This window comes from Myotis daubentonii, chromosome 8 (assembly GCF_963259705.1).
Source record: "Myotis daubentonii chromosome 8, mMyoDau2.1, whole genome shotgun sequence".
Classification (NCBI taxonomy): Eukaryota; Metazoa; Chordata; class Mammalia; order Chiroptera; family Vespertilionidae; genus Myotis; species Myotis daubentonii.
This window is the reverse complement of record NC_081847.1, coordinates 75,842,322-76,082,484: the sequence shown is the minus strand read 5'-3', so window position 1 is coordinate 76,082,484 and position 240,163 is coordinate 75,842,322. Positions and strand designations below refer to the sequence as shown.

The 240,163-nt window shown below is 44.3% G+C and overlaps 5 protein-coding genes, 1 long non-coding RNA gene and 1 other non-coding gene across 17 annotated transcripts; 3 read left to right on the top strand and 4 right to left on the bottom strand.

Annotated features, from left to right (window-relative positions):
* Positions 1 to 277: 277 nt before the first annotated feature.
* On the bottom strand, positions 278 to 46,851 carry MOCOS (molybdenum cofactor sulfurase). Of its 6 annotated transcripts, XM_059707118.1 has the most exons (17): positions 46,143 to 46,842; positions 41,232 to 41,321; positions 38,725 to 38,791; positions 37,212 to 37,859; positions 33,692 to 33,768; positions 31,923 to 32,122; positions 27,425 to 27,541; positions 25,739 to 25,963; positions 25,608 to 25,675; positions 25,331 to 25,559; positions 22,910 to 23,072; positions 17,765 to 17,843; positions 15,237 to 15,361; positions 9,796 to 9,901; positions 7,313 to 7,451; positions 1,910 to 2,014; positions 278 to 476 (listed from the first exon to the last, which is right to left on the bottom strand). In XM_059707118.1, the coding sequence occupies exons 1-17, from the start codon at positions 46,288 to 46,290 to the stop codon at positions 324 to 326; spliced, it is 2,739 nt and encodes a 912-aa protein (XP_059563101.1). In that variant the 5' UTR covers positions 46,291 to 46,842; the 3' UTR covers positions 278 to 323. The 6 variants fall into 6 exon arrangements, with proteins under 6 accessions (XP_059563101.1, XP_059563097.1, XP_059563099.1 ...); XM_059707114.1 differs by having other exon boundaries at positions 25,608 to 25,963; positions 46,143 to 46,841; XM_059707116.1 differs by having other exon boundaries at positions 25,331 to 25,675; positions 46,143 to 46,841.
* Positions 46,852 to 54,138: 7,287 nt separating this feature from the next.
* Positions 54,139 to 91,482, bottom strand: ELP2 (elongator acetyltransferase complex subunit 2). 2 transcript variants are annotated; one of them, XM_059707104.1, is made up of 22 exons: positions 91,193 to 91,482; positions 89,665 to 89,743; positions 85,618 to 85,688; positions 81,338 to 81,494; positions 80,865 to 80,942; positions 76,978 to 77,042; positions 76,144 to 76,210; positions 75,541 to 75,681; positions 74,078 to 74,173; positions 72,933 to 73,033; positions 72,621 to 72,752; positions 68,805 to 68,954; positions 66,563 to 66,751; positions 65,696 to 65,765; positions 64,880 to 64,975; positions 64,680 to 64,737; positions 63,294 to 63,366; positions 60,262 to 60,454; positions 58,709 to 58,830; positions 56,860 to 56,993; positions 55,980 to 56,093; positions 54,139 to 54,671 (listed from the first exon to the last, which is right to left on the bottom strand). In XM_059707104.1, the coding sequence occupies exons 1-22, from the start codon at positions 91,328 to 91,330 to the stop codon at positions 54,515 to 54,517; spliced, it is 2,481 nt and encodes an 826-aa protein (XP_059563087.1). In that variant the 5' UTR covers positions 91,331 to 91,482; the 3' UTR covers positions 54,139 to 54,514. The 2 variants fall into 2 exon arrangements, with proteins under 2 accessions (XP_059563087.1, XP_059563088.1); XM_059707105.1 differs by lacking the exons at positions 85,618 to 85,688; positions 91,193 to 91,482 and having other exon boundaries at positions 89,665 to 89,686.
* Positions 91,483 to 91,575: 93 nt separating this feature from the next.
* SLC39A6 (solute carrier family 39 member 6) lies at positions 91,576 to 114,845 on the top strand. The gene is made up of 10 exons (XM_059707107.1): positions 91,576 to 92,224; positions 93,943 to 94,704; positions 96,371 to 96,554; positions 98,840 to 99,009; positions 100,330 to 100,548; positions 108,756 to 108,861; positions 109,491 to 109,868; positions 110,984 to 111,064; positions 112,633 to 112,823; positions 113,614 to 114,845. Exons 2-10 carry the CDS (start codon positions 93,952 to 93,954, stop codon positions 113,764 to 113,766), a joined length of 2,235 nt encoding a protein of 744 aa, XP_059563090.1. The 5' UTR covers positions 91,576 to 92,224; positions 93,943 to 93,951; the 3' UTR covers positions 113,767 to 114,845.
* Positions 97,041 to 97,179, bottom strand: LOC132240374 (small nucleolar RNA SNORA21). Its single transcript, XR_009454293.1, has one exon. It is a non-coding gene; the product is annotated as a small nucleolar RNA SNORA21 (small nucleolar RNA).
* Positions 114,846 to 121,312: 6,467 nt separating the features above from the next.
* On the top strand, positions 121,313 to 161,901 carry RPRD1A (regulation of nuclear pre-mRNA domain containing 1A). 2 transcript variants are annotated; one of them, XM_059707109.1, is made up of 7 exons: positions 121,313 to 121,624; positions 134,335 to 134,464; positions 138,188 to 138,294; positions 138,732 to 138,829; positions 141,940 to 142,066; positions 142,196 to 142,371; positions 144,485 to 145,165. In XM_059707109.1, exons 1-7 carry the CDS (start codon positions 121,474 to 121,476, stop codon positions 144,542 to 144,544), a joined length of 849 nt encoding a protein of 282 aa, XP_059563092.1. In that variant the 5' UTR covers positions 121,313 to 121,473; the 3' UTR covers positions 144,545 to 145,165. The 2 variants fall into 2 exon arrangements, with proteins under 2 accessions (XP_059563092.1, XP_059563091.1); XM_059707108.1 differs by lacking the exon at positions 144,485 to 145,165 and adding an exon at positions 158,422 to 161,901 and having other exon boundaries at positions 121,316 to 121,624.
* Positions 124,838 to 170,196, bottom strand: C8H18orf21 (chromosome 8 C18orf21 homolog). 3 transcript variants are annotated; one of them, XM_059707110.1, is made up of 5 exons: positions 169,971 to 170,186; positions 169,863 to 169,885; positions 168,266 to 168,465; positions 167,168 to 167,367; positions 124,838 to 125,149 (listed from the first exon to the last, which is right to left on the bottom strand). In XM_059707110.1, exons 1-5 carry the CDS (start codon positions 170,045 to 170,047, stop codon positions 124,933 to 124,935), a joined length of 717 nt encoding a protein of 238 aa, XP_059563093.1. In that variant the 5' UTR covers positions 170,048 to 170,186; the 3' UTR covers positions 124,838 to 124,932. The 3 variants fall into 3 exon arrangements, with proteins under 3 accessions (XP_059563093.1, XP_059563094.1, XP_059563095.1); XM_059707111.1 differs by lacking the exon at positions 124,838 to 125,149 and adding an exon at positions 164,912 to 165,540 and having other exon boundaries at positions 169,971 to 170,178; XM_059707112.1 differs by lacking the exons at positions 124,838 to 125,149; positions 167,168 to 167,367 and adding an exon at positions 165,448 to 165,540 and having other exon boundaries at positions 169,971 to 170,196.
* An 8,234-nt stretch (positions 170,197 to 178,430) lies between these two features.
* On the top strand, positions 178,431 to 190,518 carry LOC132239058 (uncharacterized). 2 transcript variants are annotated; one of them, XR_009453970.1, is made up of 4 exons: positions 178,431 to 179,216; positions 181,958 to 182,133; positions 189,674 to 189,840; positions 190,418 to 190,518. It is a non-coding gene; the product is annotated as an uncharacterized LOC132239058 (long non-coding RNA). The 2 variants fall into 2 exon arrangements; XR_009453969.1 differs by having other exon boundaries at positions 189,674 to 190,507.
* Positions 190,519 to 240,163: the final 49,645 nt, after the last annotated feature.

The window sequence follows — 240,163 nt, the reverse complement described above, 5'->3', positions numbered from 1 at the left end:
CCGTGAGCATCTCATGCATGAAACTCATCTCATTAAAACTCATACTTCCAATACATGGGTGTGGGTGTGAAATTCCTGCCGAATTTGCCCTGTGGAGAGCACAGGGGCCTCGAAACTGCCCTCCTGAGCAGGGCCTGTGCACGGTGGAGAGTGAGGAGCGAGAGGAAGGGGGAAGCGAGAGAGAGGGCCATCCACCTCCAAGAGGAAAAGCACTCTCCTCATTCAAAAGACCAAGTCCTTCCTACTGAGCCACATGATGATCTTAGCAAAAGGGAGATAGTTGTAAAAGAGAAATTTTAATTTAAGCTGGAAAAAAAAGAATCTTAGGAGACAACATTCTGATGTTTCTTAGAAGCAGGTAAATTGTGGCATTCTACATTTTCTTTCAACACAGGGAGCACCTGAGATCCTACGGACAGGAAACATGGAGAAGAAAAATCCACAGACATATGCATCAGGTACACGCCAAAGTTTACCTGTGGACAAAGCAGCAACAACTATTTTACTTTAGCGGCTGAAAACATTTTGTAAATAATGTTCAACTGAAATTAAGTCACATATTTAATGATATGTCCTAGGAAACAAGGGGGATCCTCATTGCAGACTCCAAAGACCCTCATTCTAAGGTGTCCTTTCCCAAGTCACCCCATATTCTTCATGGCTGGACCCACTCTTTTCCTCCTTCCTGTCTACCCTGCATTTTCCATGAGAACATGTGATGCCAGGTAAATTCTCCAGCTTCTCCAGAATAAAGAAGGAGGGTCCAAAATACAGTCTGATCGAGGTTTGCCATCACCGCCGGTGAGCCAGTAAGAACCCTTTGGCGTAGGTGACGTGCTCCCAGACCTGTTCATTTCTGTGATAACATCAGTTGGCCAACCGCTCCCCATGTTCCAGGCCCCAATTTAATTCCTTAAGGTTTGTGCACATGTGGGCAAAGAGTACACAGGAACTCTCTGTGCTTTGTAATTTTTCTGTAAATCTAAAAATATTCCAAATTTTAAAAAAATAAAAGATTTGTGCACATGAGAATTCTAAGATGCTTTGATGCATCACAGTGTTTGTGCCCACCCATCTCCTGGCAGCACGGGGCAGGCTCAAGGTCCCTATGCCCCTCATTGATACAGCAGCCTCTGCTGAGCAGACAGACGTGTTGGTATAACGCTCAAGCGCAATATCTCTGAAGACCATATCTACCCCGTATCTGTAGGGAGATCGTGTCAATCAAATACTGTGACACAAAACCCTGGTCTTGGAGAAACACAGGAAGCGGTGCAGAACATTTTACCCTGATTTAACCTGCAAATGTGTTACTGGAGGGAGATTAAACATTTGCATTATTTCAGTTAATTTTCAAGAATTGCTCTGCGCAGCCTAACTGCTGACTTGACTTCCTGGAATTCTTTGCAAACAAACGGTTCTAATAAACAGTGGAAATAAGTAAGGTTAGCTTTTATCATCTGGACCCCACGACAACAGCACTCAGGCATCTTCACCCTCAAGAAGATGACTTACAAGCTTAGTACAGTGAAATTTATTACTGTTTCTATGCAGCTACTCTGTACCCCATAAGGCATTTTACTCTTCATAAGAACTCTGCAGTGAAGAAAAGAATAATCCAAAAATAGAATTACTCCACTTACTCACTTTCACTTGTACTCCATATCTCTTCAACATGATTTGAGGGCATTAAAAATACACATAATAAGAGCCCCATACAAGTGAAGAGACAGGCAGAAAGGAAAGATTAGATGGTGCCACAGATGAAGTCAGAACCTTAATGGTAACCCAACAGCCTTTGAATGTTTCCTGCTTCTAAAAATTACTCGGCACTATGAGGGATGTAACTCTGGGGAGGTAACACACCCGGATTTTGAAATGGGGTACCGTCCTTTGCAGTCATGCTTACCTTTCTCTCTCGACTCTCTGAAAGCTTCTGGAAAACATCTTGGTTTCGTTGCCCAGTTTGCTGGTCAATGCAAATCATCTGGCATCTGTGACAAGGCCCCAAAACCTGGGAGGTGAGGACAGAAAAGACAGCGTTGCCATGAAAGTGACCAGACCCCCCGACTCTGCAGGGATGACTCTGGATCCAGAGGATTTGGGTTGTAAAAGGCCACCCCCCGGCCAATGTCAGACTCACAGAGAGATGCTCGATACTCTTAACTGTAAGGAGCCAGAAACTGTCACCCCTTCGCAGTGCCACTGGGCAGTCATCCGTAGTTGTTTCTCAGCCGAGAGGTTGCTGCTTCGCTGCTTCGGGGCTTTGCAGAGAAACCAGAGTGGTTGCGAATCTCAGGTGGTTACCGGGGAATGTTGGCGACCCCTCAGGGAGAAAAGAACTGACTGATGGGAGGACTAACCGGGGAAGATTAACAGCCACAGACCCGGCCCTGAGTCTCTGTGAGGAGGTCATCAGAACGAACCTGAGGGTGTCCATGTCCTTGACTACCAGGAATTCGACACAAGGAAGGAATCAGAAGCCCAAGCACAGATTCATGTACAAGGATGTTTCTCACATGATTTATACTAGGGGAAACGTGGCAGTAGAGAAGAACGGTTCAGCCAACCACACTACAAATATGGCATACATCATGCAGGGTTTTGTGGTGTATGTGTGTGTTTTAAATATGTTGTTATTGATTTTTTTTTTAGAGAAAGAGGAAAGCAGAGGGAGAGTTAGAAACACAGATCAGCTGCCTCCTGCACGCCCCCTACTGGGGATTGAGCCCACAACCCAGGCCTGACCAGGAATCGAATTAGTGACCTCTTGGTGCCTGGGACAACTCAATCCACTGAGCCACACCAGCTGGGCTCATACGGTTTTTAAAATTAACCTATGAAGGGCTTTAAATAAAATGGGAAATGCTTATTTTTACAACTGAAATAAGCAGGACACAAAATTACATGTGTATTCTTATATCTGTGTGTACTTAGATATGTACATATGTACACACACACACACACACACACACACACACTACATAAAACACAGTACACGGCTTCTTAACAGGGCCATACTTCTATTCTGGATGGTCCACCATGAGCATGAATTGCTTTTATAGAAAGAAAAATCTCCCATAAATGTTAGCATTAAAAAAAGAAAGAATGCAGGTTAGTGACAAGATGCTCTTTCATTGCACACAGAAAAGGTACAAAGGATGCCTGGCCGGTATGATTCAGTTGGTTGAACATCGTCCCATGAACCAGGAGGTTGCTGGTTTGATTCCCAGTCAGGGCACATGCCTGGGCTGCAGGCTTGATCCCCAGTCGGGGGTGTGCAGAAGGCAGCCGATTGCTATTTCTCTCTCATTGATGTTTCTCTCTCTCTCTCTCCCTCTCACTTCCTCTCTCTGAAATCAACAGAAAAGAAAAGGAAAGGTACGAAGGCACTTGATTATCTCATAACCACTTTCTCCTCTGCTCCCACGTGGGCAAGCACAAGGTGAGCACTGAAATCAGACACACTCAGCCAAATGGGGATGCGCCTTGGCCTCTACCTGTCACTCCTATTCTGGCTGCCGGGCATTAAGCCAGAGGACACACCCCTCACCTCGGTACCAAAGTCAAGATTCCGGGCCTCACAAGCAGGGGGCGCGCCATGAGGGAGCTCTGCCCGGTATTTACCTTGGGACACTCGGCAGACCGTGACCTCGCCAGGCCTCATTTCCCACCGGCTAGCTCCTTGGCTGGATTTGATAAGGAGCCCAGACACTATTTCCAAGACGCCGAGCACAGGCCTGGCACTCAGTCGTGCTCAGACGTGGAAACTGTCATGATGATAACATGAGAAGCCCCGAGATACGTTATACAACTGGCTACTGGCACTGCTATTCTTAACGTGATCTCGGGCCCCGCTGAAGAACCGGCACACGCAGTGCAGATGACCCATCCCCCTGCCCCTAGCTATTCCTGACCTTTCCTGTCCATTCATTACCTCGACAATTATTGAGCACTGACTCGGGCCAGGGCTGTTCTAGGCCCTAGAGGTGTGGTAGGGAACAAAGCAGACTTGGTCCCAGCCTTGTATGCTCTGAAGGAATAAGTGGGCGCTGTGCAGAGCTTGCCATGTGGTGGTCAGGAACACCCTTTCCAGGAGGGAACGTCTGAGCTGAGATCCTGCAGTAGCTGCTGAAAGAATGTGCCAGGCAGAGGGACAGCATGGGCCAAGGCCCTGAGGCAGGAAGCTCGGCTTGTGTAGGGAATGGAGAGAAGGTGGGGACCACAGGCAGAGGGACAGCATGGGCCAAGGCCCTGAGGCAGGAAGCTCGACTTGTGTAGGGAATGGAGAGAAGGTGGGGACCACAGGCAGAGGGGCGGGCTGACGAGCTTGGAGGGGCTGGCGAGTTAGGAGAGAATGGCTCCGGTCTGGGGGACGGTCGGAGGGGGTGCCTTATGCTCCCAAAGCCTAGGGAGAGGGGGCGTCCCGGTAGCTGTGCCTCTGACTGCAAGCTCCTCCCAGCAAGGCAAGAAGCTGGAGCGTGGGGAGAAGGCGCAGCAGCCACTGCACTGATGGACCACTAGCCACTGAGGTCCTCCTCCATGAGCTTCAGACAGCCAAAAAGCCCACCGAGTTCAGCAGGATGAACTTCTCAGAGACACAGTATTCCAAGAAAACAGAATTTAAGCCTAGACATAATGCAGGGGGGGGGGGGGGGGGGCAGAGGAGCTGCACTGAGCCCTCCATCACCTGCAGGGGGCACATTCTCTCACCCTGGTGGGAAGTAAGGGTGGGTTGCTGGAAGCCAATTCTAGCATGTCATAATTTCAAGAGTTTCATCAAAAGGTTGATGGAACTTGGGGACTCAATAAGGGCTGAGTCATATATGTTGTCACCTGTTGGGAATGGCTGAAGGCATTTCCCCAAACCTGAAAAGGGATGATTGCTTGCTGCCAGACAGCTCAGGGCATCTTAATCTACATGTTATTGCCTCCTACTGGCCAAACACCTGAACAGCCGTAGGCTAATTCCCCCAAATGGATTTTGTTTTTTTTGTGTGTTTTTTTTGTTTTGTTTTTTTGTTTTTTTTTGTTTTTTTTAATTAAATCTTTATTGTTCAGATTATTACATTTGTTCCTTTTTTTTTTCCCCCATAACTCCCCTCCTCCCAGTTCCCGCCCCACCCTCCACCCTCACTCCCCACCCACTGTCCTCATCCATAGGTGCACGATTTTTGTCCAGTCTCTTCCCACATCTCCCACACCCCTTTCCCCCCCAAGAATAGTCAGTCCATTCCTTTTCTATGTCCCTGATTCTATTATAATCAACAGTTCATTCTGTTCATCAGATTATTTATTCACTTGATTCTTAGATTCACTTGTTGATAGATGCATATTTGTTGTTCATAATGTGTATCTTTACCTTTTTCTTCCTCTTCCTCTTCTTAAAGGATACCTTTCAGCATTTCATATAATCCTGGTTTGGTGGTGATGAACTCCTTTAGCTTTTCCTTATCTGTGAAGCTCTTTATCTGACCTTCAATTCTGAATGATAGCTTTGCTGGTTGTAGGTTCTTGGTATTCATCACTTTGAATATTTCTTGCCACTCCCTTCTGGCCTGCAAAGTTTCTGTTGAGAAATCAGCTGACAGTCGTATGGGTATTCCCTTGTAGGTAACTGAGTTTCTTTCTCTTGCTGTTTTTAAGATTCTCTCTTTATCTTTTGCTCTTGGCATTTTAATTATGATGTGTCTTGGTGTGGTCCTCTTTGGATTCCTTTTGTTTGGGGTTCTCCGTGCTTCTTGGACCTGTAAGTCCATTTCTTTCACCAGGTGGGGGAAGTTTTCTGTCATTATTTCTTCAAATAGGTTTTCAATATCTTGCTCTCTCTCATCTTCTGGCACCCCTATAATTCTGATGTTGGTACGCTTGAAGCTGTCCCAGAGGCTCCTTACACTATCCTCGCATTTTTGGATTCTTTTTTCATTTTGCTTTTCCGGTTGGATGTTTTTTGCTTCCTCGCATTTCAAATCATTGACTTGATTCTTGTGCTCCTCTGGTCTGCTGTCGGGCGTCTGTATAATATTCGTTATTTCAGTCCGTGTGTGCTTAATTTCTAGTTGGTTCCCCAATATAAGATCGAGGGTCTTATTAGTTTTCGTGTAGATCTCATTAAGTTTATCGGCAGCTTCTAAACAGTTCTTGAGAGACCTTAAAAGTGTGGTTCTGAACTCTATTTCTTCCATTGACAATTTTGTCCTGTTTCTTTGTCTCCGCATTTTGTTATGCTTCCTTGGTGCACCCCCTAGTCGTCTTTGTTCGCAGTCTTATAGATAAATCTTGATTGTTGTAGCTAATTCCAGGGAGGGTTTGACCTCCAGGCCAAGTGGCTATGAGAATCAGCTGTGTCAGCAGTGAGAGAACTTCTGTCCTCTAGGGAGGTGCTAATCTAGCCTTTGCCTGAGGCTATCCGGCAAATGCTTCTGTGCAGGGCTTGGGCGGGGTGGGTCGCACAGGATCAACAGGGTGGGCCGGAGAGAGCAGTTATGGCGGCTCTCAGTCCTGTCCCAAGGGGCTCTGCCTCTCTGAGTCCCAGCACCCGCTGCAAAGCTCAGAGAGAAAGCTGCACTCGCTCTGACCGAAGCCAGACAGTCCCGCTTCTCCCGTTTGAGTCTGGGTCCCTAAAGACTCGCCCGGATCTGGTGCTCAGAGTCTGCGATTCCCTCCCGATTGAAAACGCCAACCGCGCCCTCCGCCGCCAGCCCGCTCCGCGCACTCCGCACCTCAGAATTTGACTTCAGCACTGGGCCTCCTCTGAGTGTCCGTATGCGTTTCTCTTTCCTCCTAGTTGTAGGACTTCCACTCAGCCAGCGTTCCTGTGGTTCTGGGTGATGTCCCTTCCGTTTTTTGGTTTCACTTTTGAAGTAGTTGTTCAAAGCAGCAAACTCCGGCGTTAACCTATGCCGCCATCTTGGTTCTCCCCCCCAAATGGATTTTGTATACTAAACCCTGACCCTTTGAAGTGTATATCTCCACCTCCCCTCAGCACAATTTGTGTTAATAAAAAGCATGGGGTCCTGAGACGAGGAGATCTTAGTTCCTTTTAGCTAAGCTCCGCTGACCCCCAAATGCCTTTCAAAATTATGCTTCGTCTCTGGATTCTTTAAGTTACACACACAGCCTTTCTCCAGATTGCTGAACCCTTCTAGATGCTGGAACAAGAATCTGGCATGGGTCGTTCCAAGGAGCGGTGCAGAACGCAGATGTCACACACCCTCCTGCTGAGGGGTTCCCACCTGCCACCATCCTGGCCTCGGATTTGGTCTCCATTCGCAGCCCTTCAGGAAGGATGACAGAACTTCCCAGAACTCACCTGGAAATGCAAGGGACCGACTGAAATCTCCTCCCATTTCTCTTCTTCAAAAGCACTTGCTCCACTGGTAATAATATTGGCACGGAAACGTGAGATGAGCTCTGTCATTGGGAATAATTCCTCCCTTCCGCTCTCATCACTGTTGAAGACAGGCCAAAAAGGGTAAGGGAAGGAGTGTGGATAATTACACCGTTGTAACAATTCAGTGTTTCCACCACTAAAACCTGACTCATCAAATGTGCTCTGGCCAGAGGCCTGCATGACCAGAACACACTTTTACCTTGAGGCCAAGCGGCACCGACATGTTAGATCTCAGTGGTCTCCCTCGGGATATGACTGTTGGGCAGAAGCCCACAAGATGTGGAGCAAAGGGTAAGTAGATCTTTGTGTAAGACGTGGAGGATGTTGGAAACCAGGTGAACAGAGGTTGAGTAAATGAACTGAGAAGACACCAGTTCCGCAAGGTGAGTCAGGATACATTGAAAGAGTGTCCAGCTTACTTACCAAGACATCACACTCTTGGGGAATATTAAAACATCGTAAAGCAATGTGGTTGATATTTATTTCCTAACTTCCATTCTGTTTGCAATTTAACTAGCATATGCTATTTTTCTAATTCTTGTGTAAAGGTTTTGTTTACTGCCAGGAGGTCCTGTAAAATGGTTCTCTGCACCTCCCTGCACACACACACACACACACACACACACACACACACACACACACCAGGGAGAAAGCACTACCTATGCTGGAAGTCTGGACACTGTTGACCTTCAGTGGGGTTGGCTAAGGGGTAGAGGGAGCTTTCTGAGGTACTAGACATGTTCTCTACTTGACCTGGGGCGGTTATATGGAAGGTCCATCAGTGAAGTTCACTGAGCTGTGGACTTAGGATTTTGCACTTTGTTGTACTCAACAAAAGTATTTTCTAAATTAAGTTGGGAGAAATCCTTTCATCTGACGGGAGTTTTCCCTGGAGACAGGATTGAAAGGCTCTGGGGGAGGAAGGGGTCCACAGCTGCGTCTCAGTCCCCTTCCAACAGTGAGTGGAGGGCGGAATGTCGGGAGCAGGATGGCTAAGTCTAGCTTTGCCTCTAACCAAACAACTCCCATGACCTGTGAGGGCCACAGTTTTCTCATCCAAAATGAGAGAGTTAGCACTTGCCAATCCTAAAACCCTTTGATTATGGATTTGCCCTCCTGGTTATAAACCTTCCTTCTGTGCTTTATAAAAGGGAAAGTGTTATGTCCAAAAACTGTCCTGTCAACATGTACATGGCAGCAGCCAGCAAATCTGAAAATAGAGCAGAGATACACCAACCAGGGCCCCAGGGACCATCCCAGGTATTAGCCCTGGGACTATTTCTCTTACCTTTGCTCACCTGTCCCACCCATCCCCGTGCACGAAACCAACTGGTTAGAAACGTGGTTCCCTCCTGGTAGGAACCAGGGTTGAAGCAAGCCTGTCTCACCTCCTATCTTTCTATATCAAGAGCCCCGGGGAAACCGCAGACCTGCTTCCTCCAGGGCTCTGGGTACCTGGAGAGGAGCGTCACTCAGTGCAGCTAAAACTCAGTGAGCACCAAGTACCAGCCGTGTCACACTTCTGCTCCCATGAGGGTGAGGTAGGCCATGGCAAGGGAACAGCGTTGTATGATTTTGCCAATGACTATGCTTCAAACAGCCTAGCTTTGTCACATTTATTACGCTGTACTTGTGTATTTCTGCACACAGTGTGCACACAGATGCACAGGGGCGTGTGGCACGTGAGAGGCACAGGAGCCCCGGCTCCGGTGCTGACAGGCGTGTGCACACCTCTCTCAGTCCTGGGGACTAGGAATGAGCAGTCCAGCTCTCTCATAACAGTGATTTCCCCCCTAATGGCCTGATGACCTTGGACAGCAATTTCCTCTAAACAACGAGGGGGGTTGGATCTACCAAGACCCCTTGTAGAGCTGCTGACCTCTCACTACTGCCAGGACCCCTGGGGGAGAGGGCACTGGCGGGAGTGGACAGGCAGGGGTGCCGGATCTGTCTGGTGGTACCAAAAGTCACATCTACAATCACAACTGTAAACACTCTCTAACCACTCTTCTTTTCCCTCACGAGGACTGCGGAAGTAGAGCAAGGCTCTTCGGGGACAGAAGACAGTGGGAGGGTGGGCAATGAAATTAGAACAAGTTGGTAGAAATTCCATTATAGCAAATGTTAAGAAATGGAATGACTAAAAAATGAGAATTGGGGTTCTCTGCTAAGCATCCTGAGGGCATCAAGAAGGACATCGGAAGACAAAAGCGAACCCTCAGAAAGATTAATGGGGACTTCCCTAAAGGGCCTTGTGATTTCTCTGGTCTCATGAAGAGTCTGGACTCCAGGACTCCAGGAACTCTCTCCCCAGGTAGGTGCCAGGCTACATGCAGGGTAAGTGGTTACACCTCTATGTTATTCCCGAGGTAAATAGCAAATAGTAAAAGGGTCTTTCTTACCTGACGCTTAATTGCTGCTGAAGTTCCAGAACACTGGATCTGTTTACCAGCAGATACTGGGCCTCATTCACCAGAGAAAGAGTGGCTGGTGTTCCAGCAGACTTCCCTGGAGGGGATGGAGTGGGTATTTAAAAGAAGAGACCTGGAAACAACCCAAGAGCTCACAGGTAGACGGCTGGGTAAAGAAGATGTGGTACATGTATATACAGTGGAATATGATTCAGCCATAAAAAGAAGGAAATCTTGCCATTTGTGATGCATGGGTAGACCTAGAGGGCATCATGTTAAGTGAAATAAGTCAGGCTGAGAAAAACAAATACCATATGATCTCACTTATATGTGGAATCTAAAGAACAAAAGCTAAAACCATCTCCCAGATACAGAAAACAAATGGGTGGTTGCCCGAGGCAAAGGGTAGAGGTAAGCAAAATTTGTGAGGGGGTGAGGGGGGTCAAAAGAGACAAACATTCAGTTATAAAATAAATCCTGGGATGTAATGTATAGCATGGTGACTAGAGTTAATAATACTGTATTGCATTTTTGAAGTTGCCAGAAGAGTAAATCTTTAAAATTCTCATTACAAGAAAAAACATTTTGTAACTGGTTGTGGTGATGGATGTTAACTAGGCTTATTGTGGTGATAACTTCACAATATATGGAGATATTGAATCCATTATGTTGTACACCTGACACTAATATGTTATATGTCAATTATACCTCAATAAAAAAATTTTTAATGAAATTAAATTTTAAATGTTTTAAAGTAAAATAAAAGAAGAGCTGCTTTTTTGGACTGCAAATGAATCATGCTCCATTGACCGTTATGTTTTTAAAATAGAGACTATCTCTACAAGTGAAAAAGTGGTGCCCTTGAAATAGTACAACCTGTCTTAAATTGTCTCAAACCTCTCAAAAAAAAAAAAAAATGAGCCGAAACCGGTTTGGCTCAGTGGATAGAGCATCGGCCTGCGGACTGAAAGGTCCCAGGTTCGATTCCGGTCAAGGGCATGTGCCTGGGTTGCGGGCATATCCCCGGTGGGAGATGTGCGGGAGGCAGCTGATCGATGTTTCTCTCTCATCAATGTTTCTGACTCTCTGTCTCTCTCCCTTCCTCTCTGTAAAAAATCAATAAAATATATTTTTTAAAAAAAAGAGCTCGTAGAATCCTCCACTACTTATCTGAAAAGTAATCATAATAAAATGCTGCAGCGAAACTGCCAGCACAGGCTTGGAGGCGACATTCAGAGGAGGAGGGATGGGCAGCAGGTGGAGCAGGGCCTCAATGAGTCCACGGGCCCAAGAAGCTCTCCTGAATTAGGGGAAAGCTGGTTTTTGCCCTTGGGAAAGTGTGAAATAATTGACTTCAGAAATAAATAATACAAGTTTAAAACTACTGAAAGGGAAAATAAAAGAGTGAAAGAAACTATGAAATGTGCCCAGCACTGCTGGAGCCTATGGCCCAGCTCCCACCTCCCATGCGGGGCACGCCATCGCTGTCTTTAATCAAGATGTGGATGGAAAGGGTTGGCTGGGCCAAAGCCTAGTGAGGTCCCTGCAAACAGGGTCTGAGGACCCCGGAATACACGAGAAAGGATCCTTCTACAGAATCACCTTCCAGAACCTCCACTCCCAAATGCCCTCTTTGCTACAAAGGCTGTCAGAGAAGGGGGCGCACGCCAGCCCCTCCACAAAAGGCCTTTCTCCCCCCTCACAGAGGGAAGGCTCACCTCTCCTGGGCACCCTCCCCTGCGGGCTGACAGTCTCCAAGGCGGAAAACAAAAGCCCATTCAAATCCCTGGGGCCTGTGCTGAGATAAGGAACTTCTCTAAAGCCTGGGTGAATGATCCGCCTGTAGGTCAGATGGGCTCCCATTCTTTGCTCTCCACAAAGCTGTCACACCTTGATTAAGTTGTCAAGTGACATGACTAAAGTCATCTTAATGTGAGATCCCTGTGTCTCAGGAAAAGGTTTCAGTGACAGCGGGTCAACCAACTGCCTTTCATCCCCAGCTCTTTATTCACTCAGATAAGGCTTTGCAGAAGAGAACCAACGCTAAGCACCAGCTATGCTGGTCATAGGTGGCAGTTACTCATCAATATGGGAATTAATGGCGGGGAGCCCAGCCATCTCATTAAGAGATTTGTTTTCAACCGTGTTTTCACTGTCTTTTGAAATTTATAATATGTAGTTGTTGCTTTGATCAACTGTATACTATTAAAAATTGTGATAAGTCAACCTATAAGAAATTTCCTAACACTTGGACTCTTATGATCACAGTAAACTCTACAAATGTTTATACATTCCAATTTATATAGGATCTTGGTTTTAGATAAATATGATAGGGTGATCAAGGAAAGATTTTCAAGCATAAAATATGTAACACTGAGATAAAACCCCATTAAAGAAGTAGAATGGAAATATGAGTTGAAGAAGAAAAAGGAAAGATATAAAATTTCTGACCATTAAAAGACAGTTTGTGTGTGTGTGTGTGTGTGTGTGTGTGTGTGTGTGTGTGTGTGTGTAGTGAATATTCATGGAATCAAATCACTATGGTATTGAGATTCCACTCGCTAATGTTTAAAAGGATAATCTATGCGTTTTCATTTAAATGACCACATTTATAATTTGCTAGAAATCGCCCAGACCTCTACACCCTGGCCCAGGCAGCTGACTCCTGTGAGAGCCCAGCAGGGTGGGGGAACAGGAAGTCCAGAAGGTGGGGTTGCTGCGTTCCCCCAGGCTGACTCCAAGGAGGGGAGTGCTCGACCCAAGAAAGATGACATCTGTGGTGTGGGAGCGGACTCAGCACAGGGATCCTGGCGGCTGTCCCTTCAGCTCTCTCCCCAGAGCCACAAACACCAGTCTCTCCTCACGGGACTCTAGTCTGCTCTGCACTCCCTCTGCCAGGGCCCAGGGTGAGTGGCTGCGACCAAGATTTTGAGTGCTGGCTCTTTAAGAGGGCACCTGTGTCTCTAGCAGACTTCTGTCTTTCCTTAGAGGACAGAATCCCAGCTGCTGTTCACAGCCAGATGTCACATGGTGCCTCTTCCTGGCGCTGGGGCTCTGGGCTAAGGAGCCCGACATGTGGTTGAGACCCCAGGCTTCTCGGGGGAACCTCTGCAGCTGAGACATCCCTCTGGAATCTCAGCCACCAGCCCTGGTGCTCACGGGCCCAGCCCTTATGTCTCCGCCCTTCCTACCAGTCTCCTTGTGGCTGCTTCTGTAAAGCCTTGGTTATAAGACTTCTGTTCATCTAGTCTTCAGTTGGTTATCCAGGGTGATTGTTTTATAATTTAGTTGTAATTCCAGTTTGGTCCTGGGAGGAGGTGAGTGTACCTTCCACCTATTCTGCAGCCAGCTTGGGTTCTTCTTTTAACTTGTTTTTAACATTTAGATGACAGTGTAAAAATGTAGGAGGTAATGTAGCTTTAAAACAATTCTTCTAAGGTGTACCAATGCAAATATGTTTGAAGACCTGAGGCCTGGACCATCAGAGATCTCGCCTCCATAAGTGGCATCCTTGAAGTGGAAATAGTCACAAGCTGGCACTCCCTGGTCCTGTCCAGTGCAGGAGACAGTTCTCCCTGTGCCCACCTTTGCCTCAGCCAGGCCCCATGTTCCACTGGGACAGTCATAGCCATCTCCTGCCTATCCCCTTCCCTCCTCTCCCTCTCGGATGCCGCTCCCCATACCTTGCCAGGAGTGTCCTTCTAATACACACAGCATCACGAAACCCCAGAGCTTCGAATTCTGCAGTGATTTCCCCCAACCACAAGCTAGCGCTTCCTGACTCCTCAGCTGCACATTCATCCCTTCAGCCCAGCTCTGCCCCATTTATCCCTGAGCCACATCCAACCTTCCTGAACCCTTCTCTGAGCCCACGAAATGCCACGCCCTGCCATGCTGCTCCCAGGTAACCTTCCTGCCTCTCTCTGCCTGGAAAACGCCTACTCTCCTGCTAAGATGCAGCTCCAAACTCACCTCTTCCCTGAAGCCCTCCATGACTCACTGCAGGTGAGTAACAGACCTTTACTGTAGTGTCGCCGTCTGCTGGTGAGTCGGTGCCTCTAAACTGAAGGCCCACGACCATTGCTTAATAATCTCAGCCAGCCTCCTGAGGACCCGGCTAGGCCCCAGGTAAACAGGAAGCGTTATGAATAACTGGAACGTATTAAGTAAGATCATGTATAAGGGGAGCACAGGTCCTGACGAATCCCATTCCTGTGTGTCTCTACTCATGAAAATGCCCATTTCTCTCCCATTTAATCATGACTCTGAGCTAATCCAGGCCCAGGCACCACCAGCTCACCTCCTCGAAAAATGAGCGTAAGTCTATTCCCCTTCTCCCTCACATAGCAACTCAAATTCTTGAATAGCTCATGACATGAAAAATTGTCAGAACTTGTAAAGGTCTAAGTAGATTACATCCTTTGGTTCTTCTCTCCATCATTCATTTTCAGGGATTTATAGGTTCACCTGTGCAGGTCCCAAGACCCCAGTCCTGGTCCCCATATGATCAAAATGCTATTTGGGTTTATAAGCCAGTCTCTCTGAGAGCTAATCACTAGGGCAGGTCATCCCTACACAAACCAGAAATGCAGCAATGACCCATGTCTTCCTTCATCTAGTATTTACTGAGCAACTACTATTTGCCAGGTGCTGTTCTAAGCATGGGGGATGCAACACTGAACAAAGCAGACAAAAGTCCCCGCCCTCACAGCGCTTATGGTCTAGTAGAGGGAAGGCCGGACATGCACAGCATAGCAGTCAAATGCCTGGCCTAGAGGAGGTGAACAGTGCCACAGAGAAAAATAAAACAGCGAAGGGAGCTGGGGAAGTTCAGGCGAGGGCTTTGGAGAGAAGTCAGGCAAGGCTCCCCGAGAAGACAGAATTAAACAGACGCCTGAAAATGGTCCGTTCCTCCTCTATGGTACTGTTAACGCGAAAAGTACTTGCTCTCTGCTGTCTCACTTCCCCCTAATAGCAGCTTTCGGCAGGAAAACTGTCAAACGTGTTCAAGACTAAGTAGCTGAGGTCAACAGAAGTTGAGGCACCAAGGATTTGCCAAGGCCTCCCGCCATTTGGAGACGGAGCCAAGACTAGAAACCCAGGTCTCCTTAGGACCTCGCAAGCTACCAATGTTTTCATCTAACAAAACGGAAGTGTGCTTCTCAATACGCAATACGCGTGGCTGAGGCAGAGGGCTGAGCAGAGGTGAAACGGTGGCCTGGGAGCCCACCCCGGCCTCTCAGGGTTCTCAGGAGGCCACACCTGGGTCCTGCTGACCTGGGGCTCGGGGGCCTTTCTGCCGAAGGCGGGCCGCCCCACTTTCTGTACTTGAGCAAGCTGCCCTGTGACTCTGCGTCATGGGTTGACCATGAATGCATGCAAAGGCAAGCCCGAGTTCCTGTGCCCTGAGGACAATCCCAAATGCCATATACCTTTGCCATGGCTCTTCTTCGCGTTTCTCTGAAAGTCCGAGCTTTGTTTGATCAAATGACATGGACGGCCCAGAAACCTTGACAACCAGCTTGAAATTTTTTCTCCACAATCCTGAGTATTTACCCTGACCAAAAAAAAAAAAAAAAAGAATGGTGAATGTTGTATCGTATTATTTCGTAACAGTCTAAATGGCAAAGAGTAATATAACATTTTGTAATAATCATTGAGCCCCGGCCAAAAGGAAGCCTAGAGTGGCAGGCATGCTTAGGAAGTTGCAGGGAGATTCCCAAGGCACAGCAAGACCTGAGACCCGGGTTTGTGCAAAGCTTTAAGATCAGATAAAAGGGTTTAGACGTTCCTCTTGAAACACCTTCTTTACATTATAGCCACTGAGAAAACAACCTTGGAATCTGGGACTTTCCAGAGCATTATCTTGCGCTAAGAAGCCCTCGCACCCAGAGATGGGCCTTTTGCTATGGGCCTAACTCTAGTCTTTCCTCTCGCAGCCAGACCTCATGGACTGACATGTTTGGTTTGTGGAAGAACATCACTGTGTCTATAAATCACCAATGTAAGTACATTTATTGATCTGTTTAAAAAAAAACAAAAAAACTTCGCAATCTTTTAGAATTTTTAAATAGAATTCCAAATTTAAAAAAAAAATTTAATCTATACATCGCCAGAATTAATAAGGAAAAATTGCTAATATCTTACCCTGGGATTATAAGATCGCTATTATTGAAAACCTATCTCATCCTTAATTTTTACTCAGAAAAATAGTTGCCTTTCTTTTCTAGAAAGGGAAGAGAAGAAGGAAACCTCGCTTTGTAGCACATTCGCACTAATTCCATTTTCATTCTGTTAAGTCCTCACAGTTCCTAGCTTAGCCTCTATCTACCTGAAAGCTTTATTCCCCAGAAAAATGGCCTCCCTCTCGGATGCAGCTAAATGACAGTTCAACCAGGGATGAGCCGGGGAAGCAACTGCAGGTGCTCCTCGATGGCTCCATTTCTCTCTCGGAGACTTACAGTGGTGACGGGCAAGAACGCTCACCTGAGACTCAGAGCCCTCACGTGTGTGTTACCGTGAACATTTACTGGCACAAGTGCAGTGGAAGGATGCCCACTGCGCTCGTTCTCGGCTCCAGGATGGCCCAGTGCCCCTCACGCTGAGTCATGCCCAGCAGGATCCTCACACGACACCTGCATACCTTTCCTGAGGTGCAGCCCTTCATCACCCAGTGAGACCCAGGGGCCCTAAAAATGTGAACCCAATCTAGATACAGCTTCATTGTTTCACATATCATTTCATGATTTACACGGTGAGGCAGTGCAGAAGTAAATGCAGTCAATGCCATACTGTGCAGTACCGCCATCGACTGAGCACAAACACCCACTAATGAGCTGATTGTGTCAACAAATAGGCAATTAGCAGTTTAAAAGCGCTCTACATATAAATCCTAGTGCACTGTTACCGTTAACTGTTTTAGTACTGGGGAGTAAATTGGTTGGGGTATCAGATGGGCTGGGTAAGTTTCCACAATCAGAAAATTTGCTCCTGCACATGTTTTGGGGCCCAGATTAGACTTAGTCAATATATTCAATAAATAGATTTATAAACATTCACAATCAAAAATAAAATAGAAATGCTATTATTGCATTCCATCTCATTATCCACATTTCCTAGAATTTAGCCGATGATTTATCATCAGTAACTCAGATTAGGCAATAATCCACAACTACATGAAATATAATTTATGGGTTATCACCCGAAAACTATACAACCTGAGGGATGTGACATCCCCTTACCCTCAGGCTCCACATCCAATCCATCCACTGGTTCAGGTGGGTCTACCTCCAGGATATATATATATCCGACACCCACCTGGTTTCCCCCTGACCCTGCCTCTTGTCTCAGCTGGCCTTCTCACTCGCACCCGCACCGGCTTCCAACTATTCTACACCCATAAGCCAGTCTTTTCAAAATAGGAATCAGGTCCCTACCCTCACCACTCTACAGCAGCCACCCCACCAAGCCCCTCCATGCCTCCCTGAACGCTTCCTCGGTTCCTCACTTACCATGCCTCCCCCACAGCCTGTTCCAGGCTCTGCAGGAAGCAGCACAGGCTGAGCCCCGCTCTCCCCAGTGGGCACTTCAGCAGGAGGGACTAGAGATAAAGGCTGGGTAACAGTCAATGCTAAGGAGGAGAGTGCAGCTGGGCAGCAGCGAGGGAGGCTGGTTCTGTGGGAGGCCAGTGCCCCTCTGAGAAAGGGGCTTTTCCGCAGAGAGCAGGTGGCAGTGAGACTGATGGAGGTGAGGGAGTGAGCCCCCTGGAGATATAAACAGGGGAAGAGCATTCCAAGCAGAGGAAACAGGAGTGCAAAGCCCTGAGAGGGAGCCAGGGTGGTGAGTGGAGTGCGCCCTGGGGAGCAGCAGCGGCAGTGGGTGGGATGGAGGACTCAGCAGAGGACTCGTCCCCTCCTGCCACCTGCAGGTGGACCTGAGATTTCCCCTGCTGCAGTCTCACCTGTCTGCACAGACCTTGCTTTGGCAAATCTGAACCCATTCACCGTTTTCCTCAAGAGGCACCTCTATAGGCTCCATTCCTGATGAGCAAAGGTTAAAGACAAATTTATTACCAAGTAAAAAGAACAACTACGTTAGTTGAAGTCCAATATTATGAAATTTACAAGAATCTTAATGACCCTGGAAACTCGTTGAATCAAATAAGTGTCTGGGTCTTGGAAATCTTCTAACAGATTCTCTTCAGCATGATGAGTGCCCAACAGCTGTGCATTGAGCAAATTTAGCAGGGGATCCTGCAGTGGGCGGCCACATCCAGAGTCCCAGGAACGCTGTAAATTCCTTTGAAAGTTTTCTCTACCTCTGGATGACTCCACATCCCAAGGTCATTGTTCTCTAAGCTACCTAAAATTCTTTAGAAATAGACAGGCAGGCATGAAGGCTCATTCTACAAAGATATCAGCATAGAGTGTCAACTCTCAGTAGCCCCTAGGAGTCAGCATCAAATTAGATTCCTGCACCAATCATCATTATTTCAGAGAGTCTGTTATGTCAAAGGGGTTGAGAAGCTATTTTTTAATTGTTATAGATACATCATACATATAAAGGAGCATATAACACCTGTATGTAACAGGTTAAAGAATAATATTAATTAACACTGATGTATACACTACTCAAAGAGTAGAAAGTAAAATATTCCACTCAAATCTTTCTGTGTATTATTATCCTGGGTACCTGAACTTGAACAAGAAAAATACAATAAAAGAAGGTAATATATCAATCTCACTAATAAAAATAGGTATAAAAATACTTAAAAAAATCAGCAATCCAAATGTATCAACAAATCATTGCCAAGTAGTGTTTTCTCTCCCCCAAGAATGCAAGAATACTTCAGTACTGGACAGTCTGCTAATGTAAGACATCACACTCCTAGAATATAGGAGAAAAATATAACCAACAGATGCAGAAAAAGCATTCAATAAGAAATGACTATTATTCATGACAAAACTTTTGGCTAAATAAGAAAAGAACTACTTAACCCGGTAAATCAAATCAGTGAGCATCATTTTTATTTTTGAGACCTTAGAACTATTCTATTCAAATCAGTAATAAAGAAGGATCTCTTCCATCACTGTTACAACATTATACAAGAAGGCCTGGCCAAGAAGTAAGATTTAAAAAAAAAAAAAAAAAAAGTCTACCGGCAGTGGCTCAGTGGTTGAGCATTGATCTATGAACCAGGAGGTCATGGTTCAATTCCCGGTCAGGGCACATGCCCAGGTTGTGGGCTCAATCCCCAGTGTGGGGCGTGCAGGGCCCAGCCAATCAATGATTCTCTCTTATCATTGATATTTCTCTCTCTCTCTCTCCCTCCCTCCCTCTCTGAAATCAATAAAAATATATTTTTTTAAAAGAGAAATAATAATTAGAAAGGAAGGCATGAAACTATCATTTTAGAAGACAATATGCCAATTTACATAGAACATGTGACAAAATCTTCAGATCAACTAAGAAAACTAACAGGAATTCAGAAAAAAATCTGGGTAAAACATTGATATACAAACATCAATAGTTTTTCTATATGGCATTCATAACCGATTTAATAGAAAAAATAATATTCAAAATACTCAAACTATTATATATCCAAAAATGTGCAGAAATTTTCTGGAAAATATTATTAAATTTTTGGAGTAAGTAAAGAAGTCTTAAATGAAGAGAAATACTATCTATAATAATAAACGCGTAATATGCTAATTAGACTGGACAGCCGAATAACCTTCTGGACATCCTTTTGGGTGACCTTCTGGGTGAAGCCACAGCGGTGGGGGCCAAGGCAGAGGGGTTAGGGGCAATCAGGCAGGCAGGCAGGCAAGTGGTTAGGGGCAATGAGGCAGGCAGGCAAGCGATTAGGAGCCATTGGTCCTGGCTTGCGAGAGGGATGTCTGACTGACGGTTTAGGCCCGATCCCACAGGTGGTTGAAGTCAAACCTACTTTTGTCTCTACCCTCCTCCACCCCACCCCTGTATGCACTGCATGTTTTCATTCTCTCTGCTGGCTTTTATTATAGACTAGTAGCATACATAAAGTTACAGACCAGCTCTATCCAGTGGAATTTTCTGTGATGTTAGAATATTCATTCTCTGCAGGATCAGGACTAAACTGTCAGTTGGACATCCCCTGAGGGGTCCGGGATTGTAAGAGGGTGCAGGCAGGGCTGAAGGACACCCCTCCCCATCCTGTGCATGAATTTCGTGCACCGGGCCTCTCGTTTATATATAAAAGACAATATTATATTACATAAATTCTCCTGAACTGAATATATGGCATTACAATCAAAATATAATTACAAATATATAATTGCAAAATACATGTGCTGTTCAACACTGTAACCACTAGCCACATGCAGCAATTTAAATTAACCAAAATTAGGAGAACCAAGATGGCGACATAGGTTAACGCCGGAGTTTGCTGCTTTGAACAACTACTTCAAAAGTGAAACCAAAAAACGGAAGGGACATCACCCAGAACCACAGGAACGCTGGCTGAGTGGAAGTCCTACAACTAGGAGGAAAGAGAAACGCATACGGACACTCAGAGGAGGCGCAGTGCTGAAGTCAAATTCTGAGGTGCGGAGTGCACAGAGCGGGCTGGTGGCGGAGGGCGCGGTTGTTGTTTTCGATCGGGAGGGAGTCGCAGACTCTGAGCACCAGATCCGGGCGAGCCTTTAGGGACCCAGACTCGAACGGGAGAAGCGGGACTGTCTGGCTTCGGTCAGAGCGAGTGCAGCTTTCTCTCCGAGCTTTGCAGCGGGTGCTGGGACTCAGAGAAGCAGAGCCCCTTGGGACAGGACTGAGAGCCGCCATAACTACTCTCTCCGGCCCACCCTGTTGATCCTGTGCGACCCGCCCCGCCCAAGCCCTGCACAGAGGCATTTGCCGGATAGCCTCAGGCAAAGGCTAGATTAGCACCTCCCTAGAGGACAGAAGTTCTCTCACTGCTGACACAGCTGATTCTCATAGCCACTTGGCCGGGAGGTCAAACCCTCCCTGGAATTAGCTACAACAATCAAGATTTATCTATAAGACTGCGAACAAAGACCACTAGGGGGTGCACCAAGGAAGCATAACAAAATGCGGAGACAAAGAAACAGGACAAAATTGTCAATGGAAGAAATAGAGTTCAGAACCACGCTTTTAAGGTCTCTCAAGAACTGTTTAGAAGCTGCCGATAAACTTAATGAGATCTACACGAAAACTAATAAGACCCTCGATCTTATATTGGGGAACCAACTAGAAATTAAGCACACATGGACTGAAATAACGAATATTATACAGACGCCCGACAGCAGACCAGAGGAGCGCAAGAATCAAGTCAATGATTTGAAATGCGAGGAAGCAAAAAACACCCAATGGGAAAAGCAAAATGAAAAAAGAATCCAAAAATGCGAGGATAGTGTAAGGAGCCTCTGGGACAGCTTCAAGCGTACCAACATCAGAATTATAGGGGTGCCAGAAGATGAGAGAGAGCAAGATATTGAAAACCTATTTGAAGAAATAATGACAGAAAACTTCCCCCACCTGGTGAGAGAAATGGACTTGCAGGTCCAGGAAGCACGGAGAACCCCAAACAAAAGGAATCCAAAGAGGACCACACCAAGACACATCATAATTAAAATGCCAAGAGCAAAAGATAAAGAGAGAATCTTAAAAACAGCAAGAGAAAGAAACTCAGTTACCTACAAGGGAATACCCATACGACTGTCAGCTGATTTCTCAACAGAAACTTTGCAGGCCAGAAGGGAGTGGCAAGAAATATTCAAAGTGATGAATACCAAGAACCTACAACCAAGATTACTTTATCCAGCAAAGCTATCATTCAGAACTGAAGGTCAGATAAAGAGCTTCACAGATAAGGAAAAGCTAAAGGAGTTCATCACCACCAAACCAGGATTATATGAAATGCTGAAAGGTATCCTTTAAGAAGAGGAAGAGGAAGAAAAAGGTAAAGATACAAATTATGAACAACAAATATGCATCTATCAACAAGTGAATCTAGGAATCAAGTGAATGAATAATCTGATGAACAGAATGAACTGTTGATTATAATAGGGTCAGGGTCATAGAAAGGGAATGGACTGACTATTCTTGGGGGGGAAAGGGGTGTGGGAGATGTGGGAAGAGACTGGACAAAAATCGTGCACCTATGGATGAGGACAGTGGGTGGGGAGTGAGGGCGGAGGGTGGGGCGGGAACTGGGAGGAGGGGAGTTATGGGGGGAAAAAAAAAGGAACAAATGTAATAATCTGAACAATAAAGATTTAATTTAAAAAAAATAAAAAATAAAAAATAAATTAACCAAAATTAAATAAAATTTAGAATTCAGTTCTCTTGTCTGGCTGGCCCCATTTCAAGTGTTCAGTAGCCACATGTGACTGGTGGCTACCAAATGGACAATATAGAGAATGAATATTCCACCATCACAGAAAGTTCCACTGGACAGAGCTGGTCTGTAATTTTATGTATGCTACTAGTCTATAATAAAAGCCAGCAGAGAGAATGAAAGCATGCCTTGCATACGGGGGCAGGGTGGAGGAGGGTAGAGACAAAAGTAGGTTTGACTTCAACCACCTCAGGAGGCAGTGGGGCTGACCCAAGCAGGTCACTGAAATTCAGGTTTCTTTACTGATTTCCAAAGACTGCAAGGACGTGTAAAGAATGAAGGCCGGCAATTGAGCATTTATGAGATTGTACCTAAGTGCATGGTGCCACTGTGACATTCTTTTGAGTTAATAAAGCTGTTGTAATAATCATATCTTGCCTGTCTTTTTCCATACAAACAATCATAAGCCTACTTTTACCCACCCTGTATTATGATGACTGAAGGATATGAAAGGAATGTAAGTGAAAAGCACATCACGTGATTCCAGAAGTTATGCCTCTTTAGTTTCTGATTGGACCCTCAGGTCTTTACCTTTTCCCAGAAAATTCCCACAACACCAGAGGAACAAGCTTTCTGTTGTCTCTTCTAGGCATCATTTCATTTTTGGATCATTTCAATATTTGGTGGAGGAAAAGCCTTATCTTCCTTTCACGTGAGTCTGTAGGCCACTCTGACAGCTGCATGGTGAAAAGGAACCCATTTTCCCACCTTTGGCTCTGACGACCATGATCCTCTGCTGCAGGTCAATGCGGGGCTGGACCAGGCACAGCCGCGGCTCCTGCTTCTGACTCAGGCAAATGCCGTTGTGGTTCACAACCATCCAGCTCCGGTCGTACAGCAGCCCTTGGTGTCCCACAGGCCACTGCGTCACCTACACAAAAAGGGAAGCACGTTGTAGGCCAGGGCTCCTCGGCAATGACCTTCACATTATTGCGCGGTGGCTGCGCCCATACAGCTGGACTTCAGGGATGCAGCACATACTCCTGAAGGAAGAATGGGGAGGAAGACAGTCAAACCAGAGGACGACGCAAAGGACCCAGACACCTTCCGCTCACCCTGCACACCCACCCTTCTCCATCTCAGCCCGTTTCTTCAGTAGGTGAGGCATGTGCGCGGTACCGCACCCAAATCCCTCCTCACCACCCCCCACTCTTTCTCTCCGTTCCTCCAATGGACCAGGCTCTTTCTCACCTCAGGGTCTCCTCACATGCTGTTCCCTCTGCCTGGAATGCTCTTCCCCCTCTCTCTGTATGCCTGACTCCCAGGTCTCAGGTTAAATGTCCCCTCTTCAAGAAGCCTTTCCTGCCACCTCCAAATATAATCTAAGTACCCCACTGCAGTGAACTAAATGTCTGTGCCCCCCCCAGAATTCATGTTAAGAGTCTAACTCCTGATGTGGAGTTGTTGGGAGGAGGAGCCTTTGGGAGGTGACTCGGTCACAAGGGTGGAGCTCTCATGAATGGGATTAGTGCCCTTTTCAAAGAGGCCCAGAGAGTTCCCTCACCCCCGTGTTAGGACACAGCAGGAAGGCAGCTGTCTGTGAACCAGGAAGTGGGTGCTCACCAGGCACCAAATCTGCCTGTGCCTTCACGTTGGTTGTCCAGCCTCCAGACTGTGAGGAATAATGTCTGTTGTTCATTAGCCACCCAGTTGACAGGTTTGCTCTAGCCGCCTGAATGGACTACCCACCAGGATTCTCTCTGGCATCCCCACCTTCGCCGTCTTGGCCTTCATCAGCAGTGTCATTCCATTCACTTGGTGGTGTTTGGTCTCTGTCTATTTCCCTTCTGAGACAGTGCCCTCCCCGCCCCCCCCCACCAGGGAAGGAACCATTTCCATTTTGCTCATCACTGTCCACCAGGCTCTGGCCCACAGCCTGGCAGGTAGCAGGTGTTCAGTGTGTCGTTTTTGAAGGAGCAGAGGGATGGAAGACCTTGAGCAATGTACGAAACCCTACTGAGACTCAGTGTCCTCATCTGTAAAATGGGATAGTAATTGCTGCCCGTGCTGCGTGCGATGTAGCTGTCCCGCGGAACAGGACCCATCTCTGAAGACAGTCCTGTGCGCAAGGGCACCTGGAGTCCCCACCTGCCTCCGTTTTGAAGTGGAGGTGAACTTGCTTGTTTATGGCTCAGCCTGGAGGGCAGGCTTTTGTGGGACACCCCAAAAAGCAGGTGACAAACAGCCCTGACCCCCGAATGTCTGACCAAGAGCCAGAGAGCCTGTCACCCCAGAGACCTGGGATTCTGGGACCTGGACCTGACAAAGGCAGCCTCACTTTGGCCACAGCCAGGGGAAGGGGGGGGTGGGCCAAGGCAGGCACTCCCGTCTCCCAGCTCAGGTGACCCCAGGCCAGCTGCTTTTAAGACAGAGCATAGTTCACGTCCACGGGGGAGCTGAGGGGAACACGTTGCATAAGGAGTCACAGACCTGGGTTCAGATCCCTGCTCTGCCCTGTCAGACCTGGGTAAAGCGCTCCACCTCAGTGGCCTTCGGGCTCCATCTCTACAAAATGGGGATGATATTACCATGCGCCTCACATTATTGTTTTAAGAATCAAATGAAACAAGGCACATGAAATGCTACATTAGGGAGGCAGCCCATGCATTCGCTGAAAGTTGTATCCATAATTATCAACAGTAAGCAGGCGGGCCCTGGCCGGTTTGGCTCAGTGGATAGAGCACCCGCCTGCGGACTGAAGGGTCCCAGTTCGATTCCGGTCAAGGGCACATGCCTGGGTTGTGGGCTCGATCCCCAGTAGGGGCATGCAGGAGGCAGCTGATCGATGATTCTCTCTCATCATTGATTTCTCTCTCTCTCTCCCTCTCCTTTCCTCCCTGAAACCAATAAAGAAATATATTATAAAAATAAAAAGAAATAAAAACAGTAAGCAGGCGTTCACCACGCAGGGTCCCCTCAAGGGTCCCCACAGGCAGAGCCCTGTTCAAAGGTCAGCCCAAACCAAGAGAGTCCGACAGACTGGCTCTTCAGACGGCACAACACTCTGGCCTTGAGTGCGATTTTCTGCATTTTTTTTCACATTCTGTACTTTTTTCTTCACTTTGCCCAAAAAGACCCACATTATAAACAAAAAAACAAGCACTTCCCATTCTGCCATTAAACCCTTACCTCAAACGCAGCACAGGATTTGATGGGGTAGAGGAAAAGGTTGGTGATGACATGTGGCCCAAGGCCCCCACCCGGAGCTAATGCCTCTCTCTCTGGAGGGGCCTGCAGGGTCCTGGTGGCCTCCGGTAGAGGCGGGCGCAAACACACAGCACCCACGGCAGGGGGCCAGTCATTCCCGGCCCTGGAGGCTGTGGGGGTGTCTTCCCGAGGAGAGGGACTAGGTCTGTGCCTGGTGGCGGGCACAGTGGCGGGCACGGTGGTGGGCACGGTGGTGGACAGAGTGACGGGCACAGTGGTGGGCCCGGTGGCGGGCACAGTGGTGTGCACAGTGGTGGGCACAGTGGCGGTGGGCACAGTGGTGGGCACGGTGGCAGGCACGGTGGTGGGCACGGTGGTGGGCACAGTGGCAGGCACGGTGCTCTGAGCCTCGCTCTCTGCTGGTGCAGTGCCAGCCTCCCCAGAGGCGGCCTGAGGAACAGGTTGGCTACGTTGCGGGCGCAGTCGGGTGGCTATGATGAACTTGAGAAAGGCTTGGGCATCCTCAAGAGTAGACATGTATCCAAATGAGATCCTCACAGACCCTGTCGGCCGCCCAGCGACGAGGTCCACGTCATCTCCACAGACATGGCCAGCCTGGGAGAGAAGGGAGCGAAGTCAGCTGCTCCGCACAGACGGATTTCGCTCGCCTTGTAAAATAAAATGACCCAGAAAGGGGTCGCACCTCTAACCTGGGCTGCGTGCCTGCAACGTCGTCCCGCAAGCAGGGCTCACTGTCTAGATCGCCCTTTGCTCAAGTGCAAATTGGGGTCAACACTGATCTCCAGGGGCCATTAAAAGCTTAAAGCAGTGGTTCTCAACCTTCCGGCCCTTTAAATGCAGTTCCTCATGTTGTGACCCAACCATAAAATTATTTTCGTTGCTACTTCATAGCTGTCATGTTGCTACTGTTATGAATCGTAATGTAAATATCTGATATGCAGGATGGTCTTAGGCGACCCCTGTGAAAGGGTCGTTCGACCACCAAAGGGGTCGTGACCCACAGGTTGAGAACCGCTGGCTTAAAGGAAACACTTTGAGGAAAGCATCTACCTGAGCTGCGAGCTGCACACAGAGCCGACTGGCAGAGAGGGGTATGGAAAGATGACCAAAGCTCCCGCAGCGCCCGGGGCTCACCTTCAGGGTCCACCCAGGGCTGAGGTGGGAGGACACCCGCTGGCCACACCCTCAGCCTCTCAGAACCAGGGAGGCCTGCATCCCTGGCAGCTGCCCTTTGAGCTGCTGCCCTATGAACCACCCTCCTGAGGCCACTACGAGAGCCAAAGCCGAAGGAAGCTCGAGGGTCCCTGCTGGGCGGCGGGGGAAGGAAGGCGAGAGGTCCCCATGCCTCTCAGAGCTCTGCGCCCCCGGTGCTGGTCACTGCCCAGGACGCCCCCTCCCAGCACCTAATCCGGGTCAGTCCTCCAGGGAGGTGGGGCCCGGCACTCATTCCACAGGATCAAGCATCACACCTGGACTTCCCTGTTTGTGTTCTGAGCTTCCCTCTCCCTCTTCTCAAATAAAACCCGGTCGTGGTTGGCCGGGATCTAATATATGCGATATTTACTGGCAACCAAACAAAACTCAAGTTGAAACTATTCCTAAATAAATAAGGGCTCTCTGCCACTCAAACTGTTATGAGAGGGTTCCAAACAGCTTTCCCTTGAAGTGAAATCCTCAGTGCAGGGGGCGGGAGGAGGGAGGGGTTCTGATGGACGCAGAACGCCCCTGGGAGGGTCCCCCCCTCACCCAGCCCAGGACGAGAGGACTCCAGCTTGGAGATGTTCACCCTGATCGGGCTGGGCTAATTAAGGGCCCCCTGTCAAAACCCCTCTTCAGCCTTTACATGTTGCCTTCAAGGTAACAAATGACTCATGGAGACACCATCCCGAAGCATTTTCCATGTTTGTTGATCTGCTTCCTTTGCACATCCACAGGGTGGGCTTAGAAAGTGAGCCAGTGCCCACCCGACACGAGGCCAGCCTCCGGGATTCTCGGGGGCACCACCCTGTTGCCGGCAAGCCTCTGGGCCTCTGGGCCGCAGGGCCTGACACCCACCTGAAGGTGCCTCTTGACCATCTCGTCGCTGATCCCCAGGTGCCGCTGGCAGGCCCCCGTGTTGCAGAAGCAGCCCGTGCGCACCTGGATGTTGAAAAGACTGGCCATCTTCTCCACCTGCGGGTTGAACGCGACACGGAGCCAGTGAGGAATGACCGGCGTTACTTGGAGGCCTGGGAGAGTTTTGGGTCCCTATCCGGACCTCTCTTTCCTAACAGTAAAATGAAAACAGGAGCCTGCAAGTTTCCTCTAAAGGGCCATGATCTTCACAAGTTTACTAAACACATTGTATAAGATGTTACTGATCATTAAGGTTTATCCAGTGGGATAGAGATGTGTGCCTGAGAAAAGAGAAAGTATCGCCCTGGCCAGGTAGCTTGATGATTAGAGCGTCATCCTGATACACCAAGGTTGGGGGTTCAGTCCCCGGTCAGGACACATACAAGAATCAACCAATGAATGCGTAAATAAGTGGAACAACAAATCTCTCTCTCTCTCTCTCTCTCTCTCTCTCTCTCTCTCTCTCTTTCTTCCTATCAAAAAAAAAAAATACTTTAAAAAAAATACAGAGAGAAAGTATCGAGTGTAGGCCAAAATTCCAAGTTAGGGCCCACACATTGCAAGGGAGATGAATAAGTACAGAACCTGAGCACGACATGGGCAGCCCCTTGGCACCCTCTGCCACAGGGTTGATTCCAGAGCAGAACCAGCTGAGCTACCACTCAGAGCAGCTCACAGCCTGGACTGAAGACATCACTGTGTTGAGCCTGTGTGTTATCAATTTGCTTTTCATAATGTCCTAACTTTGGGCTGAATCCCAGAACTGCTGTTCAATCCAGAAGTTCCAAGGTGCTTTTCTGTCCCCCTGGCAGCGCTGGGAGGTAGGTGATTCACATTCACTCAAGACACACAGGCAGGGTTAGCATGGGGGGCATTTGTCCCAGCTCTTCTGCTGTGGGCCAAGGGCTCCGTTCCTCCAAGGGCCTGGAGGCCCAGTGACTCAGGTTAAACTCAGGGGAGTCACCTAACTGCATTCAGGGAGACAAATACATCTTGACCAGTGGGGTAAGGCCTTGAAACTTTCCTCCCTGGGAAGTCACATGTTGGGTCGCCAGAGCAGCCGCGAGGATAGGGCGCCCTCTGCAGACCACAGGTCGCCTGGGCCAGCCTGGGCCCTGGCTGGGCAGTGCTGGCAATGGTACCTCTCTTGTCAAGACCATAGCTGTCTCCCCTGGACTATCAGAATGAGAAGAAGCTATTCTCTGGGCTGAACCAGGAGGCCTCCGAAAACAACTCCACTCCTTTAGCCCTGAGGAACAGCTCAGTGATGTGGAAATCCAATCATGACATCTCGGGAATCTGAGATGAGACCTGGCAGCACCTCTGCGTCTAGCCAACCCCATTCCCAGGGTCGGAGGAAGGGATAAGTTGCGATAGCGCCCTCTGGTGGACATTCTGAGAACAGCACTCTAGTAAGGGATTAGTGGCAATGGTCCCCCTAGAAAGCGCCTCACTCCCCCACCCCAACTCCCGCCACACTCAATCAGATGTCACCCGTGACACCCTTCCCCCCACCCACTCCTACTTATCATTTCTGCGAAGCAAGCCACCCGAACTTGGTGGAATAAAACAACCATTTTATTGTGCTCCCGACTACGGTGGGTCAGGAATTGAGAAAGGCACAGAGAGGGTGACCTGACTCTGATTCTTAATTTCTCAAGTCTCGGCTGGGGGGACTCAGAAGCAGGGAGTGAGGTGGCATTGGAGGGTGGAATCACCTGGAGACTGGCTGACTCATGTGTGCATCTGGCCTCCCCAGCGAGGCGGGCTCAGAACAGCACTGCTACCATACTGTGCCCACCCGTGGCCTCTCCCGGGCTGGGCTTCCTCACAGCAGGACAGCCTCAGGGAAGAACTGCTTACATGGTCACTCGGGGCTCCAAAAGTGAGTGGCCCAGGGAACAAGGCCAACGGGCATCATTTGTTCTGACCTAGCCTCCAAAGGCATGCAATATCACCTGGGACATTCTATTGGCTAGAGCAAGTCGTAAACCCACCGAGATTCAAGGGGAAGAGACAGGAACCCCACCTAGAAGAGGATGTTGTAAAAGATGCTGTTTGGGCCATACTTCCCTTCATCCAAATTTCCCATCATGGCTGAGTTTTCTCTCCTTCTCAACCCTGCTGAGTCCCACACAGGCCTGTTCTGTGCTCAGCGAGGTGCAGGTTGCTGTGGCTGGATGAGCCCTGCATCCAGGGAGGGTGAGGAACAGGCCTGACCACCAGGTAGCACCCGAGACTCCCCGCCCACAAGTATTGTGCTCAATGTTTATTGAGCATTTGCTTCATCCCAGGCCTTGTACTAAGGGGCTGTCTGTGTCTCTCATTTAATCCTCATGACAACACTATCAGCAAGGTGCTTTGTTACCCCCACTTCATATAGACATGGAGAGTTTGAATTAATTGCTCAAGCGCCCAGAGCCAACAAGAGGCAGTGAGAATCTGAATCCAGAATGAAAATGGGAGGCCTGGATGTCTAAAACACGACCCAAAGGCTTCTCAGAGAAGGCTACATTTTTTTTACACACCCTGGAAAGGGACAGCCAAACCCAACCAGGACACCATCTGGTCCCCACACTGCGAAGCTCCCTCAGCCTGGGAGGAACACAGCGGGGCTTCCTGCACCAGCACAGCTGGCCAGGCCTCAGCCCCGGAATCTACACGTGGGACCAGCTTCCTCCACAAATGCACAGAGGGAGACACTCGGCTGTGGGAATGACATTCCTGGTGAAGTCAGTGAGGAGCCTGGACAGGCAGCTCCCTCTCCCTGCCCGTCCCTCTTCTTTGAAGCATCTCTGAGCAAATGGGAATTCTTCCCCGCGCTACCTGTCACAGCACACTTCACACCATCTTCCTCGACCCCTCAGGAAACATAAGCTGAGTTTAGGTTTAAGAAGAAAACTTATTTTCCCAACTGGCGTGGCTCAGTGGTTGAGTGTCGACCTATGAATCAGGAGGTCACAGTTTGATTCCCATTCAGAACACATGCCTGGGTTGCAGGCTTGATCTCCAGGGTGGGGCATGCAGGAGGCAGCTGATCAATTATTCTCTCTCATCATTGATGTTTCTATCTTTCTCTCCCTCCCCCTTCCTCTCTGAAATCAATACAAATACATTTTTTTAAAGAATAAAACTTATTTTACCAATGACCTAGAATAGCATATCAAAGAAGGCAAACCTTTTGTCTCCATGCATTTTTCACACACACACACACACACACACACACACACACACACACACAATTCAAATTACATGCTTCTGAGTAGTTTTGGGGCTGCTTCTTCAGGTGTATGGCTAAGGGGCTCTAGGGGGTCTGCAGTCAACCTACCCAAGAGATGGTTGTGTCCCCAACACCAGTGAAAACCCAGAAGAATATTTCTCAAGTTTATTCCTCAGAAAGTTTGTGGCTATTCAGAAAAGGAAAAAATTATTCCTTGAGAAATGGATTTTGTTTGAGAAATTCTGGGTTTGACAAAGGTGTGTGGGGATAGCAGCTTTCCAGGGAAGAAGGCAACCGTCTTCCAAAGGTATCTGATGGTCACATCTGCTCCTCGCAGAGCAGCTGCAGGAACCCGGGCTCCGGGAAGGACCAGGGCTCCCCACGCCCAGTCTGTAACACCCCATCCGGCGACCGCCAACCGCCATGTCTGAGTGCTTGGTGTGACTTCGGACTTTTTAAAAGACTGGCCAGTGACCAGCTTACTCCACTATGGCAAGAATGCAAGCAGTTCCTGACCTACAGAGCACTACTAGCACTGTTTTCTTGAGAAAATAGATACAAAGGATATACCTGCAGAAGCGCCTTTACAACCAACCTACCAAAGCCTTTGAACTCATGCTATGCGTGAGCCGTGGCACAAGCAAGGGCTTCTGTGGTACTAAGGACGTTGTTTCCACTTGTCATAAAAAAAGAGAGAGAGAGAGAAAGAGAGAGAGAGAGAGAGAGAGAGAGAGAGAGAGAGAGAGAGAGAGAGAGTTCTGAGTTGCAAGCAACATACAAACCAATGGTGAGAGCGCGCCTATGACTTTGCAGGACACTGTGATAGGCTCCCGAGTGCCACTGGGGCTACCAAGCTGTCTGTACATCAGTGACCTCGGACATGGTGCTTGGTCTCCACTGCTTTCCTGTCCACGTGACTTTGGGGCGTCCTCTTTGCTAGCAGCTCTGTCCCTTTGCACTGCTGTCAGAGACGCGCCTCTCTCTTCCCACTTGCAGTTGACTACTGGCTGGATAAAGAGGGCTGAAGGACTAAGCAGACATGCTTGCAAAGCGCCTCCTAGGCAGGGGCCTGGCCTCCGCAGCCGAGTTTGGGCTTCGTCACAGCTCCTGCAAAGGTCCGAGGCCTTGACTGCACGTTTCGGGATTGGGGGGGCTGCCGTGTCCCAGACAAGAGCGATCCTGCTGTGAACAGGTGGGTGCGACGGAAAGAAAACCCACCTGGGAGTAACCAACGACGTTCCCGCTGGCGTCGAGCACGTTGAAATTGATGACTGGGCCCTGCACCTCGGGGCTGCGGAACTCAGAGTCGCTGTAGATGCGCACCACCGGGGCCCCATTGGGGTACCGGAGGGAGCACAGGGCGGCGTAGGTGTACCGAGCCAGGGTGAAGGTGTGCTGCTGCACATTCTCCATGCCACCTCGAACACAGGAGAAAACGCCAGAGAGAATTAGTAGCTTATATAACATTCATTCTTGTTTCTTAAAAGAGAGATTATTATAACTGGCAAACTTAGACCTGATATTAATGATTTTAAATACTTGTAAATATTTGGTATTGCCCATACGATAAATGTTTAGGTCTTTGGTACTAAACATGTTTACCATTGCTGAATTTTCCCATGGGAACACCTGTTTTATATATATATATATATATATATATATATATATATATATATATAAATCTTTTATTGGAAAACTGACATTGTCGATCTACTTTCAAGGTGCCCTGGCCCTGTCAGACCCTGCCACTTGCGTTTGGGTGCCATGTTGATATCTTTCTTGGGGAAAGTGCTCCTTTTCAGTGTCGGTCCTAATTACCTCCTCTCTGTCCTGGATGGTGCCCACCCACCTCCCAGCAGGGCACCTCTCTCCTCCCATGAGGCCCGTCCGCCTCCCGTGTTGGGCTAAGGCTACGGACCTGCGGGGTCCCATGATTATGAAATAAGAGACGGAGAAAGGGCTGCCTAACCATAAAGCCACGCCCCTGGTTCACCCCAGAGCCCTCTCCACATGGTGGTACAAGTGGTGCTGCCAGTTCTAGAAGCTCAGCCTCTAGAACAGCGGTTCTCAACCTTCCTAATGCCGCAACCCTTTAATACAGTTCCTCAGGTTGTGGTGACCCCCAATTTCATTGTTACAAATTGAACATAATTAAAGCATAGTGATTAATCACAAAACAATATGTAATTATATATGTGTTTTCCGATGGTCTTAGGCGACCCCTGTGAAAGGGTCGTTCGACCCCCAAAGGGGTCGCGACCCAGAGGTTGAGAACCGCTGCTCTAGAAGGAGCACGGCAGGACGGCGGATGCCCGGCTCACCAGACGGAGGTTCCTCCAGGCCTGTACCTTTGTGCCAAGCCCCAGGTGATGGGAAGTGGCATCTGTCTGTGTCAGCCTACAGTGAGCGCCCCAATCTGCCCACACCCCTAAGCGCCCGTCAGAAGGGAAACGTGCAAAGGCCAGCAGCAGGCACAGTGTTGGAGGCTCGGGGTCAGGCCTTAGTTGTCCTGGGTTTAAATCCACGCCTCCCACTTGCCGGCTCCCTGGCCCTGGAGAAGGCACTTGGCCTCTCTGAGCACAAGCGCCTCTGTGGATAAGCAGGCCGGCCATGTATCCCGGGTGGGGCCCAGGGGGCACCCAGGAAGGTCAGAGCGGAGGAAGGTCTCAGGACCTGTAACCCGGACCTGTAACCGGTCCCAGTGCAAGAGCCGGATGTCTCCCCTGCTCCTGTGAGGCGATTCCCTTCCTGCCTCGGGCTGTCTCTTACCCGTAACAATGCTCTGTAACTGACAAAAAAGCCTCAGTCCCTTGCTTTTGCCTCAGGAGTCACTTAGAAGTTCTTTAGCGCTGGCTCTAAAGGCGGTCTCTGTACAGCGGCTGCATGCAGGTCACACACCCACTGCTTCATCTGAGTCACCCCGGGCTGGGCTCCCCGGAGGACGTGGCTACGGGAGCAAATTCCACGGGATAACAATGTCCCCCTACCTGTGAGGCGCTCTAGGGCATCAAATCCGTGTTTGAGCGCTATCACGTCAAGGAACGGGATGGTGCCATCCTCAAACCTGTAACCAGGGTGAGGGAAGGAGTCAAGCGGGGTCGCGTCTCCACATGCATGTTGTGGCATGTAATGACTCAGGCTCGGCCATATCTGTGAACACCTTCTCCCTGCTGCCTCGTAAGCATCACACTCCTCCTCGGGACAGAGGGCTTTGCACACCCGACCCGGCAGCTGCCTCTGTCCCTGACCCACCCGCAGCTTCCTCAGGGCGGGCTGGCAGCAGTGACAAAAGGCCCTCAACAGTCGCCATCTGAGACATGAACAAGCAGAGAGATGAGGGCTGCCCCAGGAAGACTGGATTTGACAGAACCTCCAGGGCTGTGGGCTCTTGAAACGCTGAACTTGACCCCAAGAGGGCCCCACTGGCAGGGCACCACGTCAGGGTGCCAACGGTGCCCCGGGGCATCTTCGCAAGAGCCTGAGATTCCAAAGTCTACAGAGCCACAGGCTTTTCCAAAAACGATGAGGCTCTCCACACAGCAGGCCCACCTCTTCCTGGTTACCAGGGTTCCTGTGCTGGCATTTCATGCTTAGTCACCAGATCTTTCTCGTGCTGGGCGCTGGGCACTGTTCTAGGTGCTCAGGATGCCGCAGTGAACGTGGCAGGTAAAACCCCTGCCCTCACGCGCTTCCATTCGCCTGAGGGCCCGGAAACAAGGCACAACAAGCAACAGGCAGGCAGAGAGAAGCCAGCTCAGCAACAAGCCGGTGGTGACAAGTGCAGTGAAGATGCATAAAGCAGAGGGCTGGCGGCCACTCTAGAGGCGGTTAGGGAGCCCCTCTCTGAGGGCGACCATTGGAGCAAAGAGGCGTGGAAGTAAAGGAGTGGGGGAGGCCACAGTCTCAGAGAGAACAGCATCCCGGGGAGAAGGGGCAGCACACGCCCTGAGCACAGGGAGCCTGGCACCACCACCACCCCCCCCCCCCCCAGCAGCAAGGAGGCCCGGGGTGGGAGCGGGCAAGGCGGGGGTGGTAGGAGATACAGTCAGAGGACTTCCACCCTGGATGAGCTAGAAGCGGCTTGAGGACCCTGAGCAGAGAGGAGTGACAGGATGGGGCCTAGACTTTGACAAGACACCTCTGGCTGCTGCAGAAGCGATGGGACAGCTGGGAGACACTGGGAGGTGCGCAAGCATCGGGATGACGGGTGGTGGCAAACGGCAGCCTGGTGCAAGTTGAAGCTTTCAGTGAGACTATTGTGTTCTGTATTTTAACCCTGTACGGATAAGGTTTGCTCAAAATATTGTTGCTGCAATATTAGTTTCCTTATAAAATGAATGGTAATTAATGGACATACAGAATTAGTGGATCAATAATAAACTACTAGTTGATTAACCACTAATGAATTGGTACATAATTAATCTTTAATAAATTTAACATTTGCCAATAATAACTTGTTATTAATTGACCAATAATATATATATATATATATATATATATATATATATATAAAAGCCTAAGCAACCATTACAACCAAATGACCAAATGACCAGTTGACCAGTCGCTATGACGCTCACTGACCACCAGGGGGAATACGCTCAATGCAGGAGCTGCCCCCTGGTAGTCAGTGCACTCCAATGGCCAACCTCCCATGGTCCCTCCCCCCAGCCAGCTGGCCCCGATCATCTGGGATTGCTGGCCAGGCCAAGGGACCCTACCTGTGCACGAATTCATGCACTGGGCCTCTAGTAAATAACTATTTATTAATCAATAATTTAATAGGCTCTTAGGGGGTTAAGGGGGTTGCTTGTTTTCATCAACAATTGAGTTATCAAATAGAAAAGATGAACAACATGGTCTAGGTAACATGCTCAAGAAACATGTAGGTTGTGTATTAAATTTCTTGAGTTCTAGTCCTAAGTTCACAAGAAAAAAATTCAGCCTGCTGGGAGTCTCGGTGTGGCAGCTGCCGTAAGACAACCCACCCAAATGGAAGGACAGTGGTCTGGGCCAGCCCGGCCCACCCACACCTGCCTGGAACGAGCTGCCCACTTCTCTCTGCCTTCACATGCCCTATTGGCTCAATAAAGTTTGGGTTGTCATGTTGTTCTGCCTTTAATTTATATGTTGTGCCTGTCTTTCTTTTCTCACTTAATTATGTTACACATTAACTTATCACACTTGTATTCAAAAGGCTTTACATTGGTGTTTCTGTTTTAGAGTCCCCCAACCATGGGATGTTCTAAATAAAAGAGACATCAAATAGCCTCACAACGTATTGATGCCAGCTCCATCTTGGTGCTTCACCTATTAGCGCTAAAGAACTGTATCCTTTTAGAGAGCCACTTTTTTTTATTTTTAATCCTCGCCTGAGGACATGCTTGTTGATTTGAAAGAGAGGGGAAGAGAGTAAAGGAGAAACATCAATTAGTGCCTTCCCGTATATGCCCCCACCGGGGATCAAACCCACAACCTAGGTATGTGCCCTGATCAGGAATTGAACCTGCAACCTTTCGGTGTATGGGATGACACTGAACCAACTGAGCCACACCGGCCAAGGCTAGAGACCCACTTTATGGGAAAAACAGGAGGTGCAGAGATCAAGCCACATGCCCCGCCCCCACAGACTCACTCCCCAGCGAAACCAGCTCTGGGGCCTAGACACATGACCAACAACTCTACTGCCAAAGCCACCTCCTTCTCTGCAGGACCCTGGAGTCTGCACCTGGGTCTGTGGGGGATCTGACCCTCTTCCCATCCAGGCCCAAGGCCTTCTCAGACACCAGCAGGTGACCCAACCTACCCCAACCCCGCGGCACCTCCTCCTGTTGGAACCAGCGGAACCCTGAGTTCCAGCTACCAGTTTCCGCCTCTCACATCTGGGAAATTCCTGAGCATAAGCCAGTCGCCTGCCCTGCCGCCTGGGAAAACCCCAGCAGAGGCCTGTGCCGCTGGATGCCAAGTAGCTGCCTGCCCTCCACTGTCCTTTGTACCGCACAGCGGGGCTCACAGAGGCAGCTGTTCACGGTGCCCACAAGCCTGGTGGCCTCTCATTTAATTGATTCCTCCTATTAACCAGGGCCAAGCTGAGCTGATTCTAGCTGCTGAAAGCCAGCTATGCTGTCAACCTGTGTGCACGCTTGTTCAAAACCGCCCAAATCGCGGCTTTCATGGACACCCCTCACCAGCACTCTGCACAAAGGCCTGGGGCACCCCTCCTTCTGCGGTGAGGTCCTCTCGCCTCTTCTGCGTGCAGCCCTCACCCGCAGCCCTTGTGCTCCCACCACTAAAGGGGCCCCGCAAACGGGAGCAGAGTTCACTGAGCCGTGGCCTCTGCCTCCCACATCTGAGCCTGCCGCCAGCCTCCGTCCCTGTCCCTGCCAGGAACGGCCAACCCTGACCCCAGTGGCCCAGCTCCCCCCGTGACCCCCCTGCGCAACCCTACAGGCTGCACAGCCAGACCCCAGACTCCTGGACTCTGCCCCAGCCACTCCCACGCGAGGTGACCTTTCTGCCACCGACGGCCTGGGGATGTAGAAGTCTTCTCCCGCCAGGTATGCAGCGGCCGTGCCTCCTCCAAAGTAGGTTTTCCTCAGCAGGGGAGCCATCCGATTGTGCACCAGCAGCGCCCCCAGGCCGGTGGGGAAGCCGAAGATCTTGTAGAAGGAGAGGGAGACGAAATCCGCCGGGTGCACCGACAGGTCCAAAGGGGAGGTGCTGGCGTAGGAGGCTGCGTCCAGCAGCACGAACCACCGCCCCGGTGCGGGCGCGCTCACCGGGCACATGCGCCCCGCCGTGACCTCTCCTATCCAGGACAGAGGGTATCTGGTGCCAGAAAAGTTACTCTGAGCCGGATAACAGAAGAGATGCGGAAGCTGGCAGTCGGGGTCGCTGGCGGCAGCACCCCGTTTCTCCGCCGACCACATGTCCTCCGGCCTGACCGGGATGGAAGTGACACTCCTGGCTGTGGCGACCATCCGCATGCCCACCACGGAGGTGTGGCTGTCGGTGAGGTAACAGAACAGGCTCCCGCTGCTCCCGGGGCCCCGGGACACCCACGGGAAGGCTTCCGCCACCAGTTTAAGGGCAGCCGTGCTCCCGGCGGTGAAAATCACGCTGTAGTCCTCCGGGGAGGCGTGGAAGTGCGCCAGGACCCTGGAAAACACAGCATCGCGGCGGCTGGGCTCACTCGGCGCTCAGTGTTTGCAGTGAGCTGCACTCCCGCTACACATGGCACCTCTCTGCCTGAATAGCTAGAAGCAAGCCCAGAGAGGCTCTGCCATGACCGTGAAGTCAGAGCAGGTGTGGGAAGAGATGACCAACGGATTCAAACTGGCAAAATCACCTTGCCTCCCAGGTCCCCGCCCCCACGGAGGAGATGAGCACCCTCAGCTCCCTTCGCCTTAGTTGAAAACACCTTCCCCCCTTGGTCTACTCTGGCTCCACCTTAAGTTTTAAGTCCCCAGCTTGTTTCATGTTGCTTTTTAATATTGGCAACCCAGTATCCCTTTCAAATTGGAAATAAATTGAAATTGTATCAATTCAAGTCACTTTAGGTACCGCTTGGAAATTATTTACTGAACGCTAATTACTACATGTGGAAAAATATAGAGCAGTTTCATGTGCAAATATTAGTAAAAAGGGGAGTGAATAAAACAAGATGCCTAATGAAACATGAAAAGGAAGACCAGAGAAACTGTTTTCATTCCCTCTAAAAACAAGACTTAGGACCTGTGTCACTCCTTATCACTCTGGTCCCCAGGAACTAGGGCAGCAGCCCAGAGCCACACACACAGCAGTGCACACCTCAGCTGCCTCCCTGTGCTTCTGGTCGGCCCCCATTGGCACCTGCTCCCTCTCACCTTCCCAACCTCGGACCCTGATCTTTATCATTGTGTGTGTGGCCATTTAACTGAATGTGACCTTCCTGAAACCAATTCAGAGCCTGGGATGTGGGCAGGTGTAGGAAGCATGTCCATGCACTAGGAGAGCCTGCTCCGAGGGCGTCCCTGCCGCTCACCTGTAGCGCACCTGCTCCACGGTGTCCTGGGTGAGCTTGCTGCTGATGCTCTGGCTGTGAGGGTTACCTGGGGGGTTACAAAGGCAAAGCCATCAGTCACTCACTACTTATGGTCTCTCCTTTTCTGTTCATCCAAAACCCTCTCCCGTGGTTTCTCAAAAAGTTAAGCATAAAACTATTATATGATTCCACTCCTGTATACTCAGTAGAAATGGAAACATCTCCACACAAAGATTCATGCACAAGAATGTTCATAGCAGCTCTATTTGTAAACCTAAATTCTGGGAGCATAAATGTCAATCAATTGGTGAACAGATAGATAAAATGTAACATATCCATTCAATGAAAAATTATTTGGCAATAAAGAGGAAAAAACTACTGACTATGTCATGCATGAACTTCAAAAGCATGCTAAGTGGGGGTGGGCTACAAGGGGTCAAATGGAGGAAAAGAAGGAGATATATGTAAGACTTTCAACAATAAAGATTTAAAAAAAAAAAAGACATCAGACACAGAGATCACATATTGCATGATCCACTTATATAAAACTAAAGGCCTGGTGCACAAAATTCGTGCACGGGTAGGGTCCCTATGCCTGGCCGGCAATCAGGGCCAATTGGGGCCTTCCAGCTGCCAGCTAGGGCCTTCCTTCCCCCGCTGCTGGCTGAGGCCTTCCTTCGTTCTGTGCCACCCCCTGGTGGTCAGCACACGTCATAGCAAGTGATCGAACTCCGATCAAACTCCGGAGGGGACACTTTGCATATTAACCTTTTATATATATAGATGTCCAGCAAAGGTGACTATATAGAGATACAGAAAGCAGTAGATCACTGGTGGCTTGGGGTGAGAGTGAGGGGATGAGGGGGGCAGGTTGAGGGGTTGGGGAGCAACAGAGATCAACTGTGAATGGGCATCGGAGATTTTATTGGGGGAATGAAAATATTCTAAATGATTTATAGTGAGACTAAAAATCATTGAATTGTACACTTGAAATATGTGAATTTTATGGATATAAAATATAACTCAAGAAATCTGGCCCAGTCGGCATGGCTCAGTGGATGAGCGTAGACCTATGAACTAGGAGGTCATAGTTCAATTCTCAGTCAGGGCACATGCCCAAGTTGTGGGCTAGATCTCCATCGTGAGGCGTGCAGGAGGCAGGCAATCAATGATTCTCTCTCATCATTGATGTTTCTCTCTCTCTTCCTCTCCCTTCCTCTCTGAAATCAATAAAAAAATAAAAAATTTTTTTAAAAAAACCTGCTAAACAAACAAAGCAAGTAAAACAAACAAGACAGGATCTAGGAAGAGCCTTTGGAACTGGAAGTCAGCCAATACGAGAACCTCTTCTACAAGTTTCCCAACAGGTGGCCAGCCCAGTTCTGTTCATTAACTCCAGGGAGCCAAGCTGCCTAGAAACGCAGCTGCCCTGACTGCCCCAACCCCAGCACTTCCTGACAATGTGGCCTCAGAGTAATGACCTGCCTCCCCGGGCAGTTTCCTCCCTCGGACAGCAGGAGAGATAACAGAACCTGTACCTGAGCTTGCCCTGAGGATGGAGAGATAATACAGATGAAGCATTTGGAACAGTACCTGAAGCACAGTGAGTGCTCAGTACAGGTTATTTATTATCATTTATTGCTATTATCATTACCATGGTTACACCTGCTACTACTGTTATTTCAACACCGCTTTCCAAAGTTATCTCCTGATCACATTGTGCTGCTGATCAATGCTTTCAGTGACTGGCCATCGTTTCTAGAATAAAGTTCAAGCTCTACAGAGTACCTATAAGGTACCTACCTACCTTTCCATTCATGCCTCCCTCTGAGTTCCTGAGCTGGTTCCTGAAACCACAGCAGGGTCCTGGCTCATTTGTTTCCTTTGCCCTTCTCCTGACTCTTCCGAGGGAATTCCTGCTCATCCTCCAGCATCGAGCCCGCTCCTGAGGAAATTTCCCTGCGGCTCGCACTGCCCACCTGCTGTCACTCTGCAGATCCAGACCCCATGGCCCAGAGGCCTTCGGTTCACAGCCCTTCACAGCGTTGGCAATTTACATTTACTTGGGGATCACTGACTTGAGGTCTAGCCCTAACTAGACCAGAGTCCATGAAGGCAGGGACTGGTTACTTTGTGCCCGTTTGCACCATGCCCCCGACACCAGAGTGGCTGACAAATATTTATGGAGTGAGTGAATGCATGCATGTTCCCCCTGTTGTCCCTCTCTGTGGACAGTGCCAGTCCCAGAGGCCATCCCACCACCAAATACAACACCTTGTGCCCCTGTGCCTTTCCTCTGGAAGTAACACACATGCCCCTGAGCCAGTTACCCCATCCTGGCAGCACACGTGTTGTAAGGAATAACATGTGTTTGCCTGCTTATTCAGCTCTGGGTCCCGGCTCAGTCCCAGTCTATTAACCCAACATTTATTAAGCAGAGGCCTATCCGCTGAATGTAGTTGGCTAACGCCCAATGCAAGAATCAGTGATGGTGTGTCCTTCTTTACCATAAACGTTCTCCAGGAGATCACGAGTGAAGCTCCTGAGCTGGCTCTCGGGGAACAGCGTGGCTCCTGCGTGGTCAAGGTAGACAGTTCCTGAGAGAAAGCACAGAATAAAGCTGTGGTTATTTTTCAGAGGTTTTCCACTCCCTGCACCTAGATCTGGTTTGTGTGAGCGTGAGCAGTGCCCATGGCATGCGTTTGGGCATAACATCAGGCCACTCCTCTCTCCCAGCCTCTCGATGTGCTTCTAAATCCAAGTGCAGACGTGAGCAATGGAAGAACTGCACTTTCAATAGTTAATGAGTCCTGACGTCTTCCTGACTAACCTGTTCTTAGGAACCTGGGAGTTTCTCACACAAAGGAGGAGCCCAACAGATGGCTCTGGTTAATGACCCTAAAGCTAGTTCACCTTCTGACTCACACCCTCTTCTGCGTTTCTGTGCAGCTTCCTTGGCCTGGAGACCTGATTCTGCTTTCTGTGGTGAATTCTACATCTCTCTAAAGCAGTGGTTCTCAACCTTCCGGCCCTTTAAATACAGTTCCTCATGTTGTGACCCAATCATAAAATTATTTTCGTTGCTACTTCATAACTGTAATGTTGCTACTGTTATGAATCGTAATGTCAATTTCTGATATGCAGGATGGTCTTAGTCATGCCCTGTGAAAGGGTCGTTCGACCGCCAAAGGGATCGTGACCCACAGGTTGAGAACCGCTGCTCTAAAGCTTCCAGCTCGTCAGAGAACAATAGTAATTTACATGATCTTTCCGGCCTCTCACAAACAGAGAAAGGCAAATTAAGAGGTTTACCATCAGATGGTCAAGATCAAAAGGTTGGATAACTCACTGCATGGGTGAAGGTGTAGGAAAACAGGCCAGCTGGTACATGGCTGGTAGGAAGGCAAATTGGTACAACTTCTTTTCTTTAAAATATATTTTTATTGATTTCAGGGAGGAAGGGAGAGGGAGAGAGAGAGAGAGAAACATCAGTGATGAGAGTGAATCATCTATAGGCTGCCTCCTGCACGCCCCCTACTGGGGATTGAGCCCACAACCCAGGCATGTGCCCTGGACCAGAATTGAACCCGGGACCCTTCAGTCCACAGGCCAACAGCTCTATCCACTGAGCAAACCAGCTAGGGTGGTACAACTTCTTTATGGACAGCAATTTGGCAATATTGGTAATACTTTAAAATGCAAATTCTCTGACCTATCAATTATTCTATCTCATAAATAACCATGCTTTTATGAAATGGGCTGTCTGTGAGGATATTCCGTTCTGATCTTTGTCAATGCAGCATTGTCTGCTATAGAGAAAGGTCAGAAATGACTTAAATGTTCATCGCCATGTATTTAAAATAAAGGATTATTGTACACCCATCTGGTACTTTAAAAGTACTGATGCGGAACAAACTCTGAAACACATTTTCAAATCTCACTCATTTATGGATAATAAAGACCATTATAAACTTATGAACAAAAATAGATACAGAGGCAGAGCTGCCTCGAACAAACAGTCAAACTACAGCGGGAAGACCAGGGAGGGTTGGGGGGCAGGAAGGGAGGGGGTAAGAGATCAACCGAAGGACTTGTATGCATGCATATAAGCATAACCAATGGACATAAGACACTGGGGGGTAGGGAAGGCCAGGGGATTGTCAAGGGCGGGGGTACTCTTTGTAATACTTTAAGCAATAAAACAATAAAAAAAGAAACACATTTTCAAGAATATACACTGTAAATAGATCCATTCATTTTCTTGCCTAACTATCCTGGCTAGAACCTCTGGTGCAATGTCGAATACAAGTGGTGAGAACAGACACCCTTGTCCTGTTCCTGACCTTAGGGGTAATGCTTTCAGTTTTTCACCATTAAGTATGATGTTAGCTCTGCTTATTTGTTTATAGAAGGCCTTTATCTGGTTAATTACATTTCCTTTTAGTCCTCGTTTATTGCATGTTGTTATCATGTAAATGCATTATCTAGTCCAGAAAATTATTGTTAAAGTAACATTCTCTTTAACGGAAGATGCAGTTATACAAAATTACACACCGAAAGAAAGGCTTCCATCCACCCAGGCACTGGGGAAGATGCTCGTGTGAAGCCCGGGACACTGTAAGCCCTGAGGGGCTGCTGAGGCAGCACCGCTTTGCCCACAGACTTCTGCAGGGCCAGAAAGCCTTCTGGGAGAAGGCTGCCCTGGCCTTTGGTCCAGAACCTCATGTTGCAAAACTAACTGGAGATCTAAATCAGCTAGAGATCTGCTCTTAGGAGGCCAGCCAGCACGGTGGCTAACAATCCGAGTCAACCAACCTTCATCGAATCCTGCTAGCCATTCTGGGTCCCTACTCCTTCACCTGCAAATGGGATGAAAGTTAAATAAGTTGGTGTGTGACAGGGCCCCGTCCAGTGCCTGGCACACATGCCACAGAGTTCAGCTGTTCTTAGAAGAAGGCAAATTACCCCAAACCAACTGGCATTAGGTCTTCGAGAAAGGAAATTCCAGTGTCTCTTCTGGGTCGTGCTCCTTCAGCTCTCAGTTCCATCAGTTGTGGCCATCGGCACCCTGAAGCTTCAAGAATCACTTGAACTATGTCTGCATATTGAATATGCTCCCTTCACCAAGACAAAGAAATTCCCATCCTATTGATTAGGCAAACTATTTCAGACTTGAAGGTTAAGCATTTAATTATCCAGAACTACCACTTAGCCAGACCAATTCTCAAGCCTGCAGAAAATCTATGGGGTGATGGGGAAGGAAGAGGACGTAAAAGTTATATTATTTTGGCTTGTTGTGTTTGTTTGATTTTCCTCAGCCCTATAAGGGGGGGAGGGGGAGTGGAAATGTTCCAAAACTCCTAGTGATGGGAGGGGTGAGTTTAGTCCACAAAAGCCTACTTCAATCATAATGTAGAGAAAATGCTGGGAACTTGCACTGAGTAGATAAACAGATAAATACATAAGGATGCACACAACGCTACCACACGTGCAGACAGTCCCCAATTTAGGATGATTTGGCCTAACAATTGTTTTTCACTTTATGATGGCATGAAAGCGATACACAGTCAGCAGAAACCATACTTTGAATTTTGACCTTCTCCTGGTCTATTGATAGGCAGTACGATCTTCTCTAGTGATATTCAACAGTGGTAGCGAGCCATGCCTCCCAGTCAGCATGCCATCGCGAGGGTGAACAACTGATGCCCCACTGTGGGTTAATGCAAGTGTTCAGAGCACCTTCAAGGTAGGCTAGGCTAAGCTTTGGCGCTCGGTAGGTGTATTCGATGCATTTTCCACTTATGATATTTTCAATTTGTGATGGGTTTATCCAGAGGTAACCCCACAGTAAGGGTAGGAGCATGTGTGCAGGAGATGTTAAAGGGGCTCTGAAGCCCAGCCTGAAATCCTGGCTGTCACATCCAAATTATGAATTTGAAGGGGGAGGTGCTGGTCCCTAAAGGACAAGAGTGAAACAAGGAGGTGCCTAGAGAACACAGCTTTACTTTGGGGGAGGGGCGGGGGGGAGGAGGGTGGGTCAGAGCTGGAGGAGAATAAGGTGCTAAAATAATTGCTGACTGAATTGCTACAGCCTTTGGGACTTGCTTCAAATGGAAGGGAAACCTCCCTCCCTTCCTCCCTCCCTCCCGCCGCACCTGTGGGTGTTCAGTGTTCCAGTCTATTTCAGTGGGTAGATTTCTATAATTAAAACGCTCAGGGATAGGAGGTGGAAGCAGAGGGACAAGGGCTGTCTGTCTCCCGCAGGTGAATGTGCTGCTCTCAATGGGGAGTGGAGCAGAAGGCCCGCCTTCCGCCCGAGCCTCCCCCCTTAACTACAGGCTGGGACACGCAAAAAGCAGGCCACACCCCTCAAAGCCCCCAACGGGGGGGAAAAGAGTCACTAACTGAAACCTCAGCAAATAACCCAAAGAGCTGGAATCAGCTACCCGATTAATGAAATGTAAATCGTGGTTGGTGTCCTGCCACAGGGAGGCGCAGTCACCAAATGTTCACCAAAGCAACAAGTACACCCCAAATCCGGGTGCCGGCACCTCGACCTGCCACTGAACCTGAACCTGAGGACCAGCCCTGCTCAGGGCTCCTGGAAGCCCCTCAAAGGTCTCTAGCAAGAGGGTCAGTCCTACCCTGCGGGGCGGGGCGGGGCGGGGCGAGGCGGGGGCGCCCGCCTTGCAGTAATGCGCTGGGAACCGCCGCAGGGCCGGCTCGGGGTGGATTTCACACTTACCCAGCCTGTTCCACCTTTCTGAACTCAAAGGCACCCCGACCTCGTGTCCGATTTCCAGGCTCGCCTTGTACCCAGCGCTCAACGTTTACAGTTTGCTCATTCTTCCAGCCCCGCAGCGAGCTGGGGGGCAGAGGCGTTGTTCAAAAATGAGAAAAAGGAGGTTTCGAAAATAAAAGCTGCCTGTGAGCTATCTCAGCGGACAGGAACGCAGCTTTGGGGCGGGGGGCCCTGCCCAGCGGCCTCAGCCTCGGTCTTCCAGGCGCCCTGACCGCCCACGCGGCGCTCCGCTGCCCGGGGAGCATCCGACAGCCGCGGCCACTGGCCATTCCTGCGTTTTGCAGCCCCGCTTCCAGCTGGACCTTTAGAGTCGGCAGCCTCGACGGCAGAACCCTGAGCCCTGTTCGCGGAGGGTGGGGACCGGTGGAAAGGGTCTAGGTTGGCCCGATACCCCTGTAAAGTCTAAGGAGCAAGAGCAGCAAGAAGTCCCGGGGCTGCAGATGGGACCTCAGGGAGCCGTGTCCACGCAGCAGACGCGTGGGCACGTCCCTCCAAATCTTTCCATTCAAAATGCGCCCCAAACTAGGCAACGCGCTGCCACCTGGAGCAGAAAACTCCTTAGAAGCCGCGTCCCCCTCCCGCCAGCCAGCCCCGCGCAGGTGCCCCGCGGCCTCACCTGCCAGGCGCCCGAACTCTCGCGCCCGCAGCTCCCGCAGGCCGCGCGGGCCGTGGCCGTAGCCGTAGGCGAGGGGCTGCGCGCTCGCCTCCCGGAATCGCTCGAAGGCCAGCAGCTCGGCCCCCGGCTGCGCCGCCCCGTCGGCCATGGCCCAGGCCTGCCCGCCGCGCTGTGCCGGCGGCCGGGTCCGGGGAGAGCCGACCCACGAGGACTCCGCCCGTCGCGCCCGGGCCGCGCCTCCACGCCTCCGCCCCGCACTGGCCCCGGGTCCCGGCGATGGGCGGCGCGTCTGGGACGGGCCGGGCTGGCCTGAGCCGCGCTGACTCACTAAGTTTCACTTCTTTCCTGCCTTTTCCCACCTGGGGCCGGGGAGAGAGTGCCCGTTTCTGTTGTCGCTTAGAAGAGCGTCCCCACAGAGCACGGAGCTGCCCAGACCCGGAGTACTAAGTTCTCCTTGTCTGCACCACGGGGAGGCCGGAGAAAGAAGCAGCAGATTGCATTTTCTGCTCGGCATCCTCGCAACCCTCCCCGCGGACTGCCCCGGGTCCGAGCTCCTCACGGCTCCCGGGACCGTCGCTCCCCGCGGCGGGATCCGGTGTGCGGTGCAGGGCGTTTGCAGGGACTTCCCGGGTGGCGCTCCCCGGAGGAACGTGTGCTCGCCGTTCTGAGAATGCGGCTGAGCAAAGGCAGGCGGGGGTAAGATTGGAGATGCACGAGGTTGGTAAATAAGTCCTAACCCGGTAGCCAGGAGGAGACCTGGACGAGAGCGCCTTTCCCTTTCCGCACCTCGCGCCTATGTCCGGGATGCCCCGGAGCGGAGCGACTGGTCCCGGGACACGATTGCGGCAAGTGTGGGGCAGGGCTCGGGCGGGCGGTCAGCTGCCCGAAATAGAGCCCAGGTGTGAAGTAGGGGGCCTATCGGGGAGTGGAGTGAAAGGGGACCAAGTCCTGGGGGCCCTGGTGAGGTGCACGGTGTGGAGCCACGTGGGGGGAGCGGGGCAACGTGCTGGGGTCCTAAGTAAGGGGTTCAGATGTGGGCAGGGCCGGGGAACCGGATGTGGGGGCCCAGGAGTAGACCACTGACTCTGGAAACACCGCGGTGGGACAAGATGGGGAGGGTGCCCATGTCCAGGACAAACGGTGTGCGCTGCCTGGATAAAAGCGCAGAGATGCCCTGGCCGGTGCGGCTCGGGTGGGTCAGAAGGGTCGCCGGCACCATTCCCAGTCAAGGCATGTACCCGGGTTGCGGGTTCCATCCCCGGTTGGGGTCCGTGTGATGCCCATGCCACCCTTTTCTGATACCTCCTGGTGATACTTCCAGCAAGAACTTTGGGTTCTCATGCCAGCTTGGCCCCTATCCACTGCACTTCCTCCTGTAGTAAATGACTTCCGGCAACGATAAGAAAAGCTGTTATGGAGCTGTCCCTGTGTACCAGGAACGGCACTCTTACCTGTACTACTGATTCAGCAATTAAATAAGCAGGTAAATGAGAAAGAATAACTTGCTGACGGCACACAGAAGAAAATGCAGAGTGGTGGTGGTGGGGGGGGGGGAGCTCCTCCCAGCAGCATCACTCTGCGGTGGAGGAAGAAGGTGGGGCAGGTTTGGGGGCAGGGTTCGAAAGGCTTTAAGCCAGGCTAAGGGCCTGGAATTTTATTCTGAAGATTTTTAAGCAAGATGATTTGGCAGAACTGTCTAATGCAGCAGTTCTCAACCTGTGGGTCGCGACCCCTTTGGAGGTCGAACGACCCTTTCACAGGGGTTGCCTAAGACCATCAGAAAACACATATGTAATTACATATTGTTGCCCTAACCACTTTGGCTCAGTGGATAGAGTGTCGGCCTATGGACTGAAGGGCCCCAGGTCCGATTCCGGTCAAGGGCATGTACCTTGGTTTCGGGCACATCCCCAGTAGGGGGTGTGCAGGAGGCAGCTCATTGATGTTTCTCTCTCATTGATGTTTCTCTCTATCCCTCTCCCTTCCTCTCTGTAAAAAAATCAATAAAATATATATATTTAATTACATAGTTTTTGTGATTAATCACTATGCTTTAATTATGTTCAATTTCTAACAATGAAATTGGGGGTCACCACAACATGAGGAACTGTAAAGGTTGAGAACCACTGGTCTAATGGCAATGACCAGGGTGGATGGGGTGGGGAGAAGTGTGCACAGGGAAACCAGCTATAACTTCTGGCAACTGTCCAGCCTTGAATCACTTAAGATGAAACAGGCTTTGTCAGGGGCCTTCACTCAGCATTCCCTGGGTAGCTGCTTCCGCTGGGAAGACAGCAGTCCACTAGGTAGCCTCTTGGCCTGAGGAGGACATGAAGGAGATGGGCAGGCAGTCAGATCACCCTTCCACGCTGCAGAGTGCTGGAGAAGGGCCTTCAGCAAAGGTGGGGCTGAAGCGGTGAAAGCCTCCCCACTGGGGACCCCAGAGGGTCCTGGAAGAGGAGGTGAGGGAGGGAGGGCAGCACTCATGTGCAAAGGCCTGGAGGTAGAAAAGGCTCAGAAAATCCCAGAAGCAGGAAGTTCAATGCAGCTGAAGCACAGACTGTGGTTGTGTGGGGATGAGGCGTGAGGATGAGCAGTCAGACTGCAGTGCAGGAAGACACCAGCAGTCCTGCAGGTCAGCACTGTGTCTGACCCCCTGGCAGCACTGAGCAGGAGCATGGGTGTGGGAGGATACAGGAGGCACTGTCCTGCAGAGACTGGGCACAAGTCCTGGTTAGGAGCAATGAGGGCCTGAACAGAGGCCCAGCAGTGATAGAATTCAGAGACCAAAGGGGATGGAGGGAAGACTGGCTCAGGGTGACTGGGTGGATGCAGGGAGCAGGGGCTCAGGCATAGACAGACAAAGTGAAACTCAGTCTAGGATGTCTAAGTGCAGATTTGGGCCCAGAGTTCAGGAAGGGCACTGTCCAGGGCTGGAGACACAACTTATGGGAGGGGTCATCGCAGGAGCTGGGGAGTGTTCAGGGAGAGGGCAGAGCCCTGGGGATAGCGACTTTTAAGGGGTCCTGGCCTCTAGCCACTGGTTGGTGAGAAGGTACGAGGTGGGAGGAGCCACAGGAAAGTGCCTTGGAAGCAACTAAGGCTGAAGTTAGGTGGTATGAGGTGTTATTTTGATGGGGGAAGGAAGTCTATTATAATTGCCAAGTCTTGCGTGGTGAGGAATGGTAGAGGTTTTCCCACTGGCTTACACTCCCAGGCCTCGTGACCATGGAGGTAGCTGGGGGCCGCAATTATGATGGATCAAGTTTCCTACCAAGTAATTGGGATGGGGTGGGGTGGGGGGGTCAGAGGAGGCTGATTTGGTTGGATAATGAAATTAATCTAGTACTTCCTGCTAGAGTGACGTGCATACCTCCCTCTCAGCGAGAACCTGCTAACTGGGTACTGGGCCCCTGAGGAACCAGAAGCGGCCTGCACAGCCAGAATCAGTGAGAAGCAACAGAGCAGGTTTCTCCCCAAAGCCTGCAGAGTCCAAGCTCTGGTGCACTGACTGGAGACCAGTGGAGAGAAAGATCAGAAGCCCAGGAAACTCCTCCCAAATGACTGGAGGCCTTCCTGTGGATAGAAGCTAAAAGGGCGGCTCAGAACCATGACATGGTTGGGAACAAGGCTCCATTATATCTAAGCCCATCATGTTCAAAACAACAAAACCCCACCCCTAGGAGGCAGACCGCAGGGGAGGGGTGGACCCGGAGCAAGGATCTTCCTGAGGCCGCTTTTCTGGGGACTGGCACCTCCCTGTGTTCTTCAGGGGAAGGCCACCCCACTTCCTGGTCCCTTTTGGGTTGACTCCCTCCTGCTCTTTGCCCTCTAGCTCTTTATGCCACCAAGACAGGAAAAGGATCTGACAATACCCTGTTTACTGACTGGTGGATTACACTGGACAATGCTTCCTCCGCCAGCCAGCCACCTATGTTGTCAAACTTACCCTTGAATTCGCCAAATATTTGACAAGGCACCGTGCTAGAGGCTGTAGAGAACAAGAAAGCAAATCCGACGCCCAGGGGTTTAGGCTTTCGTGGGCTTGGATAGTGGGCTTTCGTGGGGTGCCTGCCCGATTTTGCTTTGGAAAAACACCCAATGTAGAGCTGCCATGGGGCCCTAACGGAACCCACCCTGCCTCCAGCTCCACAACAGTCATCTCATGACTCTTGCTACATCAGATCTGTGGTTTTCTCCTGCCCACTATGATTAGTTCAGGATGCTCAGGTTGTAAAAAAGTGGGTAGAAGGCAGTGCATTCCTCTTAGACAACCCAGGATTTTCTATGTGTAGGATTTCCAATTTTAAAGAGAGGGATTCTGCCCTTTTATTTCACTCCTAAGTTTGCCGTCTCCCTCTAATTCCCACATCTTCCCTTTGGAATCAGTAACTAGCTTTCCTTTGGAATCAGTAACTAGCTTCCCTGGGAAGACAGTGATTTGGCCCCTTGCTGTCCAGGGTAAGCATGTACTTGGAACAGCCTAGTCACCTCTCCCGTGTCTAGGAAAGCTATATAGGTTAGGAGACCGCAACTGCTTAAGCTGGCACTTGGCGTCAACCTGAACTTTGTGCTGTGCACCAAGCCATGAAATGAGATAGTGGGACAACAGGGAAGGGCAGGCTGGAGATTCTGAAATAGTCCTAGGCTTGTCCAGAGCAAACTTCCAAGACTACCTTTTTGTTTTCACATTTCAAATGACTACCACAAGTTCAAAGGGTGCTCCTTCGGCAGATTACAGCCTGTGTGTGTAAAATTACAACACAGGCTGCCCCCGTGTGCAGCAAGTCCTCTGAATGCTTACTGAACTGATTACCCAGAGCAGTGTCGCCAACTGGTGGTTTGTGAGGTCCGAAAGGTTGGCGACTGCTGACACAGAGGATTACTGAGGAAGATGCTTCAGGACAACTTGGGGAAACTGTCTACAAGCTCAACTAACAAACAATAACCAGCCATGGATTCAGTTCTCCAAGACTAGGTCTGCTCTCAGGGCAACTTCAGGGGTTGAACTCTATGCTGGAAAGGGCTCTGATGGACTGAATCTGCTGTGAACTCCAGCATGCATGGGATCTGAACAACTCCCCGAGTGCCAGTGGGGTGAGAGGCTCAGCTCCTTCAGCTGATAAGCAGGGAAACAGCAGTTCAGGGAGTCCTGCCTTCTGAGGGTGGGAAGCTCAGATACTCACTACACATGCACACACACACACAAACACACACACGCGCGCACACGCGCAAGAGAGAAACAAGTAAATACAGACCCAATTGTCTGGAACTGCAAATATGGGTACCCACTGAGCACTTGAAAAGTGGCTAGTCAGAACTGAGATGAGCCCTAAGTGTAAGATTCACTTTATATTGTACAAAATATAATCAATAATCTTTTATATTGATATGATGAAATGATACTATTTTGGATATATTGGGTTAAATGTGTCATTAAAATAAATTTTATCTGCCGAACCGGTTTGGCTCAGTGGATAGAGTGTTGGACTGCGGACTCAAAGGTCCCAGGTTCGATTCCGGTCAAGGGCATGTATCTTGGTTGCGGGCACATCCCCACTAGGGGGCGTGCAGGAGGCAGCTGATCAATGTTTCTCTCTCATCGATGTTTCTAACTCTCTATCCCTCACCCTTCTTCTCTGTAAAAAATCAATAAAATATATTTTTAAAAATAAATAAATAAATAAATTTTATCTGCCCTAGCTGGTTTGGCTCAGTGGACAGAGTGTCAGCCAGAGGTCTTGAATGGTCACAGGTTCAATTCCAGTCAAGGGCATGTACCTTAGTTGCAGGCTAGATCCCTGGCCCCGGTCGGTGTGTGTACAGGAGGCAACCAATAGATGTCTCTCTCTCACATCGATGTTTCTCTGATGTTTTTATCTCTGTGTCTCTCTCCTTCCCTTCCACTCTCTCAAAATCAATGGAAAAATATTTTAATGCTAGAGGCCCGGTGCACACATTCATGCACTGATGGGGTCCCTCAGCCTGGCCTGCACCTTCTCGCAATCTGGGAACCCTAAGGGGATGTCAGACAGCCTGCAAAGATGGGACCAAAATCCGCAGTCCGACATCCCCCGAGAGATGTAGTAGTGTACGAAGTGGCAGGCAGCTGGGGAGGAGCCTGTGCTGCTCCACACATCCCGGCCCCATTGCGCCTCCCGCCGCCGCTCAGTAAGCTCACTGAGCAGCACTCTCGCTGTGGGAGTGCACTGACCACCAGGGGGTAGTTCCTGCATTGATCATCTGCCCCCTGGTGGTCAGTGCGCGTCATAAAAACTGGTTGACAGGTCATTCACTTGCACCCGGCCCACCACCTCTAGCTCGCACCCGGCTCGCAGACTATGATTAAATACTCGTGGGTTGATTGATTACTCACGGGGTGTGATTAAGTAATTAAGCTGAGGAGCCACTTGGAGCTGCCAGGTGCCCACCCTTGAGGTTTTCGCAGAACCAGCTGGGCCAGATCCTCCACTCCTCCCCAGGGTTAAAGCTGGCAGCCTGGGCTCCTCGCAGGCCCCCCACGGCCAGCCCCCCCCCCCCCCCCCTGCCCCCTCCGTCCTGCCAGGCTGCTGTGGCTTCCATGACCCGGGCACAGCACCGGCCCTGCCTCGCCTGAGCTCAATCCCTGTTGGCTATGACGCCGTTGCCCCATTTTGCTTCTATTAAAAATGTCTGTGTATTTCCAGAAGAAAAAAAATAACATAAAGGGGAGGGAGTAAAAGGGAAGTTATTGTATAAAATCAAAGTTGTAGTCAGTGTAAAATGGACTTTTATATCTAGATGAAGTTTTATATAAGCTCCAGTAACCACACAGCAAAAAACCTAGAATAGATTCACAAGAGAGGAGAAGGAAGATGCAAGGAAGAAAGAATTCTACCCAGAGTCTCAGAGGGTGGTGGCCCTTCTGATACCTTGATATAGGACTGTGATGCAATAAATTTGTTCTCTTAAAAAAAAATTTTTTTTTAATATCCCCTTCAAAATATCCAATGGAATAAAATATCCTTGATTCCTGCCGAAACCGGTTTGGCTCAGTGGATAGAGCGTCGGCCTGCGGACTGAAGGGTCCCAGGTTCGATTCCAGTCAAGGGCATGTGCCTGGGTTGCGGGCACATCCCCAGTGGGAGATGTGCGGGAGGCAGCTGATCGATGTTTCTCTCTCATCCATGTTTCTAACTCTCTCTCTCCCTTCCTCTCTGTAAAAAATCAATAAAATATATATTAAAAAAAAAAATATCCTTGATTCCATGTTCCAAGAAGATCAGGGCAAACCTCCACTCTCGCCTGAGTCTTCCTACTCCCTCTTTTTTTTAAACCCTCATCCGAGGATATTTTTTCCATTGATTTTTAGACACAGTGGAAGGGAGGGGAGGAAGAAGGAAGGGGTGGGGGGAAAGAGAGAAACATCTACATGAAATAGACACATTGACTGGTCACCTCCTGCCCCACATGCGCCCCGTACCAGAGCTGAGGAACCTGCAACCAAGGTACGTGCCTGTGACCGGGAATCAAACCCAAGACCCTTTGTGCACAGGCCAAGGCTTTAACCACTGAGTAACACTGGCCAAGGATCATACCCCCTCTTAACATCTCTCACCCCAACTTCCAATTCCTATGCCCACCTCCCAAACCTCAGCTGGCACACCCAACATTCTGTTTCTCTCACCTTCTTCCCTTTGCTCCCACTACTCACTCTTCCTGGGGACGTCCTTTACTCTCATGACTCATTTGTGATTTCACATAAAATCAAATGATTCAGAACTTGACTTTTTAGCCCCTTCATCTATCAGATTAAATGTTCAGATATTCTGCTTTAAGTCAAACCCTAAAAGAAGAACCCATCTACTTTTAAACAATGAAAGAAATGGCTGGCTACACTTCAAACTCTCAATGGCCTGCCAAATTCCTAGAATGGTTGGTGTGTACTGGGAAAAAGGGGTCAAGACCACACTTTGTGTGGTCTATTTACAAAAACTGTTTTAAAAACTGAGTAATCTAGCTTTAATCTCTTTTTTATTTTCTATGTCCTCCCTCTGAAGAAGATAATTAATGATATGTCCCAAATAGGGGCATATGAAAAGAGAAAGGCAAGTTCAGTCATGAAGAAAGAACAGAGTTCTTATCTGAAACATATGGATGCAGGTCTGAATCCCGGAAGGTATGGGCAAGGTCCTGAGGGTGTCTGTATATAAAATAATTTTGAATAGAGTCTGAAGCTTTCATCAGATTTCAAAAGGTCTGTGATACAAATTAATATACTCCTATAGGACTTACAAATGAAACTCAATGAAATTATGAAGACAGCTTATCCATTTACATGATTTAAAAATGTTAAGACACTAATGATTATATGCTTGTAGTTATTAAGTCCATTACAGTGCACCTCTGTTTACTTTGTATATCTTCACAGTATGATCTTCACCACAACTTGCAAAATGTAACCACTCAGGGCCTTCTGCTTCCTTCTCCTCAGTTTTTCCATTACAATTTTTCCAGCATAATTTTTTGATAGCAAGTGTATGGCTTTGGCTAAAACAAAGACAGAGAAAGCATTAAATCAATATATTGTATGACTAAAAAATATTTTACTGGGTGCTTACCTACATGTAATTTAACTAGTATACTCCTACTATTAACATAAATGAAATCAAAACCTGAAAATCACAATGTACAGGTTTTAAAATACCATCACTAATTTTTTAGTCATTTTATTCTAACCTTGAAAACATCTCTTACTTAATGACTAATCAAGGATACCACCAAAAGAGCAAGAAATAGATAATGACTTTCCGTCAAATTTTGTTTAATGATCAGTGAAATTCATGACATGGCTGTTAAGATCAGCCTTTCAGATAACTTTACTGAATGTGTTTCTTTAAGAATTCCAGCTTTGCAACATATTCTAGATTATTTTATTCTTCTGACACCCCTATGACATGGATGGACTCTGACTAACACATCTACTGCTGGGTAAGGAAGAACAGTAAATGATTTAATAAACTGCCCAGTGAAAGAACCTTGGTCTTTAATGTGATCTTCAAGTGCATGACCTTGAGCAAGATGCTCATATTAATGCCCATCCCCACTCCCAAGGCAGACAGACCTACAATGCTCTCAAACGTAGATTATTAATAAATCTCTATGAAAATATAATATTCTCTGTAAGTTTAACCTGCAAATTAGGCATCCAAATCAAGAAGAAATAAAGTAAAAGACTTATATTTTAAGGCAGTAAACGTGAAAATGACAGAGCACACCAATTAGACTTTCAAATACCAAGAAATCCTTGTCACCTGTTCACTCTCAGGTTCAAAGGTAGGACTACAGGTTAATCTTGAAGTCTGAGACATTTAAAATCAGCACACCAGAAGCTATGCCACCATATGACTGAGCCTTTGCGAGTGGCCCCTCTGGGAGGTCACACACATCTCCACAGTGCTGCTGTGCCTCAATGCTTCCTGAAATCCTTCTAAAGGAACTGCTTCCAGTTTCCTGTCATACAGGCTATGACTTGAGTACAATCAGTGATAGCTCATCTTTGCGTGAGGATGGATTTAATTACTGAAAACAGTTAAGTCATTTGGAGATTAGCTTTAAATGTGTAATCTGTAAAGATAATATGCAAACAAGTAATTGGGTTAAGTGAATTCTTAAAAATAGAGTTAACAAACATCAATTTCAAGAGATAAACCACACAACAGAGGGTTACCACTTAGTGGCAAGCACTACAAATACAGATCTGTGTCCTCCTCCATGCAAACATGGTGTAAAATGTGCCACCAAAGATTTCATGATTTCTATCTAGTCTGATGGAAGCAAAAAATAGAAAGAAAATACCTCTGGCTTGTTTCCACACAGGGGGCCCAGTCATTTACTTCTGGAACCTGGTTAGTCTTTTTCCAGGTGTATAAACAAATCCTTCCACACTCTAACCCTACTGCAACCACGTATCTGTTTTTGAGGGAGGGAAGGAAGGCAGTTACTAATTTAGCAAGAATTTCTGTTATCTCCACCATCCCTCCTCAGTGTAGCTCCTCTGTGTTCCCAACCACCCCACATCTACGAAGGTCTGTTTAAAACCATGAGCCCAGAAGATGGGGCCCTGCTGTACTGTGCCCTCAAGGGGTCTCCTCTCCACCGAAGGTGCCCACAGTTTTACCACTGTCCTCCACTGGCAAAACCCAAGAACCAACGTTTCCCTGGCCAGCTGCAGGGGCCCCCATTCTGCTGAAGACACTGATTACACAGAAAGTACCACAGTCCTGAATTTGGTGAAATAAGAACCTTTGAGCCACACTCCCAACTTCCCTTTCACCACTTTGGATATCAGCAAGTTCTACCAATTTAAAAATTCTTATAAGAAACAAACATTATGAAAAAAATATCAGCTCAGAAGCTAAGAGCCCATGAGTGTAGGAGGGCTACATACTGAAACCAAGTGATCTTCTTTTTTTAAAAAATATTTTACTGATTTTTTGCAGAGAGGAAGGGAGAGGGATAGAGAGTTAGAAACATCAATGAGAAACACCGATCAGCTGCCTCCTGCACACCCCCTACTGGGGATGTTGCTGGCAACCCAGGTACATGCCCTTGACCGGAATCGAACCTGGGACCTTTCAAGTCCGCAGGCCAACGCTCTATCCACTGAGCCAAACCGGTTAGGGCCCAAGTGATCTTCTTAAAGAAAACATACAAGGAAGCCCTGGCAGAGACTAACCGTTGGGACAGGTTAAGCACCGGGCAGACGCTGACGGCTGTCACAGACCCACCCACGTCCAGGACGGAGGAGCAGGGGCCGATGCTGTGCTCGATGGCATCATCACTGGAGTCGCATTCACCCCAGACAACCACCTAACACAAACACATCAGACTCTGTAAAGCATTCTCTTTGCAAGGTTTCCAGCAATGCATCAGAAAGTGTCAATGACATTGATATGCAAAATAGCTGTTCTGGCAGTCAAAAAAATTCAGCATTTATATGTGTGTTACAGAACTGAGGAGCACTTTAAGCACCACAGAGAAGCCACAGCGTAGCAGACACAGTTGCTGAGACCTCAATTACCTACATGTGCCACCCAAAGATGGACTGTCCCTGCCAGGGGGTGGTCTGGCATGCTCTTCACACTCAGGAGTTCTGATCCAGCGAGATTCAACTGATCATGTCCTCACTGAGGGGCTCAGACACTTGCCCAAGAAGTTACCACAAAATGTATAGAGACCAATCAAGTCCCTGGCTCTTCCTCTACATCACCCACTGCTCAGGGCATCAGCTGTGGGGTAACCTTGAGGAGAACCTACATAAGACATAAGGTTTCCCTGGAAGCTTACACCTGAAGGGGGTGTGATTGGTCAAAAAGAAGTGGGAGAGAGAAGTAAAGTGGATAATAAGTGTAAAATGCAGGATCAAAGCAAGATTACAAGTAGAAGGCTCTGCCCCAGCAAGTGGAAGAGCATTTCTGAGCATGTGCAGTGGATGATTCCTTGTCTGTTTCAGCCCTGGCATATCCCTGAGAGCCACAGCTTGGCCATCTGCTACTGGGCATGACTGTGGAGGGCAGGACAGCCCTGCTTCCTGGGCAGCTAGCAGAGCACAGGAAATAAATGCCAGGGAAGAATTAAATAGGAGTGAGCAGAAGTGAAGGTCTGAGAGAAAGCGTTTCAGGGTTGACATGTCAGCATCTCACTGCCCACTCTGGCCCTGAACTTCAGTAATTTGTACCATGACTAGGACTGGCGAGGGCAGGGAGAGGAAACACTCCCTGGTCTGCAAGCACCGCAGGAAAAGGAATTCAAGAGTACGAAACAGAGGAAAGACCAGGAGCCAGGTGAACAAGGGCGAGGGTCCTGGTCAAGAACCCATTGCTAGCTAGCTTACTTTGGTTTCTAGAAATGTTGGGACACACACACACACCACTCTCACCAGTGAATGAAAAGATAATAGTCATTTGTTATAGAAAACATTTCATTCATAAAAACATGAAAAAGAAAAGTAGAAACTTTTTCCCCATATGCCCCTTGCCCTGCTCCTGCTCTCCTACTTTCTTAGTTTTGATCCACTTCATTTATTACTTTTCTCCCACAGGGGCCACCTGATGCAGGCCGTGTCAGAAAGGTCTTCTCATATTTGAGATTTCAGAGAAATGTACTATATAGCATTTAACAAGAAAATACTTTTTTATTTTTTTATTTTTTTAAATATATTTTATTGATTTTTCACAGAGAGGAAGGGAGAGAGACAGAGAGCCAGAAACATCGATGAGAGAGAAACATCGACCAGCTGCCTCCTGCACATCTCCCACTGGGGACGTGCCCGCAACCCAGGCACATGCCCCCGACCGGAATCGAACCCGGGACCCTTCAGTCCGCAGGCCGACGCTCCATCCACTGAGCCAAACCGGTCTCGGCAGAAAATACTTTTTTATATATGTATATAAAAAACACACAGGGAATATATAAATCGGTTTTTAAAAGTTGTATCAGAAAGTCAGGATTATGTGGTTTCTATCCAAGCATACCTGTAACAATATTAATTTACATTTGAAAACTATTAAGTTAAAAAAAATTACCTTTTTGTCTCGGCTTCCAGTGAAGAAAAACTTGCTGTCAGGACTCCAATCACAAGACCAAATAATTCTACTGTGCACAGCAGTGACTTTGTTGGTGAAGGCAAAGAGACTGAAAATTGGGTCTGAAAGAAACACACATGCACTACTCACAAAGCAGAGAATACTGGTATTTTGCCTGTTAAAAAGCTATGTTTAAGTGCCATGTACATCATGCAATTCAGTATTCAATTTCCAAATGCTGACTTTTGCAACAGACCACAGCTAGGCAGCTGACCCCTCACCAGAAGGCTATGGGAATACTGTTACTTTTCTAGTAGGAAATGAGTTATATTGACTAGTTGCTCTCTAGTGACTGATGACAAATGTCTTCCAGGCACTTAGCTAAACATCCAGTTTATGCCTATGGAAGAAGCCTGAAGCAATTCAACCTTATTCAGGAAGTAGCCAGATTTGCATATTAAGCTATGGAAAAAAGATTAATGCACCCTTAAGTGATTATTTAAAAACCCAAACTTAAAAATAAATATTTTCCCTTGTAGGATTTAAATGTAAGCTAACGTCTAGTCCTTATATGGACTAAACCTAAAACATATAACTGCTTATGAGGAGGAAAGAAGGTATCTATTAATCCATAGTCCATAAAGATACAGAAAATTAATGGATATGTTACTGCTATCACTTTAACTTTTTAAAAAGTAAAGGTTGCATGTTAGAAGTCACTAGTTATTTGCAGGAGCAACCAGTCTTTTCTCACACGTACTGCTGAGTCTGTGTCACAGTCCCTGATAGTCTCTAAAAGACAAGAAACTAAGGGGCTAGAACTATCACAAGATCAAACTGCATGCAGACTGTGTCAATGGAAAAATTTAAAGTAGGAGTAAACAACAGACATTTAAACACTCTCAAGATTTTACCCAAAGAAACTGAGGAAAGAGGAATGGCCACTGCTGAAAGCACACAAGCTTTTCTTTCTTTTCTTTTTTTTTCCAATTTATGTCAGGCTCAGTAGAGAATGCAGGTAGATGTGTTAACATCTTGCCCAGGGGCCATGTTATCCACAGATGGAAGCCTAAAACACCCTTCCCAGTGATCAGTGACAGGAGTGGGTAAGAAAGAGTAAAGATAATGGTCCTTCTAAGTTCCTGTAAGTTTCATATTTAACTGTATCGTCATTATTCCTATCCCATAAATCCCTAGCTTGGACTAGGCCATCCATTTGGTTTTATGCTGGCATTCTATAACCATCTGCAAAATTTAATAAACTAAATTTTCTCCATACAGATTTTTGTTTCCTTCACTGAGATGTCTGAACACATGCCAGCCTGACTACATAATCACAAGGAAGTCAACCCAAAGGCCACCTGCATTTAATTTTTTCAAGGAAGGTCGAGTCTGCTTCAGTTATTACAGAATTTTGAAAGACTTCACAACAGTGAGACTCTGCCTTTCACCTGTTATTATTTTTTCTTTTCTTCACCCAACAGATGCTCAAGGTGGACAAAATGGGTAGAACTGTCTTCCTACTCATCTTCCCAATCAGAAACTGTTTTTACCTAAGTCAGGTGAGATTGTGTCCTGCCTTCGCCATAGTGACCAGGTCCGATCTCTGGAAACAGCTAGTAAGAACTTGTCATTAGGTGAGAAGGCCATCTGTGTGACAGTCAGGCTGTGGAAAATCAGATTCTGCACCTGTTTCCAAGATGAGGTGTTCCAAAGAATGATGGCTGCATGCTCTTTCTTAGCTGCCTGTAGGACAGAGATGAAAAATAGTTTAAAGACATTCATTTCTAGTCAACATGAAGTAACAGGGATCAGATTTACTCTCTTGTGTGAAAAATTAAAAATCCAGACAAAGTAAATGAAAACGATGGCACTCCAAAACCCAGCTATCTGGAAACATGAAACACTCATCCCTGAGAGACAAAATGAATCGGGGGGCGGCGGCACATCATCAAACTCCATGACAACTTTAAGCAGTTAAACACAGGTTTAACTAGAATCCCCAAAAAGGGTAAGAAGAAAAGATACTTAAAACAGTAAACCTACAGATCCAAGAAGTTCAAGAAAACCCAAGCACAAGAAACATGAAGAAAACTATAGCAACAATAATTAAACTGTTTAAAGCCAGCAATAAATATGAAATTGCAGCTGGGGGAAGAAGGGGGAGAGCCACTACTGAGGAACAAAGACAAATTATAGTGGACTTGTGAAAAACAACGCAAGTCAGAAGAAAATGGAGCATCATTTTAATATACAAAAGAAAAACCAACAATTCTTTAGCCACCATAAATAACATTCAAAAATGAAGAAATCTACTTTTTTCAAACAAAACCTAAAAAAATAAAATTCATGACTAGCAGAATTGCATTACAAAGAATGTTAAAGAATATCATTTAGGCATAAGGCAAATGATATCCGATGGGAATTTTTTTATTATTTAAATCTCTATAAAAGATAACTGGTCAAAACAAAAATAACAATATGTTATGGAATTTCTGTGAATAAGTACAATGTACAATGACAATACCACAAAGTAGGGGAAAACAAAAGTATACTTCTGTAAAGTTCTTAAGTAGTACATAAAACAATGCAATATTACTTCAAGGTAATGTGGTAAGTTAAAGACGTATACTGTAAAATGTAAAACCAATAAAATAACAAAGCAAAAAGTTATATCTACTAACCAAACAGAAGAAATAAAGTAAAATCATAAAAAGTATCAATTAATCCAATGGAACTAAAATGGAACAAGAAATAGATGGATCAAGTAGAAAACAAATAGTAAGATGACAGATTTAAGTCCAACCATATAAATTATGACATTAAATGTAAATGATCTAATAAAATCCCTATTAAAATGAGATTATCAAGATGAGGAAAAAAAGCAAGACTCAACTATATGCTGCCCCCAAAAAACCCACTTGAAATAAAAGAAAATAGGTAGCTTAAAAGTAAAATGATAGAAAAGATATATAATTCAAACACAATTCAAAAGAAAGCTAGATTGACAATATGAATAGCAAAGTAGATTTCAGAGCATAATATATAACCAGAAATTAAAGAGAGCCAATTAATCAAAAAAAATCTAACAATCAAAATGTTTTTACAACAGTTTCAAAATACATAAAGTAAAAACTGACTGAATTGAAAGGATTAAAAGACAAGTGCACAATTATAGTCAGAGATCTCAAAATGCCATTCTCAATAAAACTGAAAGGATAAATACTTGAACAATACTACCAACCAATCTGACCTAGTTCATATTTTCAGAACACTCTACCTAACAGAAATAGAATCCATTCTTTCCAAAAGGAAAACGGAAACTTACCAAGATTAAAGTTTAAGATTTAAATCATATTTGTTCTCTGACCACAATGAAATGAAATTAGAAATCATCAACAGAAAGATAACTGGGAAAAGCTCAGCATATGGAAACTAAATACTAGATTTCAAAATAAACTATAGGTCAAAGATGAAATCAAAGGAAATTAGAAAGTATTTTTAATTGAATGAAAATGAAAACACAACACATTAAAATTTGCGGAATGCCTCAAAAACAATGCTTAGAGGGAAATTTATAGCACTAAACGTGTGTTAAAAAACACAACCCAATATGGAAAAAATTGGTAAGTTAGACTTCACCAAATCATATAACTTCTGCTCTGTGAAAAACACTCTTAGGAAAATGAAGACACTGGGAATAATTATCTATGACTGACAGTGCCCAAAGGTAAAGACAAATTAGCTGCTCAGTAGCAGCACAACTATCCCTGCTACTAAGCCGCATTCTTCCCACAGGCCCCTGTAACAGAAGTACTGCTAGGACCACCTTCACAGAGGGGGCAAGCAAGGGGGTGGAGCAGGAGGGCACAGCAATCTCTTAGGATGCCTCTCAATACCAACCAGTGGCAAGAAGCCACAGCAAAGGCAGGGACAGTGGGCCATCCAGATGGGCAGCTCTCATCATCATGCTTAAAACAAGTAAATACATTTTCGAAAAGTTAGAGGAATGTGTGGGTGTGAGGCCTTTCAGACAATCCTCCATAAACATTATTTCACTCCACAGCACGTGGATAGATTACGAATAGTGAGTTCAAGATCGGTCGGTCTCCCAGGCAAATGTCTGGAGTGCACTATTCTGTAGCTACAAGCGGGGGGCTAGCTGAGCAGGCCACCACCCAGCCTCACCGGGACTCGGGCGGAGGAGGTCCACTTACTTAGGTCCCTTCTAAGAGTGTCCTCGAGAAACCATCAGACGGAGTGCCCTCCCTCTAGTTTCACCTTCTCATTCCCGTATCTCTGGGATTCAGATTATTTTTAATGTATCATATTTTTAGGTCTCATAGTAAGATACGAATTTTTGAGTAGGGACATAAATCAGTTCAAATCAAGTATTTAGGAATAAAAATGGGCAGCTGAAACAGACTTGCAAGCTTTTGATGAAACAGAAAGAAAAAGAGACTGAGAGAGCAAGATTTAGAGAGAGCAGGCACCAGGGGCCATTCACAGTGTTCTGACTAAATACTACCAATCTAACGACTCAAATACCTGTGACCAAGTAGAGTAAAAAAGTAAAATCCCCTACCTTACAAGCTGAGGCAAGCAGAGTCTTTGAATTATTACAAGCGACACAAAACAACTCGTAACCATGTCCATATCTAAAATTTAAAACGAGAAAATACATGACCCCTGTATTAGTAAATATCCTCATGCTAAAAGTTTTAAAATGTGAAAAGAATAACATCAACCTCTCTAGCTAACATACAGTTCTTTTAAGGAACATTAAATTTCTGCCCAGGCAAACATTTGGGGGAAAACAGAGACTATAGAAAAATGCCAATGTCCTAGAAGTAATATAACTTATTCAAACATTAAGATTAAAATACAAGGTTTGGATGGCCAGAGTTGGCTCAACTGGTTGAGCATCATCCCATACACTGAAAGGCTGTAGGTTTGATTCCCAGTCAGGGCACATACTTAGGTTGTAGGTTCGATCCCAATAGATTGTATAGAAAGAGACCAATCAATGATCTCTTTCACACTGATGTTTCTATCTCTCTCTAAGCATGTCCGCGGGTGAGGACTTAAAAAAAAAAAGAAAAAAGAAAGCCCTAGCATGTTTGGCTCAGTGGATAAAGTGTCGGCCCTCGGACTGAAGGGTCCCGGGTTTGATTCCGATAAAGGGAAAGTATCTAGGCTGCAGGCTTGATCTCCAGCCCTGGTTGGGGCACGGGTGGGAGGCAACCAATAGATGTGTCTCTCTCACATCAATGTTTCTCTCTTGGTGTCTCTCTCCCTCCCTTCCACTCTCTCTAAAAATCAATGGAAAAATATCCTCAAGTGAGGATTAAGAAAAATAAAAAAACACAAGTTTTCACCACCAGCCAGCCAGTACAATAAATAATAAACCATGGAAAGTTTTTTGTTTTTTTTTAAAATATATTTTATTGATTTTTTACAGAGAGGAAGGGAGAGAGATAGCCAGAAACATCAATGAGAGAGAAACATCAATCAGCTGCCTCCTGCACATCCCCCACTGGGGCAATGCCCGCAACCCAGATACATGCCCTTGACCGGAATCTAACCTGGGACCCTTCAGTCCACAGGTCGACGCTCTATCCACTGAGCCAAACCAGTTTTGGCCCATGGAAAGGTTTTGATGGGGAACCAACAAAGGAAAAAAAGATGAACAGAATAACAAATCTAAAAGGTGTTTTTTTTAATGGAAGATACATAAATATGTTATTATAAATTAAGACCAATAAACAAACCTAGTAAATAAAGACATAGTAATATAAAAATCTATGTGAAGTTTGAGTCTCACCTATTATGAAAGCCACTAAAAAATCTTTTGAGCAGGGGGGAGGGAAATGTAGGTAAGAGGAAAACAAAGGAGAAAAATCAAGTTGGGGGTGGGTGGGAATCACAAGTTATGACAGAATCAGACCAAATTGCTAACAGTTTAACTCACAGTTTTTGAACTTCAGGCCACAATGTATTCTGCAAAAGTTGATCCTCAGTGGGAGGTTCTACAATAAATTTATAGCACTGCAATCATTTTTTCTATTTCCATGCAAATAAAAAAGCAAATCCTAGAGCACTTATTTAGGTCAGCAGTGGCAAATATGAGTACTAACGATTCTATTAAATCATCTTTTTGTGAGTTCTTACCAGAAAGTATGGAGGGTTGAAAGGCCATCTGATGAGTCTCAAAACCTGCTCTAGTTAACAGCTCTTCTTCATCAGAGGGCTGAGGAGCTATATCTCCTGGTTTAAAAGAAACATATAACATCATGAAGATAGTTACCAACTTTACGTCTCCTAAACATGTTCCAATATTAAGGCCACCAATCAGAAAGTAGTGGTACTTCAAAGTAGTGTAATTCAACGCCATATCCACGTAATTGCAAAGCCAAGGGTGCTTCTGTTTCTGCCACTCCAGTGCTTTCTAATGTGCTCATAGGAGCACTAGTCAGTTCCATAAGGAGTCCTTCCTTTTCCTTTGACCTAACATTTCCCAAGTTTGTAAAACATGGAACATTCTTTCAGCTGCCCATATTAGCATCTGTGGTTGTAGTGCTCCATGACACCATTTCAGGGTCTGCATGTGTACAGAGTACTTATCACAAAATATGTAAGAAAGGAGACAGATGTGTGTATTGTGATTTTAAAAAAATACCGGCTATAATGAATATTAAGTACATGTTATACAAGTGTGTAAGTAGATTTACATACCAATAATTTTTTTTTAAATATATTTTATTGATTTTTCACAGAGAGGAAGGGAGAGAGATAGAGAGAGTTAGAAACATCGATGAGAGAGAAACATCAATCAGCTGCCTCTTGCACATCCCCCACCGGGGATGTGCCCGCAACCAAGGTACATGCCCTTGACCGGAATCGAACCCGGGACCTCTCAGTCCGCAGGCTGACGCTCTATCCACTGAGCCAAACCGGTTTCGGCCCAATAATTTTTTTTAACCTTACCTTGAAAGACAGCTTTATTTGATAATCCCAAAGCAGGGACAGTAGCTCCTTCTGGAAGATCACCATCTTGCTGGAGTAAAAGTACGATACACGTTTTAAACACTGAAAGTTACTATTACATCAGGCACTACAAAGATGTCATGCTCACAAATGCTGAGAAGCAGTTTAAAGATCACCTTTGTATGGATACCTGCCCAACTTTCATTTCCTGAACCAACAGATGCAACGCTAGGCAATCACTCCCCAACAGACAGGTTCCAGCTAACCCGCAATTCTCTACCCAATTGAGAAAGTTGGGCATCCTCTCATCGAATCCTAACAGCTCACTGAGTTTCAGGGTCTCATAGGGAATGCACTGGGCTGCTTCCAGCGAAGAGTGAGCTGAAAATGGAAGGCCCGGAGCTCTACTTCCAAAAGTCTCATGGGCACATTCCTAATGATGCTCATGCAAACACAGACGTTTCCCAGAAAGGTAGTCACCATATTTTCATTAAACATATTTAAATACTCAAATAGTCAAAAAAATTTTTTACAGAGTACCATCTGAAATGCCAATGATCTGTAAGTTATATCAATCAAATTATCTCATATGAAACTATGTGCTAACCATCAAAACCAGCACAGTGATGATATACAGTATTCATACCTTAATTTAACATTTAAATTTTTTACTGTCTTGAGCTAATTTGTTACAAAACTTCTGGTTTTAATATTTAAATACTTAATATTTAAATTAGTGCACCACAAGTTTGTCAAGCCAATAAAATGGTTTGACTTCCTTTCTACTCATTTATAGCCTTAAGCAAAATTTTTAAAAATTTCAATGAAGAGATTAGATTTAGTTAAAACATTTAAAGGGATACTCACATTACAAAGTACACGATTCAGTGATTGGCCTGTAATGGCACAAAAGTTTTTCACAAAATTCCGAGGTGCAGAAAATACTCGAAGAACTTTTTCATCTGCTCCAGATACAAACTGAAACCGATTAATCATTGCCAAACATTTCAGGTCATATCCATGTATCTGAGGCCGTGCAATTTCATGCCAAGTCACCTGGGTATTAACATTGGATAAATAAAAATGACCATCAGTTCAAAAACAGAATTTTTTTCAACAAGCAAAATATCAGACACAAAAATCATTGATTATGCCATGGAGCTGTGACCCTGGGGCAGATTCATCCATGTTGTTGTGTTCAATCCTTTTCACTGCTAAGTAGTTCCTTGTACAGATATACCACTACTCGTTGATCCATCCACCTCCTGTGAAGACATTTGGGCTGTTTCCAGTTTTTGTCTTTAACTAAAAAAGCAGGCATGAACATTTGTGTACAAGTCTTTGCATGGCTATAGCTTCTATTTCTCTTGGGTACTAGTAAATACTACCTATAAGTAGAATGGCCGAATGACATGGGAGATGTATATTTAAATACTAGAGGCCCAGTGCACAAACTCATGCACCAGTGGGGTCCCTTGGCCTGGCCTGTGGGATCGGGCCAAAACCAGCTCTCCGACATCCCCAAGGAATCCCGGATTGCAAGAGGGCACAGGCCAGGCTGAGGGACCCCACTGGTGCACGATCGGGGCCGGGGAGGGACGCAGGAGGCTGGCCAGCTGGGCAGGGACCGTGAGAGGACTCCAGGGCATATCCGACCTGTCTCACTCAGTCCTGATCAGCCGGACCCCAGCAGCAAGCTAACCTACAGGTCTGAGCATCTGCCCCCTGGCGGTCAGTGCACGCCATAGCAAGCAATTGAGTGGTCTTAGCATATCATTAGCATATCATGCTTTGATTGGTTGAACGGATGATGGGATACTTAGCATGTTAAGCTTTTATTATATAGGATTTCAGAAACTGCCAAAGTATTTTCCAAAGTGATTTATACACTTAACAGCAGTATATGAGAGTTCTAATTGCCCACTTCCTCATCAACACTTGGTCAGTCTTTTAACTTGAATCATTCCAATATGTGTACAATGGCATCTCACTGTAGCTTTCATTGGCACTTCCCTAATGACGACTGGTATTGAGAATCTTTTCCTGCCTTTATTTTTCTTTGAGAAATATCTGTTCGAATCTTTTGTCCTTTTTTTTTTTTTACTAGATCGTTTGTTTCCCTATTACTGTCTTCAGAAAAGTTTTTTATATATTCTGGATATAAGCCTTTCCAGATATGTAAATACTTTCTCCAAGTTTGTGACTTCTCTTCTCATTTTCCTGATAGTATCTTTCAAAGTGGAAAAATTTTACATTTTTGTTCAGTCCAATTTAATGATTTGTTTTTATTGTTTTTAATTTTTTTAATGATTTGTTTTTAATAGATCATGGATAAACAACTGAGCCATATCAGTAACACTACATCAAGAGCAACAGAAAGTCACTCCAAATCATTTGCCTTATTTTTCATTTGACTATAATATTACTCCCCATCTCCTCAACTCTATTAATGTGAATCTACCATATGCTACTAAAGCAATGATGTCAGTGGCCAGTTTCATTAGCTCTCATGAACTGACCCACAATTGGGTTCCATGAGTGTTTGTCAGAAATTGAAGCTGCATATACTGGCTTTCTCTATGGCGTACCACGGTTCGATGGCTTACCAGCGGTCAAGTTTTCTAAGCTCAGTCCAAGATTGAAATGTTTCCTGGACAAAAACCACCCTCAACCACTATTATGTAACACTATGACTTCAGAAATTAGCTTTTGCTGCAGACTTGATAGTGTTTCCTAATGAATTAATTACAAGGCATCACAAAACTTTTTGTGTGGAAGTGAAGTAAATACATTTAACACTTGAATTATTTGAATTGTAAAGAGTGCATGTATGCATAAGTTTTTAAGAAAATATCAAACTGTTTCCAGAATGCTTGTATCTTTTTACATTTCCTCTAGCAATGTATGAACATTTCAGTTGCTCTGTATCCTTATCACCACTTGTTACTGTCAGTATTTCTTACTTCAGCCTTTCCAGAGGGTGTGTAGTGACATCTCATCTTGGTTTTAAATTTGCATTTCCCTAATAGCTAATGATGTTGCTCTACTTTTCACATGCTCATGGATGTTTTTTATTAACGGGGAACAGTCAAGCATGACGACATTTTACCTGTGATTGATCTTTTCTATTCCATGGAGCAAAAAGTCGAGTTGTCTGGTCAGTACCAACAGTGATGATAAATTCTCCTTCTGGATCCCACATTAGATCTTGGACACCATCAAAGTGTCCTGAAATGACAATCTCTGGAGTCCACTCTCTCTGTAATGAAAGTGCTCATGACACATCAAAATAACCAAAGACCACCACCACTCAAAATAAAATCTGATAATGCCTTCAGCCCTCAGGTCTTCTACTGGGAAAGACTGAAATCCCCAAGCAAGGTGAAAAGCTAAGTAAACATGATGGGATCTTAAAATAATAGAATCTGTGTGCTCTCCCTCCTGGGAGATGCCCATGCCTTTCTCTGTCCTCTCCCTTTCCATCTCCCCCTCCCCAAGGGGGAGAAAAAAAAAAGACTGTTTTTCAGTCAAGCTTATTAGAACTTAAACATTCAAATATGTTCTATGTCCTTTAAAAATGTAACTTTGGGAAATTTCCCTCCATTCATAATTTATTGAATACCTCCTAGAAGCCAAATACTACTTAACCTTTCTATGCCTAAATTAACTCTTCTGTAAAATTACCTAACTCATAGAATCATTATGAGGATTAAATGAGTTTGTATTTATAAAGAATACACAACAATGTCAGCACAAAGGAGGTACTATGTGAGCACTTACTTGTTAAACTATTTAAATAAGCAAAGAGTAAAATGAGTTATTAGATTCCAATTGTGTGCGTCAATGGCTTCCTTTACTAAGTCAAGGGAATTGCAGAGTAGAAGACAGACGGGTGAATCAAGCCTAGTTGGTTCACTTTCTGAGGGAGCCTACACAAGCCACCATATAAATAATGATAACAAAATACAGAAAATGTCATATGGCTGGTCACCCAAGGATATATTTTTATTGATTTTAGGGAGAGAGATAAACATTGATGTGAGAAAGAAACATCAATTGGTTGCCTTCCATATGCGCCCTGACCAGGGATTGAGCCCACAACTTTTTGGAGTAAGGGACGACACTCCAACCAACTGAGCCACCTGGCCAGGCCACAGAGCATCTTTTTTTAACATATATTTTTTATTGATTTCAGAGAGAAAGGGAGAGGAAGAGGAAATAGAAACATCAATGATGAGAGAGAATCCTTGATCGGCTGCCTCCTACGTGGCCCCACTGGGGATCGAGCCCACAAGCAGGGCATGTGACTAGGAATCGAATCGTGACCTCCTGGTTAATAGGTTGATACTCAACCACTGAACCAAACCAGCCAGGCTTGACAACTTTTGAATGTCTATTAGGGCAAAAACCAAGTGGTGGTAAAACTTGCCTTAAGAGGAAAATTAAATTTGTCTAAATACCTAAAAGGTCATTCACAGACAAGACTGATGAATGGGGTCAGTGATTAAGTTAAACTGTACTATTTTCTGGTCAAAAAATAAATAAAAAGACTATGACAAAGAAATGCTATTAATTTCCTCTGTGGCATACAACTGATTCTAAAGTTAGCACTCATGGGAGTTTCCGGAAAGTTCTAAACAAAGGGCAGCTTTTTGGACTATCAGTGGTCTTCCACTGCAAGTCCTAAAGGACAGTTTGTTTTTAAAAATCACACCCTTGCCCTACCCAGTTTGCTTCAGTAGATAGAAGTCAGCCCATGTGCTGAAGGGTCCTGGGTACAATTCCGGTCAAGGGCACGCACCTCAGTTGCAGGCTCACTTCCCGGCCCTGGTCTGGGCATATGTAGGAGGCAACCAATTGATGTGTCTCTCTCACATCGATGTTTCTCTCTCCTGTGTCTGTCTCCCTCCCTTCCATTCCCTCTAAAAATTAATGGACAAAAATATCTTCGGGTGAGAATTAACAACAAAAAATCACTCTTGATCATAACAAATGTACATCTCTGGTTTGAGATGTTGAAGTGCAGAAGGTTGTGGGGGTGTGTGGGGTTGGCAGGCGGGATGGAGGGGGCATATATGGGAATCTTCCATGCTTTCTGCTCAATTTTTCTTTGAACCTAAAACTGCTCTAAAAAATAGTCAATTTTTTTTAAAAAATCACCCTCAATACTTCTAAGTAGCTATCATAAATTTGAAGCCAAGTTACAAGCACAAGTACAGTGAGATTCTGTCTTCTGGTTTGAGTTTCTCCTTAGCCATCTGATGCTTTTTCCTATGAAGGGTCTCAAAGACCACCTGAAATACGGCTCAAAGGAGCTCTGAGTTAAGAATGAAATTAAATTTATCCCCAAAAATATTTATTTCTAAAAGTCATCGCTGATGATTTCCTGTTTCACTTAATAGTAGAAACGACCCCAGCCAGCGTGGCTCAGTGGTTAAGCGTCAACCTATCAACCAGAAGGTCAGGGTTCAATTCCAGGTCAGGGCACATGCCCAGGTTGCGGGCTCAAGTCCCTAATGTGAGGCATGCAGGAGGCAGCCAATCAATGACTCTTTCTCATCATTGATGTTTTTATCTCTCTCCCCCTCTCCATTCCTCTCTGAAATCAATAAAAAATATATATATATTAGGAAAAAAAATGGAAACTATCATGAAAATCAACTACAAATAGAAGACACAAGGGAAAGAGCAAGTCACCCTATGTATTGAGAAGTCAAATCCTTATCGGTAACACATTTATTACAAAGCCCACAAGTTAAATGTTATGCAAATCCATGAATTTGTACTTTAAAAGGAAGCCATTATCTGGTGATTCACATTTCAGTCAATGTTCTGACTTCTTTCATTTATTAAAATACATTTACATACTATCCAATATATGCCAGGCCCTGTTTTTTATGCTGTACAAATATTAACTCATTTAAGCATCATAAAAACCTTAAGTGTAGATGCTACTACTATGCACATTTTACAAATGAGAAATCTGAGACAGACTTAGGTAATGTCCTCAAGGACATACATCTGCTTAGTAAGTGCTGGCACAGAATCTGAATTCAGATGTCTACCTCCTAAACCTGTGTTCTTAGCCACTATGCTCCTGCTATTGCATTCCCCAAACCCAAGCAGCAGATAAGAAGCAAATTAGAAAGTAAAAGATGGAATAATGTTCAGCATGATCAGAGGAAGAAGACTACTACCTCTCTTTGAGAAGAGACCAAAATTAGAAGAAAAAGCTCAAAGGACCCAATACTTGGAAGGCCATGTAGAATTACACATAACAACAGCCCCTGAGAGCATCAATATAATCCATCACAAAATAAGTGTTCAGAATGCCCTTTTGTCAGTCACTTGTTCAATCATTATCTATGGAGTACCTAACCATTCAACAAGAAAATGTCAAACTATGTTACCTTCTTTAAGATAGGAAAGTTACAGATTTTAGGAAAAGCTCCCATAAAAAAATTTACATAGCTTAAAGGAAGAACTTAAAATTTATATAGCTTAAAGTTCATTTATGTAGGAATTTTATATATGTGCAAATTTCAATGCCTCACCAATGCTGGAGAAAGGAATACTTTTATTCTTAGAAAAGGATGAGTTTCTCACCAAAAAGAAGTGATGTCATTCAAACTTAAATGTCTCTACTGGTACTATGAAGTGCAGCGGTTCTCAACCTGTGGGTCGCAAACCCTTTGACGGTCGAATGACCTTTTCAGGAGTCGCCTACGACCATCTGCATATCAGATATTTACATTACGATTCACAACAGTAGCAACATTACAGTTATGAAGTAGCAACGAAAATAATTTTATGATTGGGTCACAACATGAGTCACAACATGGGTCACTGTATTTAAAGGGCCAAAAGGCTGAGAAGCACTGATGTAGTGCTATAAGTTAGCCTGGGTTTCAAGGGCTTTTCTTACTGGGTTAGCTGCATTCTGTTTCCACAGGTGCAATGCTCCATGGAAAGCATGAGCGATGATCAGAGAGCCATCTTCATTGAACTGGCAATCATAAAATCCCAGAGTATTTCCACCGACTTCCCCTACTCGAACCTATAGCAATGACAGAAAACAATTCATAATCAATAGAAACCACTGATTCCAGAGATTATGTTCTCACTCATTTAACATATACAAAGAGTGAACATCTGCAGCTCTAGGAATACAGACTTGGGAATTAAATATTCAGTTTATAAACTCAATTTTCTATTCCTTAAATATCCACATTTTTACCTGTTCTAGCCAAACTCCTGACTCTTCATCTGGAGCCCAGAGAATCATGGTTTTATCCATTGAGGCAGACAATAATCTCATTGGCTGCTGTAGAACACCATCTAAAAAATATAAACTAATTTCTTTAGGTTTTCACCAGGCATCATGTTTGAAGATTACTAGAAAAAACAACATGGATATTGCAAGAACAATCTGGAAACACCACAAATGTCTACCACAAGAACAAGTAAACAGGTTGTGGTATATTTAAACAGTGTAATATTAAACTGCAATAAAAATAAACAAACTAGAGTTACATGAATCAACATGGATACAACTCCAAATATTTAGCATGGTAAGCTGAAAAGGCAAGTTGTAAGAGGCTAGGACACACTGAGATCGTGTCAATAGCTATGAAACTACTGTTTGTGGTGACATCAATGTGTAAAGTATAAAAACATGCCTGGGAGTGCTAATACCCAGAATTCAGCGCTGCAGTTGCCTCTAGGGAAGGATGGAGAGGCCGGGGCTCGGAAAGAATACACAGGGGTCCTCAATATCTATGTCTTTTTTAAAAACGGTAGCAAATAATATATAATATGATAAAAGCTGAATAGTGGTTACCTGAACAGTAATGATGGATAGTCTCCATTTCTGGTTTGGGGAAGGAGCTCTGGGGAAGAATGAGGCTGAGCCTTACTCAGCTCCACCCCAGCACCAGCATGAGCACACACACAACTATCACTCCGGAAGTGGAGGTTAAGGGCAAAAGGAGGAGGGGATCTTACTTTCTCATAAATTATGCATGTCAGTATCACCATCTTTGTATTGCCAAGGGTAAAGAATCCAGTGAAGTTCGCCCAAAACTCAATTTCTCTCCAATCCCATAAAGACTAGTCTGAAACTTTTCAGAAAAAAAGTTACTGAGGTGAGGCACTTACAGTAACTGTGGCAGGAATCACCCTTTTCCTGCTCAGGAGTACAATTTGCAGTGGAATTGAGTGTCCAGCAGAACAGGGCTGTAGTATTAGACTTTGTCAACTTGAAAGTGTCTTACATTTGAGATTTCTAATCACACTCAAACTACCCTCCATTTTATTTGGTCAGCGTAACATTCTGCATGGGAGATTTAACTGATGGGGATATATGTGTGTTTTTTGTCCTACCTTTGTAAAATGAAGGCTGCCAATGAACTGCATTCACCCAGCTTTCATGACCAGCCAGCACGGTCTCCAGAGTAACCGCAAATGCCATTTTAATACCTTTAACAAATGCAATGAAGAAGCACTGTTTCCTCAAAACTCTTCTAGATAAATTTTTCTCTACCCTTGTCTCTACCCGGTCAGAAATAAACATTAAAGAATATGGTCTATTTTTAATATTTTCTGGGATATATTGTTATACTACAACTTAAAAGCAAAAAACAGACATGCCAGCCGCCTAGCTATGCTTATCATTATCAGAGTACAATAACCTAAAATGCCACTTAAAAGAAATTAAGATAGCCCTGGCCAGTTTTGCTTAGTGGTTACAGTGTTGGCCTGTGGATCAGAGTCTCGGGTTTAATTGAAATATCCTCAGGTGAGGATTAACAAAACAAACAAAAAAAGATAAATGCAGAAGTAAAGGAAGACAAGTCAGTTTGAAAGTTTGTGACCTTTCAAACAAAATAATTCATAAAAATATGACAAAAAATTTCAACTTTGGGAATAGCTACTCATAATATGCTGGTTATAGCATTTCTTTGCTCCCTCCATAAAACAGTTACCAAAATCTCAACTCTTATGGGCTATAATCAAGAAGAAGAGCAATAACAGCCCTAACCGGTTTGGCTCAGTGGATAGAGCATCAGCTTGCAGACTTAAGGGTCCCAGGTTCGATTCCGGTCAAGGGCATGTACCTTGGTTGCGGGCACATACCCAGTAGGGAATGTGCAGGAGGCAGCTGATCAATGTTTCTCTCTCATCAATGTTTCTAACTCTCTATCCTTCTCCCTTCCTCTCTGTAAAAAAATCAGTAAAATATATTTTTTTAAAAAAGAAGAGCAATAACAAAGAAGAGAATTCCTGGGGGAACAATGCTCACTGAGAACTAAGTTTACAATTTAGATACACATCCAAAAATACCTTCTTTAAAAAACAAACAAAAATAACTTCTTCAAATACAATTATTTCAACAGGATCAATACCCCATGCAGGGGGACTGTTCTCATGCCAGACAGTAAGAAAATCAGAATTATATATATTCCTCAAATGTAGGCATTTAGCTTGTCTTGTAGAGTATCTTCCAACTAAGGTACGGCTAATTCACATTTCTCTTGATCTTCATATGCTAAAATTACAAATTTAGTAACATTATACAAGTTAATTTATTGAGAAAACATTTTGAAATATTTTCAGCCATTTTTAGAAATCTTACTAGTATGATTTACAACAAAAATAAGTTTCATATATGAAAAATGACTCATTATTCCATAAAAATAAAAAAAGGAAAAATGCATAGTATCAAATTTCATGTAGGGCTCTGATATTTCTGAAAAACTAACCTTCACATAGGTTTATAATAAAACAAAATGATTCAGCTAGGAGACCTAAGTATTATTACATCAAATATTTTCATTATTACTCACTTTCATTTTCTACAGTGAAAGTATTTTCCTTCAGTCTTATATTATCATCATCCTGATTTTCTAATGATGTTGATTTTATATACATCTTCCATATTCGTATCAGGCAATCTTGTGAACAGCTTGCTAGGAAAAGATCTTTACCTAATTAAAAAAATAAGTTTATTATTATTAATATATTCTTAAATTTAGGTATAAGACTTTCTCCTCTACAACAGGCACACTTCTAGATTTCCTGAAAAAATTAGACTTTGCTTCCTTACCCTTCATTCATTTGACCTATATTCAGTTTTACTGACATTGACAAATATAGTACAATGCTGACATATGGTTGTAGCATGTGATATTCTTATATACAGTCTACTAAGATCTACAAAGAACTTTTCAAGAATGCCTGCATGTGGAATAGTCGGCTTGTGTCCTATTTTAAACATCAACTTGTTTCATCTTCTACCATTCCAATTAATAGTTAACAGAAGGGATAAGTATCCTCTTTTCTAATAGTACATACAAAGAAAATTTTAAATTAAAACATAGGGGGCTGCTTTCTTGGAAGTTACACACACTAGTCCCCATCACAGTGATTTAACAAAATTTCATACTGACCAAAGGCTGCCCACTCCACGCCTCTTATCCAATCCTCATGTCCAGAGAGAAAAAGCACTTTCTGAAACTATAAGATAAAAAATCATCAGGCCTGGGGTAAGAATTTAATATTTTCATGTATATCGATTTCATTTGGTCCCAGCCAGTCCTGCTGCATCTCTTCTTTAAAAAAAACAACTGGGAACACTATCTGATTAGACACAAGATAGAGGTCTCATGAAAAAATCTCATAATCACCTATATCATCTAATTGAGTAATGCTGAGTAGATAAGATCTGTAGACCTCAAATACTCTAAATGTTTACAAAATAGAATGATATCTGTTATGATGTAACATAGATAAAAGGTAGATAGTGGAACATTCACAACCATTTTAAACTGTCTTACAGAATGCAAAGAAACTATCTCCTTTATTAAATAAAAGAGCCTCTAGTTAAGAACCCCCTTTCTAGAAATTCCCTCCCCTAGTTTAACTACTCAAAGTGTCCATAAGGTTCAGAAAGACAAATGAACACTACCAGGGAGTGTTTTCACTGTAGGTATGATGTACATCACTTAAAATTTTAAAGAAAAAACACTACCACAGTATCTTCCTTCTCTTCTTCCCCCACCTAGCGACCTGTTTCCTTCTAACAACCCTGGACCTGGTAGTCATGGCAGCAGCTGCTTGGTGGGAAACCATCTAACAAAGAATTGTAAAAGAAATACTCCTATTGGATTATTTTGGTTTAGATGAGAACATTCCTGAAATTCTATAATCTGGAAATAGTCGGCTTTAAGAAATGTAATTAAGCAGAAGCTAATGTCAGTCTCTTCATAAACATCATCAATTACCTGATCATTCTGTTGAACAAATAAGTGGATTTTGCAGTCATCATCGCCACATGCTAGTATTGGTACTGGGGGGAAAAAAAGAGGCTTTGCTGTTAAGTATTCAATCAGACATTATGATTATCACCTCTGCTGGATTCTAAACTCTAAATAAAGAACCCTGGTTTCTATTTCTCACATCACTGAACAAATAAATTGAAAGTGCTCAATAAATGTCTACAGGAATAAAGTGAACTCTCTAAATGTCCTATTAAATGATTACTTGGCAATGAATGACTACTGATTGAGAGCCCTTTTCTCCATTATAAGTATTTTATGATAGAAGGAGCAGTGAAAGGAGAAGCACGAGAGCAATTGGGAACATTTTCACTGTCAGCCCAAAGACTAATATGAAGTTAGCCCAATCTATATATATAAAAGGCTAATAAGCTGTGTCCGACCGTTGGTTCGACTGTTCAACCAGTCACTATAAGCACTGACCACCAGGGGGCAGACACTCCAACCGGTAGGTTAGCTTGCTGCTGGAGTCCGGCCGATCAGGACTGGGTGAGACAGACCAGACAGACCCTGGAGCCCTCCCACAGTCCCTCTCCAGCCCCGATGGGATCCCTTGGCCTGGCCTACACGCTCTTGCAATCCAGGACCCCTCAGAGGATATCAGAGATCAAGTTTCGGCCCAATCCCTGCAGGCCAGGCCGAGGGACTCCACCAGTGCACAAATCCATGCACCAGGACTCTAGTTGAATAATAAAATGAAGAGCTACTATCAGCCTGGCATCATGGTTACTGCACAAAGATGCAGTCATGGTATGGTTGTTACTTTGAGGGCCTCACATTTTGAGAATTCAATAGTAAAACAAAATTCCTGAAGCAATTAAAGAACCAAATAAAAACACATATAATTAAATATGTGGTTAAAAAGCTATGAGAGGTGCAAGTGTAAAATTGGTTTTAATAGCACAAAAAACTAATTCACATTACCAAGGAATAGCCTTCATGACTGTGGAGCAAAATAAAGTAGGAACGCTTTCTCTAGGGCAGCGGTTGGCAAACCGTGGCTCGTGAGCCACATGCGGCTCTTTGGCCCCTTGAGTGTGGCTCTTCCACAAAATACCACATGCGGGCGCGCATGTACAGAGCGATTGAAACTTCGTGGCCCATGCGAAGAAGTCGGTTTTGGCCTGGGCGAGTCTATTTTGAAGAAGTGTCAGTGCTTAGAAGAAGTGGGGGGTGTCGGTGGGTCGGGCAACGGGAGATGCGGCACAGGTGGGCTGCGAGATACGCAGTGCAGGGGAGGCGCATGCGATTCATGCACGAGTTGAGTGAGCCAGTCAGTCAGCAGTCTCATTGTGCAGTGGTTAGTGCTAGTCGCCTCCGTAAATCGCGCGCGGATGACAAAAGTACCTACTCGAAGCATAAAGTTACCTGTGTTTTTCCAACCAGCTGCAAATCCTACAGGTATTTTTGTCATCAGTTTAAGAATTGTAGAGAAGTTTTCCCACAGCAGACACAGCTGATTCTCACAGCCAGTTGGCCTGGAGGTCAAATCCCCCTAGTATTAACTACAACAATCAATGCTTATCTACAGGAAGACTGCACACAAAGACCACTAGGGGGTGCACCAAGAAAGCATAAAAAATGCGGAGACAAAGAAACAGGACAAAACTGCCAATGGAGGATATTCAGTTCAGAACCACACTTTTAAGGTCTCTCAAGAACTGTCTAGAAGCCGCCGATAAAGTTATTGAGATCCTCAACAAATCTAATGAGACCCTCGATGTTATGATAACGAACCAACTAGAAATTAAACATACACAGACTGAAATAACGAATATTATACAGACTCCCAACAGCAGACCAGAGGACCGCAAGAATCAAGGCAAAGATTTGAAATGCGAAGAAGCAAAAAACACCCAACCGGAAAAGCAAAATGAAAAAAGAATCCGAAAATACGAAGATAGTGTAAGGAGCCTCTGGGACAGCTTCAAGCGTACCAACATCAGAATTATAGGGGTGCCAGAAGATGAGAGAGAGCAAGATATTGAAAACCTATTTAAAGAAATAATGACAGAAAACTTCCCCCACCTGGTGAAAGAAATAGACCCACAGGTCCAGGAAGCGCAGAGAACCCCAAACAAAAGGAATCCAAAGAGGACCACATCAAGACACATCATAATTAAAATGCCAAGAGCAAAAGACAAAGAGAGAATCTTAAAAGCAGCAAGAGAAAGAAACCCAGTTACCTACAAGGGAGTACCCATACGACTGTCAGCTGATTTCTCAACAGAAACTTTGCAGGCCAGAAGGGAATGGCAAGAAATATTCAAAGTGATGAATACCAAGAACCTACAACCAAGATTACTTTATCCAGCAAAGCTATCATTCAGAACTGAAGGTCAGATAAAGAGCTTCACAGATAAGGAAAAGCTAAAGGAGTTCATCACCACCAAACCAGTATTATATGAAATGCTGAAAGGTATCCTTTAAGAAGAGGAAGAAGAAGAAAAAGGTAAAGATACAAATTATGAACAACAAACATGCATCTATCAACAAGTGAATCTAAGAATCAAGTGAATAAATAATCTGGTGATCATAACAGAATCAGGGACATAGAAAGGGAATGGACTGACTATTCTTGGGGGGGAAAGGGGTGTGGGAGATGCGGGAAGAGACTGGACAAAAATCGTGCACCTATGGATGAGGAAGGACAGTGGGTGGGGAGTGAGGGCGGATGGTGGGGCGGGAACTGGGAGGAGGGGAGTTATGGGGGGAAAAAAGAGGAACAAATGTAATAATCTGAACAATAAAAATTTAATTAAAAAAAAAAAGAACTGTAATTCTTTTGTGTTGGTGGCTTTATTATTATAAAATGAAACATTTTTTTAGGGGCCCTGTTTGAGATGGCTACAAAGAAGAAGCAAAGAAAAACGGAAGACAAAACCCGTGAATTTAAAGTTGAATGTACCTACCTATATAGTTTAAGTTTAAAAAATTTGGCTCTCAAAAGAAATTTCAATCGTTGTACTGTTGATATTTGGCTCTGTTGACTAATGAGTTTGCCGACCACTGCTCTAGGGAAACACCTTGCTACCAGGTGAATTTTTCAAAGATTTTCTCATTTTAAATCCACTAAAAACAAAACCAAAAAACTCCAGTCACTTGGCCTCGGTATATGTGGGAAGACGTTTAAATTCGATGTTATGAAACCAGAATGTGTGAGTTCCTCCTCCGAGGGGGCCCTCGCACAAAATGGAAGCATCACATGAAACCATGAGTTCACAGCTCCTACCCCAAAAGGCAAGAGGCTGGTGGCTTCCAGACCCACCTCTCTCCACCTAGCCTGTCCTCCAGGTTACTGAGGAGACAGACAGACAGACTCACACTGGCCATCATCTTTGTGAGGGATGATCAAAGGGAAGTACAGATGAGTTTCCTAGCAAAAGGGAAACTTTTCTGTTTGGAGATTTTAAGTAAGTGATCTTAGGCAAAAATGTCATCATGCAAGATAGAAAGGGGCTGTCCTCTTGTAATGCTCACATGGTCCATCTTCAGTACTTTTCCAACTTATCCCAGACCTTCACCATCTAAAGAGCTAGACAATTTTCCCAAATTAGATCTACATACATCAGCAATATATTTCATAAATAGCAGTATCAATCTTGATTACATTATGAAGCCATTTAAATTTTCAACAACTACCAAAATCCTAACAGCCTCTTTTAATCTTATGTTCTATATTCAGATCTTTTGAATATTGACAACAAAGTATATTAGCTAGGTCTCAACCTGTTTCGTGAAAAAATTTAGATACAAAATTGAGACCAAATGTTTCTTTTAAGTTCTGGTCATATGGAGATATGAAAATATATTGCTCTTAAGGGGATACTCACCATCAGTATTAGGCAAAAAAGATAAGCAGAGAGCCAGAGTGAATCCGTTTCCAAAGCTCAAGGTCTGAAGGCAGGTTACTAAAAATTAATGAAAAACACCATGAACGACTAACTCTGAGCTTATCTACCTAGAGATTGGGCAGCAGCATCACACTAGCAGGAGTTGAGCGAAGTCAATCCTGAGCCCTACACACCATGTGAATTGAAATGGTCAATGTTTAACAAGGTTACAGAGAACAAAATTACTTATATGAAAAGACTGGCAGTAAATTTACATCTATCTTCTATATATAAAACCCTAATATGCAAATAGACGGAACAGTGGAACAACTGAACAGTCGCTGTGAGGTGCGCTGACCACCAGGGGGTGTGCATGGAACATGGTGGGCATCGGCCGCAGCCCACAGTTCCTTTCAAGGTGCACGAATTCATGCACTGGGCCCCTACTTAGATTATAAAGTCTTTAGACATACCAGCTGAACCCTCTTTAGACCAGACTCTAACAGTGGAATCTGAAGCTGCAGAAACCATCAGTGTACGCAATGTAGCATCCGATGCCCTTCTCTGGTAGACAGCATGCACTGCATAAACAGGTCCTTCATGGCCGTAGAGAGGAACCGCTTTTAAAAGCTGAGTCAGAAAAAATGGCAAAAACATTGTGATAAAAAGGAATTTACCAGTTTCACCTTTAACTGAAATCACAGGATTAATGGTACTGATAAAATGTGAGACCTAGAAATAGGTCCTTTCAGTTGAAGAGAATGTTAACTTTCGAGAACTCTGTCTGACCATATTAATGATACAAAAAATGTGCATAACCTTGACACAGCAATCTCACATCTAAAATCTATCTGAGGTGCTAAGAGCAATAGTTTAACAAATAATAAACAATAAATTCACACTCACTTTTTGTTTTGGTGTGTGTGTGTGTGTGTGTGTGTGTGTGTGTGTGTGTTTTGGTAGAGGATGTGGGCATCGATCACACACTTTATAATAGTAAAAAATAAACCAAAAATTATTCATAGGGAACTAATTACTCCACACATACACTGTAGCCAATAAAAAGATAACGTAGATAAATATATGCTATTACTATGGAAAGATGTCCATGACATTGAGAAATTGAAGAACATAGGCCAGCTTTGTGGAATGGTCTTTTTTGAATTAAGTCTGATGTTTTGTCATCAATACTCTCTAAGTGCATCACATCCATGATGTCAATCTGTCCCAATTTTAGTGAAGTTAACCTTGGTATCTTAGTAAAGGTAGTGTCTGCCAGATTTTTTCACTGTGAACTTAAAGTTTCGGGGGTTGATACAAGATTATACTTTGGGAGTGAGTATGTATTCTATTCTTCATCAAACTACTACCTAGTGATTTTAGCATCCCCACAAGACACTGGCCTAAACAAGCATAGCTGCAAAATGGAAACATGGCAAACAGAACTAGGATCCCATCTGTTTATCAAGTCCACCTGCTTGCCATACAAGATTCTTCACTGTGGCATAATTTCTGTTGTTTTAGGTGTATTTCTTAGATTTCCAAATGTGTGAGACTCCACCACTTCCTTTGAGAGGTATCTTCCATAAATTATCTTCTCAAATAGTGTTGTCCATAAGTGTCTCCTCAGCTATTTCCTAATTACTTAGGCAAAACTCTGCTACTCCAGAGGTAATTGTTATGTATAAGGGTCTGTACACTAACTTTCATCATTAACCTTTGGCTTCCTTGAAAAACATTTAAAATTACTCAGATACAGTATGTATAACTGTACATACATACTACACAGCTGAGACAATGTTCATCAGAATGTTAACTCTGTTGAGATTTTGTATACAGTTTTTTTTCCTTCTTTATACTTCTCTATATTGAAACTTCGTTTTGAGTCTGTATCATTATGCCTTAAAAAATTAAATCTATTGAAAACACTTCAGATCTTTAAACAGGGTTATATTTCAAACATCACAGAATTTTAAAAACTCAAGCAAAAGAAATCTCTCAAGTTCACCAGCTTTTTAAAAAACAATGCTCACTGTTCAAAGACTGAAACCTCTCATACCAGCTTAGAATTACTTCCTGTTATCAGAAGTCAAGGTGTGTTGAGCACCTGTGTGCATGGCAATGCATATGGAAAAGAACAGTTAAGCCCCTCAGGTTACAATGTGTGGCCCCTTCCCCTAAATCCTTACTACTCCTCCTGTCTTTACACAATTGATCCCCATTTGGCTTCACATTCTCCCTTCTGTCCCCTCCCAAGCTAAGCTTGCTGTCCGCCATCAGATACTTGCTGAGCCTGCAGTACTTTCTATTGACAGAAGTTTGGGGCAGCACTGAAGAAAAGAGTCTTGCCAAGTCTTCTCTCAAATCTCAAAAATGAATGCTAAAATCCTCTCTCTCTGGATTCCTCTGCCAAAATCATTCCAAACAGGAGTTAAGTTTGCTGCACATCCCTTTGCATTCATTCAAGTCCAGGTGGCTCCAAAATCCCTACTTCCAGACCAGGGAAGGACAATTCTGTGTGCAAATAACATGTCTACAAATGAAATCCCCATCTTCCCTCCTTGCCTATTTTCCTTTGTAGAAGCATCTTTCTCCAGGGCCCTAAGACACAATCTCATGGTTTTTGACTACTCACTCCCCTAACCACCAGCTCCCCACTCCTTTGATAACTAGGTACTCAATACCAAAATCATTTTCCTTCAAAAATAGCCAAAACCGGTTTGGCTCAGTGGATAGAGCGTCAGCCTGCGGACTGAAAGGTCCCAGGTTCGATTCCAGTCAAGGACATGTACTTGGGTTGCGGGCATATCCCCAGTAGATGTGCAGGAGGCAGCTGATCGATGTTTCTCTCGTCGATATTTCTAACTCTCTATCTCTCTCCCTTCCTCTCTGTAAAAAATCAATAAAATATATTTAAAACAAAACAAAAATACATCCCATATCCCTTCCTTCACATTTTCCCCACTTTAATTTGTCACATGGATGTCAGATTTATCTTTTGATATTTATACTCCTCTTCTTAGAAATTATCAATGACTTCCAAATGCCTGCTAATAAAAAACAAACTTTTAAAGCAAGTGTTCAAATTCTAATAGGATGATCTCCTATTCTGCTTCTCTAGTATTACTGCCCACAATGTATTATCTAGAAACATTCCTAAAACTGAATTTCTTAAAGTTACAAGGACTACTAAGAGATTTGAAAGGGGAAAACAAGAAAGTTCAGGCTTGAAACAAGTTTGGGAAATGCAAGGCAAACAAAAGTAAGCAGGTTCATCCATGTCAGAACCTTTCAGAGCCCTCACTACCCTCATGCATAGGGAATTCTCTTAGAGGTAAATGCAGTGTTTCCCAAACTGGATTGGCCATGGATTCCTTTTTTCATGGAACATCTTAAGAAATGAATAATTCTCTGAACACACTTTAGAAAAAGCAGTGCCCTACCCATAGCCGGTTTGGCTCAGTGGATAGAGCTTCAGCCCACGGACTGAAGGGTCCTGGGTTTTATTCTGGTCAAGGGCATATACCTTGGTTGCAGGCTCGACCCTGGTTGAGGAGTGCATGCAGAGGCAACCAATCAATGTGTCTCTCTCATATTGATGTTTCTCTCTCTGCATCTCTCCCTCTCCCTTCCACTCTTTCTAAAAATCAATGGGAAAATATCCTTGAGTGGGGATTAACAAAAAATAAAATAAAATAAGGAAGACCTGCCCTAAAGACATCTTAGGCTTTGATTAAAACTGGACACTCCTGCCCTAGCTGGTTAGGCGCAGTGGATAAAGCCTCAACCTGAGGACTGAAGGGTCCCGGGTTCAATTCTGGTCAAGGGCACATACCCAGGTTGTGGGCTCCATCCCCAATGGGGTGCATGCAGAAGGCAACCGATCAATGATTCTTTCTCATCATTGATGTTTCTCTCTCTCTCCTTTTCCCTTCTTCTCTGAAGTCAATAAAAATATATTAAAAAACAAAAACAAAAACAAAACAACTGGACACTCCTGAGCAGAGGGTTCTCCTTTCTCACCTGAGCTTTGACTCATGCTAGTTTTCCTACCAAAAATTCTCACTCCTTTAACTCCTCCAAAGGAAATCACCTCATACTTTAAGAACCAACCCAAAAGACACCTCTTAAACCTTTTCTGAACTCACTCCACCATGGTTGTGGGGCAGCAAGTTAGAGCATCTACGCTGGAGCCACCCTTGTACTTTATTCAAGTACATTTTGCCTTCAAACTACGTACATGATTCATGAATAGGCTTTTGCCTCATCTGCATCTTCTGTATGGCAGATATTCCAATACCTACCACACTAATTTTTCACTTTTAATCTTTTCTTACAACTAGAAACAACCTAAATGTCCATCAATAACGGTCTATCTATACCAAGCATAGCATATTATATCACTGAGAATTACGGTATGTACATCTATATCTACAGGACACCAGCTACTCTATGAACACAGCAGTATTAATTTTTTATATCACTGAAAACAGATGAAACAGCCCATGTAAAAGCTGCTTAAAAATTATTCCAAAATAAATAGGAAACTCACAGAAATGACTGACAGCATATGAATATGGGAGCAAATATTAGAGGGAAGGGTACAGGGCCTGTGAAGTACAGAAAAGGACCTGGATTACAGATAAGCAAGAATGAGGCAATTTCATAAAGAAAGAACATAACAGAATGAGGAAAAAGTTGAAAATAAAAGATGTAACAGTCATTTCTTATAATTATAAACATGCCTACCCACCTGATTATTCTCTATTTCCCAGTGAATCACTTGATTATCAGATCCTCCAGAAACTAATTCAGTAGAAGGAGCTGAAAAGATATGTCAGTAAATATTTTCATTTTTTTAACAGCTACTCAGAAAAATTTCAAAGCTATAGAAAAGTTATAAGAAAACTCAATATACCCTTTACGTAGATTCACCAACTGTTAACATTTTGCCATAGTTGCTTAATAGCTTGTTCCATGTGTACAGGGTGAGACAAAAGTAGATCTACAGTTGTGAGTATGCGAAAGTTTATTTATTTTTGTATTATTATTACTTACTAATTACTGTATTATTTTCCATACAAACTATAAACCTACTTTTGCCCAACCTTTTGTATAGATTCCTTATTGTTTTTGACAAACTACTTAAAAATAAGTTGCAGGCAGCCGTAACCGGTTTGGCTCGGTGGATAGAGCATCGGCCTGTGGACTGAAGGGTCCCAGGTTCGATTCCGGTCAAGGGCATGTACCTTGGTTGCGGGCACATCCCCAGTAGGAGGTGTGCAGGAGGCAGCTGATCAATGTTTCTAACTCTCTATCTCTCTCCCTTCCTCTCTGTAAAAAAGCAATAAAATATATTTAAAAAAAAAATAAGTTGCAGGCATCAGGACCTCTGATCCTCAAACACTTTACTATGGATCTCCTAAGAACTGGAACATTCTCCTACATGACCACAATACTATCACACTCAAGAATTTTAACACTGACACGATATCATTATGTACTATATAGCCCATATTAAAATTTCTCCAAATTGTCCCAGTAATATCTTTTATAACTTTTTTTAAATTCAGAATCTAAGAACCAAATATTGTGTATTTAGTTGTCATCCTTTTTCAGTCTCCTTTAAGATAGAATAGTTTCCCAGTCCCTCCTTTTTTTGTGATAATGTGCATACCAACCAGTAGTTTTGAAGAATGTACCCAATCTAGGGGTTTTTTTTTTGTTTTTAAATATATTGTATTGATTTTTTACAGAGAGGAAGGGAGAGGGATAGAGAGTCAGAAACATCGATGAGAGAGAAACATCGATCAGCTGCCTCCTGCACACTCCCCACTGGGGATGTGCCCGCAACCACGGTACACGCCCTTGACCGGAATCGAACCCGGGACCCCTGAGTCCGCAGGCCGATGCTCTATCCACTGAGCCAAACAGGCCAGGGCCCAATCTAGGTTTTTTAAAAGGGAGAAATAGCCCTAACCGGTTTGGCTCAGTGGATAGAGCGTCAGCCTGCAGACTAAAGGGTCCCAGGTTCGATTCTGGTCAAGGGCATGTACCTTGGTTGCCGGCACATCCCCAGTAGGGGGTGTGCAGGAGGCAGCTGATTGATATTTCTCTCTCATCAATGTTTCTAACTACCCCCTCTCCCTTCCACTTTGTAAAAAATCAATAACATATATATTAAAAAAATAAAAGGGAGAAAATATATAATTGTAGTTTGGATTTTCCATTTCTTTGTTTCTTCTGGCCTATGTGCTAGACATTTAGGGGAAGCAGCTGGGGGGCTATCTAAAGAACATTAGATAAGGACTCAGAAGTTCCAGCTTCCTATCTTAACCCTGCTGTCAGCCAGCTATGATCTTGGGATTTAATATCTTCAAGTATCATGGAAATTAAGCCATTTATCTAACTGTGATTTTGAGCATCACTATAAGATACCTGATATGTGGGTTAGAAAGAATATCTAAATTATCTGGTGGTAGAACCCTATTCTTAGAGGAAATCAATTCTAATAGTTACAGATTAGTGATGCACAAGCAATTTATTTTATGTAACCTCATTTTTAAAGAAAAGATAAAATATACAAGCCCAAATTTTTTATAACAAATCCCTATACTGAGATTCAAGTAGTCTTTGATATCATTTGGTGGCAATTAATAAAATTACAATTGTGTTTTAATATCTGCACTACAGCCACTTTTTCTACCATTTAATGGTTTTTATAGGGTGTCCCAAAATTCACGCAAGAAGTAATTTTGATAGAATACACAGGTTTATAATTAAAAATTGTAAATTTTTTATTGATTCATAAAGCATACAGTATAGGGTTATGTATGGAATAGCACATCAGGTAAATGGCCTCCACGGCTTTGCTGGCACATATGCAAAGCCGTGGTCTTCATTGGTCTTCATTGTCCCTGCTCCTGGGCGATAATTGGTACTTGGTAATGCTTATCAAATTGAAGGGATTGAAATCAAAGGGCAACAGATATTAGAATCTGATTCAATAAACCAAGTAAAATTAGGCTTTTATTTTTGTTGTCGTTGTTGTTAATGCTCACGCAAAATTCAAATCTTGCGTGAATTTTGGGACACCCTATATTAACCTAATGTAACGAATCCTGCATTACCAACTGAAATAAGTAGCTATTCAACTTCATTTTTTTTTTGTCACTGATAAAATCATAGTAGAGTCTCACTAATTCAGGAAATTCTGCATTGGCGCCTGGCTCAGAATGCTCTTAATAAATGTTTGTGGAATAAAAATTAATTCAGAATCCTAGCTAGTTTGGCTCAGTGGATAGAGCATCGGCCTGCAGACTTGAGGGTCCCAGGTTGGATTCCAGTCAAGGGCACATGCCTGGGTTTCAGGCTCAACCCCCAGTGGGAGGCATGCAGGAGGCAGTCAATCAATGATTCTCTCTCATCACTGATGTTTCTATCTCTCTCCCTCTCCCTTCCTCTCTGAAATCAATAAAAATATTTTTTTAATTAATTCAGAGTCCATAAGAAAACTACAGTAGGTATATTTAAGACATTTGAGGAAATTGCATTGTATTTCGGAAGCACCATCTAAAAGCAGTATGCTAATTAAACACTATGGAGTCACAGGATGTTAGAGATAAAAGAGACCGGGAGATAATCTATTCCAGCAAATTTCAGTTTGGTGTCAGGACTCCTTTATGCTCTTAAAAATGTTTGGGGACCCCATAAAGCCTTTGTTTATATGGACTGACTCTATGTACAAATATTAAACACATTAGGTTTGTAAACTAAGAAATGTGAAAACTACTTATCATTTTCCTTAAAAATAACAAACTCCAGCCCAGCCGGTGTGGCTCGTGGTTGAGCATCTATGAGCCAGGAGGTCATGGTCTGATTCCCGGTCAAGACACATGCTCAGGGTTGTAGGCTCGGTCCCCAGTGGGGGCGTGCAGGAGGCAACTGATCACTGATTCTCTCTCATCATTGATGTTTCTACCTCTCTCTCCCTCTCCCTTGCTCTCTGAAATCAATAAAAAATATTTTCTAAAATAATAATAAACTCTATTGCATGTTAACAAAACAACATTTTTACGGCAAGGAAAACCCCTACATTTTCTAAAACAAAAAAACAAGAGGCACTGTTTTACATTTCTGCAAATCTCTTTAGCATTTAACTATTAGCATACAGCTGGATTTTCATATCTGTTTCTAAATTTAATCTGTTGTGATATCACTCACCACATAGCTGCTCAAAGGGCCACTGTACGACTGTGGTAGAATGAGAATGAAAACTTTGAATAACCTCTTGGTATTATTCTGAAAATAATTTTGATCTCATAGGTGTCACGAACCTTAAAAGCTCCCCTGATTCAGTCCAAGCCTTTACTTTTCAGGTGTTACTAAGGTACAAACTAAGGTCAAGAAAAAATGCAATGTCCTGCCTAAAAAAGAACAATAGCTTGTCTGTGATGGAAACAAGTCAAATTTTTGGAATCCCAGCCTGGGTCCTAATATGGGCCTGCTTTCAGGCTTTCAAACAGAAGCAATGGGCAATGGTGGGGGGTCTTACCACACTCAGGGCTGCCTCTAGTCTACCCTCATCCTAAGCACTGCTGTGCTATCCATGCTTCAACTGCTATAAAGTAAAAGTACAGGTCAGATATTTCATTGGGTATACTGTTTTTCTTCTATTTTCCAATTGCATAATATCAGATAAGCTGATGGTAAGATAAGAGAAGTGATGAAAAAAAAATGACTAATCATACTTTATCAGAAAACAATTCAGATCAGCTTTAACAATTAGATTAATACTTACAGCCATCCTGTTTACAGATCCACTGTACGCAATTGACTCGAGCAGTGTGACCATTCAGGTTGGTAATGACGACCCTTTTCTTTAACAAAAGAAGCACCAGTTAGTAAATTAGAATCTATCCTACAGAGGAATTATTAAATTAATAAAGATCAGGTTTCAGTACTTTTGATGGATTACCTCATACAAAAATCACCTTCCTTTAATTTATAAACTTCTGTGGCTTACACCATCCATTCACTCTAATTCTTTTCACCACTCCACATTCCCAGTGTCCTGTGCTCTCATCATACTAAGCTCTCAGGTCTTCACCTGCCTTGGTCCTGCGCACTACTCACGCCCCTTCCCACTCCTGTCCTCATCTGGGGAGCCTGTCTTGACACCCCAGGCTGGATAAGAAACCTCTTCCTGGTGCTCGCACAGGTCTCAGGGCCCTACTTCGATCATGCCTGCATCAATTTGAGGGTTTTGTTGAGGGGGAAAAAAATCTTCAGTAGAGGAATTTGTGACTAATGGGTACATATTCATGGCTCACTTTGCATGTCATGACTAATCAGGTATTGATCCGCACTTGATAAGTGCTTAGGATACCCTTCCCCTGTGACCTTTACCCCAACGGCACTTTCTTTTATTTACTTTATTTTAAAAAAATATTTTATTTATTTTTTACAGAGAGGAAGGGAGAGGGATAGAGAGTTAGAAACATCGATGAGAGAGAAACATCCATCAGCTGCCTCCTGCACACCTCCTACTGGGGATGTGCCGACAACCAAGGTACATGCCCTTGACCGGAATCAAACCTGGGACCTTTCGGTCTGCAGGCCAACGCTCTATCCACTGAGCCAAACCGGTTAGGGTGGCACTTTCATTTATTTTTTTTTTAATTTTTTAAAATATGTTTTTATTGATTTCAGAGAGGAAAGGGGAGAAAGAGAGAAAGAGAGAGAGAAACATCAATGATGAGAGAGAATCATTGATTAGCTGCACCTAGCGCACAACCAGGGTATGTGCCCCCGACAGGAATCGAACCCAGGACCCTTCAGTCCCCAGGCCGACACTCCATCCACTGAGCCAAACCATCCAGGGCGGCACTTTCTTTTAAATGTCCAATTCCAGCCATGGCAGAGTAGCTGGGTCAGGGCACATACAAGAATCAATCAATGAATGCATAAATAAGTGGAACAATGAATCTCTCTCTCTCTCAAATCAATAAATGAAAGAATTGTTTAAAAAATGAAATGTCCAGTTCCAAAGCTAAAATACAAGTGGCAAGTTTATAACTGCGGGAAATATAGGAATGAGATAGCATCTGTGATAATGGATTTGGTCCATACCTAAACTGCAAACCTTTCAAAACCCAAACTAATTTTTTTAGCAGTACTACAGTTTCCACAGAAGGCTTCAGAAAAGGTCATCATTCGGGTTTCTACGTGGGGCTAACCGGGCACCGGTGGGACCTGGTGACCACAGGCTGATGGCGGCGCGCCCAGACACCCCGCCCCTTGCTCAGGCGCACGGCCACCGCCCTTACCCGCGGGTCGTAGAGCACCACGGAGCAGGAGGTGCCGAAGGCCAGAAGTCCTCCGGGCCCCGAGTTCCAGCTCAGGGCTCCCCGCACCCGGTTGGGGCAGCAAAATACGTGAGACGCCTCCAGCGCGGATGCCACCATGTTGCTGGCTGGTCCGAGGCCGAGTTCTGGGGGCGCACTTCCGCCCTCTGAGCGGAAACACGCGGGAGGCCGGCCCTCCCGCTGGCGCGGTCCGCACCGCGTTTCCGAGGCAGCCGGGGGCGGGGCGGAGACGGCGGAGACGACCACGCCCCACAGGCTCCGCCCCCGCCCTGGCTCCTCTGGTCCACGGCGCCCCGCCGCTGCCACCTCTGGTCTGCTGACCGTGGCCCTGCGCACAAACGCGGCCTCGGACCCCAGGACGAAACCCGGCCGGAGCGGTTCAGGACCTTCCAGAAAGACCGTGGCACTTGAGCCGGGGCTGCGTCAGGAGCGTCTCGCTGCCCCTCACGCCCGGACTCGCCGCAGCAGCGGCATTGGCCCAGGAGGGAGCCTTGGCCAGCGAGCCTCGGGCCTCAGTGGCGCAGGGGCGCGGAGGGCTTCGAAGAAAGACAGGGTCCCCAGTCGGTCTCGGCGCTCACGGTCCGCTCGGCCGCGCCTTCGCGCCCTCCCGCCCCTACGTGCCCCGCGGCGCCGGCGAACAGGCGGCCACGCGGACTTGCTGGCGGGGACGGGGTTCTGAGCCGCACTGCGCATGTCCCGCAGTCAGGCCGGCAGAGGCGGTGGTTCCCGGCCGCGCGCCGCGCGCCGCGCGCATTAGTAATTGTCCTGCTCCCGGGAGGCGAGGGCGCGTGGGGCGCGGCTTCTGGGTGGCTGTGCCGTGGTCCCCCCGACCGAGGGGCGTCCGGGCCGATGAGCTCGCCGCTTCCCCGTGCCCTGTAGGGGTTTCGAGACAGAGAGAGAGAAGCACGGGCGGGTTCCGAGCCCTCCGGACCGCTTGTGGGGAACTGAACCTGCACGCGGGGCCGGAACGTGGAACTGCGAGGCCGCGGAGAGGTGAGTCCCGCAGGTCCGGGCGGGGGCTGTAGAAAGGGGGAGCCCCTCAGGCCGCGGGGGTCGGACTTCCCAGTGTAGGATGCCCAGATGGGCTTAGGAGTCCAACGGAGGACTTTCCGGGGAAACAGTATTATTAATCTCCTACTCGAAGGTAGGGACGTGTATTAACAAACAAAAAAAACCTTGGAAATAGTGATCTGCCCTCTTTCCCTTTTTCTCCACTGGCCTCTCTCCCGGCCCTTTCTTTATGCTTTTTTCCGACAACACTCGCCGACTTGCTGCTTGGTCGCCTTCAGCATCCTCGCGGGAGAAAGGCGCGGAGTTGCCCCCGAGCGCTTCTATCTGTGCTTGTCCCAACCCACCCCGCTCCTTGCCTGCGAATGATTTCTTACTGGTTCTCGTTTGCCTATTAAAACTTCAGGTCCGAAAGATTGTTCTTTCTGGAGCCTATCCCTATGGTCCCTAGGCACTTCCATTTTCACTGCTCCCGGCTTGATCAGCAGCTGTGCAACACCGCCGACATTGTTTGGGAACATGCGCTCCCATGTAACCGTTCATGTGGTTCCCCCAGTCACCCTGGACATGGGTACTGCCCGCTTTTCCTGGTGCAAGGAGAAACGGCCGGCCGAAAGTGGTAGAGCTAGGTCGCCCAGGCCCTTGCTCTCTCGCTCCAGAGTTTGGTGACGACTGGGTCCTCCTGAGATACCAGTCTGTCCACATCTATGGACTTGTACCTTTCTCGGCTTAACTGAATTCTGCTTTTCAAGGCTCAACTCAGTTTCTATCTCCAAACACCCTTGTCTGGATGAGTGATGATCTGTGATAAAATGAAGTTTAACTTAAAGAGCTTAATTATTATGCCGTCATCTAAAGCATGGGGTCAGTCTATAGGTACTGACCTGGAACGATGTCATTTTTAAAAAATATATATATTTTATTGATTTTTTTTTTTTTTACAGAGAAGAAGGGAGAGGGATAGAGTTAGAAATATCGATGAGAGAGAAACATCGACCAGCTGCCTCCTGCATGCCCCCGACTGGGGATATGCCCGCAACCAAGGTACATGCCCCGGACCAGAATCGAACCCGGGACCCTTGAGTCCGCAGGCCGATGCTTTATCCACAGGCTAAGGCGTGATGTCATTTTTGAATAGGAAAAGAAAGATCAGATCCCATCTGTGTGGTTTAATTACACATCTGCTCGAGGACGCAAAGAACATATCCCGAGGTGTAATTGGTTGACTTTGAAGAGTGCTCTTGGGGAAAGAAGCCTTAAATTGATTTGTATATAGTTTAAGAAAAATTTTAATAATTCTGAGATTGCTGTACCTACTTTTGATGTTAAAATAATGTTTTATGAAATGGCGATGGTAGAGGTAAGTTTTGTTTTAAATCATTGTTCTCAACATAGTAAGGAGTTGCCAATATGATTGTGGCCACATGGATCTCTCCAGTGTCTGAGTTACTATTGCTTGTATAGTGCTAATTACTGAATCTTAACACTCAACAGTTCTCCAGTTATTTCTCTTGTTTTGGTAATGCAAGGGTAGAGCCTAGGACACTTGTTTGTGTATTTTCACAGTACCTAACACTACACTGGCCACACTAAATGAGGTTTTATAGACCTTGATTGTTTGATTTAGACATCAGTGTTTAGCAGGAGATTTTTTAATTCAAATTATTATAGAAGTGAAGACAAAATTTCTCTGTCTTCTCTAGGAAGGTGCAATGGCGAGGAGTTTACCCTTAATCTTCATCCTGACCTTCACTCTGTCAGTCACAAATCTTCATGAAGTAGAATCAGCAACTGCTCTCCCTCAGACCACGGTGAAAATTCCAAACTGGGAATCTGGCATTGATGTTGATTTGGCAGTTACCACCCAGCGACATCATCTACAGCAGCTTTTCCATCGCTATGGAGAAAATAACTCTTTGTCAGTTGAAGGGTTCAGGAAGTTACTTCAGAATATAGGCATAGATAAGATTAAAAGAGTTCATTTACACCATGACCATGAGCATCACTCCGACCATGAGCATCACTCTGACCATGAGCATCACTCCGACCATGAGCATCACTCTCACCGTAATCATGCTGCTTCCGGTAAAAATAATCGGAAAGCTCTTTGCCCAGACCATGACTCTGATAGTTCCAGTAAAGACACTAGAAACAACCAGGGGAAAGGATCTCGCCGATCAGAACATGCCAATAGTAGAAGGAATGTTTTAATCAAAGATGGTGTTGGTGCTAGTGAAGTGACCTCAACTGTATATAATGCTGTCTCTGAAGGAACTCATTTTCTGGAGACAGTAGAAACTCCAAAACCTGGAAAGCTCCCTAAAGATGTGAGCAGTTCCACTCCACCCAGTATTACAGAAAAGAGCCGGATGAGCCGGCCCGCTAGGAGAAAAACAAATGAATCTGTGAGTGAGCCCAGAAAGGAGTTTATGTATTCCAGAAACACAAATGCAAATACTCAGGAGGTAAGATAAAGGCTGTTCTTATTTTAATCAATATGCCTGCTTGTCTATTCTGTCATTGCCATTCTAGCTCTAGTTGTAAGGAGTTTAAAATAAAAATAAAATGGTTAAGTTACTGAAAAGGGAATTTCTCAGCAAGGCACTTGGCCTAAAGTGTCCCTACCATGTTGTAATCATTTCTGATTTAAAAAAAAACACAAAAACTTGGAGGATAGTAAGAATATTGCTGCCTTCAAAACTTTTTTAAAAAATATATTTTTATTTCTTTTAGAAAGGAAGGAAGAGAGAGAGATAGAAACATCAATGATGAGAGAAAATCATTGATCGGTTGCCTTCTGCACACCCCACGCTAGGGGTTGAGCCACAACCTGGGCATGTGCCGTGACTGGGAATTGAGCCGTGACCTCCTGGTTCATAGGTTGATGCTCAACCACTGAGCCATGCCAGCTGGGCTAAAACTTTCCTATGTAGAATTTAAAATAAGTATAGAAAGCAGATATCAAAGTTATTTTTGGAAAAAGTTTTTAAAGGCGAGTATTATTAATAAAAAGTAGAAAATGGGAGGTGGAAAGTGTAGGAGTTAGAATCCATGTTTTAGGGAAAGGTGTGGTTGAAGGGGTTGAAGAATTCAAGAAGGTTAATACCTCCTTGCAGAGGGATTGTAATGATTTGTGGAGTCATTGGAACTGCTGCCAAGAATGACAGACTGGACAAGTGAATGCCTGGGCAGTGAAGTTCTGATTTCATGTGTTTTTTCTAGATTAGACTTCAAGGCTGTACTCAGTTTGCCTTGACTGAAAGATGTCAAGAACAAGGAGTTAGTTGATAAATGTTAATAAGCAAAACTTAAGTACCTCATGCAAGCGATCATATGACTGTTCTAATTCTGGGATACTACTACTAATGGTCATTCCCTTAGCGACACTGGTAATAAAGTTTGTTCTTTGTATTATTAACCAAGAATTGGTGGAGTTTAAAATAACTTTACAGATGATGAGAAACAGTTGCTACCACCAATTCTGGGGGAATAGAAGGAGCTTAGGTTACTCAGAAGATTCTCTTCAAACTAGTCATCTCATTAAATTGTTGAAACAGCTGCCTGCCAATACAGGTTTGCTTTTATTACCAACTTTACCCTGTGTGAGAATAATGTACATACTTTAATATTCTCTCGTAGAGCATTATTTTGCCAAGTGTGTAGTCAGAACTGAACTAAGTTTTGCAAGTATGGTCATTGTAAGAATGACGTGTTTGGGGCTTGTTTAGGCCAAGTAGCGTTGGTACTAAAATAACATATGTGCCAATGTCTAATGACCCTCATCTCGAAATTAAAGCTCATTTCCTTAATAGGTTTATACAGTGAGTTAACAGGCTTGTGAATGCTCATTTATCCTCAAGCTCATTTCACTTACAGCTCTCTCCCTAGGCGACTGATGTAACTTTCTACCTAGAAGTAAGCAGAGAGGTGAGATAACACTATTATGACATAATACCTCCAGGTAGTTTGAGAAATTCCAAAGTACTTAAAACAAAAGTTGATTTTAATCAGTGTTAACCTAAAATTAAGAAGCAGCTTCAGTAAGGAAAGGGTATTGTGTCATCAAACAACTTTTTTGGATTATCTAATGGGAATGCCTTTTGGTGCTTTTCACTGCTTTGTTTTCTTTAGTGTTTCAATGCGTCAAAGCTGCTCACATCACATGGCATGGGCATCCAGGTTCTGCTGAATGAAATGGAGTTCAACTATCTCTGCCCAGCCATCATCAATCAAATTGATGCTAGATCGTGTCTGATTCATACAACGAGTGAAAAGAAAGCTGAAATCCCTCCAAAGACCTATTCTTTACAAATAGGTAGAATTGAGTTTTTTTATGTAAAAATAATTTCCAGTAGATACATTTATGTTGTTAGTGTTCTTTATATTTACAAAAACCTATTCACTTTTAGCATAATTTCAACTATAACATCTCTTTTAAAACTTATCTTTATTATTGAAAGTATTACATATGTCCCCCCCTTTTTTTTCTCATTGATCCCCTCCACCCTGCACCCGCCCCTCCCAGGCCTTCACCACACTATTGTCTGTGTCCTTGAGCTGTGCATATAAATTCCCGGGTTATCCTCTCCCCACCTACCCCACCACCCCTCCTTCCTTCTTAGATTCCTCAGTCTGTTCCATGCTTCTATGTCTCTGGATCTATTTTGTTCATCAGTTTATTTTGTTCATTAGATGCCACATGAGTGAGATCATTCTGCCTTGAATGAAAAAAGCAAGCATGTTAGCCTGACCCTTAAAAAAACTTAGATTGTAACTTGCCTTATCTTCTTTTATTTTAACAACTTGTCACACCACCGATTGAAGCAAAACAACACAACATACTGCTGCTTCACCCAAAAGCGGTGTTTTTACTTTGCCCTTTCTCTTGAGGGCTCCGTGGGTCATTAGCAAAAGGCCCAATGAGTGCTTTTAAAAAGGGGTACTTACCTTATCTTTTTAAAAAAAATAGATAAATGAGTAAAACATAGGTTGTAACTTTGCCTGAGGTCATGAAGTGTCAAGGGCTATCTGAAATTTGGGCTTTTTATATTGTCACCCTGTTTGGGAAGAAGGGTCAGAGTTAATCTCTGCTGTTTAGGAGCCCAATTCTGGTTTGTTACTTATTTATTTTTTTAATATATCTTTTTATTGATTTCAGAGAGGAAGGGAAAGGGAGAGAAAGAGAAACATCAATGATGAGGGGGAATCATTGATTGGCTGCCTCCTGCACGCCCCCTACTGGGGATTGAGTCTGCAACCAAGGTATGTGCCCTTGACTGGAATCAAACCCAGGACCCTTTGATCCACAGGCTGACACTCTATCCACTGAGCCAAACCAGCCAGGGCTCTGGTCTGTTATTAATAAATCAAACCAGGATAAGCTGTGCTATAGTGTAGAGCAGGGTTAGGGAACCTATTTTCTGCCAGGGCCATTTGGTTATTTATAAATCATTTGCTAGCCATACACAATTATCAACTTAAATATAAGCCTGCTAGTGGTACACCTACATAATGGAATACTATGCTGCTGTAAAAAAGAAGAAACTTACCTTTCGTAACAGCATGGATGGACATGGAGAGCATTATGCTAAGCGAAATTAGCCAGTCGGAGAAAGATAAATATCACATGATCTCACTCATTTGTGGAATATAATGAACAACATAAACTGATAAACAAAAATAGATCCAGTGACAGAGAAGCATTAAACAGACCCTCAAACCTCAGAGTGAAGGCGGGGGATAAGAGAGCAACCAAAGGACTTGTATGCATGCATATAAGCATAACCAATGGACACAGACACTAGTGGGGTGAGGGCATATGTGGAGGGTGGGAGTGGCTGGTGAGAGGTCAATGGGGGGAAAAGGAGACATATGTAATACTTTAATCAGTAAAGAATCAAAAAAAAATTAGCCTGTTATATTTGCTCATTTAACTCACTCCTAGCCTTGGCAGGGCTAGACCAAATGATTTCACAGGCCTTATACAGCCTGCGGGCCGGATGTTCTGGAGACGGTCCTCATCTCTGGTGGCCTTATAAAGTCTGACTGGACATTTCTCACCCATGGCCAGACCTTATAAGGCTCAGCTGTAAGTTCCTCGCCCCTGGCTAGAATTTCAGTGCTCAAAAATTCACCCCTGGCCAGACCTTATAAGGCTTGGCTGTAAGTTCCTCACCCCTGGCTAGAATTTCAGTGCTCAAAAACTAGAATGAGGAAATAATTGCTTTGTTTACTGAGGAAATAATTCTTTTCCTTTTTTTCTTTTTCCCTTTTTTTTCTCTCTCTCCTTTAACATATTCCTCTTCTCTTTCATAATTTAGGTGTTACAGGAGTCTGAAAGCTCAGTTCCCAAATGAGCTAGAATTCATCTTTGTTTATCATTTCTTTCCCTTCTTTCACTACCAGCTGAAGGATTTTCCATTAGGTTATGCTCTTTACCTAGAGAGTTCACTCAAATTGTTCATTCGAGCCCATTTGTTGGTTATTGAGTTTATATTTCTTTAAGACTGCCTACGTTATAAGTTACTTTATGCTACTCCAAAGTCTCTCTTTTAAAGTTTATCAATTGTATGTTTTTACCTTTGCTCTTTTGTTTGACAGCCTGGGTTGGTGGCTTTATAGCCATTTCCATCATCAGTTTCCTGTCTTTGCTGGGTGTTATCTTAGTGCCTCTCATGAATCGGGTGTTTTTTAAGTTTCTCCTGAGTTTCCTTGTGGCATTGGCTGTTGGGACTTTGAGTGGTGATGCTTTTTTACATCTTCTTCCACATGTAAGTATGGTAATTTGTCCTATTAGTGTATTGTATTATTCAACGTTGAAAATATACATACTTTTTTTTTAATTTGTACTAGAATTCTTTGTATTGATATTTATAAAGGTAAGAAATTTGGTTTAGAGGAGTTGATTTTAAAATATATTTGGTAACCAAAAGCTGCATTTTGAGGCTTGATCTTTTTATTATTGTTATTATTGATTTGAGAGAGAGAGAAACATCGATGTAAGGGAAACATTGATTGGCTGTCTCCTGCACAAGGCCCAACCGGGGATCAAACCCGCCACCTGGATATGTGCTCTGTCTGGGAATCGAACCCACAACCTTTTGGTGTATATGATAATACTCCAACCAACTGAGCCACACCAGCCAGAGCTGTGCTTGATCTTACTACATTATGCGGTGTGTTTTTTTGCTTTTCTTTATAAAGACTAATTTAATTTAGGGGGGTCCAGTTAATAAAAGGAGACAGATTCTACTCAGATGCTAGTATTATGACAGTCTGCAACAGTGTGAATTGTCTGCTTACATATTAGTGTAATTGCCACAAAAATAAAAACGTGGCTATCTAAGAAACTTGAGGGTTTTTCTTCAGAGTTGAGTCAATGTGTGTATTTATAGATTTGTACTTGGTAACATGAGTGAATTCTTAAGTAAAGCAAGTTTGGTAAAGTGAGTTTACTTTTCCATTAAATATTTGGGATAGGTGCGCAGATAGAAAATATTTGGATCTAATTTTTTAAATTTCCCTTAGAAATTTGCAGGTAAGTGTGAGGCGGAGGGGATATTCCTAGAGTTCTACATATCTCATCATGCTTTCTCCAGTAGTGAAAGGGAGCTGTTTTGCTGTGACAAACTCCCTGACCATCAAATGGCAAATGTTCAGTAATATCTGCTGCACAAAGTGACATGTACATGGGGTGTACCCTGTAACCCCACCACCAAACCTAGTCTGTCCTCTGTGTATGTGCCACACCCAACTTCCTAACATGAAGTAACATGGTCTCTGCTGCATTCTTGCAGGCCACTGGCCAGCGCCCCTGGGTCAGGTACTTGCCGGGCTCATTACAGATTGGGCTTCTGGTAAGTGCACTGAGGACAGTGGTGTGAGCTTTCCAGCGAGGAGTGGAAGCAGTAAACTCTACAGACTATTAAGTCTGGCAGTTCCCTGTTATTTAATGTCCTAAATTTCCCTCATTCCAGAGTATCCTTTTAATTGCCCAATTCTGAATTACTTCAAGTTTGACCTTATCTTAGCCAGTTTTTCAGACGTGTGAAACTAGTGAATTTATAAAGTACATGTTGTTTTGCTTTTAGTCTCATGCAAGTCACCACCATAGTCACAGCCATGAAGAAACAGCAATGGAAATGAAGAGAGGGCCACTGTTCAGTTATCTGTCTTCTCAAAACATAGAAGAAAGTACCTATTTTGATTCCACATGGAAGGGTCTAACAGCTCTGGGAGGCTTGTATTTAATGTTTCTTGTTGAACATGTACTCACGTTGATCAAGCAATTTAAAGATAAGAAGAAAAAGGTAAGAAAAAGTATACTAAGTACTTACTATACATCAAACATTTATTTAGAGTAGTATTCTAACTAGACTGTTAGCAGAGCTTGTCCTGGGTATATGATCTTTGTTTGAGAGGTGTTGAGCATTTTTGAGATACTTTTAGCTCTGATAGACATTAATGGAGAGCAAGTCTGTATCTTTCTAATGCTGGAGTTCTCTGTCTTCAGAATTCCCTTCAAACTCGTGAGAGGGTGAGAAAGGCAGGGATAAACATTTATATAAATGACCAAACAGGGCACAAGTGGATCCTTCAAGATCAGAAGATTCATGATTATGGCCCTGATGGTTTCATGGGTATATACTTTTCCCCAAACTCTCTGAGTAGTATACATCAAGTATGTAAAGCTGTTTATATCTCAATCATACCCCAGTAAAGTGGTTTAAGAAAAACCATGGATATATCATCAATATTCATTGGTAGTTATGATTATGTGATTAACTTCTAATTATTCACCCAGTAGCTAGTTATTCAGAGTTTTTTGGAAAGGATATGTGGCTTTCACAGATACAACCTTTGTAAATTTCGTCTAGAAGATAGTATGAAGCCAAACTGCCAGGGTTCTTATTCCGGCATCAAGAAGGGTTCAGCAATCTGGAGAAGGGCTGTGTGTAACTTAATAAAGAGTCCAGAGATGAAACATAATTTTGAAAGGCATTTGAGGGGCAGAGGAGCTTAGCTAAAGAAACTAAGTTCTCTTTGTCTCAGGACCCCTTGCTATTTATTTATTTATTTATTTTAGTTTTTTATTGTGTGTTTTTTTATAGAGAGGAAGGGAGAGGGATAGAGAATTAGAAACATCAATAAGAGAGAATCATCGACCAGCTGCCTCCTGCACACCCCCTACTGGGGATGTGCCCGCAACTAAGGTACATGCCCTTGACCGGAATTGAATCTATCCAGTGAGCCAAACCGGCCAGGGCATCCCTTGCTATTTATTAACACAATTTGTCCTAAGGCAAGGTGAAGATATATACTTCCAAGGGTAGGGTTAGGTACAGAAATCCATTGTCAGATTGGAAGAATTTGCCTACGGCTGTTCCGGTGTTTGGCCAGTAGGAGGCAATAACATGTAGATTAAGATGCCCTGAGCTGTCTGGCAGCAATCAATCATCCTTTTCAGGTTTGGGGAAATGTCCTCAGCCATTCCCAACAGGTGACAACATATGTGACTCAGCCCTTGTTGAGTCCCCAAGTTCTATCAACCTTTTGATGAAACTCTTGCAATTATGACATGCTGGAGTTGGCTTCCGGCACCAAACAGTAGACTCTTTATTTCTGGTAAAAATAACTGAGTTGCCTGTGGTTATTTGCCTCTTATCTGATGTGACCAGGCAAGTCACTCTAAAGACTAACCTAGCGGTGACTTATTTTTTTTGCAATGGGGACTCTTAAAAATTACATGTACATATCTTGGACATTTTAATTTAACTTAGAACATTTGTGTACTCCTGATGTTGATCAAGATTATCTTTGAGTTAGATTCTGTGTGATGATTTTTTTTTCTACAGCCATGATGCTTCATCTACAATCTTTAGTTTTGGTTTGTCTAAAGTTGAGCCAGAGGTTACATACTTGTAAGGATAGTTTGAGTGTAGAATTTGGATTTCAGAAATTTTTAAAATTGTAGACAGTAGTCACTTTACATAATTTGATAGCCCTTTTTTTTAGAGCAACTTGTCTAACTTTCAAATGCATTCAACTTAAGTTTTCATAGAAGTAACTATTCTCACCATCATCACATAGTTTGAGCAATAGGTAATTAAATTGTATAGTTACAATAACAGCTATAACTCATAAGGACATTTGAAAACTAGCAGAGTTATTCTCACTGAACATAGAGCTCACTGTGGGAAACAAGTGCTTGTATGAAAGGAAAGTAGCCTTCTACTCAGTCCTGGGAATATTTCCCCTTACGGAGTTTACATTCACAAAAATCTCAAATTGCAAATCTTTTTTTTTCCCCCTTTGTTGTGCTTTGGTTTTGTTTGCTTTTATACTTTTTTGGGGGGCAAGAGGGGGTGTTTTTTCAAATTGCAAATCTTGGATCTTCTCTTTGCTGGACCTAAATTTAGAGGAAAGAAGTGAAATAAGAATAACTTATTCATTATTTTTTTATTTTTATCCTCACCCAAGGATATTTTTTCCATTGTTTTTTTTTTTTTTTAGAGAGGGGAGGGGAGAAGAAAAAGAGAAAGAGAAACATCATTCTGAGAGAGACACATCAGTTGGTTGCCTCCCACACATGCCCCAACCTGTCTGGGCCGGGGATCAAGCCTGCAACCAAGGTGCATGCCCTTGACCGTGAATCGAACCTTGACCCTGTGATCTTCAGGCCAGTGCTCTAACCACTGAGAAAAACCGGCCAGGGCATTTTATTCATTCTTAATTCAGGAAATTATCATCTGTGTTCCCATTGGTCTTGGACTGGTTTGAGGCAATATCCTATTTCTTTATGTTTTCTGGAATTAATCTTTCTGAAAAACATTTCTTTAACTTATTTTTAGAATAAAGTATCAAAATAAAACATGCTCATTAGAAAACTTTTGGAAAATTTTTGAGAAAAATACTAGAGACCCGGTGTACAAAGTTATGTGCACGGGGGCGGGGGGGGGGTCCCTCAGCCCAGCCTGCACCCTTTCACAGTCTGGGACCTCTAAGGGGATCTCCGACTGCCAGCTTAGGCCAGCTCCCTAAGCAGGCAGTCAGACATAACTCTCACAGTCTGGGACCCCTCACTCCTTACCGCCTGCCTGCAGCGGAGGCAGGAGAGGCTCCTGCCACCACTGCTGCACTCACCAGTGTGAGCCCAGCTTCTCGCTGAGCAGCGCTCCCCCTGTAAAAGCATACTTACCACCAGGGCCCAGCTCCTGCGTTGAGTGTCTGCCCCCTGGTGGTCAGTGCACATCATATGACCGGCCATCTGGTCGATTTGCATATTAGGGTTTTATTACATAGGATTTTCCTGTAGTGCACCACTGTAATACAACCATTATTACATTTTTGTGTGATCTTCCCAGGCTTTTTGACACTTTTTTTTCTTAATTAAAGTTAACATTCAGTATTATTTTATATTAGTATTATTTTATGTTAGTTTCAGGCATACAGCATAGTGGTTAGATAATTATATAATTTACAAAGTGACCCCCGATAATTCTCATACCCACCTGGCACCATACACAGTTATTACAGTACTAGGGGCCCGGTGCACGAAATTCGTGCACTGGGTGTGTGTGTGTGGGGGGGGGTGTCCCTCAGCCCAGCCTGCCCCCTCTCACATACTGGGAGCCCTCAGGCGTTGACCCCCATCACCCTCCAATCGCAGGATCGGCCCCTTGCCCAGGCCGGACGCCTCTGGCCCAGGCGTCCGGCCCGGGCAGCGGGGACCCACAGCTGCAGCGGCCCCGCGATTGTGGGCTTTGCTTTAGGCCCAGGCAAGGGACCCCTAGCTCCCAGGACTGCCAGCTTCGACTGTGCCCAGCTCCCATCACTGGCTCCACCCCTACTTCCTGCTATCACTGGCCAGGGCGGAAAAGGCACCTGATTCTCCGATCATGGCTGCGGGGCAGGGCCGCCTTTGCCCTGCCCCCCAGCTCTTAGCTCCCCCCTGGGTTTCCGATCACTGTCAGTGGCAGGGGGCTTCTTCCTGCTTTCCCTTTCACCTCCCTGCATTGTGCCTACATATGCAAATTAACCGTCATCTTGTTGGCAGTTAACTGCCAATCTTGGTTGGGAGTTAATTTGCATATAGCCCTGATTAGCCAATGAAAAGGGTAGCTCGTACGCCAATTACCATTTTTCTCTTTTATTAGTGTTGATTATTAACTACATTCCCTGAGCTGTACTTTATGTCCTCATGACTATTCTGTAACTGCCAATTTGTACTTCTTACTTCCTTCACCTTTTCCACCCAGTCCCCCAAACCCACCTGGAATTTTTCTTACCTTAAAAAAATAAAAGGTGCCCTAAGCCGGTTTGGCTCAGTGGACAGAGTGTAGGCCTGCGGACTGAAGGGTACTGGGTTCAATTCCGGTCAAGAGCACATGCCCAGCTTGTGGGCTCAATCCCCAGTAGGGGGCGTGCAAGAGGCACCCAGTCAATGATTCTCTCTCATCATTGATATTTCTATCTCTCTTTCCCTCTCCCTTCCTCTCTGAAATCAATAAAAATATATTTAAAAAGTAAAAAAAAATAAAAGGTCATTTTTAGTTTTGGGGGGGAATAGGATTGGGGGTTTGTTGGTTGGTTTTACCTTCTTTCTGTTTCAAATTCCATAATGTATTGAACATAATTTTTTAAATATTTTTTTATTGATTTCAGAGAGGAAGAGAGAGGGAGAGAGAGAAAAATCAATGATGAGAGAGAATCATCAATAGGCTGCTTCTGAAACTCCCCCTGACCAGGAATTGAGCTGTGACCTCCTGGTCAACACTCAGCCACACCAGCCAGGCTGAGCATTATAATTTCAATTTAGTTTTTAAATTTTAGTTAAAGATAACTTTTGTTTAATCTGACACTTTAACATGATAGATTCTCTGTGATTTAATACAGAATAGTATTTTTCAAACTCTAGCTTGTAACCTATTAGTGAGTGTGAAATCGATCTTGTATCAATGTTTTTAAATACAACAGTAGCCTGGCTGGCATGGCTCAGTGGTTGAGCATCAACCTATGAACCAGAAAGTTGTGGTTCTTTGGTCAAGGCACATCCCCAGAGAGGGGCATGCAGGAGGGAGCTGATCAATGATTCTCTCTCATCATTGATGTTTCTGTCCCTACCTTCTTCTCTGAAATCAATAAAAATATGCTTTAAAAAAATACTACAGCCGAAACCGGTTTGGCTCAGTGGATAGAGCGTCGGCCTGCGGATTGAAAGGTCCCAGGTTCGATTCCGGTCAAGGGCATGTACCTGGGTTGCGGGCACATCCCCAGTGGGAGATGTGCAGGAGGCAGCTGATCGATGTTTCTCTCTCATCGATGTTTCTAACTATCTCTCTCCCTTTCTCTCTGTAAAAAATCAATAAAATATATTTTAAAAAAAATAAAATACTACAGTATAGTATATATATTACTATGTATATATTACTGTAGATTGTAGTCAAAGTTTGATGATCCCTGTTCTAAACTAAAATAGCTTCTACTAGAATGTAAGCTCTTAAGAGCCAGGACCTCTTTGTCTTGTTCACTGCTACATCTCCAATTCCTAGAATAGTGACTGGCACATAAAAGATTATTAAAAAAATAGTTGTTGAATGTGTAAGAAACATTAAACAGCAAGTAAACATAATTTCTAGATGGGAGTTTTGCCAACATTGTCCTCTTCCTTTTTAGATTGAGTGTCTTTTTTCAAGGACATCCAGATCTTATTTAATCTCATTTGGTTCTTTAAAAAGAAAAGAAAGCTATTCATTACATGGTATTTAGAGCTCTTTAGACCCATAACAGAACATTTTACCTAGGATTTTCCTTAAGACATCCATCCTGCACCACTTTATATCATAGTTTTAGGTTATTTGCCATCTATGACAATCTGAAATATCTATTAAAATTAGGGTTACATTTCATACTTGATATACTAGTAGTTAGACAGTTAAAACAGTTCAACATCAAACTTTCTGCCAGTAAAGGTTATTGCTCATGCTGGAAATCTGAGAATCATCAATGACATCTCCCTCCTCATGTTCAACCTAGTTATATTAAATATATCTAGAATTTTTCCATTTCTCTCCATCTTTCTTGCTATTCTAGTCCATGCCATCCTTATTTCCCTCCTGGGTGACAATAGTTGCCTCCTAATGGACATGTTGACATTATTTTGTCTTCTAATCCAGGCAGAGTGATTTGTTTAAATGAAAATCTAATGAGGTTGGACCCCACTACTTAAAATCCCTCCATTAGTGATTTCTCATTGCTTGTAGCCACAACTCTTACAGTATAACCAGTTTGCATTGTCTGGTCTCCTCAGCTGCCCAGCCTTATCTCTAGCCACCCTGTCTCTAACCTACTAGGCCCCAACCACCTTGTCCTTCTTTCTGTTAAAGATGGGCTGGCCCCTTCCTGGCCCTCCTACATGCTATTCTCCCTGCCTGGAATACTGTCTCTCTCACCCTTCCCCAGCAAACCCCTGCTCATCTTTAGGTCTTGGTACAAATATCACTTTCTGGAGGAAGCCTGTCCTGAGACGTGGTATTGTCTTGTTATACACTCTCAGAGCACTCTGTGTTTTTTCTTTGTAAATGCAATCAAAGAATTGTGTAATCATTATCTGTGTAAAGCCTCCGCCTTCCCTGTAGGTGATAAGCTCTGTGAGAACAGAGACCCTTTGTTTCTTATTTTACATGTATTGCCAGCGCTTAGCAAGGGAACATTATAGGCCCTTAATACTTAAGGAATAAAGGAATTCATTAAGATCTGTAAGTTCTCGAGAGAGAGTCATTGCCCAATGAGAAATGAAGCATCAATGAAGTTATTTAAAATACCCTGAATTGTTTATGTTCACAGATATTTAAGTACTTCCTCTGTTTGAGGTATTGTGTTAAGGGTAGGTATAAAGATTTGTGTGTGTGCTTGCCTTTAAAAATTCTTACAACCTGTTGATGTAAGAACATACAAAACTGTGGACATTTTTATGAGTTTATCAGAATTTATTTGAGCCAAACAGGACATGCCTGGGAGCAGGATCTCATCAGACTGAGAACAATGCTTCCCAGAATGAGAGCTTGAAATTTCTTTTATGCATTTGGAATTAAGGAAGGAAGTAAGGAAGATTACTTGAAGTGTAAGAGCAAGGCCAGGAAATACCTGTGATTCAATACAGGATGGTTGACAGGATTATGTGCTCTCCTGAGGTGGTTCTGGTTCCCTTTCATTCCCTTTAGGAATGAAAAAGAGGCATTTCAAAGGTGTGTTAGCAGATGTACAAAAACAATGAACAGGGCTTACTTAAGGCAAAGGTAACAGTTCACAAGGGAAGTTATAGACCATAACCTTCCCAGTTAGAAATTTATGATCAGATCAATTATCCTGTAAGGTTACTTTCAGTCACTGCACTTGTCAGATTTATTCTAGAGCCTCTTTTTCATCCACAAACCTAAAAATGTACAGATATCTTATACACTGTCAGAACTAGAATGAAATCTTAGATATAATAGTGATTGTTTAAGTCATATTCAAAGGTACTATAAATAAATGTAATTTTTGTGTGACATTTTTAGTATTTTGAATATTATCTTCTATATAAGTTAGTACCATTGTTTAAACCAGCGGTCGCCAACTGGTGGTCTGTAAGGTCCGAAAGGTTGGCGACCTCTGGTTTAAACAGTGACCTTTTGCTTGGGCTCAGAGATAGGAACAGTATCTCAAGCATAGTGGTTAAAACCCTAATTATAAATTCAAGGCTGAGATTTGTTTCAAAAGAGAAAGCTTGTTAATGGTGTTATATTATATGAAAAGTATTTTAGTTATAATAATAAATACATAGCAGTGTCACAGTGTAGTTTTAGGATGTAAAAAGTATGGGAAGTACGGATTTTCAGCATACAAAAGAGAGATGGAGAAAACCTAGCATTGGTTAGCAGATTACTAAATGCCTGAAGAAAATGCTCTCTAGCTGGTTCTAAATTGATAACCTGAGGCAAGCTCAATTTTAATGTGTATGTGAGTCACGGGGATCTAGTTAAAATCCCCATCTGATTCATTAGGTCTGAGATTGTGCATTTCAAACAAGCTCCCAGGGGATGCTGTGCTGCTTACGTAAGACCACACTTAGAGTAGATGACCTCGGGGACATTCATAAAGATGAGTGTGATTCTTCTACATTTCATATTACTGAGGCACTGATTCTTCGCCTTTTGAACAGTTCCTGTGCCTAGGATACATTGCTGGGTGCTGTGCAAGTTAAATGCAGGCCTTGTCCTTTTAGGTGGCCTTTATTCCAATGAAGGTTTGTTACTCTGCAGGTTTTTTCTGTATCTTTTAAGTGTCTATTTAAAGTTGTACGCATAAGCAAACCAGCTATTTTAAAGTATTTCTTTCCGCCCTGGCCCGTTTGGCTCAGTGGATACAGCGTTGGCCTGCGGACTGCTGGGTCCCCGGGTTTGATTCTGGTCAAGGGCACATGCCTGGATCACTGGCTCAATCCCCATTAAAGTATTTCTTTCCCTTGCTATGTTAGAATCAGAAAAAAACTGAAAATGATGATGACGAGGAGATTAAGAAGCGGTTGTCCAAGTATGAATCTCAACTTTCAACAAATGAGGAGAAAGTAGACGCAGATGATCGTAAGTCCTTATGAATCTGAGGGTTGGAGAGAACTCATTGCTCTTTTTGGATTATATGGAAGGATGGAACCATGTCCCTCTTTTTCTTTTTCTTTTTTTTTTTGACTCATACATTTTTTAATTGTCAGTGAGTAGGTTGTTTATAAGGAGGCAGAAGAAATTAAGGGAGGATCTGAGGAGTAGTTATTGAAGGTTAATGTTTAAAATCAATTCTTAATATGTGAGACCATTTAATTTTTAAAATTCATTAAAACCTATTAATGTTTTTTTCATCAATAATACTCTAATGGCCCTAGCTAGTTTTGGCTCAGTGGATAGAGTGTTGGCCTGCAACTGAAGGGTCCCAGGTTTGATTCCGCTCAAGAGCACATGCCCGGGTTGCATGCTCGATCCCTAGTAGGGGGTGTGCAGGAGGCAGCCGATCAATGATTCTCTCTCGTCATTGATGTTTCTATCTCTCCCTCTCCCTTCCTCTCTGAAAGCAATAAAAAATATATTTAAAAAATAATACCAATAATCTAATGTTTAGACCTTCAGGTATATGGGAGAGAGTTGCTCCATTTTAAGATCTTTTTTACCTTAATTGTCAGTGGAAATGTTTGAAATGTGTCCTTTTTGTTTATACCCAGGACCTGAAAGCTATTTACGAGCAGACTCACAGGAGCCCTCCCACTTTGATTCTCAGCAGCCAGCAATCTTGGAAGAAGAAGAGGTCATGATAGCCCATGCACACCCACAGGAAGTCTATAATGAATATGTACCCAAAGGGTGCAAGAATAAATGCCACTCGCATTTCCATGATACACTGGGCCAGTCAGATGATCTCATTCACCACCATCATGACTACCATCATATTCTTCATCACCACCACCACCAAAACCACCACCCCCACAGTCACAGTCAGCGCTACTCTCGGGAGGAGCTGAAAGATGCTGGCATTGCCACACTGGCATGGATGGTGATAATGGGCGATGGCCTGCACAATTTCAGCGATGGCCTAGCAATTGGTACACATCTACATATTTGCCTCTTATTGGTTGATTATCAAAATGTTGTTTCTTCTTTGGCTACTTTGACAGTGAAATAATAAAGTGAAAAGAGCTGTGCTTTCTCCATTTACCTATATTGTAACTACCAAAAGTTGTTTTAATTTGCAAGGTCTTAAGATCAGGTTCCAGTGTGTTTGGAGCATGTGTGAGTTTTGTCCCCTATTCATTCAAGTTCTCTTATCTGCAATATAAACTATTTATTAAAGTAAAAGAATCTGTTCTATCAGCTTTGCTTTCTTGCTATAAAGGATTCTATATCTGATAAGTTCAGTTACCAATCTCTATCCGAAGAACTATAGAGTTTTTGCTATTAAATGGTTATACCACAAATAGGAGATTATAGAATACGTACTTAACAAATTTTAGTAACTTAGTGCTAAAAGGAACCATGGAAATAGCTATAAATTAGGCAGTTGAGGCCTGGCAAGGTGAACCACTTGCCCAAGGAGATAGTGCTGTTTGAGATGAGCCCAGGCCTTGGCTCCTGGGAGCCTGGTGCTGTTCCCCTCTATGTACTGTGCACAGCCTGAGCAACAGAGAATACTCAAATACTAAGTCATGGTTTATACATGACCAGTTGTATAATATGTTAGCTTTTAAAAGGAGGAGAGCTATTTGTCTTAGACTCTTTTTATGAGAGTGAAAGAATGAATGTAAATAAGTCTGATTACGTAGTGAATTCCTCTGAGGCCAGTAAAACAATTTGTACTCTTGACTGATGAGGTTTTTTTCTAAACCTTTTAAATCAGTTTATTTTATATTTTTAAATAAGTATTTGATGCAGTAGCAATTACTTCTCAGGTTTTTATAATGCATAGTGAAACTTTCCCTTCTTAATCATACCAGCATGCACTCCATTGGAAATTTAAACTTAATTGAATGTAATCTGGGGTTACTTACAAAGATACAGAGTGCAGTTGGGAAAGTTCTGTTTATTCACAACCAGAATACGGTTTATTTCTTTTACCTCATTTTGTATGCTGGTAAGATTTTTTTTTTTTTTTTTTTTTTTTTTTTAGAAACACACCGATAAAATAATGTAGTCAGTCTTTTTCTGGTTGATTTTTACACAGGTGCTGCTTTCACTGAGGGTTTATCGAGTGGTTTAAGTACTTCTGTTGCTGTGTTTTGTCACGAGTTGCCTCATGAATTAGGTAAGAGAACCATACAAATGGTATTTTCCAGATGGCTAAATTGTCTGAGTGTCACTAGCTTTTGCTTCCTCATAACTTTTATGCCTTCTCTTAAGTCTGCTAACCTAGCTAGCTTTCTTTTCTTAATAAATATGTTTGTTTCCAGCCAGAATTCTGACCCTATAAGTACAATTGCACAGTTACCTATGTGGGGTTGCCAAAGAGGTACCTGGGCCTCCTTTCACATTCTCTTCCCCTACTATTTTCTTATGCCAGCATACTGACACACCTCAGTGGTCATTTCTTCATACACACAGTATGAATTAGACCACGGGAATCAAATGGGTCATCTTCCCTTAACAGAGAATCTCTTTGGAGCTGAAGAAAAACCCCTTCCCAAAGTTATTCTGGATCCGGTCATGTCCTTGTTTTTTCCCTATAAACATATTTGCACACACCGTGACACTATTTTTACTCCATTCCTTGGCATGTGTTCTGCCACTCAGAAGGCCTCCCACTTGCCTGCTCAGTGCTTATAATCAACATCTGGTTTATGTTCTGTTCTGGATCCTTCATGCTCCATGAAGCCTTAAGTATTCCCATCTTAATGTATCTCATTTTCTCCTTGTATAACTAGAACATTAGACTCTTTAGCTCCTAATTATAAATTGCCTTTATCATTTGCTGATCATTTCATGTGTGTTCTCCATGGTCCTCCAGTTTATGGCCAATTATAAGCTCCTTAAAGACAGTGTAAGAGCATAGTAATAGTAGGTTTGTATCACTCATTAACAAAGTGGGAGCATTCAGAAAAATTGGATTAAAAAAATCTTAGTGTATAGAGCTGTTAGAGTGGTTTACACTGTTGTTTTCCTCTTAAAAATTAGATAATTTCTAAAAAATTTTATGTAATTTCTTAAATCTGTGAAGTCTTTTGGGTATGTGTTGTTGTTTTTGTTTGGTTTGTTTGTTGTTTTGGTTAATCCTCACCAAAGGATATTTTTTTCGATTGATTTTTAGAGAGAGTGAAAGGGAGGAGGGAAGTGGGGGGGAGGGGGGAAACAGATGTGAGAGACACATCAATTGGTTGCCTCCTGCATGTGCCCAACCAGGGTCGGGGATCCAACCTGCAACCCAGGTTTGTGCCCTTGACTGGAAATCGACCAGAGATCCTCCAGTCCAGCAGTCACCAAATGGTGGTCCGCGGACCACTGGTGGCCCGTGAGGTCCGGAAGGTTGGCAACCGCTGCTCCAGTCCGTGGGCCGACGCTCTAACCCAGCCGTGGGCAAACTACGGCCCGCGGGCCGGATCCGGCCCGTTTGAAATGAGTAAAACTAAAAAAAAAGAGACCGTACCCTTTTATGTAATGATGTTTACTTTGAATTTATATTAGTTCACACAAACACTCCATCCATGCTTTTGTTCCGGCCCTCCGGGCCAGTTTAAGAACCCATTGTGGCCCTCGAGTCAAAAAGTTTGCCCACCCCTGCTCTAACCACTATTAAGAACGTTGCAGGGCAAAGACTTAGGTATGTGTTTTTAAAATGATTTTTCAATTACTTAATCCCCTTTTTTGTTTTCGTTAAAGGTGACTTTGCTGTTTTACTAAAGGCTGGCATGACTGTTAAGCAGGCTGTTCTTTATAATGCTTTGTCAGCCATGCTGGCATATCTTGGAATGGCAACAGGAATTTTCATTGGCCATTATGCTGAAAATGTTTCTATGTGGATATTTGCACTTACTGCTGGCTTATTCATGTATGTTGCTCTGGTTGATATGGTAAGTTTTTACGATGTCAAATTATAGTATTGACTAGCAATAAAATAGAGAAACTGTTAAGGGAAACCTTATTTTTAAAAAGGCTTTAGATTGAATGCAGTAGTGATAAGTCATCCTATACTCAACAAGGTAGAATATAAAATATAGTTCCTTTAGAGTTTATCTTTTTGAATTGTTGATCACAATACATTCTTATCCTGCTTAATGTGTCTGAGGATACAGAGGAATATCTACCCCATTCTGATTTAACTGTTTTTATTGACTTGAGAGAGAGGAAAGGAGAAGAAGAGAGAAACATTGATGAGAGAGAATCATTGATCAGCTGCCTCCTGCACATCCCCTACTGGAGCTCAAGCCCGCAACCTGGGCATGTGCCCTGACCAGGAATCAAACCCAAGACCTCTTGGTGCATGGGACAACGCTCAACCAATCAAGCCACATGGGCCAGGGCACTAAAATTTTATTTTATATAGTGTAAGGTTTTCATATATCTGAACTCAGATAAGCCATAGGTTATATTCTGTTCAGATACAGGCATGAAGCAGGAGCAAATGGGACCAATATAAATTTGACTTGCTAAGCAGATGGTAAATAATCATTGTTAATTAAACTGCTAGGAAATGCTATGTGACATTAGCACGAATCAGTATGTATGTGGTCTTGTTTTAAGGAATTGACTCGGTATATCCAGCTACATATAGTACAAATAAACTATCCTGCAAAGGCTTATAAAAACTAATCTGTAGTTTTGAAAACTTAAAGTTGCTTTTTTTTCTTCTTCTTCTCTAAGGTACCTGAGATGCTGCACAATGATGCTAGTGACCATGGATGTAGCCGCTGGGGATATTTCCTTTTACAGAATGCTGGGATGCTTTTGGGATTTGGAATAATGTTGCTTATTTCCATATTTGAACATAAAATTGTGTTCCGTATAAATTTCTAATTAGGGTATAAATGGTAGAGTAGCTTAAAAAAAATGCTGTCTATAGTTTGAATAGGTCATAGGGAGATGAGAGTAGTTACTGTGATATTCATTTACAGTAAGTGGATTTTGTGATTTTTGTATGGAATATTGCCATTTGTTATGCTTATAAGGTCAGTTATGGTGATAACCTAAAGGTACATTTTAATATTTAAGTTATTCTATTTGGGGAATATAATCTATATATGCAATTTACCGGTTTTACCAGTCTATTGTATAAACAAGAGATTTGGCATGACATGTTCTGCATATTTCAAGAAAAATGTCTTTAATGTTTTTTCTAGAACTAATTTAACAGTAATTCCCATGCTGGATTTTAGGGCTCCATAGAACTGCTCGTGTTCAGGAGTAAGAATACTCACGAAGCCTAAGATGCCAATAAAGCTTGTACTGAATTTAAGTTAAGAAATAAGGAGGGGCAAAAAATATGTGAGGATTAAGAAGGCATAAATTTATTTTTAAAAAAATCACACAAGTGTTTGTAAAATAGAAGGAAAATTTAGATTTAAATTAAAAAGGCAATATTAGTATAGAGCACATGTGTAAACATTTTTGTCAGAGTATTAATGTTCCCATAAAACCATAGTAAGCACTTTTTACTAATTTAGTTGTACATTTAATTTTATAATGGAAACATCTAAATATAATTAATTAATTCAAACACTATACCACTTGACCAAGAAATTTAAATTTTAAAATATTTGTGTGGAGATATACCAGATGAGTGTGAGCAAGTTTCTGTATTGCCAGAAGATTTAGACATCACCAAGTTATGTATTGCCCGAAGTTATAATTGGCTAGTTACCTGGTTTACCAAATGTCAGCATATTAGGACTTTGAGAAAAGGATGTTAAAACCATACTGAGTTTATTTTGACTTCTGGATTCAGGAAGTACTTTGGTATCGTTCAGTGCTTCAGTGTTTTCATTATGACATGTTTATATACAGTATAGTACTTTAGACATACTAGGGCTGTCTGTGGAATTCTTTAGATGTTGCTTTTCTACAAAATAAAATCCCCATGTCATCTTAATATTAAATGTCTGATACTTCTTTTAACCATCTTGAGCATTTTAAAATGTACTAGAGGCCCAGTGCACGGGTAGGGCCCCTCTGGGTGGCCTGCAGGGATCGGGCCGAAACCTGCAGTCCAACGCCACCTTCAGCTCCCACCTGCCGCTCCCACTCATCCCGGCCCCACTGTGCCTGCCACCCAGTCAGTCCCGATCGGGAGAAGCTTGTGCTGCTGACAGCAGCACTCGCCAGCCATGAGCCCTGCATCTGATGCCCTCCCAAGGGGAGTGGCCTGCGGGATCGGGCTGAACCCAGCTCTCCAACATCCCCCGAGGGGTCCCGGATTTCAAGAGGGCACAGGCCAGGCTGAGGGACCCCATCGGTGCATGATCGGACCAGGGAGGGTCCACACAAGGGCTCTAGGGCATGTCTGGCCCATCTCATTCAGTCCTGATCAGCCAGACCCCAGCAGCAAGCTAACCTACTGGTTGGAGCATCTGCCCCCTGGTGGTCAGTGCACATCATAGTGAGTGGTTGAACAGCCTTAGCATATCGTTAGCATAGGCTTTGAGTGGTTGCTCTGCTGTTGGGTCTATTTGCATATTTCCCTTTTATTATATAGGACTAGAGGCCTGGTGCACAAAAATTTGTGCACTTGGATGGGTCCCTCAGCTCGGCCTGGGGCCCCTTGGGGACCTCTTCCCCTGGCTGCTGGCACCAGTTTTCCTCCGGCGCCCAGAACCCAGGCCTTCGCTCTTCGCCAGGAGGGGCCGGCGCGGCGGGCTTCCCTCTTTGCTCTTCGCTCGCCGCGCCAGCCTTCGCTCTCTGCTCTTGCCCGGGGCCAGCTGGCTTCACTCCATTGCTTGGCGCCTACATATGCAAATTAACCACCATCTTTCTTGGCAGTTAGTTTGCATATTGCCATGATTAGCCAATGGGAAGCATAGCGAAGATACGGTCAATTACCCTTTTGTCTTTTATTAGATTAGATGGTTCAGTAATTTTAAGTATATTTGCATTTTTGTACAGTGGATCTCCAGAATCTTTTCACCTTGCAGAACTGAAACAATATACCCATTAAACAACCTAGGTCCTCCTCCCACGGCCCCTAGTAGCCACCATTCTACTTTCCATTTCTGTGAATTTGAGATACTAGGTTTTCTTCAAAGGACACCTCAAAAAAGGTGTCCCAGGTTCAATTCCGGTCAAGGGCATGTACCTTGCTTGTGGGCACATCCCCCGTGGGGAGTGTGCAGGAGGCAGCTGATAAATGTTTCTAACTATCCGTCTTTCTTCCTCTCTGTAAGAAAATCAATAAAATATATTTTTTAAAAAATCAAAATATATTTTTAAAAATATATGCACTAAAAGTTGATCTTTGGGGATGCAGTGGGAGGGTGGAAGGGGAGGGGGGACCCAGACTGGTAGAAAAAGAAAAGGTACAAATACAGATCTTCAATGAAAAGGAGGCATAAATAAAAATATAGTAGGTTCAATAAATCATAGACTATATATTTGAAAATGTTATGGATTAATTTTTTGGGAAAATACAAATGTTCACTCGGGAAAAAAATAGTTACTGTTAAAATGATTACCACATCAAAATTCTGCCGTCCCTTCTGCAGAATAAAGCATTGTTTGCTGTGAATTTTACCAAAACTTCAAGCAACACCAACCCCTAGTTTAACAAAGTCATTTCTGGGATTAGAGAAAAAAAAAAAAAAGGATATTCATTGTGCTCATTAAGGTCAGTGTAACCTTGATACAAAGCCATGCTGAGAAAGACAATGTATCTTGGCCCTCAAGACTCTAAAATATATATGTGTGTGTGTGTATATATATATATATATATGTGTGTGTGTGTGTGTGTGTGTATATATATATATATATATATATATATATATATATATATATATGTATATATATATATGTATATATACACATTCTTGCCAGCTATGTCAGGAATGTAAGGCCCTGGCCACTCCGTCAGGGCCATTTTTCAGTGAACAACCTTGAAGAATGAGGTCTGAAACGAAGATCAGGTCTTGTATAAGAGGTGAATTCCGCAAGCTCAACTGCTACACAAACTCAACCTGTGCTGCATCCACCTTAGACTGTTCACTTTGCTTCTGTGGAACCTGGAGAGTCAAGAGGTACTGATACAGCCCAGTTGGCGTGGTTCAGTGGTTGAGCATCGACCTATGAACCAGAAGTCATGGTTTGATTTCAGTCATGGCACATGCCCAGGTTGCAGGCTCAAGCCCCAGTGTGAGGCATGCAGGAGGCAGCTGATCAATGATTCTCTCTCATCATTGGTGTTTCTATTTCTCTCTCCTCCCTTCTCTGAAATCAATAAAAATATATGTATATTTTTAAAAGCCCTACCTCAGTGAGCTCAGTGGGTAGAGCGTCGGCCTATCTGAAGGGTCTTGGGATTGATTCTGGTCAAGAGCACATACCTCTGTTGCAGACTCTGGCACTGGTCAGGGTCATGCGGGAGGTAACCAATGTGTCTCTCTTACATTGGTGTTTCTCTCTGTCTCTCCCTCTCCCTTCCACACTCTCTCTATAAATCAATGCAGAAAAAGTATCGTCAGGTGAGGATTAAAAAAAAAAAAGAGGTACTTATATAAATGATGTTTGCACTACTTGCTATGCTATGAGCAAAAGTGTTTGTGTCCCAGGAATCTCATGTCTTCTGCCATTACCCACAAAACAGTAACAGCTAACTTGCAGCTTCGAATTGGAGAAAGTCCCAGACCCTCATAAAATCTCACAGGATACAAATGAAAAAATGAATATAGAATTTACAATTTACAATTCTTATATCTAGCAAATCAAGCTCAACAGTATATAATGTTATGATCACCCTGGCCCGTGTAGCTCAGTTGAATGTCATACTGTGCGCCAAAATGTTGCTGGTTCAATTCTTAGGTCACATGCCCAGTTTGTGGACTCAGTCCCCAGTCGGGTGTGCAGGAGGCAACAGATTGCTGTTTCTCTCTCTCTTACTCTCCAATAAATCAATTAATTAAAAAAAATAATCTCTCTATATAACCCTAATATGCAAATAGACTGAACAACCCATCGCTATGATGTGTGCTGACCACCAGGGGGCGCACGCAGATCATGGCAGGCATCAGCAGCAGGTGGCAGAGCACAGAACATGGTGGGCATTGGCCGTTGCAGGATGGTGGAGCAGGTGAGCGGGAGCACCAGGCCAAGACGGGGTGCTGATCACTGTCTTTGGGGCGAGCCTCTGGTGGTTACTGAAAATTCTTTGTTCCCTCATGCCACAGTCCTGCCCCAGTAGGGGCTGTGCAAGAGGCAGCTGATCGATGTTTCTCTCTCATCGATGTTTCTAATTCTCTATCCCTCTCCCTTCCTCTCTGTAAAAAGTCAATAAAATATATTAAAATTATTATGAAATTTTAAAAAATTCTATAGCTAATTTAATGATAAGCTTTTTGAACGGATTTACAAAATTAACCATCATTTGTAAAGCTGTTTCTTGGAGAAAATACTCATAGATTTCTTATGCTGACTTAGAAATCTTTTTTATATTTGGGGATACCAATACTGGGAATATCTAGAATGTATTTAAATCAGTTCACTAGCCAGATATAATGGGACCAGTCTGCCGCCTTGTGGAATTTTAATGAAACTTCCAATTTTACAGATTGAGAGGATGACAGTAATTTAGAAATGATGTTCAACTATTAATTTTTATGTATATGTCAATTTAAAAACCAGTTTTATTTAACATACCTATACAAGATCTATATGAGGACAACCAAAATGCTGCTAATGGATACAAATATTTGAATAAATACAGAGGCATTTCTGTTCTTGGTTAGGAGAAATGCACAAAATACATGAATTGAGTATTCATGGGAAAAGATTCAATTTGCTTTTCATTATATAAAAGATTACATATTGCAGGATTTCTCACTCATGAGAAAGGTTCAATTTAAAAATATAATTGTCTACAACATAGATGAATCTTGAAAACATTATCCTAAGTGAAATAAGCCAGCCACAATGAACAAAACTTTTATTGGTTCTATTTCCTTCTATGTGTTACTATTAGCTTTTTACTTCCATTATATATTAGGTAACAACACTTAGCCAATGAGAAGGGGTTATAAAGTAAGAATAATAGCATTTATTAAGGTCTATTGTAGGCCTCTACACCAGCGATTTTCAAATGGTATGCCACAATAATTTTTAAAACATGCAATACCTGTCTAGTCAGGGGCACTGACCTCTTTTCCCTTAGATTTTGAAATAAAAAATGACAACAGTCAGCACAAAAATAGCCATTCAGTGTAAATACCCTGTCTCAAACCATAAATATATGGTCATATGATAGTTTCATCTTATTGGTTATATTGCATCATAAGGTTGCATCTGATTGGTTAATTCTTGGTACCAGAAATCCTTATATATGAGTACAGGCACCTGATTTTTCAAAAATACGTTTTTATTGATTTTAGAGAGAGAGAAAGGGAGAAGGATGGAGAGATAGAAACATGGATTGGCTGCTTCCTGCATGCCCCCTACTGGGGATCGAGCCTGCAACCCAGGCATGAGCCCTGAATAGGAATCAAACTTGTGACCTCCTCGTTCATAGGTTGACGCTCAATAACTGAGCCACACCAGCCGGGCTCTTAGGATTTTTTTTTAATAACATGTCTTTTTCTAGCTTACTTTATTGCAAGAATACATTATATAATACATAAAGTTCAGTTAGAATTGAGATGGAGAAGAACGGAGTAGGAAGAGTTGGAATCTCAGGTGAAGATTTGGAAGATAAGATGTAGCAATTTGGGTAGCCATAGGGTTCATGGAAGAGAATAATGCTGAAGATACATTTAGGTCTTGGAAGACAGGTTAAACTCAGACTAAGTTAAGGTTAAAAACTAGACTAAGTAAATAGGATAAACAAAAGAATGTATAATGGGAGGAATGTAGATACAGAAATAGATATTGGAGTGAGAGAAAGAGAAGGGAAAGTTACTTGAGGTATCTCTGAACCTCAAGTTGTAGTAACATTAGATATGGGAATATGCCTTGGCCCCTGTGGGTCAGTTGGTTGATCATGTCCCATGTACCAAAAGGTTGGTACATTCCTGGTTGGGGCACATGCCAGGGTTGTGGGTTTGATCCCCAGTAGGGGGCATGCAGGATGCAGCCAATCGATGTTTCTCTCTCTCTTTTTAAAATAAATAAAAACATATTTAATTTTAAAATAAGAAGAAATGGAAAAGATAAACTATACTTATAATCAAACACGCAAATAAATAAACATATTTGATGCCTATTTGGTGCAAAGTTCTTGAACAGTGCTTTTCAAAAGATGGTTTAGGAATTCCTGTGTTTTCTTATGTGTCTTTCTTAAAGATTTCTGTATTAATATTTAGAGTATGATAGTATCTATTTCCTTTGTGAACTACCATAATTAAGAGAAGTACTATGTCAAAATGTGCTGGATTAATGATGAGATTTCTGAAATCAATGTTTAATTATATAAGTGATACATATATGTTCTTGTAAAAATATGGGAATAAAAAAAATATATGGGAATAGTATAGACACAGTTTAAGGGTTGCAATTCTCTCTGACACTACTGCTGATGTAGTGTGTATTCTAGACCCTTTGCCATGCATTTACACACTTAAGAATTCATAAAATTTTATAGAATACTAGAGGCCTGGTGCATGAATTCCTGCACAAGTGGGGTCCAGGTGGTCAGCCCTGATTGGGGTGGAGGGGGTCAATCAGGTGGGGTGGGCCAAGGGGAGGGGCCGAGGGCAGTTGGCCAGCCAGCCCTGCCCCCTGGTCAAACTCCCTGTGGAACCCCTGGTTGAGGGGACAATTTGCATATTAGCCTTTTATTATATAGGATACTTTTATAAAACAAATGTTATACTATACTTTCCTTCTACAACTTAAAAAAACCCCTATCCAAGAAAAGAAAAGAAAACAAAACCCTATCCACCATTGGATTTATGTATCTTTTCAGCTGTTGCATGTATAGTGTAATTAGTTAAGTCGGCCATTTACTTGCTGTGAATGTCCCAACTCTTCACTGTACAGAGCTGGACAGGACAACTAGTACAGAGCTCCGTGGGCAAACGTGCTGGTGTTTCCCTGACATTGACAGCAATTAGTGAAATTGCAGGGTCAGAGGAAAGGTGCACTTTAAAATATATCATATGAAATAGTCTTCCAAAATGCCTGTACCAATTTACACGCCCACGTAGAGATTTTTAATCACTCCTTTCTTGGCTCTGAGAATTTTCCCCGAGGACACTAGGCCGGGCAAACCCCGCCCACCCGCCCGCTCAGACCCGGTGGCACGCCCCGCCCCGCCCCGCCCCGCCCCCGCCCTCCCCTGCACAGCCTTCGCCCCACCCCTGCACAGCCTTCGCCCCACCTGTGCCTCTGAGGTCCCGCCTCTTCCGGGGCGTCCGTGACGTAACATCCGACCGGACGCCATCTTGCTGGTTCGCGGTGGGTCCTGGGTGAAGGCCGGCGGTGGCTTGGGCGTGGGGAAGGGTGGGGTGAGGGGGCGAGGCTGCAGCGAGTGCGGCGAAACTCTCCTCCCCTAAGCCCCACCGCGTGCGCCGGCGTGAGCGCGGTGTCGGAGGGATGTCCGCCTTCTCCGAGGCGGCGCTGGAGAAGAAGCTGTCGGAGTTGAGCAACTCGCAGCAGAGCGTGCAGACCTTGTCCCTGTGGCTCATCCACCACCGCAAGCACTCGCGCCCCATCGTCACCGTGTGGGAGCGGGAGCTGCGGAAAGGTGAGTCCTCGGGAGCCCCATTCCCCCAGCGACTCCAGCGCCGCGCTGCCTGGCGCTCCCGACCCGGCGCCCTGGCTCCCTGGCTCCCGTGTCCCAGGGGCTGGAGGGCAGCGTGCACCGCGCTGCCCGCAAAGTCGGCGCTTTGTAGGTAATTGCTGAATAAAGGGGCGGAGGATTAAAAAAGACCTTCTGTTGATTTAACACAGAAACAGGAACTAGGGGCTCAGGACTCCGCACCTAATTGGGGCCAGAAATTCAGGCAGTCGGGTATTTTTTTCATTCTGCACATCAATCATGGAGGCTGGGTAGGAGAGAGGTAGGGAAGTGGAAAGGAAAAGATTGGTGTGAGGTTGGGAGTGACTGCGTCGTGTCTGTTACACATCAGCTCAGTCTTGTAAAATTAATAAAGGAATCCGAGTTTTAGAACTGGAAAGTCTACAATAAGATGTGGGATGCAATGGGGAAAATCCTGGATTTGTAGGTTTTAGAGGACGTAGATTGGGCAAATTTATTAATTTCGGTATTGAAGTTGCCTCATCTGAATATGAGGTGGTTGGATTAGTGATCTAAGGTCATTTCTTGCTGATTATGTGCGTCTAGGCTAGGGGCACCGTCTTTATTTTTCAGAACCTTCGATACTGCCTCTGTAAATGGAAGTTAATTTTTTTGAGTAGTAATTTGCTCTCACTGAAATACCCGGAATCATTTCACTTCTGCAGAGCAACTTTATCTGTAAGAACTGATTGTATGTTAGTGCGACTGAAAATTTAAAAAATACATTTGCTTAGTCTGGATTTGTACCTCAATTCTTAATTCATTGGGTAGAGAAAGTGGGCACTCTTCATTGTTTCAGACATTCTGATATAGCGAAAAGATGGTTATTTATTAGGGTTTTAATAAACTGTTATTAATCAAAATAGATGCCTGTTTACTGACCCATGTGAAAGCTATATGATGTATTAATTAATATGAGAGCCAGTGTAGCCTTGGCAATTTAGAGTGGAGACAAACTATTTTTTTCTTGTGTGTTAATTCAGTAGAAGGAATTGATTTATAGCTCCATTTTTCAGCTCATATATAAGTGTATGTGTATTTGGCTCTAAGGAGGAATTTATCTTCTGTGAGTGGCCAGAAAGGTTTGAGAAGTCCGTATATAAAGGTCTGGAAAATAGCTGTGAACTTTGAGATGGCTGGAATTGTCTTTGCTTCTACACCTTACTAGATTTCAAAATCAGCAACAGGTTTATCCTTTTTGGCGGGATAGAGCATTTAAAAACACTTACAGTCAATAGGGGATTGATAACAGACTATTTTTAAGAACTACCACAAATCAGTAGAAAAACGGTGATACTGTTAAACATGAGAGAAAACTTGAAAGGCCAATAAATGATACGTAATCTTACTAGTCAGGGAAAAAGAAAACAATGAGACTCCACTTTATATTCTTTATTTTGCAAAATTAAAAAGAAAGACAATACCAGGAATTTGGGAGGATAAGGAGAAACGAACTTTCTCACACTGCCGGTTGGAATGTAAAAAGGAGATCAGCTTAGCAACCTCGAATAAAGTTGAAGGACCCAGCAGTTTTCTTTCTAGGAATATATCCTAGAAACTAGTATCTGTGCTCAAGGAGTTATGTTTATTGCAGCCTGTTACTAATAAAATTAGAAACAGTTTTAAACATCTCATTAGTGTATGGACAAATATACTGTGATATTTATATAATGTACTGTCTAGCTTTCATGAATGAACTAGAGCTACATAAAACATGACAGATTAAAAACAACAACAAGCCCTAACCGGTTTGGCTCAGCGGATAGAGCATCAGCCTGCGGACTCAAGGGTCTCAGGTTCGATTCCGGTCAAGGGCATGTACTTTGGTTGCGGGCACATCCCCAGTAGGGGGCGTGCAGGAGGCAGCTGATCGATGTTTGTCTCTCATCGATGTTTCTAACTCTCTATCCCTCTCGTTTCCTCTCTGTAAAAAAAATCAATAAAATATATTAAAAACAACAACAATAAACAAGCAAAATGTTGAGCTGAAAAAGCAAGGTACAGACCAGTGTGCCATTTAGTAGTTTGAAAACATGCAAAGCAATACTCTAGTTTATAGATATCTGTAGTTTCAGTTACATGCATAGTAAGGATTAACACCCTATTATATGATAGTGGTGTTGACATAAGAAACATCCAAATTGTAGAGAATTTTTACAAGAGTTTATTTGAGCCAAACTGATGACATATGCCAGAGAGTGAGATCTCAAATGCTCTGGAGAATAACAGTTTTGCAGCTTTTGTGCATTTGAAATTCAGGAGGGGAAAGCAAGGTAGGGATTTGATTACAGGATAGTTAACAAGATTATGAGTTCTCTTGAGGATTAATATCCCCTTCAAGAGGTATTCTGGGCCCTAGCCCGTTTGGCTCAGTGGATAGAGCGTCGGCCTGCGGACTGAAAGGTCCCAGGTTCGATTCCGGTCAAGGGCATTTGCCTGGGTTGCAGGCACATCCCCAGTAGGAGTTGTGTAGGAGGCAGCTGATCGATGTTTCTCTCTCATCGATGTTTCTAACTCTCTATCTCTCTCCCTTCTTCTCTGTAAAAAATCAATAAAATATATTTTAAAAAATAAAAAATAAAATATATTTAAAAAAAAGAGGTATTCTGGTATATCAAAGGTGTGCTAACCTAGATGCATAAGAACAATGGACAGGGCTGGCTTAAAACCTTTCACTAAAGAAGTTATAGGCCTGGGGCATGACTACACACCATCACCTCCCAGTTAGGAATTTCTGATCAGATCAATTTGTGAGGTTACTTTCCATAGAACCCTTTTTATTTGTCCTTGGTGGTTAGTTACCATAAAGGAGAGAGGAAATGAAAATGGATTTGTTATCATTATTTTAAATATTGATACAAATATCAGAAATGATAGATGTGTTGTTTATTATCTATGTTTGGGGATGTTTCCATGTTTAAATGATTCATAATTAGAAATTTTAAGGCATATAATAGATGCTTTAGGAAGTGAATGGTGTTGGTGATGATAATAAGGTTGGTAATAGTGGTAATTCTATGTTTAATTTTTATACTGTTCATAGCGGCTGTCCCGTTTTAGATTGCCACTTACACTACACCAAGCATGTCAAACTCAAAGGCTAACATGGGCCAAATAAACAAGGTGTAACTTATGTGGGCTGCAAAAAAAAACAAAAGCTTCAATTTTCATAGAAACATAGGTTTATTTCGATAAAAACATGCTGAAAACAAAGGGCTGAAATAAATGAGTAATCATTAACATAATAGAACATTTTAGTAAAAATTAATATTTTTCTCGAACATTAACTTACCAGACACTGAATAACTGCACAAATTAATAAGCGTAATGCAAATAAACCTATTTTTCTTGTTCTCCGAAAGCGAAATATTTCCTGTTGTGCACACCAAACAAGTCAGTCTAAGACTAATGAGGTGGCAGTCGGCTGCTAAAATATATGCTGCTACAGTATTAGTGGAGAGAATGGTGCACCTGCGCATAAGGGAAATGAATGCAACACAATTATAGTGATCAGTCATTAGCGAACGTTGTAGTTCGTTATTAATAATTGTGTATAACAGGATATTGTAAAAACTAAGTTATGGAATTTTTATTACAGTGTTTCTTACATGCCGTTATATTGGCTGGGCTCCAAAAATATTTGTTGTGGGCAGCATGCTGCCTGTGGACCGCGAATTTGACATGCTTGCACGACACCCTGGTCCCAATTTCTGCACATGCTTATTTTGGGTTTTGAAAAGAAGTCAACCTAATGAATGTGGAATGGTATTTGCTTGTGATTTTTATTTGCATTGTCATAATGATTAGTGTGACTATATAGTGAGGATTTCTTTCTGGGCTCTATATTCCATAGGCTATATGCCTCTTTCATACCACAATTGACCCTTGAACAATGCAGGGTTAGAGGGATACCAACCCCTAGCGGAATCAAAAATCTGCAAATAACTAATGCTACCTCCAAACTTTACTAATAGCCTAGTGTTGACTGGAAGCCTTACAGATAGCATGAACAATCAATGAACACATTTTGTATATTATATGTATTGTATACTGTGTCCTTAAAGTAAGGTAGAGAAAGGTTATTAAGAAAAACATAAGATCATGGACAGTGTTGCTCAGTGGTTGAGTGTCAACATGTGAACCAGGAGGTTGAGGTCTGATTCCATTTCCATTCCCGTCAGGGCACAAGCCTGGGTTACTGGCTCAGTCCCCAGTAGGGGGCAGGCAGGAGGCAGCCGATCAATGATTCTCATCATTGATGTTTCTATCCCTCTCCCCTCCCTTCCTCTCTTTAAACATTCAAAAAAGAAAATCATAAAGAGAAAATATATTTAGTATTTATGTTTAAAAATTAGCATATAGTGGACCCACACAGTTCAAACCTACATCTTTCAAGGGTCAATTGTGTTCTAATTACTGTAGCTTTCTAGTAAGTCTCTGTATTATAATTTTCTTTTTTAAGGTAGTTTTGGCTATTTGGGATGAGATTATATGAATTTTAGGATGGATTTTTCTTTTTCTGCAAATATGCCCTTGGGAGTTTGATAGAGATTGCATTTACTCTGTAAGTCGTTCTGAGTAGTGTTATCTTAATATTTACTCTTTCAGTTCATGAACATTGGATGTATTTCAATTTATTTATGCCTTCTTTCTTTCAGCAATGTTTTGTAGTTTTCAGTATATAAGTCATATACCTCCTTAATTAAATTTATTACTATTTTATTGTTTTGATATAATTATAAGGAATTGTTTTCTTAGTTGCCTTTTGGATTGTTCAGTTGTAATTGATAAGTGCAACTGATTTTTGAACATTGATTTTGTATCTTGCAACTTTGTTGAATATTTTTACTAGCTCTAACAGTTTTTTTGTGGAATCTGTAGGGTTTTCTACAAGTAAGATTATGTCATCTTTAAACAGAGATAATATTACCTCTTTCTTTTATTTCTTTTTCTTGAGTTGCTATGGCTAGAACTTCCAACAGTATCTTACCTAATAATAGACAAACACGTAAATTGATTGTCCCTCTGCTATGCTAACCAGCCAATCAGGAGAGTATGCAAATTAACCCAACAAAGATGGCGGTTAATTTGCATACATAGGCGCAAAGCGGTGGAGCAAAGCCAGAAGGCTCCGGCCGGAGTGGCTTGGAGGCAAGTCCTGGGTCCCGGGTGCCAGAGGAAAACCGGTGCCAGCAGCCAGGGGAAGGGAAGGCCTATTGCACGAGTCTCTTCGTGCAACGGGCCTCTAGTCCTATATAATAAAAGCCTAATATGCAAATCGACTGAAGGGCGGAACAACCGGTCCCTATGAGGTACACTGACCACCAGGGGGCAGACGTTCAATGCAGGAACTGCCCACAGGCCCCAGGCCAGCCAAGGCGGGTGCCAGTGGGGCCCCCGGGTCGTCCCACCGGTCACCCCACATGTAGGCCCTGATTGCCAGCCAGGCCTAGGGACCCTACCTGTGCAAAAATTTTGTGTACCAGGCCTCTAGTGTTGAATAAAGGTGGTGAAAGTGGACATCCTTTTCTTCCTCCTGAATCTTAGGGAGAAAGCTTTCAGACTTTTGCAGTTAAATATGGTTTTAGATGTGAGTGCATATCTTTTTAATAATCCGTGTGACAAAATGGGAAGTATACATAAAGTACTATGTATGGAACATTCTGGAGGAAATATATTTGTGTGATTGAGTTATGAATGAAACCAGCTGCTTTTTTCATGGTTGACAGAGAAGCTGGTTAATCAGACATGGGTATTTGGCAGGTTTTTCTCATAAGTGAATGTAGTGAGCCTGTTTTGTTGAGGAAGAATACTGACAGTATTTGTTGCCCATTATGAAATTCAAGGTTTCAAGCAAAAATCAGAATTTTGCAAAATTTGCAACTCTTATCAAAATCTCAACAAAATAATCTTTATTGATACAGACAAGATTATCCTAAAGTTGTTCCCAAGGAATACTTCATTGGAAGTATTCTGCACTTCTGTTCCATCACATTAACAGATGCATAATGTGAACTTTTTTTATATTTAAGGACAAGATTGATCAATGGGTGCATAATGAATCCATTACACAGTTCCCCATCACCTTTCACCCAGTGATTTTAGCAGCCACTGATGACAGTTGGTTTGACCCTTTTTTTAAAAACCAGGGGTTGCCAAACTATGAATTTCTCATTCTTTTTTTTATCATAATACTTATTTTTATTTAACATGTACCAAATATTACATGTATATTGCCCACAAATATTGAAAACTTTTTATTCCTTCCTGAAAGCATTTGAGATGAAAGGCTTAGACCAGCCGTGGGCAAACTACGGCCCGCGGGCCGGATCCGGCCTGTTTGAAATGAATAAAACTAAAAAAAAAAGATCGTACCCTTTTTTTTTTTTTTTTTTAATATATTTTATTGATTTTTTTTACAGAGAGGAAGGGAGAGAGATAGAGAGTTAGAAACATCGATGAGAGAGAAACATCGATCAGCTGCCTCCTGCACATCTCCTACCGGCGATGTGCCCACGCCCCAGGTACATGCCCTTGACCGGAATCGAACCCGGGACCCTTCAGTCCGCAGGCCGATGCTCTATCCACTGAGCCAAACCGGCTTCGGCAAGATCGTACCCTTTTATGTAATGATGTTTACTTTGAATTTATATTAGTTCACACAAACACTCCATCCATGCTTTTGTTCCGGCCCTCTGGTCCAGTTTAAGAACCCATTGTGGCCCTCAAGTCAAAAAGTTTGCCCACCCCTGGCTTAGACATATTTTTGTCAAAGCCTTTTATTTTTTTTTATTTATTTATTTTTTAAATATATTTTATTGGTTTTTTACAGAGAGGAAGGGAGAGAGATAGAGAGTTAGAAACATCGATGGGAGAGAAACATCGATCAGCCGCCTCCTGCACATCTCCCACTGGGGATGTGCCCGCAACCCAGGTACATGCCCTTGACCGGAATCGAACCCGGGACCCCTCAGTCCGCAGGCCAACGCTCTATCCGCTGAGCCAAACCGGTTTTGGCTGTCAAAGCCTTTTAAAGTATTATTTTACTTCCCATATTTCTTGTCTGGGGTACATTAATATTACCTTATACATGTATATGCTTGTAAATATATACTTGTATGTGTAGAAGGTAGAAGCATAGCAGAAACTACAGAAAGGGGAGAAAGAGGACAAGAGACAAAACAGCCATGGCATTGGGAGACGTAGGAAATAAGCAGATGTGAAGGGTAAACAGTGGATGTCTAAGGTTTACTCACTGACTAAATGAAAGGTAGCCAGTGGCCTGGTAGAAGTCTCACCTCTCTGGCAGAACCTGAGATGAAGATTGCCAATTCTGAAACTCTTTGGGGGTCCAGTAATTCTTTCTGTGTTTACTATCCAGAATTCTTCTATAACCGAGCTTCTCAAAGGTGTGAACCCCAGGCTGCAGCATTAGTATTTCCTGATAATTTGTTGGAAATGCAAATTCGTGGGTTCTACCCCAGATCTACATCAGAAGTTATGTGGATAGGAACCAGTAATCTATGTTTTCACAAGCCTTCTAGATGATTCTGAAGCGTACTGAAGTTGTATGAGAACTTTCTTTCATCAACCATTGGTGATTCTGAAATGCGGTTCATATAGGCACAGCAGCATAAATGCTTTTCCCCCTTTGTCAACTGAGTTATTTATTTAGCACCCTCGTGTTTTGTGTGTGTGTGTGTGTGTGTGTGTGTGTGTGTGTGTGTGTGTGTGTGTTAGGTATAATGGCCATAACAGTTTTAATACAATAATCAGTCTTCACAAAATAACTTTAATATTTTGTGTCTGGGCTAGCAGCATCTTGCACTGTGACATTCCTATACATATATAAGCATTTTGTCTAAGTACAAATGTTAAAAACAGAGTAACTTAAGCAATTGCCTATACAAAGGTAAATAGACACTGTAGGTTATTACTCTTGAATTTTTGCTGCATAGCAAATTCCAATTACATGTCAGTATAATGTTACTGATTTATAGAATACATTTTGAACTGTGAGGTATGGCAACTCCTTACAAAGAGACGTAACATGTAAACCTGAATTTTTAAAAAATATATATTTTATTGATTTTTTTTTACAGAGAGGAAGGGAGAGGGATAGAGAGTTAGAAATATCGATGAGAGAGAAACATCGATCAGCTGCCTCCTGCACATTCCCTACTGGGTATGTGCCCACAACCAAGATACATGCCCTTGACCGGAATTGAACCTGGGACCCTTGAGTCCGCAGGCCGAAGCTCTGTGCACTGAGCCAAACCAGTCAGGGCAAACCTGAATATTTTGAATGACTTTTTTTTTTTTTTTTTTTTTTTAGCTGATATGAATAGGTAATACAAAAAAAAATCCAGCTTCCAAATACCCTAGAAATATTTTTCTAACCAAAAATAAAATATTTTAATAATTCTCAGTTATTTCCTAACATTCCCTTTTTTGGAGCATTGTTGAGTGGACAACGATAAATGCTGAAGTGAGGCTAAGTTTGTTGTGAAAGTGTGGGTTAAGCCAGTTATTAAAAAAAATCCACTAGGTGGTTGCTCATTTACTTTACATCAGTTGAGATCCTGAGATCTCTCTTCTCTCTCTCTACACACACACACACACACACCCTATACAATAAAAGGCTAATATGCAAATTGACTGAACAGTGGAATGACCGGTCGCTATAATGCACACTGACCACTAGGGGGGCAGATGCTCAATGCAGGAGCTGCCCCCTGGTGGTCAGTGCACTCCCACAGGGGGAGCGCTGCTCAGCCAAAAGCTGGGCTCACAGTTGGTGAGCTCAGCGGTGGTGGCGGGAGTCTCTCCTGCCTCCATGGCAGCGCTAAGAGTGTCCGACTGCAGTTGGACATCTCCCGGACTGCAAGAGGGCACAGGCTGGGCTGAGGGGACCCATCCCCCCACAGTGCACGAATTTCGTGCAACGGGCCTCTAGTGGAGATAGATAGATAGATAGATAGATAGATAGATAGATACAGATATGCGCATATACAGATATCTGCATCCAACTTTATAATTCAAGATTGCAGTTAAATACTCCTAATTCACTTGAATTACCATGGTAATAAGATGATAAGAAACTTTGTACTTTATAAAAAAAGGACATGCTTAATATTTTCTGACATTACTTCTAAATTCAGGTGAAGCACAAAAATCCCCCAAAACATGTATTCTGCTCTAAAATTAAGTGGTTGAGAGTTTGTAGTAAAAACTATCAGGATTTAACATTTCCACCATAGAGTACATACAAATAAACAAAAATAACTGCTACTTAAAACATGTAATGGATATACCATGACTTTTTTAGTCATCTTTTTTGATGTTATCACCAATATCCTTAGTGATTTCTTTGTGCAGTTATGATGAATTTATCAATAGTATATATTCCTAAAGTGAAATATGCAGGGTCAGGGGATTTGTCTATTTACATTTTTCATAGATATTACCAGGTTACTTTTTAAAATATATGTGTTTTTGATTTTTTAAAGAGAGGAAGAGGGAGAGAAACATTAATATGAGAGAGAAACATTGATCAGCTGCCTCCCTTACACACCCCACTAGGAATTGAACTGGCAACCTTTTGGTGGACAGGACGACACTCAACCGACTGAGCCACACCGGCCAAGCCACTGAATTACTTTTCTAAGACATTGCACTAATTTATATTTTAACTACCAATATCTGAAGGTATCTAATGGTGGTACTCTTACCCATACTGTTGCCAATTTTAGTGTCATACTTTCATTTTGATTAATCTAATACAATGGTTCTCAACCTGTGGGTCGCGACTCCTTTGGCGGTCGAACGACCCTTTCACAGGGGCCGCCTAAGACCATCCTGCATATCATATATTTACATTACAATTCATAACAGTAGCAACATTACAGTTATGAAGTAGCAACGAAAGTAATTTTATGGTTGGGTCACAACATGAGGAACTGTATTTAAAGGGTCAGAAGGTTGAGAACCACTGATCTAATATGTTGAAAATGATAATTGTTTTTAATTGCTTGACATTTGTGTTTCTTTGACCTTGCCATCACAGTACTTGCCCGTTTTTTTAAAATATATTTTATTGATTTTTTACAGAGAGGAAGGGAGAGGGATAGAGAGTTAGAAACATCGATGAGAGACAAACATCGATCAGCTGCCTCCTGCACACTCTCCACTGGGGATGTGCCCACAACCAAGGTACATACCCTTGACCGGAATCGAACCTGGGACCCTTGAGTCCGCAGGCCGATGCTCTATCCACTGAGCCAAACCGGTTAGGGCAACTTGCCCATTTTTTAAGAGGTTATTGATTGTGAGAACTCTGGAATGGAGGGGACGAAATGAAAATATTTCTATTCAAGACATTGAAAATAAGTAAGAGCTGCTGGACCTGTAGGAAAGTTTGTCTTTCATAATTTGAAATTGAGGTTGCTGAGAGCAGTGTAATTTTACAAGTGCTCCCCTTTTCAGCTATGCAGGGTGAGGTTAAGACTGGATGCCATGTTCTTCAAATAATTACTAGTAAAGACATAGGTCTAGGCCAAAGTTTATTGACATAATAAATACTGAGCAAATTCTGAGTCAGCTGCTAGGCTTGATTTTCATAGATTGGTAGTTGAGATTGACAGTTGTTGCTTTCCATGGAACTAAGTTTAGTTGGGAAGCACAAGATTACATAAAGTAATTATAAGTGCTCCATAGGAAACGTATGAAGTGTTACGAGAGCATATTAGGGCTGCCTAACCTATGTGTAGAGGAACCATTTAACAGGTCGGAAGGATGGGTAGGAGTTGAGGAAATTGGGGTAGTAGTAGTGCTCATGAAGAGAATAGTGTAGAGGACAGACCTGTTAGGGTTTTGGGTTCACAATAATGAGTTAATGTTATCTGGAGAACAATAGAAAATCTTTAAAGGGGTTAAAGCACAAGGGATGGATGGGCTGCTAAGTCTGAGGCATCCTGGCAGCGATACAGGAATACACCAGCTCTATCCATTTTTCACCCACCTCAGCTATTAAGGAGCAGCCAGCTGTGTTTGACTGAACTGTTTGTCCAATCTGGGATAGATAAAGCCCTTTTAAAAATTACCTGTTGATTATGCACTTTCTGTGGCAAAGAATATTACTAAGTTAAAGTAGATTGTGCCTTACAACCCCCTATCCATCTACCGAACATGTCTTCTAGGCTGTAATGATTCAGTTTACCAGGGGAATAAGTGAGGCTATCCAGCAATTAATAATAAATCTTTAATATATTTTTGTTTCAAGATAATGGCTTTTCTGATTTCCTTCTGTAAGACCTACAGTAATGCTCTTTGGGGTGTGTGTGTGTGTGTGTGTGTGTATTTGTTCAAATTAAGAAAATATTTTTATTGATTTCAGAGAGGAAGGGAGATATAGAAACACCAGTGATGAGAGAGAATCATTGATTGGCTGCCTCCTTCACTCCCCCTACTGAGGATGGAGCCTGAAACCCAGGCATGTGCCCTGACTGGGAATCGAACCGTGACCTGCTGGTCATAGGTCGATGCTCAGTCACTGAGCCACGCCAACCGGGTACTTTATTCAGTTTTTTTTCTGCCTCTCTCCATGTAGAAAGCTTCCCCTGGAGAGAGGGTTCTGAAATTTATAGGTAGCACAATAAAATTTTAGCTTTCTGTTGTATTCATCAAACCCACTGTGATTTTAAATTTTAATCTCCATGGAAACATGGGTGATTAAGTTAGATTATGATATTCTGCATTACATCAAAATGAGTAGGCATACGGTCTGTACAGTTTAAGAAAATAACTAAATGCCTAACTGGTTTGGTTCAGTGGATGGAGAGCCCGCCTGCGGACTCAAGGGTCCCAGTTTCGATTCCAGTCAAGGGCATGTATCTTGGTTGCGGGCACATCCCCAGTAGGGGTTGTGCAGGAGGCAGCTTATCGATGTTTCTCTCTCATCGATGTTTCTAACTCTCTATCCCTCTCCCTCCCTCTCTGTAAATAAAATATATCAATAAAGTATATTTAAAAAAGAAAAGAAGTATTGACCCTACCACTTTCTGATTATGAATAAACAAAACTAGATTATGAACTGATTGTGAATTAGTGAAATTAGTTGGCATTTCTAGAATCCTGATTAAGTTTGTTTCATATTGTTTATTTAATGTCCCAGATTCTGGTTTATGAAACCTTGTAATTGATTTTTTATTTGATTGTTTGTGCATTATTTTTAAAAGACTAGATTTCATATAGTGCTTAATAGATTTAATAAAATTTTATATCAGACAGTCACAGAGGTGCATTTTTGCACAGACACGAGGATTTCAGTGAATAAAAGTATTATTTTGGGAATAGTGATAAGACTAGCCATCAATGAAAAGCAGTTTGGTTGACTTAGTAAAACAGCGATGAAACTGAAAGATACATAATTGACTACATAATTGATCTCCAGAAACCATAGAGTAGTTATCCTGGTGAGTTGAAGGATAGTAACTTGATAAGTTTGGTTGTAGAATGAGAAGCTAGGGTTTAACATGATAAATAATGGTTAGTAGGTTGGTTGTAGTTCTCAAACAGGTTAATTCAGGTGTTGAGAAAGTTTGTTCAAGTTAAGTGAGGATATTTTAAGTAGATTTTAAAATTTTTTTATTTTTCAGCCAAACCAAACAGGAAGCTTACTTTTCTCTACCTAGCCAATGATGTCATTCAGAACAGCAAAAGGAAGGGGCCGGAGTTTACAAAAGATTTTGCACCAGTTATAGTGGAGGCTTTTAAGCATGTTTCAAGGTATGATCACTATTTTGGGTACTAGGTAATCTGTTTTAAATGCATAATATGTCCTTTTGCAAAACTTGCCTTACGCCATTAAATTAAAAACCAAGGAATGAATTTCTTTGAAGTTTTCATTTGAAAAGACATCTATAAATGGCATTTGTAAATGTGTTACATATTTCTGTGAAGAAAATTTTTTTTAACTGTTGCTAAGGTGGGCATTTAGAGTACTTGAATTACAGCTTTCTTTAAAGAGATCAAAAACAACTGCCATATTGGAATGAACATTGTTCAGAATGAATGAAGGTGTTGAATTGAAAATTTGTGACTTATAAAGCTATCATTATTCCAGCTAATGTTTCTGGATAAACTTAATATGTTTTCTCTTCATTATTACTTGTAATGATTTTAAGGTTTTGTTGTGTGTGGGTATGTGTCATAATATTGTTAAATGCTTTGGAAATCTAGGATATTTAAAATAATCATCAACCTGTTGGAAATTTTTGCTACAAAAAGATTCTGAGGGTAGGAGTCTACTTTGGCTTATGTCCTTTTAAAATGTTTATTTCCAAACATCATATGCAAATACTTGGTCAATAACTGGGTAAACATTATTGGGATAGACTAATTAGATCAATCCAAATTACATAGTTCAGTGGTGAATGATGATTTGTGTTGAATGAGTTAAGGATGAAAATACACTCACCATATGCCTTTACGGTTTTAGTCACATTGGATGCATTCTTTTAAAATTACAGAGTGAAATGCTGCTGTATGTTACTTTCTTGAATAAATATTATTTATCCTTTAATTTTGATATTGTCTTTTACCATCTTTTTAGATGTAGGTATTTAAGTCTTAGAGTTCTGTCCTAGGCCCTCTTCTGGGGTCATATTCTTCACTTGCCCCCTGGACGATTTCATACACTGCATGTAACTAGTTATTATCCACACCCAAACAACTCTCAATCTTATTGCTCCAGTCCAGATACCTTTTTCTTTTAGACTTGTATGTCCAATTGCATATTGGATTTCTGGTTGTGTGCTTCCAAACAGCTCAAACTCACCGGGTCTGACAGTGAACTCATTATGCCCTTGCTCCATGTTATACATTGCTTCTCCTCTAGGTTTCACTCTCAGTGAGATACCTGTGTGAGAAATTAGGTGTCATCTTTCACTCTGTGACTTACACCATGCTCTGTTCTCTCCTCCTCTCCTCCTACTCCATATGCTACATAGAGTTCCCTCAGTTCTTTAGATTTCTCCCCATTCCAATTACCATAATGTCATTTCTGTACAATTTCAGTAGCCTCCACTATTGTTTAATCCTTTTAGAAACTGTAGTCAGAGTTGCAGAGCTGATCATAACACTCCCTTGCCTTGGAGTCATTCTCATTTGTACTAGAGATCAATTATAATGTCCTGAGCAAGACTTAAGATGTTTCTTTAGCTTTGATGGGGTATCTCAGTTGGTCAGGGCACGTACAAGAATCAACCAGTGGCCAAAACCGGTTTGGCTCAATGGATAGAGCGTCGGCCTGCGAACTGAAGGGTCCCAGGTTCGATTCCGGTTAAGGGCATGTATCTGGGTTGCAGGCACATCCCCAGTGGGAGATGTGCAGGAGGCAGCTGATCGATGTTTCTCTCTCATCGATGTTTCTAACTCTCTATCTCTCTCCCTTTCTCTCTGTAAAAAATCAATAAAAAATATATTAAAAAAAAAAAAAAGAATCAACCAGTGAATGCATAAATACGGAAGTGGAACAACAAACTGATGTTTCTCTTCTCTCTGTCCCTCCTTCCTCCCTCTCTGTCTCTCTCTGTCTCTCCCTGTCTCTCTCTGTCTCTGTCTCTCTCTCTCTCTTTCTCTTTCCTCCTCTCTTCACCTCTTCTACTCTCTCTAAAATTAGTAAATAAAAAAGTAAAAGCAAAAAAAAAGATATTCCTTCATGGCCCTGTCTACCTCTTCAGACTCTTTCACTCCTTCCACACTCATACTCTATAGTCTACAGTTTCAGCTAACCAAACCTCTTTTATTTCTTTCTGCCTTAGGGCTTTTATATATTGTATCTCCCTAGAATTCAGTAAAATATTTATGGACTGCTTACATGTGCTAGGTCCAAAGGATACAGTAGTGAACAAGACAAAATTGTCTTCTAGTGGAGCTTACATTTCAGTGGATGACACAGGTAATAACTAGATAGACAAGTGAATATATATTATAATGTCAAAAGATAAGTACTGTGAAGAAACATAAAGCAGGGAAGCAACTAGAGATACATGACGTTGCTCAGTTATATCATGAGATAAAATATGACTATGTTAGGGAGGTGGCATTTCAACAGAGACTAAAGGAAAGGATGCAATGAGCACCATGTGACTTTAGGAGAGAAGGATTCTAAGTAGAGAGAATACTTGACAGAAACATTGAGACAGCTGTGTGCTGGGCATTTTTGAGGATCAGCAGCAAGGGGATTTTTGTTGTTAATCCTCACCTGAGGATATATTTTTTTAAGAAATATATTTTTATTGATTTCAGAGAGGGAGAGGGAGAGAAACATCAATGCGAGAGAATCATTGATAGGCTGCCTCCTGCACGTCCCCTACTGGGGATCGAGCCCACAACCTGGGCATGTGCCCTTGACTGGAACTGAACCTGGAACCCTTCAGTCTGCGGGCCGACACTCTGTCCACTGAGCCAAACTGGCTAAGGCCCGAGGATATTTTTCCCATTGATTTTTAGAGAGAGTGGAAAGGAGGAGGAGAGACAGAGAAACATTGATGTGAGAGAGACACATCGATTGGTTGCCTCTTGCACATGCCCCAAATGGGGTTGGGAATCGAGCCTGCAACTGAGGTACATGCCCTTGACCTGAATCAAACCCACAGCCCTCAGTCCTCAGGCTGATGCTCTAACCACTGAGAAACCGGCAAGTCAAGCAAGGAGATTTGTAGAAGATGATATTTAGGGAATGTGGACTAAGAGGTAGACAGGAAGCAGAACATGTCCACCTGGTAGCACAGGATAAGGATTTTAAGTTTATTCTTGGAAATTAGTATAATCTGATTCACATTGGTAGAGACTAGTGAGAATAAAGTCTGGGAGACCAATGAGAAGATTTAAATCTGGGAGAGAGATAATAGTGGTACAGCCTACATTGGTAGTGATGAAGGCAGTAGGAAGTCCCTGGGAGTAAATCTATTTTCCATTTCCCTGTGTATCCAGTCTTCAGATCTCAAAGTAAATATCATTTCCTCAAATATCCTTCCTGATCTCTCTAGAATTGGGCCAGATCTCTGTTATGCCTCTCTTTAACACCTTGTTCTCTTTTGTGGCATTTATAAAAACAGCTGCCATAAAGCTCCTTTGTATTGCCTACGTCAAAGATAGTGCTTTGATTAATAAATATTTGTTGAATAAATTTCAAAATCACCCATTAGAAATCTTCCTTAGCCTCATGTTTCACACCCATTAGGTTAGGGACATCTTTGTAAACCCCTAGTAGCTGGTATTAACACATTTGCATTTTTTGTTTGTTTGTTTAATAATATGTCTATAAACTCTTTAAGGGAAGCAAAAAGTATGTCTGTTTGGCTCACTGCACCCCTGAACATAATGGTGCTCAGTAAACATTTTGGAGCTCTTTTCAGGGAATGAGTGTCTGATTGTATTTAAAATCACCCTTATCTTTTCAATACCACTATGCTTTTAACTGTTGATATTTTTATTTTTCTTTAGTGAAACTGATGAAAGTTGTAAGAGGCACCTTGGAAGAGTGCTTTCTATTTGGGAAGAAAGATCTGTTTATGAAAATGATGTATTAGAACAACTTAAGCAAGCTTTGTGTAAGTATATAATCTTTTATCATGATCTCTTCATTAAAATGTATTTTTAAAATATCTTCTGATTGATTTCAGAGAAGGAAGGGAGAGAGAGAGAAACATTAATGATGAGAGAATCATTGAGCGGCTGCCTCCTACACGTCCCACATTGGGGATTGAGTCCACAAACCCAGACATGTGCTCTGGCCGGGAATCGAACTGTGACCTGCTGGTTCATAGGTTGACGCTCAACCACTGAGCCACTCCAGTTGGGCAAAATGTATTCTTTCATTAAGCCTTGGTTGAGTAGCTCAGTTGATTAGATTGTCATCCCAATATGCCAACGTTGTGGGTACAGTCCCCAGTTAGGGCCCAAACAAGAATCAACCAGTGAATGCATAAATAATAACAATAACAAAAATGTATTCTTTCATTAAACCTTGAATTTTCTTTCAATTCAGATGGTGATAAGAAGTCTGGGAAACGAACTTATGAACAGATAACAGTGGATGAAAATGAAAACTGTTCCTCTCTGGGATCTCCAGGTGAACCACCACAGGTAGAAGTTTTTCTCTGTTAAGGGAGTTACTTCATGTGGCCACCAAGCTTTATTAATTTCAGTGTTTCACTTTTATAAATTGATTTCTATTATAGTTCTTGGCACAAGAAAGAAGCTACATGAATACCTTATATTTCTGATTAACATTTGTTAAGTTTATAATATGTTGCGCAGTGTATATTAGGGGAATCATATTTTGTATAGAAAGGATTTCTGATTGCTTAGTATGATGAGGTCTGGTAAGATACATACTACTTAAACAGTTTCCTTTTAAATAAATAAAATATTATATAAGACTATTTGTTGTATCACTTAAGAACACTAAGCATTTCATTCCTAGAGATAACACTGCCCTTTTAAGTATTTTTGCTTTTAAATATGTAAAACCAGTGTTAGAAGAACAAGTTCTGTGTGACTATACTAGGACTGTGTAGTTTCTTGATAAGATAAATTAGATTAGAATCATTAACTTAATATTCCATGTCCTTCCAGGTTGATATAGTATAGCATTCCTTAACCATTAGATGATTCCAGAAAGACATTTTTAACTATTATGTGGGCATTGAGTCTTAAAGCTTCCTCCTTCTATGTTTCAAACATATAGGAGGGACAGATAAAATTTAAAAGGAGAAAATGAAGACATAGCCATACTCTTAAAACAAGGTAAATATCATGGTGGGCTAGAAATGGGACAGAAACATAACTCTGTGTGAGCTAGGGCCTGATTTCTGCTGAGCTGTGATCTGGAAGCCGACATGGGTTGCCAGAAATTAATATCCTAGAGGGTATCAAGAAACACAGTGCTCCGTGGGAGTTGGAGGACTGGACCCAAACTCTGCATAAAACCAGAGGCTGGTAGAGCTCTTTCCTCCTGACAGGAGCTTGAAAGAAAGGTACGGTTGGTTCCTTCCTAGAAGTGTGGGTTTATATCAGTTAGTACTAGGGAGGCAGAAAGAATCCAACCAAGGTGCTCAACTAGGGCCTGAGCCAAGCTACCTATTGATGCAGTGACAGGAATGCTGAAGCCAGTGTGGTCACCAAAGGATGAGAGCTAGAAAAGTAATAAGAACATAACATTTGAAACAGACAAATACTAAGGTTTATATTTCCATTTGGTAATAACACAGAGAATCACTTTAAGAGCTTTATTATGATATCATGAACAGTAGTTTATCTGAATTCTAGAGAGAGGGTCTGACCCTCCTACAGTCCCTGATGAAAGAGTAACCTCAGTTGTATTTCCTTAGGAGTATCTTTGAGTAACCATCTGCTTCTCTAGTGCTTATATAAATATTGTTGCTTTTAGTTTTTTGTTTTTTATTTTGTTGCTTTTCGTTTTATATTGACCACTTTCAGATTATAGTTATACTACTTCATTCTCAGTGGTTTTAACTGAGAATGAAGCAGTATAACTAATCTGATAAAATGGTGACTACTAGCTTTGTAGTCACCATTTTATTTATCTCATTCTTTATAAGAATGACTAAAATTTTTCTTTGTATGATCCAGCTGAACTCATTTCATTCTCCTCTATTAGAAAGTCCTAGGCTAGTGTTGTTTCAGACAACTTTGCTTTATTATCTGATCCTTGACTCAGCATTGGGAATTTAGAGTTAACTCGTGGGAATGTGAAGATGTGATAGAATAAGTTGTAGTTAAAGCATGCATGTGTTGTCAAAACCATGAAGCCAGGCTTCTTGGAACTCCAGAAACTTTTAGAACTCTCTAAGGCTGATAAAAAATCACACACACACCCAGGGGTGGGCAAAAGTAGGTTTACAGTTGTTCATATGGAAAATGATACACTAATAAATAATAATTCAAGAATAAACAGAACAAACTGTGTTTGGCATACTCACAACTATAAACCTACTTTTGTTCACCCTGTATATATTAGTATATATACATATGAATTGGGGCACCATGAGAAATAAGCTACCTAGTAATTGTCATTGCTCTTAAGCTCACTTTCATTGAAGGGATATATCTTATAATAAAAATTTTTTTAATATTGGGATTTGAAACTTAGTAATGAATTAAAAGTATACTTACTTCTTATTGGGTTCCATTCATTCTTATGCTGTTTAATCATTTGCTGTGTACTAGATGCCAGTAATAGCTTTTTTTGTAAGGGAATAACTAAAGAAAAATCAGTAATCTGTCGATGTCATCTTATATATACACAGAATTGATAACTTCCTGTATTTTTCAAGTATGAGTATAATTAGTGTCCCAGGATCTAGTTTTAGAGATTAAGAAAAGAAAGGAGGTAGGATGGGATGAAGACTAGTAAAAAGAAAATGTAGTCATTTTTCTTTGGAATCATTTGGAATCATAGAATTGTGAAATCACCAGCAAGGATTTCCCTTCCCTCCTAATTATAGGTGGTATATGAAACAATGAGACTAAAATTTCTAATAAAATAATTACTGTACTAATTACTATACTGGTTAAGCATTATATAAGTACTATCATCAGATATGTGGAACTTTGTAATATTTTAATGATCTTCTTAACAAACTAGAATAATTGAAGGCACCATATTTAAGCATATTCAAAACTACATTTTTCCTATGCTTTAATTGTATCATTTAGAAATGGAGTGTGGGAGACTCTTCTGTGTTGTGATAGGTGATTTGTAGCCCTTTCCCCCAATATATATTTTCATATTGCAAAATTCTATTCAAGGATAATGATAATATAATGACTATATCATACATAAAATTGTTTGTCCAGGTTTAAGTTATAGTCTGCGTTCCCTTTTACCATTGTGTGCGTTTGGTATATAAATCAGCCACATCAATTTAATAGTCAGATAATTATTTTTACACTATCTGTCTCTACCACTAAAGTATGAGTTTCTCATGGCCAAGGGCCACATCTCAGTTATATGTTTCCAATTTATGTATTTCCAGTAACTAGTATAGCTTTTTTTCTTAATATACAAAAGAAATGGAGTGTCTTCTAGAGTAATTGATATTTGAAACTTTGAATTAGTAAGTAGCTCAGAAGGATTAAGAGATGTGAAATAAACATTTTTAAAAATATGTCATATTTTGTATTTGTTTAAGCTTCCTTTATTTTGGTTCTAAAGTTGTATAACTTTTTAGACTCTAGATCTCGTTAGAGCATTACAAGATCTAGAAAATGCTGCTACAGGTGATGCAGCAGTTCATCAGAGGATAGCTTCTTTGCCTGTTGAAGTCCAAGAAGTATCCCTACTAGATAAAATAACAGGTAAGATGTCCTAAATGTGATCTGAATTTTGGAGGGAGTTTGGGTGAGGGAATATTATATGACATTGTGTCTTTTGTTGTTGTTGTTGTTTGTTTTTGCAGTAATTTTATTATTCTGTGTTTTTCTTAGATAAAGAATCTGGAGAAAGGCTTTCTAAAATGGTAGAGGATGCTTGTATGTTGCTGGCAGATTACAATGGCAGATTGGCGGCTGAAATAGATGATAGGAAACAACTTACTCGAATGTTAGCAGATTTTCTTCGTTGTCAAAAGGAAGCCCTTGCAGAGAAAGAGCATAAATTGGAAGTGCGTAACCTTTTCCTTCTTTAGTGTTTATTTCATTAATTTCTTTTTTTGGTAGTAATTTATATCTTGATGTTCCTGCACATTTTTTAAAATAGACTTTTTTTAGACAGTGGCCCAGGTAAGTTACTACTTGCATTAATGGTTTCTTTCTACTTGGATCAAATCAACCTGCCTAAGAAAATTTAGAGATTTGAATTAAAAGAATTGGTTGCATTGAAGATGTATTCATATGAGATTCCAGTTATAGTAATTTACCTTACGAGTTAAAGTCCTTATTTTCAAGAATAAAAATATTGGGAAAATAGCAATTACTTACACAGTCTGGTGTCAAATACAGTAAATTGTGTTTGGAAATATTTAATTCCTGTTCTGAATACATGAAACCTTCGGGTATACAAAAGGTTTAAATAAAAAGACTTTGGGGCATAGAATTTTTTGTGGATGTGCTAGTTCCCATTCTCTGTTCCCGAACAATTCGTCAGTTTTGCTCAGGAAGGTAATCTTTAAATTATGCCTTTGTTTTATCCCTGATCCTGATGCATAACATATTCCCACCCCACTCCTAGCTCATACATACCCTTTAAATTGAGTGAGAATTGACACTGTTGATGAGAAATCTGGAGGTGCAGCAGTTTAAAAAAAAAAAGAAAGAAGCTCTCGTATTTCTTTGATCAGAGTAGCAATGGTCAAGTGGTTGAGCCAGATTTGGTTTTATTTAAAAGACTAGGGGCCCGGTGCACGAAATTCGTGCACTGGGTGTGTGTGGGGGGGGGGGGCGGGCGCGTGGGGGAGTGTCCCTCAGCCCAGCCTGCCCCCTCTCACATACTGGGAGCCCTCAGGCGTTGACCCCCATCGCCCTCCAATCGCAGGATCAGCCCCTTGCCCAGAGGGTCAGAGGCGTCAGGCCTGGGCAGGGGACCCTCATTTCCCCCCATCACTGGTTCTGCCCCCAGCCCAGGCCTGATGCCTCCCTGCATTGTGCCTACATATGCAAATTAACCGCCATCTTAGTTGGCAGTTAATTTGCATATAACCCTGATTAGCCAATGAGAAGGGTAGCGTTGTACGCCAATTACCATTTTTCTCTTTTATTAGTGTAGATTCTTTCATTTGACTAGTGCTTGTTTAAGTTGCATACTGCTCTAGTAATTTCTTATTCTAATAATACATAAGAGACTTTCTAATTTATCTGGGTCCCTCTATTTAGAGATTGCTCTCTGCATATTTGTAGTAAGTTATGATGTTGCTTCTATTAAGTTGCTTTTCTTCATTAGTGTTTAGTCGTCCTCCCCTCCTCTCAGGGTCAAGACCATATAATTCAAGCATTTCTATAGTGTTTAGTTCTTGTTTCAGCAAACTCTATTTGTGCCATAGATGGTTGCCATTTCTACCTGTGAGAGCATCTACTTGATGAAATACCAGCAGTAGAGCTCTTACCGTATGTCTTAGCTCTTAATTTAGCATTACCCCTTTTCAGTTTGTTTCTCCTCTGCTCACATACAGGGTGGGCAAAAGTAGGTTTATAGTTGTGAGTATAAGAAACACAGTTTATTCTTTTCTTTTTTAATTGAATTTATTGTGGTGACATGTAATAAGATTATATAGGTTTCAAGTGTGCAGTTCTATAACACATCATCTGTATATTGTATTGTGTTCACCAACCCCAAGTCAAGTCTCCTTCTATCACCATGTATTCCCCTCTTCACCCTCTTCTACCTCCCCCCACACCTCTTTCCCTCTGGTAATTGCCATGCTGTTGTCTACCCAGAGTTTATTCTTGTATTATTATTTATTCTTGTGTTATTTTCCATATGAACAACTATAAACCTACTTTTGCCCCACCTTGTATATACTCTCAGAACATAGTTGTTGACACCATGTTCTCTCTACCTTTAGAGAAGTTGTCCAGTTCTCCATAGAAAGTAAAAGAATTGGTTTAAAAGATACTTTTGATAGTCAACTTACTAGTTTTTGATCTTGCAATGGAACTTCAATCTTAAACATATTGTTACTTGTTTTATTGTTAGCAGAATTAAGGGTAAGTAATGTCATACATTTTTGTCTTTAGTCTTTTGGTATGGTTTCTTTAACTTCTGTTGAGCTTTTGTTGCAGGTATTGGACATGGCGTATCTTCTAACGGTGTCATCATCATTAGCATATTCTTCCTGCTAAAAATAAATATCAAACTCCAAAGCCTGTATTGTCTCATGTTTTTAAAAATTGAGAAGACTAAAACTTTGTTATTCTACTTTATATTACTTTCTCACTTAAGTTGGTTATTTATCACTGGTTAGAAAAATAGAATTTATGTTTTAGATGTAAATGTAGAAAATAGAACAGATTCTACTCCTCTACCCCCACCCCATATTCTTAGTATGTGATGAGGCTGATGCTAATAACAATAACATTTACCATGTATATCAGGTGCTATTCTAAGCACTTCACATATGTCAACTCATTTAATCCTATATATCAGCAAGTATTATTTTCCCCATTTTACAGGTAAGAAAACTTAGGCACAAGGACATTAAATGACTTGCCCAGGTCACAAAGAGGTAGTGAATTATTTAGAACCAGGGAATCAGTTTCCAAAAAGACATATTTGTTTTAATTTTTACTTAAAGAAATTAAAGATTAAAACAAAACCTAAGTCCCATCTCTGCAACTGTTCCTGCTTCCTCCTTCCTCAGAGGTAATCACTCTCTTAAAATAAAGTCTTCTAGGAGCTTTTTTGGGTGTTTTTTTCATCGTGACAATTTTCTATTATAAAGAAATGACCTAAATGATTTTAAACATTTTTTACATGTAAAGAAATATTTAGGTTTCTAATAAACTAGGAGGTTATTCCTCAGAACTTTTTTTTAAAATATATTTTATTGATTTTTTACAGAGAGGAAGGGAGAGAGAGAGAGAGTTAGAAACATTGATGAAAGAGAAACATCGATCAGCTGCCTCCTGCACATCTACTGGGGATGCGCCCGCAACCCAGGCACATGCCCTTGACCGGAATCGAACCTGGGACCCTTCAGTCCGCAAGCCGACACTCTGTCCACTGAGCCAAACCGGTTTTGGCTTCCTCAGAACTTTTTGTAAATTGTCATTTCCTTTGTCATAAGATAGAAAAATATTGAGATATTTGGACATTTTTTGTGCTAAGTAGGTGGCATCACTTTAAAGTTGAGACTAAGAGGTCAAGATTTATAATTACCAAATCAGCTGTGATATCATCAAATAGTTTTAATTTCTCATCCATTTTTGAACATCAGCTGTGATTAACCAGGCATTGATGTGTCATTAAATGCTCTTTTTTATTTTAATGAAATGTAAATGTAAAAGTTCAGGAATTGGCTATATCATATTTCTTAAGGAGGCCATTATTAACGCAGTAGAGGCCTGATGCACGAAATTCATCCAAGAGTAGGCCTTCCTTCCCCCGGCTGCCAGCACTGCCTTCCCTCTAATACCCGGGACTCGGGCTTTCCTCTGGCACTGCACCTGGGACCTGGGCTTCCCTCGCAGCCCAAGCTTCGTCTGGAAGGACATCCGGTCTAATTAGCATATTATGCTTTTATTATACGTTTGTTATGAATGAAAACATGAAGTTTTTTAATTTTGGAAATGATGAATTATTTTTTCAACTTACGGCTAACTTGAGCCAATTAAGTAGATAACTTAAAATAGACTTGATACATCCAATATTTATATTTATAAAATATTTCATAGATTGCTATGGGAATCATTTCACCATTTAGAAGTTGAATTTATTGCATGAACTGTTAGTCACTTAGCTTGTTATTTTAGGAGGCATTTATGGATAAGGACCTTATAATGATATTTTGACTTTTATATTTCTGGAGAGGAGGCAATATGGAGATCAGAAATTCTTCCATATTAAATGAGAGAAATTTTTTTGCTCAATTTTAAGTATATTTTCATGATATACAGACAATCCTTGGGTTACGTTGGACGTAGTTTCATGGATATGTCACCATCTCCTATCTATGCTAATAATAGAGGAATATGCAAATTGTCTAGGATGCCATCACAGTAGCAGTAATGACTGAACAGCAGGCTGCCTGGGGCAACAAGGCTAGCAGTGGGGTTAGTGAGGGATGGCCAAACGACTGAACAGCAGGCTGTGTGGGGCAACCAGGCCGGCAGAGGGGGCAGTTGGGGGCAACCAGGCTGGCGGGGGGGGGGGGGGCAGTTCAGGGCGACCAGGTCAGCGGGGGGGGGGGGAGGGGCGGGTAGTTGGGGGCAACCAGATCAACAGGGGTGGTAGTTAGGGGCAATCAGGTTGGCAGGCAAAGGTGGTTAGGGGTGATCAGGCAATCAGGCAGGTGAGCAGTTAGGAGCCAGCGGTCCCGGATTGTGAGAGGGATGTCCAACTGCCAATTTGGGCCTAAACCGGCAGTTGGACATCCTTGAGGGGTCCTGGATTGGAAAGGGTGCAGGCTGGGCTGAGGGACTCTCCCCCCTCCCCCTGTGCATGAATTTCGTGCACCGGGCTTCTATTAAAAAAAGTTCCATTATTTCGATGTATGTACATATGTGTTTTATGTTTTTTATTATTTATTTAGCACAAGTAAAGGTCAGGAATTGTTACCTTTCTTTTAAGTTTTTTTCACTTCATTACTGCTGTGTATGTGCTCCATGTGAGTGATGTAGGTGCTTATTTAGTTGGGTTCCGACTTATGGTGAAAATCACGTCATGTTGTGCCGTAGGAATGGATCTCCAGTGTAACCCAAGGACCTACTGTAGTTGAAACTGGTTTTATAAAATTCCTATGTACCTCATAGTACATTGTTAAGGAGACCTTTGGAGCGGCAGTCACCATCCAATGGTCCGAGGACCACTGGTGGTCCGTGAGGTCTGAAAGGTTGGCAACCACAGATTAGTTTAAATTGCTAAGCTTCTGCAGAAAATTGGAAATCACAATTTGATGGCTGCTACAAGGAAAAATCAGTCATAGTTCCGAGTTCTGGAAGTAAGGATAGGAAAGCTGTCAGGACAGTGTTTATCTTTTGCAGTTTTGCCTCAGTATATTCAGATTCAAGTCATTTAAAAAATGAGGCATAGTATTTATTATATGATGTTTGTTTAGTTTCTCATGGTGTTGAATTATATCCATTGAGTTGCTGTTATTAGTCTGTGCATTATATGTAGTACATAGAGAACATCCGGGTGCTGCTGGCAGTTTGTATAGTTCAAGAATATTTGCAGGATTTGTTTCTCATAAGTAGAATAGAATAGCTAGGTTAAAGGGCATGTATATCTTTAGGTGTTGATAGTGTACTCAACCCCTCCAAAAGTTATGCTTTTTTTTTTTTTAAATATATTTTATTGATTACAGGGAGGAAGGGAGAGGGATAGAGAGTTAGAAACATCGATGAGAGAGAAACATCGACCAGCTGCCTCCTGCACACCCCCTACTGGGAATGTGCCCGCAACCAAGGTACATGCCCTTCACTGGAATCGAACCTGGGACCCTTCAGTCCGCAGGCCTACGCTCTATCCGTTGAGCCAAACTGGTTAGGGCGAAAAGTTATGCTTTTTTAAGTTCCTTGCAGTATGAGTGCATCTTTCCCAATACAACCATGCCCTCTCTGAATTTCAGTGATCTTTTAAATTTTTGTATATTTGATATCTTAAAAATTACTTTTTGTTCATTGTTTCCTCATCATTTATTGATTAATGATTAGTTAATGACTCAGCCTGTCTTTTACTATGTTGTGAAATGCCATTTCTGTTATACTTACTTCCTAAATATATACATGGGAATGTAGTCCCTCTTCTATTGGTACATTTGTCTTACCTTTAATAATACAGTAGAGTTTTTGTTTGTATTACTTTTTGGCATTTGTGTTATAATTTTAATCAGGATGTGTATACATTTTTCTTTCCATTTGTGTTGTATGTATATTTGCCTACATGCTAAATATTTTAAAAGACATTATTTACTGAATAGACATTTTTTATGAAATCATTTTTCAGTTACATTTGACAGCTAAGTAGACTTAACTTACTTGGCCTTTTCCCGGTTTTTGGAAATACTGTTTACTTTTGTTGTCTGCCCCTCTATCTTTATTTGCTATTTTTTTATATCACTTCATATTATTTTTTTTAACAATTTCTTAGTGATTTCTTCCTCAGAACTTCAACTGTCCTTTTGTTCTTTTATTCTTTTTTTTCCCATGGATGCCATGTTCTTTGGAAGAATATTTAGACCAAGTTAATGGCCTTTTAGGCTCTTCCACGTGAATAAGAGTTCATTTTTTGAATAATAAGAATTATATGTCATGGAGGGAGCATCAGGATTTTAGAGATGCTTAGATGGGACATGGCCAAAAAAAGTGGGGAACCACTGTGCTAGACATTATTTTCCAGGGTTTTCAAGAGTGCTTGCTTTTATAAAACTTTTTGTTTTCCAAAACATTCAATTTTCATTTTTTTAAATGCTTAAGATAAATTTGTTTTACCTGAGACATTTGATGATTAGAAATTTCTGATGTCAGACTCTTTTAATATAGGAAATAAGAATATTTACTATATATAGCACATATATGCAAATTTTAAATGCAAATTTAAAAATCTATTGCTGAAGGTGTTCTCGGAATGTAGCTTTTTTTTTTTTTTTTTAAATCCTCACCTGAGGATATTTTTCCACTAATTTTTTAGAGAGAGAGGAAGGACAGAGAGACACGTCATTTGGCTCCCATACGACCAGGGCCCGGGATGGAGCCTGCATCTGAGGCATGTGACCTTGACCGGAATTGAGCCCTTGATCCTTCAGTCTGTGGGCTGACTATCCACTGAGCCAAACCAGCTAGGGCTGCATGTAGCATGCATGTATATAATTTGATTTCAGAGAGGAAAGGAGAGGGGAAGAGAGAGAAACATCAATGATGAGAGAGTATCATTGATCGGCTGCCTTCTGCATGCCCCACACTGGGGATTGAGCCTGCAACCTGGCCATATGCCCTGACGGGGAATCAAACTGTGACCTCCTGATTCATAGGTCGATGCTCAACCAATGAGCCTTGCCCGCTGGGCTCTCCCCAAACTCTTTATCAACATAAAACAATACATGATTATTGTAGAAAACTTGGGAAATACCTGAAAAAGCAAACAAAAGAAACACAAGTTTACATTAACCACTGAAAGCAATCATTAATATTTTGATGTATTTTGTTCCACTCTTGTTTTTTGTTTTAAGTGGTTATATATATTTCATCCCTTTTTTTTTTTTTTTGGAGGCTTTATTAACATTGTAGCTAGCCAGAATTTATTGTATCTTGTTTCCTTAATTTCAAACAGGAGTACAACTTTAAAAAAAGATAATAAGGTCTATTTCTCCACATTGGGATAAATAAGTTATACTTATTGGACCTATTGACAGAACTAAGTCTATGTGACAAATTAGTGGGGAAATGTTTACTTTCAAGAATATTGGACAATTATTTGTTTAATAAAAGTCTTTATTGCATCTAAGTCCAATTCCTTCAGTATGCCATTATAATTTATTGGGGGAGTGGTAATATTGGTAAGTATACCATGTAATTAATTTATCTGCTCATCACTTTTAAACAGAGTTAGATTTCAGAGGAAGGGAGAGGGTGAGGGAGATAGAAACATCAATGAGAGCCCTAACTGGTTTGGCTCAATGGATAGAGTGTCGGCCTGCAGACTCAGGGGTCCCAGGTTCGATTCCGGTCAGGGGCCTTGGTTGCAGGCACATACGCAGTAGGGAGTGTGCAGGAAGCAGCTGATCGATGTTTCTCTCTCATCAATATTTCTAACTCTCTATCCCTCTCCCTTCCTCTCTGTAAAAAATCAATAAAATATATTTAAAAAAGAAACATCAATGAGAGAATCATTGATCGGCTGCCTCCTCCACACCCTCTACCAGGGATCAAGCCTGCAACCCAGGCTTGTGCCCTGAACTAGAATCAAACAGCCTTTGGCTCACAGGTTGATGCTCAACCACTGAGCAACATCAGCTGGGCTCAGCTCAACACTTTGAAGTATAATAAGATTTGTGTCAGAACTATAAATTGTCTTTTTTATATCTATGCACATCAGATTTGCTCAAGCAAAATGTGAACCTCTTACGTACTTAGGTCAATCCATTGTAAGGAGAGCCCTGTGTCATTTACACTAACATGATCTATCTCAGAATTCTGTCAGACTTAACTTCCTAAAGCAAGATTGTTTGTAAAGCATTTCTCAGATCTGATTATGTTTAGATTTTGGAGAAAGTCACTGTTTAACAGCAAAGCCTATTTTATTCTTTGAATCTTCCCAAGAGCCAGTCATACTAATATAAAGTAAATTCTTGGGAGTTTTTAAGGGTTATTAAACTTAATACATTTTAAAATTGAGATAATCCTATATAATAAAAGGGTAATATGCAAAATGACCCTAACAATGGAACGACTGGTCGCTATAATGTGCACTGACCACCAGGTGGCAGACGCTCAATGCAGGAGCTGCCCCCTGGTGGTCAGTGCACTTCCACAGGGGGAGCACCTCTCTGCCAGAAGCCGGCTGGCTCATGGCTGGTCAGCGCAGCGGCAGTGGCGGGAGCCTCTCCAGCCTCTGCGCAGCACTAAGGATGTCCAACTAACGGCTTAGGCCTGCTCCCCTAAGCCGTTATTCAGACATCCCCCAAGGGATCCCGGGCTGCCAGAGGGATGTCTGACTGCCAGCTTAGGCCCGATCCCCCCAGGGGTCCCAGACTGTGAGAGGACACAGGCCAGGCTGAGGGCTCTCACTCCCCCCTACCAAGTGCATGAATTTTTGTGTACCAGGCCTCTAGTTTACATATAAAAGAATGCACAGATATTAAGTAGGCAGCTTCAGCAAACTTGATAAATTTTGAAAATTTATTAAATGCTGGACACATACTACAGTAATGTGTTTTATATTCTAATTGTTAATAAGATTTTTTAAAAAAATAAATTTTTACTGATTTCAGAGAGGAAGAGAGAGGGAAAAATAGAAACATCAGTGATGAGAGAGAATAATTGATTGGCTGCCTCCTGCATGCCCCGCACTGGGGATCAAGCCCACAACCCAGGTATGTTCTCCAACTGGGGATCCAACCGTGATCTCCTGGTTCATAGGTCAACCACTGAACCACACCGGCCGGGTGCTAATGACATTTTAGTTACCTCTTGACTTAGGGATATGTGTAACTAAACGTAGTTTGATTTGAAATGTGTGTGTATGTGTGCATGAAACATGAGAAAGATTATTGAATATGAGAAGAAAGGGCATTCTTAACCTTTGAGTTGCCAACAGCTTTGAAAAATGCACATATGCACAATTTGTTTACAACCTCAGTTGAATTAGGACTGCCTCTGATACCCATGGCTCACAGTTTAATGATCTGTTGGTACCTAACCATTGCACAAAGGATGGGATTGATGTGGGTCTTGTATTACTTTCATTGTCTTCTTTCTCTGCTTAAAAACTTCCGCTTATTGCATTTAGATTCCCCTAAGCCAAGTGCATCAGTGTGGTCAGAACTAGACTTGGCATCACTTCATGGGAGGAAGCATTGGTCGGGTAGCTACTAGCATAGTGGCATAGCTGGTATAATGTTAAACTACACTAGATGTTCATGGAATGCTGGCTCAACCACAGCTGGATTTCTGTTCAGTTCTGGATTTCACATTAATAAAAGGAATTAACTTACCATAGTGTATCCAGAGGCAAGGACCAAGATGGCAAAGGAAATGGAAATATTACCTCGGGAGTATCAGAGCTCAGACTTCTGGATAGGCATGAGTTATGTTAGGGCAAAAAGAACCGTGGATGTATTATATGTGACAAAGATCATTCTGCCATTTAGAACTGCCTAATGCGAAAGGACTGTTTAATAAAGTAGTTTCAGCCTCTGCCGTCTACATCTATCTACAGCATATTCTAAACACAGTCCAACAGATTAACACAGTCCTCACCGATTAACATAAAACTCACCATCAAGGCTGATTTACCTCAGTTCCTCTTACCCAATAACCTCAGCTTTTAAAAAAATTACAGCATATGCCTAAAGGCAAGCAACAGTCTGCAGAGATTTTTTTTTTTTTTTAAGTGAGAAACAGACTCATGTATGATACAAATTTTGGGATTACCAGACCAGGAATCTAAAATAACTGATTATTACTATGTTAACTCTTTGAAAAGTAGATACTGTACAAAAACAGCACATTTAAGTTTAGAGAGATGGAAATGGTTAAGGAAAATCTAGAAACTAAAACAAAAAACACTGACAAATGAAGAGTGCCTTTGATGGTCACTTCAATATACTGGACACTGGTAAGGAAAAACTCAGTGAGCTCGATGGTAGATCAATAGAAACTTCCCAATCTGAAATGCAAAAACGAACAACCAAAAAGCCCAGAATATTCAAGAATTGTGGGACAATTTGGAAAGGTGTAACACACATGTACTTGGACTAGCAGGAGAACAAATGAAGCAGAAGAAACATTTGAAGTAATGCCAGGTATTTCCAAAATCAATGGCCGACATCAAATCACTCATCAAGAAACAGAACATAGGCCAGGCAGGACACTCTTGGGCATATTATATTCAACTGCAGTAAACCAAAGACAGGGAAAACCTTGAAAGAAGCCAGAAGGAAGAGACATTTCACCTATAGGATAAGAATTACAGTGGACTCAGCAGAACCACACAAGCAAGAAGAGAGTGGGGTGAAAAGTTTTGAAAGAAAACAAACCTAGAGTTCTATAATCAAACAAGTGAAGGATAAAATGAGTTTGCTGCTATTGGAGGTGGTCAAGAAGAGGTTCAAAGAAAATATTGGGTCTAATGTTTGCGTTTATATATAAATGGTCAGTTCTGGGAGATGGTAGTATGTATTTCAGTGATTTTGAGGAATATTACAAACCAGATTCCACTCTTGGAGCTTTCCTCTGTACATGAGCATATTGAGGATTGGAGCAGGAATGTAGCAAAGACACTTATTTTTGCTTCCAGAACCTCTAATATATGGCCTATTAAAACCTTGTGGAATATGTTCCATGAGACACCCAATTTGGGAAACACCAGATTAGCTGACCTTTATGACCCTGAGATCATGTGATTCTTTAATTACTCGATAATGTATGCTAAGGCAATGAGGCTAAGCAGTCACACAGAAAATGAAAGTAATGTAAATATAGCATGAGTAAGTCTAGTTCATTTAAATATCAGCAAAAATAGGAACATGAATGTGATTGTTCCCAGACCCCATCTAGGATATCACATCACATTTATTTATCATGTCTCCTTAGACTCTTCTTGGCTGTGGTACTTCATTAGACTTTCCCTGTGCTTGATGTCCTTGATAGTTTTGGAGAATCTTACTTAAGGATTAAGGGGAAAAGTTCAAAATTTTCCAAACACTGGTAGATGCTCACTACTTTTTTCTAATTCATGTTTTTCTGCTTTTTTTCATTTCTTCCTGACACTGGGGACATTTCTGCATTCTGCTGTTAGCCTAATTCTCTTCCACTAGGTGCACATTGGAATCATGGGATGTGGTGTGAAACAATAATTCAGAAAACCACGTTCAATGTAAATGCACTTTTCCTGAAAAACTACAGAATACAAAATTTGACAAAATCATGGTTGATGGTGGATATACAGAAGATAAGAGTAGGTACGGGTGAGGCAAAATGATTGAAAAACATTGCCATGTACACACTCATATAACCCTAATTGGCTCACACATGCCAAGGTTTTATTTTTTTTTATTATACTTTTATTTCTTTTTCAAAAACATATTTTTACAGAGGAAGGGGGGGAGAGAGGAAAATACCAATGGTGAGAGAGTCATTGATTGGCTGCCTCCTGCACACTCCACACTGGTGATTGAGTCAGTAACCTGTCCATGTGCCCTGACTAGGAATTGAATCATGACCTCCTGGTTTATAGGTCGGAGCTCAACCACTGAGGCACACTGGCTGGGCCATCTCACGGTTTTAAATCGACTATTTGCTCATCATAAAGCCAAAATCTTTATTTCTATCCCAGAATTCTAGAACCGCATTTCCAAATGCTGCCAAAAGTCCCAAGGATAACTCACTTTCCATGCTGGAATCTGAACTGTTTCCAAAGGCGTTTCTGCCTGTCTTTGCTCTCTGACATAATAGCACCTGCATCCTACCACTCATGGAGCCTGAACCCTTATCACTCTTCACATTGTAACCACAACCAAGTCCTGCTGAGCTCTCTCACTATACAGTTTGTTTTTTGAATGAAGTTAATGTACACACAGTATAGTTTGTGAAGCTCTGTTACTCTTGGCTTGGTTCAGGCCCTAAATCTGTTCTTTCGTAGACAATGAAGTAAACTGTCTGGGTTTCTTCCTCAGATATATTCTCCTATATCAACACTAATTCTCACAACTTAAATATGACCGTGTTTGGTAAGGAAATTGACATGGCACCATGCACTATAGTAATAGTAAATTGCCATGCACATATTATGCCCTTTGTTCTCTCTGCCCTTTTATCGTGCTGTTCCATTGACCTGAGTGTTCTTACCTCTCCTCACCTCTGAACCCCTTCCCTAAACTCAGTGGAGGGAAATCTTCCACTTTGTATGTCATAGAAATCAGTTTTTGCCTCTGATGGAACACATCATACTTTATTAACTTGTTTTCTTGCCCATTAAACTGTGCTCTTCGATGTGAGGATTATGATTCATCTTTGTGTCTCCAGCATAGTGATGGGCACATACTCTGATAGATGTTCAAATGTTTGCTGACTGAAGTGTGGTCAGTTGAGACCTTTGGGTTCAGATCAAATGACAATGCTATGTTTGAAAATTTTAAATAATATGCAGTAATGGCTAAAATCTCAGTAGAAAACTCAAACTGACACCCAAAATGTTGGTTGTAAAGAGTTATAAACAGTATGCTTATTTCTTATAGAATTGCTTTTGACCTTCTTGCCCATCACATTTGTTATTCACTATAATACTTGCATTAATAGATATCAAATTGGTCTTCCCAGGAAGTCAGTTTAGAGTTGGATGGAAAGTATTTCTATTGTTTGAGCTTGGTATCTACTGCATCTGGAAAGACCAGCTCACTTTTTCCTTTGTCCATGTGAGTTTTATTAAAAATGAATTTCTTAGTAAAGTAGCAGAACTTGGAATCCATTTTCCCATTAAAAACAGTACTATCAGTGGTACTTATGTTCTCAGACTAACAAAGCCTCCCCCACTTTAACAGTTTTATTGAGTTATAATTCACATACAATGTAACTTACCCATTTAAAGTACAGTTTTTTAGTACATTCACAGGATCACTACAATCTATAATTTTAGAACATTTTCGTCTACCCTAAAGGAAGCCATTTACCTATTTCTACACAAGCCCACCTCAAGCCCTAAGCAACGACAGCTCTTGTTTCTGTGTCTAAATTTTTCTATTCTGGACATTTGATATACATGGGACCACACAGTATATATGGCCTATTTGGCTTCTTTCATTTAGCACTAGAGACCTGGTGCACGGATTCATGCACCTCTGGGGTCTCTTGGCTTGGCCTGCGGGGATCGGGCTGAAACCGGCTCTCCAACATCCCTCAAGGGTCCCAGATTGTGAGAGGGCGGTTCTCGGGAATTGGGCTCCCTCCTCTCTGGTTCTGAGTGCGTCACCCAAGAACCGCAGCTGCCAAGTCACTGCAGCTCTGCAGCTCCTGCGTTGAGCGACTGCCCCCTGGTGGTCAGTGCACATCATAGCTACTGGTCAGAGCAGCTGCCCCTGGTGATCATTGTGTGTCATAGCTACCGGTTGGACAGTCGCTTATGCTTTTATATAATGTTTTCAAGGGCCTTCCATGTTGTAGCATTTATCAGTATTCCATTAATATTCATTGCTGAATAATAATATACTGTAGGAGATATACCATATTTTCTATTAATTGATGGATAGTTGGATTTTCCCCTACTTTTTGGCACTTAATCAGTTATATTGCAATGAACATGCACATATGAATTTTTGTGCGGACATACAATTTCATTTTTCATGTTTTTTAAAAGTAGAATTGCTAGGTTATGTAATAACTCTGGATGACTTTGAGGAACTAACTGTTCCCCATCTTGGTTGGACCTTTTTACATCTCCACCAGCGATGCATTTAAAAATTTTTAGGACAGTGCCCTGGATTGTACAATCAGGTAGTTACCAGGTTTCATCTACTTTCATCTTCAGGCTAACATGAGACAGTTTACCACTGCTACTGAAAATCTCCTGTCTTTAAGATGACTTTTGTTTCTATTTGGGAAAGCATGATTGCACAGGTTTATGAAGGATGATCTTATAGAGAGGGTTAAATGAAGTTATTTTAATGCCTAGCACATAATAGATGTTTAGTAGATTGCAGCTTTTGTTATGTTTACCAGGTTTTTTTTTGCGTGCAATGAATACCAGTTGACTGAGGGCTTTTAATTGCCATCTTTTTTTGTTATTGTTAATCCTCACCAGAGGATATTTTTTTCCATTGAGTTTTAGAAAGGAAAGGAGAGAGGGGGGGAGAGAGAGAGACAGAAACATCGATGTGAAAGAGACACATCGATTAGTTGCCGCCTGCACTCACTCTGCCCAGGGCTGGGCATTGAACCTGCAACCTGGGTACCTGCCCTTAACCAGGAATCAAACCATGACCCTTTAGTGCTCAGGCCGACGCTCTAACTACTGCACACACTGGCCAAGGTGCCACATATCATTTGAATGAAAGGATTAAGAGAAATCAATCATTGAAGAAGATCTTATCTGGATTCTAGAGATTAGGATGGGCAGTAGTGACCACTAAAGCCATATATGACACTTCTCAAAACATTCGGCCTCAAGAGGCAGAGAGTAGTTGCTTTTAGCACATTTAAATAGCATCTAAGTATTTTGTGCTGACCCCAGAGCATTTTAGGTCTTAATTATTAAAAAATGATTCAGCTAAGAACAACGAGACAGATGGAGACGTGTGTATACCCTCATACTCGCATATCCTAAGGAATAAGGCACGTGCTGAGTATGGAGATGTGTGATGAGACCCAGCTGAGACGTATGCAGCTCTGATGAGAAATGCCCTGGTGCCCATCTTTTGCATGTCACTGTGCTGCTCTCCTGGAATCTACCTGGTGTTTGTGTGCATCGCTGGTGAAGGGGGAAAGGGAAGAGGAAAACCGTGTCTTGAGATTATGGCTCCCTATTAAACTCTCTCTTATTTATTCTTCGTTGCTCTTCATGATAGATTAGAAATGCAGGGACATGTAAGACATGGCAAGGATTTACTCCTCTCCCATGTGCCCAAAGCTATCCTTGACTTATCCAGCCTTCAACCTTGCCTGCTTTGTCTGCCAGCGTGCCGAGCTCCCAATGTGTCAGAACCCCCCTTTCCCTCATTCTGTTAGAGCAGTTGGGTTATGGTAATTCTGACCAACCCCTTTCCCCAGTTGTAGTTATTCTTTGAAAGAGAAGGGTCAATTGTACAAAGAAATCTTACTAGTTTATTAAATTTTAGGCAGAAAAACTGTAGGGAAGTGCCTCACAGTTCTGTGTATCAGCATCATTTTTAGGAGCTTTTACAAAGTTCACAAGTTGTGGACCCACTTCCAGAGAGGCTCACTTAATTGACGTGGAGTGGGGCTGGAGTTCTCTAGAAAAATCTGAGTTCCCTAGGTGATTCTGATGTGCAGTTGGGGCACATACTCAATCCCTGGTAAGGGCGCATTCCAAAGGCAGCCGATGGATGTTTCTCACATCGATGTCATCCTCCCCCCCCCCCCCCCCCGCCCCGCTCGCTCCCTTCCTCTCACTTCTTTTTCCCTTCCTCTCTCTAAAATCAATAAAATAAATTTTTAAAAGATTGTGGTTTTTTATAAGAATAACAGAGTTTACCTGGTTGTCTATTTCCAAAGTCTCTTTAGATCCTAAATCTCACATTGTAATAATGGTTTTTTTCTTCAGCATTAACTGAGTGTATAGCACATCTCTGAACTGCCAGAATTCTAATGAAAAGTATTTGATGTTACAGGAATACAAGCGCAAGTTAGCCAGAGTTTCCCTGGTGCGCAAAGAACTCAGGTCCCGGATCCAGAGCCTGCCGGACTTATCTCGATTGCCCAATGTCACTGGCAGCCACATGCACCTGCCCTTTGCGGGGGACATCTACAGTGAAGATTGACCAGGCTCTTTCCAGGGCCCAGGACTGTGGGAGATGGAGACAGGTTAGGTGGATAGTCCTGTAGCGTTATTTTTGTATATTGTTGAGAGAGTGACACTAACAAACAAAAAAATGACAAGTAATTTATAAAATTGTTTAAAATGTTGGTTTGTTTACTATTTTATTGGTAAGTTAACATGATTTAGTTTAAACAAAGTGATCTCTGTGTATTAATAAGCTCACAAATAGTGGTTATTTTCAAAAGCTCTTTTGTAAATTTTTTTGATCCAGGGCCTTGTGAGAGATTCCATGTTTCTATTTCTTTATGTATTTTCAAATGCTTTTCTTTGTTTTCTTCAGTATCTAATCACTATATAGTATGTAATTCCTGAAGGGTAAGAGTTAAGCAGGACTTGGTTGAGACTTAATTATGGTATAATTAGGACTTGATTGTAGAAGGGACTAAACGTTTCACTTAATCTTCACCCTTCTTCCCGACCAAAATATCATTTGTGTGCCTCTCAATGCCTTTGATTCCTTATTCCTTAGATGTCAGTAATTTAACACTAACCATGGGTGTAATGTTTAGGGTCAAATCAGAGCACCATAGGGGTTCCATTCTAGCTGCCAGTGTAGAACATGAGGTGTGTTAAGTAAGGGCCCCTTGATTAAACTGTTTAGAAATACTTGATCAGAGTAATATGAAATGCTTGGGAAATGTTGTAATGTTGACGTTTTGCTAAGAGGACAGCTTTCATTTCGCCAGATCAGTCTTCTTTTAACATATCGATCCCTTTAACATAAAGCCATCTGAGAGACTAAAAGAAACAAAATAGTGATACTTTTATTATTCCTATAGCCTTTAACTTTAAAAGCAATGGTATTTTTAGCTCTAATATCTCAAGGACACAATATTCATTAATGTTCAATAAAGTAGCCTGGAACATTTTTAATGTTTCCTTAAGGTTTTTGAATGACTGTATATTTGGAAATTAAGCAGTGCTGCACTACAGGGTAGATCTGGTAAATACTATATTTGTATATTTAGAATTACCAAAACAAATGTACTTTTACCTTTCAACTTAACCCTGTGTGTTAGAGCAGTTGCATGCTCTCCTGCTTTCTTCTTAAATCACATTGTTAAGCTGTGGATTTGTACTCAATAATGACTTAGGATAAACATTTTTTTCATTCATTACTTTACATATTAGACATTTTCCTTTTTGTTGTAAGCAGATTCAAATTAGATAGTCAATAAAACATCTTTAAATCCGCAAGCCAATTCTGTCTCACTGGTCTGAATGGCTTCACTCTTTCTTCCTCAGTATGAGAGAGTATAAAAAGAATTTATATGTGAAGAAGGCAAGTCTTTATTTTTAATAGCCAGTAGTTCTGAAAACAGTGCTTCTAACAGTTTAACCTTTCTTCAGAGCAGACACATGTAAGTGGTTCCCATTCATCTGGCTTCTAGTCCAAAGCTTTTTAGTTACCTTGTGGGAGTTGGGGCACATGTTCTCACAGAAACAATTATAGTTAGGTTCCGTGTGAACACCACCACAGAAAACTCACTGGGAACCTAACCCACTTAATCATGGATATAATTCATGTTGACATAATTAATGTAGTTGACAAATGATGTGCAGTAGTCAGACTCATACATTGAGGTGTCTGTCTGGTGTCCCCCTGTCCCTCTGTAGGATATGTAAGAAAAAGATTCAGCTTGGTAGATGAGTGTAACAAATGCACAATTATAAAAACCTAGTTATAACTGTTTTAAAAGTGTATCATGTAAGTTAGGTTTTTTTGTTAAAGTGAAAGCAAAAACTTGTATTTTAATTTATTTTCAAACTCTTAACCTTATTTATGATATGCTAAAGTGGTGATTTATTCATTCAAAATATATTTTTTTTCCTCTTAAAACTAATTTATAAACTGTGTATGCCTGGGAAGCTTTGAAATCTATTAGAAATTTGTTGGAATATTTTCACCATTTAAGACAGACTTCTGACTTAGATACTGATTTTAATGCCAGTGTCTGCTCTAAATATTTATTATAAAAATACATTATTTTTTTAAAGAGCTTGATGCAGTTTGTGATAAGTGATAGTACTCAACCTGAATCTGAACCCCAACCCCACCCTATGACCAATCCTTCTCAAATCTTTGGTTGTTGGTTAATTCACTGACTGTGAACACAAATGATATGGTGTGGTTTAGAAGTTACATTTTCAGCCTTATGACAGTTAAAACATGGTAAGCCTTAGTAGTAAGTAGTCTTCTTTTCTAAAAGGTAGACTACTTCTCAAGAAATGGGCTTAGATGTGGGTATTGTAATACCAAATTCTAAATCATGAGCATTTTCTCCACTGTGCATGTGAGGCAAACCATGTATCTTTGAGTGCAGTTTGGCCTGGCCCCTCAAAAGAAACGTGTAACGCCCCACTTGCATAGGGGTGCTGTAGTGTGAATGGATACCATCACTCTTTTCTCCACAAACAGTGACAGCTGTCTGGAGTGGCAGTCTGAGCAGATTCCCTGGCGTTCCCTCTGCTCCTTCCATCACTACAGTAAGTAAAGAACCACATGGGCAGCCGGGAGTCAGATCGGCTGTGCTCAGTAGCCAGCCTCCCCTCTGGGAAAAGAGTCCAGATGCAGCTGTTCTGGCACCTTCTCTCACAGGCACTCTGAACCATCAGGGCTTTTCTATGGGAACTCCTTCAGAATCAACAAAAGCTGGGATGACCCAGCCATCTTGATTTGCAAAATTAAAAGAACAAAAACTAGGTTGTCAGTTGTCACTGTAGATGAGCAACACTCAATGTGAGTGATTGAACTGGTTCTGAGAAATCTTTAGAATGAAGAAACTCAAGTACAAATTAGTTGGGAAAGTTAGAATGTCCTTTCTGAAATTTCCATTCTAAAAATTGACATTATATGAAATAACATAAGCTACTAAACTGCTTTGTATTCTATTAAGAAATAGCTCCTAAAGGTAAAATATTGTTTCATAGTTGTTGCGCTATATGAAGCTTTTTTAAAAAGTGTAAACCCAGTTCTCTGTGTTGAAAGGGAGCATTGAGTTACCTACTGAATTTATACAGAGGATTTGTTTCCACCTGTAATTCCAGCATTCCACACGAGTGTTCTTTTTTTATTTGTTGTTTTTTTTTTATAAGCGAATGCAAAGTTTATTGGGAGGGGACCCAAGTGGGTTGCCGCACATATGAGTGTTCTGACACGGCAATAGCACATGGGAAGATGAAGTTTCCCTGTTTCTTTACCCCTATTTGTTTGGCTTTATCTGATGACAATATAAAATGTTCTTAATAAAGTTTTATGTTCTTTTTGAAATGTGTAACTTGTTTTTGTGAATCTGATTGATCGGATATAGGGCGGGGAGGGAGAGATTAATGGACTGGGAGGGAAGGAAAGTATTAGAAGTATTCAGCGACGGAGGTGGAGAAACTGCTGAAGGAGATTCCTTCTGCTTGGCCAGTGGTTCCCAAACTTGAGAGAACATCAGATCACCCGGGGGCTTATTAATCACCTGGAGTGAGGTCTGATTGTTTGCATTCCTAACTATTTGGTGCTGATACCACTGGGACTATATTTGACAACCATGCTCTACTAGACCAACTTTTGAGGTCCATTACTTGCTTGACAATTTAAAATTCCAGGCAATTCCAGGAGATATGATAAAGTATGGGTTTTACAGTTCATTATATAGCAAGTTCCTTATGGGCAGAGGACAAGACCAAATCTTCTGTTGTGACCTCCTGCTCAGTAGTGCTTAAGTGCTTTTGAATAAACAGACTCACTAGTAGCTTTAACTCCTTCTTTGGAGCACAGGCCCTCTCACCACACCTTGCATTTAGAGCACAATGGGGGAATACTTAAAATCTGGGAATCTCTGGCAGTGTTGGCCAAATATCTTTGATAAGACTCACTTGGGACGTTTGCATATAGCCACATACCAACTGAATCAGAACTTTCTGTGATTCTTATTTAGAAATTCTGGGAGATGTAGTCCTCTTGGCCAGTGCTTCAGTTCTCCATTCCTGGATGGGAGAATTACTTAGCTCTATATTCTGTATTTGTAATTCCAAGATACTAAAGCAAAAACCCAAAGCATGGATGCTAAGCATTCTGAACTTAGGAAAGATCTTTACGTGAGCTTTGTGTGATCTTTTCCTAAGTTCAGAATAAATAATGAAACAACTAATCTGAAATGACCATGATCTAATGATCTCTCTGGAGAGTTTACATTTTTAAAAGTTAAGGATTCAAAGACATACTTTAAATTACTAGAGGCCCGGTGCACAAAAATTTGTGCACTCAGGGGGGTTCCTCAGCCCAGCCTGTACCCTCTTGCAGTCTGGGACCCCTCAGGGGATGTCCACCTGCTGGCTTAGCCCCACTCCCCGGGGGATCAGGCCTAAGCTGGCAGTCAGACATCCCTCTGGCCGCCCGGGAGCCCTCGGGCGATGTCCACTTGTCAGCGGGGAGCAGTCCTAAGCTGCAGTTGGACATCCTTAGTGCTGCTGAGGCGGCGGGAGAGGCTCCTGCCACCACTGCTGTGCTGGCAGCCGTCAGCCTGGCTTGTGGCTGAGCAGAGCTCCCCCTGTGGGAGCACACTGACCACCAGGGGGCAGTTCCTGCACTGAGCGTCTGCCCCCTGGTGGTCAGTGTGTCATAGTGATCAGTCATTCCCAGTCTTTCTACTGTTAGGGTCAATTTGCATATTACCCTTTTATTATATAGGATAGAGGCCTGGTGCATGGGTGGGGGCTGGCTGGTTTGCTCTGAAGGGTGTCCTAAATCAGGATGGCGGTCCCAGTGGGGTGCCTGGCCAGCCTGGGTGAGGAGCAGATGGCTTTTTTTCAGGTTGGCCACGCCCCCGGGTGACCCAAACTCCCAGCCTCTCCTTTTTTTCTTTTCTCTGGGATTTATTTATCTTCTATAATTGAAACTTTGTAGCCTTGAGCGGAGCCCAGGGCCAGCCAGGGCAGGTGGGAAGCTTGGCTTCCTCCATCGCCAGGGGCAACCCAAGCCTCTTGGCTTGCTCCAGCTCCGTGGCCGCCGCCATATTAGTTGGGTTAATTTGCATACTCGCTCCTGATTGGCTGGTGGGTATGGCTTGAGCATAACAGGACAGTTAATTTGCATGTTTCTCTTTTATTATATAGGATATCTATATCCTATGCATATGTGTATAACTGCATATTAAAGTTAGTAAGAAAGCCCGTGCCAGTTTGGCTCAGTGGATATAGTGTCAGCCTGCCAACTGGAGGGTCCCAGGTTCAATTCAGGTCAAGGGCATGTACCTCAGTTGCAGCCTTGATCCCCAGCCCTGGTCGGGGAGCATACAGGAGGCAACCAATCAATGTGTCTCTCTCACATAGATGTTTCCCTCTGTCTCTCCTATTTCTCCTCCTCCCTTCCACTCTCTCTAAAAATCAATGGAAAAATATCCTTGGGTGAGGATTTACAAAAAAAAATTAGTGAGAAAATATTCTCTAAAAAACGGATAGGCCTGAAAAAATAAGTATGAAAGATTTCATATCAAGACAAGGTTTTATGTCCACACAATAATTTTAATATTCTCTTTAGAGATGCCCAAAGACCCTGCTGCCAAATAGAAAAGAAAGTCAAGAATAAATAGTGTCCTTATTTGCCACTGAGGTAAACAGCTCCCGGCCTAAGAGTTCCTACTTTTACTCCTTCTTACTTCCCAGTCATGCAGTTGGAGAGGATGTTAGTTCTAAATCTAGTGTGAACAAGTGGGCTAAGGAATTTGAATTTAACTACCATAATTGAGGAATATTTGCAGAGCTTGTGCTACGTGCTGGGCAGGGAACTAGGTGCTGAGATCACCTAGACGTGCAGAGAGCTCACAGGCACTTAGGGACAGTCAAGCAGGAAACTACAGGGTCACCAGCACTGTAGGAAGAGTAGCCCTCAATGCAGTGGGGCTGGAGTAGATGGCAAAGGCCCACAGCCGGCAAGAAGATGGTACATTCCAAGAACAACAGAGCTCATATGCCTGGGTAAGTGAACAGAAGAGCAGAGAGTTCAAGAGAAACATGTTCCAGTGAGAAGTTAGCCAGAAAGGTACAGTATCTACCCTGACCAAAGTATTATGGTAGGTGCTGTGGATATGAAGGGAAGACCCAGCTGCTGCAGCCTGTGGCCCGCAGTCTCAGAATGATGACTCTCACCAACCCTCTTTGATGACACTAGTTAGTGTAATTTCACTTTACATGACTACAAGACTAACTCGCTAATAACCTTGGCCGCCCAGTTTACCAATGGAAGAAAAACAAGTTTTAAACTTGTAGCAACAGAGAGGCTTAGAAACAGATTATAGTTTAAAATATCTATTTAATATTTTATTAAATAAATTATTTATTTAAAGGTGTGTTTTTTCAAAAACAAACAAACATGTTGAGCCCAGGCTGATGGCTCAGTTGGTTGAGCATTGTCCTGTACACCAAAAGGTCAGTGCTGTTCCTGGTCAGGGCATATACCCAGGTTGAGATGCTAATGGGAGGTAACCGATGGATGTTTCTCTCCCTCTCCCTTCCTCTCTAAAATCAATAAACATATATATTTTTTTAATTACCTACAAGGATCTTTCATATGTTTTTGATTCTCAGAATCACCCTGGGAGATAGGCAGGTTTTAGTTATTCATTCTAATGAGGTATTTTCTCCATAAATATAGAATACTGCCAAGAAAAGTTTGCTTTTATACCCTAGTATTTAAAAAGCTGTTTTTCTGGTAACTTTAGTTTCAGAAATTGCATTAAACATTTCTTATTTCCATAAGTCCATCCTTTACAAAGAAGATAAGAAATTTCTGAAGTCCACCTTTGAATTCTTTTTGGATTCACTCTGGCTAAGTAACATTTTTAGTTGAGAGAAATGTTTCTTTGTTTTGTTCACATTTTTTGAGGAGCAAGTGGGTGTTGAGTGTCCAGATGTAGGTGTTCTGAAAAGAAACATAAAACTACACTTAGGAATACCGACAAAGGACAATTTAAAAAGTGTTCTTCCTGCTTAGCCTAAATGACTGCTATCAGACACGTTTTCCACTCTTCTGTATTATGGCCATATATGAACAGTGGCTGTACCCAGCAGTCACTCCCAAAAACCTCCTCACTAAGTAGGCTACAAGCAACATTTAGTTGGTATACTGGGTGGTTCTGGAAGCTTCTATCACATCTGAAAGAGAAGGCTACAGGTAAAGTGTCATCAGGTTTGAGTTCTCTTTAAGTCTGACATCAAGACTCATGACAAAGCTAAGCAATGACTTTGAAGGCTCTCAACCTTCACATGTAGGTACCATTCCGCTGTATCTTCCCCAGAATGGAAGCTCCACGGGGCGGGCACTCTGTACTAATTGTACAGTCCAGTGCTTTCTAACAGTGCCAGGCACAGAGGAGGCCCTCAATATATATTCACTCCATAAATGACTCCCCATCTGGTATGTGTATATTTACGCCTCATTCTATTTTATTCTTTCCAATTGTGTTTCATCCTGAACCTTTATTTGGGGTTTGTCAGCCTGACCCCTCTTCTGCCTCCCCATCTATAAGATAAATGTGAAATATTTTTCTCAGTCCTGCATGTCTTAGAAGCAGTCTGGTCTAAATACAAGTGAATTCTTTTAAATACACCAAATTTTCTTTTATCTACTTTTATCCAATAAAGTGGAAACTTCCATGATGAATTCCTATCATACCAAATAACAAAACAATTAAATTAAGAATATAGAGAAAACTGGCCTTGAAATTTAATTCTCATCCAATAAATCCAACATTAAAAAAACTCAATTCAGAAAGCAGAGAATCCAGTCCTTCCTGAATTTTGTTAAAACGTGCCCAGTCATAGTTAACTCAGTATCATTTGACAAATCCCTATTTAGTTACATCTCCATAGGAATTTATTAGAGGAACTAACAAGAACAAAGATTTAGAGCAGGAAAGTAAATGGTGAGTTGTTCAGTTTTGCTGACACACAGGATACATTAGGCAAAGTAACACAGGCAGACAGATTGGTGCCAGGCAGTGAGGGCGGGAGAGCCTGCTGCATGCCCCAAATGGTGCTTTTAATCAGAGCTGTGATTCAGGAAATCAGACAGGAAGATTCATCAAAAGGGGAATAAAGACCTGAAGAGATAGCGGCAGTAGGGATGTAAACACCATGAAAGTAGAACAACAGAAACTGGCAGCTGACTGGACAAAGACCAAGGCAGTGGTTGTCAACTGAACTTGCCATTTCAGATCAGAATGTCTAGAAGGGCATGTTTATTCACAGAATAAGGAACTTAAGGAGGATGGGCAGGTTTGAGTAGTCAGCCGTGGGGACCTGTAGGGGGTGAAGTGGATATATTTAGCATGCAGCTGGGAACAGGGAGAGGTTGCAAGTAGAGAATTTGCCTCGAAGTCATGCAGAGGTGACAATGAAAGCTATAGGAGAATATGAGACTAGAGAAGAAAAGGGTATGGAGGAAAAAAGAGGGCCAAGGCAAGTTTGGGCACTGTACATAAGAGGAAATTGGAAGAAATACTCAGGAGTTAACACTGGCAATTCACATAACTTAATGAATTAATTACCTGAAAGTCAACGCTGGGCTCTTGCCTTTGGAACCAGACACCCTGTGATTTAGGTTCGCAGAACATACAGACTTTCTCTCTGGGGTCTTCAGGCCGAGTTTCCTCGCAGGGGTGGCAGGATTGCTCCTCAGTGCTGACAGAAAGCTTCTGCTCTTTCCATGATGTTTCACTGTTTTGTTGCATGTTTTACAAGTAATCAACTACCATAAAAAGAAGATATATATGGCGGGATTTCTCTTAAAATTTAGTCCAATAAAGTACATGTTCCTTAAATTCTTACATGCAAGGGAGCAGACCAGGTACTACAGGGTAACAGAGGCTAACCTCAGGGAGCTTGTAATCTTGCAGCAGGAATCAGACCAAACACAAATTTAAAATGAGAAAATCTCCAATAAAAAACGAATGGCTAAACTTGCGTATTTAATTTAAAACACCTTTTAAAGATAATAAAGTCTCTACTTTCTCAATGTAAAACCATGTGTGGGGGTTATGGAGGAGACTGGGAATAATACCCCTCAACACCTGGATGGTTCAACGTACCTTCTGATACTCGTCTCTATTAATAAACCACAAGTAATTTGATTTTGGTTGTTTTATCCATTTTATATCCCCAATACTTAGCATTATATGGGATAAGATAGACCCTCAAAGGTTTAATGAATGAACATAAGATGTACTTACTTTTGTTGGGCATAAACGTAAATACATACTCTGACATGGAAGAGAGGATGACTGAAAAAGTGACAAATGCCTAACAAATAAGCTACTGTTGTTTGAAGAAAAGGACCATTAACTGAAAAAATAATTTAGTGGTAGCTGCAGTTCAGGTGAAGTCACATTGGTCTGCTCAAGAAATCCTCCAATTTGTAAAAATAATTGTGCTCAACAATGAGACCTGAGAACAATTTGAGAGCTCGTGATATGTGATTTTAAGTAATTGTAAAAAGCAAAAATAAGCTGTACACTTGCCGAAACAGTAATCACTAGGAAAAAAAATGTATATATTTTGCCAATCTCAATATACTGCTACAAATCTCTGAGTTATGTTCAGGCTGATTCTCTTCATTTTGAGTGAAAGTCTGGAAACTAAAATCTTACCAGTACACTTTTGGAGTCTTTGTACTTTTTCACAATTTTTGCTTCTTTAAAACTGAGTGTACAATTTCTTGCTTCTCGATTAAGAAGTTTCTGTATTCTTGGTGTCAGTTTGGGCTTGGGTTTGAGGCGTACTCGAGAATTATCCAGAATCAGCAACTGGAAACAGTATGGGCATGTCTCTTCAAAAGTGCTATTAGCATCTAAAATTATACAAATGAAACTCATGATTCAATAAATTAGAATACTTTTTTTTTACCTCAAACTGCCAATTTTATAAATATAAAAAGGAAAGGTATATTATTATTTAATATAAGCAGATATACATTATCCTTAAGCAAACTCAAACTATGAGAATTTATTAAAAGACAAACTGGCGATGATTTATTTTGCAAAACACTATCACTGTATCCATTCATTCCTTTTAGCAACAGACAGGTAATTCCCCATTCTCTTGCTCCTTACTTGTACTGAGTATAAAGGGCTGCATGTCTCACCTATTTTTCAAACACATTGATCACAAAATATAAGTTTACTATGACTTTTGTTTCTTTTTAAAAATAATTTTGTGGCTTGTGGGCTGGGCTTTGTCTGCAGGTAGCTCTCTCAGTATAAAGTAACAGACAACAGACTTGCCCAGACCCTTTATGCAATCAAGAAAGCATTCCCTGACCAGGCTAGGATGTGGAGACACAAATATGGGCGTGAAAGAGTTGCTCTCTTTAAAGAACTCACGTCCGGGAGCCCTAAACAAATGAAGGTAAGACTGGTAAGACCTGTAACAGAATATGATGTCAATGCCCTGGAAATTATTAAGCTGCATGGACCAGCCAACCACACTATAAAGAGAAGACTTGTCAAAGTATGTCATAGATGACTATACATTCTATCAACATTTGGAGATGGCACTCATGAAAGGTAAGGAGCTTTCCGGGAGAAGTACAGTGGCTGGGCCCGGCCTTAGACAGCTGAGGTGAGAGGCGGCTAGAGGACGGATATATTGCAAAACAAGGGCATGTTGGTTCGGGAAGGGAGTCAAGAATGGCTGATTCCAAAGAGGAGTTATTATTTGCTGCAATGGGAAGACTTGTGTTGGGGGTTAAGGCTTGGGTTTTGCCTTCAGAGACATTCAAAAGTTGCAAGAAGGCATCAGGATGTGTCTAGAGCCCGGGGGAGAGGTCTGAGTTGGGGGTATAAATTGGTAAGTGCTCAGGATACAGCATTGAAAAGCCATGAGACGGGATGACAAACTGTCACCCAGGAGGTGAGTGCAGCTAGACCAGAGGTCCCAGGGCAGAGTCCTGGACGCTCCAACATTGTAGAGACTGGGGAGGCCAGGAGGGACGTTACAGCGGCTCGAGACGGACTGGCTAAAGAGGTAGGAGAGCTGTGAAGTCAAGTGAGGAAACTGTTTCGAGAGATTAGTCAAGGTGTCCAATCCCGCTAATAGGTCAGGCCAGGCCAGGCCCACGAAGCCCGGGAAGGGGCGCGCGGCAGTGGGGGGATCAGGTTTCTCTCGTCGCTCATTCTGAGTGCTACGCGGGACGGAGGGGCGCGGGCGAGGCGAGCCTGACCCGCAATCCACGGGCGTTCTCCCTACCGTGTGACGAACTGAAGGCCCAGCTGCAAAAGAGAAAGAGGCCGTGAGGAACGCGGGCACATCACCCCGCCGCGCTCCCGCTCCCCGCTCCCCGCGTCCCGGCCTTACAGGAGATAGCGGGCCTGGCCCGGGCAGCGAGCCTGCAGTTTCCGCGCCGCAGCCTCGAGGTAGTGCTTCTGCCTCATCGCCACCACAGTCCCACCGCGACACAAGGAGACTCCGGAAGCTGGGCTCCCGGCGTGGCGGACTTTGACGTCCGGATCCACGTTCCGTCCGGAAACGGGCGCCCTCGATGAGCCGTTCCGGTCGCTTTGGCTCTGTTCCACGCGGTCCGGCTCTCTCCTCGGCCCCGCCCCACTTCCGCTCCCGCCCCCGCCTGGCCCCGCCCCTGGCCCGTGTGGTCCGGCTGTCTCCCCGCCCAGGCCCGCCCCTGCCCCTGCCCGCTAGGACCCAGCGAGAATTCTCCGCGGACCGGAGCCTGCGCGGAGCCGCCTCACCCGGCAGTGGTAGCGATGTCAGGAGCGAGTCCCACGGGTTCCTCTGCCTTTCCCTCCCGACAGTCCCTTTCTGATGCCCCAGTTGTCATTTCCTCAGCCCTCGTCGCCCTCTAATTCGCGAGCCGGGCCGAGGCAGGTGGATGCAGGGACGCAAGGGGACCTTCAGTCCAGCCGACTTTAGGCACCTACACGAGAGAGCTTTTTTGTTTTCTTTTTCTGCTTTTAATTGAAGTGAAATTCACCCAACATGAAGTTAACCATTGTAAGGTGAAAATTTGGTGGCGTTTAGTACATTTACAACGTTTCGCAAATACCAACGTTATCTAGTGCGGAAACTTCTATCGCCTTAAAAGGAAACCCCAGCCGGGTTTAGCAGTTGCTCCCATTCTCCCCTTTCCCAGCCCCTAGCAACCACTAGTCGGCTTTGTCGCTGCGGATTTACCTACCGTGCACATTTCATATCGTGGAATCATACTTGTGATCTTTTGTATCTGACCTCTTCTACTTAGTGTAGTATCTTTGAGGTTCTTCGGCTTGTAGCATATATTCGACCTTCAGCCCTTCTTATGGCTGAATAATATTACATTGTATATAACACGTTGTTTATCCATTCATTTGTTGATGGACATTTGATTGTTTCTACCTATTGGCTATTGTGCATAGTGCTGCTATGAACACAAACATGTATTTGTTTGAGTACTTCTTTTCTTTTCTTTTGGATATATACCTAGGAGTGAAATTGCTGGGTCAAATTGCATGTGCCCTTGACTGGAATCGAACCCAGGACCAGTCCGCAGGCCGGTGCTCTATCCACTGAGCCAAACCAGCTAGGTTTTGCTCAGATTTTTTAATTATTATCCAAAGGAAGGTTAGTCCACCATTTCCAAAAACTAGAACCTCATTATATTCTTCTGCCTACTTATATATTTGTAATTTTCCATAATTTTAAACAGAAGAATGAGGGGGAAATAGTTGTATGCATGTCTTAATTTTTCTCATCTCATTAATCCGAAGGCTGAAAATTAGTTTCCTTCTCTTGACATAGCAGTTTAAAAAGTAAAATGAATAAAAAGGAAAGTTGTCAAAACGTTTGATGTGGGGGGTGGGGGAAGAACCACAACCCTAGCTGCTAGGAAGGAAACCTGTTATAGGTTTGTTCCACCACATGCAGTTCCCGAGAGTCACCAGCAGGGGGAGAACGTTCTGTTTCCGATGGGTCCCGGCGCATCGCCGCGAATTCCTTAACCCAAGGAAAGAAGGCGAGAGCGCCGGGCACATCTCGGTCGGTGCACGGAGGGAACTGGCCTAGAGGGGTCACTCGGACCGCAAAGACCTCGCGAAACGGAGTCTACCTATTCCCAGAGGCCGTCCCTTTCGAGGCACACGGGTAACTTGGCTGGAACTCCCAGCTGACCTCTCAGCCCCACACTCAGGACTGCAGCAGCTCAGAGCCGCCTCCAAAGCGGCCCCGGCGGCGCAGGCAGGAGAGGCAAACCCTCGTCCGGTTCCCAGGTGAGCCCGTGCCCGAGTGCGAGCGGGATCCAGGTGAGCGTGCGCCCGAGTCCGCGAGTGACCAGGTGAGCCCGCGTCCGGGTCCGGAACGGAACCAGGGGAGCCCTCGTCCAGCCCTTCTAGCATCTTGGTGGGAGTCGGGTCGCAGGACTCGAGCAGTCAGTGGGCAAAATGGGTTGAAGCCGAGAACGAAGCCCGCTGGTGGTTCAGGACACGGGCCTGGGCACAGCTGTGTGTTCCAGGGCCGGGGGGGCGGGGGGGGGGCGGGCAGGAGATCAGAGAGGACCTCCTCCCACCAAGTGCGCTCATAGGATCACCCTTAAAAATGAGCCCTGCTAATGAGGTGCTGTGTGCGGGAGGGCGGGAGAATGGTTATTTCATTAATAAGTGCTGGACATGCATCGCTTTCTGGAGCACCTTGGCTACCCCGTGTATTTGGAACCGGCGGCAGAGCCTGGGTCTGTGCCCCTGAGTTTTTGAATGACTGCGTGGGTAAATGACAAGCGACAGACGGGAAGAAATACCACCACCACTTCAGGGGATATTTTAAGATTGAAAGTCAGTAGATACTGAAGCAGTGAGAGAGACTGGAAAAGGAAAGCAAGAACAGAGAGATAAGAAGAAAAGATACAGGAAGTCTAAGAAAGAAACCGAGTGGACACAGAGCCCGGTGGACCCCACAGCTCGGTGGGGCGCACAGGTTAGGGGCAGAGCGCTGTCCGGATGGACATCTATGAGAAGGGGGGTTGGGGGGGGCGGGGCTGGGGGGAGGAGCCTGACCCTGAACAGATCATTGGAATCCCAGGAGGCCATTCGTTATCGCTCGAATTTTAAGGTTATCATGGTAGGAATAAAAACGTATGCAACGGGTAGGCAACAAGTTTTCTTTTGACAAATGATCAAGTAAGATATACACATTTAATTGGATTAGGAGAGAAGTTGTAAGGAGTTTGTGATTTTCTATACCCTCATGAACATTCACAGAAGATCTCTAGAAAAGCATTTACTGTAAATAATTAGACTTTGAAATTGGAATTGTTGCAAAACAGCACAATTATTACCCTGTCTTAATAATACTGTATATAGCATCAGTAGTATGTCAGTTATACAGGGGTGGGCAAAAGGGGAGGAGTCTGCAACCAAGGTGGGTGTCCTTGACCAGAATTGAGCCAGGAACCCTTTGGTCCACAGGTCGATGCTCTATCCATTGAGCTAAACTGACTAGGGCCCTATTCTTGTGTTTTAAAACTTGCCTATTTACTTGGTGTTTTTAAACTTTGGAATGGGGAGGAAAAGACAGGCTACGTGTCCATGAATCAGACATGGCAATAAAGCCACAATTATTGGAGAGGGATCCTTAACTGAATGGGAAATAAGAAACTGAGGGGGAAGATATGGTGACCCCACTTGCACTGTGAGTACTATTTCTTCCTAAATGGCGGGGGGTTCAGAATAGGCAGTCAAGCATAGTTTTGGCTAAAATAAATTAAAAGTATTTTTCTCAGTAAGTGTTTATATGGAAGTATTAAGTAGCCTCTTAATACTTTCTCTTAAGGCCCCAGGGACTGACTCCTAGCATCTTAGAGGCAAAGAACTTGTCACTAAACCTTGTACCTTAAATCTTGCTTTAATATATTTTATATGGCTCTAAGAGAACTTACCAATTAATCAGGATATGTGCTATTAGTTATATTTTTAAAAAACAGGAAATGTCACATTGTAGGCTATGGGATTCCTTCTGTTAGTTGTTCACATTTGAGCCTATGGACACTGGGAAAACCAACTGATCGTTTTAAGTAAGATAGAGGTCCATGGTTTTGTTTGTGTGTGTGTTTTAATATGAACACTCTGGAAGCAGGCAGTCCACTGGCTGGTGTAGCAGCTACTCTATCTCCCCAGGAACCTAATTTTTCTCTTTCTTTCTGCTATTCTTGTAACTGGAACTAAGGTTTGGCTGCCTGCTGCCACGAAAGCCAAACTTGTGAGGCAAGTGCTGGTGCAAAAGGAAGGAGGTTTATTCAAGTGTCAGCATCTCAAGAAGATGAGGGACTCTTGTCCAAAGCCCATCTCACCATCTCAGTCAGGCAGAGGTTTTTATAAGGAGGCAGAGGGAAAGCGAACAAAGAAAGCAAGGGGAGGGGTTGAAAAGTTCTCTACGTGCAGGCCGGCACAGTACATCCATCCGGAGAAGGACCTTGAAACGGGGCAAGTGATGTGCGGCATCCTGGTCTTCCTTATCCTGGTTCTATGTCATCCTGGTTCTACAGTTGGAACTGGGATGACTGAAGGTCAGAGTCTGTACCTTCTGAAGTTAGTTCCTAAAATTTTTATACAAACATGCTGTGTATCTACAAGCTACATATTAGTCGGAGTCAGCATGTACAGAAAAAACCATGTGAGGAGAGGCCTGGCCAATCCTCAGCTATTCCAGTGGCCCCACTGAGGTGTCAGTCATGTGCATGAAGCCACCTTGGATGGACCTGCTCCAACTGAGCTCCAGTTGACACAATGTGGAACACAAGAACTAAACCCTGCAAAATTATAGATTTATCAGAAATAAATCACTGCTAAATTGTGCTGAAACACAATCAGTTGGCCCCCCTCCTCCAAAATGCCAAGATAGCCAAGAAGTGAGGTTCATTGGTTGGGCCTTTGGCCTCACTGGACACGGTAGAAGTCTGCTACCCTAGAGGAAGGGGATGGCTATTTCAGGGGGGAAGGGCGGTAATAGTTGTCCTTAGTCACCAGTCTCCTGGTGGCAGCTTGGAGCAGGAAAGTCATCTCTACGACCTCAGGAACAAGGTCATATGGGGTCATTACTCTTGCCCTTTGGCATTACAGTAGATCCTCAGGTTACGTCGGAGATCTATTCCTATGGCGCCAGGTAACGTGATTTTCGCCCTAAGTCGGAACCCACCTACATAAGCACCTACGTCACTCACATGGAGCACATACACAGCAGTAATGAAGTGAAACAGTAAAAAAAAATTAAAAGAAAGATAACAATTCCTGACTTTACTTGTGGTAGGTAAATAATAAAAAACATAAAGCACATATGTACATACGTCGAAATGACGGGACTTTTTTTTTTAATATAAATAAATGGGAGATGGCGACATAACCACTAAACAACATACATCGCGTTCCACGTACCCTGAGGACTGCCTGTACTGCAGTTGGACCACCCACAGGGGTCCTGTGTTCATCCTCAGCCCTTCTTCCTGGGCTCCTAAGAGCCTGTGCATACATGACCTCAGGCTGCCTCGGGCTCACTCTCTGAGCACATTGTGAGCACACAGGTCCCTGATGCTGTCAGGTCACCTGGCTCCTGTTCTCAGAGAAGTGTAATTGGATCAGTTCATCATCCAGCAAGGCTACGGCAAGGTCATTGCTGTGCTCCGAATTGGCTGCACATCCCGTATTCCCTATATCCAGTCAGCCCCGTCTGGAATGGGACGTGGACCCTTGAGCTCTTGAAGTCCTGGCTACACCCCTTCCTGGCTGTGACCTTGAGCAGGCTTTTTTACTCTTCACCTGAGTTTTCTCATTTTGTAAAACTGGTACCAACTCTGTAAGGTTATTGTGAAGATTAAAGAGAGAGTGCTTGAGAATACCAGCATGTGCTCAGTAAATGGAAGCCATAACTGTTACTGTTATTTTAACTTACATAAGCAACTGTGTGCTTTCTTTGCGGAGTTGATGATCTTGAAAAGTTATACTATCAAGTGATACTTTCCTAGAGCCTGTTATAAAAGGAGAATTCTTCTCCACTGAAAACTTTAAACTTTACTTTCACTGATGTTACTACCTTTAAAAGCTTTAAAAAAATACTGTAAAACTTGTTTCAAAATCATGAATGGAGAGAAACATTATCTGATTATGTTGGCAGCAAAACAGCATCAGAATGTTACCAGCGATGGGACCTGAGTTCAGCATTGTTGACGCATTTATTTGATACTTTTTGTAGGTGTTTATAGTGAGGACAGGTTTGCCGTTCTGCCTATGATGTGCCTTTAAAAGTACTACTTGCCTTATGTGTTTCTTCCATAAAGATACATTTTTCACAGAGGACTTTTTGCCCTTTCTAGACTATAAAGCATCATGTAAATGTAGGTATCACAATAATTCTTTAGGTTGAACACACCCTTACTTGGTTACGACGTATCTTTTATTTTTTATTTATCTCTTCTTCTTATTTTTATCCTCACCCGAGGACATGTTCGTAGATTTGAGAAAGAAAAAGAGAGAGAGAGAAACATTGATTGGCTGCCTCCTGCACACTCTCAACTGGGGATCAAACCCGCAACCTGGGTATGTGCTCTGACTGGGAATTGTACCTGTGACTTTTTGGTGAATGGGACGACACTTCAACCAACTGAGCCACAGGGGCCAGGGCTATCTTTTATTTTGTAAGAGGTTATTTGAGCCAAACTGATGACATATGCCAGGGAGCAATATCTCAAATGCTCTCGACATATCTTTCTGTAATACCTAAGGGGCAGGTGGTACTGCATGTAGAAATTGAGGATTGATTTTGTGAGCCCGAGGCTGCCACAGGCTTTATAACCATTGGCCTGAGTACATACTCACATCCCAGGGCAGTCTGTTGATATGAGGCAAGGAAAAAAATTGCTTTTTAAAAAAACAATTAATTTTTACTTATATATAAACTCATCTACTCTCAAAGTTCAGACAGGACTGGAAAGTATGTGACCTCCCCCTACCCTAGAATGTAGGCAACCATTGCTGAGTCTCTCACCCTCCTCACAGCAATTTTCTGTACATGAGCAAACGCATAATTTGTTTCTATTTTAATTCAAATGATGTCATGCTGTATATATTGTTATGGCATTTTTAAAAAACATACATACCTTTAGGTCTAGAATGTACTCTCATGGCAGCATATAGCTCTCCATTTTATTCTTTTCCATTTCTTTTATTGATTGATTTTTTATTTTATTTTTTAGAGAGAGGAGGAGAGGGTGAGAGAGAAACCTCAATTTATTGTTCCACTTATTTATACATTCATTGGTTGATTCTTGTATGTGCCCTGCCCAGGGATCAAACCCACAACCTTGGTGTATCAGGACAATGCTCTAACCAACTGAGCTACTTGGCCAGGTAACTGCTCCATAGCATCCCTTTGAGTGGCAGACCATGACTGACTAACCCCATATGACAATCATTTCCAAATAGACTATATCTAAAATTAAAAATTCTACTAGAATTTTTGAGTTACTAAAACATTTTTTTATTAATCCTCATTCGATGATATTTTTCCATTGATTTTTTTTCCTTTTTTTAAGAGAGAGAGTGGAAGGGAGAGGGAGAGACAGAAAAACATCAATGTGAGAGAGACACGGGCCCTGACCAACCAGAGCAGGGGATTGAGCCTGCAACTGAGATACATTCCCTTGACTGGAATTGAACCTGGTGTACACAATAGAATGGCGATGGCTACCATTAGCACATCCTCCACCCATCTTGGTGTTTTATGGGTCACATCCAGGCCCCCTGGGCACAACTCCAGGGCATATTCACATAGTGAATGGACAATGCAGGGAGGAGTGAGATTCCCACAGACTCCCACAACTGCACCCTAGAGCTCTGCATTGCCAGGACCCTGGTCCTGTTTTGGTGATAGTCCCTACAGGGCTGTGCCATAACCTCCACGTGTGTGTCTGTGTGCCATCTTTCCAGACTCCACGCTCACTAAACTTTGTACTCAGTGCCTAGTACAGTGCCTGGCACACAATTGGGTCTCCAAAGTGCAGGCTAATTGAATGAATAAACATGTCTGCAGGAGCTGGCGGTGGTGTGTGTCTCTGTGTAAATGTCAGGCGTTAGGGCTGGCCTTGTGTGGGGCTGCTGCCCGAAGGCTCAGCTGGGCAGGCGGAGAGGTGCCCGGCAGGCAGACCTCCTGTCTTCTTCTTTCCTCTACCCACTGCCTCCTAAGGCCTCTCTCTGCCGTCCCCTCTCGCTCTGACTTTACGTAGGACTCACTGTCCTCTCCTGAACTCCCTCCCACCCGCAGCGCGAGGGGCCTTTCCCCAAATATTCTGGGGAATAACTGTCTCCATCTCACACAAGGGCGAGCGGATGTGTGAGATGGAGACAGTCATTCCCCAGAATATTCCTCCCAGGGAAGGTGGCATCTGCAGGTCAGCCACTGACTTGTGTGCGGTTCGAAAGGGTCTGGCCGAAGCCCAGAGTGATAGTTTAGAAAAACTGTGACTGGCTGTTAATGATTAAAGAAACTAATTGTGTATGTGTGTGTGGGAGGAGGGGAGGGGTGCAAGGTGAACGGGGTGGGGAAAGGAAATTAAATGGACAACAAAAGCCAGACAGAATACCATTTTATTCATTTATTAATTTTCTTCCATTTATTTATATAACAGATTTTATTTTTTTATTATTTTTTAAAGTATATTTTATTGATTTTTTACAGAGAGGAAGGGAGAGAGATAGAGAGCCAGAAACATCAATGAGAGAGAAACATCGATCAGCTGCCTCCTGCACGTCCCCCACTGGGGATGTGCCCGCAACCAAGGTACATGCCCTTGACCGGAATTGAACCTGGGACCCCTCAGTCCGCAGGCTGACGCTCTATCCACTGAGCCAAACCGGCTAGGGCTATATAACAGATTTTAGACAGGCTCAGGACTCGCAACCTCTGTGAGGTGGAGAAATTCTCTGAGACGCTGAGGGAAGCAGACTCCTCTCACAGACGCGCCCTTACGTGCACCGAAGTCGTGCACGCCATGTAGGGCTTCACCAGTTGCCTGAGACTCCAAGTTCCGTGGCTCTTTGTCTGCAGGGGCGGAGGAGGGAGGATATCCTAGAGGTATCTGACTTCTTGAAAGACTATTACCACATTATAATTACTTTCCCCCTCAAAAGCTAATTAAAGCGCCCACAAAGCATTGAAATTTACTGAGTTGGGCCGAGCCACAATGCATAGAAGAATCTGTTGCCAGAAGCGCATGAATGCCAGGTGAAGATTAGACAAACCTTATAAGAAAGATAAAAGGCATAGTTTTCACTTTGAACCTGAAAAATATCCATCCTGCACACAGAAGCAAGTGGCCAAAGCTAAATGTAACAAAAACAAGAGACAGGGGTCAGAACTAGAGTCAGAGGCAGCTGGAGCTGAGGGTGCAGGAGGGGGTTAGAAAGTGTGTAATGCATTTACCCTGTGGCATTTTTGTCCATTTATTCCATAATTCTGTCATATTTTCTTATTCTAAACCTAAATGCCGTCTTTATCATCATTTGACAGGGAAAGGCCGTGCACAGTACCCATGCCAGAGGCCACGGACCCGGTGTGACTGCAGGGGAGGCAGAGGTTAGTGCAGCCGCAAGGTGGGAAGGGAGGCCAGGGAAGCTGAGAGGTCTTTCTCTCGGCGGAGGAGCCGGGTTTCCAGCCTGAGGTTTCAGGGTCCTCGCCCTCCCAGGCACTGGCTGTGAGCGAGCACCTTCTCACAGAGGCCGGCTCCCTAGGATCTGCCGACTTGCTTTTCTCGACCATCAGTAACCCCTTGACTCGCCAGGGATTTTGCATGCCAATGTTCTGGATTAATAAATGTCAGTCCTTTACATCCCCATGTCCCGCGCCTTTGAACAGAAATTCCAAAGTTTACTATGTGTTGGACCTTACTCACCTGAATGGACTATTTTGTTTGGGGGCCCGAGGAGTGGCCATTCTCACTTTGGGAGGGGGTGCTGGTGGGCTCAGAGCAGTTCCAGGCACTGGCCTGCTTTCCCGTTTGCCGCCTCCTCACAGATCACAAAGGACAATGTGCATCTGCAGACCTGAGGCGGTTTAATGTGGCTGCTTTCTTCAAAATGAACATGTTACGTGCAGAAGCCATCTTTTCATACGATGCACAACGCTTTCTTTTTTTGTTTGTATTTTTAATTTAAGTGTTTTATTGTTGACACTATTGTAGATGTCCCCCATCCCCCCCACTTTGCCCACTTCCTTCCAGCCCCCACCCCCTTCCCGTAGCCCTCCCCACACTATTGTCTGTGTCCCTGGGCTATGCATATATGTTCCTTAGTGAATCCCTTCGCCGTCTTTATCCAGTCCCCCCGCAGTCCTCCCCTCTGACATTTGTCAGCCTGTTCCATGTATCCATGCCTCTGTTTGTTTTTTTGTTGTTGTTTTTTAAATTTCAGAGAGGAAGGCAGAGGGATAGAGAGATAGAAACATTGATGAGAGAGAAGCATCATTGATGGGCTGCCTTCTGCACGCCCCACACTGGGGATCCAGCCCGCACCCCGGGTATATGCCCTGACCAGGAATTGAACCGTGAGCTCTTGGTTCCTGGATTGATGCTCAACTACTGAGCTACACCGGCTGGGCTCTGATTCTGTTTTGTTTATCAGTTTATTTTGTTTATTAGATCACATAGAAGTGAGATCATGTGATATTTACCTTTCTCTGACTGGCTTATTTCGCTCAGCATAATACTCTCCAGTTCCCTCCATGTTATCTCGAAGGGTAAAAGATCCTTCTTTTTCACAGCTGCACGGTATTCCATTGTGTAAATGTACCACAGCTTTTTTATCCACTCGTCTACTGATGGGCACTTGGGCTGTTTCCAGATCTTAGCTTTTGTAAATAATGCTACTGTGAACATAGGGGTGACAACATTTTCTTAAATGACAGAAAAACATTACCTTTTCCTTCCTTTCTGCATTATCCATGTCCTTTTATTTATTTTTTTAATCTTTATTGTTGAAAGTATTACATATGTTCCCCTCCCCCCATTACCCCTTCTAGCCCGTGTCCTTTTATTTTCTAGGGGCATTCAAACATGGTCCATTGTGTGTACATCTCTAACACAATGCAGTTCTCCAGCCTACCCTTCTACCTGGTTGATATTGAAGCTGTAAAATATGCAGGCCCTGCATCCCGCACCATCTCCAGTTTTTATCAAAGCCCACCTGTGAGCTGAGCGCACTTTTGGCGACACCATACAAGACGACTGCTCCTCCACAGCTTCCTTGATATTTTACTTTTTCACTGAATTGCTAGCACAGGGAATATTTGCAAATTAGAGCTTTAGTATTCTGAGGATGATAGTCCTGGAGAGTGCTGTGTCAGTTACTAAGCGGTTGTCTCAGCGGCAAACCCATCCTGCGCTCTGTGATGCTGGGGCTGGGACGCTGCAAAGCTCCTTTTTGCTTTTCAAGCTGACACCCGTTAGGTTCCCCCAATAGGGGGCGCTAGATGGAACCAGCAAAAGAGCAGGAGGAAGGGACTTGCTCAGACCCCCGCCCCTGCTTGCTGTTCCTAGGGAAGTCACTCCAACCCTGGCTCCTCACGCTGGCGGTGACAGTGCCTCCCCTGGAGGCAGCTGGATCCTGTTTGTCATTTTCCCAACACTTGGAAAGCCAGTCACATCCTGCTCCTCTGAGCAACTCCAGCACCAGCTCCCCAGTGCCTCCTCCTGGAATTCTGAGCTCCAGGCCCCCTGGGCGTCCATCCACGCTCAGAGACCCCAGCACGGACTGGCCAGCGAGCCTCCTCAGGGCCTCAGGTCTGGATCCCCTCTTTCTCTGGGCAGCTCAGAAACACCAGCATCAGTGGAAACCCTCACCCTCTGTGTCTGAGGAGGCTAGCCTTCCCTTGCTGGAGAACGCTCTCATTAAATGTCCCATGAAATGAAATTCTCTAATAGCATATTATTTTCTGAATAATGTCTTGGGCCATAAGTTGAATCACTGAGGTAAGCATGATGGATAGAAAATAATCTTAGGCTTCCCTTGCTCAGGGGGAGCCCCCCATCTTGTCTGGCAGTGGAGTCCTTTGCTGTCCTCAGGTACCCCTGGCTCTAAAGTGACCCTGGATACAGTTGCGTGAATACGATGCAACCGTGAAAGGCCTCTTTCTCGGCGCGTTGGCACACACCTCGCAAACAGCTGGTGGGAAGTGTGGCACCTCTGAGAACTTGGAGAGGATTAGATTTCTTCTCGGGCACCAAAGGCTCTATTTTCTTTCTTCCTTTTTTGATGGGTGCCGGTAGCCTTAGAAGACGCAAGGGAGTCCACATGTTATTTTTTTTCTTGCTTCACAACTAGGGCCTGCGCTTCACTTAGGAGAACTGGCAAGCAGCCCTGCAAAGACCCACTTCTTCAGCCTTTTGTATACAACTGCCCGAGAGAAGGAGGACTTTGAAATGCATTTATTGAAAACTCCGCGCACAGTCCAACACTCCACGGTCTGGTGGTTCCTGTCATGACTTCTTTGGAAATGAGTAAGTCGACCTTCAGAAAATACGTAGTTCAGCCGGACGTATTTGTTCATTGAAATCTTTTGCCTTCGGCTGAGCAGCTCATTTTTCCCTGAGAACCTCTCCCTCCTCTGCAGCCTCTCTCTCCGGACACAGGGGGGCAGTGGGCAGTGGCTTTAGCAGTAAGAGTCTGAACCTGCTAAGAATTGGACGAGCTGTCCTTTCTGGTCTCTGATGTCCCTCGTGGATGCCATCCCTTGGTTAGGTTTGTTTTCACCAGGCTTGCTGCCGGCAGTTTATTTGGGAGGTGATTCCAGGAGAGGGGAGAGTGAGACAGGGGTGGGTGGGTGGGTGGGGGGATGGGGAGGATAGAAAACACGGGTGTGCGGCTCCCTTCTGCCAGGACCCAGGGAAGCAGGGGGATGCCTCACCGAGCTGTCTGTCTAAGACCTGAGCCTGCAGTGTCCCTCCGCCAGCTTCCGTTGCATTTAGTTGAAGGCTCTGCCCCGCTTTGGGCCACAGGTAGAGTGAGGGTATTGTGGGAACGAGAAAAGGTGCCACACAAGCTGGCAGGGCTGTCACAACTCACAGGGACTGTCTGTCCCCTGCAGCTGTGTGGGGTGGACACGGTCGCCAGATGCCGGGGTCCAACCCCAGCAGGTCCAGGGGTCCCCAAAGGTGTGGACGGAGTCGGCGAAGAAGGAATGACATGGAGACAGTGTTCAGTTGATCAGCAGCCTAGCCAGGATCTCTAGCCCGGATCTCCAGCCAAGTTCTGTGTCCATGTTCTCTTGCTAGGTTCTCCAGCCAGGTTCTGTAGCCATGTTCCCTCGCTAGGTTCTCCAGCCAGGTTCTGTCTGAGATCTCTAACCAGGTTCGGTTACCATTCTGTCTTCTTGGCTCTCTTCTTAAGTTCTGTCCTTTGCTGTCTTGTTACATCTGTATTTATACCAGTTGATTCAATCCTATCAATCTCTATTACAAAGGTTAGGGCGTTTCTTATCTCCATTCCAGGGAGTAAAGATTATGTAGCTTAAGCATGATTGTTCATAGTTAAAGTGATTAATTACCCGCCTGGCACTTAGTTGAGGGGTTTTATTCCCTCCCTAACTTCAGGGGAAAATCCCTACCTGGGGATTCAACCTTTCTCGGAGAGGTGACCTTGGTTAAAACACAGCGCCAAGAAGGTGAGCAAACATATTAAGAACCGTATGCCATATATGCCAGGTCCCTTGAAACAGCAAGGATGGACCGGCTCCCGGCAGCCAGAGGTGAGCAGTGGGCTTTGCAACCACCTCAATCAGAGCCCGAGCTCCATCATGAATTAGCATCACTTTCCTCATTGGATATTATTATTCTTATGGGGATAACAATAGTACTTTACCTCCTAGGGCAGGGGTGGGCAAACTTTTTGACTTGAGGGCCACAATGGGTTCTTAAACTGGACCGGAGGGCCGGAACAAAAGCATGGATGGAGTGTTTGTGTGAACTAATATAAATTCAAAGTAAACATCATTACATAAAAGGGTCCGGTCTTTTTTTTTTTTTTTTTTTTAGTTTTATTCATTTCAAACGGGCCGTAGTTTGCCCACGGCTGTCCTAGAGTGTTGGGCTCCATCAAGATTAGCTATTGTTGCCCGGCCAGCGTGGCTCAGTGGTTGAGTGTCGACCTATGGACTAGGACGTCACAGCGTGATTCCCAGTCAGGGCACATGCCTGGATTGCGGGCTCAATCCCCAGTGTGATTCTCTTGATATTTCTATCCCTCTCTCCCTCTCCCTTTCTCCCTGAAATCAATTATATATAAAATCAAAATTATTTTTTTTAAAAAGATTGCTATGGTTACCCAACAACAGTCTCCTGGTCCAAATTGAGTCCAGAGCCCCCTTTTCTCTTTCCAGGCGAACACAACTCCGTGTTTGTAGATTTCTCTCGGGGAAGGTGGAGCCCTGAGTGAGCTCACACTGGTGAAACATACCTCCTCTCTCCCGCTGCATGCGTCAGGGTCCTGCCACGTGGCTGCCCTCTGAGGACTCCTGTGTTGTCTTCCTTCTCATTTTTCATCCCTGTGCTTCTCCGCCTTCCTGCCCTGCTTGTCCTCGAGGTGCAGCGGGGCTGCGGAGCTCAAGCCCTCAGTGCGCCCTCCTGCAGCTGCTGGCTGCAGTCCTGAGCTGCTGGTGCCACACTGTACGCTCTTCAGAAATTTACTGCAGCCCGTTGTGCTTTCTTGAAAATGCTGACATAATGTTTCTCTGACAGAATCTGTAACATTCGAATCCTGGCAATGCTTAGATTAATGCTGACACTTTTGTTGACCCTCAAAATACAGATAAGCTGAAGTGGTTCAGCTAATGTCAGCATTCAGGGGCCTAAACTTTCTAAATTGACTGCAGCCACTCTCGAGCATCCTTACTGCTAGGAAAAGTGCCATATCTTCTGGCAAACAGGGGTGTTTTTCTTCTTCAGATAAGAGGTATATAAAAATTAAGCTACTTTTTTCTTTCTTTCTTTTTTTTTTTTTTAACCTTGGCTGCTCAGAGCTCTGAGACAAATTGTATGTTCCAGTGTGAGAATTATATTTCACTGTTGTTTCCTGTTCTATTCATCTCCTCTCCTGGATATTTAATTCCTGTTGTAATTATCCTAAAACATAGGTCTTTTTATTGTAAGGCGACTCTAATCCCTTTAGAAGCATTAAGTAGAAAATGATGCATGAATTATTAGAAGTGTCATCGCCCCCATGAAAATACACAGTCACTGTTGGTTGTTCTGTCTTCCTGAGTATAACACCTTTCTTTTCTTTTTTTAAAATATATTTTTATTTATTTCAGAGAAGAAGGGAGAGGGAGAGAGATAGAAACATCCATGATGAGAGAGAATCATCGGTGGGCTGCCTCCTGCTCACCCCATACTGGGGATGGAGCCCGCAACCCGGGCATGTGCTCTGACTGGGAATCAAACTGTGACCTCTTGGCTCATAGGTCAATGCTCAACCACTGAGCCACACCGGCCGGACCTGAATAGAACACCTTTCAAAGCCAGATTCCTAAAGCCTCTTCTATAAGACACTGGTAGTTCCCATTCTATTAATGGTTTAATAATTTCGAAGGCATGGGGTATTTCAGTTGGGCTGTGCTTGGTTGCAGGTGACTGAAAAGCCCATCTACTGCACAGGCTTGAACATTAAAGGAGACTCTGGGTTTTGTGACCCAAGTGTCTCATGAACTCTGGGGGTAATTTGACCGAGGTGCTGCCTCTGGTTCTATTTCTTAGTCTCTCCTCCTCGGCCCTCCTCTGTGCTGTATTTTTCTTGAGGCTGCTCCCCTCAGCAGGGGCGGGGACTGCCAGCTGCCTCCGATGAGCCTATCCCTGACCTAGATGCCACAGCAAGGGGACTGGGAGTACTCTGAATGCAGGTGCCTGCGACCTCACCCAACGTCCTCAGGGGCAGCACAGGAGGGTGGGAGGTGGAGTGGAAGATGGAGGGAGGTTTAGTGCTCCGTCTGACAAATGAAAAGGGAACAAGGGAAGGACTTTGACCTACCATGAGCAGAGCTACTGTGAAACTGGGGATGTGCATTTATGTGCGATGGACAATGCCAGATTGTGTCTGGTTGGGCCTGGTCAGTTCTATCAAAACACTCTTTTGTTGGCCTCCAGAAGAATTTGCTTTCGGTTGTCTCCAGAATGGGCAGGTGGGAAGCTTACTACAACAATATTTCTTTTTTTTAAATTTTTAAAAAATTGATTTTAGAGAGAAAGGGAGAGGGAGAGAGAGAGAGATAAATATTAAAGATGAGAATCATTGATCGATTGCTTCCTGCATGCCCCCTACTGGGGATTGAGCCCACAACCTGGGCATAGACCGGAATAGAACCCAGAACCCTTCAGTCCACATGCTGACACTCTATCCACTGAGCCAAACCAGCTAGGGCCCTACAACAACATTCCTTAATGTAACATGTCTCTACTGCAAGTTTGTAGTTGCGTGTGTTTTTTTAAACATATTTTTATTCATTTCAGAGAGGAAGGGAGAGTGAGAGAGAGAAACATCAATGATGAGAGAATCATCAATCAGCTACCTTCTGCTCACCCCACCCTGGGGATCCAGTCCAAAACCTGGGTATGTGCCCTGACTGGGAATTGAACTGTGACCTCCTGGTTCATAGGTTGATGCTCAACTACTCTGCCATACAGGCCAGGCGCAAGTTTGTAGTTTTATAGGGTCCATCAATCAATCAATAGCTGGTTTGAGATTTGAGTTTAGTGCATCAGAGGGGAGGTTGGTTCCACATGCCCAGGGAGCAGACTGGTGCTTGATTCAGTGTACCCACTAATTGCTTTCCTCCAGAAAGATCCTAAGGGTCTAAATACACTCCTGCAGAGAATGCTCATAAGGGGTTCTGGACACTTTTCCTCTTAATCAGCCAAGAAATAGTCTAATTCTTTTAAGAAAATATGCTTTTATTCTATTTTTATATTTTCCTCTATCTGGCTGACACTTATGTCTGAAGTAAGCAATTATTAGAAGGCTGTCAGAATTTATGGAAAAGAAGAAACCCCGTGAGTGCATGCGCACACACCCAGACACACAGATGACTTTCCTTACCTCAGCAGCTTTTCCCTGCTGGACTGGAGGTGGGACAATGGCCTCTGTCAATGCCTTTTCCCGAGGAGCACTGTGGCCTTGCGTTCCCCTGCAGAGCTATGGGCTTGGCCGTATGCCACGGCACAGACAGCATAGGGCTCGCAAGTAACATGACCCAGGTGGAAGAATGGGCATTTTGACTGGTGAGGATGGGCCATGCCCCAGGAGATAACCTTGCCATTTCTGAACCCAGATTCAGATGTCGTAAGAGACTGTCTGCTGCTGGGTGAGGCCAGGGCCCCTGCATCTCACTAGGGTTTGGAGCACAGTATGAACTTTATCGGCAGCTGTTCAGTAAAGGAGGGTATTCATGCATATGGATGCGGTGACAACTGTTTATGTTTCTGTGGCTTTGTCCTCAGCAAGGATAACCAGACCAAGGTGGCCTGAGGCACGCTAGCACAGGTGCTCCAGGTGTGATCATTTCGTAATTACTGTCCACTGCTTAACACCTCTCCCCACCTGTCTTCACTTCCACCTGAAAAGGCAGGAACAAGGACATCAAAGGCCATTTGTTGAATCCTGTATGTTTTTTTAATATGTATATTTTTTATTGATTTCAGAGAGGAAGGAAGAGGGAGAGAGAAACATCAATGATGAGAGAGAATCATGGATCTGCTGCCTTCTGCACGCCCCACCCTGGGGATCGAACCTGCAACCCAGGCATGTGCCCTGACCGGGAAATCGAACCATTACCTCCTGGTTCATAGGTCGGCGCTCAACCACTGAGCCATGCCAGCTGGGCAAATCCTGTATGTTTTTGGTGATGGCACAAGACAACTGAGTGACCGAGGACTGTTTCTTACCCCGAGAAACACTGTTGCATGCCCATGCCAATAAATGCAAGCCCCTCACCCCCCAAATGGAGCCAGTTGGTGGTGGTGTGTGCTTGTGCTTCTGTGAACTTAGCCACAGAGCTGCCAAGGACGACAAGGGGAGGGCTGGGAAGGGCAGGTGGGGGCTGGGGAACCAGACCAATGGGGGACTCTCCCTCAAAGGGAGTGGTCAACCATTCAAACTACAAATATCTGATATGCAGGATGGTCTTAGGCGACCCCTGTGAAAGGGTCGTTCGACCGCCAAAGGGGTCGCGACCCACAGGTTGAGAACCGCTGGTTCAAAGGGTGGTGGGTTGATTGGTTCCAAGGCTCTGGATTGATCTGGCTGGGACATGAACGGACTTGAGGTTGAAGCGGTGGTTCTTGGACCCCAGCGTGTTGATCAGGGCCCTGAGGCAGAAGCTCATCCTGTGAATGTTGTGAACACTGGGCTTTCTAGAAAGACCCTCCAGTAAGGAGATCTACCTGGAAGAGCAATTTCAAACCTACCACGGCCTGGTCTTTAGCAAAAGCCGGGAAGATGACTCAAAGGCTGTGGACTCCATCCACAGCTCAGCTGCCGGATGGAACTGGCTGGGCCCAGCATCCTGCAGAGTTGCTTTCACCTCACTGCAGTGTCGAGGCCAGGCCACCCGCTGAGGTTGATAAGGACAGTCACTGTGTGACACGGTCTTTGCTTCCCAGGCACCCTCGGGAGAAACGTGACCCACTTGAACAGGAAACTGGCACTTCTCATCACGAGACTTATTTTCATCTTAAAGACACTGTGAACCTGGTAATTGTCTTCGCTCAGTGTTGCAAGTTTCTTAAAGCCAGCTGTCAGCAGTGAACCTGTGTATAGGTTTTATAGTATGCATTTTTATATTTATGAGCTCCTCGCTCCATTTTACACCTCTATCCTTATCTCATTCTTTTTTCACCTCCTTTTTGTTTGTTACCTTGATGCATTCAATATATCCTTTACGTTGCCCCCCAGTGATATGCTAGAAACTTTGTTAAATATTCAGGAATTTTGTGTGTCCCTTGCTAGACAGTTGATAGCTTGAGACCAGCCACAGTGGGAGTATTTACACCATGAATATAGGCAGACACTACAAAATAAGTCTTTCTTAAAAAATTTTTTGCCTTCCAAAGAGCTAGTTTACCAGCAAACCACTGTTTAGTCCTTTCTGGAAAAGGTAGAGTCTTAATATGTAAGAGTATTATGAAATTATCTACCTTATTTAAGTGCTATATAATTTTAAATCTTAAGAGCAGTGGCACTGTTTTGGGTTGAAACATGTTTCAAGAGTAAATAAATTTATGAGGTTGGGTTTCATCGTTGGCAAGGGAAGAACAGGATTCATTCTAGAAGGTGCCTTCTAGGCAGCCTGGCTGTCGGCAGCTGTTCAGTAAAGGAGGGTATTCATGCATATGGATGCGGTGACAACTGTTTACGTTTCTGTTGATCACACTTTCAGTTGTGCTCGGCTGGAGCTAAGATTTGGTAAATCTAGCAGTAATAGAAGCAGGTTGATATCCCGTTCAACGTGGGATGGTTGCTAAGGGAGCAGTCAATGCAAATTAGAAGTAATAATAGCTCTGGTTTAAAAGGGCAAAGAATTAGGACTGGGAAGGGGAAATGACTCCCTGCAGAGGACAGGGGTTTTGCGGGGACAAATGTGATGCTTGCTCTTCCTTCTGCTTCTGCCCTGGACAGAGAGCCGAGAAGGAGTGGACGGAGCAGAGGACAGGGGAGCTGCAGTCAACCGCAGGCAGGGCCTGGCCACTCCGGCCTCTGCTGGCCGGAGAATAGGTTCAGATAGACACGATGCATGTTTGTGACCCAGAGTTGGCAGCCTTGCAATCATAAATGTTGGCAACAACAGGAAAGAGAAAAGAGAAAAAAAATCTCTGACAGTAAAACAGCAATTCCTAGGCCACAAACAGTGATGCGGAAGATGGCTGGAAAGTGCCCCGAACCTGAAGATCCCAAGGCATTGCAATGGGATGGCTCATTGACCATGGAAGAGCTCATGGTTATTGCATCTACTGCCTAAAAATAAAGTGCTAATAAGCCATTTAATTCTCACGACAGACCCAGAAACGGAAGCACAGATGGATGACGTCGCTGCCCAAGGTGCTCCGTGAAGGAGAGAAGGAGCCAGGATTTGTGGCTCTGCTCTCAACTGCTCAGGTCAGACAGAGGAAGGACTTGTGTGGATGGTGATGGTGTGGAATGCAGTCATCAGGCCCAGGGAACAGGTAAGTGAAGAGTCAAGACGTAAGTAGCGTGAGAACAGTAAGAGAGAGGCCATTGGCAGATTGAGGGGAGGGGACAAGACAGGGCCCAGTTCAGGAGACATACAGCCTCGAACCAGAGGGAGACAAAACCCAGCTAGAAAACCTAAACAATCTGCTATCTACTGGCCAAATAGCACCATATACTCAGGCCATTGCTGAGCCCCCACGTGGTTAACGGCAGCTGCATGTGTGGATTTGAGGGGCTGGGGGGTTAGTGAAAAGGCTGGCCAGGGCTGGCCCTCATCTTCCCGTTAGTAGTTCTGTGTTCAGAGAAAGCCCATGCCGGGTTAGGGCAGTTTCTTTAGGGGACCGTGCTAAGCTGTATGTTGGGAGTAGCGACCTGTAATCCAGGGGGTGGATTATCCTATAGGGCAGCGGGCTGGGACAGTCAGGAGCAAATCCCTAAGAGCACTGAGCTGAATCTTAAAGGAGAAAAGGGGAATGTCTGTGCCACTAGAACAGGATGAGTGCTGGAAACTTGGTTGGCTGAGCACAGCCTTGGTCCTTCCTCGTGAACTCCATCTACTTATTCCTGCAGATGGCAACTAATGATCACAGAGCACCAGCTGATCAAAACCTTGGTGGATTGATGGTCAAGTGCAGCAGGCCCTTGATTAACATTGTTCCATTCAATGCCATCATAATAATAAAAGCATAATATGCTAATTAGACCAGATGAAGCCACAGTGGCGGGGGGCTGAGCCCCTTGCATGAATTTCGTGCACTGGGCCTCTAGTTTTGTTATAATGTCGATGAGACGCCTTGGGGACTTCATTCTTGTTTATAACCATCAGCCTATGGTAAATTGTTTCATTATGGTCATTTAGCTTAAAGTCACAGAAGCTATTGGTGACATGAAGTGAGGACTTTGTATAATTCTTGATTAAACCATCACACAAACACGCCAGGGTCCAGACTTTGTTTTGTTGGAGGAGCTCTTGGCTGCTCCTTGGATGGAGCTCTGACTTCTGCTAAGTGACTTTGGTGTTTCCAGATCCAACAGCACTGAAGACGAACTCTGGCTTCTGTGGAGTGAGCTGGAGGGTGGCAGCATCCACTCCCAGCTTCCTCCCACGTGGCCCATGTCTTCACTGAACACTTTTCTCTCTCTGTTTTAAGAACAGCTTTATGAGATATCATTTCCACACCATAAAATTAATCTGTTTTAAGTGTATATGCAATTCAATATTTTTTGTATATTTAAAGAGTTGCATATATACAACAAATGTAATTTTAGAATATTTCCATCACCCCAAAAAGGAACCTCTTTGCCCATTTGTATTCAGACCCCATTCTTACCCCCAGACCCAGGCTACCACTAATCTTTGTGTCTGAACAGGTTTATGTGCTGGTGAAAGAGGGGATGTTTTGCAAACACAGCATTTGCCCTGCATCTGGGGTGGAGCAAACATGGACAAGTTGAGTATTTTTACATGAGCTGATGTTCAGTCCCATAAAATAATAAATTTTGTAACTTGACCTAGTTAATGTGCTAAAAGATACAATTAATTATCTATTGCTTATCATCTTTGAATATATTCTATGAAAGGTAAGAGTCCTTGGCTGACTCGAAGGTCCAGACTTTTGTATTGCTAGAGGATTGTAGAACAGCCCATGAAAAGTAGGATAAGTACCTATTTTTTTGTTTGTTTATCTTCTTTTGTTGTTGTTGTTATTAATCCTCACCCAAGGATATTTTTTCCATTGATTTTTAGAGAGAGTAGAAAGGAGGGAGGGAGAGGGAGAGAGAGAGAGAGAGAGAGAGAGAGAGAGAGAGAGAGAGAGAGAGAGAAACATCGATATGAGAGAGACACATCGACTGGGATCAGGCCTACAACTGAGGTACATGCCCTTGACCGGAATTGAACCCACAACCCTCAGGACAACACTTTATCCACTGAGCCAAACCGGCTAGGGCTGCATTATTTCTTATATGAATGCCCAGAGTTGGCTTTAGTATTATAATGCTACTTAAATACATAAAAGCTTATATGCAGCTATAAAGCCAAAACAAATTTCCAACTGAATATAATAAAATCTACAAAACCAATAAAATTCAAATTAGTGGCATCAATTTAATGCTGTGAATGATGCTATGGTGCTGACATTAAATTGCTGCTCACAAAGTAGAGATGATACACCACCACAGAGCTTGCCTCCCGCCTTCGTTTGAAACTGAGATTTCTTTTCTTATAGCTTGAACTTTCTAGGGAGCTGGGGAGCAAATGGGCAGAGGCCTGAGACCCTCTTTAAGGACCCCCAGCTCTGTGTCTTAATAACAAGCATCTTGCTGGGACACGGCCCTCACCAGCTTGGTTAGCTAGTTTTCTGCCCTTTGCAAATAGGTGTTTGTGTGTGTGTGTGGGGGGGGGGGGGGTTTCTGCAGGCCTAATGAGAGGACCACAGAGAACCTGAGAGTCAGAGAGAGATTGGAAAATTATGAAAAGCAGATACAGAAACTAAATATTTTAGCAAAAGAGCAAAAGGCACAGCGCTTCTGAGAAATCCACAGTGTGACTGCACAGCACAATAAATAATGTTCATGATCATGACCCCGAGCAGTGAGTGGAATGTTGAATTAGGCTGAGACTCTCATGTTGAGGAAGACCAGGCAGTCCATCTGGGCCTTTTGGCTTTGCCCTTGAATGAGCAAGCAGACTTCGGTTAGCTCTAGACCTGTGCATTGTGCGTGTGCGTGTGTGTGTGTATGTGCGTGTGTGTGTGTGTGCTGGGATGGGGGAGGGAGACTGAATTCTGTGACATTCAGAACAAATGACTTCACACATGATTAATTGTGCCCCCCACACGCCCTGCACTCAAGGCTGCGGTAATTGCCCCATTTCAGGATTTGGAGGCGGCACATCTGACCTTCTAGTTTTCATCTCCACACCTCTTCATGCCTCTTCTGACAGATAATTACGGCTGAGTGTGAGCATCAACAGGAAGGCAGACGTCTTACCTTCATGTCGGGCACTTAATGAGCATTTTAAGGCAAATTATTAATAACAGTGCTCAAGAAAATGAGATCAGCCAAAGCTTCTGAGATATTGACTTATATTGTGACTGTGGAAGAAAAAGGCCATTTCCATGACAAATAGGGGAACTTTTATGAAGTAATTAAATATTCATATATCCAGCAAATATTTATTACATACCCTTAATATTCAAAATATCTTATTGGGAACCACAGGGTACACAAAACCATACATGATTCAGTTTCTAATCTAATGGTGTTTACAACCAGGGAGTTTTTAAAAGATATATTGTTCCAAAGACATGCAGTATAAAGAAGTGTCAAAAATGTAGTTCAGGGGACTCTTCCCCCTCCCCACGTGGGATTCTGTGCTGTGAGATTCTTTTTAAAAAAATATATATTTTATTGATTTTTTACAGAGAGGAAGGGAGAGGGATAGAGATTTAGAAACATCAATGAGAGAGAAACATCGATTCAGCTGTCTCCTGCACACTCCCTACTGGGGATGTGCCCGCAACCAAGGTACATGCCCTTGACTGGAATCGAACCTGGGACCCTTCAGTCCGCAGGCCGACGCTCTATCCACTGAGCCAAACCAGTTAGGGCTGTGCTGTGAGATTCTTTCCTCTTCCCCATGTGGGAGTCTGTACTTGTTCTTCAATAAATTTCCACCTTTGCTATAAAAAAAATGTAGTTCAATCTTAGCACCTGAGGAGGAGAGGAGTGGGGGTGTCTCAGGAGAAAGGACCCCTGAGCTGCCTCGGAAGGGTGGGTGGTGTGGTGATGGGCAGGAGCAGGAGGGGGCATGCCCTGTGGAGACATGGTCCGGGCAAAGTCGTGGACTATGAGATACTGATGGAGGAGTAGCTGGAGGTGGGCAGAGACCAGACTATAAAACATTTTTAAATTGTTTTTATTGTTTGAGAGAGAGAGAGAGAGAGAGAGAGAGAGAGAGAGAGAGAGAGAGAGAGATTTGTTGTTTCTACTTATTTATGCATTCATTGGTTGCTTCTTGTATATGCTCTGACCAAACATCAAACCTGCAACCTTAGTGTATCAGTACAACACTCGAACCAACTTAGCTACTTGGCCAGGGCAGACTGTATTTTTTAAATATATTTTTATTGATTTCAGAGAGGAAGGGAGAGGGAGAGAGACATAGAAATATCAATGATGAGAGAATCATTGATTGGCTGCCTCCTGCACACCCCACACTGGGGATTGAGCCCCCAACCCCATGCCCTGACCGGGAATTGAACTGTGACCTCCTGGTTCATAGGTCAATGCTCAACCACTGAGCCACCAGCTGGGCTGAAAGGCATTTTTAAATGTCAGGCCAAGGAGTTAAGCTTTACTCTTTGGAACGTGGAGTGACTAACAGAGGTGGTGTGAGGGGAAGGACTAGAAGGCCTTGGCAGGGGCCCAGGTGAAAGACCTGGAGAGGAGGAGTGGAGATTTTTAGTTTCATGGAGCCTGACAAGTTTATGCCAGGTAAGGTGTGGAGGACAGTGAGCCTTCTTTCTGGTCAGAAGATAGCAGGACAGAAAATAGTGGTTGATAAGGCTTTATGGGTTACAGCAAGGAGGGGGACTCAGCCTGCAAGACACTCTCTGCCCCAAAGGGCTTCCCCAACGTCAATGTTTTGAAATCTACAAAACCTATCATATCTGCAGGTTGACATTTTGCAACTTTGAACTGATCCCATAATCATGTGATGTCATAAGAGGTGCCTTGAATCTCCCCTGCAGGTAACCCACGCCTGGCGGTGAGTCCCAAACCTGTTGCTAGAGTTGGTCAAGACCCTTCTTTCTCCTGTGCTTCGAGTGTGCCTGGCACCCTGTCCGTGCACAGCAAACGCAGACGTTTGTAACTGTGGTTTCTATGAAAGCCTCGCTCAGGTCAGACCTTCATTTACCGGTTTGTTCATTCGGCCGAGTATGCCGAGCCCTGCTATGTGCAAGGGGCCAGGCCACAGCGACCTTCCTGTTCTCTGAAATCCTGCTCTGAGGAGCATGCGTGGTACATCCTTGGTTTGCTTCGCTGGCAAGTCCGTCCTTCCGGGGCTGAAGGCAGTCGAGGTTCAACAGTGGGTAAGATCCAGACACGCCTCCAGGGAGGAGTGGATTGAGGGTCCTCTTTGTGGGGCGCCTGGGGAGTAAGCCATCGTGTCACCTCTAAATGTGTCACCGTGACGAAAACAGCATCGCTGGTGCATGTGGCAGCTGGTACCTGTGGGTACTCCATCTGGGCCAGCCACTGAGGTCCAACCTCTGTAAAGACAGAGAAATTTGTCTTTGCAGGGACTATGGGATGTTTCCCAGGTTACACAGACTGTAAACTCAGGTTGAACCCACAACAATTGGGCTCCAAAGCTTAGGCCCTTTAGGTGTGAAATAGGATTGCATTTGGCGGCAGGTAACAACCTGAGCACCATGTCCTGGATGGGTGTGGGGTTCGCTGCCTTATTTCTAATGCGTAGCACAGGGCCAGGCACACGCTAAATGACGATAAATGAGTAATAATGTGATAGGAATGCAATAAATGTTTAATGAATCCGGAGCAAATAATTTCCTTATGTAATACTTCCCCTAATGCCTTGCATCAATGTAGCCAACTTTGTTGTTGGTGCTCCCTGGCGTTTCAGGGTAACGGAGAAGACCCCGTGCTGCTCGACCTGTGAACACATTTTCTGTGGAGGCCGGGACAGGTTTTCATATTCCCATTTTGCTGAGGAGGAAACTGAGGCATAGGGCATTCAAGTGACTCGTCTGAAGTCCAGAGTAAGGGCATCATTGTGTCAAATTCAAAAGCTCTTCCTCTAAGTAGCATGGTGGAAGTGAGGGGACTGGCCTTTTCTCATTAGCATTCTTTCCAAACAGGTGTAGAGACTTTACCAATGGGCCGTCCTATTAAATGCCACAGCCAGGAGCTCCGGCCTGCGCTTCCCCTGTGGGCCTCCGTCCTGCTTTGGAAAGCAGCTGTGAGCCCCGAGTTCCGAGAGCAAGGGGAAAAACGCATTAGGTTCTCTAATATGATAATAACATAAAAGAAATATATGGTGCCCCAGGGGGAGAGAATTACAAATGGATGAAAGGTGCTTCTGTGATGGAGAGGCTTTTGTTATAGGATATAAAAGTGAATCGCAGAAAAGAGTGCAAATAGAACCTGCAGCACACGGAAGGCAATGGGCCTGTTTCTCTGGCGCCTGCACTGTAGGGCGGTGCCTTTTCGTTGTTGTTGATCCTCACCGAGGATATTTTTCCATTGATTTTTAGGGAGAGTGGAAGAGAGAGGGAAAGGCAGAGAGAAACATTGATGTGAGAGAAACACATCGATTGGTTGCCTCCTGCCCGTGCCCTGTCTAGGGCCTGGCCAGGAAGGAGCCTGCAACCGAGGTACGTGCCTTGAGCCGAATCAAACTTGGGACACTCTATCCACTGAGCCAAACTGGCTAGGGCGGGCGATGCCACTTTTAACATTTCCTGCCTGGTCATCTTCCAGGCAGCCCCATAGCCTCCTGCCTGCTCGCCAGTCTTCAGGACCCTCTGGAGCGTCCAGTGAACGGGAGTGCCTTTGGGCGGGTCGTTGCTGCCTTTGCTTCTCCATCTCCCGCAAGGTTCTCGGTTGTTCCCTGAAGTCAGACCCTGGCAGGCAGAGATGGGTGATGGCTGAGGCTTGCTTCTCAGTGTTCCCTCCACCGAGACCGCTGTGCCTGCTGTGCCAGGACGGTCTGTGTGCTCGGCTGAGGGCAGGCGAGGAGCAGCCCTGGTGAGGGACAGTGAGGGACCGGGAGCTCACCTCCCAGGGAACCCAGACCTTGCGGACACAGGTCAGGCTCCTTCAGGGCCTCTGGTTTCCGGCACAGCCCCTTTCCCTCCCAAACTCCCAGGCAGGCGTCATGAGTACTCCCCGAAGGGGAGCACCTAGGGGCCTGCACCCCAGATGCACACTCCATGTTGGGGTTCGGCACACTGCCCTCTGCTGCAGGCCTCGGTCTGCCTTGCTTGCTCCATCCCAGCCCTGCCCAGTGGGAAGCTCTCAGGATGCTCCCAGCAGCCCATTTCTGCCCTGAAACCCAGCTGCGCTTGGCCAAGGCCACTGGCCATTCCGGAAGTAAATCCTCCTTTTGTTTCTCCCAAGTCTTACCCCTTCCAGACTTCTCTGTCCTCGAAGAGGCTCCTAATAGTCTCCACCTGGTACAGATGCTCTTTGGCTTAATTACTGAGCCTCTTTCTTGTTGTTGTTAATCCTCACCTGAGGATATTTTTTCCATTGATTTTTTAGAAAGAGTGGAGGGACGCGGCGAGACACAGAGAGAAACACTGATGTGGGAGAGACACATTGATTGGTTGCCTCCTGCACGTACCCCCGACTAGAGCCTGGGATCAAACCTGCCCTTGACTGGGAATCGAACCTGTGAGCCTTCGGTGTGTGGGCTGACGCTCCAGCCACTGAGCCCGACTGGCCAGGGCCTGAGCAGCTTTTCTCCTTTGTCCTCAGACCGTGGCTCTCCTGTCCTGCAGGTAAGCTTTGAATTTTATTCTAAGCTTTTTTTTTCTGATTCCCATTCTCTTTACTCCGGCCTGTTGTTGGCACAAACAAGCCAGGCCGCCCATCTCAGTGTGGGCACGGAGGAGACGATGGGTTCCCCCAGGACCATGAGGGATGGGGTTGGGTAAAAGGCCCCAGGGAGTGAGGGGGACAGGAGGCTTGTCTTGTCCTCCTCATGCTGCAGCACTGCCCTCTTTCCAGTGCTCAGCCTCCCCTGCCCCACTGTCCTGGACTCGCCTTGCAGCCTGGCTGGGCCCAGAGCTTCCGGCTGGGCCCCACCTCCTCTGGCCCCACCTCTCCCTTCTGCTCAGGGGGTGCAGACCACCCATGCCTGTCCCTCTGCTGTTCCAACCAAATGACTCATGTGGGCCAGGCTTCCGACTGGAGGGTAAAAGGCCCGGCCCTCAGCACCTGGAGGACGCGCCATATTGCACAGGCGCGGGAGGGCTCCCAGGGGTTGAGGCTCGGCCCCTGCCTGGCCCGCACCTGCTGGTCCTTCAGAACACACCACAGGGAGCCACACATGTTCACATCAAAAGTGCTGATGAGAGCCCTGGCCAGTTTGGCTCAGCGGATAGAGCGTCGGCCCGGGGACTGAAGGGTCCCAGGTTTGATTCCACCCGCTTGTGCAGGAGGCAACCGATCAGTGTGTTTCTCTCACAGTGATGTTTCTCTTTGTTTTTCCCTCTCTTATGCTCCCTCTAAATATCAGTGGAAAAATACCCTCGAGTGAGGATTAACATCAACACAATAAAATAAAAAAATGCTGGTAACAGTGGGATACCTTCACTCTCTTCAACCAGAACTCAGTGCTGATTTTCAGAGGTGAGGTCATCGTGTACAGACTTCCTTCTGAGTTTAGACCAGGGGTGGGCAAACTTTTTGACTCGAGGTCCACAATGGGTTCTTAAACTGGACCTGAGGGCCAGAACAAAAGCATGGATGGAGTGTTTGTGTGAACTAATATAAATTCAAAGTAAACATCATTACATAAAAGGGTACGGTCTTTTTTTTCAATAGTTTTATTCATTTCAAACGGGCCCGATCTGGCCCGTGGGCCGTAGTTTGCCCACGGCTGGTTTAGACAGACAGAGCTGGCCCTCTGAGCCTGGCTGCCCGGGACACAGACACCATCGGGCGTTCTAAGCCTAGGTCCCGGGGGGAGCGGGGTCCTCTCCCAAGAGCCAGCAGCGGCCACTGCCCAGTGGCTCTGTGACAGGTTCTCCTTCCTCAGAGGTCTTGTCCTTGGCCCCTCGAATGCAACGAAGTCTTTGATGAGACAGTAAAGCCCAGAAGCCCTAGAAAGCGCTTACATAAGCTAGAGGCTGCCACCCACGTGCTCCGAGCTACTGGAGGGCAGGATCCCTGGAGCCAGGGCTTCCTGGGGGATGTGAGCAGAGAGCAGAGCGAGCCTTCCCAGTGCTCAGGGGTGTGCGGAGAGGAGCCCCCGCCGGTGCAGCCACAGGCCAGTGTTCTGCTCCGCGCAGTCACATGCGGTTTTATTTAGCACACCAGGGGCACTAATCCTTTTTGTCTCTTCCGCCATCCGCTGATTTGTTCTCACGCTTGCAATATTGATGCGACGGCTCGTTCTCCCGCCTCGCTCTCTCCCTCCCGGTGGCAGGTGTCGCAGGTCTGTGCCCCCCCCCCCCCCCCCCGTCTTGCTTCAGATCTTCCCAGGGCACCTTCTGGCGAAGTTTTTCACAGCAGCGCACCTGCTCTGCACGTTCTAGCCCCCTTGTTCTGCTCTACTTTTCTCCCAAGCCCTTCTCTCCTCCCATCGTATCTTCACCTTTTCATCCATATTTAATCTGTCTGTCTCCCCTAGAATGTGACCTTTTTAAGGATGGGAGTCTCTGTCTGCCTTGCTCCTGCTGTACCCTCCGTCTAGAACAGTGGTTCTCAACCTTCCTCATGCCGCGACCCTTTAATACAGTTCCTCATGTTGTGGTGACCCCCAACCATAAAATTATTTTCGTTGCTACTTCATCACTGTAATTTTGCTACTGTTATGAATCGTAATGTAAATATCTGATATGCAGGATGTATTTTCACTGTTACAAATTGAACATAAAGCATTGTGATTAATCACAAAAACAATATGTAATTATATATGTGTTTTCCGATGGTCTTAGGTGACCCCTGTGAAAGGGTTGTTCGACTCCCAAAGGGGCCGCGACCCACAGGTTGAGAACCGCTGTTCTAGAAGCTACTGTGGTAATATTCCCTGAATGGATGCTTGCGCATAAGTAATGAGAAGCCCGGAGGAGAGAGGGCAGGGCTGGTGTGAGCCCATCAAGGACACGGGCTCCCTCCTCCTCACGCTCACGGACGGCTTCCAGGCAGCGCATTTACATTCAGGGCAGAGAGAGGTGCAGGCCAAAGGCTCAGATTCATGGGCTCACTGTTGTCAGCCCCCATGACAACAGAAAAAGAAGAGCTTAAATCTGTCATGGTTACAACTGTGTCACAGGCCACCCGCTGCAAGGAATGCTGGGACACGGCCCCTGGAAGCCCATCAGGCTCTGCTGGAGAGGAAGAGGCAGGGACAGAAGGGGGATGGCAGCCAGCAGGGCCCGAGCCGCCCTGGGCCTTCTCTGGCTTCCCCACAACCTGCTGTGGTCCTGGGTAAAGATCCCCTGACTTCCGAAAGGAGCCTGAGGGGGAAATGACCTCATTTGGGGGATGCGTGCCTCCCAGGCATTGCACACCTGGGATACGATGGTGAGTAAGTATCCAGGTCACCTGGGAAGAACCCTTGTAAATCTTTTCAAACATCTAGGCAAGAGAAGGAATGTTTCCCCTTTTCAAACCTGTTCAGTTTTCAGTTTCTGTACAAATGTGGGCACGATACAGGCATACCTCATTTTATTGTGCTTCGCTTTATTGCACTTTGCAGATGTTGCCTTTTCACAAATTGAAGGCACGGCCCTTCGCCAACGAAAAAGTTTCACCTGGCTTTCTTGTGGTGGTCGGGAAGGGGACCTGCACCACCTCTGAGCTAAGCCTGTAGGGCTGTCCCTCTTCTACCTCCTACTTGGTGAGTCCGTGGTGAAAAGCCATGCGGTATTTAATTTCTACACTTTGACTTAGTGTCTCATCTGTACGCACAGTCTGCCACTTTCCCCAAAGACGGCCGAACAAGATTCTCTTTCTTCTTCTATTTTTTTTATTGTGGACTGAACAAGATTGATGAGCGGGAGAAGTCAGTCCTGAAGCCCATGATTTCGCGACAGGCTGAGCCCAGCGGGATTCTGGAGGAGACATTTCAGTAGCTCCCCTTTTCTTTCTGTTTGTTGGTTGGTTTATTCTGGACTGACCTCATTTTATTTTGTAAGAAACCCAGAAATGACCCACCGAAAAGAATCTACATGAAACGATATGTAGGAGTTTTTGAATAAAAATCAGCCACAAACAAGCAATAAATCCTCCATAGGCCAATAGGAAATGGATAGCAATAATGTGTTTCCTGCCTCACTCCCAAAGTACAGATATTTCTTACAATTCAGGGCAATTCATTGTGCTAGTCTGGCATTTATGAAATCCTCATCAGAGTATTAGAGTAGGAACCCCTTTCCTAGGAAGTATTGTTGCATTAAACTGTAATTAGTGGCTTGTAAACAGCCGTCATTCACTTTTAATATTAAAGGCATGTGGACTGTCTGGGCACTTCCAGCAGGCCCGGCAGCTCACCTGGGTACGGGGTACACCCGCTGCTGGGGCAGGGTGGCCCCAGGACAGCCCAGTCCCAGCGCCCCACCCCAATGCCAGCCTCTGTTGCTTTATAGATTGCTGGTCCAGATGCTCAGCACGTCGGATTCCCCAAACCGAACCGGGCGCCCACCTGGAAGCGGGGTAGGCGCCCCCAGGCCGGGCTCACCTTGACACGGTGTGAGACCTCGGGCTACAACACGGGACCCGGGCGCTGCTCCGACCCCTCGTGTCTTGTGTTGCAGCCGGAGGGACGCAGGTCCGCAGCAGAGCCTGCTCCTTCGCCTGGAATCGACGACCGACCGCAGGGACAGCGCGACAGCCCGGACAGCCCCAGCCCGGCGGGGTACAAGGTGGGTGCAGTGCCCCAGGAGTGGCCGTGAGCAGCCCGCCACTTAGGCTTTTCTTGGGGTGCGATCAGCCTTGGTGCAGGGGTCCGCTGCACCCCTAGTTCGCTCTGAGGATGCTCTCTATTCCTCACCCCCGCTGCTCCCAGATCAGGAGACTGAGGCTCCACAGTGCGTCTTGAAATGCAGCAAGGAAGGCAGTTGCTCCCCAAACACTTCTCCCGCCATTGGTGACTACAAGCTTTGCACTTTTAGCCGATGTCTATTACAGTGTATTTTCTGCAATCACTACAGGCATCAGCTGGGTTTCCTTGATCCAATTACTTTCCAATGTGACAGGGACTCAGAGGGAAACGAAAGGAGATTGAATTTCAACAGGGAGGCAGTTCCAAAGGAGGACCTGACACTGGAGGTGGGAGGCCTCAGAGGCAAGCTGCCTCCCCCATTCCTCCGTCAGGCCACTGGGCGGAGCTGGGGACACGGCACGCTGGGTGTCACCTGCCTTCACAGCTGGGATCTGTGGGTCACATTTGCAATGCGTGTGCCACCTGGCAGTGTCCTTCTGCCAGACCCGGGTCGATCTCCTGGCCCCACCACCACCCAGGGGTGACGCCACACCTGCCCTGGGTGGTTTTATTCCCTCACTTTTCACCTGCCTCACGGTGCTCACAGACCCTCCTCTCTTAGAAGGGACTTACTAGATTTTAAATGTAACCAGCTTAGCGTTTTCCCTCTTTTCGGATGATTTGGAGGGGAGTAGAATAAAATGAAATTATACCAACCTTTAAACGGAAATGATGGGGAAGCAGGTATTGAGGGGTTTGAGATGAAGGGATGGTTTACAGCTGGTACTGGGATTCTTAGGCAATTGTCTTTATTTAGGAAAATACCTCCTGGTGGAAAGTGAGATCCTGGAGGTGTGGTTTGGCAGATATCACGGAATCAATAGAAACATCTAGATTGGTTTTGATTAGAAAGGAATACTAACTTTGGGGTAGGGCAGAACAGAAAGGAGAGGGAGAGAGAGAGAAGAGGGTGGCTCAAAATGGCAGGGGTTTTATCTGCAATTCGAAGTTGTGTTGCTGAAAAAGAACCATCCTGTCTCCCCCAGCATTCGCTGAAGTCTGTCCTACCCACACAGGCCTGTGTGAACCGGGTTCTGTGGGCTTCTTGGTTTTGGAGGAACTTGGTGGAAGGGGCCGAGTGTCTCATTAACAGCACAGGAGGTGCCCTGATGATTCATAAACCAAACTAATTCAGGAGAAATCATGGTGGAGAGATGTGGGGTTAACTCAGCTGGGTCAACTCAGCTGGGCTGTGGTGCCAAATATTTGGTTAAACTATTCTGGATGTTTCTGTGTCTTTTTGGATGAGATTAACATTCACAAATAAGGAGGAAAGCTTGCAAAGAGGTAATCTCCAAGGACGTCCATCGCAGCATTGTTTATAATACCAGAAGGGGGGAGCAACCAAATGCCTATCAATAGATGACTGATTAAATAAATATCACGAGTTCCGTACAACAGAATGCTGTACAGACAACATCTTTATATTTAAGGGCATAGGAAATGTGTTCATCAGGTATTAACTGAGAAAGAGTTACTAAAGAGAGTGTATAATATAATCCACTTTATATTAACAAAAATGTTAGATTGTATAGAAAAAGTCCTTATGTATGTGTGTGTATATATATGTATCTATTTAATCTATCTAATATCTATATCTATCTATCTAATATATATATATATATATATATATATATATATATATATATATATATATATATAACACTAGAATTAGGACAATGAATAATTTTTGTTTTATTTTTTGTACTTGCATTGAGCATCCTCAACATCATCCATCATGTTCAATGATTTACGAGTGGGACTCACAAGACTCAGAAAAGCTGTTTACTCACAGTTACAGTTTATTATAGCAAAAGGATACATATTAATATTAGCCAAGGGAAAGGGCACATAGAGAGTCCAGGACAAGCCCTAACCGGTTTGGCTCAGTGGATAGATCGTCGGCCTGGGGACTGAAGGGTCCCAGGTTCGATTCCGGTCAAGGGCACGTACCTTGGTTGCGGGCACATCCCCAGTGGGAGGCGTGCAGGAGGCAGCTGATCGATGTTTCTCTCACATTGATGTTTCTGACTCTCTATCCCTCTCCCTTCCTCTCTGTAAAAAATCAATAAAATATATTTTAAAAAAAAAAAAAAGAGAGTTCAGGACAAACCAGGACAAGCTCCCATTCGTCCTTGCCGAGTGGAGTCACAGAGACAGAAGTTAATTCTTCCAGCAACATGTGTAACCACACATGTGAAGTGCTGCCAACCAGGGAAGCTCATAACTGGCGAAGCTCACTGAGCCTCGGTGTCCACAGGTCAGTCACGTAGGTATGTAGACCCCACAATCCAGAGTTCAAATGGATACAGTGTGGCCCAAAGCTTCAGGCAAACTTACAGGCAGTGTTCCCCCTAAATCACATTGTTAGCAGACTCTCTGGTGCCTATCAGGCGTACAAAGACACTCGGCAGGCAGGACACTCCAAAGGCCCAGAGGTCCTCTCCAAGGCTTGGGCCAAGGGCAAGTCCTGAAGATCTTGCAAAGGTGCAGGTTCAAGCAGCCCACGCCCACTGAGGTACCTCTTTACTGCACGATGCTTTTCTTATTTTCAATGCTCTGCAATAAGCACATGTTGCTCTTATTGTCACAAACAGTAATGAAACGATTTCCATTTGCAGAAAGTGGAATGCATCAGCAATGTCTGTGTGTTCTCATCCTAACATCCTTAGACGGGGCATCAAAGCAAAATGACAACTTTCCCAGCTGCCAGAGGGGACACCTCAGTAACTATAGGTGAAATACATCCTTATGAAGTAACTTCTTGCCAGGAATTCTCTGAACTTTATAAATAGTCTCATGGATTTATATACCAGAGAAGGCCAGGCACCAACTTTCTTACTTCATGTTGAAGAGGAAAATCTCAGTCCAATGATCTGATGGTCAGAGCAGCTGGATAAGAAGGCACCTGGGAGAAGTATTTGTCACCCCAGCCATTTGAGATTCAAATAATTGCAAATCATTTCGTTCTGGCGCCTGTGTTGAGAATTAAGGAGAGAGGATTTCAGAAGTCTGGCCTGCTCTAAGGCTGTTACGCTCTGCTGTTCAGTTGCAGACAGTTCCCATCCTAGATTCAAAGACCAGCCATAGGAAAGATACGTTGCTCTCTCCCCACTCCAGTCACTGCTGTGCTGCCTTTCTTGGCTAGCAAAAAGTAAAAGTAGGAACTGCTTTCTGTATGCCACGTCCTGTGCCAAATGCTCAGATTACACTCACTCTTCACAACAACTCTGTGGGCTGTAAAATATCATCCCCACTTTATAGATAAGGGACCCCAGGGTCAGCACAAGCCCCCGTGCAGTGACAATGGGGCCTCTCCGTGGGGACGTTTGAGCGAACGCCAGTAAAGCCACACAGTTCAAAATCCTCACAGCCCGGCAGGGGTGGCGGCATTTGAAAGCCATCTTGACGCCCAACCATCACATGTTGCAACATCACGGGGGAGGCATAAATATATTAACATTTTAGGAGAAAAATCGTTCTCTCTCAATTAGAGCAAATGGCACAACCTGAAGAAAAATTCTTAAGAGAGAGAAAATCACTGAGTATTCAGCCCAAAGTTGACAGTGCTCCCATAACATTTGGAATTTAGATTTGATTGCGAGTTAAGTTGCAAGGGGTGACAAATTCTGAACAAGTAGCTTGAAATGAAATAAACAGTTGTTTCATCCTACTCCTCAGCAGTTAATTATAGCAAGAACTCTGCTTCCTGGGAAGTATTGTTATAATAAATTATAATTAGTGGTTTGAAGCCGATCCCTTTTTCCTTTCAAAAAAAAAAAGGCTGTGAGTACCAGAGTGAAAAGCTTTGTCGGAGCTGTTCTGTTTGCATTAGAAAAGCGCTACAGTAGAAAATTGGTTATTCTTTTGGCGGCTGAGAAAAGCTGTCTGTCAGTCAAGACCGTGAGTCAAGAGCCCCGCATATTATTCAAACAGGAAAGAATGAACCCTGTAGGATGTTCAGGTGTGGAGAGGCCCTCCGAGCCTTGGAGAGTGTTCTGCGTTGCTTAATGTCGGATGCTAATTGATGGATCTCAGCTGATTGCTGTTGGTGTTAAAGCTGCATTCAGATTAGGCTTTCTCTGCCTCGGAAAATGTGGCAATTAAAAAGTGCTTTAATGGAACCACGAGTGGGCCCAGGAGCGGCACGGATGGCTCCGTGAGCTCATCCAAAATGACGGCAGATGTGGGCTGGTGAGGTGCTCCGGGTGTTAGACAAACAGCTCCATGCTCCGATTTTTAAGCAAAGGAGCGGCGCCTCGTTTGACAGCGGAGAGCTTCCCCCACTCCGCTCCTGTTGCCTCCCAGCCCTGCCTTTTCTCTCTCTGTTGCCTTTCTTTCTCCCTTTTGCTCTGGCAGCTCCCTTCTATTGCTGTCAGGGCCCTGGGTTCTAGTTAAAGTGATGGAAACGGTGTGTGTCTGCCGTCTCTTCGAGAGCCTCACCACATCCAGTTATTTCTGGAACTGCTGGGGACAGGGGCAGAGCAGGGTGGCGAGGGCTGGGCAGGGCGAGGCTCTGTGCCCCCAGAGGCTGACTTCTGTGGGCTGCATCAGCTGGGGGTTCTTCCCCCTGGATTCTGATGGGAACCGCCCGTGGGAGGCACCAGCGATAGATCAGAGGGTGCTAAGGGGAAGAGGTGGGGACACCCCTTCCACCCCTGCACCCAGCCCTGTACAGCTCCCATCAGCAAACCCTTTCCTGCAGCTCTCCTGGGTTCCAGCTACAGCTCCCTCCCTTCCCCTTCCAGGCTTAGGGTTTAATGACTTTTTCTATATCCCTCGGTGCTTTTCCCTGCTTCTCAGCCCCCTTCACCGCACCCTCCCTCTGTAAACAGTACCTTCTTTAAACTCGCTTCAGTGACCCTTTTGATCGGCTGGGACCCTGACACATGCAGCAAGGTAGGACCTTTCTGCAGAGGGGACGCAGGCGAGCATCAGGTTGCGTGACGGTGTGGGAGAGCCGCGGGTACCCTGGGCGGTCAGGGAGCTGTCCTCTTCCCTGCCCTGCTTAGGTTCCAGCGAACCTGTCACCCAGTCGCATTCCCAGGTGCCCAGTCTAGTAGGCTGTGGGGTCACGATCTTGGAAAAGTCGAAGGAACCAGCAGTTGGGTAAAAGGCTCCTGCTGCAGCCGTTCCTTCATGCTTTCCTGCCAGGGCGCTCACCAGACCTCGGCTCTCCTGCTTCCTCTTCAGTCCTTATCTCTGTTCCATTCTCTCACCATCAAAATGGCTCTGCTGCGATTGCTTTCTTAAAGTCACCAAGTCCCAGGTCCCAGATTCAGGTAAAGCGGGCTCCTCAAAGCTCATCTTCTCTCCCCCTCCTGGTGCTCTGGATAACATGTCCCACATGCTGGCCCCTGGCCTGCTATCTGTGTGTGTGTGTGTGTGTGCACATAGTGTGTGCATGCCTCTTGTCTATGTAAAGATGTGTATCATACGTGGTCTCTGTGCTGTTTTTACTTCCTCTGGGGCACAGGAAGGGCCCAGCACAGGTCCTCAAACATAGTAAGAACCTCACTCAGTGTCAGCTGAGCTCTGTGTTAGGCAAAATAATGGGCCCCCAAAGATATGCACATTCTCATCCCAGGTACCTGTGAATATGTTATGTTATACAGCAAAGGAGAGCTAAGGTTGATGGAATTAAGGTGGCAAATTAACTGACCTTCACGTTGGGAGAGTGTTGTGAATTATCCTAGCGGGCCCCGGGTAATCACAGGGGTCCTTCAGAGTGGAAGAGGTCAGAGCGATGTCATATAAGAAGGCATCAACTTCTCTTACTGACTTGGAAGATGGGGAAGGTGGGATACAAGCCAAGGGCTGCAGCAGCCTCTGGAAGGAAACGGTGTTCCCTGGAGCTCCCAGGGGGAACCCAGCCCTGCTGACACCTTGACTCTGACCCAGGGAGGCCTGCGTGAGCCTCACAGCTCACAGCTGTGAGGTAACCAACCTGAATGAAGTCACTGGGTTTGTGATGATCTGTTACAGTAGCAGCAGAAACCAAGACAAGCTCCATGCAGATCTACCCGCAGGACAGGACCTAGCGATGGAGCTAGAATCAGAATGACTCGGCGGTGGGCTGGGGTTAGGGTGGGCTGTCCCTTGTGCAGCAGTGGGACTCAGCTTACCCAAGGGTTAGGGCCAGAAAGCCAAAGGGCACACAGGTTGGAGGTCCTTAGAGACGCACAGGTCAGGGGTTTAAATCCCTCACCCTAACTATTCAGCCTGAGGGGGCATCATGGTGGGTAAAATGTGGTCTGTGTGTGTGTGTGTGGTAGGGTGAGTGCCTGGTATGGTATGGGAATTATATTTGAATAAAGCTGTTATACAAATATGCAAAGATACGTAGAGAGAAATTGATAAAAGGCAGATAAACAACAATTGTAGTGCAGTTCAGTCATGTGTGCACAGTAGATTATCCTGTGGCGCATTGGAAAGGCCCAGCGATGTTCTCTAGCGCCGGGTGCGGCTGGCCTCTGCCGCTGTGATACAGCGCCCCGGCGCAGCGAGCAGGCCCTGCGTCCAGTCCCAGAGTCTCAGACCGACTCACTCGGGGCCTGGGAGAGCCCCTCTGCCTCTCCAGGCGTCAGTGTCTTCACCTGTAAAATGGGAAGGAAAGGCCGTGTGATCACCAGGAACCTCCTGCTCTGACATCCCTCGAAGCCCTGGGTTTCCTCGCTGCGCTGGTGCAGTGAACTCCACGACACTGACAGTCCTGGCACCTCCTCCCAGGCGGGCTTTAGGGTCTCATCCACTCAGCAGCAGGCGCCTGAACAGTGGCTCTGCAAAGAGAAGGGACAGGGTGTGGTGGCTGTGCAAAGAGAAGGGACGAGGCGTGGTGGCTGTGCAAAGAGAAGGGACAGGGTGTGGTGGCTGTGCAAAGAGAAGGGACAGGGTGTGGTGGCTGTGCAAAGAGAAGGGACAGGGTGTGGTGGCTGTGCAAAGAGAAGGGACAGGGTGTGGTGGCTGTGCAAAGAGAAGGGGACGGTGTATGTTGGTTTTACTCTGCGGAGGCCACTGCCAATCCTGACCTGTGTTTGTTTTGGTTTTTAAGAAATACATTTTCCCCTAGCTGGTCTGGCTCAGTGGATAGAGCATCAGCCTGTGGACTGAAGGGTCCTGAGTTTGATTCCAGTCAAGGGCACATGTCTGGGTTGCAGGCTTGATCCCCAGTAGGGTGTGTGCAGAGGGCAGCCAAGCAATGATTCTCTCTCATCATTGATGTTTCTCCCTCTCCCTCTCTCTCCCTCTCCCTTCCTCTCTGAGGTCAATAAAAATATATTTTTAAAAATAAGAAATATATTTTGTTTTCTACTTAAGGCATTGTGTTTGTATTTCTATTCAAGAAATTTAACTCTTATGGATATTTCTTTCTTTGCATTTTCCTTTCTAGGGGTCCTATGCATTCGTTTGGTCCTTTTAACTGATATTTTTTAGATAGAGGAAGGGAGAAGGAGAGAGAGAGAGAGAGAGAGAGAGAGAGCGAGAGAGCGCAATGCAAGAGCAACACATTGATTGGCTGCCTCCTGCATGCCCTCTACCAGGGATTGAGCCCGAAACCCAGGCATGTGCCCTGACCAGGAATTGAACTGGCAACCTTTTGGTGCACAGGACAACACCCAACCAACTGAGCCACACTGGCCAGAGCCTACAGATTCTTTCAGAAAATGTAAGCAACCTTGATCAGAGGTGGAAAAGCAATGAGGGACTTTGCTATTCTGCATTGAGTTCTGACTAACCAGGTGGAAACAGTATGAACAGGTGGAAATGGGGGGACATGAACTGAAAAGCCAGCATCATGACCTCATGGAATGAATGTGCAATTCAGAATCAGATCTGGATTGGAATCTTGGTTCATCCAGTTAATAGGTGTATGGCTTGGGCTTGCAAACAACCTCTTAGAGCTTCAGTGTTCTTGACTGTAAAATGAAGACAATATGTCTTACCTTAAAGAATTATTGTAAGAATTAGGGATAACAACAGTAGATATTATCATTTCCAACTACCAAATGCAAGAGCCCTTTTACAACAGCTAGTTACCGCTCACACTCTCCGTGCTGGGGAACTCCCTGTACAGCGTGGACAACTGTGTCGTGAATATCTGTGATTGCTGAAAATGTCGTCCCTGTATCGAGGTGAAATAGCCATCCCTTTAACTTCATCTACTGCCCGGGTTTCGCTGTTTGAATTGCTGTCATCTTCATGACACGCTCTGTACACTGATCATATCCCACCAGGCGCCAAGTGTTCTCTGGCTGAGTGCTCCACATTGCCTCAGTTTCCCTTACAGGCAAGGCTTCAGATTCCCCGCATCCTGGATGTCAGCTTGGTAACAGCGCTGTGATTTGCAGTTGGGACCAATAGTCTAAACATGGTCTGATTAACGCAAAAAACACTAAGGCTGTTTCCTCTCTTGATAATTCTAATGGAGCCTGGAGTGTCATTAGCTTGGTTAGCAGCCTGGTCACATCTTTAGTTCCTGCTGGATTTGTACTCAGCCGAAACCTGCAGTTTTTCTAAAGGACTATTTTCAAAGTCAGATCCTCGGTCCTTTTCATCCAATAGTTGTATGTATACATTTTAAAACTATATAAATGTTATATGCGCGCGCGCACACACACACACACACACACACACACACACTTACACACTGACTTTGTACTGCATTCTCAGACAAGGAAACACATTAAATAGCTTGTGAAAAAATATATCTATTTCTAAACTTACATCTATGTTTGTTTACATGAAGAGTTCCTGAAAGCACTAAACATAGCATACAAATATCTAACATTTATTGAAAACTTGCTGTGATCTGTCACTGATGTTTTCTTACCCGATTTTCAGATGATGAAACAGGATGATAGCTTGTGCACATTTCGTGGCATGTGAGTGACAGACTAGGGCCACTGCTTGTACTCTCACTGCTGTGTGCTGGTGCCAGACCCGGCACCAGACATGCACCGACAGCGTTACCATGCCCGTCAGGCTTGGGGAGGGCTGAATTTCAAGTCTCAATGAGGTCACAGTCTCTCTGGGCCCCTGGGCCCTTATCTGTACAGTGACTGGTTGGGCTAGGTCATTTCTATGTTTTGCTCAGCCCCCAGATTCTGCACAAATCCACCAAGACTCTAGTCAAAGTGTAGAAGAGAAGTTGACTTTTGGATTATCTTTCTCAGGGATTCGGCTTGCACTTGAGCTCACGCACAGACCTCGCATTCGCCCCTGTTGAATTTCATCTTAGCGGGTCTATGGGGTGATAAGAGCTTCCACATGCAGCCACCCTGCTGTCCCTCCTCCTGGGGCAGCATCTGCTGGCTGATGCCCAGATCCTTTGGGCCTTCGTCCAGGTCACTGGTCACAAGCAGCAGCTCACACGGGCCTGCAGGGTCCTGGCACAGCCACCGGACATGCTTCTAGGACACTGGGACAACTTTGCATACTGCTGCCTCCAGAACTCTTCAAAAGATGGGCCCCAAATTGATCTTTCCTGGAATAATCATCTATGGGGCAAGCCAAGAGGGACAGTGACCACAGACTCTGCGTCAGCGTGCAACTCTGCACAAGTCCCTACGCTGGCTGGCTGTGGCCAGTGGGGCCAGCTTCGAGGAGACCCTGTGAGCTCCCGGGTGGAGGGGGGGTCATATTGAGGGGACACCGAGAAGCTGGCTCACCCCTCACCCCATGATCGTGTCCCCTGTAGGTTCAGTTCCACAGCTCTGCGGGCCACTTCCCTTCTTTGATAAGCTTCTCGCTTTGGGAGATCAAAAGCTTTACTCCTGGCAAGAAGAAAATGTTGGTCTTTTATTCTTGCCCTTCTTTTCTCTCACCCCCAAACCTAAGCAAGAGCCTTGTCTTTCCTTAGTCAATACACATCTCCTCTTTCCAAGAAAGAGAATTCTGTTCATCACAAAGATGAATGCAAACCCAGACCAAGTTGGTGCTAGATTTGACTGGTAGAGAGACTGCGCTATTTAGGGAAACCCTGGGGGAGAAATCTGCTTTTCGGGGATGGAGATTTTTCTTGCTCATTGGCAGCAGGGGGGGGATGAATAGAACAATTGTCTTTTTCTTAAGCGACTGTATGATGATGGATGCATTACTTGTCCAAGGCATGTACTGTAGATCTGCAACAAGGAAAAGTACATGTAATTTTGCACATTTCCGGTTTATTTTCCCTCTTTGTCTAGAAATTATGCTTGCTTGTTGAAAAACATTTGTAGTCAAGACTATGGAGAAGTGTGTCTGACTGCGTCTGCCCCACAGGAGGGAAGAGCATTCTGATTAAATGTCACCTTTAACCCAGAATTTCGGCCTTGAAGAAAGAGCCTGAAATAAGTTGGGATCCTTTGCCCCAGGAAAGGTGGCAGGGGCACAGCCTCAGGGGTAGCCCTCTCTCTCTTTTTCTGTTCCCAGAGACAAGCCAGGGCACTTGGCCAAGTGTAGAGTCTCAAATTCAAACAGAGGAAGTTGTAACCAGATACTGTGTGGATTTTCTCAGACTTGCCTTTCCTAGGATGGGAGATGGGAGCCCCTTGTCTGTTGTCTGTCTCTCAGAGTCCTAACTTCCTATCACAACGCGTTAAAAAGAATGAGAGTGCGACCTGGCTCAGACAGGGGTGGCATCCCTAAAATAAACACCAAGAGTTTAAGTGCCTTAGCCAGGGTCACCCAACACCCAGGCCAACTCCTGACTAGATCCAAAGACCTTCCCATTTCTCAAGGGCCAGGTTTCCTCCAGCTGCAGAGCAGACACATGCCGCAGGACAGGGTTTCTAGGATGGGCCACACTGACCTCACATCCCCCCTCTTGCCTGGGAGCCCATCTCCAGGGGCTGCAGGGAAGGAGGTACATGAGAAAGATATTTCTGCCAAACACGCCAACGTGGAGTGCAAGGGAAGCAAGAGCATTTCTCCGCGTGGAGAAAAGGGTAAGAAAGGACCGCGGTTCCTTTGGAAATCTGTCTTCTGGGCAGCTGAGAGCAGCCGCTGCGGGGCCCCTCTTGCACCCACCATTGTATTGCTCTGAGCAGCCTGAGCCTTCCCACCCAGTGGACTGTGGTGACGCAGTTATTCTGCTTTTCTTGCTCTCCTTGGTCCATGTCTCCTGTTGATTGATCTGTCTTTCATCACCGGACCTTCTCACAGCTCTGTCTCCCTCATGGCGTGGTCAGGGGACCATCGGGAGCTGGTCAGCTTTCCGCCCCATAGCGGCCCACCCCTCGAGCCTGACCCATCACGCAGGCGTCTCCCCCTCTCCTGGCTCTGACCAGCGAACAGGCATTCCCACCCAACGTGCTGTCTGAGAAGAGGGCCCCTAAGGAAGCATCTGGATGCCGCGGGGAGGCTCCGGCAGCCATGCACCCTCAGACCCTGGGACCACAGCACTGTCACCCAGCCTGTCCCACTACATAGCGGCAGGCGGTACTAGGAGCCTGTCTGCCCCGGGACAGTGGGACTGGGAGCCCTGGCTCCCCGCGTGCGATTTCACGTGTAATAATAGGTGGCCCTAATGTTAACCTAAAAGCAAAAGGTCTTTCAAAGTGAGAGGCAAACAAGGATTTATTTGAGATCAATAAGAGCAGCTGTTTGGGGATCATTAATTCAGGGAGAAGCCCAAATAATGCTCCCATTAGGTAACAGAGGGGATGGGTCTTCATGAGAGACGGGAGGGGGGCAATTACATCCTTAGAAGCCAGGCATTTCTATTGGTGCGGATGAGCTAACATCGTTAACATTGTGAATTCTGAACAATGCCTTTAATTATCAGCCCAGTAGTCATCAGTCCTGTATCTTAATAACTGCTTTCTTCTTATCGTTGCCACCAGCTCTGTGGGAAGTAAGGTTGCCCCGGCCCAGTCCAGAGGTCACGTTGCCCGGTTTTTAGCATTCTAAGGCTGAGGCATAAGATACGCAAGGCAAGGCCGTTCCTCTGGCGCGGTTGCTCCAGCTCCATTTTGAAGGGCTCCGTTTATAGTCTTGTTTACACGAAACTGGTTGCTGGTTGTGCTCCAGATTTGCAGGGGCCCTTACCTTGGTCCAAAGCAAATCGTTTCCTCTGCTTGATCTTGGTTGTTATGATAAACACAGCCCGGGGGAGAGACCGACACAGACAGGCAATGGCCAGACCTATGGGACAGTGAAACTGACCTACCACCTCTGCAGCTACCAGTCCTGAAGGGTCAGCGCTTGGACGTCTATGGCAGCTTCCCTTCTTTTTTAATTTAATTTTAACACCCCGCTCCCTCCCCCGGCCCCAACTCAGGACCAACCAGAGAAAGCCAAACAAGCTCCCCAAACAAACCCAGAGGATGCCCCACTTCTAGTCAGCCCCCCTCCAGCGTCCCCATGTCAACCACCTCCAGCCACAGCTGGATCCTTCCTTTTTCCACTATACAGCGTTCCACTCCCCTGCCTGCCTTTGAGTCTCTGCCAAACCCCCAGTGACAGTGGCTGCCTGGCTCCCTCCCCGGAGCCAGCTCTGAATAAATAGCCTCTGCCGTTCTCCTCCGGGAAGTCTGTTTGTTTCCACGCTGGTAAGTCATAACAGCGCTTCGTCTCCTGCCGCCGCCTGCCCTGAACTGCTCAGAGGGAAAATATCCTCGCGAGTGGAAAGGGCGTGATGTTACGGGCTCCGTTTCCTTTAAAAGAATACAAGAAGAGGACAGCAGAGACACAGATGCATATGTTTTTTTTCTCAGCATTTGGTGTTGTCTCTGCATTACCTGCCCAGATGTTCAAGGAGCGTGGCCACCCTGGGGCTGGGCTCCCCGGTGGATGGAAAACTCGTGCTCTGTGAGGGAATCAAGCTGTGAAGAGCCTGAAATCGGTGCCCTTTTGTATTTATGGCTGAAGCATCACCCCACCCCCACCCCGTTTTCTCTTTGGACACTATTTTTCTTGCAGGGGATTTACACCCAAGAATACCTCTGTGGTCCCACTGGGAACCTCTGATTAGCAGCAATTAAAAAAAGGTCTGCCAGCAACTTGACACGTTTTGAAATGCTAATGGATGCTCAGCAGAGCAATCTACCAGGCTGTCTTCCTCCGTCCCTGCCCCAGGCTTTTTTGAATATTTGAATCAATATGTTAAGGCGGGGTGAGATACGGAAATCTCTCCCCACTGTCCTTGCTGAGATGGGGACCTGTGGGCCCAGGACATTCTCACAGCACCCTGGGTGGGCAGTGTTTTTGACGGTGTTTTAACTCTTCTGCAGGCAGATGCTCAGAGCGACTGTTATTAGAGCTTTGTTGGAATATTTGCATAAACTGGTTGGCAAACACTTGTTCAGATCTGTTGCCTAAGCAATGAAATGTTTTAAAACGAAGCCAGTGTGTATAACCAGTGAAAGAAAGAATTGCAGAGATGAGGTTGCTAACGAGGTCCAGAAATAAATGGTGTCCACAGGCAAGAAAACCATAACCACTGGATAGAAGCCACTTATAACATCTCGGTCATCCACACGTCAATATCTACTGTCACAATGTGGTCGGTATTTGACAGCATGTCAATAATATAGCAAACCAGGCGACATTTCTGTGGAGCGGCCGATGCCCTGACGCTTGCCAGACAGTGATCCCACAAGAGTTTCAACGGCTCTGCAGTAATCCTTTGCTTTAGTTTTGAATACTTTCAGAGGTTTCCCCTGAAGGCGAGCAGAATGTCACCCCAAAATAGGCCTTTGGCATCAGGATTATTTTGAGCTGAGAATGTAACCAATCATGCCAAGTGGGCCCATTGCCTGCTGTACAACAGAGAGACCAAATAACAAGGCAACAGTCTTCTGTAGAGAAAAGAACATAATTGCAAGGCTGCCAGACAAGGAGACAGGAAACAAAACTCAGGTTTGTCTCCCTGACAAATCGAGGTAAGTGTTAAGAGGTGACGTTAAGAAAAGGTTGTACATATTCAGAAATTCTAATTTGGGAGGGTCTGATTGGATGGTTCTGGAACTTAGCCAGTGAAGGTAAGGCATGGGAAGATCAGGAGAAAGCACCGAGGAATTCCAGTTTGGCCGGGTTTGATTGGTTGAAATCATGCATTCCCTGTGGTGCTGGTTTTCCTCCTGGCTGGGCAACAGTTTCAGGCACCCATCGCTTTGGAAGAGGGTCATCGGGACCGAGTCGTCACACTAGTTCCCAGGAGCGTGACGTTTGGTTCTGCTGAGCTCTCGAAGTCACATCAGTCGTCCCATTGCCAACTGTGCAGACGCAGTTTCACTAGACTGGCTTCAGCTCTTGACATAAGAAAACGTCAAAGCCGTAAAGAATGGTCACAAGAGTTTATTTGAGCCGAACTGATGAGATGCTGGGGAGCAAGGTCTCAAATGCTCCCCAGGATGACAGTTTCTCTTACGCATTTGAAATTCAAGAGGGAACGTCAGGAAGATTACGTGAGGGTGGGAGAGAAGGTGGGGATTGTTTTACAGGACAGTTAACTAGATTATGTGCTCTGATGAGGGTTGTCTAAGCTTATTTCCAAGGTGTGCTAACCTAGGTGCACAAGAACAAGGGACAGGGCTGGCTCAAAACCTTTCACTACAGAAGTTATAGGCCTGGGGCGTGACTACCCACCATCACCTCCCAGTTAGGAATTTATGATCAGATCAACCTGTGAGGTTACTTTCCATAGAACCCCCTTTTTTTTCATCCGCACAGCTAACGTTAGCCGGTCACAGTTGACCCTGGGGAAGAGCTAAGGTACTGCTTCCTGTTGTGTTCTGCAAGATACTTAAAAAAACTTGTCACCAAGGAAAGACAAGCATGATTGGTGTGTCTGGTTAGTGCCCAGTTTCAATTATTTCTAAGAGAGAGCAGACACTGGAGAAGCTCTGAAATCAGAGCAGCATTTACTCTTTGGTAAGGGACATTTATTTCCATTTCTAAGGGAAATCTCCATTTGCAAGGGTGCCCCTCAGTACCTGGAGGAGAAGGAGGACTCTAAGCATAAGAAACTTCCTTTTGTTAAGTTGTGTGAGTTCCCTGTAAATGTTGGACATTAAACCCTTATCAGAGATAACATTGGCAAATATGTTCTCCCGGCAGTGGGCTTTCTTGTTGTTTTGTTGATGGTTTCTTTTTCTGTGGAGAAGCTTTTTATTTTGATGTAGTCCCTTTTGTTTATTTTCTCCTAGTTTCCATTGTCCTAGGAGCTGTATCGGTAAAGATATTTCTATGACATATGTTTGATATTTTGCTGCCTATGGATTTTTCTAATATTTTTATGGTTTCCCATCTTATGTTTAAGTCCTTTATCCATTTTGAGTTTATTTTTGTCTATGCCGTAAGTTGGTGGTCTAGTTTCATTTTTTTATTTTTTTGCATGTATCCATCCAATTTTCCCAACACTTTTTATTAAAGAGACTGTCTTGACTTCTTTGTATGCTCTTGCCTCCTTTGTCAAATATTAATTGAGCATAACGGCTTGGGTTGATTTCTGGGTTCTGTGTTCTGTTCTATTGGTCTATATGTCCTTGTGCCAGTACCAGGCAGTTTTGAGAACAGTGGTATACAGTAGTATAACTTGAAATCTGGCATTGTGATTCCTCCAACTTTGTTCTTCTTTCTCGGGATTGCTGCTGCGATAATATCTCTTAATAAACCAAAATAAAGAAATGCTCCAAACAGATGACAGATTACTAGTGTTCCAGGCCAGGGGAGCTGAAGAAATAAAATCCAAATTTAGTGTGAGGCGTACCTTTTAAAATGAGGAGGCACTCAGAAGAGGCAGTGGCCAACCAAGAGCTGACTGATCCATCCAGCACAAAAGGAAAAGGCCCCTGTTGCTGGAGCATGCTGCTAGGAAACAAAGATGCCAGAGTTGGCAGGCAGGCTGCCTCCTCCATGGGGATGCTGCGTGGCTTTTCACCACTGCCCACCAAAGAGTTGCCTTAGCTCTGGCAGGAGCTAAACGTTCCCGGAGAGCTGTTAGGTGAGTGAAGAGTCACCTTACCCAAATGCAAGCTTTCACTAGTGCTCACCAACTCTCAGTATTTACAGTCTAGGTGCCCCCTGGTCATAGTTGCTTCTCCACGTGTTCCTTATCAGTAAGCCCTCATCTGGGCCCCTCCGAATCCTGGCTGCTGACTGCTTATCAATGACAACAGACGTAGAATGATGACACCCTGTCACAACTTCATTTTTATGTCGAAACCACTGTTTTTGTGTCATAAACAAGAGGGTTAAGACAGTTTCCCTTAAGTCAAAAACAAGTGGATTTGAAATCATCAACACTAATAAAAGAGAAAAATGGTAATTGGCGTACGAGCTACCCTTTTCATTGGCTAATCAGGGCTATATGCAAATTAACTGCCAACTAAGATTGGCAGTTAACTGCCAACTAAGATTGGCAGTTAACTGCCAACAAGATGGCGGTTAATTTGCATATGTAGGCACAATGCAGGGAGGCGAAAGGGAAAGCAGGAAGAAGCCCCCTGCCACTGACAGTGATTGGAAACCCAGGGGGGAGCTAAGAGTGGGGGGGCAGCCATGATCAGAGAATCAGGTGCCTTTTCCGCCCTGGCCAGTGATAGCAGGAAGTAGGGGTGGAGCCAGCGATGGGAGCTGGGCACAGTCGAAGCTGGCAGTCCCAGGAGCTAGGGGTCCCTTGCCTGGGCCTAAAGCGGAGCCCACGATCACAGGGCCGCTGCAGCTGCGGGTCCCCGCTGCCCGGGCCGGACGCCTAGGCCAGAGGCATCAGGTGTGGGCAAGGGGCCGATCCTGCGATTGGAGGGTGATGGGGGTCAACGCCTGAGGGCTCCCAGTATGTGAGAGGGGGCAGGCTGGGCTGAGGGACACTCCCCCCCCCCCACACACACACCCAGTGCACGAATTTCGTGCACTGGGCCCCTAGTATTAAAACAATACACAACAAGAAAAAATCCTATTTGGAGCTTAGCAAGAATCTTCCTACCTTGACGGCCCCTCTTGGTAATTTTCCATCCACTGGCCCCTCACCTGCTCCTATAAGTAAATCCCCACTGTCTTTGCTGTATTCGGAGGTGAGCCTGATCTCCTTCTCCTATTACAATAGTCTTGAGTAAAGACTTCGTTACCATTTCAACAAGTGTCAGAATAACTTTTCTGAAACACTTTCACAGGGCATCACTCCTGTCAGGACCTGGGATTGCTGGGGTCTGGAGCTTAAGGAAACACTGCGCAGCAGGCACACTGAGAGGGAGGAGGATGGGGCTGTTGTTTTTGGCCAGCAGTCTCCCCTCCATCCCCTTTTGGTAGTGCCAGCCCCTCTCCTTGGCCGTAGGTGGGCACAGGATTCAAGCTGGGGCCCTTCCCTGGACACAGGCTGGTCCACATGTGCTGGGCTGGGTATAGACAGTGACATAAACAGAAAGGTGTCTTCAGTTGTGGGTGCCGATATGGAAAGATGTTAAATTGGGGCTTTGTCCCCAAGACCCAGTGGAAAGATGCAGGGGGGAGTAGGGCACAAGAGGGAAGCATCCTGAGGACAGCCCAGAGACTCCAGCTGGCCCAGGCCCCTCCCAGAGCCAGGACATGCCCCCTGGGTCTGAGTTGAGATTTCTGTCAGTTGCAGCTGAGAGCCACCAGTACTTCAGGGCGATGGCACAGTCACCCCCTTATACATTCCCAGAAGGGTGCCTGTTCAGGTCCCTCTGATGGATTGGCACTTACACGGAGCATCCCAAAGTCTGTCCTGAGGATACCTTTAAAGCAGTGTTTCTGGTGGTGGTGGTGGTGGTGGTGGTGTGTGTGTGCAATACCCCCAGCTCAGTCTGGAAAAGAAAAAAAAAAGGCAGTGTTTCTCAAATTTTTTTTAAAATATATTTTATTGATTTTTTACAGAGAGGAAGGAAGAGAGAGAGTTAGAAACATCGATGAGAGAGAAACATCGATCAGCTGCCTCCTGCACATCTCCTACTGGGGATGTGACCGCAACCAAGGTACATGCCCTTGACCGGAATCGAACCTGGGACCCTTCAGTCTGCAGGCCGACGCTCTATCCACTGAGCCAAACCGGTTCCGGCTGTTTCTCAAATTTAAGTGAAGAACAGAACCCCTCCAAAGAAAAAAAAATTAGTTGACCCTCTGTGTGAATTTAAATTATTTTTATATTAAGTGCACATGTACAACATATGCCCTAGGCTATATAAAACCAAAATAAATGTTCAACAATAAAACCAACAACAATAAAATAAAAAACTAATAATTGATTTATTTTTTAAATAAGCACCTCAAGGATAGAAACAATAATTTGATGACATTCTATTTTGCTAAAGCCACATTGCTGACATTGAGTTTATTATTAGAAAATGTTCTCTACTTAATTAGCTCTAAGTTTCGATAAGGAATACAAGGCGGGAGAACAGTTGGGCCAACTTCTGCCTTTTGTTTCCCAGCATCCTAACATTTCCGTTTCATTGAGATCTTCCACAGGGAGGCAAGCACTTCTGATTCCGAGAGGGGCTGCATCCAGGTTTCCTCCCTGAGGTTCTGAGAGCCCGGGTTGGAAACCTGAGATCCTAAGGTATAAGGTGTAAGGTGCTCTTTGCGCCCCTGTGCAGGCCCTTGTCTTGAGCAGAATGGAGGGGACCTGCCAGGAGGCACAGGGCCTTGGGCTCTTAAAACACCTGGGGAACTGCCCCTCTGGCAGCCAGCAGGGTTCTTGTGACAGTTAAATGCTCTCAGCAACAGAAGGGATAATAAAATAACAGGGACATATGGAAAAAATAATGTGGAATAATGGCCAAACAGAGCAGGTCTATTTTCCAGAAACATTTTTAAAAGGCATATTGAGGCCCTGGGCGGTTTGGCTCAGTGGATAGAGCATCGGCCTGTGGACTGAAGGGTCCCAGGTTTGATTCCAGTCAAGGGCACATGTTTGGGTTGCAGGCTCGATCCCCTCTGTGGGGTGTGCAAGAGGCAGCCAATCAAGGAGTCTCTCTCATCACTGATGTTTCCATCTCTCTGTCCCTCTCCCTTCCTCTCTGAAATCAATAAAAAAATTTTTTTAAAAAAATTATAAAAGGCATATTGAGAAGAAACTGAGGCCTAAGCTCCTGGGTAGAGAAGCTGGGTGCAGAGAGGGGTTACTCTAGGACCCCAGGTCCCCGGCCTTGACTCCTCAGCCTAAAACCGCTAACTCCCAGAACCCCCACCTCCCAGCTCCAAGCCCCAGCCCCCTCAGCCCCAGCAGCCAGCGCCCCTATTTTACTGTTTTCTCAATAACGTTATCCACACTAATAGAAGAGAAAGATGCAAATTGACCATACCTTTGCAACACCCACCAGCCAATCAGGAGTGAGTATGCAAAATTAACCCAACAAAGATGGCAGGTTGATTTGCATACACAGGCACAGAGTGGCTGGGGGCAGGGACGCTTGTGTTGTCGCCATGCTGATGATGTAGGCTTCCGCACCACCCCAGCCGCTCTGGGCCTCTGGGCAGCATAGGAAGGTGGAAAGGCGGCTCTGGGTGGAGTGAAGGCAGTGCTGGCAGCCAGGGGAAGGTAGGCCCATTCTTGCACGAATTTTGGTGCATCAGGCCTCTAGTCCTAATACAAAATAGTTAAATATTCATTCATCACCAAAAACTTCAAAAATTTTCCTGTGACCATAATGCCTGCTTTGATTTTTTTGAAAGCAAATAATTAAAAGTAGCATTTTGGAAGTACATTTCTTAACTCTTCTATGTTTAATAAGTAAGTATTTATCAAAATTTTAATACATAAAATGATACTTTGATAAAATATATAATACTAAAAAGTATAATCTTTATTCAATCTGGAAAATTTTTAACTTAATTAGGAAATATTTTAACACTTGGAGTATTACACTCAGAGGAAATGTTTAAAGTTTTAATGTTAGTTATTTGATGATATATTCCTCTGTGAGTTTTGGCATAAACTTGAAAGCAGTTCAAAGAACTGGGGGAAGTCCTGTAATGAATCTCCCCCCATTCCACCTCTTTATTTATATGAATCAGGGTACTCAGCACTTACATCAGTGAAAATGAAAAAAAGGCATAGAGTCTTTTCTGAACTCTGTCTCATTCTAGTAATAAGTACTATGCATGCGTGTATACATGAGCTAATTATTTTTAAGGTTGGGTTTTTTTTTGTTTTTTGTGTTTTTGTTTTTGTTTTTTGTAAATCCTTACCTGAGGATATTTTTCCATTTTGAGAGAGTGGAAGGGAGGGGGAGGGGAGACACAGAGAAAGAAACATCTATGTGAGAGAGACACATCGATTGGTTTCCTCCTGCACACACCCAACCAGGACTAGAGATCGAGCCTGCAACCAAGATACATGCTCTTGACTGGAATCAAACCTGGGACCCTTCAGTCCGTAGGTCAATGCTCTATCCACTGAGCCAAACCAGCTAGGGCCATGAACTAATTTTTAAAGAGCCAACAGGGAAGGAAGGCTGGTTGGGCTGACTCAGGTGGGTGCTCCTGGCAAGGGCGAGTTCAGACACTCCTTGGAGCCTGGTTCCTTCTTCCCCTTCCTCTCGATAGAGTTATATTGTTCTTTACATTTCAATTTTCATTCAGCGTTTATATATTATGCCTGAGCAAATATTATTCACGGCTGAAGCAGCCGTGGATATGCTTATATTTCCTTTCTTATACAGTGATGGTTTTTCTGTTTCTTAGTCTTCTACGTCGTTATCACCAAATTAGTCCTAAACTCTGCTATAGAATTCAAAGTCTGCTCTCCATGTGATTAAACACTTGGGGTATAACAACGAATACAGCCTCCCCTGCTTGGAGACATTCTCCTTGGAGCTCTCCCTATGCTCCTGTTCCATGTGGACATTGCTCCTTGCGTCTGCCACTCAGCTGTCATCCGAGACTCACCTCCCAGCATCTGGGGGAGCATCCCTGCCTCTCTTCTGAGCTGGATCTCAGGCCTCTGGGCCACAACCCTGGCTTTAGTGGAACACATCTCATTAGCTTCCAGGAAAGCATGACAAGGGAAATTTTTGTTCTTATCTAGGTCCAAATACTAATATTCAGGAAACAGATCAGAGAAGAATATTGACATCATGGGGACATTGTCAGCAAAATAATCTAGAACAGTGGTTCTCAACCTTCTGGCCCTTTAAACACAGTTCCTCATGTTGTGTCCCAACCATAAAATTATTTTCGTTGCTACTTCATAACTGTAATGTTGCTAGTGTTATGAATCGTCATGTAAACATCTGATATGCAGGATGGTCTTAGGCGACCCCTGTGAAAGGGTCTTTCGACTGCCAAAGGGGTCGCGACCCACAGGTTGAGAACCGCTGGTCTAGAACATGGGCAACGTTCCAGGTCACACAACCCAGTTTCTTCAGCAAATACATTTCAGGGGGAAAGAGCATTTGCAAGAAAATAATTTGCAAGGAAAATAGATGGAGGAGGAAACCATCGATTAAAAGACTTAGAAAGCAAATTATGTACAATGTGTGGATCTTAGATGGATCCTGATGGAAAGAAGTGATTTTTTTAAGTGTGTGACATTTATGAAACAGCTGGAAATTTGAACACTGGATATCTGATGATGTTGTTCAGTTTTATTTTAGCTGTAATAATAGCATGGTTCTTATATTTTTAAGTCCTTGTCTTTTAGCGGCACACTGACAGGACAGGAGGGGCTGGAAATGTGTTTAGGGTGTAGATGAAGCATGGTTGGCCATGATCTGAATAACTGTTGAACTTGGGTGTTAGATACGTGGGTCTTTATGATGCTATTGTCTCTACTTTTCAACATATTTGAACTTTTCCACCATAAATAGTTTCTTCAAAAAGTTAAGGAAACAACAAAAAAGTCACTGTTTTATTCCCATATTTAAGTGGTACCTCGGCTGGATATGAATTGGAACATAGACATTCTTTTTCCTCGGAATTTTGAAGGGGTTTCTCCACTAAGTCTTCTGTAGGAGACACAAAATGTCTGGTGATCTCCCTTGTTGTGATCATAGTAGTCATTGATGCTTAATGTCTACATTCACTCACTGGGCGCTTGTAAAATGATGATATGATGACATTTCTTTTTTAAAAACATTTGAACTTTTTTTTAAATCTTAGAACAGTTTTAGAGTTACAAAATATTTGAAACATTAATAGAGAGAATTCAGTGTACCCTGCCCAGAGTTTCCCTTATTGGTGACATCGGATACATTTGTCACAACGAATGAACCAATACTGATACATTATTAACCAAAGTTCATATTTTATTCAGATTTCCTTAGCTTTTGCCTAATATTCCCCCCGGCATACCACAGTGCATTTAGATATCATGTCTCGCTTATTGCTATCGTGGGAAAGAAAAATGCTCCAGCCACTTTGGAAGACCGCCTGGCAGTTTCTTACAAAACTAAACGGAGGCTTGCCACACGATCCAGGGAGGGCACTTTCGGTATTTACCCAAATGAGTCGAAAACAGATCTACACAAAAACCTGCACATAAATGTTTATGATAGGTTTATCCGTAATTGCCCCAAATTGGAGGCAACCAAAATATCCTTTCATAAGTAAATGGATCCAAAAGTGGTATATCATTCAGTGGAGTATTATTCAGCAGTGGCGTGCGTTTGCCCTCAGAAAGTGAGTAATAAACCCAAGGGTTCAACTACATCTATTGGAAGCTGAAATTCCCCCAGCTTTGGCAGACCAGCCAAAGTCCGTTCGACACATCCCCATTGTTCTTTTTTTTTCTTTTTTTCTTTTTTTAAAATATATTTTATTGATTTTTTACAGAGAGGAAGGGAGAGGGATAGAGAGTTAGAAACATCGATGAGAGAGAAACATCGATCAGCTGCCTCCTGCACATCCCCCAATGGGGAAGTGCCCGCAACCCAGGTACATGCCCTTGACCAGAATCGAACCTGGGACCTTTCAGCCCGCAGGCCGACGCTCTATCCACTGAGCCAAACCGGTTTCGGCCCCATTGTTCTTTGATACTTTCCTACTTTCTGACAAAACAAAATGTCCCAGACTCATTTTGTAAGTTCACTGCCCCTGCCCTGGAATCAGCCATTTCTCTAAGGAACCCTGGTTTCTTTTAGTGGGAAATGCTATTTTTTTTGTAAAAATAATTCTTTATTGTTAAAACGATTACATGTGTCCTGCCTCCCCCCCCCCCTCCGCCCCCAATAACCTCCTGCAGCCTGCCCTGCCCCTCGCCCCAGGTCCTCACCACCCCATTGTCTGTGTCCATGGGCCATGCATATATGCATACAAGATCCTTAATTGATTACCTGCCACCCACCCACCTCCCCAGCCTTCCCTCCGAGATTCAGCACTCTGATCCAGTCTTCCATGTCTCGATTCACTCCGTTCATCAGTTTATTTTGTTAGTAAGATTCCACATATGAGTGCGATCATGTGATACTTGTCTTTCTCTGACTGACTTATTTCACTTAGCATGATACTCTCCAGGTCCCTTCATGCTGCCTCAAGGCATAAAAGATTCCTCTTTTTAACTGCTGCCTAGTATTCCATGGCATAAATATACCACAGCTTTTTCACCTACTCATCTACTGATGGGCACTTGGGCTGTTTCCAGATCTTAGCTATTATAAAGTGTGCTGCTATGAACATACATTCTTTCTGATTGGTGTTTCAGGTTTCTTAGGATATATTCCTAGAAGGGAACCCTGGGTCAAAGGGCAGTGCCATATTTAATTTTTGGGGAACCTCCGTACTGTTTTCCATTATGGCTGCACCAGTGGGAAATGCTATTTAAAAGCCACCTTCTGAGAGCTAAGCATGCTCCTTGCTTTGTGGTGCTACTGAACCAAGGTGTGGCCACAGCGAGGGGTATAAATATGCACTTTTCTGTACACACATACAGGCAGCTCAACTTCTCTCTTTTTTGTCTTTATTCATATATATACAAACATATATGAAAACACGAGTTCGCTCTGATACTGCCAATTCCAATCCAGCTCCACAGGATTCGTTTCATTTTCTCCTTCCTTATTTGTAACTCTCTTTTCCGTCAGTGAGAAACTTGGCTTTCATCACCCTTAATATAATTATGTATGTGACTCATCCCCCTGTATGTAGCCAATCCCCCACCTCAGACCCCACACCCTCCCCACGCTGATACCTCCTCACCCACCAGGGCTCAGAAATGCTCTTCTCCACCAGCCTCACCCCGGGGCTCTGACGCACGGCCCAGAGCCAGCACCTTGCTCTGTCTGCCCCAGTGTGTGGCTTTAAGACCAGCTTGAGAGGAAGGGAAGAAGGAAGAGGGAGAAGAGAAGAAAAGCTTTTCTATATTTCCTTCAAAATAATTGTATGTGTGTGTGTGTGTGTGTGTGTGTGAGCGCCAGTTTGGTCTATGCAAAAAAATCTGCCTAAGGGGGAATATCAATGGCAGTTTGGGCCTTAAACATTTAATTTTATTTAATAATGGTTTGTTACAACATATGCTTACATTTTAATGGACGTTTGATGACCAGTTTTAGTGTTCTCAGGGCACAGAATATATTTCAGGCCGGAGCCCACTTTGCAGCGTGTGCCTGTGGAGATGGCTCCTGTGGTGGCCCCGCCCTGACCGCTCTCAGGTCCAGGGGCAGAGGTGAGGTGCCTGCACCTGCAAGGCAGCACCAAGCTGGGGGCCTCCCAGGGACCCACAGGTGTGGCCCCACTGTGGGCGGCACAGGCAGGAGGGGCAGGGGAATGAGTGTGTTTGTGGGTGGTGGCAGGTGGGGCAGCAGTAGAGAGGGGCTGGAGGTCCCTATTAAGGAAAAGAATGATTTATGACACGTATTAAAGATGGTAAGGCAGGCTGTATTCAGGGCCATTGCGACAGGTACAGGGACTGCTGCAATGGGATTTTGCAACGGGGGAGGAAGATGGGACTCAACTCCAAATACAGGGGTGGGCACAAGGGAGTGCACGGTGGCCCTGTGCCATTCTCTTGAGTTAATAAAGCGATGGTAATAATCATAACCTGCTTGTCTTTTTTGCATTTGAACCGCTGTAAACCTACTTTTGCCCACCCCTGTGCAGCCTGGGTAACTGGACTTCATAGACCAGGAGTAGGGCGGGGTCAGTGCATGGGAAAGTAACATCAGGGCTGAGGGGGTTCTGGCTGGTCTGACCTATGGATTCTTGCAGGAGACAGCCAGGGTGATGGGACATTCCCTGGGAGGGTGGGGCTGCGGGACCTGATCAGGTATTGAGGGGGTGGGGTTCTACCTAAAACTGGATTTTGCAGGGAAGTGCTCAGATGGGCCTAGGAGGAGGTCCCTGAGCCTGGCTAAGGTTGGTCAGGCAGAGAATCCTGGTCAGTCCTCAGAATCAGGCTGACCGATGGGGCCTGTCACCCTCTGCAAGCCTGTCCCCGCGCCTATCCCCAGGGGCCTGCCGCTGAGCCAGCTCCGCCCCACCTCACTGAGGACACCTGGGAGCCACCATTCGACTGTGCATGCGGTCAGATGACGCCCAGGTTCCCTCAGCCCCCCCACATTCAGTAAAGTGTATATGATACAGCATGGATCACCTGTGTTATACGTTAACATTAAGCTAATATATGCCCGCTGACAGAGCACCCGCCCCCAGCGTCCAGACTCACTGTCGCCAGAACGGGTTTTGTGGCGCCACCTCTGCCCCTTTGCAGAAGGTCTGTCCCGCCCAGGACTGCCCCCACTTTGCCCCCATCTCTGTCATGCCCACCCCAAGACTCCACCCAACCCCACCAGACTCTCAGCAGAATTTCCTCTCCCTTTTCCCAAATCGCCCGGCACAAAGGCTCGCCCTCCTTCTTACCTCCGTCAGTTCACTATCCCCTCTGGTTTTACCTCAGTTCCTGTCTCTTTCCCTCCCAGAGACACTGGGGGGCAGAGCTCAGCAGCCGCACCCTGTGCCCTTCAGTGGTGGTGCCCCTTTATAAATGGATATTGTCCTCTGCATCGTGGGCCCCAGAAACCATGGCCCTCTTTTGAGTTTACAGAGCCTTCTCTCCTCTGTCCTTTCCTTCTCCACCCCCAAGAGCTGAGGTGGTGTTGTTGTTTTTTTAAATATATTTTGTTGATTTTTTTACAGAGAGGAAGGGAGAGGGATAAAGAGTTAGAAACATCGATGAGAGAGAAACATCGATCAGCTGCCTCCTGCACACTCCCTACTGGGTATGTGCCCGCAACCAAAGTACATGCCCTTGATTGGAATCGAACCTGGGACCCTTCAGTCCACAGGCCGACACTCTATCCACTGAGCCAAACCGGTAAGGGCAATTAGTTTTAATGTTCATCACTAAATATATGGAAAAGCATTAAGGCAAAAACCAAAACAACAACAAAAAACCTACTGAGGCCCTGACCAAATTCCTCGAGGAGCGATTCATGTTTCGGGGAAGCTTAGGTAAAAGTGTGTATTTTATTTACTAGCTGCCTTGGGAGCTAAGTGTTAAGTGTCCCCATACCTGTTACTTTTTTGTCTTGTGTCTGACTCACCCACAGGCTCTGGCTGCAGCGGTCTGGCCCCACTTCCAGGCTCCATCCTGCCCCTGCCTCCTCTGTGGGCGGGTGCCCGTGCCCTTTGATAACAGTAGGACCCACTCTCTTAGCCACCTCTGCTCTCCGAGGTCACCCTAGTCCTCCAGTGAGGCCCTCCCAGCTCCTTCACTGCCTACAGAGGACAAACCAGGGACCCATGACATTCAGAGATGACTGTCCATTACCACAGGCCTGTGGACGGCACCTCCGCCTGCCCAGCAGCTACCCATCCTCCAGGGTGCCAGCCCCTGGACCATGGTCAGCCTCCTCCACAGTGGGAGACACCCAGAATTTCCCCACCTCCATGGGAGTCTTTTGTTTTTTCCAACATAAGACTTTCACAGGCATCTGAAGGCTGTAAATTTTGCCAGCAAACATACATTCTTCTGATCTTGTTTGCTTTCCTGTCAGGCTGTGATTTACTGGGGGGGACGAAGGAGCCATAGTCGGTGAGGCAATTTGCTATGTTCAGTTCTTTATCACCTGGCAGTGAAGGCAGGTGGCAGGGGGCTAGTCTTCGCTGTCTGTGCTCATTGGCCCCGACTGCAATCGGAGCATCCAGGGGTCTTGGCTGCTGCGTGGCCTATCCACGCGGTGAGAGGATTCTCTCACCTGCAGACCAGCCCCACCCTTACTTTAGCACTTCCCGGGAGCCAGGCCCCATCAGTGCTTCATTGCTGAATTCATTGTCTCGTGCAATTCTCACAGCAGCTCTGTGAGGCAGGTGTTAGCAATCCCATCCTCCAAAAGAGGAGCTGACTGGCTAGAGGAGGTGTCCGTGGCCATGGCGGTAAGCTGCCAAGGCCGGCCTGGACTCACAACAGCACACCCACCACCAACCTCATGAAGTGCAAAGACATGTTAGAGTGCAGAGCATTGGTGGTCCCAATAGCAAAGAGGTTGTCCAAGCACACGATATGGCTACAGAAGCACCTTTCTACAGGGAAGCCCTGGTCTCATTTCTTTGCTGTGTCGTGGACCACCTCTAGCTCAAGTGCCCGAAAGATTTCTGCTGCTCTCCAAGACACCCCAACCCTCAGACCCCAGAACCAACTCCATCCTTAGGAGCCAGTCTGAGCAAACTCTTATTTGCTCATCTCAGTCCGTGTGCTTGGATCTCCCAGGCTCTCTGGGATCCCTCATTCCCCACATCTAAGCCCATTCTTGCTCCCCCTTCCAAAGACGTGATGGTGCCAGATGAGCTAGGCTGGACTCATCCTGGGATGTCCATCTAACCTCTCGGTCGTGGTTTTAGCTTTGCTGGTCTGTAAACCAGGACAAAAGGAGAGCCGGAGTGCCCAATATTCCTGCTGTGGTGAATCCCCGCTTTCCCACGGTCCCGGTTGAATTCCTCTGCACTCCTGTCACCCGATTAACCAATTCCCTGTATTCAATTCCTCTCTCTATTCAAAGACCTAGAGGGCTTGGCTACCATCCTGCCTCGACAAAGGGAGGGGCTCTGCCTCCTCTGCTCCCCCCCCCCCCCCATCCTGGAAGCAAGGATGCCAGAGCTCATTTCTTTCTTTTTAAAAATCTGTGTTTGTGTCCAGCTAGTGTGGCTCAGTGGTTAAGCATCGACCTATAAACCAGATGGTCACGGTTCGATTCCCAGTTAAGGCACATGCCTGGGTTGCGGGCTTGATCCCCAGTGGTGGGTGTGCAGGAGGTAGCGGATCAGTGATTCTCTCTCCTCATTGATGTTTCTATCTCTCTCCCTCTTCCTCCCTCTCTGAAATCAATTAAAATATATATTTTAAAAATCTATTTGTTATGATTCTAAAGTGACCTGTTCGTGAGGAAAGCCCTGAGCAGCGGCATGAGACCCTTCACTGCAGGACTTTCTTCCCCCAGACGCTCACACCTGCCCCAGGGGGTCGGATTGACATCTGCTGCCTGCACCGCTCACTCCCAGATGACACAGCCACCTGCTGGGAGCTGGCTGTGAGTCCTTCCTGGTGAGGTCAGGGCTCAAAGCTTCAGTTCACCAGCCATGAGCCTGGAACCGCGTGGACACGTGGAAACAGGCCCTGGTGGCAGGATCTGTGAGTGTGGGGGGAGTCCTGCCTGGGAACATGCAAATGCCGCTCGCTGGGATGGGAACTCTGACTGGCAGGGTCTGCTGGGACCACGGGAGGGCATGGGGTGATGGGGAAAGAGCAGGGTCTGATGCCAATCGACCCGGTAACCCCGGAGACCCATGCTCTTGGCACATTCGCCAAACACTGCAGCCTTCCTTCTATATTTATTTCCTCTAACGCGTTACTATTTGACATTCTAGTTATTATGCTTTGTCAAACGGAAAAAAAGGAGCATTACATTTGCAGGGGAAATTCGGCCAGTTCTCTGGAGGAAGGGGAATGGAGAATGATGTTGGCAGCAGAAAATCTCCACTTAGAATTTGGCAGGTGCTTCGAAGGTGGCGGCCCTGATATTACCGCAATGCTTCTTTCCTGATGCCCCGGCGGAGGGAGCGGAAACACTCCAATCCTTTCCTTCTCTGCGTCAGCGGAGTGGGAGCTAATTATAAAATATCATTCAATATGCTCTCTGTTGAAGGATGACAGCCACTCTGTTGTTCTCTTCTCAAAATGCGGAGGCGACCGCTCCATTTCACTGCCCGGCCCTGGCTGTGGAACAGTCTTTCTCTGGTGTACATTCTGGATGCTGTTGTGTTTTTTAGAGCAACTTCCCTTTGATACAACTTTTCTAAATAGTGGATGATGTGTTCTTCTCATTTAAGAAAGTGACGTGCAGCAGAAAGAGATAAACGGGGTTGGACAAGTCCCCATCCTGCCCTCCAACCCTGAGACTAATACCTGAGAAGGGTAACCCCAGCTTATGAGTGGTTAAGAAGCGGACGGCCCTGGGCTGTGCTGCTCAGTGGTTGGCACACCAGCCTACTTCCCAAAGGGTGGAAGGTTCGATTCCCAGTCAAAGGCATGTACTTGGGTTGTAGGTTCAATCCCCAACCCCAGCCGGGGCATGTGTGGGAGGCAACTAATCGATGTGTCTCACATCAATGTTTCTCTCTTGCTCTCTCTCTTTCTGCTCCTCCTCCTCCCTCCCTCCCTTCCATTCTCTCTAAAATATCCTCCAGTGAGGATTAACAACAAAAAAACACCACACGAACAAAAACAGAAGTGGAAGGACGAGAGAAGCCACCTTCCCAGGACCTGCAGGCTGGCCCAAGGGAAAGAACTTCTATTTCAAGACCCTGACCAGAGTTTGTAAACTAAAGCTCTCAGCTATTTGATGGGGGTGGGGAGGGGGGGGGAAGAGCCTCTTTCCCCAGACCCTCGAAGTGGCCTGGGGAGAGGAGGATGGGTGAAAGGGCTCAGCTGGTGCCCAACACCGTAATGAAAGGCCCACGGAAAACCCCTCTCCCTTTCTATTACACTGTTTTGCTTATGGAAGTTATTAGCACTGGGGTATGTGTGGGTGTTGGGTAGGAGGCATTACTGCCCAAAAGATTATTGATCCTGCAGGGCAGCATTGTGTAGGTGGCAGGCAGCAGGCCCCCAGTTTAAGTGGTGGTCAGCAGTGGAGGGGCTGAAGGCCAGGGGGCTGAGCCACGTAAGCAGGCATCAGCAGTGTCCGGAGCAGGGCCTGGGTGAGACCAGCACCTCTGTTTTCAAAGCGCACCAGGAAATGATCTCCATCCGGCGGGGCCTATGGGCATACACTTGTCCAGGGTTTAATGAAGGACTGTCTTCCAGGGCTTAATGTAGGACTGTTCTAGATGTACCCATTGGTCCTGATACTCTGCAGGCATTCCCCCCCCTAAAGCCCATGTTATTAAAAAAGTGTGTCAATATAAGTAACTACAGTACTTGAAATAGAAATCCCCCAAACTCATGCTAGTAAGAAGACTAGTTACATAGAAACAGAGAATGGTGGTTGCCAGGGTTGGGAATTAGGGGAATGAGAGATGTTGAATGAAGGGTGTAGACTTCCAGTTATGAGATGACTAAGTTCTGGGGATGTAATGTACAGCATGGTGATTGTAGTTAACAGGACTGTTTTACATACTTGAGAGAATAGGTCTTAGATCTTTTTTTTTTTTTTAAATATATTTTATTGATCCTTTACAGAGAGGAAGGGAGAGAGATAGAGAGCTAGAAACATCGATGAGAGAGAAACATCGATCAGCTGCCTCCTGCACACCCCCCACTGGGGATGTGCCCGCAACCAAGGCACATGCCCTTGACCGGAATCGAACCCGGGACCCCTCAGTCCGCAGGCCGACGCTCTATCCACTGAGCCAAACCGGTGCTGGCTAGGTCTTAGATCTTAAATGTTCTCACAACACACACAAAAGGTAATTGTGTGAGGTGATGCAGATGCTGATTAACCTTGTGGTAATCATTTCACATACATACGTGTATGAAATCATCACAGGGCATACCTTAAACTCACACAGTGCTATATGTCACTATCCCAATAAAACTGGGGGGAAGAGGAAATGAGTTCATTGAATGAGAAATCCCCCAAACCCAGGCTATTAAGAAAATGAGTTAATATAATAAGTAACTACTTGAGGGAAAAGTCCTACCCCAAATGTGGCAAATCATTCGCTGCAGATTTTGGAGTGTGGTGAGAAAAGAAGCTTAACAAAAATTAAAGCCTTGAGGAATCTCAGGTTATGATGTAATATCTGTAAGTAATTCTTTCCTATGAGTTAGGAAATACACCAAATTGAAATTTCATTCATGGGATTTATTAAGAATCTTGTCCTAGGGTCAATAGCCTAAAACTAGCCCAGTAATGAAATAGTCCCCCATGCAAGCAAGAGGGACATTCAAAATATTTCACAATTGACTGGTGAGCCTGGCATCAACTGCTTAGACTGCCTGTCAGCACAGATGACTGTGCCAGGTGATAACCCATCAGTTTCTGGTTGTGGGAAGGACTGAGGGCTTTGTGGAAGGATGAGAATCAAGGCAGAAGACAGTAGGGGGCTCTGAGGAGCTCAGAGAGAGGGCTCTTTATCAACCAATGTGGACGTATATATCTTGACAACCTGAATACTATCTTGGCCTTGCATCCATCCATCCATCCATTCACCCACCCACCTACCCATCCATTTATTCGTCCACTCGGTATTCCATCTATCTATCCAACAAACGTATAATAGGGATGTTTACTTGGGAGAATATGTGTTACTGTGGATGAGATGGAATGGCTCTTATCCTTGAAGAGCTCACAAGCTATTCTTGTTACTTGTGGGAAGGATGTGTTTTAGCTGCAGCCATGTATCCTACTGTGATAGAATGATGGTAAGATGTCATGGAATAACAAATCAATTTATAAAATTTAACAGAGAATGTGTTTATCATTTTATATTTCTCAAAGAAATTTTGTATTTTCTCACTTGTTCCTCACAGCACTCCTCTGTGATGGGTAGAAACACATTCTATAAAGTCAATAAGATACAAAACCCCAAGTGACAGCCAGAGGGAGACAGGGCCAGGAATCTGACCAATAGTCAGGAATCTGACTATTCATCAAGGGTGGAAACATTTTGCTGAGTGACTGTGGCTTCTAAGTGTGGATTCCATTCCAATCTTAACATTGACATTGTCTGACAAACTGTATAGCCAGGAATGGATGATCCAGTCTGTTGTGGTTGAGTTGATACTCTGAGTCTGCAATCAGCCAATATTTTGCTCTCTCTGCTGGTTTGATAGAGTGAGAAGGAAGGAAAGGTCCATTGAAATTCAAATGTCCCCTGTGATTGGAATAATAAATTTTCATATAAAATACAATTCAACACACTCAAAGGAAGCAGGTGCTTCTCGTTTTCATTCAGGAACCTATTGGACCAAGACAATAGGGTTCCCAGTGTTCCCAATGGGATTTGCTCTCTTCCTTTTTGTGAAGCCAGTATGAATGGCTACTTTTCAGTCATCTGGATCTTTCTGTACCCGACTTTGACAGACTGATAAAGTGATTTTCTCTCCTTCTGAGGTTGAGTTGAATGAAAGAATCTCTCTCATAAGTTGATTAAATTTGAATCCATTTTTAAACTGTCAGTAGGGAACAGCCTGTGGAGGATTCTTAAGAAGAAAATAAGATTTACTGTCCTTCTACCTTGAACTTCACTGAAGGTTTTGGGTAAAGGAGAAGCAACAGCAAGAAGTATGACCTATCCTCAGGAGATTTATGGCCAGGGCTGACCGACAATGATTTAAACTAAAAGCACCTGGTTGAAAAGCAGAAGAGTTCACTCTTGGGTTATTGGTCGTTCAAGGGGTAAAGCAATAACCAAGAATTATTGCTCCCTAGTCATGTCTCCTTGAAATGGGCCAGTACCTCTTATACTTAGAGCAAGGGCAAGTATATTCTCTGACCAAAAATAAAATAGGCTTCTCTATCATTTATGATGGCTAAACCCCCAGAAAGCTCTGTGGACAGAATAGATTGTTCATGTAGAGATGACAGAGGGTTTCATATGCCCATAGGAGATGTTAATTGAGAAGTAGTCCTGGGGAGTCACCCTAGTCCTGCTACCCCTCAAGGTGGGAGTGGACCCTGGATGAGGAGGGTCTAGGGAAGAAAGATGGAACATCCAAGTCTAGTCCTGGGAAGCAGCATCTGAAAGAGGCAAAGCCAGACTCAAGGAGGGGGTGATTAAACAAGCCTTGTCTTATGTATGTATGTGACCACCTCAGGCCTCTGAGTTCCTACCTGTTCCTTGTCCTCGGCACATTCTGCTCACCTCCTCCACTTAGAATCCCATGAAGTTGGGGCTTTCTGCATATGTAACCCCAGAAGGAATCAGAAGGCCTGCCAGCTCTTTAGGCATTACACAGAGCTTGCATCCGTTACCTCTTGCTGAATTAAAAGCACCCCAAAACTTAGAGGCTCAGGACAGCTGTGTCATTTGCTCATGATTCTATCCAAGAAAGTAAAAAGTGCCCCACAACAGCAGTAGCTGTAGTGTTCCTGTGTGTATATAAACAATTTTCACAACATATAAATAATACTCAGACAATACCATTCTTTGACCATGATGAAATAAGACAGAGACAAGACTATTTTGTGATCAATGCCCGAAACTATATAGAGACAAGGACATTCTGTAAATCATAAATAATTGAACATCTCCCTCTTCCAGCTAATACTATGAGTTACCACTGACAACGTTGGTCCCACTTTAATTCTCCTACCTCATAGATAAAAATTACCAAGAGATCCAGTCACCAAGTCGCCCCCATTTTCTGATAGCTAGCACCCAGTCAAAACAGGCTCCTGCTTCCTTAAACCCTTTACAGAATCACCCAGCAGATACCCAAATGTTATTATAAGCCCCTCCCCAACTTCCCTTTCCTGGTTCCTCTGGTGCTCACTCTCCCTTGCTGCAGCATTTTGAAGCTAAACTTTGACTACAAGTGTGTTCCTAGGGTCTTTGACATGTAGGTCAGTAAATTGGGTTGGGCTCATTTGGCTGGTTCTGCATCTGGAGTCTCTTCTATGGCTGCAGTCATCTGGCAGCTCGGCTGGGATAGAATGGTCTAAGATAGCCTCGCTCACAGGGCTGGAGGTTGGGTGGCTGACAGCTGAGCCCCATGTCTCCAGCAGGGTAGCTCAGGCATTTTTACTTGGTAGACTTGTATGGTACAAGGAGGCAAGCCCTGTTGCATAGTATTAAGCCTCTGCTCAAATTGTTTGCTAATACATCATTGGTCAAAGCACGTCACATGGTTAATCCCAGAATCAGTGAGGGAGGGGACCATCAAGGGTGAAATATAGGAAGAGGTGACTGGGGGCTCATCTATCTGTAACAAACTCCCATAGCACTGAACACACACAGAATCTTACAATCATCACAAATAAAGACAGTTATCCTAATATTTCTGAAGAAAAAATTCAAGTTTAGAGAAGTCTGAGTCTTGACTCAGGCCATACAGCTGATAAATGCCAGGCCAAAGCCCAGGACCAGATTGCTGAGTCATACATACTTCAGAGTTTCTCTTCCCAGAGCTCTCACTGTGGATTTGGCATCTATATCATAAAAGGCCCATGGTCATCATGCCGTAATGCCATCATGACCAAATGAGCAGCGGCTCTTGCTGCAGGCGGGGCGGGGCGCCAGCTACTAGCAGCGATGAGTGGGGGCAGCCAGCTGAGGCAAGTGGAAGAGAGCTACTCGCACACAATTTCGTGTGCGCTGGGCCTCTAGTTTGGGTATAAATGCATTGTCACTTCGGTGCCACAGGGCCTTTCAAGTACCTTTTGAGACGGACTTCTTCCATTTAGTCTAATATTTTCAGGTTCATCCATTCTTTTTTGATGGCCAAATAACATTTCATTGTATGGATATACCATGTTTTGTTTACCCATTCATCAGGTGATGGGCATGTGGGTTGAAGCTCCAAGAAGAAGGAGGGTCAGTGAGAGAAATTATGAACTTTATATAATAGTCATGCCAGCCCATTTATGCATTTTATTGGGGCAATTGGATATGAGACGTAAACATCTCAATCTAAAGAAAAAAAGAGGGGAAAAATCTCAATCTGTAATCTGCCTCTCTCCTCCAGGGAGAGGAGGGAACACAGGCATCAGGAGGCCAGGACAGTGAGTGGGGGGAGCCAGCGTCATGAAGGCCCCATTGCTCTGGGCCTCTCCCAAGGCTGTCTGAAGCAGTTTTGGTCCCATGTGGAGGGGGTTCCCCACAGGATCCCATCTGGGACCAGACTCTCAACACAAGGACACAACTGTATTGCTGGAACATCTAGACATGGCACATTTTAACAATCAGGAAGTTATTCTGCCACCAGATCACCAACTACAGCTAGGAAAAGATCCCCTAAAAATATAGATTTGACCAATTTCTGATTTGTATGTATGTATGTATGTATGTATGTAAACAGAAAAAGCCTAGGTTGAGAGTTGAGAAGGAGGAGAGGAAATAATCTTTTTTCCCAAAGGGACTCCACCGCAAATAGCAGGAAGTGTCAGGAGTCTATGAGAACTGTCAGGGATGCATGAGCTAAGAGCAAACGGAAATGGCATAAATTAGAATTGGTTCTTTAAGCAAGACCACACAAAACAAAACAGTGGTGCATTTATAAACTTGGGTTGTCAGGATCACTTGTAAAAGGCAGAGATGAAAATGGCTGTCAGGCAGGCTCTGAGACCTCCTCCCTGAACTGTGCTCCAACTGCAGGGGGATTCCTGCGGGTCAGCTGCCCCCACAGGGTTCCCCAGGGACATTGAGGGGGGCACCAGAAATCCATGCTCTTAATAGGGCCCCGAGTGGTCTGAACACCTCATTTCCAGAAACACTGTCCCAGAAAATTGGACTTGAGCCTGACCAGTGTGTTCAATGGTTAGAGTGTCAGTCTTCAAAACAAAGGGTCGAAGGTTGAATTTCCGGTCAAGGGCAAGTACCTGGGTTGTAGATTCCTGAGGACACCTTAGTTTTTTCTCCTTCTGGTTACAATGTTCCTTTCTTTTCTTTTCTTTTTTTAATTTATTGCTTAAAGTATTACAAAGGGTATTACATATGTGTCCATTTCCCCCCCCCGCTCTAGACAGTCCCCTAGCCTCCCCTATCCCCCGGTGTCTTATGTCCATTGGTTATGCTTATATGCATGCATACAAGTCCTTTAGTTGATCTCTTACCCCCCTACCTCCTGCCCCCCAACCCTCCCCAGCCTTCCCGCTGCAGTTTGACAATCTGTTTGAGGCAGCTCTGCCTCTGTATCTATTATTGTTCAAAAGTTTATAATGGTCTCTATTATCCATGAATGAGTGAGATCATGTGGTATTTTTCCTTCATTGACTGGCTTATTTCACTTAGCATAATGCTCTCCAGTTCCATCCATGACGTTGCAAATGGTAAGAGTTCCTTCCTTTTTTAGAGCAGCATAGTATTCCATCGTGTAGATGTACCACAGTTTTCTAATACAATGTTCCTTTCTGAAGGTGGAAGTCACAAGAGGAAGGAGAATGCTTTGGAGTCTTTGGAAGTGAAATCCTCACGTGGCTGGAGAATGTAATTGACCAGCACATTCCACTTAACTCCCATGCCTGGTTTAGGTCAATGAAAGGAAAATTTTAATATCATTTCAATTTGTTTAATTGAGTTGAGAAATCCCCTGGGGAGGCAGGCCTTGCCATTTCTACTGGAAACTAATGGATAGTCACAGGTTGACTACATTATGTTGTATTAGTCAGGGATCTCCTGAGAAACAGAACCAGTGGAATGTATATGTAAAGAGATGATAAGAAATTGGCTCGTATGATTATGAGGCCTCAGCTGTGTTTCAGTTCGAGTCCGAAGCACAAGAGCTGATGGTGTAACTTCCAGTCCAAGTCCAGAGGCAGACCAAGGTCCCAGCTCAGAAACTGGGAGAGTGAGTCCTCTCTTGTTCAGCCCTTCGTTCTATTCAGGCCTGAACTGGATTGGATGACGCCCACCCACATTTCGAAGGGCAATCTGCTTTACTCAGTCCACTGATTCAGATGTTGACCTCATCCAGAAACACCCTCACAGACACACCCAGAATAATATTTCACCTAATATCTGGGCATCCCATTAACCATTACATATGTTATTTTACATTTTAAAATAAAAAGGGGTCGATCTGTATTATATTACTCTTTTTTTGAATGTATTTTATTGATTTTTTACAGAGAGGAAGGGAGAGAGATAGAGAGTTAGAAATATCAATGAGAGAGATACATCGATCAGCTGCCTCCTGCACACTCCCTGCTGGGGATGTGCCCACAACCAAGGTACATGCCCTTGACCGGAACCAAACCTGGGACCCTTCAGTCTGCAGGCTGACGCTCTATCCACTGAGCCAAACCGGTTACGGCATATTACTCTTAATTTAATTAAATCTGGTGCAGGACCCTGTAATCCAGAGATCTTTTAAAACAGCGGTTCTCAACCTGTGGGTCGCAAACCCTTTGGGGGTCGAATGACCCTTTCACAGGGGTCGCCAAAGACCATCGGAAAACACATATATAATTACATATTGTTTTTGTGATTAATCACTATGCTTTAATTATGTTCAATTTGTAACAATGAAAATACATCCTGCATATCAGATATTTACATTATGATTCATAACAGTAGCAAAATTACAGTTATGAAGTAATGATGAAAATAATTTTATGGTTGGAGGTCACCACAACATGAGGAACTGTATTAAAGGATCATGGCATTAGGAAGGTTGAGAACCACTGTTTTAGAAGATACCTTGAGCCCTAGATGGTTTGGCTCAGTGGATAGAGGTTCAGCCTGCGGACTGAAGGGTCCCAGGTTCGATTCTGGTCAAGGGCATATGCCCAGGTTGCAAGCTCAATCCCCAGTAGGAGGCATGCGAGAGACAGCCCATCAATGATTCTCTCTCATCATTGATGTTTCTATCTCTCTCTCCTTCTCCCTTCCTCTCTGAAATCAATAAAAAATGTATTTTTTTAAAAAAAGATACCTTGGTATTGTGCTTTTTCTTGGATTGGCTGGCTGGTTCCCCTCCCCTCCTCTATCCCGCCATCACTTCCCTGCACTGCAGCACTATGGCTTCTTCACATTTACATCTCCACCATCAGACTGTGAGTCCCCAAGGCCAGGGACCTGGTCTATACTGCTTACCCAGTACTGTCAGCCCGGGATGGTGACTGCCATATAGATGGTGCTCAATAGTATTTTTGTAAAAAAAAAAAATTGGACTTGAGCCTGACCAGTGTTGCTAAATGGTTAGAGTGTCACTCTTCGAAACAAAGGGTTGAAGGTTGAATTCCCAGTCAAGGGCATGTACCTGGGTTGCAGATTCCATCCCCCGGCCCCAGGAGCAACCAGTCGATGTGTCTCTCTCACATAATTGTTTCTCTCTCCCTCTCCCTCTCCCTCTGCCTCCCTCCCTTCCTCCCACTCTCTGAAAAAAAAAAAAAAAAATCAATGGAAAAAATATCCCCGCGTGAGGATTAACCAAAAAAATAGAAAATACAATTGGACTTAATACTTGGTCCATGATACTGGTATTGTTAGAAAGCAGAAAAACAGCACCAGGCCTAAGCAACTAGTTAGGCCGGACCTCAGTTCATTAACCCTGCCTTGAGTTCTGGCTAAGAAAGAGTTCAGTGCCCAGACTCAAGCTATAAGGG

Bases quoted from the DNA above. Each gene is read 5' to 3' on its own strand.
- MOCOS (XM_059707113.1), bottom strand. From the start codon at position 46,290: ATGGCCGACGGGGCGGCGCAGCCGGGGGCCGAGCTGCTGGCCTTCGAG. The intron at 38,792-41,231 runs GTAAAGAAGGAC...GTAACCCCCCAG, and splicing joins TCTCCTGGAGAACGTTTATG to GTAACCCTCACAGCCAGAGC. The intron at 27,542-31,922 runs GTGGGTTTTCTT...TTCAACCCGCAG, and splicing joins ACGTCGTTGGTTACTCCCAG to GTGGAGAAGATGGCCAGTCT.
- ELP2 (XM_059707104.1), bottom strand. From the start codon at position 91,330: ATGGTGGCATCCGCGCTGGAGGCGTCTCACGTATTTTGCTGCCCCAAC. The intron at 77,043-80,864 runs GTGAGTATCCCC...TTTTCCCCCCAG, and splicing joins TTTTTTGCCTAATACTGATG to TACCAATACTAGCATGTGGC. The intron at 76,211-76,977 runs GTAATTGATGAT...TTTATCTTATAG, and splicing joins TTGTTCAACAGAATGATCAG to TTTCAGAAAGTGCTTTTTCT.
- SLC39A6 (XM_059707107.1), top strand. From the start codon at position 93,952: ATGGCGAGGAGTTTACCCTTAATCTTCATCCTGACCTTCACTCTGTCA. The intron at 96,555-98,839 runs GTAGAATTGAGT...TTTGTTTGACAG, and splicing joins GACCTATTCTTTACAAATAG to CCTGGGTTGGTGGCTTTATA. The intron at 109,869-110,983 runs GTACACATCTAC...ATTTTTACACAG, and splicing joins CAGCGATGGCCTAGCAATTG to GTGCTGCTTTCACTGAGGGT.
- RPRD1A (XM_059707108.1), top strand. From the start codon at position 121,474: ATGTCCGCCTTCTCCGAGGCGGCGCTGGAGAAGAAGCTGTCGGAGTTG. The intron at 134,465-138,187 runs GTATGATCACTA...ATTTTTCTTTAG, and splicing joins GCTTTTAAGCATGTTTCAAG to TGAAACTGATGAAAGTTGTA. The intron at 138,295-138,731 runs GTAAGTATATAA...CTTTCAATTCAG, and splicing joins ACAACTTAAGCAAGCTTTGT to ATGGTGATAAGAAGTCTGGG.
- C8H18orf21 (XM_059707110.1), bottom strand. From the start codon at position 170,047: ATGAGGCAGAAGCACTACCTCGAGGCTGCGGCGCGGAAACTGCAGGCT. The intron at 168,466-169,862 runs GTAGGGAGAACG...GTATAATTTTAG, and splicing joins GGCCTTCAGTTCGTCACACG to ATGCTAATAGCACTTTTGAA. The intron at 167,368-168,265 runs GTAAGATTTTAG...TTTTTATGGTAG, and splicing joins AAGACTCCAAAAGTGTACTG to TTGATTACTTGTAAAACATG.